This window comes from Odocoileus virginianus, chromosome 22 (assembly GCF_023699985.2).
Source record: "Odocoileus virginianus isolate 20LAN1187 ecotype Illinois chromosome 22, Ovbor_1.2, whole genome shotgun sequence".
Classification (NCBI taxonomy): domain Eukaryota; kingdom Metazoa; phylum Chordata; class Mammalia; order Artiodactyla; family Cervidae; genus Odocoileus; species Odocoileus virginianus.
The window spans coordinates 3,397,094-3,634,949 of NC_069695.1; the positions used below are offsets into that span (position 1 = coordinate 3,397,094).

The window sequence follows — 237,856 nt, forward strand, 5'->3', positions numbered from 1 at the left end:
TTTAGCCTCTACATAACATCTTGGGAAATGTACATCTGATAGTGTTATCTAGATGCTTCAGGGATATGCTAAAACAGAGAGTGTGGGGGAGGACTCTGTCCTGGCAGGGACACATAGGGTCCTACTTGGTTACAGGATGAACTGGAGGTATCATGGAACAAATACATGTTGAATGTGCAGCAAAGACACCCTGGCAACTCTGTACAGTAAGAAAAAGAAGATGTGTTTTGTATTACTCCCATTTATGGTGTCTTTGAATAAAGGTATGTAATATGTTTCAATGCTTTGTATACCCAACTTTTAAGAGGAAGAGGGGAAGAATGGATTAACTAACTTTATTGTGGTAAACATTTCACAATATATATGTGCATCAAATCATAAAATTGTACACCCAAAGCTTACACAACGTTTTGTGTGTTATGAGCTTATTTTTTGTTTTTGTTTCCACATATAAGAGAAATAATTTAGGGAATTCCCTGGTGGTCCGGTAGTTGGGACTGGGCACTTTCACTGCTGAAGCCTGGGTTTGATCCCTGGTCAAAGAACCAAGACTGCAAGCTGTGTGGCACTGCCAAAAAAAAAAAAAAAGAGCAATTTTGTATTTGTCTTTTTCTGTCTCGCTTATTTCACGTAGCATAATGGTCTATCCATGTAGTCTCGCAAATAGCAAGATTTCACTTTTTATTGTTGAAATATATATTGCAATGTATATAAATATATACCTCAGAATTTCTCTATCCATTCATCCTCCAGTGGGTGCAGACTGTTTTCATGTCTCAGCTATTGTAAATAATGCCGCAATGAACTCAGGGGTGTATATATCTTTTCAAATTAGTGTTTTTGCTTTCTTTGGATAAATACTCAGAAGCTGGATCATAGGATAGTTCTACTTTCAATTTTTGACAAGCCTCCATAGTGTTTTCCATAGTGGTTGCACCAATATACGATCCAACCAAAAATGCACAAATTTTCCCTGTTCTCCACATTCTACCCAGAATTTGTTGTTGCTTATATTTCTGATCACAGTCATTCTGATGGATGTGAAGTGATATATCATTGTGGTCTTGACTGGAATTTTCCTGATGATTAATAATGTTGAACATCTTTTTCTATACCACCATCTGTATGTCTTCTTTAGAAAAATGTCTGTTCAGATCTTCTGCCAATTTAAAAAAATCAGATTGTTTTGCTACTGAATTGTGTAAGTTCTTTATGTATTTTGGTTATTAGTCCCTTATCAGATACATGACTTGCAATTATCTTCTATTCTTGCCTGGAGAATCCCATGGACAGAGGAGCCTGGTGGGCTACAGTCCACGGGGTCACAAAGAGTCGGACAGAACTGAGCGACCTAACTTTCACTTTCACTTTCATCCAGGAGATTAGCTTTTCATTTTGCTGATGTTTTCCTTTGTTGTGCATATTCTTTTTAGTTTGATATTGTCCCACTTATTGATTTTTCCTTTTGTTTCTTTCGTTTTTGTTGTCAGATTAAAAAGTCATCACCTAGGCCTATGTTAAGCAGTTTACTGCCTATGTTTTCGTCTAGGAGTTCTATGGTCTCAGGTCTTACATTCGAGTCTTTAATCCATTTTGAGTTAATTTTTGTGTACGGTGTAAGATAGCATTTCAGTTTCATTCTCTTGCATGTGGCTGTCCAATTTTTCCAGTACCATTTACAGAAGGGACTGTCCTTTCATTGTATATTCTTGGCTCCTTTGTGGTAAGTTAATTGACCAAAGATGCATGGGTTTATTTCTGGGCTCTCTATTCTGTTTTGTTGGTCTGTGTGTCTGTTTTTATGCCAATATTTCATGGTTTTAATTACTATAGCTTTGGTAATACAGTTTGAAATCAAGGAGCACACATAGATGTTATTTTTAGGGACATACTCTTTTTACTTTGCATTTTCATGTAACTACATCTTGGAGATGTTCCTAACAGCCCAACAAGATCTCCTTGATTATTATACATTGTATGGATGTAATCTCTGTTACTGGATTGAGGTCACCTCCTGTCTTTTGCAGTGAAAAGCCTGCTGCAGTGAATATCTATGCACATTTACCTTTGTGTAAATGCTCAAATACAACTCTAAGATAAATTCCTAGATATGAGTTCGTATGGTACAAGGTATGTTTAAAATGTTGATATGTGTTTCTGAAGTCCCATCCAGAGAAGTTGTATAATCTGCACCCCACCAACTATGTCAGTCAGTTCAGTCGCTCAGTCGTGTCCGACTCTCTGTGACCCCATGAATTGCAGCACGCCAGGCCTCCCTGTCCATCACCAACTCCTGGAGTTTACTCAGACTCATGCCCATCGAGTCAGTGATGCCATCCAGCCATCTCATCCTCTGTCGTCCCCTTCTCCTCCTGTCCCCAATCCCTCCCAGCATCAGGATCTTCCATGGGTACTGTATGAAAGCCCATTTCCTTATAAAACTGCCAATGCTGTGCAATACCAGACTATTTTTTTTATCTTTGTCAATGTGATAAGCAAAACATTTTTTCTCACTGAGGTTTTTTTGCATTTAGTCTGCTTTTCTTTAATTTGGAGGAATAATAGTCACTGTTGGCTGCCAGTTTAGGAAAATAAAAAGGCACTACCCATACAAAGCATAGGCTGCTATGACTTAATGGAAAACTTGAATACCATTCTTCTTATTGTTCCAATAACAGCATCAAAGACTTACTCAGGTTCTGTTACTAACAGAACAAAAGCTTCTCTTGTCCAGGAGGCTCACTGTTTCTAGAATGAAGTAAAGGACGGATCACAACCCACTGAATAATAGGAACCAGAGAAAAAGAAGATGTTCAGAAGTCCTTAAAATAGTTGGTGGGTTGTGACTGATCAGACATTTCTGTAAGTTGATCTAATAAATGCATAAATATTCAATGATAGCAAATGCTTAGACGAGAAGCCGCAGAAGAAAATACTATACAACTACTTGAGAATAGAACTCTGCAGACCATTCATTCATCCTACAAGAAAGAATAGGCACTTGGGATACCAGTGGAATATTCTGGACCAAGAGACACCAAAAGAATAAGACCCAGTGTGGGGGTCTTAAAGGGCTCACAGTGCAGTGGGGGATGAGAAAGACGAACAAATAAAATGTAATGGGTAAAGGTTTCTCTAGACTTTAGGTGCAAAGTGCTTTGGATACTACTCTCTGGGGGAGACGAGAGCATTGACCAAATCAAGTTTCTGGGCCCACAACACTCAGGACCAGATACTGAGCTGAGGAAACTCCTCATGGGTCCTTGACCCTATGAGGTCTTGCTGGGGCTGCTGGCTGGCTGCTGATGTCTACTCCTATTTTTTTTTTAAGGTAAAAAGTCATTTATTTTATTACTTAATTGAAGCACAGTTGATTTACAATATAGTGTTAGTTTCAGGCGTGCAGCATAGAGATTCAGTATTTTTGCAGATTATGTTCCATATATATATAAAATATATATAATATATATATATAAATATATAATATATAAAATAACGGGTACAATTCCTTGTGCTATACAGTAAATCTTTGTTGCTTATCTATTTTACATATAGTATTTTTTTAATCTGTTAATACTTTACCCTGAGTTTGTCCCTGACGTCCCTATTTCTGAACTTTAACTTCAACATTTGTGACCTGGTAACATCACAAAATAATCTGTCAGAGGGAACAGTTAACATATTTCCATTTTTTCCGTGGTGGCTCAGTGGAAAGAACCTGCCTGCCAGTGCAGGAGATGCAGGTTCAATCCCTGGGTTGGGAAGATCCCCGGGAAAAGGCAACCCACTCCATTATTCTTGCTGGGGAAAATCTCATAGACAGAGGAGCCTGGCAGGCTACAGTCCATGTGGTTACAAAGAGCCTGATACTAAACAACAGCAAGAAGAGATTACTAAAATCTCCTCCCTGAAGAAAGGATGTAGCCTAGTCCCATACATTTACAAACTCATGAGTATGAAAAAAAAAAAGACCAGTGAATTTTTATAATAGACTCAGGAATAATACCTGCCCTACAATCTCTTGCATGTTAAGCACTAGTAGTGACAAATTAACTGAGATATATTGTTATCTGACACTTAACATTGCTTTTGCAAAGCCAATAAAAAATGTTGTCACGAAAAAAATAGTCACTTAGCAGTAAAAGAAGTGGAAAGCATACAAGTCCGAAGGAATCTGGAAAATTAGTTGTGCAGGAACAGCAGAATATATCGTCTGTAGCTGTGGTTTAAAACAGACTATTTGAAGCTTCTAATTTCACGTATTGCAAAGACAGGCTCCCCATAAAAGGTACCTTCTTTTCATGTTTAAAATTCTGGAGCTAGTCTAGACTGACTGTGAAGAACTCTCCTTCCAATGAATTCATCTTAACTGCCAAGCACGGGTTACAATAGCAACTAGTGTGGCATGAAATGCCACCTTTCCATTGGCATTAAATGCTTTAGCTTAAATGACCACAGAGCTTAGCAAAGAACTGAATACAGGCAGTATCACCTCTCTAAGCATATCTTTTATCCTTGAGCTCTTATAGAAAAAAATTTTAGGAAACGAGCTTTTAGTAAAATTGAGAATGTTCTTTTGGCAACCTCCCCAGCCTTCCTACCTACATCATGGAAATACACAGGAATGTTGCCACGAAAAGGAAAAAAGAAAGAAAGTGAAAGAAACAAGAGGGAATTATGAACTACGAAAGCTGAAAAGCATTGCCATCCTCTTTTAGAAATGATTGTTCAATAATTCCCCCCAGCAGCTCACAGGCAAAGGTGTTGGTTACTGATTGGGAGCTGCTTCTAAACAAAACTGGAACACTTACTCAGTCCCATCTTGGGATGCCGAGCAAGTGTGGGCTGAGGCTGGTGGGATCAGGGCCCCCCTCCTGGACAAAGAGCCATTACTCAAAGGGCTCATAAAACACACATTTCAACATCAATCTCTGCTGCATCCATGAGACACTTTTGATGATTGCCCTGACAAGGCACCCTGAAATTTGGCAGTTCTTTCAGAAAGGTCAAGAGACGGAGCTTACAGGTGAATGACCACCTGTATCAGGAGCATCAACAGACATGCACTGAGTCTCATTCATCGCAACCAGGAAGATGCAGGAGACTTAAGTGGGGGAAATGCAATAGGACAAGGTTTGACCGTGTCCCTTCTGGTGGGTTCCAGGTGAGATGAGAGTTTTCCAAGAATTTCTCTCAATTAAGATGAAACTTCTTTACCTCCCGGCAAGTTTTCATGAAGTCTACCCTGACAGCATTATTTAAAATTCCATCTCATTCCCCCACTTTTAATCCTTAACCCTGCTCTTTATTTCCCCTCCATGATGCTCTTTTAAAAAAAAGAGAAAAATAAAAAAAGAGAGTGAAGTATAGTTGATTTACACTACTATATTAATTTCAGGTGTACAACATAGTTATTCAAAATTTTTATAGATTAAACCTCACTTAAAGTTATTACAAAATGTTTGGCTACATCCCTTGTGCTGTGCAATATATCCTTGTAGTGTATTATATTTTATATGGACTAGTTTGTACCTCTTAATCACCTTCTCTTAGCTTGCCCTTCCCTCTTCCTTCTCCACTAGCTTGTTTTTTATATCTGTGAATCTGTTCCTGTTTTGTTGTATTAATTCCTTTGTTTTTTTTTTTTTTTTTTGGATTCCACACGTAAGTGATAATGTATTTGTCTTTGTCTGAGGTTTCATTTTAGCATAATACTCTCTAGGTCTATCCATGTTGTTGCCAATACATGCTTTTTCAATTGCTGAGTTGTATTCCATTGTATATATACATATATACCACTTTTCCTTTATCTAGTAATATGTTGATGGACACTTAGGGTGTTTCCATGTCTTGGCTATTATAAATAATGCTGCTTTGAACATTGGGATGTATCTTTTAAAAATTAGTGTTGTTTTTTGAATAAATACCCATGACTGTAATTGCTGGATCATATGGTGACTCAGATGATAAAGACTCTGCCTGCAATGCAGGAGACCCAGGTTCGATCCCCTGGAGAAGGGAATAGCTACCAACTCCAGTATTCTTGCCTGGAGATTCCTGTGGACAGAGGAGCCTGGTGGGCTACAGTCCATGGGGTCGCAAAGAGTCGGACACGACTGAGCGGCACTAACTTGGTAATTCTATTTTTAGCTTTTTTTTCAGGAATCTCCATACTGTTTTCCATAGGAGCTGTGCCAATTTACATTTACAACAGTATACCCAGGGGTTCCTTTTTCTTCACATCCTTGCCAACATTTCTTACCTGTGGTCTTTTGTTGATAGCCATTCTGACAGGTGTGAGGTGATACTTCATTTGCATTTTAACTTGCATTTCCCTGATGATTAGTAATGTCAAAGATCTTTTCATGTGCCTGTTGGCCATCTGTATGTCTTCTTTGGAAAAGTGTCTCTTCAGGTATTCCGTCCATTTTTTTAAAAATTCTTTTTCATTCCGTCATTTTTAATCAGGTTGTTTGTTTTATTGATATTGAGTTATATGAGCTCTTTATATATTAACCCCTTTGGTCATATCATTTGCAAACATTTTCTCCCATTCAGTACATTGTCTGCATCTTGTTAATGGTTTCCTTTGCTGTGCAAAAGCCTTTACATTTAATTAGGTTCCATTTGTTTATTTTTGCTTTTGTTTCCTGCCTTAGACAGGCCAAAAAATATATTGCCACAATTTATGTCAAAGAGTGCTCTGTTTAGGTTTTTTCCAAGGAGTTTTAGTGTCTGATTTTGGCCTTTTTTACTATTTCATTTTTTAGTATACAAATCTTAAGTGCACAGGTCGATAAACTTCTCTCTCTCTATATATATATACATATGTATACACACACACACTCACACAGTTAATAGTATAACTACCACCTGATCAAGATATAGAACTTTCACAGCACCCTAGGAGGCATCCTCAGTGGCCCCCCTCCCAGCCAGTCCTGCTCTATTTTTTCAAAGCATTTGTCACCTTTTATGGTACAATTTGCCTGATTGGCTCAAGCCACTAGAACCATGCCTCATACATAGCAGGCACTCAGTAAACATTTGTTAAATGAATAAATCTTTGAAACAATCACGTTGCATTGTCCACACTTTCCCATCCCCACCTCCTTCCCCCTCCCTGGGGCCTCTAAGAGAAGCAACCTAGATTGAAATCTTCAGGGTCTACTTGTTTAGACGATGTTGTGTTCAGCTCTTTTTCGATCCCACGGACCCCTCAGGGAACTGGGCAGAGATACTGTGACGACACTTTCTGTCCGTAGGTCACCTGTTGTCTGTGCATGCATGCTCAGGCGTGTCCAACTCTTTGTGACCCAAGGGACTGGAGCCCCCCAGGCTCCTCTGTCCATGGGATTTTCCAGGCAAGAATACTGGTGTTGGTTGCCATTTCCTTCTCCAGGGGCTCTTCCTGACCCGGGGATCGAACCTGCATCATCTGCACTGCGGGGGGGATTCTTTACTCCTGAGCCACCTGGGAAGCCCCGGCACAGGGAAGTTAAACACAGCCACGGGAATGGTGTTTATCAGATCTGGGCATGGGACTGGAGTCGATGTGTCTTAGAATAGTTTCTCTCCTATGCAATGCTTTCCTGGGCAGATTGAGCTCTTGCTGGGATGCCTGCAAGGAGGAAGGGATCTTTCTGTTAGCCTGGAGTCATCTCTTGATTCCTCTGTTTACTGGCGTTTGCCTTTCTCAGCAGACTGTCTCTCCTCCAGCTCCCTTGTTCTTACTAACACCATCGCCCAGTCTGGAGAACTTGGCTCATCTTCCGTGCTGCGATCTGCCAGTTGGTCGCAGGTTCTAGCCACTACACACCTTGGCCGTTTCCCCTCCCTCCTGTCCCTGGAAGCTCCTCCTCCTTTTCACCCCGACTGGCAGCTCCTTCAGGCCCACTCTATGACATGAGGTACCAAGTTGCACCCTAATCCTCAGTCTTATTTTTCCAAATTATCCCCATTACTTCCCATAAAACGCAACCTGATTGTGGCCATAAATTTTGAATCACTTGTGGGCATTGCCAAAAGCACCCATAATTTTTTGAATTGTGGCCGTAAATTTTGAATCACTTGTGGGCGCTGCCAAAAGCAAGCCCCCGACTCTTTGTTGCTGTTCAGCCCCTAAGTTGTGTCCAACTCTTTGTGACCCATGGACACCAGGCTTCCCGGTCTTTCACCATCTCCTGGAGTGTGCTCAAACTCATGTCCATTGAGTCGATGATGCCATCCAACCATCTCATTCTCTGCCGCTTCCTTCTCCTTTTGCCTTCAATCTTTGCCAGCATCAGGGTCTTTTTCAATGACTCTGCTCTTCACATCAGGTTGCCAAAGTATTGGAGCTTCAGCATCAGTCCTTCCAATGAATATTCAGGGTTGAGTTTCCTTTAGGATTGACTGGTTTGATCTCCTTGCTGGCCAAGGGACTCTTAAGAGTCTTCTCCAGCACCACAGTTCAAAGGCATCAATTCTTCGGTGCTCAGCCTTTTTTATGGTTCAACTCTCACATCCATACAGGACTACTGGAAAAACCGTAGCTTTGACTATATGGACATTTGTCGGCAAAGTGATGTTTCTGGTTTTTAATATGCTGTCTAGGATTGTCATAGCTTCTCTTCCAAGGAGCAGGCATCTTTTAATTTCATGGCTGCAGTCACCATCTGCAGTGATTTTGGAGCCCAAGAAAATAAAGTTTGTCACTGTTTCCATTGTCTCCCATCTATTTGCCATGAAGTGATGGAACTGGATGCCATGATCTTAGTTTTCTGAAAGTTGAGTTTTAAGCCAGCTTTTTCACTGTCTTCTTTTACCTTCATCAAGCAGCTCTTCAGTTCCTCTTTGCTTTCTGCCGTTAGAGTGGTATTATCTGCATAATTGAGGTTGTTGATATTTTTCCTGGCAATCTTGATTCCAGCTTGTGACTCATCCAGCTGGGCATTTTGTATGATGTACCCAATTCTTTTGCCTACATTCAATCTTGGCCTGCTTCCAGGCTCCAACCCCCTCCCTAGTGTTGTTTTTACCACTGCACTGCCAGTCTGGTCTACCCCGTTGTCACTAAACAGTCACTGTATCTTCTGGACCTTTACTCTATTGCTAGGGTCAGAAAATAAGCACCGAAAGGAGCCATTTGAGATCATGTGGCGCAGACTCATGCAGGGGATGAGAAAACTCAGAGCCCGAGAGATTAGGTGACTGACCAGCACCACTAAGTCAAAGATCAAATGTAGTTAATGAAAAAGAAAGCAAAGCCAGTCTAGTGTTTAACAAGATCAGTAGAGTCTTCCATCTGCTGAAGATCAAGTTGGCGGCCCACTTTTGGAACCCCCTCCCCAGGCAGCCCTGATTCCTGACTGTGAGGATCTTTGAGTCCCCACTCAAGCCGGCCACTTCAGTGACGCCTTCCTTAAGCTCCCAGCTGGGAGTCTGAACTCTTGGCCTCTCTGATCTGCAGATAACTAGTTACTGGGGTCTGAGTCCTATCTCCTCTGCCATACTTGGAGCAAACTCTCTGATTCAGCTTTGAATTTCCTCCCTGTTTATCCCAGAGACTTGCCGTAGCAGGGGAGAAGTAACATTCTGCGGGGCCGAGTTTCTGATGTAAGGGAGGGGTGATTCAAGCGCCCAGACACCAGCCAGCAATCACGCACGTGAGTCCTAAAGTTCCAGTTGACACCAAACCATTTGCACGCTGCACTCCGGCTCCTTTTGACTCCAAACCAGTCGTCTTTTGGCGCCGTGTCTTTCCCCACCCTCTGCGCGGCGAGCCGCGACGCGCATTCGGTCACCGGTCCTGGAACGTGACTTGGCATCGAGAGGGTACAGCTCCCCTTACCAAGGGAGCTCAGGTCCGGGTCGAGCTGCGGCCTCGCCAGCTTTCCGGGCTGGCGCGGTCACCGACCCCAGGCGGCGGCCGGGCTGGCCGAGGGCAGCGGGAAAGTGACGCGGGGCGCACTGGGCGGGGTGGCAAGCGCGTCCCCAGGGAGGCGGGGGCGTCCTGGGAGGCGAGAGCGGCCCGGGCGAGGCGGGGGGACGCGCTCGGGCCGCGGCCAGAGTGCCCACCTGCCGCCGGAGCGCGCAGGGCGGGGGGCTGGACCCGCGCCGCCTTGGCCCGTCTCGGGACTCGCCGTCCGGCTCCTCTCCGCCCCCGGGAGGGACCGAGGGAGGGCCGACGGCCGGGCCCGCCCCGACCCCAGCTGCGGCTGCTAAAAGGAGACCAGAGGCACCACCCCGGAGCGGAGAAACCAGTTTGGCCGGTCCGGCAGAGCGGAGGGAAAAGGGCGGCCGCAGAGGAAGGGGGCGCGGACGCGGGGCGGGGGAAGGCGGGGAGCCATTGGAGAGCTGCGAGAGCCCGAGGAGCCGCCGCCAACTGGACACGCTTCCCGGGGCCCCGGCCAGCCCCGTGCGCCATGAAGCGCTAGCGCGGCGGCCAGCGCTGCGGCCGGCGGGCGGCGGCGGGCAGGTGCGCACCTAGCGCGCGGCGAGGCGCGCACCCGGCGGATGCCCCAGCTGGGACCCAGCGAGCGCCAGGTGAGGAGGGGCGCGGCGGCCGGACCCCCGATGTGCCCCGCAGGTCCCCTGCCGTCCCGGGGGGCGACGAACCCCGGGGAACCGGGACGCGGGGGCAGCAGCTGTCGGCGCCCGCGGGCTCCGGAGCCCACACGGGTGGGCTCTGGGCGGAGGTGCCGGGAGCCTTCGCGGCCTCGGGGATGGGAAGACGCAGCTGGCGGGGCAGGCGGCACCGCGGCGGCCCTGGGCTCTTCATCCGTGCGCCAGGCGTCCAGGTTCTGCGCTCGTTTGCTGCTCTCAGGTCCCGGCTTAAGCGCCGAAGGTCCAACTGGCCGGGCTTGTGACTCCTTGAGGGGCGCCGCTGGCTTCCTTGCGACGTCTGTCGCCCCTCGGGTAGCCCCCGTTGACAGGGTTCTGCTGGGGTCCGCGTTGGGAACCGATGCCCACGCGTCCAGAAAAGACCTCCAGGGTTGATCATACCGGCCGCGCCTTCGAGGAGGGATGGGGAGTGAGCTCGCCGCCGCCGCGCCTACTGCGGGACCGGCGCCCTCCAGACGGCTTCCGAGAGCCTTAATGCGGTTTGGGAGGTGATGGGGAGGAGGGATCCTGTTTTCCGCCGGGGACTGTAGGGGCTTGTCCACCAGCTCCCATGGCACCGCCAACAGCCCAGTTCCTTCCCTCTCCAGCCTGGTGCCCGGCGCTGTCACCTCGCTGTCTGGCGGCAGAGTGGCACTTGCGGGGAAGGGGTGTTGCAGAGAAGGGCGAGAGTTTTACCCGCCCCCTTGCCCACCCCTCCCCACGTCGGGGAAGAGTTGTCGTCCCCTCAGCTTCTCCGAGGGAGTGTGCGCTCCTGGGCCCCCCGGAGTCGGCTGGGGAGGGTGGGGAGGCTTGGGACGCTGATCGGTGACAGCTGTGGAGGAGGACGAGGTCCGGGGGATGCCGAACGCAGGAGGCGGGTTGACAGGCGCGGGCAAGGGGAACCTGAGCTCCATTTCCGCTTAGCGAGCCCGGCTCGACCCCACCCGGCTCCCTCGGCCTGCCCCCGCGGCCCCCGGCGCTCTCCGAGTCCTTCTTGGGTAGCTCCGGACGCCGCCAGTTTCCCCTCCCGGAAACTGCCCTCCCTGTGGGCCTAAGAAAAGATTTTTCCCATCTTCCTGGTCGCATTGTCCGCAAGACTCTTGCTCCCATTCCTCGAGAATGAAATGAGACAACAGGCGACGCACTGAAGACCGCCCGGCGCACTGTAGGTTACAGTTATCCGCTTTTAGAAACGAACTTAAAAGGATGCGTGATCGAGCCTCCAGTGATGGTAAAAAGAGAAAACAGCACTAAGTATGAAATAGAAGTTCTAATTTTCATGTCTGGGGAGTACTTTTGTGTTAGACCTTAGAATGCCATTCATTAATTCTGGGCCTGTTGTCGAAGGCTTTATTAAAACGTGTTATAAACGCATGTACTGTGCACAAGTTGATGAATAGTTATTAGCTGATGCTGATTACTTTCTGGGGGAGACGTCTGCCTGCCTGCAATTACTCCTCTAAATCCTCTTAATATTATTCATTAGGTAGTGGAGGCCTCCTTGTTCTAATTTTAGGTAAGAAATCTTAACCTTTGTTCACTTGCCATTTTCTAGTGACTGTGCTTGGATAATTTTTAGGGATTCTTTGGTCTGTTATAGGGGGCCAAACAAGACTCAGACAGCTTAATACTAGTGAACAGGAACACCATGTGTGAAAGCAGCCTTGGCCACTTTGAAGTTTTCCTTCTGTTTTTTCATTTTAAGGAAAATGCATATCAGTGTGGCTCAGTGGTGAAGAATCCACCTGCAATGAGGGAGATTTGATTTCCTGGGGGGTGGGAAGATCCCCTGGAAAAGGAAATAGCAGCCCATTCCAGTATTCTTGCCTGGGAAATCCCATGGATAGAGGAGCCTGGTGGGCTGCAGTCCATGGGGTCACAAAAGAGTCAGACGGGACATGAGCCACTAAACAACTGCTCTTGTTAGTGATACCCGTTAGTGATAGAGCTCAGAGGGGTTCTTTTTATTTTTGTAATAATTGAGGCTTTAAAACAGTTTGGTAAAAAGTTGCATGTGTAAGTAGCCTGCTGGTATAAAGCAAGATCAGGACTGGTTCTGTTTTGCCTGGGTTTCTCTCCAGTCTTGGCACTAACAGCTCTCACCATATCTAGCTGTGGGATGTTTTTTTCCCCATCTGTTGGCTTTTCCTTCATTGCTTTCTTCCTTTTTTCCCTTCTTACCTCCTTCCTCTTCTTTTCCTGAAGCAAGGAATTGTGGAAAATGTGTGGATTTAGATTCCCACAGATTTCAATTCTTTTATTTTAAATTGTATTTAATGTTTACAATTTATTCTTATCTTTATTTTTGAAATTGTGTAACTTTAAATGAATTCCTAAATTTTCTGAAAAAAATGTTTTTCAACCTCCTTGGGTTGCGGAGGATTAAGAAAACAAGTAAACCTTGCTTATACATAGTAGGTGTTTGTTGTTTTCTTAGTTTTCTTTATTAAATGGATTTAAAAAAAAAAATAGTATGATGCCCAGGTATTTCGTGTGTTTTTTTTGTATTTTATTGCCTTACTAAAGCTTGAATCCAGTGTTGGTGTTCAGTAGATTCATGGATTCCAGGTGATTCTTACAAGTGAGATTTTAATCTTCTAGTTATCTTTGCTCTTTAGTTTCAATCATTGTGTAAAAAAAGAAAATGCCTGTTCGCTTATGAATGCAGAGGAACTTGCTTTTTAGATGCCAGAACCAGTTTTATGGGGTCTGTTCATGTTTTGTGTGTCTCAAGAGGTGCCTTTAAAGTTTCTCAGGCAGTTAATTTTAGAGTTTGCTTCTTTAACTCCCTCTAGGTTAGTCTCCGGGAAGGTCTTTTGTGTGTATAGGTGGTGTCTTGTGAGTTTTCAGGCCTGTTTCTTGGCGTTGTTCAATGAGATTAATTGTATTCATGCTTTGCCTGTAGGTCTTGTTTTATTACCTACTAAGATAAGTAAAAATTAGTTTGCTACCAGAAGAGTTTGAAGAGATTTAAGCCCCAGGTGGCTCAGCAGTAGAGAGTCTGCCTACTGTTGCAAGGTTCGATCCCTGGGTCGGGAAGATCCCCTGGAGGAGATTTCCCACTCCAGCCTGGTGTGCTGCAGCCCGTGGGGTCGCACACCGCTGAGCGACTGACCGACAGTTCTTGCCTGGAGAAGCCCACAGACAGGGGGGCCTGGGGGGCTGCAGTCCACGGGGCCACAAAGAGCCGGACACCACTGAGCGACTGAACAACAACAGTGAAAGCGAACTTGCTCCCAGGAGAGTTTTTATAACATGAAAAGAAGATAGGTCCTCCCAAATCCCCATCCTTATGCCCAGCTAAAAGTCATATCCAATATGAGTTCTTTGGAGGTCCCGTGTTGCTGAAGAGTTGGCATTATGGAAGAAGAGTCTAGAAAGCACACATACACACACAATTAATAGTATATATATATTGTATTTCATTTATAATGAAATAAATGAAATAAATGTATTTCATTTTTATTATAAAACAAAGGATTTTTTTCTCTTCTGATGATCAGTAAGGAACACATTAAATACTTTTCCTAATTGTTAAAAATTTGTTTAGTCATCTCTGACTCTTTTGCAACCCCATGGATAATTGCACTTTAAATTGTCCCCAAAGCCACGCACAGTGGGAACTATGTTTGTTAAATGGTTCCATGGACGTTGAGGCCAGAGGCAGCAGTTAGAGACTGGTGCAAGTGCGCTGGGAGACTGTGATCTGGCTTGGAATCCTGGCCTCATGGCTCCCTAGTTGTATAACCCACGGCGAGTCGTTAACTTGATTGGCTTAGTGTCAGTGTACTCATCTGTAAGATGGAAGGGGAATAGTACTACCTCAGAGTGTCACGTGATAAGTCCCAATTGAGAGAATTTACAAGGGCTTACTTAGCACCGGCCTCAGTCAAACGTAGTCAGTGTTACTGCTGTTGTGCTGCTTAGTCACTCAGTCGTGTCCGACTCTTTGCGACCCCGTGGCCTGTAGCCCCGCCAGGCTCCTCTGTCCATGGGATTCTCCAGCCAAGAATACTGGAGTGGGTTGCCATGCCCTCCTCCAGGGGATCTTCCCAACCCAGGTCTACCGCATTGAGGGTGGATTCTTTACCATCTGAACCACCAGGGAAGCCTGGTGTGTTGTTGATACCGGTCAGTAAATACTCATGGCTCAGGCCACCTCTGCATTCTCCTGGTTCAGGAGATGGGCATCACTCCATAAGTTAGTGTTCACTTAGCAAACATAGGTGTGTATTTGAGCCAGGCAGTGGCAGGAAAAAGTCCTCTAGAGCAGGGGTGAGGTTCTAAACTTCCAGATCTAGGGCTTGGGTTCTGGAGTCCAGGTGTCTAAGGACCAGGGAGCACGGTGACCTAGGGGTATGCATACCCTGTCACAGCCGGGAGGGGTGGCCGCCCCCACCTGGGTGCGCTCTCCTGCAGAGCGGAGAGCGGCCCTTGGGACACAGCTGGTCTCCTTCACCCCCACTTCCTGACTGTCTTTCATCTCCCTCACCTCTGTACTCTTGTTCTTTATTTTAAACTTTTGGCCGAACCCCATGACATGTGGGGCTTTAGTTTCCTGTCTGGGGATCAAACCTGCACCCCCTGCATTGGAAGATGGGGTCCTAAGTGCTGGATTACCAAGAAAGCCCTGTATTCTCTCTTAAACAAAAACCAAAAACTCTTCTCTGTTCCAAACTTGGGTTCTTTTTAAAGGATCAGTGTTTTCTGTTGGTTTCTGAGTTGTGGCACCTGGTGAGCATCACTAGTGGCAGAGACGACTGGTGCAATCCCATTTACCTGTCTATCCACCACCCACCCGTCCATCCCATCCATTCATTTAAAAAATGGCTGGAGCCCGCTCTCCCAGCACTGGACCAGCGTTGTGGAAGCCTGCGAGGTTCCCAGAGGGCCTGACTTGTGTTTTTGTCTTTTTCTCTTTGGTAAGACAGTAGATCTGATGTTTTCTCTCTTCCTGCTCTGGACTTTGCCCCTCCGTACACGCAGAGGTGGTTGCCTTAGACCATGGAGGGTGGCCTGGGCCTCTCCCAGCTCTGAAGCTCTGTGTTCATTATCAGTCGTCAAGCCCAGTGAATTTACACTTTATAAGGGAGAGCTGGGCCTGGAGGCTGTGGCAGATCCGCCGTAGGAAGCTGGCTCTCAGGCTGGGGAGAAGACTCCTGGGGTTGGCGGCCCTGCGTATCAGAGGGCACTCTTGTTCCAGGACCACCTTCCCTAGTGTGACTGAGAAGCCTGGTGCTTCTCATTGAGTACATGTGTGGCCTGACCTTTGGCTTGAAGCTATGGTCTTTATTTACAGGGCTGTCATTTATGGCTTTGTCTCTCTGCTGAGTGGCTTTTGTTCACCAGAGTTGAAGTTTGTTTGATTTACAGCAAGGAAGCACTGGAAACCAGTTTTCTAACCTTTACTCAGACGGGGCCCAGTTGGAATATCCTCATCGGAACAGCTCGGGCACTGAGCATGACTGGCTCACAGTCCGCGATCGCCCGTTCCTGCTGTTTGGGGAGGGTCCCGTGGCTTGGGTGCATGACTTTATTTTATGGTGTGATATGAAACTGTTAGTTGCTTGGTGTGTCCGACTCTTTGTGACTCCATGGACTGTAGGCCACTGGGCTCCTCTGTCCATGGGATTCTCCAGGCCAGAGTACTGGAGCGGGTTGCCATGCCCTCCCCCAGGGGACCTTCCAGGGATCGAACCCCGGTCTCCTGCACAGCAGGCGGACTCTTCACCATTGAGCCACCAGGGAAGCCCATGGGTGCTGTGATTCGGGTACAAACCTTTACCCTGTCTTCTTGTGATGCAGGAAACGGAGATCACTCTCTGAGATTGGTATAGGATCTGTGGATCCAGAAGAAACATTTAATATTCTCTCTAAGAAAACAGATAACCATTGAACGTGGGTGATTGAAACACACTCATGTGGGGAGGTGGGTTGGGTGTGTATATTTCACCCTGGGACAGATCTGCCCAGCCACCGTGGTAGAAATCACACATGTGGGCCCCTAAGCCAGGTACCAGAAGATGCTCTATAAGCCTCAGAACTCTTGATAAAACGGTGAAATAGAAGTGTGTGTGGGCTCATCAGCTGCTGAGATGGTGAGAATGAAGTGAAAATCTACCCTCTGTTTTTGGTACCAGAACAACACTGGGAGGAGAGGAGGTTCCTCATGATGTCATCCTAGTGCAGTAGTTTATTTCATGGGAGTTTTGTTTTAATCACGGTAAAATATTTATAAGATTTGTCATTTTAGTCATTTTAAAGTGTGAATTCAGTGGCATTAAGCATATTCACAATCTTGCGGCTCTCACCACTGTCCATATCCAGAAGTTTTTCACCATCCCATTTGGAAACTCTGTACCCATCAAACAGTCACTCCCCGCTTTGCCCTCACTGTGTCCCATAATGACCTCTGTCCTGCATTGTCTCCATGAAGTTGGCTGTCCTGAGGTCTCTCAGCTACGTCACAGAGCACGAGTCCTTTATGACGCTGATTCCACTCAGCACAGTGTCCTCAAGGTTCGTCCACGTCACTGCATGAGTCAGAATTTCCTTTCACTTCCTTTTCAAGGCTGAATAATATTCCCCAGTGTGTGTATACCACATTTTGTTTATCCAGTTGTCTGATGAAGGACATTTGGGTTGTGTCCACCTTTGGCTGTTGTGAACATGGGCATATGGAAATCTGTTTCTTCCTGGGAGCTGTTGAGATGTGATTCAGTTTTGTGAGATATGTCATTCATAGAACATAGAACCTGGCTAAGATGACCTGGGACATGGAGAATTTAGTATCACATTTTCCTCCAAAGCATCTTGGAGATAAGGATGTGGGAAACTGCGAGGAGGCTGGTTACGTGGAAGACACATGGGGGGCAGCCACATTTCTCCTTTTCACCTGCAGCTGCTCTCACACAGCTGAAATTCCTTTAGAATTTCATCACCCACTGACCTGCGGTGTAGGTGACACCGTGCTCTGTACCAGGGTGAGCATAAAAGCTCAGGAGGCCTGGCTCCACCATCTGAAGATTTCTTCAGGCCACACTGCCCTCCAGGGAGGCTATTTCCTGGTAGAGGTAAAAATCTTTAACTTTCCTCCAGAATTGACTTGAATTAAAGAAAAAAAAAAATTTTTTTTTTTTTTTTTGGGTGGATGGAGGGAGGGTTAGAATGAGAGAAAAACTTACGTGTAATGTTTGAAAATGGGATACTTAAAAAGCAGACTGTTTTCTATCTTAGTTTTGGTTTTCAAAATAGGTTTCAAGGCAAGAGATCACTCACAGGGTGGCAGAATTGTCAGATGTTGGGTCTGTGTACTAATGTGCTTATTCATGGAGCAGGATCAAAACCAGAACCCTTTTGATCATGATTAGATGTCTATTAGGCTTGGCACCCCACTCCAGTATTCTTGCCTGGAAAATCCCATGGACGGAGGAGCCTGGTAGGCTGCGGTCCATGGGGTCGCTAAGAGTCAGACACGGCTGAGCGACTTCACTTTCACTTTTCACTTCCATGCATTGGAGAAGGAAATGGCAACCCACTCCAGTGTTCTTGCCTGGAGAATCCCAGGGATGGGGGAGCCTGGTGGGCTGACGTTTATGGGGTCGCACAGAGTTGGACACAACTGAAGCGACTTAGTAGTAGTAGGCTATAAACATTTTAATCGGAACAATAGACTCTTACGTGACCTTTTGCTCATAGAATGTCTTGAAAATTAGCCAAGATAAGGATTTGCATATTTTAAAAGCAATACTTTTTTTTTTTTAAGTAAAACATACACACATTTCACACTGACCCCAGTATCACTATCCTTGGATATCATTCCATTTTCCTATCCTGTGCCAGTCCCAACCACAGAAAAGATATTAATCTCTCATAGTTTTGCTACTTTATTTAGCTCAACTTGGTTGAGATTTAGAATATTATTTTAAAATCAGTCTTAGCCTTCCCCCCTTGCATAGAGAAATATAGTGAAAATTCTCAAAGGTCACATAAGTAGCATCCAGTGTGACTTGGATCCTTGAGATCATTCAGAGCAACACTTGAAAAAAAAAAAAAAGCTGAAGAAAGTTTGCTCAGGCCCTGTACTCTTAGTCACTATTGGTCTCATTTCTTGAGTTATAGCAGGTAGCTCAGTGGTAAAGAACCTGCCTGCCAATGCAGGAGACAAGGGTTCGGATCCCTGCGCTGGAAAGATCCCTTGGGAAAGGAAATGACAACCCACTCCAGTATTCTTGCCTGAGAAATCCCATGGACAGAGGAGCCTGGCAGGCTACAGTCCATGGGCTTGCCAGAGGTGGACATGACTGAACAAGCTTCTTGAGTGGCCAGAGAAGACAACTTGTGGCTTCTCTTAGGGAATTTCCTGTCTGTCGTTCCGCAGCGTGGACACTCCTCCTTAGCCTTACAAAGTCTGAGACAGCTGGCCAACAGCTGCTTACGAACCGTATCCTTCGTGCCAGGCCCCCAGCGTCGGTCACTTAATCAAGGACGTGGAGAGCCTGTTTGCAAGGAGCTCCCATTCCAGCAAGGCGAGGACAGTGGATGATGAAGATAGTGAATAGGCACGTTACAGGCTTCCCTGCTGGCTCAGACAGGGAAGAATCCGCCTGCAGTGCCGGAGACCTGCGTTCCACCCCTGGGTTGGGAAGATCCCCCGGAGGAGGAAATGGCCGCCCATTCCAATATTCCTACCTGGAGAATCCCACGGACAGAGGAGTCTGGTGGGCTATGTTCCAAGGGGTCGCAAAGAGTGGGACACGACTGAGCGACTGAGCCCAGCGCACAGATAAATCACACGGTGTGTGTGAAGATGGGTGCTGCGGGCAGAAGAATCTGGGCGGGGGCGGGCTGGGCAAGGGAGCAGGGTGCAGTTGGACAGTGGAGACGGTGGCATCTGGGTGAAGACTCAGCAGGGAGCAGTGAGTTAGCAAGATCTTGGCAGAGCAGGGGTGGGGAGGGTGTCCTGGGCACAGCTGCCTCGGTGCCTGGCTGGGGTGATGAAGGCAAGCAGGTCATTGGCTGATCCTCAGACCTGGGGGTGTGGAGGGGCAGGGCCCGGGAGGACGGAGCAAGGGGGCGTGGAGCCCCCCCACACCGGGCTTCCTGCGAGTGTGAGGATTTTGGCCCTGACGTTGTGCAAGCTGGATGGGGGCGGTGGAGGGAGTCGGTGGAGGACGTTGCCCAGTGAGGGTCATGATCTGTCCTCTGACTCGTGGTTCAGTCGCTCTGGTTGCTGTGTGGAGCCCACGCCGGGGGAGGGCTTTAGGATCGGGAGGGTATAGGAAGCAGAATCAGGTGAACTATGTTGGAGTCGGGGACCGAAGTGAGACGTCTGAGAGAGAGAGAAGGCTGTGGATATTTTTTAAAGGTAGAGCCAACAGGATTTCTGGATGGATTGAACTTGGGATGTGAGAGAAAGAGGAACCAAAGGTAACTTTCTTGGCAGAGTCTGGGTCTCAAACAGAAATCTGAATTTTCAAAATGGGGTAAATTCAACGGGCTGTGTTCAGATCACTCATGATAGGTGATAAAGAGGCTCTTCAGAAGACACGTTTGTATGAGATTTTCGTGCAGAGAACTTTATCGTCAGAGCATGTCTTTCTTCTTCGCTGGGGAGGGGGGAGGTGCTGGAAAAGACGATTTCCAGGAAGCAGAGGCCTCTGCTCGTATTGGAGGGAAAGTGAGCGCGTCAGGCGCTCAGTCGTGTCTGGCTCTGCGGCCCCGTGGGCTGCAGCCGCCAGGCCCCTCTGTCCGTGGGATTCTCCAGGCAAGAAGACTGGAGTCGGCTGCCATGCCCTCCTCCAGGGATCTTCCTGACCCAGGGACTGAGCAGAGTTTCTGCCGCTAGCTCCATCTGGGAAGGAAGATGGTCTGTATTCCATGGGGCGCTCAGGGCACGGAGACCTCTCCGGCAAGAGAAAGCAGGTGAAGTTGCTGGTAAGGCCCTGCTCCCTGCTCCCACTGCTCCCAGCCTTACCACGCATCGTCTAGTGGGGAAGGCAAGCGTCTTCTCGCCCACAAGCACAGGCCGGCCACCCCCATCTCCACACACGTGGGTTGTTTTTTTCCAAGCAGTTCTATTGAGATATAATTCCTGTGCTGTACAATTCATCCTTTTACAGTATACAGTTCTATGGTTCTTAGTCTGTTTACAGAGTTGTACCACCATCACCACAGTCTTTTTTTCTTAAAATATCTGAAAACTTTTTTGGCCCCACTGGTCTTAGGTGTGGCACTCAGGGTCTTTGATCTTCATCACAGGTTGCAGACTCTTAATCATGGTGTTTGGGCTCTGGGTCCCCTGTGTTGGGAGCACAGTGTTAGCCACTAGACCACCAGGGAAGTCCCATCACAGTCTATTCTGGAAGCTTTTTATAACCTCAAAAAAGGAGTCTGGTCCCCTTTAGCTGTCACTTGTATTCCTGCTCACCCTTAGCTCCTGGCAACCTCTGCTCTCTGAATCTATGTATTTGCCAATCTGGACCTTTTCTCTAAATGGAAGCATACAACACATGTTCTTTTGTGAGCTGACTTATTTCACTTAACATAATGTTTTTATGGTGTTTTGTTTAGCATAATCATCCACCTTGTAGCATTTAGCCATTTTTAAGTCCTTAATTGCTGAGTACACAAGTTACTTTTGCATGTGACGCATTCTTGAAAGGGTCACAGGGAGTGGAAATGTGTGTTAGTCACAAATAGATCGATTAACATTGTTAGAAAAGGAATTGTTTGTGCCCAGAGAGCTAAATATTTCTTTGTGAAGGTGTATATGTGTGTGTATACATGTGTGTGCATTAATTTGTTCTTTCATAGCTAGCTACAAAGTACATGGAATTTGTGACTGCATCTAAAAACTGGTGGCTTTTGAGTGGCCTTATCATTTTCTTTTATTTAAAAAAGTCAACATTTACTTATTAAACACCCAGTCCACTCCAGGCCACATGGCAGGTACTGGGGGTTAATGCCAGGATGAACAAAACAGGGACCTTCCCCTGCGGTGCTTACAGGGTTGTTGGAGGAGGGGTTGTAGGAATCAATATTGAACCAAAGAGATATACGGTGCACTGGTATTGGAATCTGTGATAAGCACCTATAGGAAAATAAGACATGACTAAGAATAATGAAGGTTGACTTTAGGATGGCCCCAGAGGAGCCCAAATGGTCTTGGAAGGATGGATGGATAAAAACACAGTGGCACATCCATGTGATGGAATCCTGTTCAGTCTTAAAAGAGAAGGAAGTTCTGACGCACACCATGACATGAATGAACCTTGAAGAATTATGCTGAATGAACTGAGTCAGACACGAAAGGACAACTACAGTATGATTCCACTTCTGTGCGGTGCACAGAACAGTCAGATTCATAGAGGCAGAAAGGAGGACCGTGGTTACCGGAGGTGGAGGGCGGGGGAGTGGCAATCACTGTTTAAGAGGACAGAGTTTCAGTTTGGGAGCATGAGAAAGTTCCCAAGGTGGGTGGCCGTGATGGTTGAACAACATTGTGAATGTGCTAAACACCACTGAAATATACTTTTACAAATGGCTAAAATGGTAAATTTTATGTTGTATATATTTTACCACAACAAAAGATTTAGCCCAGGAAGATGTCTTGAAGGAGATTATTCTTAAGTTAAGACCTGAAGGATGAGAAGGCATCAGGTAAGGCTTTTCCTGGTCCAGCTCACGGCAAGAGCATGTGCAAAGACCCTGTGGTGAGAGCTTCCTGCTGGTCCTGGGACCTGCGAGAAGGCCAGGCTCGCTGGAGGGGTGGGATGCTTGGGACCAAGAAGCATGGGGTGAGGTGGGCAGGGACCAAGCTGGTTGGAAGACATCCATGTATTTGTAAGCAGTGGAGTGACATGATTTGATTTTGAGTTCCAGTTGAAAACTCAGACTATGATGTGGAGAATGGGCAGGCATAGGGAGCCAAGAGCAGAAGCAAGGAGACCAGTTAGGAGGCAACTGCCAGGGTCTGAGAGAGAGAGAGATGAGAGGTGGGGGGCTTGGGCCAGGATGACGGTGGAGGTGTGAAGCAGGGGACGGAAGCTGTGGTTTGGTTGTGGAGTCTCCGCCTGGGTGACAGATCAGATTCCAGGATCTTGTGGAAAGGAAGGAGCAGTTGATTCTCAGGTTTCTGACATAAGGGATGGAATATGAGGATGCCAGAGACAGAGGAGCAGGCTGGAAGATTAGGAATTTAGCTTGGGTCGTGTTCACTTTCATCTAGGAGTGGCCAGAGGTCAAGCTCTGATAAATTCAGGAATTTTGCCCGGAGAATGCAACCTTGGGAACCAGCAGCGTGGGGTTTGGTTTAATGAATTCCACGGGGACATTGGAAACCTTATAAAGCTGAGCACTTCGCTGATGGTTCAGTGGTAAAGAATCCACCTGAATTGCAGGAGACACAGGAGATGCAGGTTTGATTCCTGGGCTGGGAAGATCCCCTGGAGGAGGAAATGGCATTCCACTCCAATATTCTTGCCTGGAAAAATCCCACAGACAGGAGCCTGGCGGGCTACAATCCTAAGGGTTGCAAAGAGCCAGACATGATTGAGCGCGAGCGTGGACGGGCAGGGATGCTGGAATCCTTACGAGACCGGCGCTTTCCAACCTTAGGGTCATCCTTTTAAGTTTGACTATTTTTTTGTGGAATAGTACATTCAACTATTTTTTTAAGCAATAAAGCATTTAAATTTGAGCAAAGAAAGCACTTGTGGAAATGCTCTAGTGTTGCTTTATGGACGAGAATGACAGTGGAACGCTGGTACAGTATTATCTAGTTGGCAGGACCACCTTACACAGGTCAAGTGTTTGTATTAGACACGGGAGAGGGGCAGTTGGTATATTTAATGGGAACTCGCTAAAGTTTGGGAATTTCTCATGGACTGTGCGGTATTTATTTTTTTAATTACAGAAATTTATTGCAGTTTAGTTGATGTACAATATTGTGTTAATTTCAACAGTAGGGTATTTAAATTGGCTTGTGTGGCCTTGTCTAAAAACCAAATTGTGCTTTGAAATATGTGTATGGGGTGTGTGGGGCTTCCTTGGTAGCTTAGCTGGTAAAGAGTCCACCTGCAGGAGACGCTGGTTCGATTCCTGGGCCAGGAAGAGCCCCTGGAGGGGGGAACAGCAGCCCACTCCGGTGTTCTTGCCTAGAGAGTCCCCGCGGGCAGAGGAGCCTGGTGGGCTGCCGTCCACGGGGTCACTGGAGTCGGACACGACTGAGCGACTAAACACACCCAGCATATAGGGTGTGTGACGGATGGTGTTGCCTTTGCTGGCAGAGGTCTATGCTCGCACAAGCAGCGTTCACCCACTCAGGCCCGTGCTGTCTCTATTTGTTGTTTTTGAGTTGCTAGGTCGTGTCCTACTCTTGTGACCCCATGGACTGTAGCCCACCAGGTTCCTCTGTCCATGGGATTTTCCAGTGCAAGAATACTTAAGTGGGTTGTCATTTCCTTCTCCAAGGGAGGTTCCCAACCCAGGGTTTGAACCGGCATCTCCTGCATTGGCAGACAGGTTTTCTACCACTGAACCACCTGGGAAGCCCTGTCTGTATTTACTGGCTTTTTTTTTTCCAAGTGAAGGAACTGTAGGTGGCTTGAAGCCTCAGAACTAGTCATTGACAAAAGCAGAAATTGAGCTGATTGAGGATTTCACGACACCCAAGGTGAGGGTTCCCTCCAGGACCTCACGGTTAATGGTTGGAAAAGCAGTACAAACAATTCTGAAATACAGAAGCAAATAAAAACACAGGGCACACAATTAACTTTGAATCTTAACTAGACAACAAATACATTTTTTTAACATAAGTATGTCCCTCCCATGCAATATTTGGGACATACTTAGACTAAACAATGATTTATCTAAAATTTAAATTTGACTGTGCATCCTGTGTGTTTTATTTGGCAACACTACTCAGAATCAAAATTTAGGAACACAGAGGTGTTTGGAATTTAAGAACTATGTGTATATTCAAGCTCCCTTTGACAACTCCTGGATCTTCCATGCATTTTTTAAAAATCTGGAGTTGGGCATGAGAAGAGAATTTATTTTTCTTCCCCCTAGTCTCTTGAAATGTCTGTGTTGTGTTACTTTCCTGAATTTTAGTGAATATTCCTTATTTGTAATTAGCAGCAACCTGGTATTGGGGAACAGGCCCTGAGTTCAAGAGCTGGCAGATCTGACTTGGTCCCTGACCAGTTAGTTTTTTGACCTCGACTGGGAATAACAGTGTTTTGTAGTTTTAGATCACTTCATAGTTTTAAAACCTTCTCAGTTGGAGTTACTAGGACAGGTATTGTTTCCATAGAACAGAAAAGAAACTCAAGGGAAAGTAACGTTTAGGTGGGTGGCCAAAACTGGGCTAAGACACTCTTCTCAACTTTTAGTTCAGTGATCAGCCCATTGTTTTTTTAAGATCTCATTTCTTTGTGATTCAAATCATGGCTCTGATGTTTTATGGGCTTCCCAGGTGGCACTAGTGGTGAAGAAACCCTTGCCAGTGCAGGAGACTCAAGAGTTGTGGGTTCAGTCTCTGGGTCGGCAAGATCTCCTGGAGGAGGGCATGGCAACCGTGCTAGTATTCTTGCCTTCAGAATCCTGTGGACAGAGGAGTCTGACAGGCTGTGGTCCATAGGGTCACAGAGAGTCCGACAAGGAGATCTGGATGTGATTCCATGACTCTGCGTGATCTCATCTGTCATAGGATGCCAGTTTTGAAAATTTACCTGGTGGAAGCAATGTCAAGCATGGTAGGTAAAGAAGATGGTGAAACCTATGCTTCATTGGCAGCCATGGCATTTGGCAGCCAGATTTCCAGGAATTACGATGTTGTGGGTGATATTGGGGAAGAATTAGGGTCCAGTATTCTGAAAGGGCAAGCTCAGTTTCTTCCGGGATGAAGCACTGTCGTAATAACGATACGCATTCAGATTTTTGAAATCCTGGCACTTAGTATAGCAGTCCCAGTGGATACCGCTAACAGCTAGATCTGGATGGAGCATATTCTATTTTGAAGGGAGTTTTTCCTTTGTTTTTCTTGGAATTTGCTGTGTGCAGTCTGTGCTAACCACAGTTCCTTCCACATGGAAGGAACTCAACAAATGTGTGGTGAATGAATGAATAGAACACCCTATCCTTGACGACCAGCTTGGACAGTCATTAATTTCACTTTCCATACTGACTTTAGGGAACTATGACTGTGTTAGCCATAGTCCTTGCCCTTCAGATATTTAGTATTTAATAGGGGAATCAGACAAAACTACATCTAACTAAAGTACAGGGCAGTATGGTCTTCACACAAAGTAGAAAAGAAACGTGCTTTTCTTTTCATTTCTTTTTAAGAAACATGTTTTTCTGATGGCAGAGATGCCTGGTGGGTTCTGTTTTGTTCATTACATATTCGCTTTTATCGGCTATTTTTTTTTTTTTTTTGTCTACACAGTGAATACTACATGTCCCTTTAGAAAATTTATAAAATTCCAAATGAGGTCTTCTTATTTTAAATGGTTTTTCCTGCTATTTTGAGACATTTTAAATCTTCAGAAAGATTAAATAATGCCAACATTTGTATACTTCACCACTGAGGGTAGACCATTTTTAAATGAAGAGACTCCTTTTTTAAAAGTTGAATATCAGTAAAGTTGTGAAATCAACAAGTCACTAAACACCAGTTTCGGAGAAGAAGCTCATGGCAAAGACCGAGCTGGAATAAGAAGACAATGTGCTGCCCAGTCTCAGTCCTAGCTGGGACTTCATGCCCACCTTTCATCCGATGAAGTTATGTCCTCTTATATATGGGCTCCTTTGCATGTGTCATAAGGAAATAAGTAAGCATAATATGGCTTTTATTGCACTTGGCACAGAACTCAGGGAATGTAAAGGCTGGCGACCATTGCAAGAACTACAGTACATTTTATTTGCTAGTAAAATTTAGTTTGCCACGTTGTAGGCGTTGTGCAAGGATTTCCAGTCCAGAGCACTCCTAGAATTTAATGTTAATGTCTTAATTGTCTTCAAACTTGTATCCTTGAATACTTCAGACCTTTTAAATATTCTAACATCCTGTTGGGCAGTCCTTGTATACTTTGTCTGACAAGCTCTGAGTTGTTGGAGAACAGTTTTCTGCCCCAGCATTTTCAAAGTCAATGTTCCCTATCTGGCTTTATTTTAACCCTGCTTACTAGACAAAGATGATAGTATCTTTCCTTTGCATTCAAGCAAATCTTGATTTTTAAAAAAGTTTAACATTTTTTGGGAGTTCCTAGTTTTCTTGAACTTTAGACACGTTTCTGAAATGTAGGAGCTTAGATTAGAAGATATCCGGGGCTTCCCTGGTGGTCCAGTGGTTAATAATCTGCCTGCTAGTGCAGGGTAATGGGTTCGATCCCTGGTCCCAGAAGATCCCACACGCCTCGGGGCAGCTAGGCGCATGCGCCACAGCTGCTGAAGCCCGTGAGAGCCCTGCTCCGCCGCGTGAGCAGCCCACATGCTGCAGCTAGCGAGTAGGCCTTTGCTCACCGCAACTAGAGAGAGCCCGTGTGCAGCAACAGAGACCCAGCACAGCCAAAACTAAATCGATAAATCATAAGAATAAAAGTATCCTGCAGAATTCCCAGCGCCAGCACTCCTGTGTTAAATTTACTAGATCCTCCCTCTGCCTCTGCCCAGGCGCTGCTTAAAAGGTGCTCCTGAGATGTTTCTGTCTTTGTTTCCTGCCTGTCCATCTTCAGACTAACTCGGGGCATGCTGTGTTTGCACACGTCCTTAGTGATGTTAAAACGGCAGGGCTCTTCGTATTGAATGATCCTGGTATGGTGATAGACTCTTTTAAAGCACAGCCCGTTGTTTAAGGAGGAAAGTATTCATTGCAAAAGGAAAAAGGATGATGGTGAAATATCTGATCGTTAAAACACTTCCCATAGAAAGGGAGCGTTTTCATTCCCGATGTTAATTGTGTAGTTGCTTCTCCTAACCACCTGCTAACAGATGGCATTCCCCTCTGACCTACAGTTCTGTAGGGACGGAGCGCACGCCGGGTGTGCCGGGGTCTCCGCTATACTGTGTCCTTCACCTGTGACGTTCTTTCCCGCCCCGCCTCCCCCAGCTGACCAGGTGTGACCTGCTGGATGACTTCCTGCTTCTTCACGCTCGCCGGTCAAAGTGAGCGGCCCCTCCTCTGCTCCGGTCCCAGCTCGAATCACGCCATCTCAGAGGCCAGCTGCTCATTTCACACGCCAACACGGCTTAACGTGTAGTAGTTGCCTGGATACTGGTCTTCAGAGTATGGTCCTGGAGGCAGCAGCATCAGCACAAGTGAGGGCCCATCAGATTTACTGAGTCAGAAACTCAGGAACTGGGACCCAGCGTTCTGATGCCGTCTACAGTTACTTCTTCAGTGTATTAAGCTGGCTGCTTCTCCAGTGATCCAGGAGGTAGTGGGGGACAGGGAAGCCTGGCGTGCAGCAGTCCGTGGGGTCACAGAGAGTCTGACGTGACTTAGTGACTGAACCACGACAACAACTGGGGTGGAAAGAACCCAGGGGGACCGAGAACGAACTGTGTGGCTTTCATTCTCTTAGAAAGATGCCAGACGAGATGATCCAAGTTCTTAGACCTTATTACTTAGCAGAACAGTCACAAACAAAAATAGATGTCTTAAGTTTTGTTACCAGCTTTTGTTACTTATTGCCATCCTTTGCAAATGCCATATAATACTAGGGGTTATTTTTAGTTAACTCCTGTTTGGGAAAAATGGACTCTTGTGACATCTTGGTTTGGGTTAAAGATCTTTTTACTAATGGTACTTGGAAACTTCTAGGTCATTCTGTAACTCTGAGCTAGAAGATGTTTGCATCCAAGGGAAGACAACTAATGCCTATACTCACTCACTATTCTGGTTTGGGTTTATGTTATTGTCAAAAGGTGCTAATGAGTTTCCAGGATCTTGAAAGTATCTTGGGGTTAGTATAACTACATTTGTTTCCTACTAGGTGGAGCAAAGTCAAGTTTAATACTTGGTCCAGTTGTGTTCAATTTTATGTGCTTGTCCACAAAGTCAGAGCGTGAGAAAGTTGATGTCATTTGTAGAGCCCTTATCCTGAGTTGGCTGTGAACTTGAGACAGAAACGAGCACCAGGTTTATGAAAACATTCTGCAGAAATCCCCCAGCCGAAGCAACCACAGGTGATTTGGGTCACAGGGGGACGGTTTTGCTTGTCACAATGTAGTGGTTGCTGCTGACATTTAGTGATTGAGGCCAGGGGTGTTGCTAAGCCTCTGACGGCCCCCACCATGAAGATCTCTCCCACCCAAAACGTCAGTAATACTAAGGCTGAGAGATCCTGCTCTGAACGATGAACAGGCCGTAAAACCCTGGGGTTCCTCTGGACTCAGTCCCAGCCCTGTTTTCCCCTCCGTGGGGTAATCGCCTCTGTTTCTGTGGCTTTGTTAGTTAGTGTTAGTCACTCAGTCGTGTCTGACTCTTTGTGACCTCATGTAGCCCACCAGGCCTCTGTCCATGGAATTCACCAGGCAAAAATACTGGAATGGGTTGCCATTCCCTTCTCCAATAACTAACTAAATACTATTAATTTAATGTGCTGATTTCTGCTGACCTTCCATTACAGCCACCTTTTTCTCTCTGCCGGCCTGCTCTCTCCACTTGAGCATCTTCAGAGCCTTCCCCCCACGCCACAGCACATCCAGCCCTGAACCCCAATCAGTTTAGACGACGCCTCTCTACCTGGACTAGGTCTTGATCTGTGATGCTTTCTCTCCCAAACTCCACCATTTGACCTCCGCTTCAGTCTATCTCCAAGATCTGTTGCTTCTACTGCCAGAAGGTCTTGAATCTGCCCGCTTCTCTCCATTGCCATCCCCTCACTTCAGCCCCCACCCTCCTTTTCCTGGACCACCTCAGGTGTCTCCTGACTGGTGTCTCTGTCTTCATTCTGCCCCTTCCGACCCAGAGCAGCCATTTATCCCGAAGCATCTCCACACCCAGCTGCAAACCTGTCTGCAGCTCAGCATTGCAGTTTCAAGAACATTTCCCCCCTTAAGAGGGCTCACCAGGCCCGGCTTCCCCCGCTCCAGGTCTATTCTTGTCCTCTTTCAGTTCCTGGAGCACCACGAACCCCCTTCTGTCTCCACACCTGCACATTTGTTGCTTTCTCACCGGGAAAGTGCTCCCCCACATGACTCCTCCTCATGTTGCTGAAAGTGGTGTCTGGCTGCCTGCCCCTCAGAACCATTAATGAGGCCAGGTTGGTGGAAAGGGGAGGTTTGCTTTATTCTGAATGCTGGCAGCCAGGGTGAGGTGGGGTCTTCCCTGGTGGCCCAGAGGGTGAAGAATCTGCCTGTGATACAGGAGACCCAGAGTCGATCCTTGAATTAGGAGGATCCCTTGGAGAGGGAAATGGCAACCCACTCTAGTATTCTTGCCTGGAGAATTCCATGGACAGAGGAGCCTGGTGGGCTACAGTCCCTGGGGTCGCAAAGAGTTGGACACGTCTGAGCAACTAACATACACACAACAAGCAAGGGAGGGTGGACGTCCATCCAAAGGCCTACTCTACCCCATCTCTCCCCCCTGCCCGAAAATCAGTGGGCCAGAGCTTTTATAGACAGACAGAGGGGTCTACATGCAGAAACAGCACAGTCACTTCTGACTGTCATCTTGAAATTGGTCATCAGCGGTCTGACCAGCATCATCTTGATTGCTTTAGGTACAATTAACTTAAGTTCCAGCATCTGTTTGTTTCCATTTTTTTGAGGCCAATTCTCGGAATGATGGCAGTTTATGCACGGCTACAGTCTAGTCACAATATAGTTAACTTCTCCACCTGGCATTTCAGTATCTACAAGACAACTCGCAGGATACTGGGCTCGGAATATTATCTGTAGGCCTTGAGGAGGAACTAAAGCTCCCTGACTGTGTTTAATGGGCACATTATTATTATTTGGCCTGCTTTCACTGTTTTCCTTTGTTTATGCATTTTTTCACTTCTCTGATGAGAAGTGTTCTTGGGCTAGCATTTTTCCACAGACAAAAGGCAAGCTGAAAACATGGGGGGTGGGCAACGGCCGTGGGGTCCTGCTCCGTCTCACTGATCTCTTGCTTTTTGGCTGAGTGTCGTTTCTTCAGAGTGTCCTCTGACCACCCGAGTGAAATAGGTCTCTCCCGAGGGATGCCCTCTGCTCTTTCTCCTTGTACTCGTGAGAGTGAGACCCTTTGTTTGCGTGTGGGGTGATTGGGGTGCTGCCCTGTGAGCCTGGAACCTTCTGTCCTGCTCGCTACAGCTCAGTGGCCGGCAGAATGGCCGAAGCTTGTGGTTTGATGACTCTCGGTGGAAGGTTAGTGGGAGCAGGTGTTGCCTGAGTGGATGAGTGGGGAATGAATGGAGACCAGTCTGCAGGGGTGAGGGGAGGGGGCCTGAAACTCAAGGCTATGGGGGCACAGAGGAGGGAGTTATCAAACAGTAACTCAGTTTAGAAAGTTCGGGAAGGTTCCCAAGAAGAGGTTACGTTGGAGGGCCTCTTGAAGAATGATTGGGGTTCCTCAGAAGAATGACTTGGGAAATAGTAATAATACAATTCTGATTGGGGTGGGGTGATGCTGGGAATTAAATGGATTTTAGAGATAATCTGGTGCCTGATTGCACCCACATGGCTGAGAAGGACCTTCCAGAAAGTGGCTTCTTCTACAATGTAGACCAATGGCTTCTCAAACATAGATGTGCATGTGAATCTCCAGGGGGGTTCCTGTTCATAAGTGGCTTCTGGGTTTGATTGGTGGCAAAGTTCCATGATTCTCATGAGCCCTTGATTGTGAGGATGGGGAGGACCAGACATATTGATGAAAGAACAACAGCCTTGGCATCAGAGCCCTTTGATAAACAGTAGGAAAGATGACTTCTGTGTTTTCTCCAACACTTAATTTTCTTTTAGATTTTCCTGTGAATTGTGTCAAGAAGTATTTTAAGATTCATTTTCAGCAGCATCTACCAGGTGTATTTGATATTTTTAAAGTTCTTATTTTACATGGGCCTGCCTATACGATGAAAAGAAATGGAAACATAAAGTTGTTTTGAGATAGATGCATCCATCCCGTTTTATGACTGTCATCCTTTTCAAAGGACCCCAGTAAATACAGTAGTAACTCTGTTAGATAGGAATTCACTTTGGTGTTGTTGTCTCCATGACTGCATTCCTCCAGGAGCGTTTTTTCCCCACTCTCCACTCTAATCTGACCATTATCTGTTTTATGACTTCTCTGTAGAGCATTTTTAGCCGGGACAGTCTGTTCTCTGCCGCTTGTCATACTTCTGGTCAATTCTCCCCTCCCACCCTATCAACCTGTGTATCTTCAGAAAAGACAAACTAGTATTAATCTAAGCCAGTCATCCTTCAGGCGGTAAATTGCTTTCCTTAAAGAACCACATTATAGTCCAGACTCAAATGGATTTCATGTACTCTGTAACCTTCACCAGAGGTGACTATCGACTTGTCTGTGGGAGGGAGGGTACAGTCCATTCTTGCTTTTGCAATGCATCAGACTGTCAAACTTGGCTACAAATTAGAATCACTTGTGGAGCATCGATTATATTGATGCTGGAGATTCTGATCACCCAACATGTTTCCTCTGGGGGCATTCTAATACTAAGTCAAGGCAAAGAACTGTTCAGAAGGTAGATGCTATAAGAGTCTGCTGTCTACAGGATGTCTTTTAGCATATCAAAAATTTACTCAGGCTTACAGAAGTGTCTAGGTATAAACACAGAGGGAAGTGATTGACATAAATGAGGGGAGTAACTCAAGGACATCAGACTGGATTCTGTAAAGCATCAGCTATGAATGGCCTTGATTGAATCCTTTAACCTCACAGCTTACGTCTGTGTAGTGATTTGCTGATTACCCAGCTCCTTCACGTGCTGTACACTACTTTCACAATAATTCTAAAGGGAGGGCAGAGCCCCTTTGCCCTTTCTTTGAGGGAGCACAATGCTTTATTGTTTTAAGGTTCAGGTTCAGTGTTCTTCTGGCCTGGGGCCCCTCCCTGGTACGTACCGGGCTGGGTCAGGTACCGGGCTGGGTCAGGTACCGGGCTGGGTCAGGTACGACTCCTTCAGGACCGCAGTCCGCCCTCGGGCATGCCACCTTCCCCTGCACTTTGCATATTGAACTATGACGATCTCTGTGATGGTTTCTCTCCTCTTGAGGAGGTCATCATATCTTATTCATCCTACATTGTCCATAGTCTAGTAGGCATTCAGTAACTATTGGAAATTTAGTTAATCCATTAATCACCACTTTACTGATGGAGACAGGTCCGGCACTGTCCCTTCCTCTAACCTTTCTGAGCTCCAGATTCTTCTAGTAAAAATGAAGAGTTTGGACATTTTCTTTAACAATCCTCGTGACTCTAAAACAGGTGTTTCTATTTTAAGATCTTAACTGCTTGATAGTGGTATAAAAACTCAGCAAAGCTCTCCAGATGCGTATGAAAGTCTTAAGGATGAAGAGTAAAGAATATGATCAAGGTAACTCATCTATTGGAAAGAACAGAAATTCATATTAACATTTCAGCCTAGGCCAGGAACGCAGTCCCAGTGCTTGTTCATCAACACAATCTACTTTCTCTGGAGGCTGAGAAAGTCGACTCTCCTGTGTCCTCGCCCTTTTCTTTTTCTGAAGTTCCCCAAGTGATTTCAAAATCTGTTGAAATCAAGGCCTGCCTTTTGCTGTTTGGGAGATTGCTCACATGTGAATAGTCTGTAAGTCTGTCTTCTGAATTTTAGCCACCTGGCTGACCCCAGAGCCGCCTGTTTGCATAGCCAGCGTTGGCCAGGCCACATAAGTTGTGCTCTTATTGCTGAGACAAGGAAGTTGTCTGTCCAAATCATGAATGAATCAGGGACGTGCCTGCTGAAACTGGACTCTTGACCACTTAGAGATCATCATCTCCTAATCAGTTAGGGTGAAGGAGGAGGGGTGGGTGTGCTGGAAAAGGAAAGGTGAAACCTCATCTTTCTCTTAGGATAAAACTGTTCACAGGAAAATAAGTTGTTCACATCTTGTGTGCAATATCACTGCTGTTAAGCAACCCCTTTGGCTAAAACCAGTGAACAGATATGGAAGGTTACAAACTGTGAAGCCTGGGCAAGCATTTCTGAAAGTTTAAATAAAATAATTTCTCATGCCAATGTAGAGGTAAATGGCCAATATAATTGACTCCTGCTCCCACCCACACACAGCTTCCGAGAAGTTTTCTTGCTTCCCCCAGCTCTGCCCTGAATTGGAAGCCAGCCTACCATATTTTTGCAGGATGATAAGATCTGACTCTCTTAATTGTTATATTCCCGAAGCTGTTAATATATGTCAACATACAACAGGATGTTCCTTGCAGCTGCACATGATGACCTGGGAGCTGGGCCAGAGGGAACCATTTACAGAGTGAATCTTGTAAAACTCTTTGTTCTGAGTCAAGGCAAATTTAGGCATTTTCATTTTAAAAGGACTTTTGAAAGAAACTGACAAGTTGAATATTTAGTAACCCTTTCAAGGATTTACTCAAGTGAGTAAAAGAAAAAAATCTTGTTTGCTTTTTTTTAAAACCTATTTTACATAGACTGATAAACTTGTGATTTTGAGATTCTTTGTAATCAAACATGGTGATCAGAAGTGTGGACTTCAAGATCACTTGATTTCTTCAGCTTTTGAACTCTAGCCTTTAAATTCCACAGTGATTTACAGTGGGCTTCCCAGAAAGATAATGTTTGGTATTATTCCTGAGACTTTTCTTTCTCTTTCATTGCACAACGTAAGTTAAGGATTGGTAGTTAATCATCCCCCAAAGAATAAGATATAAACATCATGTCTGGTGCTGTGAACATAAATTGAACATTGGACCATAGCTGATATCAACTCTGATGTTAGAAATTAGTTGTAAGTTTTATTTTTGTCTCTTCTGGGATACCCCCAGCTCCACCCACGAGTGTATCTGTGTCTCTCATCTCCCAAAGCTGGTCTGAGTGAAGTTGTGTCTCTCTAGTCTGGCCTCATTTTAATTCGAGACCTCACACTTATTCCATGAGAGCTGTCTTGACCAAATTTTGACTAAATTTGAGACCCGGCTAACATATCTCAGGATTCTCATTAAGTGTAATTTGTGGCTTATGTTTCTGGGCATCCTCTCTTCCTTGTGTGTGGGCTGGACCTGGTGATGTGCTTCTAATGCATAGAATATGGTAAAAGGGGTGGGATGTCGTGTCCAAGGTCAGGGTGCAAAAAGATCCCCCCTTGGATTTGCCCTGAGCAAAGCCAGCTGCCGGGTTGTGAGCTGCGCTCGGGAGAGACACGTGGCAGAGAACTTCGGGTGGCCCCCGTTCAGTAGCCCATGAGGAGCCAAATCCCACCACCAGCCCTCAAGTGAGCTCAGAGCCCTTCCAGCTGAGCCCAGAGGACTGCATCCTGGCTGACACCTGGGCAGTAGCCTGTGAGAGGCCACGAGCCGTTACGGAGTTCCTGGGCTACGGACACTGAGTTAATACTTGTACTTTTAACTGCTCAACTTAGGGGACTGTTATGTAGCAATGGATAATTAATACAAGGACAAAGATTTCAGCTGCAATTTAAGCGTCCCTTGTTCACCGTTTGTCTAGTAAGCTCTTCAGTTGCCAAACTGCAGGTAAACCAAGATGCCAAGTCATCATCTTTGTTGTTTTCTGATGAAGGGCTCCAGTGAGAATGGTTTCCAGGCTTCAGTTTTTGTCCCACGAATTTTTTTGCTCTCAAGTTTAATTAACCTTCAAAAGGTATGAGAGAATGTGAAGTGTAAAATTAATTATCCTGCCCCCTACCCCCCGCCCCCAGTCCCCCATTCTCCTCCTCCAAGGTAACAGCTGTCATGAGTTGATTGGCGTACCTTCTCAAGCTGGTCTTGGTCTTTGCATTTACAGATGTGAACACCCATATTTCTTTTTTCCCCCAACACAAATGGCAGTGGGATTTGACTTGCAACTTCTTGAAATGGGAATATGGTTGATACACAGCAGATTGAAAATATACATAATTTCTGCCAATGGTTTCCGCTCTTAATAGATAAGAAATTAACTTGAGGAAACAGTTGAGGACCTTTGAGAGAAAGGAAGATAACATATTGCATAATAATGGAGAGTGATAGGGCGACCTAGAGAAGCCATCTGGTTTGTCTTGCCTGTGGGTAGCCTGTGTGCTTAGTCGCAACCCCCCTGGACGGTAGTTCACCAGGCTTCTCTGTCCAGGGGATTTTCCAGGCAAGAATGCTGGAGTGGGTTACCATTTTCTCGTCCAGGGCATCTTCCTGACCCTGGGATCGAACCCTCACCCCTTGTGTCTCCTACATTGCAGGCAGATTCTTTTGCTGCTGAGCTATTGGGGAAGCCCTGTGGTTAGCATGGTACATATTTAACACAGCCAGGTAAGCTGCTTTTGAGAGACTTCCGCAGGGAGGCATCTTGTTGATCTGTGGGGAAAGGAGCAGTTAAAATAACTCTCCATACCAGAAAGTAAATAAAAAATAAATACAAACAAAAACAGAAAATAAATATCAGAAAAGAGTCAGTTGTTTCAGCAGCCTTTTCTCCCCTTATCTTCCAGCCATTTTCTTCCCAAGAGCCCTTTATGTTATGAAGTTAGATTGTGTATGTGTGTGTATGTGATTTGCTTCTGGTCACCTTTAGGGAACTAAGATGACCCTGGGTTAGATGTGTAGTGAGTCTTTTTTTAATTGGAGGCTAATTACTTTACAATATTGTAGTGGTCTTGCCATACATTGCCATGAATCAGCCATGGGTGTCCATGTGTTCCCCATCCTGAACCCCCCTCCCACCTCCCTCCCCGTCCCATCCCTCACTCAGGGCCATCCGAGCATGCTGTCTCATGCATGGAACCTGGACTGGCGATCTGTTTCACATATGATAACATACATGTAATGAGTCTTGAGAACACTTAATGAAGAAGAAAGTGACGGGGTTGCTCCTGCTGTTTTATGCCTCCTCCTTGCTGTCATTCCCGTGGTGGTGGTTGTGGTCCTGATGGCCGTGGTGGCTGGTGGAGGAGGAGACTTGGTAACTGTGTTGGTGGTGCTCCAGGCTGCCAGGACAGAGGTAACGCCTTCCTGGCTGGCCCTGAGCCCTTGACCCCACACCTTAACCTGATCATGTTTCCATTTCCGTTCTACAAGGTGAAGGTGATTACACCATTTCAAGAATGGCAGAAACCTCATTAACTTGGTATTGGAAGACTAATAGATGCCTTAGAAGAAAGGCGCCTTATGAATCGGAGGTAGTATCGTCACTCCAGTCATTCCCTTTAAAATTCTAGATGGCTTGCCAAACAAGTTGCGATGGAGGCAAAAGAACAATTGGGCAGGAATTCAGTTGAACCCAGATGTGTTTCCGTAACAGGTAGCATTGACTTTAAATGGAATTGAAGCATCAAGTGTGCTCCCCTGGTTTGTTATGCTGACTCATAAGATTGGCCAGTTCTTTGCATTAATTGTTCAGAGCACCGTAGAAGAATGTGGCCTTAAAGGATTTGGTGATGCATGATTGCTTTGATGGGGATCCAATGTGTTGCCTATTTTTGTCTTGACATTGTTGCTAGATACTCATTTTCAAGGAATGCTTAATTATTTCACTGCTCCCTGACAGAAGCTGTTTTTCTAGGTAGTAGAAGAACCAGTTAAGGTTTGTTCTAGGCCCCTCATCTGGACCCTGATGATAGATATGGAGTGAGAATTCCTCCCTCCCTCCATCCATCTCTACCTCTTTTTTCTCCCTTCCTTCCTTCTCTTCTTTCTTTTTCCCTCTCTTTCTTTTTCTCTTACCTTCTTTCGTTCCATCTCACCAAATGCTATGTACAAGCCACTAGCTAGAAGTTCTGGATGCCACGGGGAGAACAAGAGATATAGTCCCTGGCCACATGGAGCTTCCTTTCTCTTGTGGAGAGACAAGGAATAAGGACCTTAAGAAGTGGAATGTCAAAAAAAAGAAGAACTGGAATGTCAGTTATCAGTGATAAATGCAAAGACAAAAATAAATTGGCATTAGGGCGATAAAGAGTTAGGATGGAAGAGGCAAGGGCTTCCTGTTTCATAAAGGTGACTGGGTGCCTCATTCACTGGGTGACCTTGCGTCCATTCAGCAAATATCCAAACCACTTTACCTGGGGCGCCTGCTCCAGCCCCTTCCAGCCATCTTCTTCCTACACCTGCCTTCGCTCCCGTAACTGAACTAATCCTGAGTCCTCTGGGCTGCAGAACCTTCTTGCCCGCGGTTTCCTCTCCTGAGACATCTGGCTTCTCCTAGCCCGATCACGGACCCGCTTGAGCTTCAAGGCCCAGCTCAGTCCTGTCCTCTCCTCTCTGTCCTCCCCTGAAGCCCCTGCTCTCCAGGCGGAACTGTAATTGGCTGCTCCCTCCTGTGGATTCCCCTCCTCGCATCTGTCACAGTGAATTACCTTCCGGTAAAGCATGTGTTTGCCCCTCTTACTGCATGGGCTGTAAGCTTGGGAGGGCAAGGCCTGTATTTTATATCTCTGTATACGCTTCATACTAGATATGCTTCACACGCTGTATGTCTCTTACATCTTTATATACTTTATATATAACTAATAACTTGTTCACTGCGTTAATTTGGGGGCTGATAGAGGAAAGGGTCATCACATGGACACAGGACCTTGGCAGGTTAAAGTCCGTGGGTTGCAGAGAGTCAGACACCACTGAGCACCCATTCACACACACACAGCGGAAGTGGTGCAGTTTTGTATTTCAGGAGGTGTGTTGCTTATGATTAATCTTTACTCTTTTCGTAAAGCACTGACATAAAGAACAAAATTTTAAGTGTGACATCAGAGAGCCCAGGAAGGTTCTTTCTGACCTTGGGACTCTAGGATCTGGCTTTTTTATCTCAAAGCCAGAGTGTCCCCTCCCAGCTATTTATCATGAATTTCTGGGCCCCAGGCTGTGTTCCCTTTTGAATGTGGTTTTTTTTTGTTCCAAGCAAAATACCCAGTGTGCCTCTTAACATTACTGGAAAACTAATTTATCTTGTTTGATAACACTCAGATCTTCGGAAACTGGGTATGTTCCGATCAGCTCATTGCTTTCTCTCATCAGAGATTGCAGTAAAATTTAGTCTCGAGGCCAGTGCTCCAGGGCACACCGCTCTGCGTGTGGCCCAAGTGACTCACGAGGCACTGACAGCTCACCGCTTATTAAAAAGGAAACTGTACAATCGACTTTTAAAGAGCGCATGCCTAAAAAGGACTCCTCAGCCTGATTCTTGTAAGTTTAAGTAATGGAAAACTGGTTATCTCGGATCTCATGGGAACTGTAAAGAGGCAAACTGGAGAGTCAGAATATGCCACAGGAGGAATTATCTCACGATATGCGATGATCCAAGTCCACTGCCGAGGGTGAGCTGTGTCATCCTCGATGAAACCACCTTCTGAGTGTGTGAAGGATGACTGACTTATCCTTTAAAGGAGGCAATTGACTCCAATAGAAATAGTTCTGTTTTGATTCGATGAGGTAGTCATGAGAAAAGATTTACTATCTTAATACTCCCATCAGTTCTATCAGCACTGAATCCACATTTCCTCCTGATAAAAATGAAAATTCATATTCTTAGTGGAGGGGAGACGCCGAATAACCCACACCTGCCTGTCGCTTTTCTCTCTTTCTTTCTCTAACGTGTCCAGATGTTGTCACCTGTAGGCATGTTGCAGGAAGGCCCTTCCAGGGCCTGAGAGTGGGCTCCGTGCCGAACACTCAGAAATGAATTGTCCGAGGAGACGCACATGCTGACGAAGCAAGGGGCTTTATTGGGAAGGGGTGCGCAGGCAGAGAGCAGCAGTGTAAGGGAACCTGGGAAAACTCTGTGCCACGCGGCTCACAGCCTTGGGTTTTATGGTGATGGGGTTAGTTTCCGGGTTGTCTCTGGCCAATCTCTCTGACTCAGGGGCCTTCCTCGTGGGGCGTGCGTCACTCAGCCAAGATGGATTCCAGCGAGAAGGGTTCTGGGAGGTTGGCAGGACATGTGGACTGAAGTCTCCTTTTGACCTTTCCCAAATTTTTGTTTGGTGGTAGCTTGTTAGTTCTGCGTTCCTTACCGGGACCTCCTGTTTTAAGATAACTCATGTGAGTGGTTACTACGGTGCCTGGTCAGGGCAAGTGGTCCAGTCAGTGGTTCCCCCAGTAGGTATATTGCCATCACTTGAAGTATGCTACGGGAGGCTGACTGTCCCTCACACCTGGCTTCCCCCGCTGGTGGTGGTTTAGTTGCTGAGTCATGTCCAACTCTTGCGACCATATAGGAGCCCAGCAGGCTCCTCTGTCCATGGGATTCTCCAGGCAAGGATACTGGAGTGGGTTGCCATTTCCTTCTCCAGGGGATCTTCCTGTCCCCAGGATTGAATCCACATCTCTGGTGTCTCCTGCATTGCAGGCGGCTTCTTTACCCACTGAGCCACGGGGGAACCCCATCCTGTCTTATTTCTAGACAACAAACAATCTTAGAATGGGATTCCTGTAGGCAGTATGGGTGGGTAGTGTACTGGGGAGGACTGCTGGGCTAAGGTGCTTCTGCCTGAGAACAAAGAAAGCATGTTCCAGATGTGCTGATTTCTAGCATTCTGGAACCAGCCTGACTCAATGTGCATCTAGGTTCTACCACATAAGGGCTGTGAGATCCTGGCTGAGTTCTTGACCTCAGTGTCTTCATCTGTAAAATGGGAATGACAGGATCAACCTCAGTGGGTCTTTGTGAGCTCTGTATGCATTTATACATGTGAGTGTTTAGACCAGTACCTGGCTCCAAGAGCTAGTTCAATAAATGCTGGCTAGTGTTATCATTAATGCATTACTAAATCAGAATTACAAATAATCTATTCTTGGAGAGTACATGCCACTTGCTGTGCATCTGGAATGCTGTAAGCGTCAGACTATGAGTCAGTTTCCTTCTTCGACTCCCATCTTGACTGTCTATTCCAAGATCCTGTCTGGCTTCTCCCTGCCACGTGAGATAATCCACATATTAACTGCCTCTTGCTTTACCTCCGCACCTCCACAGAGCCTTATGCAATTTCTTGCTGGTGGTTTCTGGTTTTAAGTAAGCCAGGAATTGGTAAATAAATGGCCTTCCATTCACGGTGGCTTGTTGTAGGAAGTCTCATGGGCATCTTTGGAAAGGCTTTAGAGCTGGGGTCCCCAGCCTCCTGGATCTCATGACTGATGATCTGAGGTGGAGCTGATGTAATAATGAGAGGGGTAAAGTGCACAGTAAATGTAATGTGCTTGAATTATCCCAAAATCATGCCCCCTCTCCTCGTCCGGTCCGTGGAGAAACCATCTTCCATGAAACTGGACCCTGGCGCCCACAGGGTTGGGGACCTCTGCCCTAGATAACTGGTCTTAACGTGAGGAAGGATTCTACTCACAGAGCGTGAAGGAGGAAACCGATTAGAGCTCAGCCTCTGTATCCCCACAGGACAGACCCCGACGGAGACGGAGCGCCGAGGAGGAGGGAGCTTCGTGTTGTTGTTTAGGCGCTCAGTTGTGTCCGACTCTTTCGCAACCCCGTGGACTGTAGCCCGCCAGGCTCCTCTGTCCATGGGATTTCCCAGATAAGAATACTGGAGTGGGTTGCCATTTCCTTCTCTGGGGGCTCTTTTGAACCCGTGTCTCCTGCACTGGCAGGCAGATTCTTTACTGCTCAGCCACCAGGGAGACCTGGAATTGCACATAGGCTGGAGAAAACAGGACTGGGGGTGGGGATTTGGCCACAGTCTCCTGGCTGGTCAGTGCTTTTGAGCAGTGAATGAACTGATACCAGCTCCTGTTTCTTTGTGACATGCCTGGGCCCGGAGAATGGGGAGAAAAGAGGGCACATGTGGGCTCCTCATATGCTTTCCAAAGCCCCCCCTCCCTTGGCATCAGGACCAGAATGCTTGGGTGACGTGGGAGGACCCAGTTCTTCACTGGGAATTCACCCACCAGATTCTCCAGCAGGTTTGCAGGGTGGGCTCCTGGCCATTGCCTCTCTACTCAGGCTGGTCAGTTACATCCTGGTCAGTTTCCCAGCTGAGAAAATAACAATGTCTCTGCATTTGTGTTTGCAGAAATTATCACTGACCTCTGGCTTCTTGGGCTTTTTAACAGGCAAACAATGATGCCTGTTATGATTAAGGCAAGGGTTAAAACTTTCTGCTGGGCGTGTGTTTCATTTTACAGCCTAACTCATTCTCTCCCAATTTCCAGTTCTGTCCTTGGCTTGGGATTTGTTACCAACTTGGCAGGCAATGCCTCTTGACTTTTATTTTTAGAACTTAGAGTAAGGATTAGCAATGTAATATTAAGAATCTGGTGAATTAAATTCGGTAAAATACGCAATAAAGAAAAAGCTGTAAAAGCTTAACTTTTTTGACACATAAGCATAAAAATGGCCTTTTAGAATTTTAGCCTAGGGCATGTTATCGTTCCTCAGTTCCCTTGGCCAGTGACTCTGAGGATTTCAAAATGGCTTTGGGGAATACGTGTGATTCTAGGATTCTTCTTAGTGACTCGGAAAAAAGTTTCCTTGTCTCTTGTTATGTAAGTGATGTGGGTATTTATAGCTTGAATGTATGTTACTAAGAACTGCTGATTGTCTAAGTTTTCACTCTGTGATTTAGAAAAGATTAATTTAGAGCTGTATGTGTGTGTGTTTTCATGAATGAAGGCTCAAACCAGTTGGGTGGCGGTGTCCTACAATAAAACCAAGATGCCTTGCAAGCTCTGGACCCCGTCCTGCCTCATCTCCAGACGACGCGCGTCTCATCGAGCCCCCTGTGATGCTGGAAGTGCCCTGTGTCCTGTGTCTAGTCACTAGGCAGACGCAGCTACTGAGCACTTAAAATGTGCCTCGTGCAACTGACTGAAGAGCTGGCTTTTAATTTGAGTTAATTTTCATTTTAATTTGAGTCAATAGCATGTAAACACCCTCACATGTCTGTGTGGGACCTCGCCCTGGGCTTGGATGGTTCCCATCAGAAATGGCCTGTAACTCAGGCAGCAGCTGGCTTTCTGAGGAACTCACGCTTCCTTAGGGGTGGGATGAGCCAAGAATCAGGGGACAGGTGCCGCTGTGCCCTCCGCAACCCCTCGGGCAGTGCCTCTGCTGGAAGAAAGCCTCCTCAGGAAGTGTTTTTCTACCCTTAGTCCTCAGAGCTTTAATCCTGAAAGCCCTCCTAAGGCTCCACACTGCTCTGAGGCTAAGCTCCAGGCCCCTAATGACTTTTCTTATCTGCTCACCTCTCCCTTTCTTGCCCATCACTTTCCCCATCATCCGGTCATTTCTCATCACGCGGATAGCCTTGCGTTCCACCACCCGGCTGTGTGCATCCTTACCGTTGTAGGGATGTGCCGACACTGTGCCCTCTGCCTGGAATGCCCTTTCCCTCCCCTTCACCTGGCTCACTGCCCCCTGTCCCGTGGGTCTCCGATTGGACGTCAGTTCCTGTAGCATCTCCTCTGGGAGATGCTTTCTGGAGCCCTCCTCGAACAGGTAGATGCCCCCCCGGTGTGCATCCTCAGTGGATCCCGATCACACCACCTACCACGCGTGAGTGAAGTCTCTTATTTTCCCATAAGTCTCTCCCTTTGCACTGTGCGTGCATGCTACATCGCTTCAGTCATGTCCTATGCTTTGCGACCCTATGGACTGTAGCCCACCATATTTCTCTGTCCATGGGGATTCTCCAGGCAACAGTACTGCAGTGGGCTGCCGTGCCCTCCTCCAGGGGATCTTCCCGACCCAGGGGTCAAACCCCAGTCTCTTATGTTCCTTGCATTGGCAGGTGGGGTCTTCCCCACTGCTGCCTCCTGGGAAGCCCCGTGCTTACACTAAAGCTTTGCAAAGTGTGGTCCCTGGACCAGCCATAGCAGCATCACCCTGGCTTTGGCTAGAAGTGCAGGTTCTCAGCTCCCAGCCTAGATCTCCTAAGTCGAAGACTGGGCCTAGTAAGCCCTCCGGGGGAGCCTGACGCCAGTTCAAGTTACAGAACCACTGACTAAACCATGAGCTTCATGAAGGTTGGAATCTACGACTTCCTACTTGACGCTGTGCCCCTTAGCACACCGCATGACTCGGAGGGGTAGGTTTTGAAGAAAGACCTCCAAACATGGTATTTTGCTTATGCTTTGGGCTTCTTATCCTATAAGGAAAATTTTACCTGAAACCAATTTAAATCTCTTCTCCTTTCACCAGAGGAGATGAAGAACTGAGTACTTTTTCTAAAAAAAAAAAAAAAAAAAGTACATTCTATACATACATTCTAACATATTCAATCTATATTGAATATACATTATAATATATTCAAAGTATATGTATACTATTTTCATGTTCTTTTCCATTGTGACTTCTTGCAGGATATTGAATATAGTTCCCTGTGCTATATGGTGGGATCTTGTTGTTTATCCGTTCTACGTATAATAGTTTGCATCTGCTGATCCCAAACTTTCAATCCCTCCCTCCCTCATACCAACACTTGTTATTTTTTTGTTTTCGATACTTGAGTACTTGAAAGGGAAGAGTTAACTAGGATAGCCTCAGAGAAAGAGCCTTTAACTTCCTTAAATGTATTTCTTTGATCAATTAAAACTTATACATCACGTATCTATTGTATAATAAATTGCTAAATTGAAAGAAATAAAATCCATAGAGTTTATTCCAGTTGGTCCTTGAAAATGTTTGTTAGAATTTGATTAAAAAAAATAAGACGTGTGTCTGTGCTCACTCAGTACTGTCCGACTGTTTGCAGCCCTGTGGACTGCAGCCCACCAGGCTTCTCTGTCCATGGGATTTCCCAGGCAAGAATACTGGAGTGGGTTGCCATTTCCTTCTCCAGGGGAGCTTCCTGACCCAAGGACTGAACCTGTATTTCCTGCATCTCCTGCATTAGCAGGTGGGTTTTCTTACCACAGTGCCACCTGGAAAGCCCCCATATCACACTTGATCTTAGACAAAAGGTCGAGAAGTGAAAAAAGCATATGAAAATTTAAATGCTGACATGTTACTACTTGTTTCTGATACAACCGGTGGCAACAGAACTCCATTTTTAGAGATTTTTTGGACAACTATTCCAGCCTTAGAATTTACCCTAAAGAAATAACTGGATAACTGTTCTGTGACTCTGTAGAGAATATAAGAGAACATAGAAAGATTCTGTGCTTTTAAGGCCTGAAAATGATTAGGGTATTTATGATGTTGACCACTTCTGCCCATTCTTCAAACAGTTAAAAGTTAGACTGTCCCTCTGGGAGCTTGCCTGTGTAAACAGGTGAGTCCATGTGACTGACCAGGGAGGGAGCCCAGCCTGGGATCCATAGATTGTGAAGAAATCAATCATTAAACATGCCAATAATCAAGGGTTAACTTGATAAAGCAGTTGATGTAAAATTGCCAAAACCATAGGAAATTTTACCAAGGATTTTTATCTTGGTAGGAAAAATAAAAATGAGAGCAGTCTGTGTTCTAATCTTTCCCTTCCCCAAAATCAGTGTGATTATATAATGCATGAGTTTTACTACTGAAATAGGATGCTATCATAGGAACAGTCTAATAAAGCAGTTCCGGTGGGAGTGTAATAAGTGAACATAAGAATACATTCAGCTTGGGGATCTCCAATGTACAATTACACATTGTTGATAAACAACCCGAGACTATTTTGGGCTGGCGGGTATAGTGTGTCTCTGGCTGGCAAGATACACACCGTATATGGTGGCAGAGGTGTCAGATGTCAAGACAGTTTCTATTTCTGAAAATAACACTTTCATTCTGAAAAATCCCACTTTTATCCATTATGCAGAGATCCAGACCAGAGGAAGTATTGTCGAGATTATTTTGAGTTCCAGAGTCTCGTTTCTATGACATCTTTTTCCTTTACTTGGGAGAGCTGTAAAAGCAGGTAATGGATACGCCCTAGGCTGCTTTGTTGTGAGCGGCTGGAGGGTGAAATATTGAATGTCTCCCTCACTACCAGGGTGACATTTCCCTGCCGCCTGAGCACGGCAGGTTATGAGCTCGGCATTCCCCTCCCTATTAATGATTCAACAAATGAAGGTGAATTTGAGCTTCAGCCTGGGCTGTAGTAACTGCGCATCTGTTCCTCAACCGTTGCTTTCGTCACACGTTTCTTCTCGTGTTTACTCCTCTAGCATAAAAATTAGGACAGCTCGTGTTTATTGAGCCCTCCCTGTGGGTCTATTCCTGGAATTCCTATCCCAGGAATTTCTAAATATTTGCTCATTTCAGCCTCACGGCAACCCCCAGAGGCAGACACTATTATCTTGCCCATTTGACAGACGAGAAAACAGAGGAATAGCAGTAATACTTGACGAGCTCCTTTGAGGTCTCCCGGCTGCAGGAGGTGTCTCCGGAGCCCACGCCCTTTGCCGAGCGCAGGGTGGGGACGCTGGGTCCTGGCACAGGGACGTGACCTTGGCAACTGGAGAGTTTGGACTTGGTTCCAGTGTCAGCCCTGCGGCAACCAGCTGTGGGCCTCCAGGGCTCCCTGCCACCTCTCTCAGCCTCTTCGTGCATCCTGGAAGTGGGGATGGGGCTGATACTCTACTCACTTAGGGGGAGGAAAAAAATAATAAAGGATGGCAGAGTGGTCAAGAGTCTGCCTGCCAGTGCAGGAGACCCAAGAGATGTGGGTTCGCTCCTTGAGTGGGGAAGATCCCCTGGAGAAGGAAATAGCAACCCGCTCCAGTACTCTTGCCTGGAAAACTCCACGGACAGAGGAGCCTGGTGGGCTACAGCCCATGGGATCTCAGGGAGTCGGACCTGACTGAGCAACTGAGCACACGGTATTTGAGCTAGAAGTGATTCTTTAAAAAAGTTAGGCGGGAGAGAAGGGGTGAATTGGGAGACGGTGATTGACAAATACACGCTACTAAATATAAAGTAGATAACTAATAAGGATCTATTGTATCGCGCAGGCAACTCTCTTCATTACTCTGTAATGATCCATATGGAAAAAAAAATCCAAAAAAGAGTGGATATGTATACATGAATAACTGATACACTTTGCTACAGAGCAGAAACTAACACCATTGTAAATCAACCATGCTCTAATAAAGCTTGTTTAAAAGTTATAATGCACTAAAGCAAAGTAAATGCTACATGTTCTTAGTGATCCAAAGAGCACACGTGCCTCCTCGGGTCCCATACAAGCAGGGCAGCCCCAACTTAGAACAAGCTCTCCGTGACATTTCGCTTTATGCAATATTCAGTGAAATTCACTTTTCACTTTAGAAAATATGAAATGTTCCGGTTTGCTTAAAAATACTCTCCTTTTGACCATGAAAAGGCTTATTTCATGAGTTATTTAATATCTATCTGAGTTCTCATGATGACTGCATGTGGTCCCTTCAGAGCCTATGTTATGAATTAGGACATGGTGTACTGCATATGATGGTGACTTAATGGTAATACATTAATTCTAAGGTTTTTTTTTTTCTTTTTTGGTTTTGTTTCTTTACTTTTAATTGAGGGAGGTTGTAACCATGTAGAAAAATAGAGTCGTGGATGGGGAATACATGTGAATCCATGGCTAATTCATTTCAGTGTATGACAAAAACCACTGCAATGATGCAAAGTAATTAGCCTCCAACTAATAAAAATAAATGGAAAAAAAAATAAAATAATTCAAATGTAAAAAAAAATAAAAACAAACAAACAAAAAAAGAAAAATAGAGTCGTATAATCAGCCCTCTTTGTTCATGGCATTGGTCGATGGTCTTTCATCTATACCCTCTGTTTCTTCCCTCCCCCATGTTATTTCAGAATAAACTTAGTCAGTGTATCTTTCCATCAAACCTGTTTTGAAATTTGTTTGTTTCACTTTTTCCTATCATGGTTGTTTGCCATGCAGACTTTGAGAAAAGCAAACATCTGCATTAAGTGTAAGTAGTTAGATTACTAGCTGTAACTCTTCCCTAGATGATACCAGAGTGATAGTTTTGTTTGTTTCAATGGGGTCTACTTTTAGGGGGGTTTAGAGTTATTATCCTCTAGAAAATACATACTGCCTTAAATGATCATAGTTTTCTGAAACCTCACCCCAGTGTCCAGGGACGAGGTGATGAGGGGAAAGGATACAGGATTTGGATTCAGATAAGACTTGGTTCTGGTCCCCTGCTTGCTACAAGCTCTGAGAGAGTGGATACAATGGTGAACTGTAAGCTTGATTCTTTATGTATAAAGTTCATTAATTTGGTAGTTCTTCTATTCAAAGGTCCACTGTGTTATCAGATCCTGTTCTGGATCATGGCGATATCACAGAGAATAAAATAAAAATAATTTACTTTTCAGTGACATTGTATAGCTCAAGGGCATTAATGGTATGTGAAAACTTGTTGCACACTCTCAAGTGAAATATGATGGTTATTATTACCTTTATTTCCTTGCACTTCTTTTCACTTGAAAACTTCAGTTCACAAGTATTCTAGGCTTATAGTAGTTTTTAATAAACTTAAGTTTTATTGAGGAGAAAAATATTATTCATTCTCTCATAGCTGGACTGTCTTGCTTAGTTTGTTACGAATGGTACTTTAGTCTGAGCTACTGTGTACTCTGCTAAGGGTTTTACACGAGATCAAGATTGAGCTTCACAGGGACCTGTAAGATAGGCCTTACCTTGATTGTACAAATGAGGAAACTTAGGCTATTTTTCCCAAGGTCTCAGGAGCAGTAAGAGGTGGAGCTGGGATGTTAGCCCTGTCTCTGGTCTTCAGACAGAAGCCCTTAACCATCCCTTGATCCTGCCTCACTTGGAAAATAAGAGAAAGAGGGCTTGGTCCTGAGCCTTTGGAATTTACTTCTCCATGTGAGATAAAAGCAACCACAGTACTGGGCGAAATACAAGGGAATGGTTGGGCAGACTGCAAGTGGTTTGTAAACGAAAAAGCCACTGCCTCAGTATGTGAGGATCTGCAAAAGGGATGGAAGTGCTCTGTGCCTTTGTGAGTGTGTATGCCTGTGTGCTGGGAGGAGGAGGCCGTCCTGGGGTTGGGGGTGGGTGAGCCTGATTGGTGGGCCCAGAGCAGAGAGCCACACAGCCTTTCTCATCTCTAGTCCGATGCAAAACTGATCATTTCTGGAACGGAGTGCAACAGAAACCATCGGTCCATAGCTTTTGAAGACAACCTGGATGGTCGCCCAGATTCCCCCATTGGACCTAGGTCAGCCATTTCTCGAGAGTCACTGATGCAGATTTCAGAAGGTATTGGATGGTCATTGTATTTTTGTATTTGGTCTCAATGGCAAAATTTCACTCTCTAGAAATGATTCCTCTTACTGATAGCCTAAGTGTTTAAACTGTGGCAAGCATTCATAAAGGTAGATCCTCATGTGGTGTGTGCAAACATACGCAGAATTAGCCATATCAGGGCCGGGCAGCATTGTTTTCTGTGTGTGGTGTGGGGACTTTGGAAATCTAACACGCTAAGTCACCATTGCCAGATGTCTGAGGCTGGAAAAAGCAGAGGAGGAGAGAGCATGGCCTGAGTCTGCCTGTAGCCCGCCCAGAGCCCGCGGGCTGACCTGCTAGGCAGGTCCTGCTGAGGAGTGTTCGGAGGTGGCCTGTTTTGTGGCCAACAACCAACTTTGGGTCTTGAGTGTAGCTTGGCTTTTCATTGACTGTAGGATGAAAGAGCATGTGTCACAACTCAAATATTAAGGACTGGCTGATTGTAAATCCAGAGCACAGGCTTATAGAGTGCTTTAAAAACATGCTTTGAAAAGATCTTAATTTGTTCCAGATATCTACAGCTCAAATCCAGGTAGTATTGAAAGGCTTTTGTGTAGTTTTTCTTCTTGGGTTGTGTACCACATGCCCATATTCATTCCTGACTTGGCTATGGAGATTGATGGGTTATTTAAGCCTCTCATTGATTGAGTGATTGATGATTGGTGCTCTTCTCTTCATTCTTACACTGTTTTTTTTTTTCTTTTAAAGAGCTCTGGGCAGTTTGGAGGATAAAGAGCTCTGGGCAGTTTGGAGGATTATGGGGTTGAAATGTTAAGTTCAGGACAGTGAGATTTGCTAGTTGTTGGGTGTTTATCTCCATCATTGTTGATGATGGACAGTTGAGGATCTACTCTGGAGAGTGGAGGTGGGGGTGGGAGATGATGGAAAGAGTCCTCTGGACATCTCAGTCAGAGCCTGCTTCCTTCCTAGACCCAGAGGGGACACTGGCCATGAGCCTTGTTTCCTAAATAGAGGAACGATCCTCCCACCTCAACTCAGAGTTCCAGAGCAGGCCTGCCCCTAAACCAGGGGAAGTCACACATTAACTATTAAAAACTTTATTAGCATTAGTAGCAGTATGATAAAAGTTGTGAATAGTATGTTGATAACTATAAGGCTGAGGAAGTAAATTTTCTGTTCGTTAGGGCAAGTCCTTGCAGGAGGTGGGGGTTGAACTCTGGGCCCTCAGAGCAGGGGGCATTGGGAAAGAGCAAAAAATATTCAAATGTATTGACTTTTTATTCCACTTCAGCATTTTAAAAAGGAAATGTTCTCTCTGTATTACAATGCCTTTCTGTTGGGGGTGAGGCGGGAGTGGGGTCAGTCAGTTCAGTCTCTCAGTCGTGTTGACTCTTTGTGACCCCATGAACCACAGCACGCCAGGCCTCCCTGTCCATCACCAACTTCCAGTTTACTCAAACTCATGTCCATCAAGTCGGTGATGCCATCCAGCCATCTCATCCTCTGTCGCCCCCTTCTCCTCCAGCCTTCAATCTTTCCCAGCATCAGGGTCTTTTCTAGTGAGTCAGTTCTTCACATCAGGTGGCCAGAGCGTGAGAAGGCAGAAAGGGAACGGGGCAGGCATTGCTAAGTCAGACACCGGCCTGGTCACTGTGTGTGCATGCTCCCAGAAGGTACACAGAGGTTTTAAAGAGAAGCAAATATTGATCGAGAGGGGAAAGGAAAGCTCCAGAATGAATTGGCTTTTTTCCTGGGGCCATGTTTTTTAGGAGATGGAGTGGAGAGCTTATTTAATTGGTACTTTTTAAAACCTTGGAGCATTTTGAGGCTGTTTTAATAAATGTTGAATGCCTCTATGGGTTGGTGTTTTCTCTTACAATGCAAATCAGAATAGCTGTTTGTGCAAGGCCTGCGTTAGTAATTTCTGTTTGAGCAGGCTGCCCTTATTTACATTAAATACCAGTTGTGGTGCTTGAACTTAGTTGCTCTGTGACATGAGGAATCTTCCCAGATCAGGGATGGAACCCATGTCCCCTGCATTGGCATGCAGATTCTTTACCACTGAGCCATGAGAGAGAATCCCACATTTACTGAAGAAAAACTATTTTTTTGAAAGTTTATTTCTATATTTGGGGGGGAGGGTTCCCTGGTAGCTCAGCTGGCAAAGAATCCTCCTGCAATTCAGGAGACCCAGGTTCAATTCCTGGGATGGGAAGATCCGCTGGAGAAGAGAATGGCTTCTTTACCACCCAGCCACCAGGAAAGCCTGCAGAATCCCACATTTATTGTAGAAAAAGTATCTTTAAAATGTTTACCTCTGTAATATTAAAATTGAGCAGGAACTACAATAGAAAGATCTTTGAGGAGTATTTTATCACTAACATCCATTCAAGGCAATAATAAAGCAGTAAAAATTGTGGCTTTTTAGTTGGTTTTGCTACTGTTTTTGAATCTTCTACAGGGAATACACTTCCTTATTACCTGAAAGCTGGGCCAACCAACCCGTCCCCTTTTCAGGTCTCTGTGGTTGCAGCCTGCCCCTGACTAGCTGTGGGAACTTGGATGAGTCACATTAGACGATTCTACACCCAATTCTAATGTGTGTGCTTTTCCCACACCACCAAGCAATTCTCTGACCCCAGCTGGCTGTCCTGAAGTTTGGCATCATTCTGACATCATCTCCCTGGAGAGAGCCTCAGATCCCGCGGGTTACGGGCTCAGCCCTACAAGGCGGCTCTCCCTCCAGTTCAGACCCCAGAGGCAAGTCCAGGCTGCCGCCTGTGCTTCTGACCTTCCAGCTGTAGATGGGCGGTTCCAACGATCTCCTTGTGGGATTCAGTTAGTTTGCTAACGCAGCTAACAGGACTGGAATAATTTACTTATTCTAGATTACTGGATTATTACAAAAGGCTGTAACTCAGGAACAGCCAGATGGGAGAGATGCACAGGGCAAGACAAGAGGTGCATCACCCTCCCCATGTGTCCACCTGTTCCCCAGCCCAGCTCTTCAGACCGTCTCCTTTAGGACTTTTACAGGACTTCATCTTACAGCATGATTGGTTAAATCACTGCTATTTGTGGTTGATTCAACGAACAGCCCCTTCCCCAATCCATGGATGCTTTCTGAAAGTTACCTCATTAAATAGCAAAAGATACTTTGTAACTCTTACCACTTAAGGAAATCCCAAGTTTTTAGGAGATCTATACCAGGAATGCAAGGAGAGCCAACCAGTCCATCCTAAAGGAGATCAGTCCTGGGTGTTCACTGGAAGGACTGATGCTGAAGCTGAAACTCCAATACTTTGGCCACCTCATGTGAAGAGTTGACTCATTGGAAAAGACCCTGATGCTGGGAGGGATTGGGGGCAGGAGGAGAAGGGGACGACAGAGGATGAGATGGTTGGATGGCATCACCGACTTGATGGACATGAGTTTGAGTAAACTCTGGGAGTTGGTGATGGACAGGGAGGCCTGGCGTGCTGTGGTTCATGGGGTCGCAAAGAGTCGGATACGACTGAGCGACTGAACTGAACTGAATATCAGGAATAGGACAAGGACCAAAGAGCTACTTCTTCTTATTTAAGTCACGATATCACACACATCTTTCATTCTTAGTTTCTGGGAGAGTTGGCAGGGCAGTGGCCATTATATCTTTTTTCTTTTTTTTTGAAAGCCATAGTTCTTCAAATAAAAATTCTATTGTGCACCGTAGATTGTAAAGAGATGGCAGCCAAACTGCTGGCTCTGCTAAGGACGCTGCCAGTGGGCACCCTGGGGAAACTGGCGTGGGAAGCTGGGCAGGAGAGAGGCGGGAACCAGGCAGCTCCAAGACCTGCTTCCCTCCAGGTGAACGGGGGGCAAAAGACAGTCCATGTAAGGCAGGGACCTGGGTTCTAGGCAACACTTAGGATTCCCTGGCAAGGGTGGGCCCTGCTTGCTCGTAATGACCTCTGCTTTATGCTGCTCCTCTTGCTCAGTGTCCACAGAAGTCGAACCCTGAGCGGAGATATCGGAGGATGTCAAGGGCATCCAGACTGGACACGCTCCCATTCTAGCTCCAGCACAAAGTTAACTGTGTGTCTCTTAGTTATGTGTCTCCTCAGCTGTAAATTGGATTAATTATCTCTTCTCCAGCTTAACCCCATGGTAATGTTATTAGGTACAATTAAGGCACTGAGTGTTGTGACTAAGAGCATAGGCTTTCAGCAAGGATTCTGAGCCCACGTGTGCCTGTATGCCCTTGGGCAGGGAACTTAATGTCTCTGTCAGTTTACTCATCTGTAAAATGGGGCTAACAATTGGACCCTGAGCAAATAAAATAAAATATTACTCGCCAAGCATTCAGCTCATTGCCTGATACACAGGATGTGTTTGTTTTGTTTTTGGTCACTCACTCATGTCTCTTTTTGTGACCCCGTGGACTGAGGCCCACCAGGCTTCTCTGTCCGTGGGATTTTCCAGGCAAGATTACTGGACTGGCTTCCCTTTTCCTCCTCCAAGGGATCTTCCTAACCCAGACATCGAACCCGCATTTCCTGCGTTGCAGGTGGATTTTTTTTTTTTTTTTTTACCACTGAGCCACTGGGAAAGCCCTTATGGAATGTGTAGTGAGATCTTTTTAAACACTCACCACCATCATCTCAGGAAACCAGAAGCTCTATATTACAAGACCCTGATGCTGGGAAAGATTGAGGCCAGGAGGAGAAGGGGGCGACAGAGGATGAGATGATTGGATGGCATCACCAACTCAATGGCCATGAGTTTGAGGAAATTCTGGGAGACAGTGAAGGACAGGGAAGCCTGTCCATGCTGCAGTTAATGGGGTCACAAAGAGTCAGACATGACTTAGTGACTGAGCAACAACAATATTATAAATATTCTTATAAATCCTTAAACCTATTGAATATGTAGAAACTTAGACACTTCTGTTAGTTGACCTGTCCAAAAATCTGAAAGCCAGAGCAGATAGTTATAGCTGACTGTCTGTAGGAAACTCTGGAGATTGTTCAAACCAAATGAGTGTCCGGGGGACATATGAAATATTGACCACATGTTTGCAGGACAATCCTGGTCCCAAACTTTGGGTGTGAATTCAGCTGTCTGAGTAGAGTTTGTAATCTAAGCTGAGTCTTCTAAGCTGACTTTAAATATAGTATAGGAGACATTGATTAAATATCAGGTGTGGCCTTCATCCATTAGACTTATGGGGCCCAGAATTTGTGAAGATGTTAACATTCAAATGGACCAAAAAGTAAGACTCTGTGACCAAGTGCAGACATTCATGAAACCATGACAGTGTCTAGAAAAGATACCAAATATGTGCACTGATCATCCTTGATGTTTCAGTCATACATACCATCTACGTAAACCTTGAAACATCTTTACATATGAATATTTGGAAATTTTATAGCATCTTTACATTAGAAAAAAGTACCAGGAGGGAGTTTGTATTTTCAATTGAAGCTCCTTGGAAGAAAAGCTATGACAAACCTAAACAGTGTATTAAAAAGCAGAGACATTACTTTGCCAACAAAAGTCTATATAATCAAAGCTATCGTTTTTCCAGTAGTCATGTATGGATGTGAGACTTGGAACATAAAGGAGGCTGAGCACTGAAGAATTGATACTTTTGAACTGTGGTGTTGGAGAAGACTCTTGAGAGTCCCTTGGACTGCAAGGAGATCCAACCAGTCCATCCTAAAGAGATCAGTCCTGAATATTCATTGGAAGGACTGATGCTGAAGCTCCACTACTTTGGCCACCTGATGCAGAGTTGACTCATTGGAAAAGACTCTGATGCTGGGAAAGATTGAGGGCAGGAGGAGAAGGGGACAACAGAGGATGAGATGGTTGGATGACATCACCGACTCAATAGACATGAGTTTGGGCAAACTCTGGGAGACAGTGAAGCCAGGGAGGCCTGGCGTGCTGCAGTCCATGGGGTCGCAAAGAGTCAGACAGGACTGAGTGACTAACGCATGCACCCACATGATCCTTAGGAGGAAATTGGGATTTTACGTTGACTAATGCACTGGGAAGGTGATTACGATTATGATAGAAAGATAAAAAGGTAGGTTTCATATGTCCTGCCCTGACATGCCAAGCGTCCCTCTTTTGGTCTCAGACTGCCTCTGGATAAAAGCAACCTCCTTTCACGCTGCCCCTTTTGGCTTTGCAATCATTTGCAAAGAAGTAGGATTGATAGTAAGAAAAAAAGGTATGGGTGGGCGCTCTGACACATCTTTTCTTTGCCTTTGACCAGCTCTGAGACAGATCTTAAGAGATTTGAGGGCAAAAACGTCTGATTGAAATCTCATTTATGACCCTGGAGCAGTTACCTAACCTCTGTAAAGCCTGCAAAATGAGGGTAACTCCTGCTTTTTAGTTACGTGGTGAGGCTTTCAGGAATTGAGCCCAGCATCTGAGTGACTGCTGAATGGGCTTCAGTTATATGGGTGGGTAGGTAGCATCAATTGTTGAGTTATTATTTGGCTGTGCTGGGTCTTCACCGCGGCTTGGGTTTTTCTCTAGTTGCGTCGAGCAGGGGCCCCTCTGTTTGCGGGTGCATGGACTTCTCACTGCGGCGGCCTCTCTTGTTGGGGAGCGTGGGCTCCAGGGCACGTGGGCGTCAGTAGGCGCGGCTCCTGGGCTCTAGACGCAGGCTCAGTAGCTGTGGCACATGGGCTTAATTGTCCCACGGCATGTGGATCTTCCCAGACCAGGGATGGAACCTGTGTATCTTGCACTGTCAGGTAGATTCTTTATCACTGAGCCGCCAGTGGTATCAATAATTGTTGATTATTGTTGAATTGTTGAATTGTTGAATATTGTTGATTATTCTATAAAAATAAACACACATATTGGGTTTCTTTTTCCAGAGCGAACATTCTTTTCCAAAATATACATGTATGTATTATTTACAGAGATTCTGTCATAGGACACAATTCTGATTTCAGTCTTTCCTCCAATTTAATATTGTATTTAAGGCATTTCCTGTGTTTCTAGGGCTGTCATTTTCATTGCTACTCTAAAACCATAACTTATAAAACTATTATACTGGTGGACATTCAGGTGGTTTCTATCCCAGCTTTATATAGCTGACAACGACAATCTAAAATTTTTCTGTGAATGGTTATTTTACTTGTTGAATTGTTTTTGTTGGCAGTTTCTATGAATGAGCTTATTGGGTCGCATGTTATAAGTATCTTTAGTGTATTGGTACAGGAAAGTGAAAGTGTTAGTTGCTCATTCATGTCCTACTCTTTGTGACCCCATGGACTGCAGCATGCCAGGCCTCCCTGTCTGTTGCTGACTCCCAGAGTTTCCTCAAACTCATGTCCATTGTTGCCATCCAGCCGTCTCATCCTCTGTCGTCCCCTGCTCCTCCTGTTTTCCATTGGACTGTATCAGTTTCAGTGCCAGCAGCAGTGGCTGTGTGTGTGTGCGTGTGTGTGTGTAGGTGTGAGAGAGAGCTTTACAACTGCCCAGCGTTAGATACAGTCATTGAATATTGTTAACTTAACAGACATAAAATGGTGTCTTACCGTTTCATCAGTATGCCCTTTGATTACTTGCAAGAGTAATCTTTTCCTGTGTGCTTGTTCCCATTTACTTATCATATCTGCCCTTTTCCCTCCCTTTTATTCAAACAAGCAGTTCCTCTTGAATCTGAATGGGGAATACAAATCATCTCTTTTCAAACTTTCTAAGATTTATGTTCAGTTTTGCAAAATGATGTGGATTCTTATAGCCTTCTGTAGTGTAATCGTTTTGTTAATTGCATCCATCTATCAATAGGCTAGTGATTCTTCAAATATTAAAATGAATTCAACTCAACAGATTAACTTTTTATTTTACCTTGGAGGTTTGGCTTCCAGGCAGACTGTCAGTTGTAAAGCCCCAATGATGTTATATCATTCAAACATGAACATAATTGAAAAACCTAATCATAGAAGCAATCAATAGTAATGAAGTAAAATGGGACCATTGTCTCTAATAAGCAAGGATGAAGCTTGAATGTAAAAATAACCATGCTTTTCTCCTGGTAACTTTCAGTATGTGTTATAAAAACACATTGTGGATTGAAGCTGAATCTCCAAAGTAAACATTTGGGGAATTCTGGCATTGTTTTCCTATGAGAATCCATTCTAGCTTTTATTTTACTTTTTTTCCTCTTAGTTTTCCAGACAAAAGAATGGCAGCCCCACCCGATCTTAATTTGAAACACATTTTTCTAGTTGCCACCACCCTCACCCAGGCGTGTGTTCCTTCTTCCTGCAGCTGCATCCACGCACCGAGTGTCACTGCTAAATGTGTCCGCAGAGGTCGGCGGGCCGGACTGCTTGGTTTTACAGGGGACGGAGCTGTGAGATGCTCAGTGTCCACTGTGACCTCAGGATGGTCTCCCTGCCCGGCTGTCACCTTCCTAGCCACCCACGCCCTCTCTGCTCTCAGATTCATGCTCTTGAAGCACTGGGCAGATCGGATGTCTCTCCTTGTAGATATGCTCAGTGCTTCCTTCCAGTCGCTAGACTGAAGTCCTTGTCAGGTCCTCTTAGGCCGGGGGAGTGGACTCCAGCCAGCCGCTCATGAGCCCAGCCCCCTAAGTCTTCCAGCCGGGTGGGTATCTTATACTTTCCTGTGACTGGGTCTTCACTCCAGCTGTTCCTCATTTCTGAAAATCTCTCTTCCATCCAACCTGAGTTCCTGATCCGCTCTGTGGCAGGACTCCCACATACCCTGCCCAGCTCAAGACAGCTAGGAAATGATTGTTGATTTCAGTATACTTGAACATGATATAAAGGGCAAAGCTTTAAAATTTTTGCAACTCAGTGGTATAGGAGAAACCTGTCCGTATCCTTTGCTTACATTTTTCCTGTGACTTAGGAGGCGCTAAGTTGGTTTGTAGACAAGGAGAGCAGTTGCCACTTGCAGTTGGGAAGTGGGCTCTGATGCTTCCCCGTGTGTGTGCTCAGTTCAGTTCAGTCGCTCAGTCGTGTCCGACTCTTTGCTACCCCATTAACTGCAGCACGCCAGGCCTCCCTGTCCATCACCAACTCCTGGAGTCCACGCAAACTCATGACCGTCGAGTCGGTGATGCCATCCAACCACCTCATTCTTTGTCGTCCCCTTCTCCTCCTGCCCTCAATCTTTCCCAGCATCAGGGTCTTTTCCGTGCGTGCTCAGCCATGTCTGATTCTTTGCAACCCCTTGGGCTGTAGGCTGCCAGGCTCCTCGGTCCCTGGGATGCTCCAGGCGAGAATACTGCGGTGGGCTGCTCTGCCCTCCTCCAGGGCACCTTCCCGACCCAGGGATCGAACCCCCAGTCTCCTGAATTGCAGGTGGGTTCTTTACTACTAAGCCTGATGCTTCCTGGACGGCTCTTCAATTCCAGTCTGAAGCCTCGATGCGTATACTGCACCACACCTAGCACAGAGCTGGGGATGTGCTGAGCGGGTGAATCCAGTCGGAGCTACATAACCTCAGGAAGATTCCTTAAGCACCTTAGTTTTCTCTTTGGCAAAAAGGCGATGGTAGCACCCGACCACCTGTCTCAGAATAATTGCACAATGGTGTGTACGCAAATACTTGGGAGTGAAGGGCAAGGGGCAGCCTCATATTAACAGGAAGTAGCCGCCATTACTAGGATATGTTAGGGAGCCCGTGACAGAGCTGGGGTGACAGTGTCACCAAGAAATCCTTTTAAGTTTTATCAGGAAACTGACAAAACTGTCTTTCTCTGAGAGGGCAAAATTTCGAGATTTCCCCTGCGCCTTTTTTAATGCAGTCGTCCCAGTTGTGTGATATGAAGTGGAGGTCAGTCTTCCTTTGTGACAAAGGGCTCTGGGGTGGGCTTTCCGAGGAACAGAGGACGAAGCCGTGGACCCAGAGAAGCCTTTTCTATCATGAGTAAAGGCCCTGACTGAGCTGTGCCCACAACGGTGAGATTGATGGGCCCTTAGTTTTATGTTGGCGCTTCCGGATGGTGCTAGTGGTAAAGAACCCACCCGCCAGCGCCGGAGACACAACAGGCGTGGGTTCAGTCTCTGAGTTGGAAAGATCCCTGGAGTAGGAAATGGCAACCCTCTCCAGTGTTCTTGCCTGGAAAATTCCATGGGCAGAGGAGCCTGGCGGGCTATGGTCCACGGTCCGCAAAGAGTCGGATGCGACTGAGCACAATTTTATGTTAGTTGTCCCAAATGTTTGGGTTTTCTAGGCTTCAGTTTGGAAGAAAATAAAAACTATAACCTTGTTTGTCCTAGGAACGATAATCGTGTTGTTTCTAGAACAGTGTAAAGTTTGAATTTAATCTAGATCTTAGATAGGTTTTATTACTTTTGGTTCATGAGATTATTCTTGTCTAGTTACAACAGTCATCAAGCTTGTCAGATTTTGCTCTCAACAGTATTGAGCAGATTCCAGATAGGGTGTGTGGCCTGTGTCTGGACTGACTCAGGTGATAAAGATTCCTTCTACCTCTTTAATGGAGCTCCTCTTGGAATAAATGGAAACAATAGCAGCCATATTAGGTATCTTACCATAGAGTTCTCCTTGTTTGTGATTAATGGTACGTGTATTAGTTTTTATTGCTACATAACAAATGACTCCAAAACAGCAGCTTAAACTTATCTCATGACTTTTGTGAATCAGGAATCTGAGCACGGTTTAACTGTGTCCTCTGCTTTAGGGTCTCTCTGTTGTTTAGTTGCTAAGTTGTGTCTAATCTTTGTATCCTCATGGACTGTGGCCTGATAGGCTCCTCTCTCCATGGGATTTCCCAGGCAAGAATACTGGAGTAGGTCACCATTTCCTTCTCCAGGGGATCTTCCTGACCCAGGAATCAAACCCTCAGCTCCTGCATTGTAGATGGATTCTTTACTGCTGAACCACCAGGGAATCCCCATATCATGATAATATCTCATGTTAAATATTTTGGTTTGTCTGTAATAATAATAATAAATAGGCAAATGAAATGAGGAAAAATCCATTTCAGAAATACCCTTTCTTGCTGAGGACTTTACGGAGCCATAAAAAAGATGAAGAACGAACAAACACGACTATTGTGAGTCTTCCTTCCTGTTTTAGGCTGGGTCACTGTGGACATGAATCCGTTTATACCACAAAGATATCATTGACCAGGGACTCTTGCCTCCCCAGCCTCTGAGTGTGTCTGTGTACAGATCAGACCCTGGCCATGTCAGAACACTCCTTGTTCCTCTTTTGCCCTCATTTTAATCTAGGAACCTTATGATAGCAGTGAAAGTTTGTGCTTTCATTGCTTCTGACTTCAGAGTTTTATTGCAAGGGCAGAAAGGTATGTCTTTGCGCCTGAGTCCTGTTTTTCTCTCTCCTTTATCACCTCGTCCCCTACAAAAGGAACAGAGAATTTCAGGCATTCAGTCACTTGACAAGTATTTCATAGCTAAGTATTCAAAGATGACAAATGATAGATGTTAGGGGTTCAAGTTTGGAAATCCTGCCATTTACTCCTCCTGTCTTCTGGGGTTTATGACCAATAGGGCTAAATACTGCGGAAGGCAGGATGGAGAATGAAACATCTTCTCCCCTTTCTTTCCAAAATGTTAAACAGCCCACCCAAGTGATAAACTGGTGAATGGCAGAGCCATGATTTGAATACAGACCTGTGTTCTTTTCAATGAAATTAAGCTGCTTCTCAGCCTGAGCAGGAACTAAGGACGTTTTCCTAAGATCACGTGACCAGAAAAATCCTTGAATGCTGTATCACGTTGATAATTTCAAAAACCCTGATAAAATTTTTGCTGTCTTGCTCCAACATTTATTCACCTTTCCATCTGGTGCCATGCTTATAAGCACATGGATTGATGATGAAATGCCATATTGGACTCGGTATGAGAAGACACATAGCCACTGCTTCCTCACATGAAGCCAGAGATGACGGTGTGTTGTTCCCTCAGTATTTGGATTGTGCGTCTTCTCCAGTTACACAGCCATGCTGCAGTTGAAAGAGTACTGTTAACAAAATCAATAGGGCAACTGTATGGTTTAGGGATGTTTTCCCACCACTGGCCCTGGTAGTTTATTTCACATCTTCAAAAAACATGCATGATGTAGCCAGGTCAGTTATAATTATATCTGGCTGTGCACATTTGTTGTTGATCACTTATTTTGTTGTTCTCTTATTATCTTTGGTTTTAGTTCAGGGGTCAGCAGACTTTTTGTGTGTAAAGGGCCAGATAGTAAATATTTTTACCATTCACTTGTCTATCACTACTATTCAACTCTGTTCTTGTGTAAAATTGGCCATAAACAGTACCTGAAGGAATGAGCAAGGATGTGTTCTGATAAAACTTTATTTACACAAATGGATTAATCTGGCCCTCAGGCTGTCACGTGCTGACTCCTCTCCAGACTGTAGGCTCTCAACGGCAGAGACAGAAGTGCCTCCGCTGTGGTTTCTGGGAGGACTCTCTCCTTGACCGCCGTCTTGCAGTGTCTGCATGGGGCCTCTCCTCTGTGCAGACACAGAAGAAGCTCTTAGGTGGTTTTTCCTCTTCTTATACGGCCACGAGAACTGTCTGATTGGGGCCCCACCCATACAGTGTTATTTAACCTCAGTCACTTCTTTAAAGGGCTTCCCAGGTAGCTCCTTGGGTTAAGAATCCACCTGCAATGCAGGAGTTAAAGAAGACATGGGTTCAATCCCTGAGCAGGAAGATCCCCTGGAGGAGGGCCTGGCAACCCACTCCAGTATTCTTGCCTGGAGAATCCCCTGGACAGAGGAGCCTGGCGGGTCGGAAAGAGTGGGAAATGGCTGAGCGACTAAGCAACAGTGCCTCTTTAAAGGCCCTGTCGTCAAGTGCGGTCACGTTAAGAGTCAGGGCTGATCTTTCAGTTTGGCGGATGCGGTTCAGTCCATAATCCACAAGAAGGGTCTAAGCAGGAGAGAGGCATGACTCGGATGGACATGTGCAAGCTGGTGATGGGAAGTCCTGTTAGATTCCACCTGCGGCATTTAAGGAGCAGGACTGTGGCGTCCTGCGTTATGGTGGTGGCTGCAGGGATGAAGAGGAGGGAGTGCGTTGGAGGTGTGTGTGTGGGGAGAAATGTCTCAGAGCTGTCACACATAAGTTACCTATCTGTATCCCTCGGTAGGAGACATAAGAGACGCGGGTTTTCGAACCCTGGGTCGGGAAGATCCCCTGGAGGCGGGCATGGCAACCCACTCCAGTGTTCTTGCCTGGAGAATCCCGTGCACAAGAGCCTGGTGGGCTGCAGTCCATAGGGTCGCAAAGGTCAGACATGACTGAGTGCCTAACACTTTCATCCCTCAGTAACCTGGGTGGCGGCTCAGTTCCCAGTGTCTAAGGTCGCACTGTGTGCCTAGCAGATGCCCAGTGAAGGTTGAATAAATGCACAGGTGTCTGTGACGGGCTGGAGTGGTGGGGAGAGACATAAGGTTTCCAAACCCATTTTTTACGTAGTGCCTGCCTGACAAGGGTTATGATTTAGACCTGCAAAGCTGCTTGATGTCACCAAGGGCTTCAAGGAAATGATTTCTAATTAATTTTTCTTCGGTAGTCTACGATGACAGAGCTTAACTGTTCTTTGAGTGTCTGAATATCACACTCACACACACACAGCAGAGGGCTTCCTGCTCAGCTTAGAGCTCCCCGCCCAGCCTTCCAAGGCAGCCACACAGGTCTGGCCTGTGTCTGAATATCACACACACACACACACACACACACACACACACACACACACGGCAGAGGGCTTCCTGCTCAGCGTAGAGCTCCCCGCCCACCTTCCAAGGCAGCCCCACAGGTCTGGCCTGGAGCGGGTGTTTGGGGGTGAGTGGCTGGGTTGTGCAATAGCTTATTTTCTCTGGATCACATGGCCTGTGGTTATCGAGTCTATGCCTTTTCATTTGTCTCCTCCAAACTCAAAGGACTGGATCTAATCTTAACATGGGAAATAAACACACAGACACTGGCAGTAATGATGACAAAATGATCACACGAAGTGTTTCTATAGAATGCATTTATGCCACTCACCTGGATACTTAAACATGGTTAAAATGGTAAATGTATGTTGTGTGTGTTTATTATTAATAATATGGGCTTCCCATATTATTGGCTCAGATGGTAAAGAATCCACCTGCAATGCAGGAGACCTGGGTTCGATCCCTGGGTCGGGAAGATCCTCTAGAGAAGGGAATAGCTACCCACTCCAGTATCCTTGCCTGGAGAATTCCATGGACAGAGGAGCCTGGTGGGCTGCAGTCAGTCCATGGGGTCACAAAGAGTCTGACATGACTGAACCACTAACATGCTTTCACACACTTACTATTAATACAATAAGGAAACTTTCTCTGTGGTGCTTTGAACCTTACCCTATTTTGTGCACCCTTGTAATGGAGAGATGAGATCCTGATTCTGTCACTTACCAGCTGAGCCCCAGTATCCTCATCCAAAAGATGGGTAGATAATGTCTACCCCTCAGGGTTGTCCTGCTTGATATAAAATAGGTGTCCAGTACATGGTCACCACTTTTATTATTTTTGTTCTGAAAGATTTCTGATGAAGGTCTGCTCTTAAGAGTTTGAGAATTTTTTAAAGGGGGTGTGTGTGTGTTAGTCACTCAGTTGTGTCCAACTCTTTGCGACCCCATGTACTGTAGCCCACCAGGCTCCTCTGTCCATGGAATTCTCCAGGCAAGAATACTGGAGTGGGTAGCTATTCACTTCTCCAGAGAATCTTCCCGACCCAGGGATCGAACCCAGGTCTCCTGCATTCTAGGTGGATTTTTTACCATCTGAGCCACTAGAGAAGCCCTAAGGAGTATATTGAATTTAAATACTAGCTAAACCATAAAGCTCCAGTGTTCTGACCTGGAAACTCCCATGGACTGAAGAGCCTGATAGGCTACAGTCCATGGGGTCGCAAAGTGTCGGACACGACTGAGGAACTTCACTTCAAACCATAAAGCTGCAAGTAAGGCCCATTAAGCAAGTGTAAAATCTCAAGAAACAGCCATTTACTAACCCATAGAAAATTAGGAAAGAGAGAAAATGTTTTACTTGGCAGTTAAAGGTTTTAACCCTGAATCTACCTGTCCTTAAGGCTACTCATGTTTTGTAGTAGTCTAGTATTTTACCTGGCTTCCCTGGTGGCTCAGTGATAAAGAACCTGCCTGCAAATGAAGGAGTTGTGGGTTCAATCCCTGGGTCAGGAAGATCCCCTGGAGAAGGAAGTGGTAACCCTCTCTAGTATTCTTGCCTGGAGAATACTGGAGGGGCCAGATGGGCTATAATCCATGGGATCGCAAAAGAGTCAGACAAAACTTAGCGACTAAACAACAGCAATAATCGTTGGATATCCATGTTGCTTCTGGGATTTATTTTAAATAATATTGGACAAAATCCTCACTTAAATATTTCAACATATCTTAGATGTACACTTATGATTATAAAAATTTAGATGTTTAAGATACTAGATTTGGTATAAAGCCTGCAGCCAGCTAAATAGTTCCACTCAAGGCAACTCACCTTGATAAAAATATCTAACAAACTATAACATGAAAGTGGAATATAAAAGATATCTCCTTGGAAAGCAATTGTCCTTGCTTCCAAATTTCAGTAAATATTTTACAAGTTGTCCAGTGTTGTAAAGGTTTGGTTTTCTCCTCTGTAGCCTACAAATAATAATACCTTCACTATGCTGAAAGTTTCAAGGAGTCAGTGTTTACAAAGCATTTCATTCAGAGTCCCTCAGGCAGTTAACACTAAATAAATGTGAGCTGCCACTGTTAATGATATCGAGTACGTGTAGGTAGGTACGATGCTTATGTATCAGTAAATAATGCCTGAAAGTATGTATATTCCTAATGTAAATATATTCCTAATTTGAATATAACTGAGGTTGCACTTGGAACTTGTATAGTGTCACTTTATGTGGTGGTGGATACACAAACACAAATTCTAAATATAAGGAGTGGGTGGTGACAGTTAGGAAAATAGGCTAGAATGTGTTTTCAAGAAGCCATTAGGAAAATTTGAGGACTAAGCTGGTATTTAAAGTACATCACACAGTAAAAGCTCAGAATATTAATGTTAATAGCAACCAGATATTGTAGGACAGTGGTTTTCAAACTTTGAAAGCAGGGCACACTTCCCAAGAGAAATTCAATTCCAATAAGACCCACAATGCAAATAAACGTATGCATGTGTCAGCTTTGTAAAAGTGTTTAGCCAAACAGTACTCTCTCCATGCCTGCTATACTCTGATATTTTTAAATCTGTTTCATTTTATTTTAATGTTGGTTGTGAACTGATTAAACTTGCTGGGTAGAGACACACAATTTGAAATAAAACCTTAAAGCTTGTATACCCTTAAAAAAAGTTGGCAGCTACATTATTGTTGTTGTAGATTCTCACCCAAGCATTTTATCAATAATGAATGGTTTTGTTCTTATTTGCATGATAAGTTGAGCTTTGGGGGTCCTTCATCAGTCTAATTTCCATGTGGGTAAATAACGTTCTGTCAAAAGCATCATAAGCGAATGCAGGAAGAATTCAGCCGAAAACTAGGCACGGGTCCTATTTCACCCTGGTTTCCCTCTTTTAAACCAGGTAGTTCCAATTTGCCAGCAAAATGAGTACAGAAAGAGACTCAGAAACAACGTTTGATGAGGATTCTCAGCCTAATGATGAAGTGGTTCCCTACAGTGATGATGAAACAGAAGATGAGCTTGATGACCAGGAACCTGCGGTGGAACCACAGCAGAATCGGGTTAACAAGGAAGCGGAGGAAACCCGGGAGCCGTTCAAAAAAGGTATCGCGCTGGGATCTGGAGGCCAGGCAGCCGTCCTCATGTGGGCAGTAGCAACAGGTGCAAAGGACGGATGCTCCGGGAGGCATCTTCTTTCTCTCAGCTTGGGATGAAACTTGATGGGCTGGGACCAGTACACGCTGTCCTCAGTGTGGTAGGCTGGTGGACCGTGGCTGTCAAGCTCTGCAGAGGAAACAGAAGGTTCTCGCTTCGTGTCTCTCTCTTTAGAAAGGAGCTGAGTCTGGGAGAATTTGCTTGTTACCACAGCCAGGAACCTTGGAGTCACTGTAATGCTTGTGAATATAGAATGGTTTTGACTTTTTAGTAACAGGGGCAGAATGTGTAGGTCTCTGTCACGAGGGGCTATGATGCAGCAGGGTGCTCCCTGCCCCGAATCAGCGCCGCTTCAAGGCCGGCTCTGGACCACGGAGTGGCAGACGTTTTCCAGGGGACGGGCAGTAGCTATTTCAGGCTCTGGGCTCATACAGTCTCTGTCACAACTTACCGCTGATGTTTCTTGAAAACGGCCATAGACAGCCTGTCATTCGGGGTTATAGAATGTAGCTGACTTTCATGGTTGTGCTTTTTTTCCTCCCATGACTTTTCTATTTCATTTCCTACTAGTTCTCCCACCCTGCGAACACATGCGGTCTTTTCTTCTAGCACTTCTGCTCCAGGAGGAAGCCGATCCTTTGGTCTTGACACCCCAGATTTGCACCATAGTTCAAGTTGAAAATGTTTTCCTCCCCGGTCCAGCGACATAACTGGTTTCCCATTCACAGAAATTGCCAGGAAGTTGTTCTCTTTCTGCCTCTCCTGCTATGCCTGGTTCCAGCCTCAGTCAGAATAACCTCTGGTTTTGTCTGGCTTCCCTGTCATTGCCGACCCCCCTTCCAGGCCTGCCAGAAGCCTGCTTCTCTTATGCTTCTCTGCCCCCGGTCTCTCCCTGCAGGATTCTGCTGCCTGTTAAGCTGATTTGTTTGTTTTCCAAAGAGGTTTCACCTGTAGAAAAACAGATACAGCACGAAATCCCACTGATGTAGTGATTCCTTCTGCGCTGCTCAGATGGTGTCCATCTTCTGCTCCGCTGTGTGGGGAGGTCTTGATGGGGAGGTGATGTGGACGTGTGCCCACGAGGGCTGCCTCTCACCACAGGCTCTGAAACTTAGGGAGGCCATCTGCTCAACTACATCGTTGTCCCCTCCTCAGCTTTCTGCATCAAACACTGAGCAGCATCAGGTCTTCCTGTGGATGTCTGGCTGTGATTTTAAGCTATTGAGCCTTCTCAGAAGGCACTGAAATCTCTATAATTGAGCTTTGTTGAAATGGAATCACTGCCAGTCTGATGAGGAATGTGGCCTCTGTCATAACAGGTCCAGACTGGATAGTGTTTGAATGGGGATGAGGCAGAAGTCGCCGGACAAGTTAGCAAGGGGAGTTCTAGTTGATTGCCCAGATAGTAAATAACATGTTTCTTCCTCATTCCTTCTCCCACTGTACTTTTTAAGTTTTATATAACCATCATGGAATCTACCCTATGTAGGTATCTGATGAGCTGGCTGAGAATGGGCTTGGTGCGTGTTGGGGTGAACTTTGCCGTGGGGCTTGCCACCATGTTATCATATGTGTGGTCCAGGACGAGGAAATGGACAGGGTTGGGTGCCTGTGGAATTGTCGGAGGGGCACGGAGTGGGTGGAAATGCTCACCTCTGTTTTTTTCCAGCTCTGCCTTCACATTCTACTGCCGAGGGCTTTTTGCTGGTCATGTGGCTCCCAGGTCATTTCTCGTAGATTGCTACCCTCAGAACACAGGCACTGCAGGGAGCTCAGACTTGATCTTGGCACTGTTCAGAGTCTTTTCCAAGGATAGGGGAATTTGGTGTCTCTCAAAACCCCTTTCAAGTGACTTTTAAAATATCATTATTATTATTTTGACCAAGAGACCACTAGTTCTTGACCAGGGATGGGACCCAGGCCCCAGCGATGCCAAGTGCTAACCAGTGGACAGCCAGTGCAATTCCCAAGTGTTATTATTCTGACCCCTCTGTATGCTCTTCCTAGACACAAAGGACACTCAGGAAGTGCTTGACCCCTTTCCTTCCGCTCCTGCTTCTACCCTGCACCCCCCAGCAACCAGCCCGCGTCCTCTCCTCCCCCTCTCCCTTCTTCCTCTGCGTCCTTCTTTCCCCCTCTTAATTTTCCCACATATTCCTACTTGGGCATTTTCCCAGTACAGATCATTGTCTTTTTAACTGTCATCTGTCTGTCTTGACATTTTACATGAAGGACAATTTTCTTCAAAGAGCTCGCTTCTTTAGAATACAGAGCGGGAGTCACTCTGAAGTGCCCTCCAGCTGAGTGATACCAGGGACCCGGGCCTCTTCTAGCAGAGCAGTGTCTAAGAGTGTGTGAACCACATTCATTTTTCTTAACCATATTTTAGTGCAGAAAGTTGGTTCTCTCTTTTTTTTAAAGATGCTTAGCCCCACTCTAGTAAGCAAGTGTTTTGAGAGACCCATTCCAAGTACTTTTCAGTTGAAGGACATTTCTCGTGTGCTGCAAGAATCAAGAACAGATGTAAGCCTGCTGTCAGAATGGGCCTTGAGGGGAGAAAAAGCCGCAGATTTTACTAACGTCTGTGTACCCTTGGTTTCCTTCGCGCAACTGTTGACAAAACTCGGGGGGAATGTTTCCATGTGATGGGATGGACATTCTCTTGTGAACACACAAGAATGGTATGTCCCAAGTATGTTCTGGGAAACACTGTTTCTACCAGATATTTCTGGACACAGGGATTCTTTGGTCCCTGAGACTGGAAACCCAGAATTCTTTATCCTGTTGAAGTTTAAGTTTATCCATTAGCATACAAGAATCCCAGAAAGCTTTGACTCTAAAGAAACCAGTTTAATTTTATTCAGTCGCAGGTTCCTGCAATTCCTTGACTCTAGGTGGTGTGTTGGCTTGTTTGCGTATGTAGCTTACCCCTCCACCCTCCTGGTAGCCCCAGGTCACCTCCTTGGGTAGCTCTGTGCCAGTCAGGAACCAGCGTAGAGATGGAGGTCTTTGGGAATGAACACATGCCCTGTGCTAGCACGCTGGCTCACTCTTCTGAGCCTGGGGATGGGACGAGAAAGCCATCTCCTGCCTCCGAGGCCGTGTTGCTTGGTGAGTTAACCCTGCCCTCTTCTCGCACTGGCTGGCTTACAAACGCATGTTACCGCGTCCCTTCCTGCAGCAGACTCCTACCTGGATCCTGCTTTCTGCCTTGGGCGGCTGTCCTGTCTCCTGTTCTCCTGCGAACCCATTTCTCTACCATCACAGCCCTCTGTTCCCCCGGTCCCTCCCCTCCGCGGGACACCCCAGCTCCCTAAGGATGGCGCTTTCGGCAAGATCACCAAGAACCCCAGTGCGCGGTGCAGGGCCTCTTTGTCAACCTTCTCTTCCCGCATCCGTCTGCTCTGGAGCACGCGACCTTGACAGCCTCTCCTTCGGGAAGCGGGCCTCCCTAACGGGACTGCACTCTGGCCCCGACACTCCTGTCCCTCCTCTCTTCGGCTACTCTCCACTCAACCGTTAAGGTGTTCCCGCTCCCGGTCACGCTTCCTTCTCTGTCTGCAGGCCTGCCTGTGGCAAGCTCATTCTCCTCACTTACTGCGTCTCTGTTCGTGACTCAGAGAGGTGGTGAATGTCCTGGTATGCAGGGAGGATGCTGGGTGCTGGCTGTGAGGATTTCAGCCTTGGCTTCATCACTTTCTAGCTCTGTGACCTTGAGGGAAGGACTTCTTTCTCTGTGCCTCAATTGTCCCCATCTGTGAAATGGACCTAACGTGAGTACCGACCTCATCGGGTGGTTGGTTGTGAAGACTAAATCAGAAAGTAAGTGGGAAAGAATGAGAACAGTTTCAGGTATGCCGTAAAAGCTCAGTCCATACTGGCTGTTACCACCCTCGCCTGTCACCCCCTCTCTCATCTTTCCGCCATCAGATCATCTTCTTGACCCTTCTGCTTCCCTCTGGGGTGTTCAGATTTTCCTGGAACACCCCCAGGCTGAAGCTGCTGGGTCATTCTTTTTAACGGATCCTTCCATCCTCAAGTCTAAGCACAGTGAATGGATGGAGAGATGGATGGGCTGAAGAACAGTTAATTTCTCAGCAATGCGTTCACCCACATATGTAAAGAAACTTCCAGTGATTTAGTGCGTTCCCTACCTCTGCCGTCTTCGAAGCCTCTCCTGTTGGTTCAGCCTTCTCTAGCCTTCTCTGTTTTTGCAGACATGTTACCGTCCTGCTGACCCCACCCCCAGGCTTCCCTGTACCTCACCGGCTTCTCAGATAAAACCTTAGACTGAGTCTTGGGTCGTTCAGCTCACCTGCAGGAGGGCAAGGCACAGTGTCTTCAAACAGAGAAGATAGCTGAATTGATGGAAAAGTCTCTCTGCGCATTTTAAATGACAGGGACAAAGCTAAAGTTTGCAAAAAGAATCTCGATCACGTAGTGCCTTTGTCTCTTAATGGATCGACCTTTGGTTCCTCTCCAGGAGCTGTGAAGAAAGATCCAGCCTTGGGCGGGAGTCGGGGAATGCTTCATTTCACACAGGTTGTACAGTGCCCTTCTTCCAGCTAATCTGCAAGTGCTCCGAGGACCCAAGGTCCAGCCTGTCTTGTTTGTTCTGAGCTGGTGTCGGGGCAGCAGGCTTGGGGGGCATTTGTGACTGAGAGCAGGAGAAGCTTCAGCAGACGTATGAGTAGGGAACCAGGTGAGGCCTCCCCTGGTGAAGGAAGGCTTCCTGGAGGGGAGGACACCTGTGCTGAGTCCTGAGGAAAGGCGAGCGGCAAGTTGACCCATATGGTCTCAGGGGCAGGGCGTGCCAGGGTGAGGCGGCGGGAAGGAGGGCTCCCTGGGGCTGAGAGTCCGGGAGGCTTCGAGCCATCTTGGAGCTTGATGATGGGCGGGGCGGTGGCCGTGCTGAAGGGTTCGGACACTTTGCTGAGGGCATTGGGGGCCACGCCAGCAGTTTAGGCTGAACACAGGGCCCCTCCCAGTGCTGCGGCTCCTCCTCTCACCCGCCGCCATCCCTGCAGAGGGCTGCCCTGCCCTGGGATCGGATTCCACCTGCTTCCCCTGCTGGCTCAGGCCCGGGCGACTGGGCCCTGTCTTCCTCTCCGGCGGAGGTGGCTGCGTGCAGCTTGCAGCCTTATTTGCATGTTTGATTTGGAATGGAATGCAGCATGTATTTGTGCGTGTATGTGGACTTATTCAAAGATACTTTTAAGATTTACTCATTGTTGAATGCAGGTCTGTTTCTTCCCCATGACTGCATAAGTTTCCATCTTTTCCTGTCTTCTCCTCTCTTGATTTATTCCCACTCACCATCCCATTGTCTTTTGGGATAATATTTTTTTTTAATTGACTTTTTTTTGGCTGCACCACATGGCTTTCGGGATCTAATTTCCCTAACCAGGGACTGAACCTGAGCCCTTGGCAGCAAAAACTTGGAGTCCTAACCACTGAACTGCCAGGGAATTCCCTTGAATAATATTTTCAAAAATATTAAACATAATGGCATCATGACCATAAGAAAATCGGGCAACTTACATATATTGATTTAAACCTACTTATTATGTAATTAACCTATTATAAACATATTTATTGTCATCCTATAAAGGGAAAGAATTGAATTACAAAGGATTTTTTCCCCCAAAGGTAATAGTATTGATAAAAGGGTACAGAAGGAAAATGAACTCCCCCACCCTGCCTCTTCTGCGTCTGCTGTTGCCCACTTCTCCTGTGTCCTTCTGGAGATATACACATACCACTTTGTGCAAAGGTTACTTTCAAACACGAGACCTTATGTACCCATAGACACATATACACATGGTCACACGTGTGCAATTGTGTGTGCATGCCTGCACCCTACTGTGCACTCATTCCGTGTGTTACATGCCTGCGTGGCCAGGGTCATTTGACGATCTCCCCTGTCATGATGTACATATAAAGCTCCCTCATTCTTGTTTGTGGACACACAGACTTTCATCGTGTGGATGTTTAACCAGCTGCTCGCAGTGGTATTTTGGCTATTTCTAATCTCCCTGATGAACAGGGCTGCAGTGACTAGCCCTGAGACACGTTATTTCTTTATCCGAGTGTACACACACGCAGTGAGCGTGTCTGTTGACGTTTGATAGATGTGGCCAACTTGTCCTCTGCAGAGACCACCTAAGAGGACCTGTTTCTTTTGCCTTTGTGGGATGAAAATGGGTACTTCACTGAAGAACTGTCCTTGTTTTTTGATGAACTTGGGTATCTTTTCATATTTTTAAGAGCCATTGAATTTCTCTTTGTATGAATGGTCTATTTGTTCTTTACCCATTTCCCTCTTGGGTTGGTTTTTTTTGTTTGTTTGTTTTTTGATGCTAAACTTTTGATCATTTAACTCTCCTGGTTTGCTGTAGCCTGTACCAACTAATACAGCTTTTTGGTTGCAAAGTTGTCTATAATCGAGAGTTCAGAATGAGGGGTCAGGTAAAACTGACTTTCTCTGCCAGATGTTGATGATCAAAGGTGACCCTGGGAACACCTAACATCATGTGGCCATATTTGCATGTATTAAATACATGTTTTTCAGGTGATTTTGAGCCGGTGGCTGATGGTAAATGCATTGATGATTTTATTAGGCACAACCCTTGTGAATTAATTTCCTTCTTGCTTTTAACCAAAGGGTCATCAGGTGAAGGTGAATTTTTTTGTTGGTTAGTATATTCTGTTTTCTTGGTCAATATTTCCATTCTAGAAAATGGTACAAGATAAAATATCTACTTTTTCTATAAATTAGCCTTGGGGTCCAAGTGTCCAGTAAGGTTCTCTGTTTTAACTGGGTACTTAGTAAATGTTTGATCCAAAACATGAATATTTCCAAGTGCTATTTTGCCACCTTTCTTAAAGGCATGTGCTTAACACAACACTTCTCAAATGATATTAATAGGTGTTCTGTGATATTTTTTTTAAATGTGCCCCTGGTCACATTAATTTTGAAAAGATTGGATTAAATAAAATTAAATAAGCCCTTTACTATAGGACTTCTCAGAGACTTTAATACACCAGTGGGTCCATTGAATGTCCAAGAGGAGGATGTTGGATACTGTGTTTCACAAATGTATTTGACCACAGAAACTGTTTTCACTTTCTTTTTTTTTTTTTTGGTTCTTTTTTTTTTTTTGGTTCTTAATTTTTTTTTCATTTATTTTTATTAGTTGGAGGCTAATTACTTTACAATATTGTAGTGGTTTTTGCCATACATTGACATGAGTCAGCCATGGATTTACATGTGTTCCCCATCCTGCGTTTTCACTTTCTTTATGGTCTCTCATTGAACTGCTCCTCAAGCAGTTAGCATGAAACTCAGGAAAGTATCAGGGAAAGCAATTGGTTTCTTTTTCAACTGAAATTAGGCCAAATTTGTCTGAATTAGGCCAAATGAGGAACCCTGTTAGAAATAGTTATTTTGATTACTTGACAGTAATCAGATTTCTGAAATTAACTACAGATGCTGCTGTGGTTAAGCTCCGGGTGCAGCAGACGAGGACCCCAGTTACTTTCTCCAGGCTCTCCACGGTGTTATTCACAGTGTGAGATTAGGAGACCAAGGTCATTTCTGATGAACCTCCACTGCCCTACTTGAGGTCAGATACCACCTTCAGTCTGAAGCATCCCAATCAAACCGGGCTGGAGTTGAGGGGGTCATGTGGAGACAGAGGAACCGTTGGCTGCAGGACTTAATTATGAAGCAATTTTTTATTTTTTAATTTTATTTTTTATGAAGCAAATTTAAGGAGCCACAAGGGGGGCAAAGAATCCAGTGCATGAACAGGGAGGCTTATTCTTTCCTCTTGAGCACTTCTGACTTTGGTTTTTATCCCTTCTCATTGGTCATTTCTTCCTTTTTAAGGAATCTTAATTATTTTTCTTTTCAACCTTCCTGAGTTTTTAAACAGCAGTTCTCAGAGGTGTTCTAGAACACTGGTGACCAGGGATTTGTCATGAGTCATCTTAGAGCCAAATGAAACCGGTAACAGTTTGCAGATTACCATAGAATAGAACGAGGAGGGCACGGCAACCCACTCCAGTCTTCTCGCCTGGAGAATCCCACGGACAGAGGAGCGTGGTGGGCTTCAGTCCATGGGGTTGCAGAGAGTCGGACACGACTGAAGCGACAGCACACACACACACACATTTTATAAACCAAGTAAAGGAGTTTGAAGAAATAACCTGAACTTGGCTGTGACCTTGTGGGGCTCTGGGGTTTTTGTTCAGGCCATGTTCAAATGAGGATTTCTCTTTTAGAATCAAATGTTCTATGAACAGTGGTCAGTTTATAACACGGGCATTGGTTTGCTCAGGCCGCTCTAACAAATTACCATGAACTGAGTGACTTGGAGTGTGTCATGTCACCGTCTGGGAAGCCATAAGTCTGAGATCGCTGTGTTGCGGTGTGCTGATTCCTTCTGAAGGCCGTGAGGCTTCCCTCACAGGTCTGTTCAGGCCTCTCTCCGTGGCTCGGCTGCCTTCCCTCCAGGGGTGTCTCTGTGTCCTGGTCCTTTGATTATAAGGACGACAGTCGTGTTGGATTAGGGTCGTCTCTAATGACCCCACTTGAACTTAATTGCATCTGAGTGACTGTTTCCAAATAAGGTCATGCTCTGAGGTACAGGATGGGGTTAGAGCTTTGATGTGTGAATCTAGGAAAGACATAATTCAACCCATAGCAACAGGCTAATTTTCTCTTTCTTTTTTAAAGACTGTACATGGCAAGTCAAAGCCAATGATCGGCGCTTCCATGAACAACCTCAGTTTATGAACACAGTATTCTTTTGCATTAAGGAGAGCAAATATGCGGTAAGTTGATTTTAATCAGTTAGCTTTATTAAAAGCCAGTTTTTTTTTCCCCCAGTAGCCATGATGCTTACTTGCTTTATGTGACACCTACCTTTCAGGTAACCCCTGGCCGGGGGCCATTGACAGTCACTGTTAGTTCTCTAGAATGTCATTTTTTAAATTGAAGTATAGTTGATTTACAATGTTGTATCAGGGTCTGCTGTACAACAAAGTGATTCAGTTTATATATATGTATATATATTTTCTTTAAAAAATTCTTTTCCATCTGGTTTATCCCAGGACATTGAGTAAGACTTCGTTGTTTATCCACCCTATATATAATAGTTTCCATCTGCTAGCTCCACACTCTGAGTCCATTCTCCTTGGCAGTCACAAATCTGTTCTGTATGTCTGTGAGTCTGTTTCTATTTCACAGATAAGGTCATTTGTGTCTTATTTCAGATTTCCTAGAATGTCCTTTTTTCTCATCACAGTAAGATGAACTACTCTAAGGGTGTATGGGGCAGTGTGAAACAAAACAAAGTTGATTGAAATTTTCCCTCTGAATATACAAAGCTCTTTTTAAAAAATTTTTTAAAAGAGCATACAGTAATATCACAGATGCCTTGCTCTTTGACAGTAATAAGAATTTGACAGTAATCTTGGTAACTTATCTCTCCATCCTTGGCCTGTGATGGATTCAGAGACTTTGAAGATATTTTCGCCCCAAAAATGCTTATTACCATTGAAATATAAAGAACAGGAGCCAAGTCTGGGCTGAAGTGTGGTCTGTTAGATTCCTGGGACTGTTCCCCAGAATACCGCCAACTGGGTGGTGTAAAACAACAGAAGTTTATTCTCTTACAAATTGAAAAGGCCCGAAGTCTAAAATCAAGGGCTGATTCCTCCTGGGGGATCCACGGGAGAGACTGCTGCAGACTTCTTGGTTTCTGGCTGACAGCCCCGGATGCTCCTTGGCTTTACATCACTCCAGTCTCTGTCTCCCTGTATATTTCTCTGTGCCCAGTTTTCCTCTATGAAGGCCAGCAGGCCTAATCATTGGATTAGGCCTTATCCACCTTAATCCAGCGTGACCTCACTGTAATTGATCCCCTTGGCAAAGACTGTATTTCCTAATATTTGGTCGGCCAAAAAGTTCGTTCGGATTTATCTGATGGGGAAACCCGAACTAACTTTCTGGCCAACCCAGTAAGATGACCATCGCGGGTCACAGGGTCAGAACTTGAGTGTATCTTTGCAGGGCACACAATTCAACCCACGCCTGTGTCTTTTACTCTTACACACCCTCCATTGCTCTTATAAGAATGTTCCTTTTCCACCCATGTTGACCCTTCTCATTTACTGCTCATCCCTGCCCTGTTTTCTAAGAGGCCCTAAGAGATCAAGGAACCAACAGCAGGATCTGTTTGCTCACAGTGGGAGTTGCCAAAGAAGCCTTGGAGGTGAAATGTCTGTGTCTTGTGACTTTCTCTGACATAAGCCTCCAAGGCATCATTTCCAGGCCCAGTTAAAAGTAAAAACTTAAAGAAAATCTCAGTATCTTTCAAACAAATTATATCCTTGTGTGTCTGTAGGCCACAGGACTGATTTTTGTGTCTGAGCTTCCCTGGTGGCTCAGCTGGTAAGGAATCCACCTGCAATGCAGGAGACCCTGGTTCCATCTCTGGGTTGGGAAGATCCCCTGGAGAAGGGATAGGCTACCCTCTCCAGTATTCTGGTCTGGAAAATTCCATGGACTGTATAGTCCATAGGGTCACAAAGAGTCAGACACAACTGAGCGACTTTCACTTTCACTTCATACATTGTGTATTGTGGTAAGTGTGGGACCGTTTAGAATGATTTTCTCATTTTTTCCAACAGAATAATGCAATTAAAACATACAAGTACAATGCGTTGACCTTTCTACCAATGAATTTGTTTGAGCAATTTAAGAGAGCGGCCAATTTCTATTTCCTGGTCCTTCTCATCTTACAGGTAATAATACCCTTTGATGTCTTAAATCTGTTTTGAATTACGATGACTCAGTAACGTTCAGGTTGTTAGTGTTTAAATTGTATATAAAATCTTGAAAGTTTTCTATATGGTCATCTGGGTTCTGGATGTAAGAGACTAACACCCAGAATCACTTCATGAACAGTGTTACATGAACACTGAACCTGAGCACATGCAAATGTTATTTTACTTCTGTATTTTAAAAAGTTCGGTTTCATACTGAGGTCAAAGTTAAAACATACTGATGTCATTGTTAAAACTGGTTTTCCTGAAGTGAGTCAAGTTCAAATGTTCACTTTGTGAAACAGTTGTACCTTAAAATTAAATCTATTTTTTATGCTTGGCTTTTATTTTTTATTTAGTTGCCAAAAGGTTATTGACTTTTATTAGGATTTTGGTCATAATTCTCATAATTATTTTATGACCTGGTTTTACACCAAAAAGGCCTATTTTTTTTTTCTTTGCCTACTTGGGCAAGAAGTCCACTTAATCTGGAGGGCATTACTTTTATCTGTCTCGGAACTGTTTTACGATCAAAGAAACTATATACCCTCTAGTTGCCACTCAGAGTTTCCATCGTTAGCACTTGATGTGCTGGTTTCAAAGGATGGCATCTCCACTTGGTTTCATCAGATTCTTTATGTCAAGTGTTTCATTTGGAAAATAGTCTCACCTGCTGGGGTTCGCCCAATGTAGTTTAGTGAAACTGTAACCTGTGTGTCTGAGTGGAGATGGCGGATGCACAGGTGGAGGGAAGACGCAGGAGGGAGAACTAGACCCTCAGCAGGTTTAGTAGAACCTGAGACCTGCTGACTTGATCATAAGGGGTGGTCTTATCGAGCGGGACCTTAGGGACAGGCTCGTGTAGAGAGAAACACTGCTAAGTTTACAGTACTGCTGCATGACGAGTGGGCCACTTTCCCTTCCTTCGTTCTAGAAGGAAAAGGGGCGTTCTACCTTATTATAGTCACAGTAACGTGGGACATGAGCTTCCTCGCCCCCATCTCCTTCCTGAAGGCACAGAGGTCCAGGTGAGGATGCTGGTAACAGCCTTAGCCCTTTGCTCACACTCTTTCTTCACGTAATTCTTATAGTCTGCGAGATTAAGGATTGGGTTGGGCGGAAAGTTCGTGTGAGTTTTTCTGTAACGTCTGTCTCTGTCTCTAGGCTCTGATCCAGGAAGCCAGAAGCTAGAGAGAGAGGCAGGAGAAGGGCTAGCTGGATACTTCGGCACCGTTCCATGCCTGCTGTGCAGGATGCCAGCTGGATGATGGTGGAGATTAGGCTTAGCGTCAGCGGTTGCCTGTGGCTCTGCTGTGTCTTCCTGGGCACACACGCCTGCCCTCTTTTAATCTCTTTCAGGCAATCCCTCAAATCTCGACCCTGGCATGGTACACCACGCTGGTGCCCTTGCTTGTGGTACTGGGCGTCACGGCCATCAAAGACCTCGTGGATGACGTGGTAAGGATTCCTCATGCAACCGTCTCCTCACCGCAGCAAGCGTATTTTCTAGTGGCATTCATAACTCGCCGTTTTGAGATGATTAAAGTAACCTCTCCCCATCCCTCCTCTCAAGGCGCGCCATAAAATGGACAAGGAAGTCAACAACAGGACGTGTGAGGTCGTTAAGGACGGCAGGTATGCGCCTTTCGGAGCGCGTGACTTTTCATCCAAGGAGGTAACATACAAATGCATCTAGAAGCGACCTTAGAGGAACTTGGAAGTCTAACGGCACATTAACCTCTTCCTTGTAAAGGCCTCTCACCACTTACGAAGACAAGGCTATCCCCAGGTTGCAGTGTAGGCAGTTGCCTTCTGGAGGTCTGTGTCCTCAGCCTGCCTGGGTTTCCTTCAGCCTGGAGTGTGTGACTCCATCTCCGCTCTCCCCCAGCGATTTGCCCAAATGTCCTGAAACCCCTCCTGAATCCCCAGCCGCAGTGGTCTCTCCCTTTGCTGGGCTTTCAGAGCTTTTTGTTTTCATCTTTCTTGTTATGATCTGAGTTTTATTAAAATTAGTTGTATAGGAATCTCAAAAAAAAAAAAAAAGGAATTGTTTGTATAGGAATCTCATCATCTGCAGTATCTCTGAGGTCTGCCCATGCTATATTTTAAATTTTTTTAAGTGTTCATTTGTTAGACAGTCAAATGGGTATTTCCAAGAGACTTTAATATCAAAGGAAGCAATCTTTTTATTTTATTAATATTCTTATGAGATTTATTAGAAAAGTGATACACTCATTAAAGAGATAAGTTTAAACAATAGAGAGGAGACAAGAACTAGACTTGGGGACTTCCCTGGCGGTCCCGTGGCTAAGACTCCAGGCTCCCAATGCAGGGGACCCAGGTTCGATCCCTGGTTGGGGAACTGGATCCCACATGCCACAACTAAGAGTTTGCATCCCACAGCTAAAGATCCTGCATGCTGCAATAAAGATCAAAGATCCCAAGTGCTGCAACTAAGACCCAATGCAGCCAAATGTGTATAAAAACTAAAGCATCATGAGCATTCCAGACGGCTATGTGGGATCCATAATGCTTCCCTCTCCTGGGATCAGCAGGCGATGGATAGCTGAGTGGAAGGAAGCAGAATGACTGGAACGTAGGACATGAGCAAAAACAAAGGGGTGGCGTGTATCTCCTTCCTGCACATTTAAGGAGCCCCCGCTGACCCCCCAGTTACACAATGTAGAATGGAAAGGAACACACCAAAGTTAGCGCCGCCTTTGTTTCTTCCTCCAGAGGAGAAGATGAGCCTCATGACCCCTTAATCATCAGCTGGCTGACCTTCCCCTGGGGTGTGCATGTTTTCCCAGAATTTTTGGCTACCAGACAGCATCATCCAAATCCCCTGCCAGTAACTTGAAGACTGCCACTGAACTATCATTCTTTTCTACATTCAGGTTCAAAGTTGCCAAGTGGAAAGACATTCAAGTCGGAGATGTCATTCGCCTGAAAAAAAATGACTTCATCCCAGTAAGTGGGCTCAAGCTCTGCGCTCTCATTGCTCTCCTTCCTCTGACCTGGCGTTCGGTTCTGCCTCTGGCGTGGGGGTCTGTGTTACTGGTGTGTTTCGTTTCAAACAGGCTGACATCCTGCTGCTGTCGAGCTCTGAACCTAACAGCCTCTGCTATGTGGAAACGGCCGAACTGGATGGGTGAGCGGGCCTTAGGCGGGCGGGTTGGGAAGCTTACCTGTGGAAGGCTGACCGTTGTTATGTGAAACTTGTGCACTTGGACAGGAAGCCCTGAGGTCTGGCCTTACTTCTACCCCTGGATACCCAGCAGCCTCTCCTTAGGAGACCAGCCTCTCTGTCTTTGCCTTTTTCCCTACTGAGTACCTGGTAGGACAAGCAGTGGTCTGACTCCCTAGTAGGCCAACTTCTCTGCCTTATTCTGTATTTGCGAGCCTGTCTCTCAGGGGAAGCAAAGCTCTGATGACGGAATGTGTGCCTGAGCCCTTTACCAGCCGCTGAGCAGAGCCAGACTCTGACAAACGGCTGCTAGTAACTATTTTAGGGGGAAAAAATAGATTTTTAAAGTCTTTGCCAGTAGACAGTTTTCTCCCTTTGTTGGTTTTTGTTACTATGCTACCACTTGAAAGGATTTTTTTTTTTTTTTACCATTTTGACCAGTTTTCAGTACATTTATGCAATACCTACTAGGTTGCAATAGTTTTACATGGTAGGTCATTTAATCCTTTTTTTTTTAAGTTAAGAAAATCATTATTATTTGGCTGTACTGGGTCTTAGTTACAGCCTGAGGGATCTTTAGTTGCAGCACGTAAGATTTAGTTCCCCAACCAGGGACCGAACCCAGGCCCGCTGCGTTAAGGACCTGTTGTCTCAGCCACTGGACCAGCAGGGAAGTTCCTCATTTAATCTTTTCAGCAACCCTATGAGGTGTGTGTTATCACCTTGATGTAACTCGGGAGGAAACTGAGGCCCTGGAGGTGAGGTCACCCGCCCAAGATCACACAGCGGGTGGCAGAGTTGGGGCGCTGCTCCCCTCTGCTCACCCCCGAGGCCGCTGCCTGTGTTCCTCTCTTGGCGTCAGCCCCTTTCTCACACCCACAATGAGCATAAGCTTCTATGGAGAGCTGAGATCGTCCGAGTAACAGCGAGGTCTGTCTTTGGTCTATAAATCAGTCGGTTGATCATTCAACCTAAACTGTAAAACAGCTCTTATTCCCACAAGTGAGAGATCCTGAAGTTTTGCAAAGATATAAACTCCTAGTGTGCCCTGTTGGAGCAAACAGAATGGAAAGTTGAGAACTACAGGTCCAGTTCTTAGTAGATGGGAATCCCCAGTCGGTCTTCGGGGGGCTTGAAAACTGAACAAGCGTGGCTTGTTCCCCAGAGTGCGTGTGCCCAGCCTGGCCCTGGGGGTCCTCTTGCCTGTGTTTTGCCTTCCACTGTGTGCGGGGGATGCATGCTCAGTCCTGGGGGTAAGGTGACCACCTCCTTCCTTAGAATTCATCTTTCACAGATGTAGGATCCGGTTATTCACTCTGGGAAATATTAAGTTGATAGAGTCTTGACCCTTTCTGTGACAAATATGTATCCTAGAATTATCTTTGATTAAATGTTAGAAAGAAAGTTTTAAATAGTAGTTTGGTAGTCCGGGCTGGTGGTAAGAATTAAGTTAGGAAGGAGAGAGACAGGAAGCTTCTGGGCGCCTCAGGCCTACCCAGGTTGCCTCATAGCAACAAACAGTAAAAGGGGGCCAGTGTTTCCTGGGTCAGGAGTTTTTCTCTTGTTCAGGGGATAACTTCATGCAAACCTGAAGTTCCAAGGAGAACAGAGAGTTTGAAAACAGAAAAAACTGATTATTTAGCTTTCACTTCCTGGTATACCTAATACTACTTCGTACAGTGTTCTTCATATTCCTTTTCCAACTCTGAAATTTGCTCATTTAATTCTTTTTTCCTTTCCCTTTAGAGAAACCAACTTAAAGTTCAAAATGGCACTTGAAGTCACACACCAATATCTCCAAGAAGAGAATTCATTGGCAGCATTTGATGGTTTGTGCAAACAAGTCTTTTTGTTGTTTAGTCACTAAGCTGTGTCCGGCCCTTTGCAGCCCCGTGGGCTGTAGCCCGGCAGGCTCCCCAGTCCATGAGATTTCCCAGGCAAGAATCCTGGACTGGGTTGCCATTTCCTTCTCCAGGGCATCTTCCCGACCCAGGGATCAAGCCTGCGTCTCCTACATTGGCAGGGGGATTCTCCACCACTGAGTCCCCAGGAAAACCCTAACTTGTCTTACTTTGTATTGAATTTTCATTGCTTGGTTCAGTCTGTATATTAATTAAAACCAGAAAATCTTTCATATGTGAGCACTTATGTGAATCATATCTCTTTTAAAAGGTTTTATTGAATGTGAGGAACCGAATAACCGGCTAGATAAGTTCACAGGAACACTATTTTGGAAAAACACAAGTTTTCCTTTGGACGCTGATAAAATTTTGTTACGTGGTTGTGTCATCAGGAACACCGATTTCTGCCATGGATTGGTCATTTTTGCAGGTACTTTTGAAGTCTCTTGGGAAATTGATCTGTAGGCTCATTAAAGATGTAAATGAGGAAATTGATTGTCCTTTCTCTATTGAAACCCAAGAGAATTATTTTATTGACATGCTAGTGAATTGATTTTCCCAATCATTGATCAGATTGAATTATCCATTTCTAGGTGCTGACTCTAAAATAATGAAGAATAGTGGGAAAACCAGATTTAAAAGAACTAAAATTGATTACTTGATGAACTACATGGTCTATACGGTATTTATTTTCTGTTTTGGTAGATTGCTATCTTTTGTTCTAGTTTTCTTGTATGTTTTTCTATTGCAAAGAAATTTTACCTCTGTGGGCCAAGTAGAAAAATTCACAAGGTGGAGGAGAAGAGATTCCCTCACCTTTTCTCAGAAATGCCACATTTCTAATAGGAGAATCTCTCTGGGAATGTGAATCCCAATTGTAGGGTACCCTGAGTTGATACCTGAGTTGCTCACCCTATAGAGTCATCAGTTGGGAAACTAGGGAGTCTTAGATAGACTACGCCCCTGAAGTCAATGTAGGATTGATTTTACTGCTGTTAATTTCCCATAGGGATAGTTCTCTTAAAAGCAAACCTTTATCCCCCCAAATATAGTGTGTAAGTCCAACTATAAGGCAAGTTTAGGTGTAAGGTGAGTCAAAGGTCTGTCTCCAAGACCACTCCCAGCATTGATGATTCATGAGGAGGACTTGAATTCAGTCTCTAATTGTTCTCATAGTTAGGACTTACTATGATAAGTATCGCTTATTACAAAGCAAGATAGCAAAGAAAGAAGGCTCATGGGGCAAAGTACAGAGAAAACCAGGGGTGAGCTTCCAAGAGTCCTCTCCCAGCGGAGTCACTCACAACAGATGCACTGAATCCTCTCAGCGACAATCCGCGTCAGCAAGTGTGAAATGTTGGCTCTCCAGGAAAGTTCACTAGAGACCCATTGCCTGGGTTTTATTGGGGTCTGGCCACGTAGGCACTGTCTGCCTGGCGGGTACCAAAATTCCAGACTCCCTAAAGGAATCTGGGTATCAGTATAAGCCATATTGTTTTACACAAATAGTTGGGCATAATGAGTCATTCTTATCAGAGAATAAGAAATAAGGAACCAGGAAGCCCTTCCAAAATCTGTTTCCTGTTGCCAGCCAACGGCCCACTGTGTAAACAGGCCTCTAAGGATGGCAGGCTTAAACCTGCTGTGTCCGCTCTTCTGCACACAGAGTGGCCCTAAATATTAGACAGTCCTCCAACTCGCCAGTAAGGCCTTTTTTCAAGTATTTGGTTTTGATGTGTTCACTAGAGGAGGTGATGTCCCTGTCTGTCTACTCCAGCATCTTAACCAATCTGATCCAGTTTAATTTGAACACAAAACATTTTAGGGACTTATAATACTTCCAGTACTTTTATATGGTCAAAAGCATATAATAGCAATGTGTTAATTTAAGAAAAAATTCTTTTTTCCCTGCTCTCACATTTCATGAAATCTTCATTGGAGCTTTTCTGGTGCATCTTCCATGTCACTGTCTTGGTTATGGCTGGGCCCTCACAGGGAGTTTGTCATCTCTCCTCTGTGCCAAGTTCTTTTGAAATACAGTGCTTTTGTAATCTGTGCCCAGAAATTTAAATTTGCCTTGGAAATTTTCTTCCTCCTCACAGATACCCAGTGTTTGCAGTTACCTTAAATACCCAAATAGCCCTAGGGCTGTTGAATTTTTAATTCATTCCTTAGGTATATACTCAGTTTCCACAACAGAATACTTATTGTATTGCTTCTTATAGGATCTTAAATGTTAAGTGATCGTTAAATCTTCAGGAATAATTACCCAAATTTGCGTAAAATTTCCTTGCCTTCTTTTTTTTTTTTAAATCATTTCCATCAAACATTTTCTATAAGTGTCTCAATTTAGCCTTCTTTGAAATTTTTCATGCTAAAGTAGGGTTATCTTCCCCAAACATTATGTTATTGCTCAAAGGAAAAGTTGTTGAGATAATGTTCCATATTATGAGAATGTTTAAGGATTTGCATATAAAATACCACCTTCTCTTCTGAAAGATAATTTTAGGAATAAAACCTTACCTTGTATATGGAAGGTAGGATAAATTAATCAACCACAGAAATAAATAGGCTTTCAAAGCATTCTTTTCTATTTATCTACCTTTTGGCCACGCCACATGGGGCATACGGGAGCTTAGTTCCCTGAGCAGGGGTCGAACCTGCGCCCCCTGCAGTGGAAGCACAGAGTCTTAACCACTGGACCATCAGAAAAGTCCCCTCAAGGTGTTGTTATGTTAGTGTTTCTATTTTAAGTGTGTTTGTTGTTGTTGTTCAGTCACTAAGTTGTGACCCCATGGACTCTGTCCTCCCCTGTCTCCCAGAGTTTGCTCATATTCATGTCCATTGAGTCAGTGATACTATCTAACCATCTCATTCTCTGCCATCCCTGTCTCCTCTTGCTTTCAATTTTCCAGCATCAGCATCTTTTGTGTTGCTTTTACAGAGTACTAAATTATTACACACATGTAAAGTATTGAGTAAAGTAAATCAGCGTCTATACAATGCATGGGATTGGGAATGTGTCCTTAGAGTTAAACCTAACCATTGTGTGTCTTTCAGATCTTTGTTGTTCTCATCTTGCTTTCTGCGGGTCTTGCCATCGGCCACGCTTACTGGGAAGCTCAAGTTGGCAATTTTTCCTGGTACCTCTATGATGGAGAAGACTCTTCGCCCTCCTACCGTGGATTCCTAAATTTCTGGGGCTACATCATTGTTCTCAACACCCTGGTGCCCATCTCTCTCTATGTCAGGTAAGACTGTCTTCTCTTTGGCCTTCTGCTTTAAGAGAAGAACTTGGTACACCTTGCCAATTCAGCACCTTCAATTTTAGCAATACTTGTTTTAAAAGTCATAAAGAACAAATAAGAAAAGAGCTTTCACTTCAGAATTGAGGGTGATCCGGGCAAAGGGAACTAATACTGCGTGTCTGCCCTGTGCTAGGCACAGCATCTTGTATCTTGACCTCTTGACAGATAAAGCTACTGGAGTTCAGAGGTCAGACTCGACTCCTGCAGTCACTTTCTTGGCAGGACTCCTTCTGACTGGGTTCCAAAGCTCGAGCTCAAGCATCAGAAAGAGCTGGATGAATATTTAGAATGTCATGGAGTAACTCAGTTGTCTGTTTCAGGGGCCGTCCTAACCTCTTTTCTGAGTCTTCTGTATTACCACCTGGTGTACCTGCAGTTTGTAAAACTCACTGGGCTTCCTGAGCGCTACCTTCCCTGTTTAGCCTCTCAAAGTGTTCTCTTTCTCATCTCAACTCCAACTGTGATAAAAGGGTAATAAAAGAGGGTCATATTTCTGACAGGTGGTCATCACCTTGTTTTCTGATACTTCTTCCTTTTTTTACTTTTTAAATATCAAGTTTCACTGTCTCTGGTCAGTTGAACTTTAGACCACTGGGAGAGAAACTGTGCCTTGAAATATACCCGGCAGCCAGAGTCAGCTCTTGGTTCCAATAAGTAATAGCCCAGAGGCATATAGGACTACATGCAAACCTGTAATTAGAAGCATTTGTTTTATTTTAATTTTATTACATGTGCATTTGTTTTATTTTTAATTTTATTAGCTGTAGTTACTATTGCTCTTTTCACATGAAGTAAAGCCATGGGAAGCCATGTGTTTGCAGTTACTCTGAAAAAAAAATAACTGGATGACTTCCCTTTGTTAGGGGAACTGTTATACAGACTGTTTTGTCTGTATCTGTATGTATGTATTAGGGCTCCTCTGGTGGCTCAGATGGTGAAGAATCTGCCTGCAGTGATGGAGACCTGGGTTTAATCCCTGAGTCGAGAAGATCCCTTGAAGAAGGAAATGGCAACCCACTGCATTGTTCTTGAATGTAGAAGTGTTAGCTGCTTAGTCCTGTATGCCTCTGTGACCTGTGGACTGCATCCCACCAGCTCCTCCGACCGTGGCATTCTCCAGGCCAGAATACTAGAGTGAGTTGCCATTCCCTTCTCCAGGGGATCTTCCCAACCCAGGGATTGAACCTGAGTCTCCTGCATTGGAGGGAGACGCTTTACCATCTGAACCACCAGGGAAGCCCCTGGTGTTCTTGCCTGGAGAAGTCCATGGACAGAGGAGCCTGGCGGGCTACAGTCCATGGGGCCACAAACAGTTGGACATGGCTGAGCGACTGACCCTTTCACAAATGTATATTATACATAAACCATATATGGAGTTTTAGGTTTTAAAAAGTCATGTCATGTGATTAATATGATTTATTTTGTTGGTTTGTTGCTCTTGGAAGTGAGAGTCCTTTTGAAGCATAAGTCAGTCAGGTCATTTCAGATAGTATCTCTGTTCTGCTTTTAGCCCCACAGTAGCTTTCTGTCTCATTCAGAATAGACCCACCAAGGTCACACTGCTCACAAGGCCCATGGGACCCACCGCACTCCCCTGCATGCCCGTCTTGACCTCCACCCACTCCCCAGGCTCCCCCACCTTGAGCCTCCTTGAATGTCTCAGCGGTATCAGCACCTGCCCCAGGGCCTTTGCACTTGCTCTGACCTCTGCCTGGAATATCTTTTCCCCTCCATATCTACATGGTTGCTCTTTCATTTCCTTGAGATCTCTGCTCTAAGTTCACCTTATACCCCGGCTATTCCTGGCCCTCTCTGTCTTCCTCTGCCTGTCGGTCTCTATCTCTCTTCACAGTGCTTTGATTTTCTGCAGACGATTCTCACCATCTAATATAGTATATGTTTACTAGAGGGCAGGGATTTTCGTCTCTTTTGTTGATTGATGTATCCCGCTAGGATGATGTCTGGTAATACTAGGCACTCACGGAGCATACAAGGGAGCAGAGAAGAAGGGAGTTATTTTTCCATCTGTTTAGTTCCATCCTTTACAGACATCCTTTGCCCACTGAACAGAGGCTGGGTGTGTAAGCACCTTCCTTAAAACTGAGATAGATTTAATCAGTTATAGTTTTCAAGTAGGAATGATCCTTTTAGAGTACTGTATTTTGGACATTCTATAATCTTATAGGAGTTTAGGACTATAAACAAAATAGACTTCCCTGGTGGCTCAGATGGTAAAGAATCTGCCTGCAATTCAGGAGATGGAGGTTTGAGCCCTGGGTTGGGAAGAGAAGGAAATGGCAACCCACTCCAGTATTCTGGCCTGGAGAATTAGAGGACCTGGTGGGCTTCAGTCCGTGGGGTCCCAAAGAGTCGGACACGACTAAGCGACTAACACTTCCACTCACAAAATGGAAAAACGACAAGGACCAACTGTTTAGCACAGGAAACTATATTCCATATCTTGTAATAACCTCTAATGGAAAAGAATCTGAAAAAGAAATATATATGTACACGTTCCTCAAAAAATGTGTATTGCTGAATCACTTTGCTATATACTGGGAACTAGTACAACACTGCAAATTAACTGTACTTCAATTAAAAAATGTTTAAAAAAAGAATTTATTTTTTAACAGTGTGAAATGACAACTTATGGGTTATTTGCCAAAAGTCCTTAGTGCTACTGGAGATCACACAGGGGTGCATAATCTAGTGACTCTCACTCCTTTTGCCTCCAATTGAGGGCAGAGTTGAACATACCTTTCCATCGTCCCTGGGTGCGATGGGGACCGAGAGAAGAGGGTAGAAATAATGTCCCATGGCGGGATACCTCCTGCAGGGTTAGCTACCTTGTCACCCGCATGGGTTGTGTGTTCTGAACAGAGGCTTCCGTGGCTGGATGTGCTCAGGAGTTTGCAGGAAATCACCTCAAGAGGACACTTGGACCTTGAAGCAGGAGAAAGATGTGTTTGGTCAGGAGAACCCGGAGGCTGGGCACAGGGCTCCCTGCAGGGCTTGTCTCCCTGTAGATAAGTAGCTCGCTCCAATCGCAAATCTACTGCCTGCAGCTCATATCTGAGAGCTCCATCGAAAGTAATCTTTTATCTTGCTAGTGTGGAGGTGATTCGTCTTGGCCAGAGTTACTTCATCAACTGGGACCTGCAGATGTACTATCCTGAGAAGGACACGCCCGCAAAGGCGAGAACCACCACGCTGAATGAGCAGCTCGGGCAGATCCATTATATCTTCTCGGACAAGACGGGGACCCTCACGCAGAACGTCATGACCTTTAAGAAGTGCTGCATCAACGGGCAGATTTACGGTGAGAAGAATCTATTACTCTGTCTCTGGACGTGTGTGACCAGAGGCTGCCTCCCTGGAGTGGTCCTCTGCCAGTGCAAAGCTCTGATGGTTATTCTTGAGGTTTCTCAAGCAGCCTCACTGGTGCACTGAGACCAAACATGTGAGGAGGTCAGGAGTCAGAATTAGGTATATTTTCCTCAAAATGTTAGCTTGCCATGTGACCCAGGAAGTTTGCTCCTGGTTACACAGCCAAAAGAACCAAAAGCAGGGACTCAGACAGGTATTTGTACATCCATGTCCGTAGTAGCATTATTCAAAATAGGGAAGGTGTAGTAGTAACTTAAGAGTGTCCATCAGTGGATGAAGGATAAGGAAAATGTGATATATACACACAATGGAATATTATACAGTCTTGAAAAGGAAGGAGAATGTGACACATTATGACATGAATGAACTTTGAGGAATGCTATGTGAAATAAGCCAGACACAAAAGGAAACATTTGGATGATTCCATTTCTTTGAAGTATCTGGAGAAGTCAAATTCAGAGAGCTAGAGAGTAGAACGGTAATTGCCAGGGTTTAAGGGAAGAAGGGAATGAGGAATTAGTGTTTAGTGAAAATAGCATTTCCTTTTCACGGATGAAGGAGCCCTCGAGATGGATGGTGGTGAAGGCTGCATAGCAGTGTGATTGCATTTGATGTCACTGAAGTGTTTGTTTAAAAACAGTTGGGATGAAATTCCCTGGTGGTCCAGTGATTAGGACTCTGTACTTCCACTGCTGGGGGCCTGGATTAGATCCCTTATCAGGGCACTAAGATCCCACAAGCCTCGAGGCAAGGCCAGAAAACAAACAACGAAATAGTTGAGATGGTAAACTTTGTTTTTCATCACAATTATATTTAAAAAATTGATTCCCATTCGAATATTCTGAAATGTGCTATATACTTGTCAAAATAACAAGGCTAGTGCTGCATTCAAAGTGGATGCCCCTAAGATTTAAATATTTAAAAACAGTATAATTATTTTAAAAGCTATGAGAACATCATGAACTTCCCTCTTGGAGGAAACGTTTTGCTGTGAGCTGTACGTTCACAGAATGTCAGTGAGGAAGGCGGGATGCTGAGGGCTTGAGGAAGGGGCTCTGCCATACGTGGTGGTTTCTTCTCAGCTGGGGGAGGACGGGGGTAAAACCCTTCACAGGACATGGTCCTGGCCCCAGAGGAGATCACAGTGCAGGGGGACATGCGCGTCAGTATGTGAACCTCTAGACCAGCGGCCAGCAAACTTTGTTGGTTAAGGGCCAGATAGGAAATATCTAAGCCTTTTCAGGCCACATATGGTCTGTATCAAATAGTCCCCTTTGTTATGCTTTCTCTGTTTGTTGACAACTCTTGAAAAGTGTGGGAACCATTCTTAACTCAGGGCTGCCCAGACGGGCTATGAGACCCGTTGATTCAGTTTGTTTGTCCTGTTTGTTCCCAGGAGACCATCGAGATGCTTCTCAGAACAGTCACAGCAAAATAGAGGTGAGTCCTTTCACCGACGAAGTCGTTTGGGGGTGTGTATGACTTTCCTGGGCTGTGCCAAGCTCCCATAGAATAGGTGTCTTACAGTAACAGGAATGTATTCCACACAGCTCTGGAGCCCGGAAGTTTGAATGGAGGAGTCAGCAGGCCCACCCTCCCTCTGGAATCTCTGGGGCAGAATCCTTGCCTCTTCCTGGGCCCTGGTGCTTGCCTGCAGTCCTGGGCACTTGGCTGGCACACACATTACTCAGAAGTCTGCCTCTGTCATCACATGGCCTTCCTTCTCCCTGTGTGTTTGTGTCCAGATTCCCTTCCTTTTATAAAGATACACTCAGTGGATTGTGTGCGTGTGTGCTGTGTGTGTGCTCACGCGTGTCTGACTCTCTGTGACCCCATGGACTGTAGCCCACCAGGCTCCTCTGTCCATGGGATTCTCCAGGCAAGAAGACTGGACTGGGTTGCCATGCCCTCTCCCAGGAGATCTTCCTGACCCAGAGATCAAACCCACATTTCTTGCATTTCCTGCATTGCAGGTGGACTCTTCACCATTGAGCCCTGGACCAGCCCCTAGTCACTAGATTAGGGTCTCTCTAATCCATTTAACCTCATTTTTTTTTTTACGTTGGGGTATAGTTGATTAATAATGTTGTGTTAGTTTCAGGTGTACTAGAGTCATTCAGTTTTATATATATATATATTCACGTATCTATTCTTTTTTCAAAATCTTTTCCCATTTAGGTTATTACAGAGTATTTAGTATAGTTCCTTGTGCTCAGTATAAACTTCCTCTTGATTACATCTACCAAGGCCTTATTTCCAAAGAAGGTCCTATTCCCAGGTACCAGGGGTTAGAACTGCAACATATCTTTTTTGGGGGGGACACAGTTTGACTCACACCAGGCTGTGTTAAAACAGATAGGAAAAAAACAACGGATATGAGCCTCTTGACACTTCAGAACATATGAAAATCCTAGTGATGTTTGCATGAAGACACAGCTTCCGAGAAGAGGTCCTGTCATTTGTGAAGCCTGGGTCGTCTGTTTTAAATGCCCGTTTTTCCTTCTCGATTTCCTTCAGCCAGTGGATTTCAGCTGGAATGCGTTCGCCGATGGGAAGCTTGCGTTTTACGACCATTATCTCATTGAGCAAATCCAGTCGGGGAAGGAGCCGGAGGTGCAGCACTTCTTCTTCCTGCTGGCAGTCTGCCACACGGTCATGGCGGACAGGCTCGACGGTGAGTGTGGCCGTCGCGGCCTGGGCACCGGAGACCAGCCTTTTTTTTAGTTGACAGGGAACTCGTGCTTGGGACTGGAATGCGCATGAAGAGTTGTGTGAGCTAGAGGTGTTTGAGTTAGGTTTCCATTCCTGACACATCTTCATCTTATACGCCAGAGAAGTACATGGCTTATGTGGCATCCTCCAGGGGGACTTGCCGTCTAGATCCTGGGTTCTATTTCCTGTAGGCAGGTCTTTGCCATAGATATCCTGCAAAAGGCTTTTCGGAGGTAAGGCTTCTTCTTCCTAGCAAATGTCTTTGGTCTGTTTACCCAGAAGGCTAGTGGACAAAACAATTAGACCAGGTCACCGACTCCTTTCTCCCTGCACCTGGAGAAAAGGATTGAATGGGTAGAAGCCAACTGTCGTGAAGTCCTTCACAGAACTCAAACACCCCCAAATTAAGTGACTTCTGAAAATTCCCGTCTCAACCTGGTGAAATTTAAACTTTAGAATCGAAGGGTCATGTGAATTATGAGGTGCATCAAGTAAATTTCAAATGATTGCAGTCTGAATCCACATATCATATTGCAAATGATTGCTAAATCAATTAAGAAATACATATATAATAAGGCATGTGTATATTTACTGTAATAATAACAATTACTGTCCAAAGGAAGAATAAAAATAGAGTTGTGTGCATGACAAGTTTGTCAAATCTCCACCCAAGTGATGACTATCTGTGGGCCCCTTGCACTGTGTGGCAAAGGAGCCAGCAGACCATGAAACAGGCTCCTGGCCTTTGGAAATATTCGTCTCCTTCGTAATTCTAGCTCCAGATGTGTGTATCACTTTGGAACTTTTTATCAGCAAAAATTTGTTCTTTTTTTGTTTTTTTTACTGTGACTGACTCTTGCATTATAAACAGAAAAATCAAAATCTTTTCACTATCTGAGGACTTCATATTTATGGAGAGTGAAAAGTCAAACCTTATCTGGATCGTAAGTGGACTTTAAACTTGGACAATCTTTTACTACAAAATAATTTTAGAGAGAATTGTTTTCTAGATTCAGATATGTTTGGCATTTGAAATAATAGCCGCCAAACCTAGGCCTCCTGAAGGTACCTTTTTGATCTGAAGGCGTGTAATTCATATGCTTTTGCATGGGACGTTGACGTGTAGGTTCCTCTGCAGAATTCTTTTTTTTGTTGTTAACTTTTAAAGAAAATTAAAGTATAGTTGGTTTATAATGTTGTGTTGATTTCTGCTGTATAGCAAAGTGATACACATGTATATACATTTTTATGTTTCATAGTGTTTTCCATTGTGGTTTATCATAGGATATTGAATATAGTTCCTGGTGCTATGCAATCAGACCTAGTTGTTTATCCATCCTACAGAGCAGTTGTACCTGCGGACCCCACACTCCCAATGCATTGCTCCCCCATACTCCCTCTGCCTCAGCAACCACAAGTCTGCTCTCTCAGTGGGTCTGTTCCTGCCTCCTGGATATGTTCAAGTTGTATTTTAGATTCCACATGTACGTGGTACCACATGGTGTTTGTCCTTCTTCCGACTGACTTCACTTAGTATGATAACCTCTGGGTCCATCCATGTTCCTGCAAGTGGCATGATTTCATTCTTTTTTGTGGCTGAGTAGTATTCTGGTGTGTGTGTGTACACACCACATCTTCTTTATCCATTCATCTGTCAGTGGACATTTATGTTTCCATGTCTGCGGAATTCTTAAGTGCAGCTTGTGCCAGCTTTGTCACAGCAGGATGGTCCAGTATCAATGAAAGCTAGGTATCTTATCACCTGTTCACACAGTGGTACATTACATAGATACATATGTGCGTTCTGGAAAGAGCCAAAAGTGCCCCTTTGTTATGTGCATTCTCCACTTTGGGGCTTCCCTGGTGGCTCAGATGGTAGAAAAGCTGCCTGCAATGCAGGAGACCAGGATTTGACCCTTGAGTCAGGAAGATCCCCTGGTGAAGAGAATGGCAACCTCCTGCAGTATTCTTCCCTGGAGAATCCCATGGACAGAGGAGCCTGGTGGGCTACAGTCCATGAGGTCACAAAGAGTCGGACCCATCTGAGTGACTATCACTTATTCTCCACTTTAATCAGCTCAGCATATGAACAAATGTCCTTTCCGGTTTTCTGATTCTGAGGTTTCATATGTAGAGGATGAAATCTTCAGAGGAGAAATAGACATAAAAAACTACATGTATAGAAGCTATGTGTATATCTTGCAGCAAATTTCGAAGACACTCATTCTCCAAGGATGAATTTAATTGTGCAATAAAGCTGAGATAACAGCAGAATTCTGGTTGGGGTAGATACATGGAAGGGGCTATTAACAGGCCAGACCAGGGAGATAGAAAACTCCCTGGTCACGAATAACTGAAGCAGAGGTCAAAATCTGTTTGACTAGCTAAGCACATTTTACTCGTATGATAAAAATCAAGTATGATATTTTTAAGCAACTGGGTTCTCTTAGTTTTTGGCTCATTTGTAAATTTATTCTACTTTTTTTTTTTTTTTTTGGAGTGTGTGGTGGTATTATTTTGAAAGCTAACCTGCCAACTTTAAGCAAATGTGTATACATCTACGGTCTCCATTTCCTTCTCTCTCCACTGGGATCTCATGGGAAGAGTCCTGGGTTCTGTGCTGGAGGTGGGCCGTCCCCATCTGGGTTCTTGCCATAACACACAGGACAGACCAGCATTTTCTGCTGGGCAGCGGCTTCCTGCGTGTCGCGGGAGGAGGGCTGGAGTTCAAAGTCCTTTCCAGCCTGATATGGTGCAGCTGTTTGTCCCACTGTCCTCCGCGGCAGAGTTGTACACCCTGAGGCATCCTCCCCCACGCAGCGCATCACAGGCAAATTGCCGTGGATGCTGAAAGTGGAGGTGAGTTGGATTTTGAAGCACAGGAAGGAGAGACTGATTTTGGCTCTAACTGATAAAAGCACCTTGAAAGGGTCCTTGGGAAAGGACCTTGGAGAAACTCCTCCCAATGTTTCAGCTGCGGAAACTCAGCCCCAGAAAGCACCCAGTACCTCCCTGAGCTCGGACGGCGGGTTACAACTCATTTTAGCTGAGTCCTCTCGCTCTGCCAGACTGGCGCGCTTTTGCTTTCCACTCTCATTTTCCCGCTTTTATAATAGTGGAGATTGGCTCTTCGGTCATTATGCATAATATGAGCAACGAGGGGACAGAATTCTTTCAGGCACGCTCAGCAGACAGTGGGTGTGGCCCACGTGTTGAGTATGTGTAGGAGGGCACGTGGAGGCTGGGTGTGGAGCAGCTGTGTTGGTTTTCTATGGTTCTACGCTAGATGCCCACAACGCAGTGGCTTGAATCATCCATTCCTTCGCTCACAGCTCTTTAGATGGGATGTCTGCGCAGGGCATGACGGGGTTCTCTGCCAAGGACCTCCCTAAAATCCAGGTCCGACCACTCTGTCATCCAGAGATCAGCAGCATCTTCCAAGCTGAGAGCAGGATCCAGTGCTGTGGGGCCGCAGGACTGAGGTCTCCGTTTCCTTGCTGGCTGTCAGCTGGGGCTGCTCTCTGCTCCCACAGGCCTCTCTCTCTTTCCTTGCCTCGTGGTTCCCCCTGTCATCAAAACCAGCAACCAAGAATCTCCCTCCCATCAACCCCTTTCATGCTTCAATCTCTCTGTCCCTGGGAAGAAGCCAATCCCTTTTGAGGACTAGGCTTCCCTGGTGGCTCAGCTGGTAAAGAATCTGCCTGCAGTGTGGGAGACCTGGGTTCAATCCCTGGATTGGGAAGATGCCCTGGAGAAGGGAAAGGCTACCCACTCCAGTATTCTGGCCTGGAGAATGGGGTCTCCATGGACTATGGTCTCAAAGAGTCGGACATGACTGAGCAACTTTCACTTCACTTTGAAATTAAGTGAACACTTGGCTCCTTGGAAGAAAAGCTATAATCAACCTAGACAACATATTAAAAAGCGGATACAGTACTTTGCCAACAAAGATCCATCTAGTCAAAGCTATGGTTTTTCCTGTAGTCCTGTATGGATGTGAGAGTTGGACTATAAAGAAAGCTGAGTGCAGAAGAATTGATGCTTTTGAACTGTGGTGTTGGAGAAGACTCTTGAGAGTCCCTTGGACGCAAGGAGATCCAATCAGTCCATCCTAAAGGAAATCAGTCCTGAATATTCATTGGAAAGACTGATGCTGAAGCTGAAACTTCAATACTTTGGCCACGTGATGGGAAGAGTTGACTCATGGGAAAAGACCCTGATGCTGGGAAAGATTGAAGACAGGAGGAAAAGGGGATGGACAGAGGATGAGATGGTTGGATGGCATCACCCACTCAATGGACATGAGTTTGAGCAAGCTCTGGGAGTTGATGATGGACAGGGAAGCCTAGAGTGCTGCAGTCCATGTGGTCGCAAAGAGTCGGACACGACTGACTGACTGACTGAACGGAACTGAACTGACTGAACTTGAGACTAACCCAATTAGTTTAGGAACACTCAGATAATCTCCTTATCTTACAGTCAACAGACTTGGACCTTAATTATATCTGTAAAATCCCTTCCCAGCAGTACCGTGATAGAGTTTGCTTGAATAGCTGGGAGAAAGTGTGTGTGTACACAGGGTCAGGGTGCGGGCCATCATAGACTCCTGCCCTTTCAGAGGCCGAGAACAGAGTTTGCAAAGAAAGAACAAAGAAAGAAAGTGATGTCGCTCAGTAGTGTCTGACTCTTTGTGACCCCATGGACTGTAGCCTGCCAGGCTCCTCCGTCTATTGGATCTTCCAGGCAAGAGTACTGGAGTGAGCTGCCATCTCCAGTGTTTGAAAGGCTGGGAGATATTGTTTTCTTCTGAAGGCCTGAAGTATGGATGCACCATAAGAGCTGAGGTTTAGAAGTTTGGAGCCAGGACACATCAAATCAGTAAAGAAACTTAGGACCTGGATTAGTGGGAGTCTTTAGGAAGGACGAGCAAGTTACAGATGAGGGAGATATTCAGTCTGAGAGTTAACTCGCTTTAAGACTGGTGACTAGAATTATCAGCCAGAGAAAGCTATGCAATCAGGATAATAAGTAGTGGGATTTGTTGTTTGAACATCTTTTTTATTTGAATCAGTTCCGTGATCCACAAATTAGCTTGTACAAGAAAGAAAGTCTCTTTGGTTGTGTCTCAGTGGGGGATGAATAGTGAGTTTTCTTACAGGAAAGGTTTCAGGGGGTTAATTTTTAGTCCGAATTTCCTCCTGCAAACATCAAGTTGGAGTTTGGACCAGATCTCTGAAGTTCCTCCCATCTCTGTTAGTCAGCAATTCTGTGAGTCCATTACTAGAGCAAAAATGGAAGGGTTTTCTTTTCATGATAAAAATATCAGTGTTTGCTCCAGATAGGATTGTCTTTACTCATGGGAACTTTACCACCTTTTATCATTTTCTTCCTTTTTTTCTGTTGATGTAAGTTTGCCTTCAGTATGATATAATATATCCCCGCCAGTGAAACCTGCCGAAGGGAGGGGACTGTGTTCTCACTGCTGCTTGTTCAGCTCTGGTTAAATATTTTACCCTCTGACATGTATGTGTGTTTGTAGAACGACTGGATTTAGCAAGTACATTTGTAATTTCTGGTGTGTGTCTTTCTGGGTGAACAAGCAGATACCAGCCTCATCTTTAATTAGTATTTGGGAGTGATGCATATTGGCTCAGAGTGAACCATCTGAGTATGTCTGTCCAGGGAGGAGAGTGTAGGGATGGGGCATTTAGCCTTCTTCCTTGGTGGCTCAGATGGTAAAGAATCCGCCTGCAATGAAGACCTGAGTTCGATCCCTGGGCTGGGAAGAGCCTCTGGAGAAGGGAATGGCAGCCCACTCCAGTGGAGAATGCCTGGAGAATCCCCATGGGCAGAGGAGCCCGGCGGGCTACAGTCCACGGGGGGCGGGGGGGGGGGGTCGCCAAGAGTCAGACACGACTGAGTGATGAAGCACACAGCCCTTCACCCTGGAGCATCCGCCCTCCCCTGTGGACAGATGATGTAAAGATCTGCCGATCTGCGGGCTGCAGCCTGATCAAACCGTGGTGGAAAATGAAATGCCTGTTCCTGTGAAAATTCGTCTGACCATAGACATACTTTTCATTCTACTTGGAGGTGGAAGAATGAAGAGTCAAAAAACACAAACTCTTGGATAGGCAGAGCTTTTTTTAAAAAATGTGTTTGTTTTTTTTTTTTTACTGATGTACAAAGATAAGCATATAGCTCAGTGGATTTTCACCAGCTGGATACTCCCTTATCATGAACCCCTGGATTTTTACAAACACAACATCATACATCCCCTGGACGCCCTTTCCTGTTCCTTGTTAAATTAGGAGAATATAGCTACAGTAAAGAAGGTTCTAGAGGGAAGATAACCTGGTATAACCCTTGTAGAAAACAAGTGAGTAATACATGTGACAGCGGGCTTAAAAATTATCAGTGTTGTTTACCTCAGTGTTTTCATTACTAGGAAGCTATCCTTAGAAAATAGGAAAACCTTTATACACATATAGAATACTTATTACAGTGTTAGTTTTGGGAGTAAAAATATTATGGAAAGGCACTTGGGGCCTGTAATAGGAAAGCAGTCACACATTACATTCACAGATTACATTTCTTTAAAATAATGCATAGAAAGAATTTTTAAAGCTGTGATAACATGCTCAAAATACAGTGTTAAAATAATCAGGATATAAATGTATATTTAGCATGCTAGAAACTATTAGAGAAACAGGCATTTCCAAAAGGACAGAAGCAAATTATAAAAAGCTATTAATAGTGTTGTTCTTCCTCTGGATGGTGGGGTTATGAGGTTTTTTTTTTTTTCCCTATTCTTGGCCAGATTTTTTTTTTCACTTCTAGTTTATATTGTTGTTTATAATTAGAAATAAAAGTTTAAAAACTCTGAACGTTGACACACTCCTTAAGAATCAGTGATGTGTTTTCTTGGGGATGTTTCGGGCTTTGCAACAGAGTCGGCCCTCTGTGTCCATGACACAGGGTGCCAACTGCACCTACTGTAGTCTGCCACCCCTAGAAGGGACCAGAGCATCCATGGCATTTGTTATCTGCGGACAGTCCTGGAACCAATCCCCCATAGGTCTCAAGGGATAACTGGACATCCTTACCCCCCATGTGAGCCACGCTGGTGAACACTTGCTGGCCAGCTCAGCTCTGGTTTTCTCTTTTGCCTCTTCTGCTAGGTCAGCTCAACTACCAGGCGGCCTCTCCTGACGAGGGTGCTCTCGTAAGCGCCGCCAGGAACTTCGGCTTTGTCTTCCTCGCCAGGACCCAGAACACGATCACCATCAGTGAGCTGGGCACAGAGAGGACCTACCGTGTTCTCGCCCTTTTAGACTTCAACAGTGACCGGAAGCGGATGTCTATAATTGGTAGGTCTCCCTCGGAGTTTGTCTGGCAATCATGCACATTCAGTTAGCAACACCAGGACAAAACAGGCGACGAATGAGCCCCTTGGCTCCTGGAGGGCCCCCGCAGACTTGTTGAAACTAGTGTCTCCTTGCTTCATTCCATACGATGTCCGTCACTCAAAGCGACACCCCGCAGTAGATCTGAACCTTGCATCACGTCTTGAACGGTGTGGGCTGTCAGCTGTGAAATCTGGGTGGCGGCTCCGTGGCTGGTAGACCCACAGCATGAGCTTTTCGACCATAAGTTGCTGCACGCATTTCTGCTGGGGCGTTGCGGGATGTCAGGGAAGGGAAAACAGCAGCAGGAGACGAGCCCTGAGAACAGCCAGGCTGTGCTTCTGAATGAAACTCCTCCCTCCAGCTCAGGCACACGTAACAGGAACCCAAGTCGAACAATGATCACTTCCTGATATTGAAATGTCTTAAATTCATAGTTTGAAACCATTGCAAACTTACAGAAAACTTGCAAGAACGCTGTAAGGAATCCTGTAGTTTCTTCCATGTCCAGTTGTCAGCACTGGTCACAAGTTCTTTGTCATTGTCATTTATGGGTTCTTGTTTTCTGAATCATTTGAGAGTTGATTAAGGCCACTGAGGTCTAATGTCCCTTTCCCCCAAATCCTTAAGATCAAGAAACTTCACTTACTGTTATGTCTAGTATGCTGATCAGAATCGGAAAACTCAGCATTACAGTGTTATTATCTAATCTACAGAGTGCTTTCAAATTTCACCAGGAATTTTCTTTCTGGTTCAGGACTCCACCCAAGATGCCACATTGCATTCAGTGATCAATACTCTGGTCTCCTTTATTCTGTGAGAGTTCCACAACCTGTTTTTGATCTTCGGCACGTTGACATTTTTGAAAAGCACAGGGCTGTTACCTTGCGGAAAGTCCCTCAGTTTGGGCCTGTCTGATGTTCCCTCGTGACTAGGTGCAGATGGTGCCCTGTCGGCAGAAACGATCCCTACATTGGTGCCGTGACCTTCCCAGAACAGCATATCAGAAGGGACATGATTGCAGGTCACATCAGCTTGGATCACTTGGTTAAGTGACATCTATAACATTTTCCACCATGAGACTGACTTTTTAAATTTTATTTTTTAATTGGAGTATAAGCAGTTTACAATGTTGCGTTAGCTTCTGCTGTACAACCGTGTGATTCAGCTACACGTGTACACACATCCCCTCCCTCTCGGCCTCCCTCCCACCCTGCCGTCCCCCCATCGAGGTCAGCGCAGAGCTGAGGCCCCCGTGCCGTGCAGCAGGTTCCCGCGAGCTGTTCATTGTACCCGTGGTAGGGCGTGCATGTCAGCGCGGCTCCCAGCCCATCCCACCCTCTCCTCCCCTCCTCCACCACGTCCAGAAGCCCGTTCTATTTGCAGGGCAGGAATTGAGATTGACTTTTTAACCAGTGTATAGGTTTAACTGCTTCCTGATTTAGTCATTTTTTTACTGATACTATTACTGGGTTAAATGATTAGTCTCATTTTACTGAGTGCTTCCTGTGGGCCTAACACTGATCTGGGCTGATGATCATGCCTGGCGTCTACCTTAGAGAACTTAAAATCTAGATAGTGGTGAGACATGTGATGCAATTAAAGTACTTCAGAGATCAAAAAAGCCAAGAAAATGGTCATAAGGAGTCGTGTTAATGACCTGAGAATTAAAGGCAGTGAGTGTTGTGGATTTATAGATAAGAAGGATTTCTATTGGCTGGCATGGACAAAGTAGTCTATATGGAGAAAACCAACATGAAGTACTGCTGCTGCTGCTGCCGAGTCGCTTCAGTCGTGTCTGACTCTGTGCGACCCCATAGACGGCAGCCCACCAGGCTCCCCGGGATTCTCCAGGCAAGAACACTGGAGCGGGTTGCCATTTCCTTCTCCAGTGCATGAAAGTGAAAAGTGGAAGTGAAGTCGCTCAGTCGTGGCCGACTCTTAGCGACCCCATGGACTGCAGCCCACCAGGCTCCTCCGTCCATGGGATTTTCCAGGCAAGAGGACTGGAGTGGGGTGCCATTGCCTTTTCCAACACACAGTAGGGAGCCAACAAATATTTGCTGAAAGAATATGCAAGCATATGGAAAACTGAGCTGACTAAAGGAATCTTTTCATATTTCACTATTACATTCTATGAAATAGGCTTACCAGTGTTGAGGGCAACATTTTTCTAGGTCCATTGCTTATTTTAAACTAATTAGGAATGATTAGCACTGTAACCCTTCAGAAGATTAACTGTATAGTTTTAAGAAATCAAACATTAACTTGATTATTGGCTTTTCCTTCTCTTGCTACTAGTAAGAACCCCGGAAGGCAATATCAGGCTTTACTGTAAGGGTGCCGACATTGTGATTTATGAACGGTTACATCGAACGAATCCTACGAAACAAGAAACGCAGGATGCCCTGGATGTAAGTCTCACTTCCACTCTTTTTTATGCCACAGATTCCAAACTTATTTTCTGGTGCTGTCTCTGAAGCTGGAGTGAAAGCTCTGTGCTACCTGTCGACCCTTCTGTTGTCTAGGTGTGGTTGAGTGGAAAGAGCACCCAAGTAGGAATATGGCAGGCTGGTTCTGATCCTGCCACAGAGGCTGACTTCCTCGGAAGCGAGCTCGGTGCATCTAGGTCGGCAGGGCCTGCAGGACTGACCCAGGAGAAAGGCTGGTCTTTCTTCCGGGGACCTTCAGCGAGTCACATAACCATCCTGTGCTCTAGTCTCAGTATCTGTGTGGCCTCCAAGAATTCCAGTGTCCTACGTATAGTGAAGTCAAGAGAACATTCCTGTAGGATGGGGCATGAGAAAGCAGTGCATGGGATAATCGGTGTCTTTGTTAGAGAATCAGTTTGGTCTCCGTTACTTCAGACTTGCTATTTACGGGATGATGTGGTCACAAGAGTCAGACAGGGGTTAGCAACTAAGCACGCACACGTGTGCTCGGTTCAGTGATGCTGCGGTTTTTCAGCATGCTTCTGGAAATCTGAGAATTGTATACCCACCCTCATATTGTTTTGTTTTTATATCATGGTGGCAATGAAGCCTGGAGGATGAATCATTAATTGCCTGCATGAACTAGTTGCACAGTGCCCAGCACTTAGTCGGCACTCAATAAAGGGGTCTTTTTTCCCTCCACTTGAAGGGTCTGAGTTTGCAGGCCAAAGGTCCTTCAGAAAAAGTTGTTTACTAAGTGGGGTCACATTTTAGGGTTATGTATGTGTTGCTGATGCAGTTACAGTGGATAATTCCTCATGAGAATTTGAATGAGGGCGGTCTAATCAAATACATGCAGAACTTGCCAAAGAGTCTTTGAAAGCAAATCCTCACTTGGGTGAACCAGCTCTGCTATTTTGACTAGACAAGATGTGATTGTGAAGTAATGAAACATTTTTACTGCTTCACATTTAAGCTGTTTAAAATGGCTTTAAATCTGTTCGCCATGATTAAATTTACAGACTGTTTTTCATGAAGATGTTTTATCTCAGCTTTAACAGTGGCTCATGTCTTTCAGAATTGGTTTGAGGGAATAATGCTTGGTTGAGAGTTCATAGTCTTTGAACGTTTATGGGAACAAATTGTAAAGTTGTCAGGTCTGGTGTACAAAACCTTTATGCCACAAGGCACCATCCTTGGTCTCTTATTTTCTTAGTGGTTAAGGTTATTTTGTTCATTCTCATGACTTGATTTAGAAGAAAGCTATACTTTCCCCTTTAATTAGGGAATTACAAATAAACAGTCCTAAGATTTTGAGAATACTTAGGAAAACAAAGTATTAATATTTGTTTACTCTCCTCTATGGAATGTATGTCTACAGAATCATTTCACAGTCTCGTTTTAAATTATCTTATTGTATTACTGCAAAATGAGATTTCAAACTTATATAAAAATAACTGTTCTTTGGGTGGTTGGATTGTCTTTTAAATTCACAGATCTTTGCAAGTGAGACTCTTAGAACACTGTGCCTTTGCTATAAGGAAATTGAAGAAAAAGAATTTGAAGAATGGAATAAAAAGTTTATGGCTGCCAGTACAGCCTCAACCAACCGGGACGAAGCTCTGGATAAAGTATATGAGGAGATTGAAAAAGATTTAATTGTGAGTTTTAACCTTTGTAACTTTTCCCTTGATATTCTGAACAGCATTGGAAATCTTATTAAGTTTTATTACATCTTTGATCTCACTCTTGAAATACAATTCAAACTGTAGTATTTGAAACTGGTACAGTGGAACTCAGTCATTTGAATTTTTTTCAGCGAGCAAAATAGCAGTTGCCATTGTGAGAAACCAAAAGACAGAAAACACTATGAGATTCTGATTCTATTATTTTTATATCACCTACTACAATTCATTTTATACAATAATAAGCCAGTATATACTTATTACACTATGAGAATTACTGAGATGATTTATATTGTGCAAAATCTTGAAATAAGAAAAATACACCACTCATAGAGACTTTCCAAAGTTTAATACTTATTGCTTGTAGAGTTTTGATGGAAAGGAAATGTTCAACAGATAGTGAGTGTTGACTTTTAGCAAAAGAAACTGGTTTGTATCCGTGTAAAGTGGTATACACACAACAAAATTATATATTTTTAATGTCCTTGATTGGTACTTCCATTGTCTTGGTGAATTACTGTAAGGAAAAAGACTTTGGCGGCTTGGTTTTCAGTGCATGTGGAACACGGCAGCCTTCCCAGTTACTGCTGGCCGCTGGCCCTGTCGTGCAGCGGCTGGGGTGTACTTAGCCCATCTGCTTTTTACAGGTCGGCAGACTGCAAATACAGAACATTTTTGGCTTATTTGCTAATTCCTTTCTGTGAATGTACATTCCAGCTATTAGGAGCAACAGCTATTGAAGACAAGCTACAAGATGGAGTCCCAGAAACCATTTCAAAACTTTCAAAAGCTGACATTAAGATCTGGGTGCTCACTGGAGACAAAAAGGGTAAGTCAGTTTGCAGGGAAGCCTTATCTGTTAATTCACAAATATCCACAGTTCCTGTCTCCCCTGCTCAAGGTGACCTTCTCAGACTTCCCATCCTGCACAAGCACTGTCTCTTTCTCTGGGGCAGAGATGCTTTCCCTGAGAAATCCTGTGTTACTCCAGCCCACCCTGACTGCCCCCTCCCGAAACTCCCTTGGGGGCAGAATTTACTCCTTGTAACTGAGCTCCTATTTATGTCCTGCTGGCTGTGTTCAGTCTTATCTCTCTGTCCGACATGGGCTCCTGTCCTCAAAGGGCCAGCCCTCTGGTCCCTTCTGCCTTCCTCCGCACTTTACCATCTGTTGGGCAGAGAGCAGAAGAGCATAACATGCTGAATAGCAGCTTTGGTTTTCTTACCTCTTTTATTAATTGAAAATTGGAATTTTATCCCCACGGGAAGATTCTAATGTTTAAATTCAGAGCTCAACAAGGAGTTGAATGTTGTGTTATGTTTCTGTTGATTTTTTACTCCAGAAGCCTTCCATGGGAAACTAGATAATTTGTTTTACCCTGACATTGTTGATGGATTACACACTCAGATAAGCTAAGGAATTAAGTCCCGACCTCAAACGAGTGGTAGGGGTGGTGTGAAAGGGGAGAAACTGTCCAGTGTGAGGGTTTGTGGAAATGGTTATCCTTCCCGCCTTGTGTGTGTATTACTCAGTCATGTTCGACTCTGTGACCCCATGGACTGCAGCCTACCAGACTCCTCTTTCCATGGAATTCTCCAGGCGAGAATACTGGAGTGGGTTGCCATTCCTTTCTCCAGGGGATCTTCCCGACCCAGATTAAACCACATGAACTAGATGTGTTCAGTATTTCAATGAACATTGATTTTATTAAATAACCAGCTTACACATTTGATATTATAGCATATTTCATTATTAAAAATGTTTCGACAAGACTTTGACTTATTAGACTTATTACAGAGAAAAGGATTTTTTTCCTTTAGTGATGTCTAGACATTGCTACCAAAAATATCAAAAAGTATATTTGATTGAATCTGGTTGTCCTATTAATTGAAAAAATTGTTACTAGATGAAGGCCATTATTTAATTCATCAGTAGGAATGACATTTGACTTTTTTTTTTCTGTTGTAGAAACTGCTGAAAATATAGGATTTGCCTGTGAACTTCTTACTGAAGATACCACTATCTGCTATGGGGAAGATATCAGGTGAGTAAAGGGCCTGCAGTGTGAGAATATGTAACATCTCATTTTTATAAAAACACGACTGGACAGTAGACACAGACAGAGAGATGGAGCTAGAACGTGTCACTTGCGACAAGTCTCCTCAAGTCTAAGTGAAACAGGAGACAGCAGGCAGCTCGAGGTCACCACACTTCAACCTTCTGTTGTAGAGAAACTTGAGGCCTGCCTTGCCCCTTCAGGGGCTTTTTTCTGTATCCCTTGGAAGCCCTCAGCGCTTGCCTGCTGAAAAAGGAAGTGGGCTTGAGACATCACTGACTAATTACGAATTAGATTTCATATTTTGTCTCTCCCAGCCTTTAGTGATTTGTCTTGATCACTCCTTATTTTCAACTTGAAACTGAGAAGTTAATGTGGAAAAAGAACAATAGCTACCACATCTCCTAGTGCAGTGGTTCTCAAGCCGGGTGGGGGAGGCGGGGCCTCTGCCTTCTGGGGAACATCTGGCGATGTCTGAAGACGTCTTTGGTTGTCACAGTGGGGAAGTTGGGGTGCTCCTGGCTTCCAGTGGGGTAGTGGCCAGGGGTGCTGCGAAACAGCCTACAGTACCTATAACAGCCACATATAACAAAGAATCAGTAGTGCCAAGGTTGAGAAACCCATCCTTGAAGGTGAAGACTAAAGGCTCTATGTGTGTAAGACGGAAAATCCTGGCTGAGAGTTAGGAGACCTGAGTCCTCATTGCATTTTCCCCATCAGCTTGTTGCAGGCAAATCACATTATCTGTCTCGGACTTAATTTCCTTGTTTGTTAACATGAAGAGATTGGGTATTTACAGTCCTTTTTACTCCAGAATTCCATGACTCATTTTTGTATCACATGAGTGAGCTGTATGCAGTCTTCTCAATAATTTGTTAATATAAAGCATGCAGAATAACTCAAAGGCAGATATAACTTTATGTGAAAATAAGTTGTTTTTTTTTTTCTGCCCAACAGTGGTCACTAATGTTTATAGCACACTAGGGTTCACCCCAATATACTATAATTCTGATTAAGGTTGCCTTCCTTCTGTTGCTTGTGAACACATTTTCAACTGTATCTTCTTTCAGCCACCTTTGGCAAATAATAAAGTACCCAGAACATGGTGCCTCCATGGTAGAGGAATCAAGACTTAGTAACATGTCACTTGATTTAAAAAATGGGCAAAAGACTTGAATAGATATTTCTCCAAAGAGACATATAAATGGCCAATACGCATATGAAATAATGCTCAACATCACTAATCACTAAAGAAATGCAAATTAAAACCACAGTTTCACCTAATATTGATTGAGGATGATTACTATTTTAAAAACACAGAAAATAGTGTTTGTACAAGTATATGGAAAATTGGAACCTTTGTGCACTGCTGGTGAATATAAAATGGTGCAGTCACTATGGAAAGCAGTATGATGATTCCTCAAACATTGTAAAATAGAACTATCATGATCCAGCAGTCCCACTTCTATATATATACCCCAACGGATGAAAAGCAGAGACTTGAACAGATATCTGCACACCCATGTTCACAGTGGCATTAATCACAATAGCCAAGAGGTGGAAGCAGCTCAAGGGTTCACTGACAGATGAATGGACAAACAAATGTGGTATATCCATACAGTGAAAACTGGGGCTTCGTTAGTGGCTCAGACAGTAAAGGATCTGCCTACAATGCAGGATATTATTCAGCTTTAAAAAGGAAGCAAGTTTTGACATATGCTACAACATGAATGAACCTGGAGAACAGTGAAATGAGCCACTATTAAGTGAAATAAGCCAATTACGAAAAGGCATGTACTGTATGATTCCATTATGAGAGTTATCTGGGGCGGTCACATTCACAGAAACAGAAAGTGAAGTGGTGGTTACCAGAAGCTGGGGGAAGGGGAAATAGGGAGCTGTTATTTAATGAGTATGGAGTTTCATTTTGAAAAATGAAAAAGTTCTGGAGATTAGCAATGTGAATATACATAATACTATTGAACTGTATACTCATATAGTTAAAAGATGATAACTTTTATGCTAGTGTGTTTTTTATTGTTATTTTAAAAAGATTATATGTCAAAATTATCTCCCAGTCAAGGGTGTGTTCATGGTCTTATACACACTTAAATTTTCCCCCAGCGCTCTTCTTCATACAAGGATGGAAAACCAGAGGAACAGAGGGGGAGTCTATGCAAAATTTGTACCCCAAGTGTACGAACCGTTTTTTCCGTCTGGTGGGAACCGTGCCTTGATAATCACTGGCTCTTGGTTGGTACGTATCATTAGTTCTCTCCCTTTGGCTCAAACTAAAGCAGGTCATTCTAAACCAATTTTAGACAGTTTCATATTAATTACCAACGTTAAAATCTGTTAGCCTATAAATGAGAGGACGATTTCCGAAGCCTGAGAGTTAATATTATATGATACATAAAATAAGTGATACATATAATAATATGTGATATATATAATATTGTGATATGTATATGCTACATATTATATGATCATAATATATCTAATATTATTATTATATGATATAAACTGGTAGCAGTGGTTACTACTAGGTTGTCAACAGAAAATTTTAATTTTCTTCATTGTACATTTAAAAGTTTTCTATAATTTTATAGTAAATATTTTATAATCAGAACAATATCATCAGTGACACAGCCTCAGAATTATCCCTCAGACGATTAAAATCTTGGGAATGGCACTCCTGATATAAACCCCAAACAGACTGTAATCCTTTCCCCTCCTTAATGCCACAGAATGAAATCCTTCTGGAGAAGAAGTCCAAGAGAAGCAGGATTCTGAAGCTGAAGCTCCCCAGGACGGAAGAGGAGCGGCGCCTGCGGACTCAGAGCATGAGGAAGCGGGAGGTGACGAAGGAGCGGCAGCAGCAGAACTTCGTGGACCTGGCCTGCGAGTGCAGCGCCGTCATCTGCTGCCGCGTCACCCCCAAGCAGAAGGCCATGGTGGTGGACCTGGTGAAGCGCTACAAGAAGGCCATCACGCTGGCCATCGGGGACGGCGCCAACGACGTCAACATGATCAAAAGTGAGTCTCGCCCACAGGCCAGGGCCGCCAGCTGCCAGAGGAAACGGCGGGACCCTTTCGGGGGGCAGTCTCTCACTGCTTGGGCTCTCATGAAGCAGACCTTTGACAAAGGCACTTGCCTGTGATGACGACACCCGTGACCCTGCCCTCAGGAAGCTTACAGTCCTTCTAGTAGGAGAGTGCAGCAGGCGTGACTATGCCACGCACGGTGCCAAGTTCCAGGTTGGCCAAACGGGCCAAAAAGCTTGATCAGAGTTTTCCATAACGTCTAATGGAAAAACCCACACAAACTTTTTAGCTGACCCAGTAGGAGATGAGTTTCATGTGGGTGACCTTATCCTTGTTTCCTTCTGTTGCATATGTTTGGATTTGGCTTTTTGTTTTCTCTTGCTGCTTCTCCTCCTGTATTTCTTTAGGGTTTATTGAAAACCCTACCATATAATAAGTTTTGCAAAAATCTATACTGAGCTTGGCATAAATTGTTGAATTATTATTTGTTTGGGGAATATTACTCTCCCACACCTAAGCATTGTTTTCTGGGGCTTTCTTCCTGCTGTTGGTCAGTTGTTAAACTTCACCATTGGGTGACCTCATGTGAGCTCAGAGTAACACACTTGGCATTGAAGCAAAGTTCCAATGTGGCCACAACATTCTCCTGACCTCCCAAGGTCTTTTTGCTTGTTGGAAGACCCTAGGTACCCACAAATGAAAGGATTTAGTCCTATCTTGTAGAAATACAGTTTTGCTGGTATTAAAGCATTGGGAGCCAAATCCCTATCAGTATGTCTGAATCCTGGTCCTTTTGTTTCCCTGTAGAACTTGTAAAGGGTATCCTGTAATGAAAATGCCTGAACTAATGAGATCTGAATACTTGCCTTCATCCTAATACCAACATGCTGTGTCACCCTGGGCTCATGCTCAGACGTCAGCTTTCTCATTTGAGAACAAGAAAATTGTCTCTGATGTCATCTCTAGCTTTGTGATATTATTCTTAAGATGAACAATCCATGGCACGTATGCACATGTCCTGTAGGTGCTGGGTAGCTTAGACGGATTATGTATATAACTAGACTTTGAATTCAACCTATTTTGTAACTCACGTGTCTCTTTCTTTCCTTAGAGTTTCTTCCTCCTCCTCCTTGATATACACTAAGAATATTCCAACTTTATCTTCCTCAGCAGGAGTCGGCTCTGTGATGTACGTCTTCTTGCTTCTTTACCACGTGTATGTCTGTGGCCTCTACCAGTTTAATTTCTCCGCAGTTCTGCACACACGCATCCTGCCGTGCGAATGGCATTTCTTGCTCTGAATCAGATGTTCTTTCCTCTGCAGCCAGTTCTAGTTTATTTTCCATTATGTACCTTAACATAAATGCCTCTGCCAAAAAAGCAAGTAACTCAAACATGATTTTTCTTCAGTTATAACAAAGACTTCTAGATACTGGAGAAAGGGCAGTCCCTTACAGACTTACCATCTGACTATGTGAGAGACTTGAAGACTCCCTTGTTGCTCTGGGCTCACTGGTTGATAGCAAAAGGGATCACAGAGAGTCAGCATACATGAATCTCCTAGAGACTGTTTTTTCTTAAGTGGTCTTAAGCATTTTATTAAGCTGTGTTATATGGTAGATGCTTTTATATATAATGTAGGAGGCATCCTTTGGGGATGAAAATCAGAGAATCCCAGGTCTCCTTGGAAGAACGTAGCTTAATCCAAGTATTGTTAAGCACCTTTTGAACTTTGTGAAAACTGTTGTTTTACCTGCATCAGGAGTAATACACAGAAATCGTTGTTTATAAAGCACAGTGGGATCTGTGTCTAAAAAACTCTGACCATTTCCTAACTTGTTTCATGGTTACTGGTGTAGTCCAGTAGACGTGGAGGGAGTTGCAGTGCACCAGTTTGCCCCTAGCAGGGACCCAGGGACCCTCGGAGGCTGCCCTCTCCCTCCTCTGGGCCTGAAGATGGCTGGTAGGTGGGGTTTTACTTGGCCGAAACCCTGAGAATGAACAAGAGGCATTCAAGTGGCAGGAAGAAACTATCAGTTTGTTAGGGAATTATGAAGCAATCTACTTGGAAGGCATTTAAAACCACATCTGAAACTTCAGGAAAATCTAGGTGTCTATATTTAGATTTCAGGAAAACACAAGCAGTGTGGTCTTATGAAGTCCATCTGTTTAGTTGCCGTGGGTCACCCTGTGAACTGGGGCAGTGTCCGCTTCACATACTGTCCTTGGTCTGCAGCGCAGAGGCTGGCCTGGATGTCACGGCCTAGCACAGGGGCTGGTGCTCAGGGGCTCCTCGCCTCGGCTCTGAAAGAATCGCAACATTTCCGTTACTCGCTCAGGAAGGAAGGCCACCATTTGGTAGGAAAGAGCAGCCTGGCAACCATGACTGGTCATTAAGAACTATTTATGTGTTTAGAAAGAGGTCATAAATATTGATCGAGATGCAGTTTATTCTATTTTTTTTTTTTAGAATTGCAGAGTGTTATTTAAAAACATAGGTTTCGGACAAGTCACTGTGTTAGCGTCTTGAATTTGTCAGACCTTATATTCTGCAACTGGGGCAGGGGTTTTGGAGCTTTTAGTTGGAAACTCTGCTGAACTGGCAGACACTTCTCAGGGTCTGAGCAACCGTAGACTGTGTTCTCCAGCACATGTTCTCAAAATGATCTCACTATTTGTCTTTCATGACTTTTAAGACCTAGATCAAACTCATAATTCTCTAAGTGGAACATATAATTTAATGACTATTGGAAAGATGGATAAAACTGGAACTATTATTTTTATCCATTCTGGAAACCTTCCTCCCCTTAAAACAACTGGCCCCCCCCCTCAGGTCTCAGTGGGCCATGAATAAGCCTTTGAAAGTTTAATTGTATCTAAGTTAAAACACTTTTGATTGCAAGTCTTAAGAGAACAATTAAAGTTAGCATACAAGAAAAAGAAACCTAATTTAAAAAGCTACAAATATGTGCTGCTCAAGGAGCCAGGCCTCTGGATAATGCTAGAACCAAGAAGCAGTACCAAGAACCCAGAGTCTGTCTCTCTCATCCTTTCTCTAGATTACTCTATTTCTCAGTGCCTCAGAAAGAAGTATATCCATCCCACAACTCAAGAATTTACATGCCAACATTCCAGACCAACACACCCGAATCCTAATTCCAAAACACCGAGAGAGAGACTGAGGGAAACAAATCCCTACGGGTACTCTAAGTGGGAAGTGATTAATACAGGGGGCCAGGTGCTCATAGAAAATTCTGGATGGACCGAGGAAGGTTGGTTCTGGGTGGTGTCTCCAAGTCTGGGTCACTTGCCAGAGGAGTTTTTAGAGTTGAGGCTCCTCTGAAGAGCTGTCCTGTCGAGAAGCCCTTGCAGTTGTTTATCAGCATCCGGGCAGCTGGAGAATGGATATACAGAGTCTGCTGCAGGAATGCCAAACAGGAAAGGGATGCTGGGCTCCCATCTACTTCTGCTTCCAAGTCACAAGTGGGGCCAAACAAGTGGAACCTAATTCACGAAGAGGACCTAGCTGCAAGAGAGTCTGAGCAATATAGGGGTTTTATTTGCTTTCCCACCTCTCTAATTAGAGTAAAATTTTAGAATGAAGGATGAGAGCCAATTCATAGTAACTACCACAGATTACATATCTGCCCACAGCTGACTCAGTTGTGGCCAAGGAGTCAGGGAGATATGGTATATAAATGGGTGCCTAGGGCTCACCCTGTGGCTGGGAAGGATGGCTTATGAGCTGGGCAGATAATCCAAATGGAATTCATCACCCATTGAGATCCTTACACAAATATTTATGGAGGCCCAACCATATGCTCTATATAGCAACCTGTATCTGTGACTTTGAGTTCAGAAGCTGAGGGTAGAGGATTGTGAGCAATAGCTTTCACATGTATTGGTTCATAAATGTCAGGTTCGTTTGTTTTTTGTATTGCCATAGAAACGTTTTTATCGTCTCAATGTTTTGCTTTAAAATAAGCGTAGGATTCACAGTATCTGCTTCCTCACCCCATAGCTGCCCACATCGGTGTTGGAATAAGTGGACAAGAAGGCATGCAAGCTGTCATGTCCAGTGACTACTCCTTTGCACAGTTCAGATACCTGCAGAGACTGCTCTTGGTGCATGGCCGATGGTCTTACATAAGGATGTGCAAGTTCCTGCGATACTTCTTCTATAAAAACTTTGCATTTACTTTGGTTCATTTCTGGTACTCCTTCTTCAATGGGTACTCTGCACAGGTAATACACCACCATCATCATTATTATTAAATGAGTAATACTCCTCTCTTACATGAATAAAACTACTTCTGAAAAAAAAAATTTCTATTTTTCCCTTCTGTGTTCACAGTTTTGATGCTGTGTCTCTTAATAATTGAGACATAGATCAATTAAATTTATGAATTTTCTAAAATGTTTCTGGTGCTTCGAACTTACTTTGCCTTAAGGCAGGATTTGTTCCTGGCCTGTTGACTTTTGTGTGTCTTTGCCTTCACCTTAGATTTTTTTCCCCCAAGTCATCTTACCTTTAAGAATAGTGATAACAAATTGTTCAGCTTTGAACAAACTCTTCAGATTTAAGTATAAAATTATATTGTGACTAAAGGGATTATATAAATTTCAGGTGATCATAGACCCATTATGTCTCCATTGCTGTTGGTTTTTAAATTTTTATCTTTTGCTGAAATAGGAGTAGGAACATATCTAACATGTCAAATTGGTGAAATGGCAGAAAAATCCCATTAGTAAAATGTGAACCTAAGCCAGTGCCTGTGCTTGTCCAAACTTCTTTGATGCTATGCCACAGACAACTGCCACAAGAGGAGGGCCGATGTGGAAACTGGGCCAGGAGGTCTTGAGCAAGACTGGATCCTTCTTCCTGCTTCTGTGCAGGACTGTGCATCAATGCTGGTGCCAAGTCAGCCCGTTTCCTCAACCCATCCTCATCCTCCCCCTGCCCCCCGAGGACTCGTGTGTGCACAGTCTTGCTTATCCCTTTCAGAAGCCTCTTTCTTATATTCAAAATGTTTTAGATAATGTTTAACTGGAAATGCTGGACCAGCAAGATAAAAGCAAATCTGAATGGTACATATGTACTTTTGAGGCAGCTGGATGTAATCTCATTCATTAATAAAAGAGGATGAACACGGATGTTTTCCAGCAGTTTTCAAATAGACCAGATTCTTTCCCCCGCTTATTTGAGGAGGGAGATGACTGTGAGAAGCCCTTTGATTCTGCCCACTCTATAAAAACAAACTCATGCCTACTGCGGGCATAGCTGATGGGGGAGGCAGGCGTCCTCTCCCTGGGGAGGTCCTTGCTCTGAGGGCAGGTGCATGCGTGCTGACTAGCTGGGCAGTGCTTCTTGGTTGGTGACACACAGACCCTGTCCTCTCCCACAGACTGCGTACGAAGACTGGTTCATCACCCTCTACAACGTGCTCTACTCTAGCCTGCCAGTGCTGCTCATGGGGCTGCTCGACCAGGTAGGGCCCCGTGCGGACAGGGCGCTCTGCACAGGCTGAGCGCCTGTATCACAGCACGTGTCTCAGTGTCTTCTCTTGGTTTTCACTTCTTTCTGAGTGAGCCCTATTATATTTCTGCTGTCAGGCAACAACTGTGGTGCTTCTGGTTTTATAGTAAGAAAAGAAGATTTCTGTGCCTGGGTTGAATCCATCAATAAGAGAGTTTGTTATCCTCATCTTGGATGCTGAGGTTTTCTTGTTAGATACCTAACAGTATAGTATGTCTCTATGATAATGATTTATACATTTTTAAAGTTACATTACTTGTAACTTTACATGTAAGTTACATTACATTTTCAGTTACATTAAATTATTTTAATACCTCCCCAAACTTCTTGGTTTAATTAAATCTACATTCTATCTAGTTGCAATTTTTATAGAAGCTGCTTTAAAGAATAAAAATAATAATCTGGAATTAGCTCATCATGAATGCGAAAATGCTTTCTCAAAGAATGAGAAACAAATATCTCAGGAAGTAAAAATAGGCTTCCTATACTCTTTTTAAACATTACCAATTTGCTTTCTGTAAGTAGAAAATAGTAGTTTATGTAGTCTCTCAAAATTAAATATCAAATAGTGGTGGGCTACTTCCCTCGTGGCTCAGATGGTAAAGAATCTGCCTGCAATGTGGGGGACCTGGAGTCAATTCCTGGGTTGGGAAGATCCCCTGGAGAAGGGAAAGGCTACCCACGCCAGTATTGCCTGGAGAACTCCATGGACAGAGGAGCCCGGCGGGCTACAGTCCATGGGGTCGCAGAGTTGGTTGGACACAACTGAAGCAACTTAGCACAGTATTGAAGCTGCTGAAGTCTCAGTTCTTTGTGAGATACAAGTTGTAACGAATGTATCCGAGTTCTTGGATCCTGGCAGCAGTACACTCAACTCCAGTGTTTTCCCCCCAAGGACGTGAGTGACAAGCTGAGCCTCCGCTTCCCCGGCTTATACGTGGTGGGACAGAGAGACCTGCTCTTCAACTACAGGAGATTCTTTGTCAGCTTGCTGCACGGGGCTTTAACGTCACTGGTCCTCTTCTTCATACCTTACGGTGCCTACACGCAGACCATGGGGCAGGACGGAGAGGCGCCCTCAGACTACCAGTCTTTCGCGGTGACGATCGCCTCTGCTCTCATAATAACAGTCAACTTCCAGGTATGTGGCTTTAGCTGACCGTGTCCAGTGCCCACTGCATCTGTTTCTGTGCGCAGACCAGCAGGCACATCTGCCTGGCTCCCACTCTCCCTCCAACCGAGCCTCTGCCGCTCTGCAAGTATGAATGGATGCTATTTTCATCTCTTACAACAAACGTATTTCCCATTTCTTGCCTGAGCCAAGAGCAGCTTCTGATTGTTCAGAAGCCAAATCATGCCTAAATTGCTGAATTCTATTTTCAGAATCCTTAGATCCTTTATTTCTTGCTAACTCCCAAAAATGAATGCTCTGTTTTTCTCTGGTTTCCCAACAGATTGGCTTGGATACTTCTTATTGGACTTTTGTGAATGCTTTTTCAATTTTTGGAAGCATTGCACTTTATTTTGGCATCATGTTTGACTTTCATAGTGCTGGGATACATGTTCTTTTTCCATCTGCATTTCAATTTACAGGTTGGTATTTTCTAAATCCCAAAAATAAATGAATAGAAAAATATCATTAATTTAGATTCTGACATAACTTCAGGGTAAGTAAAAACACAAAGTGTGAATTACTGTGAGTGAAAATTAATGTCCTGAGTAGAGACTGAATGGTGGTTAGTGGGTTGGAAGCAGGGTAACATGATGGGAGGAAAGCAAATTAAATAACTTTAAGCTATAACTGTGCTTTTTAATTCTTCCATAAAATCTAATATTGGAAGGTTACTGGGAAACTAGGGATACATGTTTCCCAATATAGTACGATAGTTTAATCTTTCTAAAACACTACCTAGAAATACATAATAAAATTTGGGGTACATTTTGATTTTGTTATTTCCACATGAGGAATATACCCTAAGATGAAACACACCAAATTTTGGAAAGGTAATCTGTACAGATTGTATCACTACAACACTAATGTCTTTTAAAAACTGGAAATAACCCAAAGACATAAGAGTATCAAATTAGCAAAAGAAATTATGATGGAATTCTAGAACTTAAAAGTGGATTGTTAGGGAGGGAGGTGGGAGGGGGGTTCAGGATGGGGAACACATGTAAATCCATGGCTGATTCATGTCAATGTATGGCAAAAACCACTACAATATGGTAAAGTAATTAGCCTCTAACTAATAAAAATAAATGGAAGGGGGGAAAAAAAGTGGATTGTATCATCAGAAATATGCACACAGAGCAGTAAGTAAACTTATAAAAAACAATAGTTTACAGCTGTATAAAATATGACAAACGGACAAATGTTAGAATGAACTAATATCATAAAATTTATAGCATAAATTAGAATTTATGAACTTACTATGGATAGTGTAGCTTGGATTCAAAATGGAAAAAAAATGCTCCATAAACTTTTTTCCCTGTAAAAGAATTTTTTTTAAATGACCAGTTGTTTGGTTATAAAAGGCAGTAGCTGTGGTAAGAATCCACCTGCAATGCAGGAGATGCAGGAAATGTGGGTTCAGTCCTTGGGTCTGAAGTTCCCCTGGAGGAGGGCATGGCAATTCACTCTAGGATTTTTGCCTGGAATATACCAGGGACAGAGCAGCCTGGCAGGCTACAGTACATGGGGTCACAAAGAGTTGGACACAACTGAGCACATACGTGGTAATAACCCTTTCCTTATTGGAATTGAGCTTTTTTTTTTTTTTTTTTTTTTTGGTCTGTGTTCTTCCTTACTGTGACTGTGTTTTAAAATTTTAGTACTCAGTTACTTAGGGTATTCCCATAGGGAGTGTTTTTAAAACCCATACACATTTATCAGTGTTAAAATCACATTTAAAAAATAAACACTATTATTTTTATAAACTCACAGTATTAAGTACAGAAAATATTGTAACAAATTTGGCTCAGTTTTAGAATTAAGTAGTATATATGATTACCTGGTTGTATTAAGAGAATTGAATTGTTACTTCCTCTGACATAAAAAACTAGAAGCTGAGTTCAGTACAAAAAGCCAAGCTCTAGCTGGATGGATATGGATTTTAATTCAGGAGTTGCATAGCTAGTTCTGTTACCGTGGACCAATTTTTTATTAATACTGCTCCACTACTTGGTTTCTTCACGTAGTAAAGACGGCAGTACTCACCTCTCAGAATTGAGTAAATGGCATGATTTGTATAAAACACCTAGCATGAGGCTTACCCACAAATAGTAGTGCCCGTTGTTAATATGTGGAGTTTCAAACCAAAGGTATAAATTGGAAAGTGCTTTTTTGAAAATTTTATTTTTAATTGAAGGATAATTGCTTTACAGTATTGTGTTGATTTCTGCCATATATCAACATGAATCAGCCATAGGCATATATAGGAAAGTGCTTTTTTAGGTTCCTGAAAAAAAAAATCCAAGTATAAATTGCCTATTTTTGCATTTTTATTAATTCAGTGCCAACAAATGTACCTTTTTTCCTTATTTAGTCACTTATATACATTTGCCTTGTTCCAAAGAATTTATGTTCCTTATTCTGCTTTGCTTAGTCTGGTTTTAAAATGTTTATTCCTTGAATGGTGATGGGTTATTCTGGGGAAGGCAATCTGGTTGTAAAAGTTTACCGGAGAGAATCCATTTGTGGACTGTGGAATATTAGCCATGCCCTCCCCTCCTTGGGATGAAAGGACCATTGTGAGTCATTCTCTGTGCTTCTTCCAGGCACAGCTTCAAATGCTCTGAGACAGCCGTATATTTGGTTGACCATCATCTTGACCGTTGCTGTGTGCCTGCTGCCCGTTATTGCCATTCGTTTCTTGTCAATGACCATCTGGCCATCAGAAAGCGATAAGGTATAGAAAAAAAACAGACTTCTCCTAACTCTGAGTGCCTCTCACAGAAATCAGAGCCTTACTCCAAAGCAGCTTTCCTGCAAAATTCTCAGCTCTTAGGAAGTTTGGTCTGTTTTTAGGACTACTCTTTAACTCCACCTTGCAAATAAGTCCCCTGGGATTGGTATTTTTGTTTGCTTGTTTTTTATCATAAAAAAGGAAGAACAGTATATACATCTACCCTCTCAATTTAGCAATTATATATTCAGCAATTATACTATTAGTATTTCGCCCTGCATACAGGTTGGGATTTTGTTTTTTCCATTTAAAGAAAAATGTCACCTCTTAAGCAGGATCCTTTGGCTCAGATGGTAAAGCGTCTGCCTGCAATGTGGGAGACCCCGGTTCGATCCCTGGGTCGGGAAGGTCCCCTGGAGAAGGAAATGGCAACCCACTCCAATACTCTTGCCTGGAAAATCCCATGGATGGATGGAGTCCATGGGGTCGGGAAGAGTCACGACTGAGCGACTTCACTTCTTTTTTTTTTGAGCTTCAAGTATTAGGAAGATACGGCTCAAAAGGGCTCAGTGATGACATACCACCTCCAGGCACAGAACAGGCTTCAGGCTCAGGTGATGAGCAGCGGCCTGGGCTTCTTTCTCGCTCTCCCCTCTGCTGTCTTTCTGACAGATGCTTTCTGAGAGATGGCTACAGCAGTTCCTGACACTGCATCCGGCCAAGTCTGCATCCAGGGGAAGATTAAAGCTTTCCCTTAGGAGCCTGGGGACTTTGGGGGAGGGCTCAGCACACTTCCTTCATGTCTCCTGAGCCAGCATTAGGGCACATGCCCATTCCTGGACTAGTCCAGAACAAGGGAAATCAATGGTCTCACCCTGCGGGTGCAGTCCACATCCCGGGAGGACTGCAGCTGTGAGGAGGAGGAAGGCACCTGGATAAGCTCCATCTCCATCAGAAAGGAGAGAGGCGCTGCCAGGCAGGCAAAGAACCTTCATGTCCTCTGTCTCTCCCCCACACTGACCAGTGTGTGCATTACAACACCCAGAGGCACTCTGCTACACCTGGGCCAGTCCGCCCAGGTTCTATGGGCTGCAAAGAGCGCCGGTTGAGGAGTGGGAGTCCTGGCGGCCCTGTTTCTAGCTCTGAGAGCTTGCAGGCCTCATGGAACCTCTGCCCCTGCCTCCTCCTCTCTATAGCCAAGATGGAGATGCCCACCCCTCAGGGAGGTGGGTGTGGGGAAGCCTGGTCCAGGGCCCCGGTCAGTCCGCGGGGCTCCCTCTGCGGGCGCAGACCCGCGTTTCCCTTCGGCCTCCCGGCTCTCCCTCACCTGGTCCTGCCTTTCCCGCTTCTGCAGATTCAGAAGCACCGCAAGCAGCTAAAAGCCGAAACGCAGTGGCAGCGGCGCCAGCACGTGTTCCGCCGGGACGTGTCCACGCGGCGCTCGGCCTACGCCTTCTCGCACCAGCGCGGCTACGCCGACCTCATCTCCTCCGGCCGCAGCATCCGCAAGAAGCGCTCGCCCCTGGACGGGGTCATCGCCGACGGGTCGGCGGAGTACCGGCGCACCGCCGAGAGCTGAGGCACCGGCTCCCGGGGGACCTGCAGAGAAACAGCACACGGAGGAAACGTCTTTGTCTTTTTATTCTTCTTAATGAGAGACTGGGAACTTTTTGTAGAAAACTGAACCTGTCACGAGGATGCTGAAGACAAGAACGTTTTCAGCAAACGACTTGCTTTTGCTGTGGCAATCGTCCAACCCAAGAAGACCTTTTGAAAAGTCAGATTATCAGATGTTGATGTTATGATTCAAAGTGAACATTTTTAACCCCGTCTCAATCTAGGACAAGAAAATTTGAAAAAGTCTTCTATTTCAGTTCAAATGGTATCGTTTTATAAAATTAGTAAGCTTTTCCTGTCTGGGATCTTTTGTCAGGAATTTCCCAGAGGCTCTTTTTTTTCCCCGGAGTCTACCTTACTATAACAAAGACCTTATAATAGTAATGACAGAAGACTCATGAATGTTCATCTCCTAAAAGCTAAGTGGCCTGCCTTTTTCAGAGTTGATAATGGGACCGATGATTTCATGTTCTCATGTGGATTTAATTCAGCTCAATCAACAAAAGTGACTTCACATTTCATAAACACAAGGTCTGGGTCTGTTTCCGTCTACTACCAGGTGAAAAAAGGACATTACCTACGTTTACTCCGACTATTGTGTATTATTTCAGCCACTTCCTGTAGAACCAAGTGAGCTTATTGTCTACGGTCGATTTAAAAAAAGATGCATTTAAATATTTATGGGTTTTTTTTTAAAAGCTTTTAAAAACTGAGGGTATCAGTGATAAATTGCAGAATATTCTGCAAAGCTTTCTTTTGAAAAGCAAACTTTTGTGCCTGCCTATGTGTTGTGTTTTTATAAGGGACATAAAACAGAGACCTCATTCTTTTCTACTTCAGAGAAACGGCTGTTAGTAGCCATATTCCTAAGGCTAATAAAATTATGGAAACTGGCCTCAAAGAGATAAGAGTTATTTATCCAGGGGCTTTTCTCATTCTCTGTGTTTCACACTCATTTTCGTATTCCAGTGAAGACACAGAAGTGTCTTCAGTAATTCTGTTCTTTACCATTAGGTTGTGAATGTTCACAATATTCATTCGAGTTCCTTATGAGGAAATCACTGTGTAAATAGCTCATTGTGAAGGTATAAGCAAAGAATGTTTAGTTCTTTATGGAAGTACATTTCTGGAAGTTTACAACTTTTATCTTGTAAATAAAAAATTGTAAGGTTTTTTTGTAAAGAAAAGTTAGCTTGTGTAATTCTGTCAGTTTCAGATTTCTCTCCCGTTTTGCGAATTGTGGGAAAGGTCGACAATGTAAATGTGTCAAAGACTTCCATGGTTGGGTGCAATATTAATTTTAAAATGCAAATTGTTTTGGATAAATTATTTCTATATTCTGTAAATCTGAGATTAATGTATATTTTTGTTTAAAAAATAAACGCTTTGGTAAAATTTTGGGCAAGTACAATCTGTTAAAGTATTTTTTAAGTTCTTTATTTTAGAGTGGGGCAGATGGTAATCTAGGCCTGCGCGGTTTCTAAAGGAACACAGGGATCCTTTGTGGTGAGAAGTAAGTTGCAGACGGGGGACTAAGTGTAGGGGCGAAGTGGCTGAGACAAGAGGCTCCGAGTCAGAGTATGGATTAACAGTTGGTAAGAACAACTATATCGAGGGAGAGTGCATCTTAGGATATGAGAAGGGGCACAATTCATCCAAGTGACCTCAGCTCTCTGGAGGTGGAATAAAAGCAATGGTAACCCCTGACCAAAAGCAGGGGCTGGGATGTGGGGAGACAGCCCAAAAATACAGGGGGAAGGGCTGGCAGGAAAATAAGCGAAGGGAAATTATCAGGGTGTTGAAGGGCAGGAGAGCAGGTAGGGACCAGGAGAGCCAAGTCTGACGCACAGCTGCAGGACAGGTGGTCAGCTCCTGGACAGGAAGGCAGGCTGGGACCCCATTAGGGAAATGACCCCTCTACCTTACAGAGGAGGAGGTTCTTTGAAGGGAGACAGAGGACTTTTGGGGGAGGTATCAGTAGTAGCAGGTGATGAGAGAGTTCTCGTTCTAGGGGTGTTTTGTAAGGTGGGAAATTAGGATCCAGCTCTCTGCTATTCTACACCAGATAGCCTGCTTCCGGAGCAGAATTTCATGTCTGCATCAAGGCAACCCTCTGGAAGTGGGACGGGGGGAGGAGACAGGACAGATTATTAGCCTCTGTAATAGAAATGGTATGAGAAAATCTCAGCAGACCTGGGAGATGGTCCCCTTTAAAAAAAAAAAAAAAGGCCACTTTTCCTTAGGATATACTACTGTATTTAAATTGGTGAGGAATAAATGTTTTTAACAAAAGAGCACCACCTAAAGGTTCTTGCTGATGCTCAGGACTGGAAACTGCTGAGTAAAGACAACTGGTGGAGATAAAATGGTTCTTAAGAGACTCCAACGTGATAGCAAAATGTACCCTAATGGAATCTAAATATGTTTTAACAGTTGCTGCCTTCATATGATGTGAACGAAGCTTAGGAAAATTTTAAGACAGCTTCTAAAAGTCTTGTCAGAATCTGCTAGTAAGTCAGAGCTGCAGTAAAACTTGTGGTGCATTTATAAATACAGAAAGGCCTGACCGAATGAGCGGAAAACAAAGCACCTGCAGGAAGAAGCAGTGATCGGGCTGGGCCCTTAAAGATAAACACTGTAAAAGGAATCTTCTTGACCTGAATAGTCATTTTTCTAAAGATTATAAATGTCTTACAAGCATATGAAAACATCCTCAACATCATTAGTCAATAGGGAAGTACAAATTGAAACCATAATGAGATACCACTTCATACCCACTAGAATGACTATTAAAACAACATGTGTTGACAAAAATATGGAGAAACTGTAACCCCCATCTATTGCAGATGGGGATGTCAAACACTGAACCCGCTATGGAAGACAGTTTGGCGGCGCCTCACAAGTTAAACAGGATTACCACACGCCCCAGCAATTCTCCTAGGTGTGTGTGGTGTGTATATATGTATATCCCAAAACGCTGCAAACAGGGACTCAAACTTAAACACCTGAATGTCCACAGAAGCACTATTTACAACAGCCGAAAAGGTAGAAACAGGGACTTCTCTGGTGGCCCAGTGGTTAAGCATCTGCCTGCCAATGCAGACGACAGGGGTTCAAACCCTGCTCTGGGATGACTCCACATGCCATGGGGCAGCGAAGCCCGTGTGTGCCACGGCTGGGCCCACATGCCCTAGAGTCCACGCTCTGCCACAGGACGAGCCGCCGCAGTGAGACGCTCCATCGCCCCAACTGGAGAAAGCCAGCACACGGCAGCGAAGACCCAGCGCAACCAAAAATAAGTAGTATCTTTTTTTTTTTTTTTCCTAAAGATAGAAACAACCTGGGACTTTCCTGATGGCTCAGTGGTAAAGAATCCACCTGCCAACGCAGGAGGCACTGGTTCGATCCCTGGGTTGGGAAGATCCCCTGGAAAAGGAAATGGCAACCCACTCCCGTATTCCTGTTTGGGAAATCCCATGGACAGAGGAACCTGGTGGGCTACAGTCCATGGGGTTGCAAAAGCGTCGGACACGACTTAGTGACTCAACAGCAGCAAGAAGAACCTAAAGATCCACCAGCAGGGAAACAAATGGGGTATATCCATATAATGGAATCCTACTTCGCCATAAAATGAGGTCAGTTTAAGATAGTGACATAGGAAGACCCTGAATTCACTTCCGCCTGTGAACACACCAAATCTATAGTTACATAGGGAACAATTTCCTCTGAAAAGAAATCAAAACAGCTTAATGAGGGACTCCGGGAAAAGCACGAAACGCAACCGGCGGGGAAGCTGAGACATGACTTTACCGAAAAGCCCGCCGCTGGTGCCCTAAACTCAGGGCTGCTCCATGAGGAGCACGAGGCTGTAACTCACAGCAGGCATCCCGACATTTAAGACCTGCATCCGAGACAAGGCCGAACACCTCCAGCTTTGAAAGCCAACGGGACTCACATCTGAGGCCCAAAGGTCACAGCAAACAAACTGCTATTAAAGAGCTCATACCTTCAGACTCACCCGCACCAGGGCCCAGCGGAGAAGGAGCCGACCGAGATGCACCCGGGCTTTATCTAAGGGGCTCACTGCTTATGTTCACCTGTCGGCCCGAGGGCCAGGCCTCTGGTTTAACGCCCATCTAGGGGCCTGCTGGGGCAGCCTCCCACGCAGAGGCTGGCCGACACCATCTTTTTTATTTTTTAATCGAGGTTTCCTTTTCTCCCCACGGTTAGCACCATCTTTACATCCTCCCTGTGCTGCAGTCTAGAGCACCAGTGTGTCCCAGGAGGGAGCTTTCACACGTATCTGGTATCCTGCTTTGCATCAGGTACCCTGGTTTTCATGACCACAGCTTAGGGGGCGCCCTCGATTATCTGGCTGTGGCGCCAAGTGGGGCTTGTGCTCAGTCGGTCCCACAGGACTGTAACCAAGAGAAAGCTTTTCACCTGCTCCCAGCTCCAGGGCACAGCAAAAGGCACCAGTCCGTGAAGGCAGACGACGAGAGTCCCACTGCCCTAGCTCGCGCTCTCTTAGTAGGCGACTTTAATACCGCAGTTTCATGAATGGATAGATCACCCAGACAGGGCACCAACAAGGAGACATTTGTTTCAAACAATGTGTTAAAGGAAAGGGACCTAACAGACACACACAGACCATTTCATCCAAAAGTAACAAAATACATGTTTTTCCTAAGTGCACACGAAACTTTCTCAAGGGTAGATCATTTGTTAAGCCACAAAACAAGTCTTCTTAATTTAAGGTGACAAATCATACCAAGCATCTTTTCTGTCCACGGTGGTATGAAACTAGAAACCAATCACAAGAAGAAAACTGGAAAAAAATCACAAATATGTGAACTTTATTAAATAAAATGCTACTGAACAACCAATGAGTCGATGCCAATGATGTGATATACATACAGAAAACTTCAAAGACTCCACAAAAAAAACTGTAAAAACTAACAAACAAAAAATAGTAAAGTTGCAGGATACAGTATCAATACAGGTGACTCTTGAACAAAGAGTTTGCACTGTGAATCCACTTATAAGTGACTTTTTTTCAATAAATACACTATAGCACCATACGGTCTTGACAGTTGAACCTGTAGATGCAGAGGGCCAGCTGAAAGTTACATAGATTCTTGACTGTGTGTGTGGGGTGGGGGCAGTGTTGTTCCTTGCCAACATTTGTTATCTTTTTGACAATGGCCATTCCAAGAAGTGTGAGGTGGTATCTCATTGTGGCTGTGATTTACATTTTCCTGATAATTAGTGATGTGGAGTATCTTTTCATGTACCTGTTGGCTGTGTGTGTCTCTTTTGGGGAAAATGGCTATTTTTTAATTGTTTTTTGGGTGATTTTTTTTCCCTTTTGAAGTGTATGCATTCTTTATATATTCTGTATACTAACCCATGTAGAGAATGATTGGCGAACATTCTCTCCCATTCAGTGATGCCCTCTGCTGCTCAGGAGCTTTTTAATGACATAGTCCCACTTGTTTGCGTTTGCTTTTATTGCCTTTGTTTTTGGTGTCAAATCAAAAAAACAAAAAATTACCACCAAGACTGAGATCAAAGAACTTACCACTTCCGTGTTCTTCGAGGAGTTTTATGGTTTCAGGTCTTATATTCAAATAATTTGGTCCACTTTGAGTTAATTTCTGTGTATGATGTTAGATAGTGGCCGCAGCAGCCTACCCAAATTGACACATAAAATTAGCCATCACACTGGGAATGAACAGTGAGTTACCCAATCAGCAGTGTCCATCAGAGGCATCATTACTTCTTCATGTTTATTTGCAGAGAAGACATTTAAACTGATTCCAAAATAAGCACTTATAACTTTGAAAGTTATGATAGTTTTACCATTGTTTTTTTTTTATAAAACAAAATCCGTTTTTCTAGTATTTTTTCAGTTGATGTGAAATTCATGTAACTTAAAAGTAACCATTTTAAAGTGTGCAACTCAGGCATTTAGTACATTAGTTCACAGTGCTGTGTAACCACCACATAGATCAAGTTCCAAAACATTTTCATTACAACAGAAGAAAGCCTCATACCCATTGTGATGGTTAATTTTATGCGTCAACTTGGGTTGACAGACGGCAGAGGGAAGATTAGATTACTGACATAGCTGAACTGCTAACTGACTACTGACCTCCAGACTACTTCCGTATGAGAACAATAAATCCTTCTTTGTTTAAACTGTGTTAGGGTTTCTGCTACTTGTGGCTGAAAGCAATTCTAAATAACACAATGCAAAAAATAACAGTAAATCCACAAAAAGGAAGAAGTTTAAAGGGGGAAAACAGTCTGAATACAATTAGATAAAAAATACATAAATTAGATGCATAATAATTGTGGGAAAGGAAATAAATCTGTAATTGTTGAAGGTGATAACGGTTGTATTTTTGGAAAACACAGGAAGGTCAACTAAAGAAACTATGACAGTAAGAATTCAACAAGATAGTGGGAACAGAACAAATGTAAGGATAACTTTCATTTATCATTTATTAGCAACAACAGACGGAAGATATAACGGGGAAAAGACAGGACTGCTGACCGTTGAACAAGGCAGGGCTTGGACAGGCCACCCCTGCACAGCTGGAAATGCCCATAAGACCTGACAGGTGGGTCTCCGTACCTGTAGTTCCACACCCATGGGTTCAACCAACCATGGACCGTGCAGTACTGACTGCAGTATTAACTGAAAGAAAATCTATCTGAAGAGTGGGCCTGTGCAGTTCAGATCTGTGCTGTTCAAGGTCGACTGTTTGCTGTCACTGCTGTTGAGTCGCTCAGCCGTGTCCGCCTCTTTGCAGCCCCATGGACTGTGGCCCACCAGGCTTCTCTGCCCATGGACTTCCCAGGCAAGAATACTAGAGGGGGTCATCATTTCCTTCTCCACGACTATGTTTACAACTTCAAAAAAAAAAAAAAGGATAAAATACTGAGGAATAAAGTTTACAATTAAGACCTATATGAACAAAGCTTTAAAATAGTAGTGAATTCAGAAGAATAGTTAAGCAACTGAATAGCTAAGCATGCTTAACTATTACTATGCAATACTTAAGCATGCTGTGTTCTTGGATAAGTTGTAACACCATAAAGAGCAGAGACTTCCTAGTATATAAAAGGCATATGAACTCTCTAAAAATGCCAGTAATTTTCTTTAATAGACAGACTCAAGTTCACATGAAAAATTATTACAATAAAAGCCAGTAAACTAAAAGAGAAAGCAATGTGGAGAGACTACCCCTACCATATATTAAATCATATTATAATTTAAAAAGTAATTTAAATAATGTGATTCTGATGCATGATTATACATTCTATGGAACAGTTTAGAAGATCCAGAAATAGCTCCAAACATGTGTGGAAATTTACTACACATAAAGGTGATATCAAAGGTCACTGGGAGACAGACAGGCTTTTTAATTAACCATACTGGCACAACAGGAAAACAAATCGAATACCTTACACTATAGTAGAATACATTTCAAGTAAATAAAAGATTTAAATGTAAAAATACTCATAAAACCACTAGAAGAAAAACATGAGAAAATTCAAATACAGAGTGAGTAGAGAAAGGCTTTCTAATTAAGACTAGGGAATTCCCTGGTGGTCTAGTGGGTAGGACTTTGCACATTCACTGAGGACCCAGCTTCAAGCCCAGGTAGGGGACCTAAGATCCCACAAGCCCGGTGGCACATCCAAAACAAAAAAGACTAAAAGTCCAAAGCCTGAAAAGAAAGACTCAGACTAGTAAGTTCAAATAAAAGCCTTCCTTATTAAAAAAAAAAAAAAAAGTACAAGAAGATAAATGGTAAAGTGGATAAAAATATATTTGCAACTCACATCAAAAAGCTAATTACCCTAATAAAGACTTCCTTGGATCTGAAAGACTCCAACAATCCAACAGGAAAAGAGAAAATATGGGCAAAGCACACAAAGAAATCACAGCAAAAGATGTACAAATGGCTCTTCTACACACAAAAAGATGCTTAATCATATCTGTAATAGAGAAATCCAAATCAAAGTTATTTTAGTAGACCACTTCCACCTATCAACTTGGCAAAAAAGAAAAAGGCTGGCAATGCAATATTGATATTATGGCAAACAAACCCCCTATTTTATTACTGGTAGGAATATAAATTGATAAAACTCTTAGCAACTTAGTCATATCTATTAAAATTTCAAATATATATATATATTGTGACCTAGCAGTCACATTTCTCAAATTGATCCTGCAGCTAAATTTTTCCCACAGGGGAAATGACATGTACAACCATTCTACTGCAGCATTATTTGTAAAACACTGGCAGTGGACTAGAAATCCATCACAGGGGACTGGTTAAATGAAGTCAAGTACATGCTGATGACAGAACGCCAGAAACTACAGCAGAGATACCAGAGAATGAGATCTCCATGGTTCATCGTGATGTGAGAGGAGCAGGTACAGAACTCTGTGTGTGGTGGCCACCCTTTTATATACAAAACAGCAGAGGGGAAGGAGATGAAACTGATCTGTGGATTCCCATTCCTGATCAAAATTTCATAGGGTTTTTTAATGCTAAGAACTGACAAACTGATTCTAAAATTCAAACGGAAATGCCAAGGACCTAAGATAGCCAAAAGGAGAGAGAAAAATAAAGTCAGAGAAGCTAGTATCACTTGATTTCAAGAATTGTTATAAAGCTATATTCATGCAAAGATGGGCACGATAAAGGACATAAATGGCAAGGACCTAATAGAAGCAGAAGAGACTAAGAAGAAGTGGCAAGAATATACAGAAGAACTACACAAAACAAGTTTCAATGACCCAGATAACCGCAATGGTTAGGTTATCACCCACCTAGGGCCAGACATCCTGGAGTGTGAAGTGGGCCTCAGGAAGCATTACAACGAACAAAGCTAGTGTGTGTGTGGCGTGGGGTGGGGGGCATGGAATTCCACCTGAGCCATTTAAAATCCTAAAAGATGATGCTGTTACAGCGCCGCACTCAAAGTCAAAGTCTTAGTCCTCAGTCATGTCTGACTCCTTGTGACCCCACGGACCGTAGCCCAGCAGGCTTCTCTGTCCACGGGGTTCTCCAGGCCAGAATACTGGAGTGGGTTGCGTTTCCTTCTACAGGGGATCTTCCCAACAGAGGCATCAAAACCAGGTTTCCTGCACCGCAGGTGGATTCTTTACCATCTGAGCCACCAGGGAAGCCCCAGCAAATCTGTAAAACTCAGCAGTGACCCACAGGACTTTGCTGACAAAGGTCTGTCTAGTCAAAGCTATGGCGGCTCCAGCAGTCATGTATGGATGTGAGAGCTGGACCATAAAGAAGGCTCAGCACCAAAGAACTGATGCTTTCAAATTGTGATGCTGAAAAAGACTCGTGAGAGTTTCCTGGCCAGCAAGGAGATCAAACCAGTCAATCCTAAAGGAAATCAACCCTGAATATTCATTGGAAGGACTGATACTGAAGCTCCAATACTTTGGCCACCTGGCTCGAACAGGCGACTCATTGGAAAAGACCCTGATGCTGGGAAAGATTAACGGCAGGAGCAGAAGGGGATGACAGAGAATGAGATGGTTCGATGGCATAATCAACTCTATGAACATGAGTTTGGGCAAGCTCTGGGAGATAGTGAAGGACAGGGAAGCCTGGCATGCTGCAGTCCATGGGGTCGCAAAGAGTCAGACATGACTATAACAACAACGAAAAAAGAAATTATATTTAAGCCAAAAAAGGATAGTTGAGTTGACATGTTTTCCTACTTAAGTCACAAATCCTCTCAAAAGATTTCCCTAGCCCACATATTCCTCCGTAGACCAGCAACCCTCTGAGGTTTACTTTGCCCCCTTCCGTGACTGGGAATCCAAAGACATGGTGGTTTCCCATTCATGGTTACAGACAGAGAGCAGTGTTCTATTAGGCCATTTATATACACATGTTTTCTCTGACAAGTGAAAGTGAAATCGTTCAGTCATGTCCAACTCTCTGCGACCCCATGGATTGTAGCCCACCAAGCTCCTCCAACCATGGAATTTTCCAGGCAAGAATACTGGAGTGGGTTGCCTTTTCCTTCTCCAGGGGAACTTCCCTACCCAGGGATCGAACCAGGTCTCCTGCATTGCAGGCAGACACTTTACCATCTAAGCCACCAGGGAAGCCCCCAAGGTCATGTCAAATAAATGGTACCATCAATAAAAGTTGAGAGAATGTTCCATATTTAAAGACCAGTACAAATTTACAATCCAATCAATTATCAGCTAAGATAAGCTCATTAGTAGGATGCATAGGGAGAAATAACTCTCAAAGTTTTTAAATTATCAGAAATTTGACTTTGGTAATTCCCTGGCAGTCCAGAGGTTAGAACTCTTCGCTCTCATTGCTGAAGGCCTGGGTTCAATCCCTAGTTGGGGAACTAACATTCTACAAGCTGAATAGTGGGGGTAAAAAAAGGAGAAAAAAAATGGCCTCAAAACTTTTTGGGGGGGTCATATGGCTTGCAGGATCTTGACTCCCCAACCAGAGATCAAACTTGCGTCCCCTGAAATGGAAGCATGGAGCTCTAATCACTGGACTGCCAGGGAATTCCCCAGCCTCAAAAGTTGAATCAAATTATAATGAAAGTGTTTACAATAAATAAAAGAGGAAGGGAAATTCTAACATGGAGAGAAATCTAAACCTCCCAACCAATTATGGTGAAAAGGCCAGGGTGCTCTTGCCAAATTCAGGATATAGGTCACTCACTCCAGAATAACCTATGATCTCCACTTGGAGATCAGTGTTCTTCATTCTCAAGGTGCTGTCACAAGCCCTGGAATGCTTCTGTTTCTTCCCACCAGGGATTAAAGATACTAGATCTGGATTGTGAAGCCAAGGAAGGAGGGCTCCACAGTCTAGCATTTTGCATCAGGAATCAATTCTCTCAAGTGATAAGAATCTAGAGGTAGGCTAGAGGTCAATGTGGCAAATGGGAGTCATCTTGCAGGTTCATTACAAAATGGGTGCTGAGCCAAGCTGTGTAACAGTCAGTCATGGAAATCCTATAGGAGGCTTCTGGTAATCATTTGCTTTCAAATTCTCACCCACCCTCCGCTTATTGTGTGTGACCAACATAACGTGCAGGCTTCTTGAAGAGTTTAATAGAGGTAACACTAAGGACTATTTCTAAAAATAGAGCTATGGTTCACATTTTTTGAATACTTGCATCAGGATTTCAGCAATGTAAACATCTTGAGTAAATATTGGGGGCTTCCTCCAAGGCTCAGCAAGAAAAGAATCAGCCTGCAACACAGAAGACTCGGGTTCCATCCCTGGATCGGGAAGATTCCCTAGAGGAGGGCATGGCAACTTGCTCCAGCCTTCTTGCCAGGAAAAGCCCATGGACAGAGGAGCCTGACCGGCTGCAGTCCACAGGGGTGCAGAGTCGACACGACTGAAGACACCCTGAGTAAACATGGACCCAGAAGAGCTCTTTTTAGTTTACAGGGTTTGTCCAAGACTGGGGCATTTCTTACAATTTCCTGACTTGGGGTGAAAATACCTTCACCTGGATCTGCTCCAACAGCAAACAACAATTCTCACCAACCAAAAAATTATCAGCTGGGCCTCTGGGACTCCCAGAGAACCCCTAGGAGCCTAAGCTCCTGCTAAACTGGTACCATGACTGCTCTTCAAAGTCACCTGGAGGAGATCCACCTCACTGCTTTCAGAGACACAATTCACTGCCTTGAAAGCTTCTCCAGCTCTTCCTCCATCTGACCCTGTCTTCACCTTTCTTCAAGGCTACCCCAAATCCCATGTTATACCCAGGACAATTCAAAGAAACTGGGGTTGGGGGGGGTCACAGCACTAATCCCCACTCGGCAGAAAATCCAAATACAACTTTATAATCAACCATCTGCAAATTCAACCACCCCCAGAGTGTAGTACTGTCGTATGCTATTGCTGTTTGTTGTAGCCACACGTTCTGGGAAACAAACTCACTCAGGACAATGCAGATAGTGGAGTGTAGTTTATTACATTAGCGGTTCCACTGGCGGGCCCAAGGCAGTCTCCTCTTAGCCAAGGACCCCGACCAGTTTTTGTGAAAACATTATATACCCTAAGTGTACCTGCTCAGACCCACCTTCCCAAATTCCTTGAAACTAGTCTGGATAAGGTAAAAGAGAGATTCGATCAAAGTTAACCCATGATTCATGTGTCACAAGACTAGATAAACAGTGGATACTTATCAATAGGCCTGTGGTCATATCCCAGTAAACAGAATGGAACCTACCACTTTGTCCTGTTACAGAGAAAATGAGCATACTCTTTTAGGCGACGGAGAGTCCAAGTGCAAGTCCTGAGGCTCTTTCATCCGGGGCTCTGGTTTCCCGTTGGCATGCCACTTCTGTAGACACCGGGCAGAGTTCAGAGGCCACTGGGAGGGTGACCATGCGTGTAGCCTGATGTGCGCAGCCTGGCCTGAGACGGAGCCCAGCTTTCTGCCTCCTCCTTCACGTTACGGGTTAGTCCGTAAGCCGTGTCTGACTCTTCTGCGACCCCATGGACTGTAGCCCATCAGGCTCCCCTGTCCATGGGACTTCGCAGGCAAGACTACTTGAGTGGGCTGCCATTTCCTTCTCCAGGGGCTATTCTGACACAGTGATCAAACCTGCCTCTCCTGTGTTGGCAGGTGGGTTCTTCACCACTGAGCCACCAGAGAAGCCAGCATTTTTTTTTGGTGGGCGGGGTACGACGACTAATATCGGTTCAAACTCAAGTTCAAGGGTCAACTGTTGTACTTCTTACATTGAACTATAAGGTAAGGAAAGGTGTTGAAGCTGAAAAGTTGGGAGTTTTGAGACTCAAAAGCTCCTATTTAATGGCCTGAAGCAAGAGAGAGGGCATTTTCTGAGAGTTGGGGCAGTGGAAAAGATCTGCAAAGTCTGAGATACTTGGAATACTGGCCAGAATTCACTGGGGGTGAAGGAGGGTGGAACAGGAGATGGGGAGGGCCCACCAGCAGCCCTCAGTAGTTTGAAGGCTTGAAAGTTTGGTTTTGGAGGGTCGTGGAACAAAAGAACAATGATTAACTATCAATACCATCTATGTTCTAATTCAGAAGGCTCTCTAGATGCCGAGCACACTCTAGGCATTTCTGTGTAACCTGACCTCATACTGACCTCAGAAAGGGAACCTTTCCAGGGGATTATTAGCATTTTTCGGACGAAAACCCTGAAGCTCGGAGAGGTTAAGGAATGCAACCTGGGTCACCCAGGCACAAGGTAAGAGCCCCACGCGTCCTAGGGTATCTGGCTTTAAAGCCCCACTATTCACCCTCCTTAAAAGACTTCAAAATAGTTTCATTCACTTTCACGGAGACATGATAAGATAAAGGTAGCAGTCGACAACCATGAAGGAGTTCTGGGAATCATAGAAATAACGAACAAACTGAAGTGCTTAAATTTAACTTTACAAGAACCAGGAAAGTTACGTTTTCAGTTCCTTAAATCAATAGCTTCACCGTAATCATAACCCTACTTTTTTGTCTGCAATTTCAAACCAGTTTTAAATACTAAGCTTTTCTTTTTTGGACTGCTTGGCCGATTCGTTAAGCAAACAAGCTCCCCTCCTCCACCCCTCTCCAACCCTGTTCCCGGTCCAGGGACGGGGAAACGTGCCCGACAGACGCTCACAGGGATTTTCGCCTCTTCTTTCTCCGGAACTGTTTCTAGGAGCAAATAAAGAGACGGCGCGCCTAGAGCGTCGCCGCGAGCACAGCGTGAGGCCCCGCCTTCCCGCCGCACCTGGGAGGTGCGCGCGCACCAGGAAAAGCGCGCCCAGGGGCCGGAACGCGGAAGTGCCCGGAGACAACATGGTGGCTCCGTCGTCACGAACCCGGAGCGCAAGCCGGCAGCCGGCTACGGTGGCCCGCGGGGGCCCTTATAGTGTCAGAACGCTGACTCCCCTTTGGCTCCTGGTGGAGCGAAGGGGATTTCCACACAGGCATCAGAAGAACCCTGAGCGGGCGCGGGGACGGAACAGCCAGGACCACCAGAAAAGGTTACCCCCAGCTGGCTAGAGTCGGAGGAAGAGAGAAGAGCAAGGCCATTCATTGAATTCCTTCATTCCCTCGTGAGCACCGACAAACTTTAGTTTGTTCTTGTGACTCCTTTCAGCGATGCTGTAAAGGGAAGTTCTGCTTCCGGAGAAACTGGACTAAACCAGTCTGGACTGGACTAAACCAGTCTGTCCAACAGCTAGTTATCAAGTGCTTACGGAGTGTAAGGCTCTGTGCTAAGTGCCCCCAGAAGGTATGAGCCCCTTCTCACTCTTCGTTGAGTGTGTTCCCTGGTTAGAGAAGGTGCTATGTACTGTGGAGATGGCCAGGGCATTCCCTAAGTCCACAGATGCTGGCGCTGTAGACAGGGAGGGTACATCCTCTCTGGACGGTGACGCTATAGTTGATGGGCATGTTGCTGCCTCCTTCGGGGGTTAAAGGGCTTCCCTGGTGGCTCAGATGGTAAAGTGTCTGCCTGCAATGCGGAGACCTGGGTTTGATCCCTGGGTCAGGAAGATCCTCTGGAGATGGAAATGGCAACCCACTCCAGTATTCTGGCCTGGAAAATTCCATGGAATTCTATGGAAAATTTCCAGGAGGAGCCTGGTAGGCTACAGTCCATGTGGTCACAGAGAGTCGGACACGACTGAGCAACTTCACCCACCTGGGGGTTAAATGCAATTCACCAGCCACCAGCTGGACACAGGGTCACTTCAAAGATTAGTGTCCCATCAAGTCCTCAAATGATGCTTTTGAACTGTGGTGTTGGAGAAGACTCTTCAGAGTCCCTTGGACTGCAAGGAGATCCAACCAGTCCATCCTAAAGATGATCAAGCCTGAATATTCATTGGAAGGACTGATGCTAAAGCTGAAGCTCCAATAATTTGGCCACCTGATGCGAAGAACTGACTCATTTGAAAAGACCCTGATGCTGGGAAAGACTGAAGGTGGGAGGAGAAGGGACCAACAGAGGATGAGATGGTTGGATGGCATCACCGGCTTGATGTACATGAGTTTGAGTAGGCTCCAGGAGTTGGTGATGGACAGGGAAACCTGGCATGCTGCAGTCCATAGGGTCGCAGAGTCATACACGACTGAGTGACTGAACTGAACTTCAAAGTCTTCAAAGTCAGTTTCTGTTGTTGTCAGCTGGGTCCTCCATAGTGGTAATCAGCTAGCCAGTTCAGCCTTAATGAAAGACAGTCTATGTAGCTGAACTCACTCATAGCCTCCAGCCTGTTACTGTAGCCACTTTGTGTATGGTTTCTTTGAACAAGCACTGGGGGACTTGGAAGGTGGGGAGGGAAGGCCAACATCCACAGTTTACAAAGACCTCCTCTCTACCGAATGCCTTCTAAGGGGTGTTTACATGGAGCAAGATATCTTCACATGTGCCCATTCAGAAAAATTCATCCACATACTTCCCCACCAGACCACCATACCTAACACCTCTAATCTTGTTCCTTCTAAGCCCCTGATTAACTGGTCAACCCTTTAGCCCGTGTCCATCAGTCCCTCGTGCCACCTCTACTCACCTAAGTGGTAAGCCAGTCATCCACTGAGAGTTCTAGCATCTAAGCCGATTCCCCTTTGAAACTGTCTTTTTTAAAACTATATCTTTATTTTTTATTTTTAGTTTATCTATTTATTGGCTACACTGCACAGCATGTGGCATGTCCCTGACCAGGAATCAAATTTGTGCCCCTTGCGTTGGAAGCACAGTCTTAACCATCAGATGGCCCGGGACACCCCCCTGCTTTTTCAGAGCCACACACTGGCTTGTGCTAGCCTACTACACAGGCGTCAGAGACTGGATGTGGGGAAGTCTCCTGAGTCTGTGGGTGTGGCTCGGGGACAAGGCAACAGTGCCATCAAAGCAGGTGCTCTGGGAATCTTCAGGCCCATTCCTGTAGACACACTTGCTTTCCTTTTTACAGTGGGATGTCTCTGTGTGCATCCAATTTTATGAATCAGATGACGCTCAACTCATGAAGGACAGTTCAGATGACTGTGGCCTTTGAGTGAAGGTGCAGCCAGCCTGCCATGAGGGAGCTGGAGCAAGAAGTACCCGAGCTCACCCCATCCCTGCCGGTGCTCCCCCACTGGCTGCATCCGCCCAAGACACAGAGAGCCCATTGCTGCATCTACATGAGCCAGCCTCTGGGGTCTCCATGCAGGATGAAGAGGAGAAATTCACTGGTTGGGCTGTGGTAGCGGCCTCTAAGATGGCCCCCACTGACCTCCGCCCCCTGGAATTCACCCCCTGTGTAGTCCTCTCCTGTATTGTAGTAGTGCTGGTCTGTGCAACCAGTTAAAATACAGCAGAAATGATGAAATGTCATTCGTTGGGTGGGTTATGAAAAGGCAGTAGTTTGGGTTTTAGTTGCTGTGGCATGTAGCTTCCTAAGATGGCACTGGGACCCCTGCCACCTCCTGGGATTCATGCCCTGGTGTACAGCCCTTTCCTGGAGCATAGGCTGGACCAAGTGACTCGAATCTAAGGAACAGAAAACGGCAAAAGGGATGGGAAACCAAGGACCGCGGCTTCCATCTTGCTTGCACACTCTCTTGCCTTCTTGCTCACTTGCTCTGATGAAGGACACTGCCCACTGGAAAAGCCCTCGTGGCAAGGAGCTGAGAGAGACCTCCAGCCAAGAGCCAGCGAAGAACTTGAGGCCCTGAGTCCAACAGCCTGAGGATCTGAGTCCTCCTGACACCCACAGGGGTGTGTGGGAAGAGCATCACCCAGGTGAGACCTAAGAATCTTAGCCTCTGCTCACTTCGGCAGCACGTCTCCTAAAACTGGAATGGTACAGAGATTACCATGGCCCCCGTACGAAGATGGCACACAAATCTGCAAAGGGTTCTGTGCTTTTGTGTTCTCTCACAACAGCTTTCATCACAAACTGCTAAAACACTATCTTAAATGAGCTCCAGGTGGCACCGTGATGGCAGCCTTTTTAGAGGCCCAGTGCCTGAAACCCAGGCTAGGCCTTGCCAGACTCCTGGTCCACAGGCAGTGCGAGAACACCACTGTTGGTGCAGTTCGGAGGTCATTTATTATACAGTATAGAGTATCGGTAACCAATACAGTCTCGCTGCCTCTCCCCCTCCCCCACTTACTTCTGGGGAGTCAGCTGTCCTGTCATTGGGAGCCCACGTGACATGAGACCTCCTGCCAAGAGCCAGATCCTCACCTACTCAAGCCACCAGGTAACTGCAGCCCCTGCCCCGCATCTTGAATCAGAAGAGGCCTTGTGTCAGAATACCACCTGCCCCCCATCAACTCCCCAGTGCTCAGAAGCTACCCAAGATAATACATTTGCCTTTCAGCTGTAGGTAACTGATGCACGGGCAAAAAAAGCATTCAACGAAGCGGGAAAGGGCAAAGTCCATGGAACTGGGTGAAATATTCTTAAATAAAAGTATCTATCTGGTTTACATGTTTGACAGACTCTGAGCCTACCAGTGGACTTATTTTCATAACCAAAGTATGTTTTCCTTTCACTCAGAGACAAACTCTGGTATTCCAGTAACTTGAGAATGATGACCTTAGCCACCCTTTATTTACTATCTGTGACTGCTGGGCCCTGAACTTAACCATCCTTCACACACAGGGAAATTGAAGCTCAGGTTAGCGCATTCAGCTCTAGTCACAGCAAATGGCAGAATCAGAACTCCAGATCTGAAGTCTCATTTCTTTACACAGAGTTATTATGACCTTCCTAATACTGATCTTTGTAAGTTAAAAATGGAAATACACCCTATAGAGGGAGGAGATATGTATACTCACGACTGATTCAGACTGATGTAAGGCCGAAACCAACACAACGTTGTAAAGCAATTATCCTCCAATTTAAGATAATTTAAAAAAAATACACACTAATCCAAGTGACACAGAATTACATTCCTAAATTCATTGAAGTCAGAAAGTTAAAGCGTCTTTATATTCAAGGAGGTAGGCAATGTATGGGAGACAGGACTACCCCTAGCTCTGCCCCTCACCCCCACCACCGCCCCAGCTCGCGGCTGGTGACGACATGAATCGTCATTAATTTGATGACGACATAAATTCCACAAGCATCCCAGGATCTGAGGATCTGGGACGAACCCCTGGGCCTAGTTTCCGGGAGGGCCTGACCGCGCCCACAGCAGGGGTAGGGGTGGGGCGGAACTGGGAGACCCAGCAGGGCAGTTGGGTAGATGGAGGCCGGAGGGACTGGGACTACAGCGGTGCCCGGGGTGTCTCGTGGCCAAGGAGACCCCGGCCGGTACAGTGCCTCCTCGAGTCCCCAGCGCAGCCGGAAGGGAAGGGGTAGCCCGGAGGCGGCGCCGGAACCGGAAGTTGCCTCTGCCTGAACCGAAGATGGCGGCTGCGGCGCCGCTCGCCCTAGCTCCGTAACCTCCCGTAACCAATGGAGCCGCGACGCTGGGGTGACTTACGGCGACGGCTTCTGCGCGACGTTCGATGATGCAACCTCTGAGTTGAGGAGGCCGCCGGCGCACGCCGAGGGGAGACCAGGCGGCTGCGTGTTGCCGGCGATGTCCTTGAAGGTGGCCAGGGCGCCCGCAGGGATGGTACTCGGTAAGTGAGGCCGGGGGCCCGGGGGGTGTGAGTGGCGCCCCTGCCGCGGGCAGCCCCCGCGTTCCGGTTTAGTACAGCTCTCAGCGCCGCGCGCGCGGATGGAGGCAGGCAGGGAGGGCGGGCCGGGCCGGGCTTCTCCCGGGCGCCGTAGGCTTCCCGCGCGGCCCCGCTGAGGGAAAGCCAGTGATTCCGCTGAAAGAGGCCCGGCCAGACCTCAGGGCCGCCCCCGAGTGTCTGCGTCTTCCGAGTGACCGTCAGGAGAGGGTGTTCGAGAATGCCCCTCTCGCTCACCCTCGTTTATGTGGAGAGGGCCTGGGAGGCCATCTGATGCAATAGGAAAAGGAGAAGATGTAGGAGATCCGAAATGATGTCTGTGCCCGCTCACAGTTGTGAGGCTCTTGTGCAATTCGTTTACCTTCGGAGCTTTTGGTTTCCTTTAAAGGCCAGAGGAAACTGATGTTTATTTTGATTTTCTGTGCTCTGGCACCAGGATATCTCGATTTATATATTTCATCCTCAGTACTTCAAGATATGCGTATCGTTTCCCTCATTTTACAGGCTCAGAAACAAACCCAGAAAGGTTAAGTGAATTTTCCAGGGTCCCTGGCTGTTAAAGTGCAACATCCCAGGTGGCCAGTCTGGCTAACTACAAAGCCCTTGCTTTGTTGTTGGGATTCAAGTGGATAGTAATAGAAGCAGTATCACAAAGGAAAATGATCAAAGTTCATTTTGAAAAGCTAAATTTGATCAGTCTCTTCTTACGGGATGGATGTCCTTGGATAGGGGAGTGGGAAAATAAACTGATACAGTTTCTTTTGGACTTTGATACATTTTTTAAATTAAAGTTTAAGAATCTTTTGGCTGCGCTGCATGGCATGTGGGGTCTCAGGGATCCCGGGATGGAACCCACGCCTCCTGCATTGGCAGCGTGCAGCCGTAACCACTGGGCCAGCAGGGAAGTCCCTGGAATTTTATAATTTTCGCTGATCAGATGCATGTTCTGTTTACAAAGATAAAGAATGGATAAAGTAGCTGCAGTATGAGGTGACTGGTAATTACTGACCAAACGAGTAACTTACTCTCTTTTTGTAAAACAGCAGAGCTGTATGTCTCCGACCGAGAGGGAAATGATGCTACTGGTGATGGAACCAAGGAGAAACCTTTTAAAACAGGCCTTAAGGTAGTGCCTCTTCCTCATTAGGAAAACGACTTTGTGGTTATTAATGATTCCTGCCAGTTATTATATGACTTGTCAGGAGTTTTATCTCAAGCACAAATTTGAAGAGAACTTTCAGAAAAGGGCAAGTAAGGGTTGTATACAGGTATGTAGCTTTAAGGATATTAGATGCTGTATACCTAAAGTTATTGAACTTTCTTTTGGTGGGGAGGGGAACACGCGCCTTGAGGCTTGTGGGATCTTTAGTTCTCCGGCCAGTGATTGAACCCAGGCCCTTGGCAGTGAAAGCACTGGATTTGTAGTCCCTAACCACTGGGAATTCCACTTGAACATTTTAAATAGGTGTCTTCTTTTTTCCTTACCATCAGCATTGCATCGTGGAATTTTTCTCTCCAGTGAGTCAAATGGTCAGTTTTTTAGTTCTTGTAGAAATAAAAATTATCTTCCCATAGTCATTCTGAGTTTATTCCAAACATTTCTTCCAAACTGACTCCTCAGAGTTCTCTTGGTGAATTTACCCCTTGAATCCAGGTGTGATCTTGAACCTTGAGATTCAGAAACCTGATTTATATCAGTACCAAGAAAGGGACCCATTCCTCAGAACAGACTCTCAGGATTTCATGAGTCTGGAGCCTAAAGCCAGGATGCTAATTTAACAGTAAATTATTATTTCCCAGGGTAGTAGAATCCATTAGTAAGTTTAGCATGTTCTCTCTAAGCCAGCTTACATGAAAGGCCAAATACAGTTCAGATGAATCTTCAAGAGCTTGGACTCAGGACGCGGGTATCTGATTGTATCAGGTTACCGTGTAGGGCCGGGAAGCCTTCCCTCTGAAGGTATCTGTGGCCTTGCCTGTTGACTGGAATGGCTACAGCTGCCACAGAAGGAAGCTGGATGGCTCCCTGTCCCCGGGCGGCCCCAGGAAGAGCACTGCCCTGACTTTGCTGTGTGTCCGGGGCTGGGCAGTCCCCCTTCTTGGGAGCTGTGTTGCAGGATTTGTTTAGGTCATTAGCAAGTGTTCCTGTCCTGGGACCACTGGCTCCTCTTTTAGCTCATACTCTGATTATGTTTTGGTGTGTCAAACACGGATCTTACTTTTTAAACCTTAGCGGAAAGACTCTCATTTCAGATTGTTGGGGTGATTCCCCAAAACTGACAGTAGTGTTTAGATGAATGTATGCTGTTAGCAAAAAGTGTGCCAATCTGATTTGGAGAATTACACTTGGGTTCTTTCAATGTGTAATAGCAAAGAAGGAGTCAGTACAGACTGTCAGGTAGTAAATCAATTCTTAGTGATTTACAAACTTCTCACAAAGTCTGATTGTTAAAAGGAGAAGCTGAACTCTGTTGGATGTTTCCAAAAGATCCAGGTTCCCTCCTCCTCTCTAGCAGTAATTGAGTTGAGACTGGTGTGTAATCAAGATGAAAAGTATTTTTCAGGTTTGGAAATCTTTAGAAAAGTTCGGTTTTCACAAGCTTCAGATGTTACACTAGAGACAACAACTCATTATGTTTCTTGATTGATGATAACTTAGGAGCAGATTTGAAGGAATATTTGAAGCAATTAATAAAATACTTATTTTTTTATATACTTCCAACCATCTATGTTTTTAGAAAAGAATGTAAACTGTAAGATATCAAATGATACGGTGACATCAGATATGTTCCAGTATTGGTGAAAAGGGGGTATATATTCTACACACAGGAATTTTTCCAGTTAAACGAGACAGCCTTCTGTGTAACTGACCACTGTGTTGAGAGTTTCTGAAATGACTTGCCCGGATCCTTGGTGAGGGTTAGCCACCCGGAGGCGCCCTGCAGTTGGCCTTCGCTATCGGCTGTGCCTTCTGTTGTTGTCAGCATGCTTCCTGCTGGTCCCTGTGGCCTCTTAAAATCTGCTGCTTCTTGTTCACTAGTACGGGAAACTATATGGATGGTCTACTTTAAGCACAGTCATCTTAGTACGTTCAGCCGTGCCTTCTATCAGCATTGACCTTTGGCTGGTGGGGTCTTTATGTTTTCTTCTGGGCTCTTGATAATGTTCTAGGTGATTGAAGTTACTTCGTGAGTCAGGAGTTACCTTAATTTTAAACATTGCATGATGTTAAAGGAATGTCCTTTTTCTCCCTTCCCCAAGGCTTTGATGACAGTTGGAAGAGAACCCTTTCCTACCATTTACGTGGATTCACAAAAAGAAAATGAGGTAAGGTGAACCCGAAACGTTACAGAATCTGATTTTGTGAGGAAATTGTCACTAGAATACAGTGGTCTTGAAAGCCCTGCCTGCCTGCTTGCCCCTCCAGAGGTGGGATGTTATCTCTAAGTCCCAGATGAAGAACATCAGGAAGCTGTGGCACCGGGAGCAGATGAAGAGTGAGTCCCGGGAGAAGAAGGAGGTGAGCAGTGAGTGCTGTGAGCGCCTTTCGGTTTAGGACCCAGATGCCGTGCTGACTGATTGCCCGCTTACTCAAACTAGGCAGAAGACAGTTTGCGAAGAGAGAAGAACCTGGAAGAAGCAAAGAAGATCACCATTAAAAATGACCCAAGTCTTCCAGAGCCGAAATGTGTGAGTGTGATGCATGTTGTTTCATGTATGGTGGACCCACAGGCACCCCTGTGTCTCAGGAGCGTCTGCCTGCTCTGGCCTTTGCAGTGTTTGTCTTTTCTTTCAGAAGGGAGAGAGAGCGGTTGTGCTGGAGAATGGGGCTCACTTTTTAATAAAATTGAGTAATCGACATGTTGAACACATTCTCTTCCCACTGAAAGCTGCCAACTGTGGCATCCAGGCCCGGTGGGCTGTGGTTACCCTCCCTGGGGCGGTTTACTCACGGTAAAAGGAGGAGGTTGAAATCCATGATTCTCATGACCTCTTAAGAGAAAAGGGTTTTTGTGTTTGTTTTTTTTTTAATTGGATTATATCTTTGTTCTTTCTAGAAGAGAATAGTTATTATTGCTGCTGAGCTGTCGTGTTTTTCTTGCTTCCTTAGTGAGGGAGCTGTGTGCTTGGCCACACCCGCAAGCCTCTTCCTCCCCTCCCCTCTCTCCTCCATCCCCCAGATGAAAAGCCAACCTTGGCTGGCTTCCTTGGCTCACTTCCACCTCCCAGGGTACCAGGAGGGTCCGTGAGGTCAGGGAAAGGGCTCTGTGTGGGCTAGGGTTGTTGCTGCCGTGAATTTCATTGATTCACTGACTTGAGCAATATCTGAAGTTCTGGGTGTTTTTCTCGGTCAGTTTTGCACTAAGACAAAGAAGACTTGGATTTTTTTTTTTTAAACTCCTCTGGCATGGTGAGATTTTTTTGACCGTAACATGCAGTCAAGTGGGTATCTGCAGTTTTACATCATTTGTGGTTTTTTTTTAGACACTTTACTGCCATCCATCCGATATTCATGACAAAGTTGGTATGTAATGAATGACATGCTGGGTCAAACATTATTTACTTTAACTTGACAGGTGAAGATTCGGGAACTAGAAGGATATAGAGGCCAAAGGGTAAAGGTATTTGGCTGGGTCCACAGGCTGCGTCGGCAAGGTAACTGGCATTGTTGTACTTTTCTCTCTTTAATTTTCAATATCTCTAGTCTTAAATGAAGAACATGAGGAAAAGCATTTATTGGAGGGTATTTTTGTTTGGGAATGCTAGCTCTTTAAAGGAAACAGTGATTTATATCCTAGGTTCATTCTTTTAATACAGCTATTGAAAGTTTAAAAATTATTTAAATGTTGCTTAACTGTAATGGATACAATCAGCTGTATCCTTTGATCCTGGAAACAATGATCAGGAGGTATCCGGGAAATATTTGTTGAACTGAATTGAATTATGGAATGAAAAGCAGGGGGTACATTACAGAGAGAGCAGAGCCAAATCTGAAACTTGACTGGTGTCAGTGATGTTGATTTTTATGACTAGCACATTTGTACTTGGTCCTGATGGTTTGCTTTCTCTTTTTATTATTATTTTTTTGCATGTTTTTTATTGTAAGTGGTTCTCAAATGCTTCATAAAAAAAGAAACGGGGCGTAGAAAGCCCCGCGTGCCTGTGCGTGACAGTGTGTATCGCCCTCCATGGAACGCACTGTGCTGGGCGTCGCAGGGACGCGGGCGTGAAGGAGGCTCAGCCCCTGACTCACAGGTTTATGTCTTGCTTTCCCGTGATGCTGTGGGTCAGGAGGCTCGCGTGGGGTTTGAGAATCAGTAAAGAAGGTAAAATACCTTGCAGATACTGAGTAGTGACACTGCTTCAAAGGAACGAGGCCCCGTAGGAGGTTTGCATTTTCCACATTTAGACTTGGCAGTTCCTTCATATAAGATTCAATTATGAGAAAGTGCTTCCAGGTGCCTCAAGAACAGTCCGGCTGAACTTCCTCTTTCTCGTTTTTAGGAAAGAATTTAATGTTTCTAGTGTTGCGGGACGGTACGGGTTTTCTCCAGTGTGTCTTGTCAGACGATTTGGTAAACATTTTCTCATATTTACAGTGGCTGAATATTTGATTTTTTTCAGTAGGTTCCTTTATTGTTAGTTTAGGGAATTTGGGCATCTGGATACTTATTTTAAACTGTTGTTGTGGGAAATGTCAAACATCTCAAAAATGGAACAGCAGGAGGAAACCTCCCAGGCTCCTCTCTCAGCCTCAGTAATGTCTCAGTTAGGCTGTGACCGAGTGCCATGAACTGGGGGGCATGGGAACAACGGAAGTTTATGTCTCACAGTTCTAGTGGTTGGAAGTCCAGATCAGGGTGCCAGCATGGTCAGGTTCTGGAGAGAGCCCTCTTCCAGGTTGCAGACTGCCCACTTCCTGTTATATCCTCATCCTTGCAGAGAAGGGAAAGCATTAGTCCCATTCATGAGGGCTGCACCCTCATGCCCTGATGTAATCCTCACTACCTCTCAAAGGCCCCAGCTAACAACAGGAAAGGGTTTAATCATAGGGTTTTGGGAGGGATACACATTAAGTCTTTAGCAGCTAATAACTAATATATTCCCAATTCTGGTTTACTCCTCCCCCCTTTTATCTCCCAGACATCATATTTCATGTAAACATACTTGCATATGCTTCCCCAGGAAGAAATATTTTTCATATAACCACGTTATCATTATCACACCCCCTCCCCCAAAAAATATCCAGTCAGATTCTCCCAGTTGATGCATAATGTCTTTTTACAGTTGGTTAGTTTGAATGAGGATCTGAACAAGAGATGCATGTTGCCTACAGTTGATAATGTCTCTGAAATCTCTCTCAATCTATAGCAGTTCTCCCCTTTCATTCTCTTCTATCACATTCCCCCATGCCATTTATTGGAAAAAATTGGGTTATTTGTCCTGTGGGACTTGCCACATTCTGGATTTGGTCGATTGCATCATAAGGTGTAAATGTTCCTCTATCCTTTGTGTTTCTTTCAAGCTGGAGGTTAGGTCTGATCAGATTGAGGTTTTCTTGATATAACTACTTCATGGACATAGCTGTCTTCTTTCAATTACATCACATCATGAATCACATAATTCCAGTCATCCCTATAATTAATGGACTCAGGTGTTGATGGCCTGATCCCTCCCTTATAAAGTTCTCCTTCACTTTTTTAAAGAGATATGGACTAGTGTTATTTATGCATATGTGTGTGTGTGTGTAAAGGATGTATGCACATATATGTGTGTATCTATATAAACATTTGATTGAATGGCGTCTTTTATTTTGCTAGTTTTGGACTAGATTACTTGTTTATAAATGATCCCCTTTGCTTTCTGTTTGGTAGAATGTGTTACTGTAAATGTGAGCAGCTAAATTTGAACTTGATCTTTTTGTAGTGTCAGTGTTACAGCGGTGTTGTCTTGTCCACTGAGAGCAGTGTCGCAGTGTATGGAATGCTGAATCTTACCCCAAAGGGCAAGCAGGTGAGTGTGTTGAGTTTCTCAGAGAAGAGTGTATGCTTGTTGCTTTCCAGTGTCTTTGTTTTTTTTTGGAATTTAGCATTATAAATATAAAGATGTGATGCACTTGCTAACTGTAGAGTGCCTTTTCCTTTTCCAGTGAAATACATGTGCTGTGCAGCTTGTATAAGGTAGCAATCTCAGTGATTTCCAGCCTAAAGAATTACTGAATAATCTTCAAGGGCGAGAATAACTTGCTGTTTATATGTGAATAATTTTTTAGCTAGGTGAAAATAAAAATTTCATCTACTGGAAGTGTTTCAGGAAAGAAGAGTAATCTAAATTTGAAACTTTTAAAATAGAATTTGAAAGGCTCTTACAAATTTAAATATAACTCTGACAGAGAGTTGTTTGTTCCCCAGCCAACACACATGTCACCTAGTACCAGTTAAGAGCTACTTGTTGGTAATTATTGTTCAAGTAACAACTGTGGTTTTATTTGTTCCTTGGGAAAGAAAACAAACATGACATATTAACCGGCAGAGGGAGCCCATGGGGTCCTCCTGAGAGACTAGACTAGAAATACTGATAAAAAAGTCTCCCAGAGTCCATGTAAAGAACCTATATTAAGAGTGAATATCTGGTTCAAGTTCACTGGATTTTCCTTGTAAGTAATGTGATTGCAAATTGGAGTGGCTGTCATGGTGTTTCTTGCTGGCAGTGTTGGGCACTAAGATGGCTCTATATTCCATACGATGTGGCTTCTAAATACAAGGATTTCAATGGGATTATTAGGGAGGATTGGAATTTTTACTATCTATATGTTTCAGAGAGAAACCTCTTTTAGTAAAACCTTGGTACTTAAGGAATTTTTCAATGTGGGTGTTAACGTTACTTTGGAATTACTGGTCAGAGGCTGGAAAGGTATACTAAAATGTTGACAGTAGTTAGTGGTTACTCCAGGTCGTGAGATTATAGTTTATTTTGTAGTTTGTGCTTTTCTGGTTTTTAAAAAAGTGTGTTTGTGTGAGTGATTTACTCTGAAAGAAGTGTTAAATCTGTCAATATGAAATTTAATTCCTGAGTCTTTGTGTTTAGAAGGGTAGGCTAATAAAGATAGTTCTTAGAAATATGAGCTTACTGAAACTGTTGGCAGAAGTGAGAATCCCTCACCCTGCACATTCTCTGTTTCCTTCTCCCTCCTCTCTTCCTCCCCACCCCATTTAAAACTGTAGGCTCCGGGGGGCCACGAGCTGAGCTGTGACTTCTGGGAACTGATCGGGTTGGCCCCCGCCGGAGGCGCTGACAACTTGATCAATGAGGAGTCCGACGTTGACGTCCAGCTCAACAACAGACACATGATGATCCGGGGGGAGAACATGTCCAAGATCCTGAAGGCACGCTCTGTGGTCACCAAGTGCTTCAGAGACCACTTCTTCGACAGGGGGTACCACGAAGTGAGTGTGCGTGGGTCACCCTCTGCAGACAACACCTTTTGGCGTGGTTGAGCTTGAGCCCCGGTGCTCACGGAAGGCCTCTGTTTACCCCTTTCCTGTTTGTCTGCAAACAGATCACTCCTCCAACATTAGTGCAAACACAGGTGGAAGGCGGTTCCACACTCTTCAAGCTGGACTATTTTGGGGAAGAGGCATATCTGACCCAGTCCTCTCAGCTCTACCTGGAGACCTGCATTCCTGCTCTGGGAGATGTCTTCTGTATTGCACAGTCATACAGGGCGGAACAGTCCAGAACACGAAGGCACCTGGCTGAGTATGTGGTTGTCTTTTTGCTTTTGTTTTAAATTTTGTTTTCTGAGAAAACCTGTTCAGAGAAGCAGTCTTCATGGAGGTAAATGACAGTCTGTGTAAAACCTCTAAAGTATTAAGAGGTTTTATAAAGGTCACTTGAATGAGTTCACGGAAACTGTCCAAGAAGTTCTGCCTCTTAGGTCATAGCTCACGAAGGTGTGTTGATTTGCTGTCTCTTGATCCTTTATGTGTTGGGGAATAAGCAAGAAATCATTAAGAAGGGGGGAAGGAAGTCAGGTGGGCTAAAATGAATTCGCAGAGTTGGGAGTTGATTAGCAGGGTGGGAGTTTTACTTTTCTGGACAGTTTCCCAGCGTTAAGATCCTTGCTTGAGAGAAACTTAGTGGAAAGAAGGGTGGCTCTGAGCTAGTGTCATGTTCCTCAGATACACTCACGTGGAAGCTGAGTGTCCTTTCCTGACCTTTGAGGAGCTCCTGAGCCGATTGGAGGACTTGGTGTGTGACGTGGTCGATAGAGTCTTGAAATCACCTGCAGGAAGCATAGTGCATGACCTCAACCCGGTAGGTCTGCCGTTGTATGGGAACATGAAATGAGGATTCTGTTTTAGAAGGCAGCAAAGTCCACATTCTTGATTTTTATAGATTTAATAGTTTGGTGAGCTTTGAAATAAAGGACTTTTTTTGAATTATAATTGATATATAACATATTACATTTAGGTGTACACCGTAATGCTTTCAGATATATATATATATATTAGAAAATGGGACTTGCCTGGTGGCCCAGTGGTTGAGGGCCCACCTGCCCGTGTAGGGGACATGGGTTTGATCTCCAGTCTGGGAGGATTCCATATGCCTCGGGACTATGGGGCCTGCACACCACAACTGCTGAAGCCCACATGTGCCAGAGCCTGTGCCCCCAACAACGCAGACCCAGTGCAGCCAGAAACAGATAAAATTTAAAACAGAAAATGACCCCCGCACCACACGTAGTTACAGCTTTTTTCTTGTGATGCAACCTTTCAAGATCCTTTCTTATCAGCTTTCAGATGTATAGTACTATTACTGATTATAGTCACCATGTCATACATTACATCCTATTGGGACTTAACTTCTTTTATATCTGGAAGTTTGTACTTTTTGGTCCCATTCACCCATTTCCAGACTGATATTTTGAAGACTAAAACTGGACACTAGTTATTGCCGATAATTTCACAGTATCTTAACTCACATAGGAGTCGGTGTGTCTTCCCCACTCTCAGGGATGCCCAGTGCTGGGGGTCTCTGGCTGCGCTGCGCGGCTCGTGGGCTCTTAGTTCCAGCTGGGCCCTTGGCAGTGGAGATGCAGAGCCCTAACCACTGGACTGTCGGAGAACTCCCCGAATTGCTTTCAAGTCTGAAAGAACTTTTTTTAAGGTTTAAAAGTAGTATTTATTTCTGAAAAGTTAACATGTGCATAATAGGAAACCTAAAAAACACAAGATGCAGAAAACAAAGTCATTCATAATCACAAGCAGTTTTCCATTTGCTGAGTCCTTCTAGCTCTTACGTGTGTATTTTCACAACTAAGCATCCATTTTTATATAATTAAGATCATACAGTTACGTATCACACTGTTTCACACATCATGAATATTTACCGTTTCAAAATCCCAAAGCTATGAGTATTTTGATAAACAGGAATGCACTATACCAGCTCAATCTGGAAGGGAAAAGAATGTAATCCAGCCTTTCTTGGCGACAAAAATGGCAACAGGCCTTTAGACAAAGATACTGGCAGAGTTAGGATTAAAATTCCCGTAATGGTCAGTTAAAAATGAGACCTAAATCAGCAGAGTACCCAAAGTATAATGCTTCTAAGAGGATTCGTCATCTGATCCAAACTATTGAAAGTATTAGCAAGGAGGTATGTTTCCATTGAATTAATTACTTAATAGTGCATTCCTATAGTACCAAGTAATGTGCACACATCAGTGGTTATCATCAAAACACAAACGTGAACACGTCCACACGCACCCCGCCCTTTATGCTTCTGCCCCTCTGCTGCCAGCGTGAAGGAGCAAGTCCTACCGTTCGTCCAGTCATATCTGATGATAATGGTAAATAGCATCTCTTGAAATGTTCGTGTGAATGTTTCTTTATATACACCGTGTTTTTCCTTTCTACTCTAGAATTTTAAGCCCCCTAAACGGCCTTTCAAACGGATGAACTATTCAGATGCTATTGTGTGGCTGAAAGAACACAACATAAAGAAAGAAGATGGAACCTTCTATGAATTTGGAGAGGTATGAATTCTTCTCTAGTCACTGTGTCAAAGGGAGCCTTATGCTTAAGTGGATTGCTCCTTCTGGTCACCAGTAATGTAGGAGGCATCTGCTTGTTAAATAAATGATAACCACAGACCCTCCTTCCTGGGCTAGCGTGAGGATCCATGGCTCGGTAGGTATAGAGTGGTCGTTGGGGCAGTGCCTTTTCTCTGGTCTTCAGTACACATGAGTCAGTTTGTAGCCTTCACACCCCATCCTTTGTCTCATTCCTCTTCCATAAGTCCACGTTCTTACTAGCTCTAGTTGTAATCCTCTAGACTGGCAGGACGCTTCAGAGCATTCTGAACTTTGACGTCACATGCAAAGTGTTGCCATGTGTGTATGTTTGTTTTGGTTTTCTGGAGAAAGTAACTGACTTTCAAAAAGATGAAAAGTGAAAGTGTTAGTTACTCAGTCATGTCTGACTCTGTGCTTCCTCATGGATCATAGCCCACAGGCTCCTCTGTCCATGGGATTTCCCAAGCAAGAATATTTTCTTCCCCCTAAACAGTGAATTAAAACTCCTTCGTATGGAGGAGGTTCAGAGAAGAAAATAGCCACTGGTTAAAATGTAAAACCAGGAGAGAAGGCTTTGATGGGGAAGGTGGCCCAGCGCCACAGATACACTGAGCATGTCTGTCTTGCCCAGGACCACCTTCCCAGCACTGTCTGTGGGAATAGGTTATTAACACTGTTCCAAACCCTCTTCCTTGTGCATTTAACCACTCCTTACTTAGTATTTGCAAATCTGTTTTGCAAATGAAATGTGTGATTTTTGTTTCATTTTTAGAAAGAAATCACAGAGAGAGGACAGTGTACTAGGCTTATATAAATTACTTTGCTTCATGAATTCAGTTGACCTTGTGTAAAACCAGATTCTGTGCTGAAAACCTGAGTGCTGTCACCACCTAGTACCGCAAGGCAGCGGGGTTGAGTGGAAAGAACTTGAGCCCCCCAGGCCTCAGTCCTACCTCTGTCCTTGCTGCTGAGCAAGAGGCTAGCGACCCCGCTGTCTATCCTGTCTCTGCCTTGGAGGTGACGTCCACTTGCAAAGTCAGAGGACGTACTGAACTCAGTGCCCAGCAGGCAGCCCTCCAAGCCTGTCAGCGTTTCCTCTCCGTGTCAGCTAGGATAGAGGAGATGTCTTCAGACCCTGGGACGTGCAGGGAGCCCCTTTTCCTGCAGTTAAGTTGTACTCATGACTCTAGTACCTAGAGAGCGCCCCTCCCTTTTCCCCTCTGGACTGTAGAGGGCGAAGGGCTCCAGGGAGAGCTTGCAAACCACTGCGCCCGGCGATGGGGGAGCTCCCTCAGTCCTTAACCTTGAATCAGTCAGTCTTGCCCCATTCTCTCCAATCAGTTTTTACCGGGACTAGTTTTTTCCAGTTTGAACTTGAATTTATGTGTGGTTTACTGAAGGATACGTGAGCGGAAAACAGATTAACTTGATTCATCATCATCTAACCTCTCTTGGCTAACTGCTCCAGGTGTGGTTACACTTATAAATTCGACACTGGTTATTTGTCTTAGAGCTGTGTCTTAGGACCGTTGAAGGCATGCAGATTTATTATAACAGGAAAGGAGCGGAGATAACAGGGGAGGTTAAAGATTGGTGTTATTAATAACATGGTGTGTGTGTGTAGATCAATGATGTTGTGAAGCATCTGCTGATTATCCTACACCTTATGGGACTGGGTGAACTGCGTTTGCTTCAGACCCAGATAAAACTGGCCACTGGAAAGGGATAATGGAGCAGTATATCACCCCCCCACCCCCACCCCCACCGTGTGTGTCTTTGTGTGTTTTCATTCCTTGTGCTACGTGGCCCAGGTGTAATGTAGGAAGAGACAGATCTGCTTACAGAGATGGTCCCTTACATCCGCATGGTCACGGGTTATGGGTGGACGTGTGTTCTGGGCTCTGTTGGGTGAGTAAGATGATGGACTGCTGCTGGATCAGAGAGCTGCTTCTGCCAGGGCGCCTTTGGAGGTGTCGATGTTCATGAAGCCCCTGTCTAACCTCAGGACATCCCGGAAGCTCCAGAGAGGCTGATGACAGACACCATCAACGAGCCCATCCTGCTGTGTCGCTTTCCCGTGGAGATCAAGTCCTTCTACATGCAGCGCTGTCCCGAGGACCCCCGCCTCACCGAATCTGTCAGTCTAGGGTTCAGATAGTGGTTTTACTTTTGAAGGGTATAGAGGGATGGTGAGGGGGTGGGGGGTGGGGGCTGAGCGGGGCCACTGGAATAAGAGGCAGCTCACAGCAAATATTTTTTTATAAATCTTCCAACATTTCAAGAAGTGTTTCCTGCCCTCTTACTGTGTTTAACCCGCCTTGTTGAATTATAGCATTTGAGTCATATTTGAGTTTGGCACGATCATCAGACGCTTTTAGTGATTTCCATTCAAACTCTAGAGCAGCACCGTGACTGAAGGCCTGGTCTCAGTCAAACCACAGCAAGTAAGGCTGTTTTATTTGCTCGTTCTGAAAGGTCGACGTGTTGATGCCCAATGTTGGTGAGATCGTGGGTGGCTCCATGCGTATCTGGGATAATGAAGAGATCCTGGCAGGTTACAAAAGAGAAGGGATTGACCCTACCCCCTATTACTGGTACACGGACCAGGTAAAAACTGTTTTATTAAATAAACCCTTCAGTGCTTTTTCAGCATGATAGTTCTGTGTGTATTGAAATGGTCAGAAGGGGAGAATTCGGGCGGGATGTTAGCGTGTGAATGAGCTGTGTTCAGTCTCGCGGTTTTAATGGTGTGGGATGTGAGTATTGCGGGTTTTGTCTTTGGCCACTAACATGTTAACTTAATTTGAAAACCTGTTAACTGCTGGCCTCACTCGTTGCTATTGAGTTTTTAAAAATGTGTCATTAGATCCTACTAATATATAGTCGTTCCTTTTCTTCTGATAAACAGACATTAGCTTAATTTGAAGTGTGAAATCCCTTCTTTCTAGGGTGTTAAATCCCTGGTTTATTTTTCATATCAAAATATTTTTTCCCATGTGGTCCATGAAGGAGTGTAGCTTAAGGGTTGAATTCCTTGTTTATTTTTGGCTGCGCTGGGTCTTTGTTGTGGAGCACAGGCTGCTCATTGCGATGGCATCTCGTCATGGAGCGCGGGCTTAGCTGCTCCTGAGCACATGGGATCTTCTCGGACTGGGGATCAAACCCGTGTCCCCAGCATTGGCAGGCAGATTCTTAACCACTGGATTCCCAGGGAAGTCCAAGGGTTATCCCTTAACCACCGTAAGCTGACTCATTTTACAGCAGAAAACTTTCACTGTTTTAGACAAAATTGTAAAGTAAGTCTTTACTCCTCTGTCTCTCTTTCTAACAGAGAAAGTATGGCACGTGTCCACATGGTGGCTATGGCCTGGGCTTGGAACGATTCTTGACCTGGATTCTGGACAGATACCACATCCGAGATGTGTGCTTGTACCCTCGGTTTGTCCAGCGCTGCAAGCCGTGACCGGATCCCCCCTCCGCCCCCTGACCCCCAGAGCTTTAAGGAAAGAGCACGATTCATGGAAGGAATAGACTGCCTCTTAAAAACAAAAAAACCCAAAATCTTCCCCCCGCCTTTTTTTTATTTCACTGGGGTATGTCCGTTTCTGTTTTCTCTTTTTTATTCCTGCTACCACAGAAAGCAGTTCAGAACATTTTGAATATCAAGTAACATCGATGTTATCATTTTAAGAAAAAAATACCTGTTAAAAAGTTTGGGAGAAACTCTGGCATGTAACTCTGCAGTTAGGAGTATGTCTCAGCGCTTTATCCACCTTTAGGTTGTAATCTTTATGTCGTATGTACCACATATATCATTAAATAATTTTAAATTATGATCAGACATTCCAGTAATTTAATCTCTGTCCTTTTGAGTGTAACTGGAATTCTTTTAATTTATATCACTTTATTGTATCAATGAGTTCAACACCTTGGGGAAAAATTGACAATATGCTGTAAAAATCTGCTAGTATTAGAACAGAGCATAAATCAGCAGATATGGGAATAATATGACTACAGTCTTTTGCATCAGTTGTGAATCTTTTCTAAATCTCATAGCTGCATATAACTCTAAAGCATACAAATTGGTGTGGAAGAATTTGTAAAAATGGAATTACCTTGAACAGTTCGAAGTGACAGCAAGTTTTTTGTTTTGTGGCACATCAGTGAGCAGCTTTCTTTCTTGCATTAGTTTAAACTAAAGAGGCAGGGTGATCTTCTCTCTATCCTGATAGTTCCAGAGTAGTTCAGAACAGAAGTTCCCGAAGTGTTTGTAGCTGGCATCTTAAGGACAGCCCTCTGTGGTTGTTGGAGTCACCCCCCACGCTTTGTCTTTAGAGCTAATCTCTCTTACCTTATTAACTCTCAGGCTTATTGAACGGCTTCCTTTCAGGTTTGGTTAATTTCTCCCCTCAAATGCATGTCAGTGTATTCTCAATAAGCTGTATTCCCAGCAATCAATAAATGGACACACATAAAAACTCTTTGCCGACTTACTGAATGTTTCACATTAATTTGTGGCTCCTATATTTTTAAAATACTTTTCATGATTTGTATATGTGAAATTAGATATTACTGAATTTAGTAGGTATTACTAAATACATGGTAAGAAAAAGGAAGGTGTTTTTAAAATTAGATGTGGGTCCTAGTTACATCACTTTTATAATCTTTTTGTGTTTCTGGACACATTAGAGTGTATCTTATTTTGCAGTTAAGTGAATGACAGATGGAAATGGGGGCGTTTGTAGTATATTTGGGTTCTATCTTTAAATAAAAAACACTGGTTAGAATGTGAATGAGCTCTAATTGGATTCAACTTGGCAATTCACTTGATCAGAATTTAGGTGAGGAGATTAGACTCATACATTTTAATTGTATAAATTGGTCAAGCATCTTAAATACTGAGGGAAAGCAGTGGGGCTAGGGGGAGATAAGGGAGTCAAGGTGACATCAAACCAGGAATCCAAGCAGCAGACCTTAGGCACGTGGGCTTACGTTCCCTTCGCTCTGGTTGTCACTGTGACCCGAGCGTCACACCCTAGCACGTCCCCGCCAAGTGTCCACCTCACAGACACCCGGGTTCTGAGTTCCTGCTCTGGTGGGACTCATCTTGCCTGCCCATAACCTCTTCCCGTTGTGCGATTCTCACACCAGCAACGCCATGCACCTTGGGTACTTGTGTAGCTGACCTGTTGAAAGTTTTGGAGACAGGTGGGAGGTTAATCACAGCGATTCAAATAACTTCAGTATTGGGTTTGCCAAAAAGTTTATTCAGGTTTTTCTGCACCATCTCATGGAAAAACCGGAACAAACTTTTCAGCCAACCGCATACTAACAACTCTCCGTTTTTGTCAATGTCCTGCAGCCATTTCTGGCCACCTGACTCCTCCCATCTGGCTGCCTTTAGCATTTTCTAAAAATTTCCTGTTTATTTATGTGGCTGTCCCAGGTGTTAGTTGTGACCCGTGGAATCGCCGACCTTTGTTGTGGCGTGTGGGATCTAGTTCCCTGACCAGGGGTCAAGCCTGAGCCCCCTGCGTTGGGAGCAGGGAGTCTTAGCCACTGGACCACCAGGGAAGTCCCCAAAATTTCTTGTTAAGTGTAGAGTAATACAACTATCAGAAGCAACCTTCTACACATGGAGGTCACTTGGGACTGTAACCATAATGGTGCTCGGGCCTCATCCCAGACCAGTAGAATTTGAATTTGAGGGATGGACCCAGGAATTTTTTTTTTTAATATTTATTTTTATTTATTTATTTGGCTGTGCTGAGTCTTAGTTATGGCATGTGGGATCTAGTTCCCCAACCAGGAACTGAACCTGCCCCCCGCCCCCCCTCCTTAGGAGCATGGAGCCTTAGCCACTGGACCACCAAGAAAGTCCCAGCGTATTTTTGAAAGCTCACGCAGGTGAGGCTGCGGCAGAGTTAGGTTGACTGCCACCAAGTAGCCACCTCCCACTTCTAACGCCAACCTGAAGCCTCTCATCGTCACTGTAGGTCCTCATTAGGTTGCAATGGGAACACTGGGGTAAGGCTGAGACTGTTCAATATTGACCAATAGCCACAAAAACACTATACCTGTGTACTCATTAGCTTTCAAGTCATTCTGGGAAATTCTCAAAATAATGGAGTACTGCTTTGTGTCAGCCATGTACTGTCACATGCCTTAACCCTCACAATAGCCTGTGATAATTCATATAAATTATTAGTTTATACAGTATATAAATGTTATAGCCCTCTAATAAACAATAGCACTTATTCCTGAGATAATGGCTGAGAAAGGTTAAAAATCATTCCTGAAGATGCATGGTTAAAAGTGACAGAAGTTTAAACTCCAAAGTTTGAATGACTTTAAACTTAGGATCATATTATTTCATTCAGTCCTTCTAAGGAAAAAAGATGTTGCTCAGTACAAATGCTGTGATTCATAGTATTTGGCATGCTCTGCTCTGTCTGCTCCATCTTGTCCAACTCTGCGACCCCATGGACTGTATGTAGCCCGCCAGGCTCTCCTGTCCATGGGCTTCTCCAGGCCAGAATGCTGGAGTGGGTTACTATTTCATTCTCCAGTCGTAGTTGGTAATTGCCGGTCAATTAAATGATTCAGTTTCTTACGCTGAAAGGTTTCCTTCTACCTCCTGGATTGTTACTAATCATTATGTGAAGAGTATCATCTTTGAAAAAACATTGGTATACTCTGCAGTTCAAAGATTATGGTTTCTGGCATCAAAGTTGAGTTTGTATTTAATCCAATTTAGTACTCCAGCTCACAGAAATGGAGATGTTCAAAAGCTTTAGCAGCTTCAGGCATTTACCTACATGTTACTAAAAAGAACAGGTCTCTATTTTTCAGGTTTAGACGTTCTCTCCTGCTCCTCCAGGAAGATTTTGCTTCTTCCTTTCCCTGTCCCACCGTTCATGCGCCCCCTTCTCATCTCTCGGCCCTTCCAGCTTAGCAAAATCATTACTTTGGTTGACCATGTTATATGTTACTAATGCTTTCCTGGCCAACTTTTCCCCCATAATGAACAGTCGGGCTTTCCTGGTGGCTCAGATGGTAAAGAGTCTGCCTGCAGTGCGGGAGACCCAGGTTTGATCCCTGGGTTGGGAAGATCCCCTGGAGAATGAAATGGCAACTCACTCCAGCATTCTTGCCTGAAAAGTCCCATGGATGGAGGAGCCTGGCAGGCTATACAGTCCATGGGATCACAAAGAGTCGGATACGACTGAGCGACTAACATATAATGAATGGTCATCTCATTTTTCATCGTGAATTCAATCCCCAAACGTACCTAGACACATCAGGGGCTCATCAGAAGCTTCTCTTAGAGCTTGTCTGTTGTAGTCTGAACCAGCCTCACTCAAATCTTGAAATGTAGCTCATCCTGGGGTCTTTCACTGTCACCGAGAGAACCCCCTTCTCTCTTGGACATTCTGTTTCCTTTGTTTCCCAGTTTCTCGGGTTACTTCCTCATATTGATGAAGCACATCCTCCAGAGTAATTTCCTGAGAAAGGGTGCATGAAAGGTCAGTTCACTGAGAACTTGTCTATCTCAAAAATGTCTTTAACTTATCTTCACACTTAAACCATGCATGCATGCTATAGGCTTCCCAGGTGGTGCTAGTGGTAAAGAATCCGCCTGCCAATGCAGAAGACAGACTCCATGAGTCTGGAATAGTCTCTGTATAAAATTGTGGATTAGAAAGCATTTTTCCCTCAGGATTTTGCAACCCTGGCTTTCAGTTTTACCACTCTAGTTTCCAGTGTTGCTGTGGAGAAATTCCCAATCATTCTTATCCTTGGTCTTTTACATAAGACCTGTCTGTTCTAGAAGTTTGTCCCCATGTTCTGAAATATGATGACATTTCTTGGGTCTGTTCTCCCTTGGGCAGTTGATAGGCTTTTTAAATTTGCAAAGTCATGGCTTTCCATTGTGAAAAAGTTTCAATTGTTTTTTAGAAAGTGTTCCCTCTTTTTTATTTTTTTCTATAACTGCCATTATTCAGGTAATAGACCTCATTTAAATCCTTTTATCTTGTATTTTTTTCCTTTTTGCTTGCTATTTTCTGAAGGTTTTCTTCAACTTTTCCCCAATCCTTCTATTGAGTTTTTCGTCTCTGTTAGCATAGTAAAATATTTAAAAAAAAATTGTTTTTTTTTTTTTTACTCTGGTCTCAGCAAGTTCCATCTTTGTGGTCTTTTATCCAGGTTTTCTTCTTACTGTATCATCCCCGTTTCCTCCATGTTTTCTTCTGTGTGTTCGGGTCTCTGTCTCTCCTCTTAGAGTGGGGGTCCCCAGCCCCTGGGCCGTGGACTGGTACCAGTCCGTGGCCTGATAGGAGCTGGGCCACACAGCAGGAGGTGAGTGGCAGGGGACTGAGTATTTCATCTTCATCTGTATTTACTTCATCTGTATTTACAGCCACTCCTCATGACTGCTCTTGAGTCATCCCCAAACCATCCGCCACCCCCCACCCCAGGTCCATGGAAAAATTGTTTTCTGCAAAACCAGTCCCTGCTGACAAAGATGTTGTTGTCCTGGAGGCTTTTCTCAGAAGTCAAGTGATGCTTGTTTTTCTACTGAGAATTCCAAATAGGAGGTAAAATGCTTTTAAAGTCTGTCGGAAAAGATATGAGCCCTCCCGTCGGGTGAGCTGCCTCAGCTGTTGGGTGTGAGTCCTGATGTCAACATCCTTGGATCTCCCCTCTTGCGCTGGTTGGATTGCAGACTCTTCCTATCACCTATGGAGGGAAAGGGGTGGAGGGGGAAGAGTCTAGTTCCCTGAATCTGTCTCAGTCTAGCGTCTCTCTCTCTCATCCCCACTTCAGGGGTACCTGCTGCTGCCAACCTGGAACCTCCTAGGGACTCCATCATGTAAATCTGGATGGTTCTTGTCTTAGGTTGGCCATCTTTAGATTCAGTTTTTTTCAGTTTGCTAAATCATCAACCATTTATCCATCTGCCTTCCAGCTCCCAAAATTTATTGCCATGGTTCCTTTTTCTTTTCTCCCCAGCCTTTTAGATTTATGCTTGGAAGCGAACAAAACACACCATCACCACCACACCAACAGCAAAACCTCTTGACATCTTAGTGGGGTTTTAGGGAAGGAGTGAAATTACATCCGTATGTTCCAGCCCCCATCTTTATATCCAGAGCGTTTCACTCTGAAGTTGAAGACAAATCAAAAGGGCACAGGCGAAAGTGAAGAAACTCAATTATCAGCTATTAGGAGATCAGCAAGGAGAGGGATGAATTCACTGTAAATTGCTCTGTAAGAAAAACGAGTGAATGGTCAGTTTCAATCCTTTTTTCTATGTAGATGACCACTGCAACTTTCTGTTGGATGGCTGTACCTGTTTGTCCTTCCTGCAATGTGAACCATACTCAGGCACAAACAGACAATATGAAAACAACCACAGAGCACTCTCGCCGGAGCCTCTGGCCCGTGCGTTCCTTTTTCCCTCCAGCTGTGGAGCGGGTGGGATCCTGCACTGCGATCGCGGCAGCAGCTCCAGCCCGGGCGGGTTCGGGCGGCGGCAGCGGCACGCGAGCCCCTAAGAGGACCGTACCACCGTCCGCCAGCAGGCGGGGGGGGGCCGGTCGCCCCGCTGTACACGCCTCAGCGACCCCGGGGGACTGAGGCGTCGCCGCGCCTGGAAGCTTGAGCGCCGAGCCCGCCTCGACCCCGAGCTCGGAGCCCCGGCGGGCCGCGCCCGCCTCCGGCCCCACCCATCCGGGCCAAGGAGGCCGCGGCCATGGCTGAGACGGAGGAGCGGAGCCTAGACAACTTCTTCGCCAAGAGAGATAAAAAGAAGAAGAAGGAGCGGAGCAACCGGGCGGCGAGCGCAGCGAGCGCGGCGGGCGGCGCTGGCGGGAGCAGCGGAGCCACGGGCGCGGCGGGCGGTGGGGCGGGCGCGGGCACCCGGCCGGGCGATAGCGGGACCGCGGGCGTGGGGGCCACTGGCCCTGGGGCCGCCACCAAGGTTGTGACAAAGGAGGAAGATGAGTGGAAAGAATTTGAGCAAAAAGAGGTTGATTACAGCGGCCTAAGAGTTCAAGCAATGCAAATAAGTGAAAAGGAAGAAGATGAAGTTGAAAAAAGAGAAGATCCAAGTGATAATTGGGAAGAAGGTGGAGGTGGAGGTGGTGGTGGTGGTGTAGAAAAATCTTCAGGCCCTTGGAATAAAACTGCTCCGGTACAAGCACCTCCTGCTCCAGTAGTTGTTACAGAAACCCCAGAACCGACAATGACTAGTGGCGTGTATAGGCCTCCTGGAGCCAGGTTGACCACAACAAGGAAAGCACCACAAGGACCACCGGAAATCTATAGTGACACACAGTTCCCATCCCTGCAGTCCACTGCCAAGCATGTAGAAAGCCGGAAATACTGAGCCTTCGTAAGGGTTGACTACCTCAGATTTGCTGCACTCATTGTGGACTTCATGTGGATCACAACTTCTGGATAAGAAGGTTACAGCTATTAAGTGTCATGTGAAACTTGAAACCAGCTCTACTGGATTCCTATCAGAAATCCTGCAGAAAGTCAGCCATCTGGGTTCTGATCTGCTGTAAAAGATGAAGATTTAAGTGACCTTAATTAACATGTCCTGTGCCCCATCTATAAGGAATACTCTGAGGTGGACTGTAGCTGGATTAGACTTCCTGGAACATGCCGCTCTCAAAAGAACTAATGTGCTTGGATAATCTGTAGGGCTCTGACTTATAATTTAAAACTTCGAGTTGTATTCTGAGGTAACCACAAATTAAATTCAACCAAACTTGGGTCACCAAGTGGGGAAAGGGGTAGGAGGGAAAAATCTTATTTCTTTTAGTAATTTTTTATTTGGGTAATGCTTTTTCTGTGTTCCATATTAAGGCTTTTTTTTTTTTTTTTTTTTTTTGCTATCACTTGGAATAGTTCTTTGACAGAGCATATTGCTTAGCTCAGTAACCTGAAGTATACATTGGAATTGTGAAATGTCTCATGAATTTGCCAATCCCTAGAGTGGAACCAAATGGCCTTTAATGTAAAGGGCAGTAAATGCAGGGGGCTCTACTTCAGGTGCTGCTAAAGCCTCCTCTAATCAGGTCTAAATTGTATAGTAAACTGGTGGAAAGACTTTGTTTAGTTTCTGCTCAGGCCAAGGGAATCACTGTCCTGTCCTTAACAAATTTAAAGCAGTAAGAGCAGAACCTCAACCTGAAACACACTTAAGTTTCACAGATCTTGCATGATCTTTGACAAGAATTACAGATGCACTTGTGCCCAAACATTTAAGGTGTTAGGTATTCTGTAGATGCAGTGATTGTCCCAGCCTAGCTTTGGTATCAACCTTCTGGTGTGTCTTTAAGTTGATCATTTGGAGCGTCAGGGGCAAAAGACAGGTGATGTAGCACTTCTGTTTTTAATAATTACAGCTTAAACTATCCAGTAATTTTTAGTCCTGAAAAGGGACACCAGGACGCTACCCAGGATTACTGAGAAGTCTTTCCATCTAATGAGATAGTCTCGTAATTTCCTAGTTTTGTATCTTCAGTAGAAATATTTCAAAGTGGCATGTGACCACTTGATGCAGAGTCTGGGTTTCTCTATAATAAAATCCCTTTGCCAAATGTAGGAGTTGCAGACTTGCTACTGGCAAGAGTGAAGCAAATGGGTGAGTAAAACTATCCTGTTGTGGGAGCATTTTCCTCTAGGAGTTGAGTCTTGATAAAAGTGTCAATGCAGGAATCCCACTCCTGGGAAGCTAACAGAATCACCTGATGGGACCTGCAAACTGTATCTGGGCAATAATGTTGGAGTTACTTGAGGTGACAGGCAGGATGCCTATGTTCTGATGTGCTTGGGTGAGTAGCTGAGCCAGCCAAGGAGAGTTTGGATGATTGAGAAACAAAGGATTCTTGGTTAATCTGAAGACTTCATTTGGGTACCAAAAATCTTTTAACAAATAATCTCTTGAACCTTGAGCCACATATTTCCCCTGAAAAGTGCATTTTTTCCAGCAAAATTTTGTTGGGGATTATGTTATTGAGGAACAGAGATGAATATATGGAAAAGTTATTTAATGGCATAGAAATCTAAAGACCTGCAAGGAGACTTAAAAATCCCAACCTTTGTTACAACTTTTTAAAAGATTGTGGAATTATCAAAGTGCACATGAATCAAGTTTTAATATGCTGTATGATGGGTGGATGAGGCTGTCCATTGTACCATTTCTTTCTTTGAATTCTCAGGCATGGTTTGGCAGTGCAAAAACTATGTGTCATTAACGAATTCAATAAAAGTAAATATATGGAAAAAAAAAAAAAAAAAAGAAAACAACCACAATAAAAGAGTGCACTCATCTTCGCCCCAGACCAGCTCTCCTGCTGACCAAAGTGTTTCTCCTTTTTGGCCTCACTACTGCTGATGCCCTTGAACGAGCTGACTCTGCCCTCCCTCTGGTCTCCGGTGTGCCATCGAGAGCTGTCCTTCACTTCCGCCGGCCAGGCCACTCAGCATGGCTCTTGGAAACCATAGCCGCTGGCTCCTGTTGGCCCCCCCGCCTCTCCTCTCTTCTCGCCCGGACCTTGCTTGCTCAATCCTCTTCCTCACAGCGCCGCACTGGACAGGCTCCTCTTCCCGTGACTGTCCTGTCCACCCGCGATCCCGTTCACCTACCAACAGACGTCCGAGTTCTCAGCACGTTCGGGCTCAGTCCTCAGCCGTCTCTCCCCACCCTTATCTCGGAGTCCTTCCCAGACCCTGAGCAGTGGCCCAGTGAATGCCTTGCCCTAGTTATCATGTGCCCTTCTGCCTCCAGGGTGTCTGCCCACATTCAGTATATAACCAGTGTACACTTCTTGTGGGCTTCCCCAGTGGTTCAGCTGGTAAAGAATCCACCTGCAGTGTGGCAGACCTGGGTTTGATCCCTGGGTTGGGAAGATCCCCTGGAGAAGGGAAAGGCTACCCACTCCAGTATTCTGGCCTGGAGAATTCCACGGGCTCTATAGTCCATGAGGTCGCAATGAGCTGGACAGGACTGAGCGACTTTCACTTCACTAAAATATACAAGAAAGGGGCACACATATAAGTGTGCAACACTGTGAATTTTCACAAAGTGAACACATCATATATGCAGCTTCTAGAATGCCCACACCACACCCAGACAGGACAGTGGAGGAAGGGCTAGACCCATCCCTGCATGAAGGGGGGCCCTTGGAAGGCTGGCCTTTCTGTGAAATCTAGAGAACTAGCCCCGTAGAGCACAGATAGATAAGGAAGACCACTGCCTGCCCAGGGCTCTGACAGGGAATGACAGCTTTTGCTGGAAAAAGTCAGCTTCCTTGGTTTGAATGTACCTGTAAGGAGCAGGACTGCCAAGCCAAGAAATAAACACAAGCTGCATCTAAGACTTGTGAAACCCTGGGATCCTGGCAGAGGTAGGCCAGAAGGGGTGGAGGGACCCTCCCACCGCCCCGGGGACAGCGATCTCTCAGAGAAAAACACTCTTGCCCAATATGACCTCAAATAAATAAATAAAAGTTAGAACCCCATGGAGGAAATGAACTGAGTCATCTGATACATGCCTTAAAACTGGCATAAGAGCCCTACTTTTCTCTCTACACTGCAGGCAAAGTGAATGTTTTGCACTCAAAGCATGGATCACTGTTAGAGGGAGATCTGTTCAAAAGATGAAGTCTTTCATCTCCTAATCAGCCAAAATTCCTTGCCCTCCACCCCACAAACTCTGCTCAAGACATGCAGTTTCCATTACTGTCCCTCAAGGCCTTCTTACAGGGTGAACTGTGTCCCCCGCCTCCCAAAAATTACCCCCTTCCTCTGTATATTAAAATCCTCCCCTCTGGTACTAGGAAATGTGACTTTATTTAACAAGAGGTTCTTTGCAAGTGTAGCCAAATTCAGATGAGGTCAGCCGGGTGGGCTCTTTGTCCAATACGGTGGTGGTGGTTTACTTGCTGAGTCATGACTGACTCTTTGCGACCCTGTGGACTGTAGCCCGCCAGGTTCCTCTGTCCATGGGATTTTCCAGCAACAATACTGGACTGTGTTTTATGAGTGGTGTCCTTCTAGAGGAAAGATGGTCATGGGAAAGAGATACACTGACAAGAGACCTTGTGACGACAGAGGCAGAGATCAGAGCGAGGCAGCTGCAAGGCCAGGAGAGTCAAGGGCTGCCAGGAGCTAGGAAGAGACAGCTTTCTCTTCCTACAGACTTCCTACAGGAGGAAGGATTCTCCCCTACAGACTGCGGAGGAAGCATGGCCCTGTTGACCTGGGCTTGAACTTCTAGCCCCAGACTAGAATTTCTGCAATACCTTGCTGTGGCCTTAAGCCCCCTGCTCTGTGGTATCCTGTTTCAGCAGCCCATGGAATGAACACAAGCCTCAGTATACCCCAGCACTTTCTGATTCTCTGCTCGCAAAGCCCCTCCACAGGGAGCGTCCCTCTCTCCCCACAGGCCCCCGCTCAACCGCCACCTTTGCAGACAGGCCATGTCCCACAGCACCCCCAAAAGAACAGGTCCTGCCTCTCTCCATTTCTTCACGCCCTTTATTATTTTTCCTCACGGTTCCTAGTCATAGCAGACATTGTGGCATGTATCTTTTGTTTATTGTCTGCCTTGCCTTCTAGAATGTAAGTTGCATGAAAGTAGAGATAGTCCAATTCATTGCTGTTTCCAACATGTGCCTGACATAGGTTGTAGGCCCTCTATACATGTTTCTTTCATAAATGAATAAGCTACTTGGGAGTACAGTTTCCTTTTTTAAATTTATTTTTAAAATTGGAGTATAACTGGTTTACAATGGTGTGTTACCTTCTACTGTACAGCAGTGTGAATCAGCTATATGTAATATACATATCTGGGTTTCCCAGGTGGCGCTAGTAGTAAAGAGCCCATCTGCCAGTGCAGGAGACATAAGAGACCTGGGTTCGATCCCTGGGTGGGGAAGATCCCCTGGAGGAGGGCATGGCAACCCACTCCAGTGTTCTTGCCTGGAGAACCCCATGGACAGAGGAGCCTGGCGGCCTACAGTCCATGGGGTCGCAAAGAGTGGGACACGACTGAAGCGACGTAGCGCTCACACACACGTGTATATATACATGTGCATCCTCTCGCTTGAGCCTCCCTCCCACCCCACCCCCAGTTCCAGCCCTCCAGGTCAGCAGAGAGTGCCGAGCTGAGCGCGCTGTGCTACGCAGCAGCCCCCGCCAGCGGCCCACCCCCGTGGTCGTGTATATGTCAACGCTGAGGGTGCAGTTTACTTGCTGTCCTTCACAGTATCTGCTGCAGTGCTTGGCTCACAGTAGACACTCCACCAAAATGTGCAGATGAACTAATAAACCCATCACCACTAGTGGGCTTAATACTGAGGCTCTGTGTGGTTAAGGGGGCGGTCAGAACGCACATTCCATTGGCCTAGACTTGGATGGCCTCTTTGCTGGAAAACAGTCGTAGGGACCATTGATCAGACTTCCCTGAGCAATTATTAGAGCTCACTATTTGTCTGCCTCATGAAGCCACTCTTTCTCCCTACACTCAACATCATCCCTCCCTCGCGCTGTTGTTTTTCTGATTAAGGAGACAGAATTGAGTAGTCTAAATTTAGTCTGTGCAGCCTGGAGGTGCCAATCATGGCAAATAATGAATGAGGGGATCTCCTCCCGCCTCCTTCTGCATTGAAGCGCTGAGCTGAAACCAACAAATGCATTTTATTTAGGACCACAGGCTGAACTCTGAGTGTTGGACATGACAAGAGAATTCTTTCTTCACTAATTAAGTCACCGGAGCTCAGACAAACCCTCTCTCCTGTGTGATGGGAGTGCCGCTTATCTGAGCTGGCCCAGAGACTGTGCCTCCTGTTTGTTAAGGAAAGTGGTCATTATTTTGCTATAGATATTTAAACCAGAAAAATGCATTTATATATACATACATATGTGTAAATATATGTATAAATATATACATGCCTAATATATAAAAATATCATATAGTTTTATAAATTCATTTAGCCTTTCAAAGATCTGGATTTCTTAGTAAACCCATATTTAGAATTCACAGTTTCTGATGTAAGGGCTGTATTTTCCAATCAGTTTTGGAAAGGACACATACAAAGCTTATTTTATCTGCTTTCATTCAAAAGATCATAAAAATTTACTCACTGAAAAGCTGTTATGTTTGATGTTTGTAAGAAACAAGCTACAGATTAGAAATAACAAATGTCATGAAGCTCTCTTTGGGGAAAAATAATAAAGTTCTGTTTCCATTTGTAACCTATGAGTCTTAATATGTGTATCGGGGCATTTTATACATGAACATAATTTTGAATGAGTTGTTTTAAAAGTCAATAAAAATGAAAATACAGGATGTGAGGAAAATGTATGAAATGGTGCTAATTCTTTTTTTTTAAATGTTATTATGTTGATACACTCAATAAAGCATGTTTTGGTAACTCATTTCTTGTTTCTGGCCATATACAAATTAAACTCAGCCCAATGTTGATTATGTGAGATTTGGCACCTTTATGCCTTGTCACTAATCATCGGCATTTCCCTGGGAGGGGCCAGAAGACCCTTCTTATCTTCACTGAGCAGGTGGGGCCCAGCACCAGGAATGGAGAGGTGACTTATCCAGAGCCTCCCAGAAGTGGCCGAGAAGAGCCCACACCGCTCAGCTGTTAAAAACCCTTGAACTTTTCTAGTGCTCTGACCTTGTCCATACTTTCTCCAGCACAGCATTTCAAAATGTAGAGATTTTTTGTGTAGTTGATTTAAAAGCAATAGGTTTAGACTTTAGGTAGAAGAGTATATTATCTACAAAGACTACCTTTCAATTTTAAAAAAAATGTTTAAAAACATTTACTTATTTATTAATACTTGTTTGTGCTGGGTCTTAGTTGCAGAATGCAAGATCTTCAGTCTTCATTGGAGCATGCGGGATCTTTAGTTGAAGCGTGTGGGGTCTAATTCCTTGACCAGGGATCAAACCCAGGCCCCCTGCATTGGGAAAGTGGAGTCTTAGCCACTGGACCACCAAGGAAGTCCAAGATCACCTCTTTAAAGGGCAAACTAAAGTATGTTAGTCGCTCAGTCATGTCCAACCCTTTGTGATCCCACGGACTGTAGCCCGCCAGACTCCTCTGTCCATGAAGTTCTTCAGGCAAGAATACTGGAGTGAGTTGTCATTTCCTTCTCCAAAAGGGCAAACTAATAATTTTTTTCCTAAGAATGGAAGTTAGCAAACATATAGGAAAGCAGTGTCTACTTCTCAGCAAACATCTGCTGCTTGATTCAAAGATTATGTACATAGTATGAAAGGCAATCCATTTGACATTTTACACTGAGCTTATAACCATAAAGAGGACTATCTTTAATAATAAACTAATTAATCAAAAGCACACATTTTAGCTACGGAAAACTGGTTTTCCACTCAAGCTAGACTCCATCTTCTTGGAATGCTCCACATGGCTTGCCTCCTTACTTCTTCAGGTCTCTGCCTAAGTGTCAGTGAGGACTTCTCTGACCATCTGTTTCAATTGCACTAGACTCCCCTCCCCGTCTCCCTTCTAACCCTCATCGTTACCCCAAACACTACATACTGTGATGGTTTTCTGTCTTTCCCCGACATCCCCATGTGAGACCCTTGTCTGCTCCGTTCACAGCTGTTTCCCCAGTGCACAGAGCAGGTGCTCAATACCTGTTCAGTGAATGAAAGAACGGTGTCTGACACCTTTCTGTTCCAAAGGTTGATCTTGTACTTGGAGATGTACTTACTTGGAAGCAAGAACTGGAAGGGCAGGCAGAGGTGTGGAAATGTAGGAAGGGCTAGAAATGAAGGGGGCACCTCTTTCGTGGGTAGGTTTGGGGCCTGGCGGTCACCTTTCAAAAGTGAGCAGACATGATACTGACGAACCTCACAGTCCCAGCCCTCCAAAAGAACGCATTTGCTGGACTGGCCTTCACTTTTCCTAAAGCTCTTATGTTAGCAGCATAAGGTTTGCTCTCTGGTCCCAGCTGTCAAACTCTGCTGCATAGAGATACTACAGAGGGACTTAATAATTGTGTCATGAGGGTCTGACATAAAATAATTTCTTTTCTCAAAGCAAAATAAAACAGGGGCTGCACAGTTGTGCTTCAACTAGGCCACAAAACTGGAGCATTGAGGTAAAAGCATTGTCCTATGTAACTAATAGTAATGGAAATGTCAAGAGGAATGGGTTCGATCCTTGGGTCAGGAAGATTCCCTGGAGGAGGGCATAGCAACCCACTCCAGTATTCTTGCCTGGAAAATCCCATGGACTGAGGAGCCTGGTAGGCTACGGTCCATGGGGTCAGAAAAGGTCGGACACGACTAAAGCGACTTAGCAGGCAGGGGCCTTGCTTTGGGAACCGCCGGCCAGCGGGGCGGGCTGCCAGCGAGGGGCGTGTCTCCGCCGGGCACCGCCCTCCGACCACGCCCCACCAGCCAGCCAATGAGAGGGCGCGCAGCCGGGAGCGGGGCGTGGCCGCACGGTGGGGCGGTGTGGCTGGTTGGTGCTGGGCTCCCCGGCTAGGCGGTTGGCGGGGCGGGTTCTTGGTTGTGCTGCCGCCGGAGGAACCCGGGTCCCGGGCCGAACCCGCCCCGGGAGCGCTTTCAGTCGGCGCAAACATGGCTGCGGCCCTGCGATCTGCGGGCGTCCTGCTCCGCGATCGGCGTAAGTGGGGCCGTGGCGGCCGCCGCCGAGGCGGGGACAGCGGGCCGCGGACGCCGGGGCCCAGGAGCCTGGGGAACGTCCCGGACCGGCGGCGGGGGGCGCAGAGGGGCGGAAAAAGGATCCGGAAAGGGGGCCTCCCCTGGGAGGAGCGAGAGGGGGGCAACGTGGGTCACCGGGGGACCCTGAGCGGCCGCGGGGAGGGGTTCCGGAGCCCTGTGGGTCAGGTGGGTGGCCGTGAGCAGGGGCTGAAATTTCTTAGTCTTGGATCTCATCTGTAAAATACGACTAATGAGAGCCTCAGGATGGTTGTGATCACGGGAGGCAGAGTGCGTTAAGGGCCAGCCGCAGAGACAGTAGCGTTGGCATCGTTGTCAGGAGCATCAGCAGAGGTCTCCTCCCTGGGCTTCCCTCCCTGGTGGCGGAGATCACACTTTTCCCACTGCTGCCCTGCCCTGGCCGCTGGCAGCACACCCAGTGCTCACTCGTCCGTGGCAGCAGGACCTACTCCAGGGCTAGAAAGTGCTAGCCCAGGATTAGATATTTGGAGAATAGTTTTCTTGCCCAAATTAGATATTTAGAGAATAAATAAGACCCCCTGAGAACACCACGGGTTTCTGATACAGAGGTGAACGCAGGATGGATCCAAAAGATGAGCCGATGGGACCCTGGTCAGACACACCTGGCTGGGACGCTAGCTAGCTCTGCAGCATTCCTGCGATTTCTGCCCACCCCTCATCCGCATCCCGGAGTGAGGCATTCACTTTGCGAGACACAGAGAAGGTAATACCTCATAGGCTTGCCATGAAGATTAACTGGTTACAGGTAAAGCCTGTAGCCCAGGGCCTGGCACACAGTTGATACATAGATACCCTCAAAATGTTACTGTTACATAAAAGGCTGCCACCTGCTAAGATGCTTGATTAGTGCATTTGAATGGTGATTGGACCCAGACCTGATTTTTTTTTTTTTAAGTTCCCTAATTTGTCAATCTGCCACCTACTGAGAAGAAGTGGAGAGAGTCCATTCTGAGCTCCATATGTTATTACAGGTGCCTTTGTTAGGACCCAGTGTCCAATGACAGGTCAGTAAGGGCAGTGGGAGATGAAAGACATTATCTTTTAAGAAAAGGGAGCCCAGTGCCAGTAACAGGGCTGAAAGAAGTGTCAAATTAGTCTTTCCTTTCATTGACCTTTTCAGTGGCAAAGAAAGTCTGACAGGCTCTAGAGTTGAGGTCATAGAACAATTTGAGGATGTTTAAATGCTTTGTTGTCCAGGTTATAAGTAACTAACTGAAAGATTCAGAAGCCACAGCAGAAATAGATTTGAAGTTCAGTTGAATTACAGACTGATTTTCCCTGGTGACTCAGATGGTAAACAATCTCCTGCAATACAGGACACTTGGGTTTAATCCCTAGGTCGGGAAGATGCCTTGGAGAAGGGAATGGCAACCCACTCCAGTATTCTTGCCTGGAGAGTCCTATGGATAGAGGAACCTGGTGGGCTATATAGTCCATGGGGTCTCAAGAGAGTCTTGAGTAACTCAGACTTACTGCAGACTTACTTACTACATACTCAGTAGTAATCTACTGAGTAACATTTTCACTTTCACTTTCATACTACTTTATCTTGTTTTATATGAAAGGATTAACATCTGGGATAGGAAAAATTGAATAATATTTTTCAAAATGAATTCTCAAAGTAGAAAAGCAAAGTGTTACATTCTGTGCTTTCAGCGTATCACAGAATTAATAAGAAGCTCCCTGGTACATATGTATATAGTATATGTATATTTTAGAAAGTTGATAGAAAAATTATTGTTTCTCTGTGCCTTTTCCTTTCCAGATTTTCTATGTTAGGCATATATGTCTTTTGTAATTAGAAAAAAAAATCTAGAATAATAAAAATATATATATATATGTATCAGTGTTTAATACATTAGAACACTTTGGCTCCATATCAGATAGATAATTCTTTTCTTAAAGCCTCCCTTAAGTGCTTATTAGTAGTTATGAAATAGAACCTTATTTCTGTGAATTTTTAAAATGATGCACTTATTTATAAGGACCTTTTAAAAGAATGCTCATCTCCTATGTGGTAGAGAAGAGCAGTGAGGTACTTATGTACCTTGTTTCTACCCTCCTGTATACCACTCTCAGGCATCCAAAATATTAAATAATGTGGTTTGGGGGGACCAGTTAATACTCATGAACTTCTTAAGTCACAGGTGTACTTTTGAATGATTCATGTATTTGGCGTGTCCAGGAATTGATGACATTTTGTTTTCTTATGTCATCTTCTCTTCTGCGTGTCCCTTGGTTTTATAGCTTTTATTGTCTGTAGGCCTTCCAAAGGTAGACCAGTTGTCCATGGCAAGAGTAGGGTTAAAATCACCCGGTCTTAGTTTATGAGTGCACCAGTCCTTACTACTGAGTGTTCTTACTTCTTGTTCAATTACTTGCATTGTGCCTGGCACTGTTTTTCAGGCTGGATATAGATTTCTAAAAATTTTCCTAATCGTTACAACAGAAAGTTTGGCCTCATTGCTGTTTTACAGATGTAGAAAAGTGAGGCTTGGAGTAGCTCAGTGAGTTGCCCAAGTACTGTCACATAACTTCGTTTGGTCCTGTCTGGAATTTCTACTTGGATCTCTCTGGCTCAGAACACACTCTCTACACCAGATGATGCTTCCTGTGCCTTTGAGTTTCTCTTAAGCAGTTAGCTGAGTATATTCAGAAGTCTCATTTTGTTCTTTGAATAATCAAATTCCTTTAGATAGATGAATACTGACCATTAAGCAGGAGAGACAGTGCTTTTCTAGAGTCTTCAGATCATTGGGGAGAGGACTATTTTATTTATTTGTCTTTAAGTTATTGATGGTTGATATTTGGCTGCGCTGCGTGTTCACCGCTGTGTGTAGGCATTCTCTGGTTGTGCTGAGCGGGGGCTCCTCTCTAGCTGTGGTGCGCAGGCTTAGTTGCCCCGAGGCCTGTGGGATCTTCCCGAACCAGGGATGGAACCTGTGTCCCCTGGGTGGCCAGGGGAATTCTTTACTACTGGACCACTAGGGAACTCTGATCGGAGTGTTTCAGAGAAGTCCTTGAGAGGTGGGTGTGTTAACCCTATGACCTGAGCAGAAAGGATCCTTTTTTTTTAGTAGCATCACCCTTCTTTGAGAATGTGTTTCACCTTAGAGAAGAGAATTTTGTAAGTAGAGGGCATGGCAATAGTGTAGCAGCTCAAAAAGCTCCCAGCTCCCAAATTGTTCTAAGAAATACTAATGTACTGGATGGAGACTCTCATCCTTTTTGCCCACCCCTACCCCATCCCCTTTTAAAGTTTGCAGGAGGAAATCTTATTATAGCACCAAAAGTCAAATTGTGTAATGCCAAATTTCCATTCTGATACCCCATAGAATCTGATATAACCTCATTCGTATAAGGAACTGGGGACATGGTGGCTTGATTGAGAGCCTGCTTAGGCCTCATCATGCAGTTCAGAATTGGGCTTGTCTAAAACAAGGAGATGGGAGTTGGTTTGAGACCTCGTTTGAGTGGGGTTGCACTTCTTCATTTCAGTCTTTGCACTTCTGCTTAAAGTTAGGGATTGTTCCGCTCAAGCTCATGTTATTAGCTCTGCTGAGCATGTGCACAATCTGGACAGCTGGAAATCTAACTGGCCGGGAAATAACATTCTCCTATGTTTTATAGACATGCCAGGTGATTAAAATTAAAAAAAAAAAAATTGGAGCAGGTGTAGCCCCAGTGCTCTAGACAGGAAAGAAAATGATACTGGCTCTAATTATATGTATGTATGCACGCTCAGTCATGTCTGACTCTTTGCGACCCCCTGGACTGTAGCCCACCAGGCTCCTCTGCCCGTGAGGTTTTTCAGGCAAGAATCCTGGAGTGGGGTGACACTGCCTTCTCCCGCAGATCTTCCCAACCCAGGGATCAAACCCAGGTGTCTTTAAGGCTCTTGCATTGGCAGGCAGATTCTTTACCGCTAACGCCACCTGCAGGCGTTGTGCAAAATACTCCACTGGCCTTACCTGCTGTAATGTTTACCAGGGGGCTATGGATTAGCAGGGTGTCGTCATTTTTCTGTATAGGAAAGTAAGGGTCAGAAAGTTTACAGCCAGCCCCAGTTCTGTTACGAGTCAGTGGCAGAACTGTCGAGAGTCCCACCTGCTGGTCCACAGCCCGAGTCCCTCACCAGAACGCCTTTGACTCGTAAGTGGGAGGCGGGTAGAAGGAGATTGCTCTCACGTTGGTTTGAGATCTGCTGGTTTGAGAACGGGGCGGGGAAGTCACGTGTATGCCGTGGGGCACGGTAGTAACCACTGTCCCGCACGGCCAGCTTCAGCACCTTCTGCGTGGCTTCCCTTTCACTTCTCTCCGTGTTGTTTAAGGATGAACACGCTCCATGCCGTAACGGGGTATGGCCCGTGCCCTCCTCCACTCAGATGGGCTTTCCAGGCCCACGACTAAGTCTTGTGGTGCTCAGGACAAGACCCCTATACAGCCAGCGAGCGGACTGTTTTATGTTCTGTTCTGCTATGCTGACAAATAGAATAGACCTTGCTAATGGCTGGAAGGGTGAACTCTTGAGCTCTGCACAGTTGCTGTGTAAATGCCAGGGCCTTGAGCAAGTTGCCTCTGGTGGGCAGACTTCCCTTCTTCTCTCTCCATGACCGGCCTGCTGGCATGATGAAGAGTCTTGTGCCTACTCCAGTGTTCATGTTCCACTCTTGACCCCGTAAGCAGCCACCCACCCGCTGTCTACCCTTTAGGTCAAGAATGACTTATACTGATGATGCAATCCACCCTCAGGAGGATGGATGCTGGAAAGAGGCCTGCAGACCCTGGAAGTGGGGCTTTGAAGTCAGGGAATTTGGGGTCCTGGGCACTGGGAGTCTGGTCAGAAATGGTGGGGGGGGGCTCTGGGAGTCCATGAATCCTTGACGGTACAGATGGCATACCCCGTGGAGCGGAGTAGAGAAGGAGGAGGGCCAGAATTGACCTTTGAAAACAGGGATTCCCCCAGCTTGTCAGAGTTCAGGCTCAATCCTGGGGTTCTCAGTCCCAGTGCTGTACCTATGAGGTACCCAGTACCTATGAGAAGGCTCCTAGGTAGATGTGAGATCTATGCCAGTGTGGGAAAACTAGCCCAGCTTCCCAGGTGGCGCTAATGGCAAAGAACCCGCCCGCCAGTGCAGGAGACATAAGAGACGCGAGTTTGACCCCTGGGTCGGGAAGATCCCCCGGAAGAGGGCACAGCAACCCACTCCGGTGTTCTTGCCTGGAGATTCCCATGGACAGAGGAGCCTGGCGGGCTGCAGTCCATGGGGGCGCAAAGAGCTGGACACGACTGAAGCAACTGAGCACGCATGCACGCCACTCCTTTAATCAGTGGTCTGAGCCTTTTCTCCCGGCTCCTTACCTTCATGAGCAGCATGCTGCCATCATAACATGCAGTGATTCTCTTGAGGGATCATATGAAAACCGGCAGCCAAAGCCGGGAGAGGAGGCGTCCGCGAAGGTTCCGTGCAGGCGACTGTGATGCGCCCTCCCAGGGGCCACCACCCACCCCCTCAGACGGGGCTGAAGAGCCTTCACCCACCTGCAGAGAAATGCTGGGGACATCGCCTGTGCTGTAGCATCCCTTTAAACTGTAAATCCGGGAATTATGCTCTGAGGGCCGCTTCAAAAGAAATTGCTTTCCAGCGAGATTTCATGCTGCCACTTTAATTTTGTCACAGTGCTGTACCGCGGCTCAAGGGCCCGTCAGCCGTGGAGGTGCCAGTCGGGTGCGGCCACAGCGGCGGCCGCCACGGAGACCGCCCAGCGTGCCGGAAGCCCCAAGCCTCAGGCTCAGCCCGGGAACAGGTATGAGTCCGACTTTACATACTAATACGGATTTCCTTTTCTTCTGATGTAAATACCAGTGGATGCCAGCTACCTAGGAGGAGAAGTGTTGGGAAAACCCAGTATGTAAGTAGCGGTATGTTATTTTCTTGGCTTCCTTTCAAAAGCTGTTAAACTATAGATTTCACCTCCAATTAAGGGTTTACAAGTTGTTTTGAATTTTGATAGATTTTTCCTTTTTTTTTTTTAATTGCAATTTTTTTGCCCAGCTTCATTGGGATCTGCTTGACAAATAAAAATTCCATGGGCTTTTGTTAAAGGACACAGCATTGAGTGCAGTCTGCAAATGAGGTGGGAACTTAGTTCTGGAACCTGTCATGTAATAGAAATTATGTGTATGCTGGAAATGCGTTCATGAACCTAACATAAGTACACTTGTGAAATACATGTCCTGTGCAGGAAAAAGAGTATCTACCACGAATTCCTGTAGTAAACTGTTAAACCCATTGAACATAATTATAAGTGACATAATAGGATTTACAGTTTATCAAAGAACAAAGCACGTCCCGTCCCTCACCTCTGCTGTTTGCAGGCTGGACGTCAGCAGGCCCGGCGTTGCTGAGTGTCCTTTTCAATATCAGAAGCCACAGCTGTTTTCGAGTCTCCCTCTGGGACAGAGGCATTAGAAGACTATAACGGGCGCTTTTTAGATGGGTACGCAGATGGAGTAGTGCACTTGAACACTGGGCAGGAGAGAAAGAAAGTAGCCGTGAGCCGTTAACGCCTTGACCTTTCTGGTAGACCAGATGTTCTGCCAGAGTTCTACAGCTTTGAAAATAAAATGGTCTTATTTTGTGTTTGTTACTTTTCATCACGTGTGACCATGGGCATGATGATTGAGCATCTGCAGTGAACTGAGGTTTGTTGGGGATCAGGCACCAGGGTGGGGCCCCAAGTCAACTCCTTTTAGCTCTTGGGTCTCCTAAAAGAGCACTCGTGGGGAGGAAGGCTGGAAGCACAGACGCAGTCTGTGTCCTGGAGGCGGGCCCAGCAGGAAGCCATTCCTCTGTCCGCCCTGCCCCTCTCTGCTCACCCCAGCCATAGTAAAGAGTGTTTTAAATATTTAGGGTTTGGTGTAACCTGAAGAACTGATTGGATGTGGAACCCTGGGAGAAAAATTATTTTTTTACAATGTTATCCTAGTGGCCAAAGTCAACAACACAAATAGCCTTAAGATTAAATGATTAAAATTGAATTACAAAATCTAAAAAAACTCCCAAATTCTAGTAGCTTTATATCATATTATAGAAAAGAAATCAGTTCATTTTGGAAAATACAGACAGGAAAAAAAAAAGACCTGATAACCTCACCACCCAGTATTTTGTCTCTATACTTGTATCTATTAATATTTACTCAGTATATATTTATCAAAATGTGATAATGCTGCATACATTTTTATAACTTCCTGTTTTTGTTTAATAATATGACTGTTTAATAATATAGTTAATAATATATTATAATGTAATAATATAAGTAATTAGAAGTTTACATTATTTTAATAGCCTAAGAGTATTTCCTGGTAGCTCAGCTGGTAAAGAAACTGCCTGCAATGCAGGACACCTTGGTTTGATTCCCGGGTTGGGAAAATCTGCTGGAGAAGGGATGGGCTACCCACTCCAGTATTCTTGGGCTTCCTTGGTGGCTCAGATGTAAAGAATCAGCCTGCAATTGGGAGACCTGGGTTCGATCCCTAGGTTGGGAAGATCCCTTGGAAAAGGCAATGGCTGCCCACTCCAGTATTCTGACCTGGAGAATTCCATGGACAGAGGAGCCTGGCTGGCTACAGGCCATGGGGTCGCAAAGAGTCAGACATGACTGAGCGACTTTCACTCACTCAAGAGTATTTCATTAAATCATGATTTATCCATGTTATAGAGCATTGGTTATTTCTGGTATTTGAATACAAGAGATGATGGAGCTCCTCTGGTGCTCCAGTAGTTAAGAATCCTCGTGATGATGCAGGGACGCGGGTTCAGTCCCTGGTCTGGGGAGATTTCACATGCTGAGCAGCAGCCAGGCCCGTGTGCCACAGCTACTGAGCCCACACACCGCAGCTAGTGAAACCTGTGCGCCTGGAGCCCTGCTCCACAGCCAGAGGGGCCGCTAGTGACCAGCCTGTGCACCCCAGCTGAAGAGGAGCCCCCACTCTCAGCAGCTAGAGAAGGACTGCGCTCAGTAACAAAGACCCAGCACAACCAAAAATAAATTAGTTTTTTTAAAGTCACCATTTAAAAAAAAAAAGAAATAATGAAGTGAGTGCTGCCATGAAATTAAAAGACACTTGCTCCTTAGAAGGAAAGCTGTGACCAACCTAGACAGCATATTAAGAAGCAGAGACATCTCTTTGCCAACAAAGGTCCGTATAGTCAAAGCTATGGTTTTTTGAGTAGTCCTGTACGGATGTGAGAGTTGGACCATAAAGAAGACTGAGTACTGAAAAATTGATGCTTTCGAATTGTGTTGGAGAAGACTCTTGAGAGTCCCTTGGACTTCAAGGAGATCAAACCAGTCAATCCTAAAGGAAATCAACCCTGAATATTCATTGAAAGGACTGACGCTGAAGCTGAAGCTCCAATACTTTGGCCCCTTGATGTGAAGAGATGACTCACTGGAAAAGACCCTGATGCTGGGAAAGATTGAAGGTAGGAGAAAGGGGTGACAAAGGATGAGATGGTTGGACAGCATCACTGACTCAATAGACATGAATTTGAGCGAACTCCAGGAGCTTGTGAAGGACAGGGAAGCCTGGAGTGCTGTAGTCCATGGTGTCTCAAAGAGTCAGACATTACTTAGCAACTGAACAACGACAATGAAGTGGTGTCTTTGCGAGTCATTCTGATGCCAGATGTGATGAAGGCCTTGTGCCGCCTAGTGCTCGGACTACACTAGACAATACTACAGTACAAATTTGTCTGCAAAGCCCTGAGCGATTTTTCAGGCTTCACAGGCCATTTGGTCTTATTTACTGCTGTTCACGTTTCCCATTGCAATGTGAGAACAGCCACTGGTGATATGTAAACAGATGAATGGAACTCTATTCCAATAAAAAACTTTATTTACAAAAGCAGTCAAGGGGCATGGGGTCAAATTTGGCTAAAGGACTGGAGTTTGCCAAACCCTGTTCTAGAAGCAGCATAGATCCTCTGGCCAATTACATCTAGGGGATTTAATGAAGAGCTGGGATTTGTACTTTTTTTTTTATCTTGATGCCGATTATATACAGCAGAGTAGAATTATTTTGTTCCTTTATTAATTGATGAGCTTCAATTTTGGTTTAGTCCAATTAATAGTTCAAAGGAAAAACCTTCTATTTTGAGAAGTCAAGAATAGAAATGGCAGAATGTGGCAAACTTTTCAAATGAGAAACTTTGAATATGTTTGCCATGAACGCTTTTCCATTCAAACAAAGGGAACTTGGCCAATCAGACCCTGGTCTCAGATGTGCTGTGTCTGGAGGGGAGAGGAGATGGTGACCCTTGACTAAAGCTTTGCTCTTCACGTTTGGGAATAGGGCTTCCTAATGCTCCATTCATCATGCACAGCACAGTTTTGAATTAAGTGCACGCGTATTTAGGTGTTTTCACATCGTGTGTCTCTTTCATGTATAAGATCAACATGGTTTGCAAAAACATGGTTTTGCAGGACAGAGTAACATCCCATTTAAAACCACTCTTGTTGTGAGCTCAGGTGTTATAGATGAAAAACAGTTCTAAATCCCGTTTGCACATTGATACCCTCTGTGGCTTAGGTAAGTCTCTTAACCAGTAATCTGTTAACTGGCAGCAATCCACAGAAAAATGCTCTTAATTTATTGTGAGTCACAGCTTTTTGAGGGTGAAAGACAGAATCCCAGGAGAACGCCAGTGGCCTAAGTAGAAAGATTAAGGGAATATTACAGTTTCACAATATAATGAATCTGGAATTTTCAGGTATCAAGAAAAGAAAACTAAACACAGGTTTGTTAATTCATTGATATGACTTCTGGTCAGAGGGTGTGGAGAAGTTATGGAACAGTAACTTCAAAGTAGCTGTTTGGCTTGGTAAAAGGAGATTAAACCCCTTTTCTCTAACATAGTGGTTCTGAGCAGAGGGTGGGGAGTGGGCATTTTTGTCCCCTGGGACTTATTTGGCACTGGCTAGAGACGGTTTTGGTTGTCGCGGCGGGGATGCGGCGTGTGCTATTACCGTCTGGTAACTGGAGGCCGAGGTAGCCACTCAACCTCCTACAGTACACAGGTCAGCCCCATAACAAAGGGTTACCCGGCTACCAGCGTTAGCAGGGTCGAGGTTAAGAAACCCTGGCCTAAGACAGTGCCGGGAAAAGTGACCTTGGTTAATCTGCAGAGTGGGGTCTAACTTAGAAAATCCTCGACTTTGTTGTAATGCAGCTCTTCTCTTTCCCCAGGAATTGGTTCTTATTTTGAAAATTTAGGCCGAAAATTCAGATATCTACTTCATCCATCTAAAGTGTGTTTGATCAAGAAAACAGCTTCCACTTGTATAAATTTGACCCACTCTATTGCCTAAAATGATTGCCAAATATGATTAATACTTTTTTAAAAATTGCAATTAAACTATCATGATATGATTAGCTTAGAACCCTTTACGAGCAATCTTCCAAATGAGAGCCATCTCAGCAGGATTGCGCCAGTCACTGCTTTAGCTGGAGGTGGTTTTGGCGAAGGAGACTTAGAAAGTAGACCCCTCAGCGTTTGTAATAATGGCGTTTTAAATAAACGTGAGGCTGCTTACTTCTCAGTCACTTTATTGAGAGTGAGCAGAGAGGATATCCATATGATGGAATACTATTCAGCCATAAAAAGGAAAGAAGTACTGATTCGTGCTACAGCATGAATGAACCTTGCAAATTTTATGCTAAGTGAAAAACCAGACACAGAAAACCACATATAATATTATTTAGGCCAATAGGCCAGGAATGATTCTATTCCTATGAACAGGAAAATCCATAAGTAGATTAGAGTTTGCCAGAGGTGAGGGCCAGGGGGAATGGGGACTAGTGATGGGTATGAGAGATTTTTGAGGGTGACAAAAATATTTAGGAATTAGAAAGCTGTAACGCTTGCCTAACCTTGTGCACATATTACATTTTTGCACAGTCCTTTTTAAAAAAATTTCCCAGAAGCTGCTTGACTTTTTTGTTTCTCTTTGCTCATTCAGTAATAATTGATTCTTTAGCTCGGAACTTACTTGAGTAATTTAGACCAGTGTTTCATAGGAGTTGCTTAAGTTAGCTGGGTTTCAGGTGAAGGGTGGAGAGGTGAGGGGAAAGTGAGAAATGTAGTTCATCACAGCAGGAGGCACTGAAAAGGAGTCGTGGCAGGCTATGGAGAAGGAAGCGGAGTAGCAGGAAATAACTTAGGTCAGTAATAATATAATAATTAACCAAAGAGAAGGGAATAAATAAGGGTGTATTTATTTAGAGAGAGAGCTGGCCTAGTAGTTTACTGTGGAGGTTTAATATGCTAGGGAAGCCCATGGCTCCTCTTATAGAATGGAACCTACCGTACGTGCCAGCTCGTGCTAAATGACCCTGTGCGTTATCCGCTTAATCCTCCAAGTAACCTCCTGAGGTAACTGGTGAGCCCTCTGTTTTACAGACGAGGAGACGTAAGCCTGGAGAGATCAGGTAGCCTGTGTAGTCATGAGGCAGTCTCGTGAACAGGACAATTTTAGGTGTATACCTTGACCTTCAGTCCCCAAAGAGCGGGGTCTTTGTTCAGAGCTGGCAATTTAATAGAGAAACACTGGGCGCCCAGGTACGTCCAGGGGCCGGGGTGGAGCTCGGAGGTGAGGGTCAGAGCCTGAACCGGGGCGGGGACTGAGTGGCCCCGGCCCCTTGCATTCACTGCGATGGCCGTGATGAGACCTGCCATCCGATGTTTTTGTCTTTGCATTGGACAGACGAGGTGAGAATCTGCCGGCTGGACCTAGAGTCTACCCTAGAGGAAAACAAGAAGTACTTCAAACCCACTGTTACCTTATGTTTTATGCAGGAAGCCAAAGACTGGAATATTGATGCTGAACATGGGAGGCCCCGAAACCGTCGAAGAAGTTCAGGACTTCCTTCAGAGGCTCTTCTTGGATCAAGACCTCATGACACTCCCTATCCAAAAGTAAGATGCGTGTGGATGCCTGTGCTTATCCGTTACCTGTGCGGTATATTTTGCCCTCCCTGGATCTCATTTCTGTAGTTTCCAAAAGAAAAAATAAATGGTTTTAGTGCATATTGGTTAGGGCTGGAGCAGCATTATTATTTTCTGTTGGCTATGAGAAAGCTGTGATATCAGAATAATTGTAGGGGAGAGAGACAGCCAGTCAGTACAGATTTCCCCCTGAGCCCCTTCCTCCCCAGAGCTCTGGAAATTGCGGTGGTCTGGACACACTGAAGGACCTTTAAAGATCTTTGAAGATAGGTTTGTGCTTGGTACTTGGCGACTGGCTGACACTCAGAGAAGCAATAAGTATTATTCGTTTGCATCGTGAAGGTGGATTCTTGCTGTCCTTCTTCCCTTCCTTTCATTCTTTCTTCCCTTCTTCCTTCTCTCCTTTTTCTTTGTCTTTTAAAAATAATTGTATTTATTTTTGGCTGTGCTGGGTCTCTGTTGCCTCACAGGCTTTTCCGTAGTTGCAGCAAGCGTTTCTAGTTGCAGTGTGCAGGCTTCTCATTGCAGTGGCTTCTCTCGTTGCTGAGCATGGGCCCCAGGGTCCTTGGGCTTCAGGAGTTGTGGAATGTGGGCTCAGGAGTTGCGGCTCCCGGGCTCTAGAGCACAGGCTCAGTAGTGGTGGCGCACAGGCTTCGTTGCTCTGTGACATGTGGGGTCTTCCTGGCCTGGGGATTAAACCCATGTTTCCTGCATTGGCAGTGGGAGTTACCACTAAACCACCAGGGCAGCCCTTTCCTTTTTTTTTTAAATAAGGTTTTTAAATAAAAACGTTGTGCATGCATATGATAAAAATACAAACAGTTAAAAAGTATTTACAGTAAAAAGTGGGTGCCTCTTTCCCCTTGGACTCTAGCCTTCCACTTACCCACCCCAGAGGTAAGTGCTATGAGGTCCAGAAATTGTCCATGGACATCCAAGAATATACACACACACATACACAACCCCCCCCCCTTACACAAATGTGAATGGGTTCATGTATGTTATTTGTCACTTTGCTATTTTTTTTTGAAACCTAATGATGTATCTTGGAGATTATTCTGTAACAGATGGTATAGATCTTGCTCATTCTGTTTTCACGACTACATAGACCTGCATGGTATGGTCATACCTTCATTTATTTAACCAGTGCCTCACTGATGGACACTTGGATTGTCTTCAGTGTTAACAATGAGCTTGCTTGCCCATACATCTTTGCTCACATGGGCAAGTATATTATGGGGTTAATATGCATTTTCTTGAATTAAGAGGGCTGTGCGCTGCCAAATGTCTTATTTGTCCCAGTTCTTGTTAGGTCCAGGATCAAGAGGGGTTAAGTTAGTGGCTGGCACACAGGCTCTGCACGGATGGTGGGGATCCTGCTGCTAGAGCCACTTGTGGGGCAGAGGAGGCTACTCCCCGGAGTCCGTCAGGTTCTCTCTCTCTAATCTGTGTCGAAGGAGCTGGCTGGCGTCAGTGACCTTGAGCTTCTAATCAAGCCTTCTAAAGGCTTGATTTTATTAGGCTCTTCTTAAATTTTGGCTTTTTTTAAAAAAATTGAGTAGAAAATGTTTCTGAGGTTGCTTAAGCTGGAATAAAATGATTTCAATGTTCAATGATTTAGTAAGCTGGGACCATTCATCGCCAAACGCCGAACCCCCAAAATTCAGGAGCAGTACCGCAGGATCGGAGGTGGATCGCCTATCAAGATGTGGACTTCCAAGCAGGGGGAAGGCATGGTGAAGCTGCTGGACGAGCTGTCCCCGCACACAGGTAGGGCATTTCTCAACTCACGTCCCACTAGCGTTGTTCTTTCAAGGGGCAGTTATGAAATTCACAGCATTACTGGATGCCAAATGCAGTTCTGGGTGCCAGCAGCTCTCCATTTGAGGGGGTTCCTACATGATGGCCTGGCCGCCGACCTCAGTTCTCTGGCATTATCGTTATCCTCTGTCCTCAGCTGTATAGTCTTTCTGCTGCTTCCTTATGTTACAAGGTAAAACTAAGGTTTTGGAACATTAGCCTCAGAATGAAGTTGGCGTTCACCCCTCCAACTATGAAAAAAAAAAAAAGAGGCACATATCATTGTTCTGGGAAGAAAGAAATCTTGGGGAAATGGGTTGAGGCTGCTGCTTCCCAGATGGTGCCAGTGATAAAGAACCTGCCTGCCAGTACAGGAGACATAAGAGATGTGAGTTTGATTCCTGGATCGGGAAGATTCCCCTGGAGGAGGGCATGGCAACCCACTCCAGTATTCTTGCCTGGAGAATCCCATGGACAGAGGAGCCTGGTGGGCTACAGTCCATGGGGTCACAAAGAGTCAGACTTGACTGAGCAACTTAGTGAAATCGTTCTGTGTGGATGGCTAATTAGATCAGCCACTAGAGCAGAATCAGCAGCTGTCACTGCAGCCATGAGTCTCTATGCAACTTTCAGCAACCGCTTTCAGCTCTTGGCAACACCCTTGTTGTGAGTCATTTAAACTCCTTGTCATGCGTGGCATTAAAAAGAGGGTTGCCTATATCTGGTGGCTGTTCTCTGAGAACCTCTAACACAAGTTACAGTGCACACAATGAAACATTAACTGCACGAAGGAACTCGAAGTGCTGTATTTAACTGCATTCAAGACACCATTGGTTGCAGGTTGCACCATTGTTTTTGCATAATGTGCACGTGTACATGCTAAGTTGCTTCAGTCGTGTCCAACTCTTTGTGACCCTATGGACTGTAGCCCACCAGGCTCCTCTGTGCATGGGATTCACAAAGACATAAGACCTCTGCCGGTTAATTTTAAGACAGCGTCTGCTGTAGACCAATGCAAGATGTTTAAAAATGTGCATCTTAGGATACATGAAATGTGTTCATTGCTGTAGTTTAAGGTTCAGAATCAGGACAGGAGTGAGACATAGTGGGGACTGTCAAGGAGAGAGGCCCGCTAGGCAGGATCGAGAGCATCTCACCGAGTGTCATCTCGAGTTGCTCTTGGAACCCACGGGTTTGCATCACTTGTGGGACAAAAGGCTCCCACGCTTGGCGGAGCTTCTCACTTGGAAAGTTGCTCAGTTGCGCCTTTGTGACTGTTGGCTTTGCTCGCTCACTTTGCTTGTGGCTGCAGGTCACAGTCACGGTCAGCCATGCGTGATACAGGGTGTCTTTTAAATTGTCCGGTGAGGGGTCTTGACTGATGTCGCCTCACACACCTATCTGATAGAGGACACCCCCTAGGCATTAACAGTTTATCGCAGTGAAGCTTCAGGGTGAGCCAGGTCTGCAGTTGCCGTCCTGCCCTCAGTGGACAGAGGTGCTGGGAAGACTCCACTTTCCCTGTTGACATCTTAGTCCAGCGCCCGTCGCCGAAGGCCCCAGTGGAGCCGGCAGCCTTGGAGAAGGAGCACCCATGCATCTTCCTTGTCCCCTCTTTGTGCTGAGGCTGCGGGCTTGTCCAGGCCCGGCGGGCCAGCCGTGGCCTCCACCCCCCCGGGTGGCCTGGAAGGAGCCCCATAGAATGACCTGGATTTATCCCAGCATCCCTTTCCCTGATCATCGGGGTCCCAGACCCTGAGGCGGGGAAAGGTTGAAGGCAAAGAGAGAAGGCGGCAGAGGATGGGATGCTTAGATAGCATCACCGACCCAGTGGACGTGAATTTGAGCAAACTCTGGGAGATGGTGGAGGACAGAGGGGTCTGGCGTGCTGCCGTCCGTGGGTTCGCCAGGAGTCAGACACGACTTAGTGACTGAACAGCAGTGACCCACTCGCTGTCAGACACCTGGTGTTGACCCTTGGGCATGTCACCGGCCCATGCTTGGGACTCTCTGAGGCAGACAAGTTCAATTCTGCCTTTCTCCTGTGTGGTAGATGGCCATCTCATCATTCCAGCAGGCCTGCCCCAGGGGCGGGGGGGTGTTTAAGGAGGCCCACGACCACCCACACATTCACTCATCAGTGGCCCGGCCAGGGCCCTGCCCCGGTGATGCTGCTACTCAAAGCCGAAACACATGGCTTCTACTCACGAGAAGCTTCTAGTCTCGTGCGGCCTTGCTGCTCCAGGCCAGTCTGCTCCAGGGGCCAAGAGGAAAATCTGAAGGCTTTGTGGGGCGATTCTCTCCAAAACCAGTGTGGCAGCTGATGAGGATGTTGCAAACAGTCTCAAGGTTTGGCGGCTTCTTTGGGGAACTTTGCATGAAAGACGAGTAAGGCGATTACCAGACGTGGCTCCATGGCTCACTCAGCTTACCTGGAAGCTTTTTGTCCCGCTGGTCACACTTGGCCGGGTGGACCCGAAGCTGGCAGTGGGCCCTCAGCCGCCTTGGGGACTAGCCTGGGTTCCCTCCCTGCCTCCCTCCTTCCTGCTGCTTTTCCTTCCCGCTTCCTGCTTCCCTGTCTCTGCATCTCTTTCCTCCCTTCTTACAGTTTTTATCCTGTAAAATTATAAAGTTTATTTCTAAACTGTGTCTATTTGTTCATGTATATTTGGACAAGCTCTCTTTAGGCAAAAAAATAAAAAGGTGTGATGATTACAACCAGATAAGAATGTTTCATATTCCCATTTGGGGGGCAAACAGTTGTTGCTTGGTAGCCAGGATAGAAAGTTTGAGGCTTGTACAGGTTCTGCACAGACTTGAGTATTGACTAAATACAGTGCACTCCACGAGGGAATATAACTTGGAATCGGTTTCACAGAGTTAGACTGCACCGCAGTCATTTAAGGAATACAGAAGGAATACAGATGAGAGGTGTAGTCATTTCAGTTCATGAAAAGTTAAAATCTAAAATACGTTTTTAGGGCTTCCCTGGTGGTCTAGTGGTTAGAGATCCGCCTGCCAGTGCAGGGGATGCAGGTTCTATTCCTGGTCCCGGAAGGTTCCGCCTGCCTCAGAGCAGCCCAAGCCCAGGGCCTACAGCTTCTCTGTGAAGCCTGTGCTCGGCCACGAGAGAAGCCGCTGCAGTGAGACGCCTGCTCACAGCAGCTGGGGAGCAGGCTCTGCTCACCGCAGGTAGAGAAAGCCCATGCGCCGCAGCAGAGACCCAGCACAGCCAAAAATGAATGATCACACATGATCCTTTTTTAAAAAAAGGAATACAGTAAAATATATTTTAAAAGTGATATCTAGTTATATGCACTGTGTCTGCTTTCAGTGAAGCTCTTGAGTAAGTGCTACTCAGTAAAAGACTTTTATTCTTTATTGGATGCAAAACGGGATCATTTCAGGCTCAGCTGGCTTCCCCATTCCTACTTGTATGAGATCAGGCAGATGACTCAACTCGCTGAGCCCCATCTGGAAAATGGGGATGATAATACACTCCCACTCCTAGGATTACTGTGAACATTAAAATCAGATAATCCTGAGAGGCATTAGCATGGTTACATGATAAAAATTCAGAAGACTTGAGCTTTTCTTATTCACCATGATCGGCTACAAATCAAAAAGCATCATAATAGCTTCACACCCTTCTCTCAAAGAGTCACGTACAAATCAGACGTTTGAACTATTGCCCATTGCTAATGAATGGAGTGAAGGTTAATGAAGTTTTACTGTTTAAAAAAATGGTTTTTCTGTTTTTTTTTTTTTTTTTTTTTTTTAACTTCTCTGTAGTTCTCACCAGTGTTCACTGGGTGGCTGCGGCGGGGTCAGCAAGTCGTGCTGCGGGCTCGCTCTGGCCGGATGTGGTGCCCACTAGACGGGGTGCTGGTTGACCCCCTGGAGCCTCCTTCCTCTCCCCGAGGCAGCTGGGAGCCTCCGTGAAGGCTTGTTAGTTCCTCAGGAGAGGCCCAGGGCCTCGTCACTTTTTCTGAAACATGTTTTTGCGGGCCGTCTTGAACTGGACCGTTTGGAAAGCATTATCTGTTCTTTCCAGAGTATCTTATTCTGTCTCACCTCCAGATATGGTCGCCACCCCGCCTTTATCTGTGAGGGAGGCCTCTCCACCTCTCTGAGTCTGTAACATCTGAGAAACTCCCAGGCCCTGGGCGTTTAGGCTGCAGCTTTCAACTCCCAGCAGCCTGTGGAAAGGAAAAACGCCAGAAGCCAGGTGACCCACAGTGTTCGGGGGATCTGGCTCTGTCAGTCTGATCATTGTATTGTCTCAAAATAGATCAGAAAGCAAATTCCACTTCAGCCTCAGCGCAGAGCACCAAGAGCTCCTGAAAAGTGGGCCTGATGATCCTGTGATCGTGGGCGGTTTTAGCGCGAACCTCGTAATCTTTGAGCAAGCTGTCCTTGGGAGTTTGCTTATCGGGTTCTGTCCTCTGGGGGGGTTTAACGGCAGACCACCATGTTTTATGCAAGAGACCAGAAAATCGGAGGCCTCGAAGGGCCAGGCAGCCAAGAAGGATTTCACTTGTGCCCCCTCCTTCCTCTTTTTGTTCCTTCCTCTTTTTATAGTTGCCACCGGAGAACATGGAACCAGACCGTCCTCCCCACGCACAGACGTGCCGCTCCCCCCGGGGTTGACTCGGCCTCTGTTCTGGACAGCACGGTCCACTGATTCGGCCCCCTGCTCAAGTTACTGAGGCATGTTTTATAGGTCTATATCCACCATGCACATATATATAATACATATATAATACACACATACACATGTATAATACACACATACACATATATAATACACATTTATTCATATGCATAATACACATATATATAAAACATACATTATAGTACATACACAGAGACACACACACAATTAATGTATTATCTTTTTCTTCTCTTCAACTGAAATGTTTTCTTGTGGCAATTTAGCATCATATTCTTAGCTGCAGCCCTGGCTGAGGCCTGGACAGTAAGATGACCTTGGTTTTATTAGACTTAACGTTTATGTCATGTATTTTCAATTTCATCCCTGAGTATAAACTGGGTATAATCCTATGAAAAGACAAGTAAACAGGATGTGTGAGTGTTCAGTTGTGTCTGACTCTTTGCAACCCCATGGACTGCAGCCCACCAGGCTCCTCTGTCCATGAGATTTCCCAGGCAAGAACACTGGAGGTGGTTGCGGTTTCCTTCTTCAGGGGATCTTCCCAATTCGGGAATAGAACTGGAGTCTCCTGCTTGGTGGGTAGATTCTTTACCACTGAGTCACCTGGGAAGCCCTGGGTAGCTTTAGGAAGCTTCCATTTTTATGATTTTATAAATGCCTAAAAAAATTGGTTGAGGAGCTTTTAAAATAATAAAGGAGGACATAGAATTGGTGAAGTGATGGAACAGGGAATACAAAGACACCCCCTGGCTTTGACATTTAGGAGCCAGAAGAATGATTTTATTGTTAATCTTTGTCCACCGCACTCAGCATGTGAGGTCTTAGTTCCCTGACCAGGGATCGAACCCACGCTCCCTACATTGGAAGCAGAGTCTTAATCATTGGATTGGCAAAGCAGTCCCAGAAGAATGATTTTAAATCCCACTCAGTGCCTCCAACTTAAGCATTATTGTTGGGTTTGGTCTTGTTTTTCATGTAAGTGAGGAGAATCGTTTCAATCATTTGTTATCAATGAACTTTTATTGAGTGTCCCAGAGCTTTCATATAGACGAGGTGGCCTGGGGTCTGAGGGAACAGGAGAAGGGAACTTGGGTGATGAGAAGGCTGGGGTGCAGTGGTCGGCATGGGCAGAGCACAGGGAATCCTGTCTGGACCGTCTGCTAGGTGCCTCTGGGCGGCTCACTAACCTCTGAGAGTCTGTTTCCTTATCTGAAAAACGGGGTTTAGATGAGAAGAAAAAAGTGCAGTGTCTGCCATGGTGCCTGGTCCATAGAGGAGGTTATATTTAAGAATAAATGCTAGTTCTCAACTCCTTGCTCTTGAGTCTCTCTTGTCTTGGCCAAAAGCAGAAAATAAGACATGGAAGCTTGAGTTTTAAAAACCACGTTTTCCATGAAAATATATGTGTGATGGGGGAGGTTGATCACAGAAAAAAAGTAGTGAAAAATGCATCTACCAGCGAAAGCCTGGAAAAGATCCAAGGAATATTTCTAACCTTGCCCATATTATCAGCCTCACAGGAAATTAGGTTAACTGTCCTTTGTTCTGGGCACTGCAATATGTTCGGAATGTATATCAAGATGAATACTCTCTCCTTTCCACACATGCTTCCTAACAGCCCCGCACAAGTACTATATTGGTTTCCGGTACGTCCACCCGTTAACAGAGGAAGCGATTGGAGAGATGGAGCGGGATGGCCTGGAGAGAGCGGTCGCCTTCACGCAGTACCCCCAGTTCAGCTGCTCCACCACGGGTAAGCCTGCCTGCCGATGGTGGGGCGGCCCTGGCCCCGCTGAGAACCAGCAGAGCGGGGCCGGAGGAGAGGGTGAATCACTTTCGATTTGAATGGCAAATCCAGCCTGTCTGTGTTAAACGTGAGAGTTCAGGTCAGTCTATTTGAAATCTCATGGTTCATCTGTCCCTTGAGTTATTAGCCAGTGCCCTGAGAATTACAAATGGTGGGTGAAAGGCAGCGGCTTCCAGGGTCCAGTGCTTTAACGCGTGTAGAATGGATCCGTGATGCGCCTTAAGTCACTTTCTGTGTTTGTGTAATAAACCTTTGTTTTTATGGCTACGCCAGTATTCTTATTAATGCAGCGAAGGTGATAGATGTTTCCATTTTGCAGGCAGAGGTGTCCATACAACATTGGAAATATGGATATGTATTTTGGTTACGGGTTGGTTCCTGGTCAAACCAAAGCCCAGTTTAGGGTTTCCTCTGCTAACTTCTCTCAGTGTTCTAGATTTAAGCAAGTATTACTGGGTGGTGTTTCCTAGATATTTAATTGGAGCTGGAGGATAATGTTTTGCCAATCTCTGTATCATTAGGTATAGGTAAATCATCTAATGTCAGCCACAATTACATTTGTTTGCATTCTTTTTCAAGGCTCTGGGGTCAGCACATTTTTACTTCTAAATTGCTTTTGGACATTAGTGCATATTATTTCTATAACAGGAAGGAGAAGACAAAAGGCTACTGGAAGAAATCTTGGAAGCTTAGTGTGTGCCTTAAATATTTATTCAGAGCCCCTATGAAAGTGCCTCAAGAGTTTGAATTGTAATTTCTTTTGGATATGTGCCTTTAAAATGTCTGGTAACATGTCTACCATGTTATTGGAGAAAAATTTTATGACCTTTCTAAGCTATACTTTTTGCCTGGCTTTCAAAAATATACCTCAACTCACCATGTACATGTCTGCTCTCAAAACTAAGCAAGAAGATGGTTATTTATGTGACAAGGGATTGACAACCGGCACGTCTCCCAGCCGGCTCGGCCTGTGTGTGCTCCCTCGGACACAGGGAAGGTGCAGCCTCACTGCAGGGGTGTGAAGGCATGCTCATTCTTGGAGGCCCCTAGAGTGTCATTTATCTGTTGCTTTACTTACACATGTGTTGTGGCAGCACCAGTATATTTGATGTATCACTTTTTTCTTTTTTTTTAATATCTGCACATTTATTGAGTTTATCATGTAAAGTAGAGAGATTTAGGTCTTCCATAGCAGGATTCTGACAGTATTTCTAATTCTTTAGTTAAGGTTTCTGTCTATGAAAACTTCCTACTTTTTATGTAGTCTTGCTTTGATCAATGACCTTTTTTAATCAGGCAATTTTTTTTTTTAGTTATGCTCTGCTCTTAATTACTACTTTAGGCATTTCACCGAATGTTTCTGAGTGACCCAGAAGACCTCCTGTGGCTGCTGAAAGTCCTTTTGTATTGGCTTGACCAAAAAGTTCCTTCAGGCACGATGTTATGGGAAAATCCAAACGAACTTTCTGGCCAACCCAATCCATCTGAAAATGAATGTTCCTCTGTGAAATGTAGCTTGCAACATGCAGGTGGCGGTGACTGCTTCTTGATTTCTGGAGAGACGGGTTTTGAACCTGGGATGGACTCCATTTGGATTTATCTGACTCATTGCAGTCTGCTCAGAAAAATGGAACTGGATTTTATTTTTTTGAAAATCGAGTCTTAGCCTGAGAGTACATGTGATGTCCGTATGGCTTTGTCCTGGCAAGCATTTTTTATTTGGAGACCTGACTGATGAATAGTTATAGTAGAGAAACTAGTGGTGTCAGGAAGCATGGCTGTTTTGGGAGTATTTGCCCCACGTGAAGATTGATGAGGAGGCCCCCATGTTAGGGTTGGTTTCATAGGATTAGGGCTTGGCCCCAGTGCCAAATCCTCTAGGCCAGGAAAAAAATTGCCCTGGGTTGGCACCATCTGCCTTCCTTTCTTTAGTCTTTGAATTTTCATGTTAACCATCTCTTGTTTAGAAATACAAGTTTTGATAGATTACCTGCAAGGATTTGGTACCCATTTAACTTATTCTAGGGAGTGAGGATAATTTAATAAAGCAGATAAAAATAGAGAATGAGCTTAGAAGCCTTAATAAGCTGCTATTCTTGTCAATGAGCCATTAAAAAGGATGATTATAAAGCTTTCATTATAATGTGGAAAACACTCATTCATAATGCTAAGGAAAAATGCCCTAAATATTCAGGATACAAAAGTGCCCATATACTGAAATGAATTTGTGAAACATCACGGCTATAACGAAAAATCACTGGAAAGAACTAGTTAGAATAAAACAATGATTGTGGTAGCATGCTGGGGTTATGGCTGGTTTCTTTTCCCTCTCTTTCCTACCCCCTCTATTTCCTGTAAATGGGGTTGATTCCCTTCATAATGGGGAAAAAAAATGTAACATGTTTTCCGTTGTAAGACTTGGTCCTTGCAAATAACGACCGCTTATATTTCATAAATCCACCGCCACTGTGCTTCTCTAGAGAAGTGGCCTCACTAATCTTTGAAAGGTCGTTGAAATTGATTGCTTTTTAGTGATCTTCATTTGCAGGGTAGTTAGATCTATATGCATTTTAGAGTATTGAAATGATTGTAATTAGACTGACTCAGTGCAGAAGTTACCTGCTTTGAACTTATAATTACTGCCTTTACTAGTCGGTTTTTTTATTTTCACCATAATCCACATGCATGTACTAAGTGGCCCCTGTATATTTCAGGCAGCAGCTTAAATGCCATTTACAGATACTATAATGAGGCGGGCAAGGAGCCCACAATGAAGTGGAGCACGATTGACAGGTGGCCAACGCACCCCCTCCTCATTCAGGTAAGCCGGCCTCTGCCAGCTGCCCACCCCAGCTTCTGGTGTGGGCCAGGCTCTTGTCCCAGCCTGCTTTGTGGGTGTCCTTCCGAGCCTACTGTTCTCTTCCTTAAATCGTGTGCTGGGGAATAAAAAAAAGGTATTTGAGTCTTGATTTATTATGCCAGGAGAAAAGAAATGTAAAGGTTAAACTCTTACCTTTCTTCAGATTAATAGTATTAATTGCAAACTATCAGAATTATGTTTTGAATTTTGTATTTCACAGTGACCAAAAGAACGTTAAAGAATATGCAAGGGAAAAGAATTATGCAGGGTGTTTTATCTAATCTCCATTCATAGACTGAATAGCCAACTAATAGATTCTCTATTTTCTAAATCTGTTAAAATATCAAGACCTAAAGATTTTAAAGGGAATATATCTACATGCTCTGAGACACAGAATAAATTTAACATTTCAATTGAGAAAATATCATATATTAGAAGAAGTTTCATATGTCCCCTATGCAGTTTATATACATAATATTTATAGTAACAGATGCTTGGTTTTAGGAGAATAAGTTAAAACTACAATTCCAAAGCTTTGAAATGGTGTTAGGATATACTTTTTCACTCTTTAAATATGGGAGTACTAGTGGGGATTGTCCGTCACACACACACTGCTTGGTTCTGTTGGCAGAAGTTTTCTACCTTTGAGTTAGTTTAGGTAGAAGAAATAGTAAGTGACGTGGGGCTCATCTAGTTTATGTTTCATCCCTCGGAGGTTCTCACTCAGGCTAAATACCTGCTTACACACTTTTTTTTTTGAAGCCTGGAGTCACTTCCACCTGTAACCACTAGATGGTGGTAGACCTCGTGGGACGCCGGCCGGCTCGCCCCTGAGCTGTGTGCATAGGTGCTGTCAAGGGTTAACGCAGAGGCTGAAATTCAGTTTTAAGCGAGAAGTGGGCAGAAGGCGCCTCCCCTCAGGGATGGGTGTCGTTTTGGTCCAGGTGTGGTGTCCCCACCGAGTGTGCTCTTTCCGGGGAGGCGGTGCCCGTCCAGACTGCCTGCAGCCCCAGCCTGGCCTGCGTGCTTTGCTCCGGAGGCCCGGGCTTGGGAACGAGGGGTGTCTCAGGTCAGCGGTGCCATGTGGCAGCAGAGAAGCGGGGATCTGTGCAGCATCTGCCTGCCCTGATCGAGGCGGTAATTAGATTTGCATTAAAATTCAGTCCTTTGAAAAGGGGGGAAGCCGAAAGATGGAAAGGTCTCTTAACTGAGGAAGTCTCCCTTCATAAAATGAAAGGGAATTTTAGAGGCATTTATCCGCCCTCCTCGATGGTGTGATTGAAGGCTCTGAGAGCCGCCTGCCGCTTTCATTCTGCAGAGGGGCTGCGCCTGGAAAATACCGCAGATGGGTTTTAGATGATTTCAGGGCACTTCTGCTTGCCCACGCCTCCTCGGTGCTGCAGACGGCTTAGAGTCTGCTGTAAGCCGTAAGAAATTGTGTCTCTACTTGCATGCAAGATGATAAAAGGAGAAATCCTACTAAAATCTTGAGGAAACAGAAATTTAGAGTTTATTAGTATTATGTGGATTACACAAGAAGATTTGATATCTAGTGGAAATGAAAAAAAAAAAAACAAACACCCCAAACTAAACAAAAAATAAAAGCTGGAACTAAAAATCTTGTGTTTAATCTACATTTCTACTTATAATAATTACTGAAAATAGCCATTTTGCTTCTGTTATCTAACTGCTGGAATATTTAGAGTAAATGAATGTTGCAGGCTGTCTTTAAACTTTGCACTGGGCTTCCTTATCTGGGCTTGTACAAATATAATCTTTTCTGAGCATCCTTAGTCTACTAACACTGCAGAGACCACCAGAAAATACTGTTTATGTCAGTGTCTCATCCTATCACATTGACTCTGTAGGTAAATTATACATTTTGAAAAGGGAGCAAACTCTCTTAGCACCATTTTGTGCCTTTGAGCGTTAATTTATCAAAATTTGAGGGGTCTGAGAAAACTAATAATATTCCAATTTTTGTTATGGAGTAATTGCTCATCCTGTCATATTAACCACTGATGTATCAAAATGCCATCAAATGCAAATGTACATGGTTCTGGTAAACTGTCCGTGATAATTTTTTTAATATTATGTTTTAAAAACATTTTTATTTGGAAATAATTTGAAGCATGCAGAAAAACTACCAGAATAGTATATATGGAACTCTAATCTCTTTATTTAGATTCCTGCATTAACATTTATCCTACTTTATCATTTGCATACCCTTTGTGTGTGTGTGCATATGTGTGTCTATGTATACGTAATTTTTTCCTGAACCTTTTGAGAATAAGATATATATATGTACACACACACACACACAGATGTGTAAAACCACTCTTTACACCTAAACAGTATATTCTTTTCCATAGCAATGATACAGTATTCAACTTCAGCAAACTTCATATTGATACTGAAATCTATCCAACTTCCGTTCATACTCCAATTTTGTCAGTTGACCCATTCATGTCCTTTGTAGCCATTTGCTTTATAAGTTGAATGACAGCATGATTAAAGAGTGAGATGAAAGGAAGCCTCCTCAGATCTGGTATTTCAGCACCTACTGATGTGACTCTGGACGTGCTGGCTGAGGAAGGGGATTGGCTGGTCTGGTGGACAGAGATGTGGAGGAGCGGGAGCTGCCTTCTGGCCCAGGTTCGCAGATGGGACCCGACGGCCCCCCAGTCGGCCGCGTCTCCCCTCTCTGTGAATTGAACGAGAGTTGTGCAACCTTCTCATCTGCTGTTAGGAAGGTCATTATGAAGACTGACTCACGGAGGCCAAGGCCGTAAAAACGGAACCATATTTTCTTACCCCTCGGTTATTTCTGTCTAATGTATTTTAATGTGATATGCCTGAAAGCCAAACTCGGGGAGATTCAGAAAGCCCCTGTAAGCGGTTTTCCTGCTAACTGAGCGAGCGAGAGGTCTTAAAACAACTCCTCCTTCCCATCTGCCTTTCCTTTCCATCTGGAAGTGTGCCCCATGCCTCCCACGGGGAAGCAGGTCCAGAGCGTTCATTTTCAGTGAGCCATTAGCGAGCTTTAGAAGTTTCCCATCAAATTCCCCAGGCCCCTGGAACTGTTATGAGCCATTCTGATGATGAATCAAAGCTAGAGAGACTGTACTGTTGGCAGTTTTTTTTTTTTTTAAACAGAGACAGTTCCCGTGTTTGAGGGCTTCGCTGAGATTTGTGATGTCGCCCTTATTTACAGAATATTTTCTTCTCCTTCCATGTCTTTCTTCCCGCCCCCTCTGTATCCCCACCTTTCTTGGTGTTCCCGCAGTGCTTCGCTGACCACATTCTGAAAGAGCTGGATCACTTTCCTCCTGAGAAGAGACGTGAAGTGGTCATTCTTTTTTCTGCTCACTCACTGCCAATGTCTGTAAGTAAGAACATTTTGTTGGATGACCCAGTGGTTCAGTTCAGTCACTCAGTCGTGTCTGACTCTTTGCGACCCCATGAACCGCACGCAGCATGCCAGGCCTCCCTGTCCACCACCAACTCCCGGAGTTTACCCAAACCCATTTCCATTGAGTCGGTGATGCCATCCAACCATCTCATCCTCTGTCATCCCCTTCTCCTCCTGCCCCCAATCTTTCCCAGCATCAGGGTCTTTTCAAATGAGTCAGCTGACCCAGTGGTAGAGGGTTCAAAAGGTATAATGTGGATCCAGTTTCCGTTCAGCCTAAGCCCAGTAAAAGGAGGAACTCTAAAATCTCAAACTGAGCTTGGCGCTAATTTAGCTAGACTCATTTCTTGAGATCTGAAAATGAAAGTTGCTCAGTCGTGTCCAACTCTTTGCAACCCCATGGACATGTAGTCCATGGAATTCTCCAGGTCAGAATACTGGAGTGGGTAGCCTTTCCTTTCTCCAGGGGATCCTCCCAACCCAGGGATCAAACCCAGGTCTCCCACATTGCAGGTGGATTCTTAACCAGCTGAGCCACCAGGAAAGCTCTTGAAACTTAATAACAATTAATTCAGACTATGATATTGTGAGTAGATATTATCTTGCTAAGTCCCTTTAAAATGATAAGTTGAAGATATATTCCTATGTGAGAATTTTATTAACTGGCACAGTTAAAGAAGGCTGTTTCCGCCTGCTGGTAGGGCTTCAGTACTGAGACTGAGCGCTCCCGTCCCCATTCTTTTTGTCCTCAAGCCTTGACAGAAGTTGTCTGAATTCTAGGAAGTGATTCGTTTCTCATTTGCCAAGGCTCAGGAGCACATTTTGGCCAGTCAGTATAAAATGTATCCAGTTATGATCTGGTTGCTCCCTAGTTTCTCATATTACACCGGGGGTTCGTTAAAATACCACCTCTGTGCCATGACTATCGCGTTTTTGGAGACAAGAGTGGTGGAGCTGGTATGTGTGTGATGTACAGAAGCGCTTGGGGTGAGCAGCCCGTTTCATCAGCTCGCAGCCTTGTGTCCTAAAAACCTCGCTGTCAAGCTGGAGAGGCGGAGAGTTACCGCCGTAGGCGTCATGAAGCTTTTAGCTGCGGGGTTCATGAGTTAACCCAGGGCCCTCTCTGGGGCCCCCCTTCTGACCGGCCTGTGCCGCCACGTGGCGGTCCGGGGCGAGCCCTTCGCAGCCTGCGTCTCCCTCTCGCCCGGGGCACGGCCGTCCTCCTGCTCGGCCCTCATCCCTCCTGCGTACCCGCCCGTGTGTGATGAGGCCGCGTGGGAAGGGCCAGAGCGGAGCCGGGAGAGGAGGCGACGCGTGTTCACGCGCGGACGGTGCCAGGTGCTGTCTTCTCTCCTCTCTTCTCTCCCCTCACTGCCCCTTCTCCCGCTCAGGGCCTGAGCACGCGGCTTCCAGGGTTTTTGTCTGGTTTTTGTTTTTGTTTTCTGCCCAGGGTCTCAGGGGGAACCGAGGCACACCATTAAGCCAGAAGGGTCGGGATGGGGTCGGGAAGGCGGAGGGATGGTCGAGCAGGAGAGCTCTCCTTGCAGGCTCCGCTCTTCTGCGTTTGCTCCTAATGAGTTCCCCTTGCGTGCTGGGCGCTTCGGTTGTGTTCAGCCCTGCGACCCCACGGACTGTAGCCCACCAGGCTGCTCTGTCCGTGGGATTCTCCAGGTAAGAGTACTGGAGTGGGTTGCCATCTCCTCCTCCGGGGGATCTTCCCGACCCAGGGATCGAACCCCCGTCTCGTCCGTCTCCTGCACTGACAGGTGGGTTCTTTACCACCGGCACCACCTGGGAAGCCCCTTTCCTCCTTAATAACTTTTAAAACTATACATGTTATGTACGTTGAAGTCATTTTAGACTTATGGAAAAGTTACAGAAATAGTACAGAGCTCGCTTAGCTTCTGCTAATGCTGACATCCCACATAACCGGAAGTCCGCGATCAGACCTGAGGCCTGAGCGGAGGCGCAGTGCTGTTCCCGGAGGACGTGACTCCCCTTTCACCAGCTCTTCCTCGGGTGTGGCTTTCCCCTCCCAGAATCTCACAGGGCACGCACTTGGACAGCTCCTTAGGCTCCTCCAGTCTGGGACAGTTCCTCATACTGTCTTTGTCTTTCCTGAACTTGATATTTTTGAAGCACGATTTTGTAGCAACCTTGGTGGCCCAGACGGTGAAGACTCTGCCTGCAATGCAGGATCGACCCGGGTTCAATCCCGGGGTGGGGAAGATCCCCTGGAGGAGGGCATGGCAACCCACTCTGGTATTCTTGCCTGGAGAATCCCGTGGACGGAGGAGCCTGGCAGGCTACAGCCCATGAGGTCACAAAGAGTTGGACACGAGTGAGTGACTAGTGCGCACACACACAGAGTTATTTTGCAGCATGCTCCTCCATTTGGATGTGTTGGGTATTTTCTCATGCTTAGACTGAAGTTGTTTATCACCAGGAAGAATAACCCCTCCTATCCTTGCCAGACCCTCGTGCTTCTGAACGCATCACGCCAATTCGTCTTACTGCTCCCGATGTGATCCATGGTCATTTGCCTAAGGTGGTGTCTTCTGGATTTGCCCATTAGAAAGTTACTATTGTCTCTTTGTGATTAAAAGTATCTTAAGTGAGCTTCTTAGAGATTGTGCAAATATCTTGTTTTTCAGACTTTTGCTCACTAATTTTTAGCCTCCAGTGGATATTTCTCTGTTGGTCTAATGGTGACTTTGTATTTCTCTCATTCCTTCTGCCTTTATGTTTTGAATGGCGAACTCACTTTTAGCCATATCATCAAATAGCTCATCATTTCATCTCAACAGTGTTTACTAAACACCTACTCTATTCCAGGCACTGTTCTAGCCCCTATTGCAAAATAGGGGAATGACAAAACAGACAAAAAAAATCTTTGCCTTCAGGGAATGAGGGAGAGGAGCAGATAATAAGCATAATAGATAAGAAAACAGTATGAAACATCAGAAGGTAGTAAGTGTTGTAGGAAGAAAGCAAGCAGGATGGGGGGCTTAGAAAGGCGGTGCACAGCTACATGGGCTTCCCCAGGGAGCTGAATGGCAAAGAATCCGCCTGCCAATGCAGGAGACGTGGGTTCGATCCCTGGGTCTGGGAGATCCCCTGGAGAAGGAAATGGCAATCCACTCAAGTATTCTTGCCTGGGAAATCCCATGGACAGAGGAGCCTGGTGGGCTATGGTCCATGGAGTCGCAAAAGAACTAGACACGACTTAGCAACTAAAGAGCAACCATACAGCTAAATATTAAAGCAGTAAGAAGAAATTTCTGTTGTACACTTTCATAGGTGTTCACTTTCAAAGGTGAGGAGCGCTTGCAGACATTGTCTGTGCTCAAAGCGTGGCCAGGGTCCGCTGCTGTGGGACGAGTGGGGAGAAGGAACTGGAAGGAACTCGAAGGCACAGGCCATGTTCTCAAGGAGCCTGGAATCTGAGCCACATGCTGCTGCTTCCTGTCACTCCACTCGTGTTCACCTCTTTTGTTCACCTGGGCCCCACGAACTCAGTAGTTCTAGACACTGTCCGTACAGCACTCTTTCAGCTCCATTTCTAAAATCGGGGCGTTCCCTGGGCAGTCCAGGGGTTAAGATACCGGGCTTTCACTGCCGTGGCCCAGGTTCAGTCCCAGGGAACTGAGACCCTGCAAACTGCACAGCACAGTCAACAATTAAAATAAAGTCAGCCCTTCGGGTAACTAACCACAAGTGAAGGCCCATCTCATGTTGCCTCTTCCTTGCCAGCTTTTCTGTGTCATTGTCCCTAACTCAGCTGGGGGATTGGAGAAACCCATCCTCCAGTGGTGTATGTGGTCAGTCTCCTATGGATGACGTGGATGTAGGATCTGATGCATTCCAGGAACCCGCCAGCCGATTTGGTACCCTGTGCTCCTTTGGCCAATGAAGTCCATCCAAGTGAGTTGGGCCTTGAGCTCAGCTGGCGTGGGCATCAGTGTGGAGGCTGAGGGGCAGCCTCCAGTCCAGGGCTCAGGCCGCCTGCCCACCCAGCCCCAGGCTCTCACAACCCTGCACAGTGCTGGCGACTGAACTCCTATGTCTCTGCTGCAGGTGGTCAACAGAGGGGACCCCTATCCTCAGGAGGTGGGCGCCACTGTCCAAAGAGTCATGGACAAGCTGGGTTACTCCAACCCCTACCGACTGGTTTGGCAGTCCAAGGTAGGTGACTTCCACATGTTTGCAGGCAGTCAGCGCTTCGGCAGATGTCTATTTTAGGACTTAGTTATAAAACAGTCAGATTTGGCCTTTTCATGCAGACAGAATGTTCTACAATAACCTGACTGCTCATATGAGCAGGAGGAATTCTTCAAGCAAATATGATGGAGAGGAAAACAAGTGATGAGCAGAATTCCATTGATTCCATTCAAACAATAGATTATTTTCAGTTGAAATCACAGAAATTCTTTATATTTTGCCAGCTTCTAGAAGGCTTCAACAAGCCTAATAAGGAAATACTAAACACATTAGTGAGGTGTAAAGCATGGCCCTCACCCTTACAGGGAGGCTCTGTGTGTGTGTGTGTGTGTGTGTGTGTGTGCCCGCGCACGTGTGAGTGTGTCCGGTGCAGTGGGCTGTGGTAAGACACGGTCCCTGTGTGCACTCCTCCTGCTTTCTCATAGGTCGGCCCGATGCCCTGGCTGGGTCCTCAGACAGACGAGGCCATCAAAGGGCTCTGTAAGAGGGGAAGGAAGAACATCCTTTTGGTTCCGATAGCATTTACCAGCGATCACATTGAAACTCTGTATGAGTTGGACATTGAATACTCTCAAGTTCTAGCCAAAGAGGTAAGTGTGGTTATTAATCCCATTTTGATTTGATTTTTTTTTTTGAAATGTCATTTGTTTTAAAAGGTAGCTCTCTCTGCAGTGATCTGATTGTGTCATTCAGAAATATTGCTTGGTATGTGTGTTTGTATGTACTGTGGCCTCCTCGTTCCGGATAATACTTCATCCGCGTACTGATCCAAGCACATCAACTTCACTTCCACATTTGTAGGGGGAAAGCACTTACATGCCTTTGCAAAATGGGTGACCCGGGCATCACTGCAGGCAACATCATTGCATTTAGTTTGAGTTACTGTACCCATTGAAAGTAATAAAAACCACATTTCCTTGAGAAAAAAAATAAGTGTACTCACCAGCTTGGAAGAAAAGAATTTTATTGTTCTCTATATAATTCCTTTCTTCACCTAATAGTGCCCTTTGCTCGGGCTGTGACGCTGCTTCTGTTTGGGTTTCGAGGCACCAGGATCCTCCTCATTTAAGAAAGACCATGGGATGAACTCTGGAGCAGTTATGTATTGTAATTTCCCTGACCTCTTTTATGCACTCACTTAATTAGCTGTTTGCTACTATGCTGTGATCAATCCGATTATTGAAATAACAAATACCAACCATCCTGAGTGTCTTGTAACGAAAGATGGATGTGATTGTCATCCACATGGAGGAAAACCACTGTTGACCCATCTCAAGGCTTCTGAGGGCCTGCCTGAACCTGCGTCCCCTTCCTAGCATGGTTTCTGTGGGAACCGTGGAACCCTGGGGACCCAAAGAGACCTCCCCGCTCATCCTGCATCCCAGCTCTCGGCCCTGGTCATCCCACGTGTGCTGGGTGGGGGCCTGGTCGCGAAGAATACGTCTCCCTCTCTGGGACCAGGTGGCAGGTGCAGGGCTGGGTGGAGAGTGGGTTGGGGGAGCTTCAGCAGCAACCCCACCCCTACCCTTGGCCCCGTTTTTGTCTGTGCCAGCCGGTCGTGAAGGTAGAGGGCGCCTAAGGTTCTTGTCAGCAGTTCTGATAAGGAATTTATGGGAAAGTTGTAATTGGCTAAAATGAGATTGTAGGGTTATCTATGGACTTCATTTAATGATGCTTTCTAGGAACTTTCCTTGTGGTCCAGTGATTAAAATTCCATGCTTCCACTGCATGGGGTGAGGGAGGGTTCAATCCCTGGTCAGGGAACTAAGCATGCTTTGTAGTGTGGCCAAAACAAAAACAGTGTTTGAGAACAGTGACCAACAGCAGAATAACCAGCTTACCTCTCTGTGAAGTTTCAGAATATGATCGAACTGTTGAGAACTATGTGTTTGCTGAATCTCACCCATTTCCCATTTCCAGTCTTCTAACTTAAAAGATAAAGCAACGGAAAAGCCATCAGCATTTAGAAAGGGAAAGAGAGGATCCTAGCTACCTGAGTAAATAATAGTTCGATATTTCTCAATTATTTGTGGGATAATTAGCTGGAATTAACAGGATATTTTTGGAGAGGGGAGTAAGGATGGTTGTGAAATAATCCTTAGTTTTTTAATTTAGACTTTCCTGGGTAAGAATATATTTAAAATCCCAACTCTGCATATTAGATTCAATCTAGTTTCAATACACATTAAATTAATTTACCTCTTTTGGCACTTGGAATCAAAGCATGCATAAAAAAAATTTAAGTTATTAAACCAATATTCTGCTTAGGTAGAGTCTATAAGTAGGCATTACAAAGGTGGACTAAAAAAAGAACGGTAAGCAGATTTAAATTATTTGAGTATTCTATCCGACAGTACCTCAAAAATGGTTTGGAAACAAAGCACCCATTGGAAGGTCATGGGCTGGGGGGTGGGAATAGAAATTGATGAGCAATTTGATAATAGGTGAAAATCAATGTCTATGCGTGGTCTCAGGACTATTTTTCATTTCTGGGTAGTCTGCAAATACTTTGGTACCAAGACTTTGAACTGTGTGTGTATCTGTATGTGTATTTATTTTTTTGTAGCAGTTTCTTAAAAAAAAAAAAAAGGAAAATAAAATGTGTATGTGTTTTTCCTTTCTTTTCTCATTTGATTCAGTGTGGACTTGAAAACATCAGAAGAGCGGAGTCTCTTAATGGAAACCCACTGTTCTCGAAGGTATCGCTAATGTTACAACCATTTTAGTAGAACATGTTGGAGAGCGGTCCTCTGAGAAACTCTTACAGAATATTGGTTTTCTCACATATTAGAACATTTTGAGTTCCAATTAATTAGAAAAATAAAATCGAATTCCTTATACTCTGGCTCTCTCCTCCTTCAGAGAGTCCCTGTTTTCTTATTTCTACCCACCCATCACGACGTCTAATTTAAAATCTGCCTTCCAGAGACAAGGTTCGGCAGTTGGGGTGTGGGGATTTCGTTTTCTAAAACCTGTATTTTCGCCTTTTCTCTAAGCTGAGAATTCTTAGGAAAGGAAGACATTATAGAATTGGGTTCAAAGGATGCAAATCAATAATTCAGGTGAAGAGAAGCCCCACGCCCTAGCGCTCCTCTGGGCAGATGGGGCGTGGAGGCGGCGTGGGGAGCAGCGGGGTCTGTGCTTCTGACCGTCTGTCCTTCCGTCTGTCCTCAGGCCCTGGCCGACCTGGTCCACGCACACCTCCAGTCCAAGGAGCGCTGCTCCACACAGCTGACCCTGAGCTGTCCGCTCTGCGTGAACCCCACCTGCAGGGAGACGAAGTCCTTCTTCAGCAGCCAGCTGCTGTGACCCCGGCGGCGCCGCGGGGCGGTGCGGGTGCCCGGCCGCCGGCCGCCTGCGAGGCGGAGGAGGGCGCCTCCGGCCCTTAGAGAGGAGGTGGCATCCGTGGGCGTAGCCTCAGGCCACACGCTGTGTGCTTTCTCCAGGAATGGACTCTGGAGCCCTCCTTGAGGGCTTTCTGTTTTTATAGACCAACGCACCAAGCGTTTATGGTCCCCCCTCCCTGGCTTAAGTTTGGAAGGTCCACTAGGCTATTTTTTGAAATGAGTTTTAAAAATTTATCTTCTGAGATGCACACACACTCTCAGTACGGATTTTGGTTTTATAGCCCCCACCCCCCAAAGAAAACCCCGCAAGGGTGTGAGGAGCTTGCTTTGGGGGCTGTCAGTGTGCGTGTGCTGGGGATGCTTTCGTCGCTCAGCCGTGTCCGGCTCTGCGACCCACTGACTGTAGCCCCCCGCGCTCCTCCGTCCGCGGGATTCTCCGCGCGAGAACGCTGGAGTGGACGGCCAGTTCCTTCTCCAGTGTGTGTGAGGTCTGTCTAAAGCCTCGCACTTGTGTCTGAAGTGAGCATTGTTGAGTAAGTGAGATATAATTTGAGAGACGAAAGGCGCCTCCTCCTTCCCTCAGCCCGTGGATTGTAGAGTGCCGGTCCGATGGGGTGGTTCCTACAGTGACTGCTCCCGGAGGTCACTGTTAATCGGTCCTTTTGCTCTTCGTGTGTGAACCTCACGTTCCTCACCATCAAACTGAATCAAGTGTAGGTTCCAAAAGGGCTCTTGAGTTTCCCCAGGTGCACAGGGTTGATAAGCGTGTGGTAGTTGCACATTTGTCCTCCCACCTTGGTGGGGATCCTGGTGGCACAGGAGAGGGGGTTCCTGCTGACCGCTGTCTCCAGGGGCAGCGCAGCGGGACCTGAAGGGAAGGGCTGCCACTCACAGCTCCTCCCCACCTTGGTGGGGATCCTGGTGGCGCAGGAGAGGGGGTTCCTGCTGACTGCTGTCTCCAGGGGCAGCGCAGCTGGACCTGAAGGGAAGGGCTGCCACTCACAGCTCCTCCCCACTTTGGTGGGGATCCTGGTGGCGCAGGAGAGGGGGTTCCTGCTGACCGCTGTCTCCAGGGGCAGCGCAGCGGGACCTGAAGGGAAGGGCTGCCACTCACAGCTCCTCCCCCAGACCTCCCCGCCCAGCATCTTCATCTTGGTTGAATGTCCCCTTTCCTGCCTTATTTGTTTGAAGAGTTTTGAAAAGTCAACTATGTTTTGTAACCTCAAATTCTTAATTTACAATTTTTATTATAAAAATTATGTAACCGTGCTATAGGAAATTTGGAAAAGAGAAACGGAAAAGAACCACTCTAATGTGACAACTATTAATCATGTTGTTATATTTCATGTTAAGTCATTTTCAGTGGATATTTAAGGTGCCATTGTACAACTTTGTTCTTCCAAAAAAGCATTTGATTTTTTTTTAAGCCAGTGAAAGTATTCATGGAGCCATAGATCTTCTATATTCAGGGTTTACTATATTAATAAATACAATATTATTAAGATTTTAACCAGTGTGATTCATTGTCTCTGTTAAAAGTAATTCAGGACTTTGGGGAGTCCAAGGGCTAAGACTCCATGCTCCCAACACAGGGGGTCGGGGTTTGATCCCTGATCAGGAATCAGGCCCCACATGCCGCAGCTAAAAATCCTCTGTGCCACACTAAGACGCCGGCACACCAAATAATAAAAATATATTGTTTTAAAAGCAATCCAAATTTGTTACTAATCAAAATTATTAAGAGGAATTTACTTTGTAATGCAAGAAACATGCCATTCACTTTCGTTAATAGTTTTCCCCCACTGATAACAAAGCTCTGAAATTTGAGTAGCATCTACATTGTTTTTTTTTTCAAATTGGCTCTCCTATTAGTAAATTGTGTTTCCAGAAGAGGGTACAAGGCATAGACAGTAGCTTAGAGTTTTCCTCCTCTGTTTCTGCCCACTTTGGGGGAACTGGGTTCGAGGTAGACTTTGAAGGACTGTCCCGCAGTGAAGTGAGTTCTGTGGGTTGGTGCTGGAAGGCTGGTCCTGCCTGCAACCCTTCTCCCTCCTCCAGGAAATTCGCCTGCTCACCTCCTTATTGCTAAGGAAACCTCCAGATCAACAGTGCCTCAGCTGTCAGGAAAAGCATCCTTGACTCTTAAGTTGGGCCGGACTGGCCTTTGTAGTGAGAGGCAAAGTGAAAGTGTTAGTGCTCAGCTGTGTCTGACTCTGTGACCCCATGGGCCATATTATATAACCCACCAGGCTCCTCTGCCCATGGAATTCTCCAGGAAAGGATACTGGAGTGGGTAGCCATTCCCTACTTCGGGGGATCTTCCTGACCCAGGGATTGAACCTGGGTCTTCTGCATTGCAGGCAGATTCTTTACTATCTGGGCCCCCAGGGAAGCAAAGAGGGCAAAGGGGGATTTAATTATGAGGATCAATGCCCATGGCATTTGTTGTTCTAAGAAGTGTTACCTTCAACTGTTACTAACTAAAGATGGGTAGGGGCCCGTACCTGAAGGCAGAGTGTTTGGTAGGATGAAACCAACAGTTGCTCTTTTTAGAAGTAATGGTCTTTGGGAATTGTTACCCTAATTTGTCAACTTTGAAATACAAATGTTTGCCCTGGTAATTAGCAGTGTACTGCTGGCAGTTTCTTTAAGCTGCGCTTGTGTCTAGACCTGGCTTTAAGTGATGAATCACCTTATACTGCAAACTTACAGAAGTTGTGATGATGAGGCAGTTTAGCTTGCCAGGGTTATTATAAGGCTCAGAACCCTGTCTATTTAGCACAAGAGGAAGGAACTCTTCTATAGAATATGCATTCTGGAACAACTGACCTTTTTAAGATTAAAAGAAAATTTTGTACCCAAAGAAAATTTGTTTTGTATCAGGAGAAATGGAACTCATTATTAAAATCCCTTTAAATTTACATCCGCGGCTAGTTTATGCTGAGTGGTAAAAACCCATGACTTTCCCTGGTAGTATCTCAGCGTACACATCCCCGGCTCAAGTATCCCCTAAGCAGAAGGTGACATTTCTCCAGGGTTCTGTCACATTTTTCCTTTTATGGCTGAAATTATTTAGACGATGATGATTATGTAGCTATATGAGGAGTCAGTGGATTTTCAGTTCCAAATTGCCCAAACTGGCCTATCAGAAGGTACATTATATTAACAATACTAAATTTATGTTAGGACATTTACATAGTAATAGATATTTCATTTTCTTCTTCATTTCTTTTCCGGGAAGATACACTGAGTTGGTGGGATGAGTCTCCTAGTAAAGTCACTGCGTTTTTTTTTCCCTTGGCTAATCTGTTCTCATAAATTGGGTATTTAATTCAAGCAACCCTAAGGTATGCAAGAAGAGAGGTCATTTTCTCAACCTCATGCCACTGTGTTTATCCAAAATAAGTACTGCACCGTGAGGGTGGGTCCACACCACTGAGCAGGCACAGCAGTAGGACGGGCCCCCGTCCCAGAATGAGTACTCGTGGGTCTGTGATCCTAGGAACTCTGCTGTGTTCTCTCCGCCACTCCGGGGTTGGGGCCTGTGGGAGGGGAGGCAGGAGGGGATTACGGGGTAAGGAGCCCCCTTCTGTTAGCCAGAGGGCAGAGTTTAAAGCTGGCAGCCCTAAGAAGGAACTAACACCTGTGTGCCTGCAGGCGTGCGCCCGTGTGTAAGCCCAGAGCCCTTGCCTGCATCCTCGGTATTGCATCTCTAAGCTCTTAAATCGGCCCGCGAAACCCCTGCTGTCAGGATCCTGAAGATGGCCCATGAACATGCTTCCCAACATTGGGTGGAAATGGGAAACTCACCGAGATGTCACGAGCTGGAAAACGAAAATTCTGAGTTCACCCTAAAATTAGTGTCCTAAATTAGGATACTGCAGTTTCTGTCTTAATAAGGGAATCCTCAGAGGAAGACAAAAGCTAGCCATTTCTTTCATTATTTCTAAAAACTATACAATTAAAGTCCTTTCATCAAGGTTGTGCCCTGGACTTTGTAGATATCATTACTAGGAATTTTGTTCTAATCGCCTAACGATTGAGATTCCATTGTAAAAATCACCATTAGTAACTTCTCCCAGCTCAGGTGGCTTTCTGCAACAATCAAATTTCTTTTTATATTAGTAGAAGTTAGCATCATAAGGTTTCAAGGATACATACATCAAATGAATTAAATCTGAACATCAGGTGGCTCAAGAAACCTGAATTCTGCTTCAATCATTGCCAGCTGAAATATTTAATTATGTCACAATGGACATGAGTTTGAGCAAACTCTGAGAGATGGGGAAGGACAGGGAAGCCTGGCATGCTGCAGTTCATGGGGTCACAGCGTCAGACACAACTTAATGACTGAACAGCAACAGTGATATTGAAACTGTGTGTGCTTACTTTCTAACATTCCTGGTTAATTCAAATTGTGGCACCTGAAAACTTGATTTTTTTTTTTGCTAGATTTGTTCCGGTTGGACAGTTGTGTGTTATGACTGATACCGGATCTTTGCCTTGAACGCATGCTTCTTTTTACAATGTCTGTATTTAGGAAAGTATAAAGTGCGCCAAGCTGTAAGGCGCTGAGCCGAGTGGTGGGTACTGGTGGGTACCGGTGGGTACTGGCGGGCACTCAAAGAGGAGGAAGTTGATGTCTCGATGTTCGCTGAAAGGCAGTCATGACAAGAGTGGGCGGGCACTCTTCATTGGAACCACGGCTCCCAGCGTGAGATGAGCCTTAGAAGGGCTCCGGGGAGTTGCTGCCTCCAGAGACCACATTCACGGTCTAGGCTCTCAGGAGAGGAGGGAGTCCGTTTGCATGTGCTGTGGGAACCTTATTAAGCCTTTCTACAGGGACGTGGAAAACAAAGGCACCCGTGATAATGTTTCTTACAATATACTCTGTTGGTACCAGCTTAGTTACTTTTTGCTGAAATCATTAGCTTCCATTTTTAGCATAACAACTCCTGGCTAAATTAGTCTACAGTAAGCCATTAGGAGCGATGTTGGAATTAAAATCATTTTTGGAAAAAAGCCTGGCTTGAACCTTGGTGATAAGCTCTCTGGCAGGAGTGGCCAGCTCCAGTTTCAGGTGGTTTGACAGCTATCGTTCTGATGTTCCGGGCACCCTCTCGGTAGCCTGCTCCCGAAAGGAAAGCATCTAGGCCACCGTTCCCCCTTCCACTCTCCCCGATGGGCCGAAGCTTTATCTTCCTGGTATTTTAAGAAATAATCATTTTACCCTGAGAATACAGGCGGTATTCCACGCTTTTACCTTTTTCCTTGTTAAAAAAATTATATATATACCGGCTTCCCAGGTGGGTCTAATGGTAAAGAACCCATTTGCAATGCAGGAGACAGATACGGGCTCCACCCCTGGGTCGGGAGGATCCCCTGGAGGAGGATTCCCTTATTAAGAATCCTCTAGGATTCTTGCCTGGAGAATCCCGGGGACAGAGGAGCCTGGTGGGCTACAGTCCCTGGGGTCACACAGAGTCAGACACGACTGAAGTGATTTAGCACCACACAGCATATATATATAAACCTTATGGGATGGGATTAACTGCACAGGGAAACAAGCAGGGGTTTGCTGGCCAACTGTTAGAACTTCAGGTTGTTACGGAGCAATCATTGAAAATGTTATATCTTGGACTTCCCTGGTGGCTCAGTGGTGAAGAATCAGGCTGCCAATGCAAGAGAGACAGGTTGGATCCCTGATCCGGGAAGATCCCACGGGCTGAGGAGCAAGTCAGCCCGTGTAGCACATGTACCGAGTCTGTGCTCTGGGGCCCAGGAGCCCCAACCGTGGAGGCCCGCGCCCTGGAGCCGGTCCCCCCAGCAAGAGAAGCCTGCTCACCGCAACTAGAGAAAAGCCAGCACAGCAATGGAAGACCTGGCACAGCCAAAAATAAAAAGTTATTTAAAAACATGTTATATCTTACAGTAAAATTGTATTTTAGAAAATAAACACTCAATAATCATTTCCCAATGACTTTTCTATATTTTATCATCGTTTTTCTAGAGGCTATTTGTGTTTATGACTCCTATGTGATAAACTACTGTAAAATGATGAGCTACTGTACCACTCTTTGCAGCTTTGTTCAGTGACATCCTGTGGGTAGCTTGAAATTGACTACAGGAGGGCTATTTACACTGGAAATCAGCACATAAACAACTTAGGGCTTGCTTGTTTTGTTGCTTACCTAGACTTAGAGTGATGGAAAAAAATGTTCGTGTTTTAAAAGGGGTCTTTTCTGTAGCCACTGTGGTGGTGGTGATTTAGTCGCTAAGTTGTGCCCGACTCTTGCGACCCCATGGACTGTAGCCTGCTAGACTCCTCTGTCCACGGGATTTCCCAGGCAAGAATACTGGAGTGGGTTGCCATTCCCTTCTGCCGGGGATCTTCCCGACCCAGAGATGGAACCCATGTCTCCTGCTTTGGAAGGCAGATTCTTTACCACTGACCCACCACAGAAGCAGGTATGCAAGAGCTTGATAAAAATCAACAAAAGTATTCGTTGAGAATTTATTGACTAGATGGAATTTATAGGAAAGAGTAGTATGTATTTTATTATTAGCTGTAAGTTGTGCATCCTATGGCTTTTATACTGGTGAAAGTTATTAATATAATAAATATCCACACATATACATAGATCTTTTTTTTCAGATACCTGGTTGGTGACCATTTACTAAAACACTATTGCCTAAAAGGGAAGTTTTCAGGATAATGGAGATGGTCTACGTGGATCTCAAGTTTGCATTGTTCCCAGATTCATTATAGAGATCACTGTCTCTTTACAGTGGATGCTACCCCGTGGTGACTAGAGATTTTAATGTTTTTAGTAAAATCCCAGTTGTGTCCAGCAAATTCTCACGGACCTGCTGGTACTAAGAAAGGCCCTGAAGAGTGAAGGTTTCTCTCTCCCGATCAGCTGCGGCTGGAGGGGCCGGATGGAGGCCTGATTTCCAGCGTCAGAGGCCTGGAAAGCGGGGCTCCCTTCAACTTTCCAGGCCACTCCTCCACAGGCTGCAGTGAGCAAGCGGGCGTCTGCTCAGGGAACAGTGCTGCACTTCCCAAGGTCGCCGGGGCTCCCAGGGCCTTTCTGTGGTCCGCTCCCCTGTGGGCCAGACCGCGGACCCGATGAGACGAGCGCCCAGTCCAGGCCACCCGATGGTCGCCCTGAGTCCCTCCATCCTATCGCAGCCCTTCCATCACACCCTGGCGTCTCTGGTTTCACGTCTCCTATTTTTCCTGAAGCAAAGCCATCTCTTCTGAGGGTTGGGCTCTGCAGATGAGGAGTGTCCTTCCTTTGTGTCTTTTTTTATGTCGAGTCTGTGACATAAAAAAAAAAAAAAACACCTAGGCCAAACGGTGGAGTCCAGCCTCTTCTAGGCCTCCGAACTTGACCAAAATGGAGACTGCCGCTCCGGGCAGCCTCCCTTCACCCTCCCGCGCATCTGCGATGCTTTCAGCACCTCCGTTATCCTTTGCCGCAATCCCTTGATCCCTGGGAGCTGAGGATGTCTTCAGGGCTTTATGCCTGATACGCTCCACATCCCCTGAAGGCCAAGTACCAGCTGAGTTGTCACAGTGCTGCCGGGCAGAAGTCAGTCTAGTCCCATCTTCATCCTGAGAGCACACGGTCCCTTCTGGCGCATGCGCAGATATGTGCGGCAGCTAGGTAACCCAAGGTAGCCTTCGAGGGCAGGGGCATCCCTGTATAGACACTTCTCAAAGAAATGTAAATGGATTCCCCCAGACTAGCAATGTGTCCTGCTGAATGCTTCTGCCCGTTATCTCTGTCTGCATCAGCACCATCTGGACCAAATTATTTCCTGATCAAGTTTCACTCCCGGCTGAGTAGTCCGCAAGTACAGAAAAGAGCCGGGCTGGTTCAGGAAGCGCCCATGGAGGTGGCCCCAGGACTGGGAGCCAGAGCAGGGACCAGCGAGCCCCCTCGCCAACCCCCACGAGGACACCTGGAGGAGGGGTATCTCGGGTCAAGGTGGTGGAGTTGTCCCGGACGGAGCACCTAAGTGGCTCTTCTTGTTTCAGACATGACTTGAGTCCATCAAGTTTGGAGATTTAAAAAAATGCCTTAGATGGCCTTTCTTTGACTGTTTCCTCTTGCTTGGATCCTCTTCAAAGTAAGTGGCCACAAGGAGGGTGGAGAGGAGGCAAATTGGCAGGTTTGTAAATATGGAAGCAGTTTTCTGGATTGTGACATCATTTCAAAACAACACTCACATCCTGCATTAGTCTATCTGCAGGCATACTCGTGTTTACAGCAAGAGTCTGGATAGTCGAACTTCATTTCCGTTAAATGGATTTCTAGTTCTAAGACCACTCAGCCCTATGCTGGAAACTTAACAACTGGCTTTCTGGGAGGGAACAGGCCCTGCGATGTTCAGGGTTTGCCGGTTTCCATGGTGTAAATATGTCCGCCTCGGCCGATTTCCGAGTTGCCTTTGTGATGTCACTGATGGCAGAGTTGGGAAGAGATGCTAATAATTGGCTTTGGTGAGCATAGGCCAGCTCCATCACACTGCCGACTCCATTCCTTGTGGGAGGCTTTGCTGACCGTATATCCTGGAATGGTCCCCTACCACACATTCCCTTCCTGTCCAGAGCAGAGCAGAATTCTGGAAACCCAAGCCCCCATGGGGGGAAAGGTCAAGATAGGAATGAGACAGGTTACTCTGAAAGCCAAGGACGCAGCAGCCGGAGCTGCGGCCCCCTCAGGGGACAGGAAGGCTTGGAGCACCAGGCTGGTAGACCACAGTCTGGGCAGCCCTCCTCCAGTGAGGCCTGGGTGCCACCCGCTGAGGGGCACAGGGAGGCTCTGGGCTGTTCGTATCAGTCTCTTCAATCTCTTTATATGTTTGGAAATCTCCAGAATTTGAAAACAACTGCCCTGTCCGCCCAGAAAGACTGCTCTGAAGGTCCGCTGAGACAATGTGTGCAAAACCACGCTGTAGACTAGAAGGGCTTTCTATGTGAACTGGGCTAAGTTAACGAACATCTGTGAACAACTGGACATAGTGTGTGCTTAGAAGTCAGTTGTGTCTGAACTTTTTGCAACCCCATGGACTGTAGCCTGCTAGGCTCCTCTGTCCATGGGATTCTCCAGGCAAGAATAGTGGAGAGGGTTACCATGCCCTCCCTCCAAGGGATTGGACATGGTACTTGAGTCATTTTTAGTTTTAAATTTTATTTAACATTGTTATTTTTTGGTCATGCTGCGTGGCTTATGGAGTCTTAGTTCCCTGACCAGGGATTGAACCCAGGCCTTTGGCAGTGAAAGTGCCTAACCACTGGACTGCCAAGGGATTCCCTTGAGTCATCATTTTAAAAAGATATTTCCTATTATAAAACTTTAAGAAATTAGAAAAAGAGATAAAATGAAGGGAAAGAATCACTCATATTCCTATGGCACTTGATGAATCTCATCCCATGAATTTTATGCATATTTATGTCACGTACTTTAAACTTCTAAAAATACTCATCGTGTTCCTACTCTATACTCATTACTTATTGATTACTATCTCATGGACAAATTTTATCTGTCATTACCTATTCTTTTACAGTATAGTTTTAAATGGCTATACAGTATTATACTGTATGAATTGGTATTGTAATTTGTTTACCACCCGTTTATTATTGGAAATTATTATTTTCATTTTTTGCTTATATTTGATAAATAGCCTTATAGACAAAAATATTTTGGGGCATATCCTCAATCATTCCATAGGAAAAATCCCTAGAAGTGGGTTTTCTGGATCAAAGGGTATTTTTGCAAATTTTAAAAAGAGGTTTAAAGGAGATCACATGCATAATGTATTTAGTAAGGTGCAGTCCTTGGTGTATGTGTTAAAAACTCAGTACATGGTAGCTATTATTGACTCGGGTTACTCATTTGGTTAGCAGATGACTGCTATCTTGTACTCAGTGTGACTTTATTCTAGGAGAGGGAATTTTACTGTGTTTTTTTTCATGAAGATGTGTTGTCAGAACGAATGTTATCCTTGAAGTTCAGAGCCCTCGCAGAACCTTTTCTAGGAATCAGGGATCAATTCTCTAGTCCTGCCTTTCACGTTCCTTGTTGTTTCTACTTTTGGTCACTGGCCCTGAGAATGTCATGGGTAGAGGGAGAAGAGATAGACAATAAAGTTATTAGTCCTCCTTCATCAATAACTTTGCAAAGAGTTTGAATGTTGGGAGAAAACTGAGTTTCAGGTTGGAACAACTCGGGGGATCACGTGTGCATGTCACTTAACCTTCATGGTTCTGCAGGGACCTGAGCGGTGCCGGCGTGTGTCCTGCACGCCCACCTGTCCCTGCGTGGCTCTGAGCCAGCTCTCAGAGGGCGGCGCCGTCCATCAGAGCCGGCTTGGGCCTCCAACTCAGGTAACCACAACACTGACACAATTGTCCCTTCAAGAAAGTTCAGCAGGGAGCGTGTTCCTTCCTGTGTCTGTGCTTCCAAAGGTTTCCATGTCCGCGCTAACCCACTGCGGACCTGGGCCAAGGCCAAGTCGCCCATCAACATTGTAGAGTAGCCGTGTTATAAAACGTATGGAAGATGCACAAAGGACAGTCCCCTGAAGTGACCAGCCCGCTGAGAGGGGATATTGGCTAAAAGGAGGTTTCCCACTTGGAAACAGTGTGACGTCAAGTGCCCAGCTGGGGAGACCCTTTATCTGCATGGACTCAGAGCTTGGTGGGGGGAAGGAAATCTGACCTGGCTTCAGATCCCACCTACAACTGTTAATTTATTTGGTTATCTATTAGCAGTCTCCTGGCAGCTTACTTTTATGTTTAAAATTAAGTGCTTGATTGATTATTTTCTAGAACAGTGATGGGCTGTTGTTTTATACTTAAGCCAACCCATTAGTGGCCTCTCTCATTACTGATCTCTTTCCTTCCTTTCTTGGTTCATCGAGTGTGTGTGTGTGAGTGTGTGTGTGTGTGAGTGTGTGTGTGTGAGTGTGAGTGTGTGTGTGTGAGTGTGAGTGTGTGTGTGTGTGTGTGTGTGCGCGCGCGCGTGCACATGTGTACTTGAAGGTTGGGAGAGTTGGAGGAAAGGTGTCTTTGTTCTGAAAGTGGAAGAAACCTGGACTTCTATATATTCCCCAAACTGTACATCCACAAGGATTTTCCAACCTTTCCAAGGATTAATTCTTGGCATGAGTCACAGGGAGAGTCCCAGAGAATTTGCTATTATGCTGATTTCATTTTATTAAAAATCTTAATAAAAGCTTTTATTAAAAAAAAACCAACTCTCTCCTTTTATCTGCTTTGGAGGCATCTTCAAATATTTGTCTTTTCAAGGTTTGTGTCTGATGATTGGGACTGTTCTTTTTTTAATTGAGTTTATTAAATATTAAATAGGTACTAAAAATACTTGTAAGGCAGAACTTCCTGACTCTTGTGCTCAGGCAGGCTTCTCAGTGGTCTGGCTGCCTCCTGGCCCTGCAGCCCTTGGGATGGACAGAGGTGACCTACCCTGGCCTAACCTCCCAGGACGTTCGTCACTGGCCATCAGAACAGCACTGTTCCAGGATTCTTTAAACTGCCTACATTTGGGGCGGATGGTCCTTCTGATTTATAGATGAGAAGAGTAGGTGCAGGGAAGGATGATTCAGTCCATCAGCCCTACCTGCTGTTTGCCTGTCCCAGATCCATCTTAGAAAGGCATCCAGTTCCTTTCATCTCATAACCCAAATGTTCCTTGTGAATAGACCCCCAATCTGTGCCATGGATCATAATTTACATAGGAAGTGAGTTCCTAAATATCTCCATGGAGGCGGGTTTTGTAAATCTAATTACATTTAACATGTATTTGGAAGGCAAAAGAATTCCCAATCCCTGGGTTGGGAAGATCCCTTGGAATAGGAGATGACAACCCACTCCAGTGTTCTTGCCTGAAAAATCCTGTGGACGGAGGAAACTGGTGGGCTACAGTCCATGGCGTCGCAAAGAGTCAGACCCAACTGAGCAACTGGGCATGCACACGCTGGTGGTCCGGTGACTGAGACACCTCTATCGCAACGCAGTGGGCCCAGGTTCAGTCCCTGGTTGGGGAACTAGACTCCACACGCTGCAACTAAGACCTGGGGCAGCCAAATGAATAATTTTAAAAAAATTGCTTTTGGGGCCAATTGTTCAGAACACATTATTCAATACAGTTGTGCTCCTGTTCAGATATAATTAAAAACATAGTCACGCCTCCCAGGGCGTTGATTGTTGGATGCAAAGTTGAAAGAAGAGGAGGAGGCTGGATGAGATACAGTGGAGAGGAAATTTCTTCCAAATGGAGGGTGTGCCATGAGGCCCTAGATGATCCTATATAATGTTTCTGTGTCACTACAGAGGAGGTCATGTGTTTTATCTGCAAACCGAATCTTCTTTTTTCCCATTTGTTTTTATTAGTTGGAGGCTAATTACTTTACAATGTTGTAGTGGCTTTTGCCATACATTGACATGAATCAGCCATGGATTTACATGTGTTCCCCATCCTGATCTCCCCTCCCGCGTCCCCCCCCCATCCCATCCCTCTGGGTCTTCCCAGTGCACCAGCCCTGAGCACTTGTCTCCTGCATCCAACCTGGGCTGGCGATCTGTTTCACACTTGATAATATACATGTTTCAATTTGAATCAGTTCTAATGAGACGGATGAAACAGGAGCCCATTGTACAGAGTGAAGTAAGCCAGAAAGATAAACACCAATACAGTATACTAAAGCATATATATGGAATTTTAAAAGATGGTAACGATAACCCTATATGCAGGACGAATCTTCATTTAAAAGGATAAGTTACATCTATTGTCCCCGCCCCATGATCTGGTCTCCCAACAGAACTTTTATTGGGCAACGTTCTCAAGATCTGTTTTGCAGCACCAGTGTCTGCTCTGGCTATGCTAGATACACATACTCAGATGCTTATTTTTTAAAGAAATTAAGCTGCTTTCATAACAAATGATGGGAGCACCTCCTGTTCAGCTCCTGAACTATTCGAATCGTATTTCTCGTCGGTTCAGAAATTAGTCTGACCTTTGCCTGGGGGCGTGTGTACCAGGTATTAAGGGCTGATGAGGGACAGTCTGTGTGGTGTGGGAGGTGACATCTGTTCGGCAGAACACAACCTGCTTTGCGGGGCCAGCCTCTCACCTACCTATCTGACAAGTCCTCGTCGTCTTGAGCTGTCTGCTCCCCTGCCTCTCAGCCCGTTTCTGAGGATGGTCTGAGCAGAAGACCCTTGACCTCCGATGGGCCTCACACATCTGTCTGCAGTGGGCTTTGCCACTGGGCAAACCTTCAGAAAGGGAAATGCTTGATTTTCAAGTGGTGGCCAGCATGTGTGTGTGTGTGTGTGTGTGTGCGCACGCGCGCACATCTGGATCAGGGCAGAAGGAGGGGAGGTAGCCAATTTCTAAATGACATCTTGCAAATCCGTGCATTCTGGGTCAGTCGTAAACTCCTTTCTTTGCTCTTCTCAAGCTTTGATTTATGTGTTCGGATCAGGGGATTTGTGTCCCTTCTTGTGATTCTAAGTTTGGATTTAGCAAGACACCCCCGTGCAAATGTCCGGTGATTTGCATGCTCTGGGCTGATTGAGTTGCATTCTTCAGATGACCGTTTTTAGATGGATTGTCTCTGTGGGCCTGTGTCCTTTTGTTTTCTGGGGTTCAGAGGTTACATCAAAAGCCTCCCTGCCTGCTGCCTGATGTGACCTTTGAACTGCAAAGGGCACAGGATCACGAGCCATAAAATCAGGCACGAACACTAAAGGTGCCATTCCAACTGTCCTGCTAGAACGTGGAGTTTCAAGCCGGACCCCGGGATTCCGGGGGGAGGCGGTATTGAGACCGTGAAAATGCAGGGAGCACCGCACATCTGAATCTCAGTCCAAAGCCAGGAAGGATAAGAGTGCCCTGGGGGACAGACAGCATGCAAATTGCTGGAAATGTCAGCTGCATCTCTCTCAGCCATTTCTGGAAGGACAGCCCCAAAGCACTCCCCGTGCTCCGTCTGCAGCCTGCTGGGTGTGAGATGTTATTGTTTTAACTGTGTCACCTTAGTCAGGGTTCGCTTTTCTGTGAGACTGCCCTGGCCAGCAGGAAGCGGGCAGGAAGCTTTCAGGAGAGGGTCTCTGCCGGCACTCAGCGTTCACATTCTTAGGAAGGACGGCAAAGGGAGGCTGAAATCTGAGAACCGCAGCCTGCCCGTGGAAGGAAAAAGTCTATATTAAGTCTATATTAGCCATTGGTTTTTTGTTGTTTGGTTTGTTTTTTTTTTTTAAAGGGGAAGAAGCATTGGCTCAGTGTCCAACCTTCCCGGGAGTCTGTCATTACGAAGGGGAAAAAATCTATTTGGAATAATGATAAAGGTCTCCATGTGGCTGGCTAGCATTTCAGGGCAAACCAAAACAAGAATGCAAGGGAAACGCAGAGGAGCCCTTCTGGGGCCCAGGTGGAGAGGGAGGGCTCAGGCTCCCTGACATCAAACAAATTATCCAGAACATTCTAAAACCGTAAATGGGCTGCTGCTACCGATTTCTGCCGAGGTTTCCAAGGTCTTTCAAAAACGCAGGTGAGGAGCATTTCCACCCTGGAGTGGTGTAGGAAGTGGAGCAGGGCAGAAGGAAGGACCTGAACCCGGCCTGGCTTAAAGCCGGCAGCTGCAGGTAAGCTGCTGCAGCAGGGAGGCCCGGGAACAGGGTCAGAAGGTGGGGGTGTCTTCAGAGAGAGGTCACAGTCCACTCTGGGCTGTACAGAGGGGAACCCTGAGACATCAGTTCCCAGATGGTTCCAGAGGTTGGACTCACACCCAAACCCAGTGGAAGAAAAGGATTGTTTGTTTTTAAACTTTTTATTTTGCATTGGGGTGTAGCCGATTAACAGTGTTGTGATAGTTTTGGGTGGACGGCAAGGGGACTCAGCGGGACACATGTGTACCTCCACTCTCCCCCAGACTCCCCTCCCGTCCAGGCCGCCGCATAACTGAGCAGAGTTCCACGCACTGTAGAGCAGGTGCCTGTTGGTTACCCACGTTAAACACAGCCGTGGGTACCTGTCCATCCCCAACTCCCTAACTACCCACGTTAAACACAGCCGTGGGTACCTGTCCATCCCCAGCTCCCTAACTACCCACGTTAAACACAGCCGTGGGTACCTGTCCATCCCCAGCTCCCTAACTACCCACGTTAAACACAGCCGCGTGTACCTGTCCATCCCCAGCTCCCTAACTACCCACGTTAAACATAGCAGTGCGTACCTGTCCATCCCCAGCTCCCTAACCACCTCAGGAGAAAGGACACTTTTAAAGGCGCAGAACGGACATGTGTTTGAGCAGACTCCGGGAGACGGTGAAGGATGGGGAAGCCTGGCGTGCTGCGGTCCCTGGGGTCGCAAAGAGTCAGACACGACTGAGCGACGCAAGAGAAACAAAGGAGCAGAAATGAGTGGGAATCTGAGGCCCCCCCATCGCGGCGGCGCAGAAACAGACCCTCCTGCCTGAAACTCTGCCTGGGGGCTGTGGGCTTGAAGGCCGCAGAGGGCCAGGCAGATAGCTGAGAATTTTAGGCTAAATCCTTGCGAGTCAGCTGCAGCTGAGGGAGGAGAGGGTGGAGTCGAGGAGGAGGAGGGGGGCCTGGGGCGGCCAGGGGCGCCGGAGGGGCTCAGAGGGGAGACGGCTGTGGCCAGGGCGCCGGGTTCTTCTCGAGCTGGGGAGGCGCTTGCTGTGGGTGCGGAATGCAGGAAGGACATTCTCTCTGGAAGGACAAGGTGTGATACTTACCGCAGGGCCTGGGTTTAGGGATTAGCTCCTGGGGAAAGCCCAGCCACTGGACCAAAAACTCTCGTCTCTCTCTGTCCCTTAGAGCAGCTGTTCTGAGTTGGCTGCGTTTGGGGTATTTGACGCCCCAAGGCTTTCCCAGTGGCTCAGTAGTAAAGAGTTCACCTGCCAGTGCAGGAGATGCAGGTTCGATCTCCGGGTCGGGAAGATTCCCCTGGAGAAGGAAACGGCAACCCACTCCAGTATTCTGGCCTGGGAAATCCCAGGGACAGAGGAGCCTGGCGGGCCACAGCCCAAGGGGTCGCAAGAGAGTCGGACACAACTTAGCAACTAACCAATAGCCACCAACGATGCCCAGATGTCTTTGAAGGGTGGTGTCCACCCTGGGATGAGACCAGATCACCTGATGCCGGCTCTGTGGAGGCTCCCTGTGCTTTCTTGGATTTAGACCAAGAGCAGTTTAAACGGCTGAGTGTCCCTGGTTTGCCTGAGAGAGAAAGCAGTCACCCTGTGGGGGAGGGGGATAAACGCTGAGGCTGTTTGAGGGGAATGAAGGAAGGACGATTACTGCCAAGGAGAGCTACGGGAGGTGGGAGGCGGGTGGGGAGACGGGGAGATGGGGAGACGGGGAGTCGGGGAGACGCAGAGAACAGCCTCCTCTTCCACTGTGCTGCAGGGAAGGTGCTCCTTCAAGTTCCCGCATAGCTGGTCACCGTGGTCTGGGAGCATTGCCATGTGTGGCCTGCCTTCTCCACAGTTTGAAGCTCATCTTTCCTTAAAAGACCCAGTTAAGCCTCCCCACCTCCCTGAAGTCTTCCTGGACCAGCCATCCCATTGTGATCTTTCATTTCTGATCACGTGGAGCACCATTCATTCAATGTGTATGATGCTCATTTTCGAACCATCAGTTAAATAGACCGCACGTGGGCATAGGTATATCTATGTGTGTTTATCTACATTGACATTTAAACTCCTTCTGCAACCTAATTAAAGGCTCCTCCAGAGCAGGACATTCATCTTTCCTCTCATTCATCCCCCGCTCTAAAAATACTTCTTGGTTAATTGACGTGTTGACATCTGAGGTGCACCACACATCTTCCTTGGATGGACCCTCGCTTTATTAGAAGCGTGGCCAGAGAACTCTGACTGCAAGCCCCCTCTAGCTTCTCCACACAGTGCTCCGCGAGTGGGGGGTGTGCGCAGCAGCCGCTTGAAAGACAACAGTACAGTCCCACGACGCTTCCACGCAGTGGAGCTCTCGGAGGGTCCGTAAGAGAGTTTTCATGGGTGCACAGGGTGAGTCAGGCGGTAACCGGGGGCTGACACCTGGCCCCACTCTCACAGATTCTGATGTAAGTGATCTGAGTTGGGACTGACCTTGGTATATTTCTTACAAGTTCCCCAAATGACTCTAATGTGTAGTCAGGGTTGGGTATTGCCGCTTTGTATGGGGAAGTAAGACTGTCTCCTCACTCCTGTGTTTGTTTACCTGTTATTATTTGTACCCACACAGGTCTGCCGTCTCTGAGTCTCAATTTCAAGTTAGTGGGAAAGGACATTGGACTGGCTCAGCTTGGCGATTGGGGTCCACTTTGGTCCAATTAGCCATGGCGAGGGTGGCAGTGGTGAGTTACCAGCCAGGCTACTGCTGCTGCTTTAAATTCAGTCTATTTCCCAAGAGTTTGAGGTGGTGAGCTGGGCGGACATCCCCAGAAATGACTGGTACACCCTGTGCCATTGTGGAATTGAGCTCCCTTGCAGTTGTTTTGAAGTCTGAGGACTCTTTAAGGGTAGAGCCTGTCATTTTGGGAGACCCAGTGTACTGATCATCTTTTTTCTTTTCCATATAGTATGATGCTTTGACATCTTGGGACCTTGCAGACCGGGGAGGGGGCGGGAAACGGCCCCTCCCAGTGTTAATACCTAGAGCTAGCAAACACTGGTCTGCAAGCCTGCCTTTGATATGCAAACCCACCAATCCCAAATCCATACACCCCACCCACTTGCTTTCATCAGGTTCTGCTGGAAGTCCGGGACATTATCCTCCCATCCTAAGTCACCCCAAGGCTGGGTACCAGAGAACAGGGAACTGCCTCTGTAGCCCAGAGCCTGGGGAAGTTCTTCAGACCAGTGGCAGGCTTCCTCAACCTCACCCATCCCTCTCCGTGAAAACCATCATAACGGCGCTGGTCCTTGCTTCCCCCTCACTTCTGCCTCCTGACCGACCTTGCTGCTTCTCCGTGGGGTCTGTATACTGTGGCATGGTGTGCACCCTCCTCCTGGGAATTGTAAATATCAAACTACCTTTTCTTTTCCATGTTTGCATTCAGCCATGTAAAACCCGTGCAGAGGATCTTACGGAGCATGTTTAGCATCCAGAAACTTCCTGTGTCCCCTGTGTGCCTTTCAAAGTCACCACCCACCCACCCCTATTCTGACTTCTGTAAGTTTTAGACGCTCTTGAACCTCATATAAACGGACCTCTTTTTGCATCTGGCATTTTAAAGCTTTTATTTAATTGTAGGATAATTGCAATTTTGCGTTGGTTTCTGCCATACATCTTGAATGAGCCATAGGCATACATGTCCCCTCCCACTTCCCGCCCCATCCCACCCCTCGATGTTGTCGCGGAGCCCCCTTTGAGCTCCCTGAGTCATGCAACAAACCCCCTTCCACTATTTTACGTGCTAGTGTATATGTTTCTATGCGACTTTCTCCATTTATCTCACCCTCTCCTTCCTATCCACCCCCCACCCGCCACATGTCCATAAAAGTCTGTTCTCTAAGTCTCCATCCCCCATTGCGGCTCTGCAAATAAGTTCATCAGTATGATCTTTCCAGGTTCCAGATACATGCGTTAATATATGCTATTTGTTTTTGCATCTGGCTTCTTGTACTCATCATTATTCTCTGAGGTTCATCCATGTCATTGCATGGGTTTTCAGCTCTTTTTTTAAGAGGGAATCTATTTGGCTGATGAGGGTCAGGAACTATCTTTGCAGCAGCAGCCATCTCCTGACCTGGTGGTTTCACTGAACCTAAATTAAAACCAAAATCCTTGGTACATTTTTAGACACCACTGGCACCTGGCAGAATGCCAGTCACACAGAAAGTGACTGATAAGTATCTGTTGAATTGAATGGTTTGACTTGGATGGATGGCATGGATGGGTGAGCAGACCCTTGAGAATTTAGCGGGGGCTATCAGAAAGCTAAGATCATGGCATCTTGTCCCATTACTTCATGGGAAATAGATGGGGAGACAGTGGAAACAGTGTCAGACTTTATTTTTTGGGGCTCCTAAATCACTGCAGATGGTGACTGAAACCATGAAATTAAAAGACGCTTTCTCCTTGGAAGGAAAGTTATGACCAACCTAGATAGCATATTAAAAAGCAGAGACATTACTTTGCCAACAAAGGTCTGTCTAGTCAAAGCTATGGTTTTTCCAGTGGTCATGTATGGATGTGAGAGTTGGACTGTGAAGAAAGCTGAGCGTCGAGAAATTGATGCTTTTGAACTGTGGTGTTGGAGAAGACTCTTGAGAGTCCCTTGGTCTGCAAGGAGATCCAACCAGTCCATCCTAAAGGAGATCAGTCCTGGGTGTTCATTGGAAGGACTGATGCTGAAGTTGAAACTCCAATACTTTGGCCACCTGATGCGAAGAGCTGACTCATTGGAAAAGACCCTGAGGCTGGGAAAGATGAAGGCAGGAGGAGAAGGGGACGACAGAGGATGAGATGGCTGGATGGCATCACCGACTCGATGGACATGAGTCTGAGTAAACTCCGGGAGTTTGTGATGGACAGGGAGGCCTGGTGTGCTGCGATTCATGGGGTTGCAAAGAGTCGGACACGCCTGAGCGACTGAACGGTGTTGGGTGCCCGATCCGGGCCTGGGTGGCGGATGCCTGCGCCCCTTCTCTTGCGCTCCTTCCTCTGTCATAAGAGCCAGAGGTGATTATAGAGGAAGAACGCAGTGGAGGGACCGAGGGACCGAGGGACCGCCCAAAGAGCAGCAACCAGACTGAAGACTCGGGGCAGAAGGAAAGCATCGAGTTGAGCATCCATGATCTGGCGGCAGACCTCCTTGGTGTTTGCAAGTAGAAATGATGCATCAACATGTTCAGACATTTGTGTCACCATGCCGGGCTCTCTGTCCCCTTCTCCTTACATTTCTTCTGCAGGATAAAAGATGCTTGGCACCAGAGAACTGGGTTCCCTTCCGGTCAAAGCTGGGGGAAACTGACAAACAAGCCTGCTTCATTAAAGCCCTCGGTGAGTTATGGAAAGTGGAGGCCAGTTGTGAGTGGAGGACGGTTAATGAACCCTGGGCCTCCAGTGACGGACGGATGGATGGAAATGAACATTAATTTCCTCTCACCAGCTCCGATGATGTCATTTTGAACAACTGTGAACATCACCCAGAAACCAACCTGGAGCCAGAACAGTAATAATGGGAGGCGGGGTTGCCGAGGAATTAGAACAGTTAACTGGGTTTCAGGATCCTGACAGACAGTCCTGCCACAAGTTCATTTAAATGCTCCGTTTAGCTCTCGAATTAAAAACAAGACAGGGCTAAAACTTTAATCAATCCAATTCAGCTGCCACACTCAGGCACGAGCAGAGAAGATGAAGGTCACAGAAGTCCAGGAGAGAGAATTTGACAGTCTGTGCAGATGAATGGGGTGATGCCAAGTGGCCTTTGAGATGAAAAGGAGGCCCAGGTGGGCAGTTCATTTAGAGCAGCAGTGGCAATCTGTCGATGGCTGGGGCCTGATTCCTGATCCTTGTTTTTCTAGAGCTTGTGTGTGTTTCACCTGCCCAAGTGGAAAAATCAGTCAGAAACTGTTGAAAAACAAAAAACAAAAACTCCTCTTTCATCACATTCACCTAGTCAAGAAAGAGGCTTATTTATGTCACCTAGCAACCAATTTCCAGGGAAGGTTGATACATATTTTGATGTTCCTGGTACTTCTTCACATAATCTGACTTTTTCAGTCTACACTCCTGAACTCAGGGCTTCCCAGGTGGCTCAGTGGTGAAGAATCCGCCTGCCGATGCAGGAGACTCGGGTTCGATCCCCAAGCTGGGCAGATCCCCTGGAGGAGGAAATAACAACCCATTCCAATATTCTTGCCTGGAAAAATCCCATGAACAGAGGAGCCTGGTGGGCTACAGTCCAGAGGGTTGCAGAGTCGGACATAGACTGAACGATTGAGCACACACCCCTATGTATACATTTGTTTGTGTGGCCTCTCTATCCCCTTGTTAGGATGTCAGCTCCATGAGAGCAAGGGCTCTGTCTATTTGCATCCACAGTGCTCGAAGCAGTGATTCCTGAATGGATGGGTGAATCCATACCCTCCCCACTCTGCTCGGCACCCGTGGGGACCTGGCCTTCAAGCTGCCCCTCAGGGCTTCTGTCACAGACCTCCGCCCTACGGGACCCACCAGTTAAGCCCTCTCTTCCTTCTACACTTCTCAGCTCCCTCAGCCCAGAGAAACTTTATCTAGCCCGGGGCAGAGCTGTCTGGCTCTGACTGATCACCTATTCTTCCAAATCTATTATTTATGCCTCCACCGTATGCCCTGAGTCCTTGAGGCCTGAGGCTTCTCAGGCTCAAAAGCCAGGCTTTGAAACCCAGAAAGCTTTCTTCCTTCCCCCTTAAAACTCTAGTCTCTGCTGTGAGTTTCCAAAAGCCTCTTTTGTAAAACAGAAGTGAAAGCTTGATTCCTGTTAATGCATTTTGCAATGTCATCACTTTTCTAACGCAGGGACTTGTGAATGTCCCTGTGGCTGATGCATCAGAGGGCAAACCAGAGGGTAGGGATGTGCTAGGGCTGGAAGGACCAAGTTTTATCTGCCACGTACTCTAGGCTGGAGGAACTCCCTCAACGTGTTAAAACTGTGAAGGACTCCAGGAACATCTCTGTAAAGGCACTTTCTCATGGGTGCGAAGGAATTAACAAACATAACGGAAAACATTAAAACCCAGTGCTGCTGAGGCTGTGGGAAACACGACGTGTTGCTGATGCTGCTCTCTTTTGCATCAGGATTTCTAGAGAGCCGTTTGATGATAGTATCACAAACAAGAGCTATGAAATACTTAAAACACTGTTGATGAGTTGGTAGGGCCTGTGGTCATCCCAACTGGGGAAATACACTCAATGAGTATAAGCCAGAAAGAACAAATGAAACAGCATACTTTGTTCAAAGATAACCATGGCATTATAGCAACAGTAAAAACACCCAAGAAAGGAGCGGGGTTAATCAGACTATGATCTGTTAAGATGATGGGATAGGACTTCCCTGGCGGTCCAGTGGTTAGGACTCCACGCTTCCACTGGAGGGTCATGGGTTCGATTCCTGGCTGGGGAACTAAGATCCTACATGCTTGTGGGTTGCAGCCAAAATTTTTTTTTTAATGTAGAAAGATGATGGAATAGTTGGTTATGTCTCTGGGGTCTGGGTAGGATAACTGCTCTAACACACAGTTAGAATTTTATTTTTTGCCCATGTCACACTCCAACAGGGGTAGGCTGGGGGAGGCTCTCAACTTCACTCAGTCAGTCAGGGACCCAGGTTCCTGCCATCTTGTGGCTCCACCGTTTCCTCTCTGCATCACACAGGTGGATTCGGGAACAAGGGTGACAGAGAACGGCAGGGGAGAGTTCAGGAACCAGAACTGGAGTCCTGGAGGCAGCCTTACTTGGATCCACACTCAAGTGGCCAGAAGTCAATCCGCTGTGCTTAACTGCGTTTAAGCCTGGGGAATGTATCATCACCTGCCCAAGGCTGGAAGGGCGATAGGGTTCAGTGAACATAGCAGTGACTGCCACATCTTAAAACGATGTGTATATTGACTATACTGACGTGGGGATTTAAATATTAAATAATGTTAAACAGAAAAAGCGGAAGCACCAGTGAGGACTAATGACTTCAGTTCACTCAGTCGTGTCCAACTCTTTGTGACCCCATGAGCCGCAGCACACCAGGCCTCCCTGTCCATCGCCAACTCCCGGAGTTTACCATGTCCCTCGAGTCGGTGATGCCATCCAACCATCTCATCCTCTGTCGTCCCCTTCTCCTCCTGCCTTCAATCTTTCCCAGCATCAGGGTCTTTTAATTACGACTTTGCAGAGCCACCAACCTTTAAGTGATTTTATTTTTTTATTTGAAAAAAATTTTGGCCACACCTCACAGCCTGTGGAATCTTAGTTCTCCTACCAGTGATTGAGCCCCGGCTGTCAGCAGTGAAAAAAGTGCAGAGTCCTAACCCCTGGACCACCAGGGAATTCCCAGAAGTGATTTTAGGGTATTTGTGAGCTTTTTAGCTGTTAAGAGTATTTTTCCTCTTCTGTGAAATGGAAAAGCGTGATAAGGTAGAAAGAGCAGGGGATGTGGAAATATGTGACTGGAAGTTGAATTCCGTTACATGTGTGTGCTAATAAGTTGCTTTAGTTGTGTCCAACTCTTTGCGACCCCATGGACTGTAACCCACCAGGCTTCTCTGTCCATGGGATTTTCAAGGCAAGAATATTGGAGTGGGTTGCCATTCCCTTCTTCAGGGAATCTTCCCGACCCAGGCATTGAACCTGAGTCTCCTGCATTGCAGGCAGATTCTTTGCCACTGAGCCACCAGGGAAGTCCTGACTCCTTCTTTAAAGAGGAATTACCATGTCAGAGAACATTATTTTCAAGGTTCTTGATACACATGGCCAAGCTGCCTTTCAGAAAGGTCACATAATTTTTATTTCTCTCAATTCACCTCTGTAGCACCTGATACTATCAATCTTTCCATATTTTACTAATTTGATAAAGCAAGAAGCTGTATTTGGTGATTCTATTTTTTTTTTTTGATTACTTTTCCTGGCTGAATAGCTTTTCTTCTGTGTATTAGGTGGACTTGTGTATCTTCTCTTTTGTAAATTGTCTATTCATAACTTTTACCCATTTTTCCATTTCCTTTCCCTATCAATTTGTAGATTTCTTATATAGTAAGAGTAGTAGCCTTTTGCCTGTCATGTACGTGGCTAATATATTCCCAATTTATTGTTTGCTTTTAATTTTTTAAAAACCAGGCATCCAAATCTTTGTGTGGTATCATCTGTTAGTCTTTTCCTTTGTGGTTTCCCACACTGATGTTTGGAGAATTCTTCCAATCAGGGATCCCATATTTACCTATATTTTCTTATAGCTTTTTATAATTGTGGAAGTAATATAATTTTTAACACATCTTCAATTGATTTTATGAAAGGAATATTTAGATGTTTCCTACCACCAAGAAAACCAATCTTTCTAAAAATCACATTTGAATAATTCATTCCCTTTTTCACTGACTTGCAACATCTCCTTTATTAGCCATGAGGCTCTTATCAAATTGCAGATTTCAGAATCTGTAAAGTGGAAATAATAATCCATTACTCAGCACCCAGTGTTGTCATGAAAATAGAATGAGGTAAATCTATGTGACGTGGTTTCTCAAATTCTGAGACATTCTACAAATGCTTCAGTGGCTAATAAAACTTAAAGAGAAAGGAAAGAGAACATAGATGCTAAAGTGTTTACCATTTTCCTAAAGAAAGCACATGTGATGACATCCAGTCAACTGTTGATTACTTTGGGTTTGAACTACCATGAGTGTTACAGGCCTTTTATACTTTTCTTTTTCATAATTATGTCTCATTGCTTGTAATCCCATTTTGCAAAGTTAGGAGAGAAGAAAAGATGGACTGTTTCTCAGCCAAGACTATGAAGATGGGAAGGACATTTTGGGGGGTGGGGTGGGGAGTGGGAGGTTACAAGAAAAATTAAGAGAAATGACATTTAGGCGTTGTTTAGAGATGTCCATTTATTGTTATCCTTATTCTCCAGGCCTCTAGATGAGCCCTGGCTGGATTCAACAGTTCAGTCAACCGAACAAGGGTTTGTTGACTTCTGCCATGAGCCCTGCCCTGGGTCTTGGTGAGAAATACATTGAAATGGAACGGACTGTTGTGTGCTCAAGCAGAGAGGATTGTAACCCATGAAAAAGCCAATCAACTAAAGTCATCCATGGCCAAGGGCCAAACGAGATCACAGAAGAGCCAGTGAATCGTGAGTGCTCCTGGCGATGGGGAACAGAAAAAAACAAAAACCGAAAACAGTAAACGAACAACAACCAATCAATATAAATGTCTGCCTCTTGGTGTGTGTGAACAGTTTAGAAAAGATGGAGAAATGACAGCAGTAGGCCAGTTCGGAAAACAAAGACGACTTGAAAGCAAGTTTAGGTCTGATCCCTTGTGGAGTCGACCTCAATGAAATTCTTCCTCTGATGGAGAAGAGGCACCAGGGGGAGAATGATGCTGGCGTGAAGGGTGTGATGGTCGGATAGGTTTGTCTTTCCCTAGGAAGCTATTTCCTGTAGCAGAAACTTAGGGATGGTGGACTTCCCTGTGGTCCAGGGGTTAAGACTCTGGACTCCCAATGCAGAGGGCTGGGGTTGGCGGCTTACATGCCACAACTAAGACTGGGAGCAGCCAAATAAATAAATATTTAAAATAAAGATACTTAAGGATGGGAGTGGATTTGAGAGGAGAAGGTTGAGGGAAGAAAAAAGTAAGAGAAATAGTTAAAGGTTTTAGTGGTATTTTATTTCATTGTACAAACTATTAGAAGAAAGTGGTTTTCTGAAGATTACATCCTCCAAGTATTTAGTCAACTGGGGGCTGGTATACTCCTGATAAACCTGATCTATGATTTTTGCTGGAACTGTGTCTCTTCGGGTTTTGCAGCGCCTGATGAATGGAAAAAGACTTGCACTCTTACCATCCTATGGATCTGACTGTGTCCATCCCCGTCATGCAAATCCCAGGGTTCTGGTTCTCACAACCTTCCTGCATTCCCAACTTTTCTCCTCCTATTTCAAAACAAGAAGTCATGTTGTTCCATATGCAGATAGCTGCATGTCTCAATAGGGGACTATTAAGTGGGGTGTTTTTTTTTTTTTTTTCCATGGAGGACAATGGTGCAAGATCTGAAGTCCATTCCACATGGCCTTGGGTAATTTTTTGCTGTCATCTTTAAGGATGATGCACAACGTGTGAATATGGCCCACAACTGAGGCCTAATTATGATTCTCCAGCGAGCGTGCTGCATTTTCGAGGAAGTCTTAAGCGAGCACTTACGCAATAATGCCTCTGAGTACACCACTGTGGATTTGGAGGGGCGCTTCGGTTCCTGCACCAGGAGCAGACGGCTCGCACGCTGCTCCCACAAGCACTTTTATCACCAAGTTATTAGACCATTATGGTCTACGATTGTCTTTTACTGCCTTTGCTTTTTTTTTTATCCTGTTGTCAGACATGAGTGATGTGTAATATGATCCAAAATGCTCTTGTTTGTTTTAATCCGCTGTTTTAATATATTATGGGCTTCCTGCCATTACCCTCCTCCGGCCAGGCCCTGGGGCCCGTTGGAGACAGCGGGAGCCTGCAGTGTGCCAGGCACTTTGGGGCAAAGCGTGGGCATGCATGCTGCTGCCAGGTGGGGACTCAGGTCACCAGCAAGGGGGATGGCCTGGAAACTGGGCAAGGGGAAAAGTCCCCCCCACGAAGAGGTCTCTTACAACTGCGAGTTCCAGCAGGTGCTTGTACAGATTTGAGGTCCAAAGCCTTCCTGGGCTTGCAGTTCAGGTCACTGTCCCAAAACCCAGCTTGGCAATGCTAAAGAAGCCCGTCTCCAGGAAGTGCTTCACAATGAGGCTTTGTGTTGGGGGCATTTTGCACGTGACCGTCACACACAAGCCTGAGCACCTCTTGAGTCTTGCTCCGTCACTAACTGCGGAAGCCCCTTCCCCACTGAGGCTCACTTGGGCCCTCATCTCTAAACGGAGGGTGTGGGACCAAGTGACCACAGCCCCTTTGATGGTTCCCAGCCTCCTGCAGGCCCCGTCACCTCCCTAGCCTTCCCGGGGCGTTAACGAGTATCTGCTACATAGCTTGTGGTTCCTCCCCTGCAGGAGAAACTGCTGGCTTGGGAAGGTCAGTGGCCAGTGAACCAGGGGAGGTCAAGACCAGAGATACATGCTTCTGTTGCCTTTGGGGAGATACCTGGGGTCATTCTGGGAAGTCGTCTGGGAGAGAGGGCAGAGCCTGGTCCAGTCTGCCTGCCCGGCTGAACACTGGCAGGGAGGCTGATCAGTTCTGCTGGCCTGTAGTTGCAGAACAGCAGGCCCTTAAACTGAGACACACGCCTTAAACCCTTCACTGGATCAGCCAACAGAATTTGAGTGACCATGTGTCGATACATTAGCTCTTCTCCTCCTTATGTGGCCCCATGAGAAATGCAGGAAGAGTGTTTATGCCCTCCTTACAGCTGAGGCCAGTGTTTCCCCCTATACTGTGATGACAAAGCACAGGCAAACCCTCAATTCCAAAGCACTCATTTGTTAGGGGAGAAAGGGAAGGGGAAGGGTTGGAGCATCTCTGTACATTCTTAACAATGTTTCAATTTAGGATCTTGGAGAGGAAATTGGACTCTGTTTAAACTTCCATGGAGACAGATCACTAGTTAACAACATAACAAATAGACTATGCCTTGGCCAATAGAAGTTCTACCATGAAAATCATGTTTCAAAGTCAAACCCTTATTCATTATTTTATGGGAAACAATGGCTTTAGGAGAGGAGAAATACTTTCTTTGAAGATAAGTGGTCTTTTGGTTCAAGATGGCAGCTGAACACAAAATCCTAGTGAAGTGTGAAAGTGACAGTTGCTCAGTCACGTCCCACTCTTTGCAACCCCATGGACTGTACAGTCCATGGAATTCTCCAGGTCTGAATATTGGAGTGGGTAGCCATTCCCTTTTCCAAGGGGGTCTTCCCAACCCAGGGACTGAACCCAGGTCTCCCGCACTGCAGGTAGATTCTCTATCAGCTGAGCCACCAGGGAAGCCCGGAGAAGTGACCCTGAAGAATAAATCTATCAGAGCAAGAAGGGAAGTGGGGAGGGACTCCACAGCCCAGAGACTCCGTTAATGAGCTATCTATAGGGAGGAAGTGAGCTGTCTGGAGAAGGCTGGGCTCCTTCTGAGAGTGCTGGTGCCACATAGTGAAACTCTTTTAAACTTCTGGCTGTGAGTCAGGGAAGGGGTATAAGGAGGTGCCAGCTCTCAAGAACTGAGATCTCCATCAGCACCATGACTGCCCTGATTCAGGCAGGAGGTCAGATGATGTGTAGGAACGCTCTTCTTCCTAGAGAAAACCCATCGTGGCTCCTCATGCTAGTCAAGTGAGCATTTCATTCATAAACACGAATGAAGCCCAAGATCAGCAGACAACAAATAAGCATTACACAGTGGAAGACTAACATAAAACCCAAGGAAAAAGGCCCTGAGAATGGAGAGATTTTTTAAAAATCTGATTAGAATCCTCAGATCCAGGATCTTATATCTACAAAATAGAAACAGGTGGCTGTGAAAAAGAACTCCTGAAAACCAAAAGAATCATTGGAAGTTAAAAATATGACTGCTAGCATTAAAAATGTAATAAAATGAAAAAAAGAAAAAAAGAATAAAATGGCTGAAGATGAGTTTGATGAAATCTATCAGAGCAAAATGATGATGAAAAACATGAAAGGAGAATTAAGAGACAAACTCATCAGTTCAAAAGATCAGGCACTCAAGAAATGAGAGAAAATATAAGGAGAGAAATGACAGAACAAATTGTAGTTGTATTTGTCTACCGAGTAAAGAAAAACACAAATTTTAAAATTCAAAGGGCACACCAATTTCTGAGCAGGAAAAGGAAAAAAAAAAAAAAAGACTCATGTCTTTAGGTGAAGTAATATACCAGAAAAATAACGAGACATTTTCAAACCCGCACTGTCCAGAGCCAGCTGTCACATGGCTATTGAGATCATGAAATGTAGCTGACCCAGACTGAGATGTGCTACAAGTATAAAATATACACTAGATTTCAAAGATTTAGCATAAGAAAAATAATGGGAAGGATCTAAACAATAACATATAAAATGCTGACTACGTGTTGAAATTCTATTTTGGATATACTGGATTAAGTGAAAATATACCATAAAATTAATTTCACCTGTTTCTTCTTACTTTAAAATTTTTCTAACAGACACTTAAAATTACATGTATGACTCACATTGTATTTCTCTTGAGAAATGGAGAGGGAAAGAGAGAAAGAGGGAGGGGTTACTAATAAAAGAGTAAGAGTATGATAGGCATAAGACTTCTTGTCAAAACACTGGAGGACATAAATGAAGGTCTTTAAACTTCTGATGGGGGAAAAAAATCTTAGATCTAGAATATTCTTATATTAAACTTATCAATTAAATATGAAGGTAAAAGAAACACTTTTCCAGTCATGTGGGATTCAGAATGAAATCAGAATCTTTATCTACTAAGCAACCTTTCATTGCCTTATTTTTTTAATGCTGAGTGGCATGTGGGATCTATTTTTCCCCAACCAGGTATCAAATCCATGCCCCCTGCATTGGCAGGACAGAGTCTTTCATCATTGGACCACAGGAAAGTCCCAATCAACATTTCTTTTAAAAAATTTTTATTTGAGGGTGTCCTTTATCAAGAGTTGAAGGAAATGGCAACCCACTCCAGTATTCTGGCCTGATAGCCCCTGGATAGAGGAGTCTGGCCGGCTACAGTCCATGGGATTGCAGAGAGTCGGACATGACTGAGTGACTAAGCATACACGCATATGCTATCGAGAGAGGCAGCTCCCAGTCCAGGAAGCAGTGGTGGAGACTAGGTGTGAAACAGGAGGGATGATACCTCTGCACAGCAGCACAAAAAGCCCAGCTCAAAAGACCCTAAAAGGAACTCCTCTTAGAAAGAGGATTAACAACAGGCAGGACAATTAAGAAGCTTGGAGCTCTTAACCCAGTGGGGAAGAAGACAGGTTTTTCCTCTCAACAAGAAAACAGTCTGAGAAATAAGAAATGCCAAGGAAACAATTGAAAAATTAGAGAAGAAAGTTTTGATTTAAATACAAAACAAGCAAAACTGTGTGTGGCCCGATGACTGGATGGAATATAGGAGAGTTCATTTGACTTTAACCTTGGGGACTTCCTCCTTTGAGAGAGTCAGGGACAAATCATCGCATTCCCAGTGCATCTGATATCACTACTTCTGTACTAATAGTTAAATGATCATAGTTACATAATTATAGTTAGATGGTTACTAGTTTCAGTTTTTATGATCAAAACGTAAGACCTCATTTTAGTTGTAGGATAGAGTGTGCATGTAATAAAAGACATTGTAAAGGTTGGAGTGCCAACACTCCAGCTGGCAGAAGTCGAGAGCAGGAGGCGTGAAGGGTTGAGTGTATGGGTGCAGCTCACTTCCTTTTACTTTGGGATGAGATGAGAGATAGTGTATAAAGAAGACAGAACCAAAACAAACACAAGGTTATGTACATGACTTCAAAGTATAAAGGAACTAATAGAAAAACCACACACACGAATATAACTAGTAACAGACAGAGATGTGAGCTGAATTCCTTCTCCATTGAGATAATGGAAATGACTATTTCTACTGCTAGTAAATTAAGAAGCTGAGATCTAAGCATGCCATTTAGAATTATGGTGGTAATGTGGAGAATTGAGAGTGAAAGCTTAAAAGGGGTTTCCTCTGATGTATTGGTTAGGGGAGGTGATATGTAGTTTTTATTCAATAACAGCACAGTAAATAGCCTATTTGAATTCTGAAACTGTGCATACATTTAAAAATGTTTTTGAAAATATATTTATAAAAATTGGTGTTAATAGGCATAAAGAAAGCCCTAATTACAGAGTCATTCTTCCCTGCTGGTGACATTTGCTAGCTTCGGTCTTTAGCTGATGATGCATCTCCTTGTCCTTTGGGGGGTCGCTACTCTGCGGCTAAGTTCCTGCTCCCTGTGTTGACATACTCCATCATTCTAAATCAACGTGTGCACTTAACAGTGCTATTTAAGCCTTAATAAATATTGTATCAACATTGGCAGGAGATGGTATGAAGAGAGATGGGAGCTTGTCAGACAGGGATTTTTCTTATCAGGGCCACTGTGTATTTATTTGTCAGAGATACACACACATAGGAAATATTTGCACTGAGACTTCGAAAACTGGGTGGAGAAATTTAGTGAACTTATACATTTCCTTGGGAATAGGAGAAAAGCCAAGGGCTTTTTTTTTTTTTCTCCTGACCCCAGGTAAATCTGCCTTCATCTGCTTCTTTCACTTGGTTTGCAGCCCCAGTACGTTCTCGGCCGAGTGGTCACCCAGAGACCACGCTGTCCAGGTGCTTCTTAGAGCCTTCCCACAGGAAGCAAAGCCCCGCCCTCCCCTCCAGCTGATTCCAGGACCTTCCCTCTCCTGGGAATGTTTCCTCCACCAGAAGCCAGCTTTCCTTGGCTCCAACCCGGGGTTCGGGGCCCCTCTCCCCGGAGCTCTGCTCACCCCAGCTCTCTGCTTGTCAATTGTCTGCTGAGACCCGGGCTAGCTTGATGGCTAGCTCCTGACCTCACTTCTCTTCCCTTGTCGGCTGGTTCCTGGCTCCTCTCCCCTCGGGCCTGACCCTTCCCGTTTTCATTGTATCCCACTTTGTGAAGACAAGATAAGAGGCCGGTGATGCAAAAATGCGTAAGACTCATCCCTGCTACTAAGTAGCTCACTGGGCAGTGAGGAAAACGGAATCGTAGGTGGGTGGGTTTCGGGCTGATAGAAACACAGGGCTACAGGGACCTCTAATTCAGGCATGAGCCTTCAAAGGTAAGCAGGAGTCCATCAGCCAAAAAAGGATGTTCCAGAAAGAGAGAAGAGAGAGCAACGGGGAAAAAAAAGTAGACAGAGCTTTTAGGTATTAGTACTTGTGACTAGCACTTTAGGATTAGGCTTTAAAGTGGGAGGCTGGATAGTAATGCTATCAAACCAGGGTCTGTTTGGCCGGATGAACAGCAAACCCAAATGCTGAGGTTTGCAGCAAAGATAAGGCTTAACTCGCAAAGATAGCCGAGCAAAGAGATGGAAGAACATGTCTTAAGTCTGCCTCCTCAGGGCAAGGGGCTGGGGGTATTTATAGGAAAATGAATAAAGCAACAGAAGGGTTGAGGCATGGGGAACGAGGGGAAGGAGGAGAAAGGTGATTGGAGGAAAGGTGTGATAATTATTGTTCTGCACAGGTGTAACTAAGCTACAGGCCTCCGCACCTTCAAAAGGTCGCCAAGGGGACCATGTCCAGTTGAAGGATCAGTGGTCCTAACCAATCTCCACCAGCCTAGCTCCAACTGGACACAGCTGACTCCAAGTGCCAGAAAATAACTCTAATTGTTAAGGCTACATGTATCTTGGAGGATATGCAAGTCTTAAAATGACCTTGATTAGTGAAGGCAGGTGAAATCAATACCCACATTTTCAGTAAGAATTAACAGGTGAGGCTGGAGATGTGGGTCAGTTTCACATGGAGAAAAGCCATGAGAATCATGCTAAAGATTTTGGATTTTATGCTAGAACACTGGAGAAAAGCACTAGAATTGTTTAGGGAACGGACAAAATCAGGTTCATGATTTAGAAACAGTGAGCTGGCTGCAGTGTAGAAAATGAGTTGGAGGGAAGACAGTCTTGGAGGCGAGATGAGTCGAGACACTTTTTAAAGATCCAGTAATGAAATGAGGGATGTGAGGCCTTGAATCAGGGCAGTGAAGTCAACAATCGGGGCCGTGATATGTAATCAGATATATTTCTATGAAGCCCAGGAAAAAGTTAGGGCTGTAGATAAAGTTTTCCTCAGCATGTGGGTGAGATCAGCCAGGAGGACTCTTGAGAGCAGATGGAACACCAGGGGCTTTTCACGGCTGGTCTGAGAGGAGGAGCACTGGCAAAGAGCCTGAGCAGGGGTGGTCAGAGGTGCAGGAGGATGGTGTTTGGGGAGCCAAAGAAGAATGTTTCCAAAAGGAAGGGGGGTTAGCAGTGCGAGGTGTCGCATAAAGGAACTGTAAGATGCAAATGGAAAGGGTCCACGGGGTTCACAAAGCAGGAAGGCTTTACGTTTCTTGACGAAGCGTTTCTGCAGGAGGGAGGTCCAGATGGACGTCGGCTCACAAAGGGATAAGGACTGAATGAGTCTGGAGGCAATGGTGAGAGTGAGACTCAAGTATTGTTTCAAATGTCTCGCTATGCAGAGAAGGGCAGGAAGAGGGTGATCGTAGCAGGAGATACAGGGTAGACAGTTGGGTTTAAAATTTTTCATTTATTTGGTAGGAAAGGAGATTGGAGGCAGACACGTAGAGGACAAAGCAAAAAGACAGGGGCCAGTTGATAGAGGCAGGACCCAGAGAAGGAAGGAGTGATGTCCAGACCTCAAGGGGGTGGTTTAGGCTTGGACAGAATGGGTAGTTCTTTCCTGAGATGAACTAGTAGAATGTGAGAAGGGAGGCTGGCAAGTGGTTGAGAGAGCTCTTAGAGCGAATGGGTGACATTGAGAGTGAGGGTAGGGGAAGCACAGCAAGCTCTAGAGGAGTGAACGCCGTTTGTAAAACCTCGGCCACAGCGCAGGCGGTGGAGCCGACCCTGAGAGAGGAGGAGAGGGTTACTGATTGTGGAAACCCTGCACGTGTGGGGGCATTAAATTCACTGTGATTTTCTTCCTGGGCCTGAGTGTGGAGCCGAGGCCGCAGAGCAGGATACATTTCAGGCTGGGGCGTTTCATGGTATGCGGAATGGGAGCCAGCAGAAGTGAAGGAATTGAAGGACTTAGCAGCAGCATCGCTAGAGAGCTTGTTCAGCGCTCTAGACTGGATAAGAAGGGAAATCAAGATGGCAAGAGCCTGATTAACTGACAGGACAGTGCAGGTTGGGAAAGTCTCCTTTGAGAATAGATATGATAAGATGTTATTTGTGATAATGGTTTCAAGTCATTCCTAGTCAAATCTGCTGGAGAAGGTGTGTGATCAAATAGGAAGCTGTAAGATTAAAAGCTACCGTAAAAAACCAAGGTTGCATGTTGAAGTAGAGAAGCTGGGTTTTCTTTTGTGATCATTAACCTGGCATTGGAATGAATCCTACAGATTCTCCAAACACATGTGAACCGGGGTAGGGGTGCTTTTGGTGTGGGAGGTTTGTCCCTCAAGTTGGATATGTACATGCACTGTTGTGATTTAGAATAAGAAATTTATTTGTCTTCATCCCATTTCTAGCAGAGCTCCTAAATCCTTTGAAACATCCTAAGTGATGGGAGCTTAAAGGTGTCTTTTAGGTTAATTAGGTGATTTTTGGAAGGCTCCTGAGGTTGGGGGTTAGTAGTCAGGAGAACCACATGCCTGAGCTCCTTGAGCACAGCCAAGTCCTGAGAACCAACCCTGCGATCAGAGAACTGGAGCTTCCAGCCCCACTGCTAGACCTCCTGGGAGAGGAACAGAGGCTGGAGACTGAGTCCAGTCGCCGGTGGTCAATGACATAATCAATCATGCCCGTGTGGTGAAGCCTCCTTTAACACCCCAAAGGAAAGTGTTCTGAGAGCTTCCTGGCTGGTGAACACGCAGAGATTCTGGGAGAGGGGCGACTTACAGACGGCGTGGGAGCTCTGCGCCCCTTTCCCATCCCTTGCCCTGTGCATCTTGTCCATCTGCCTGTTTCCGAGTCCAGCAAGGAAAGCGTTTCTCTGAGTTCTGTGAGCCCCCCTGGCAAATTAATCACACCTAAGGAAGGGGGTCTTGGAAACCTGAAATCAATATCTGGTTGATAAGCAGAGGCACCTGAAGTGGGGGTGGGGGCGGTTTTGTAGGGCTGAGCCCTTCACCTGTGGGATCTGATGCTGTGACTGGTAGGTAGTATCAGAATCGTGTTCACTGAAGGATGAACAGCTGGTGCCTGACAACCGCTTGTTTCTTGGATATGTGGGGAACACCCTCCCACATCAGATTTCAGGTGTAGAACCCTATTCACACATCTAGAGTAGTTGTTGAAACACATTCATGTTACTTTACACTATTATTTAAGCATGTTAGGTATGCACCTTGACCCTCAACTGGATTATGAGCTCTTGAAGGAATATGGATTGTTCTACATTTTTTGTGTGCTTTTGGTTGCTTAACATAGACGTTGGACCCCAAAGAAAGTGCTCCTAATTACTTGCAAAAGGAATCTGAAGGAAACCTACTTCTCTTGAGAATAAATACACAGCAAATGCTGGACAGTCTGGAATCTTACCGACATAGAAGCCCTGGGAGTGGGCTTCTCTGATACTCAGCTGTTGAGAATCATTGAAATTCAGCCGCAGTGCTGGCGCATTCGAAAGAGGCCTGATCAAAATGCAAAGTTTGTGCTGTCTCCAGTGGCTTCAGCTAAGTCAAAATAAGGCTAGAAGGGAAAATAAACTTTTTTTTCCCCTAAAACTTCACACAAGGAGAAAGCAAAAAGTTTCTCAAGTTTCTGAGAAATGACTAGTATTTCCAAAATAGGGTTTGATTAGGAATGTGAGAAACCAAAGTGGTAGAAAATTAATGAGGCAAGTGGGAAGCACGGGTTACCTTCCTCGGGCTTGGAGGGAGCGATAGAAATGCAAATATAAAGCTCAGGCTGGATAGAAACACCTAGAGGCAGAATCAATTTTACTGTTGGAGGATGACTGCCTTTGCTATAGGTTGAAAGCGGAGAGGTAGCTTGCTTTCAACATTCTCAAGAAATGACAAGTAAATGGATTGAAAATCATTGCTTTTGCCAACCCACCCTTTCCTGTTCTGGATACAGCTTTGCAAGCCCAAATGCTAATGAGCTTGTGACGGTATCTGGCCTGGGAAGTAGGAGAGTCGGAAATCTGGGGCTGGTGGTGAGCAGGCCAGGGTGGGGGGCGTTCAGCATGGGGGCATGGGGGGCTCTGGGGGGAGCCTGGAGCCACGAGAGGAAGGGCATCAAAGGAAAACCTCATCTGCTTCCGAGTTGTGCTGCAGGCCTGCTCTGCACACACTGTGTGCACGTGTGCGCTATCGATCTGATGACTGCTTTTTTTTTCCTATCATGTTGAGGATTAAAGCATATTTAGGGAATGCTGTATGGAATTGCTGAGACTGGAACTTTCCTGGCAGCTCTGGGGTTGTCATCTCTGTTAATAGGTAACTTTTCACAAAGATAGGGCTGCTCCTTCCGAGTCCGAACGTGGGAAGGCCCGAGGGGCGAAGGGAGGCAGGTTTCAGCTCTGTGCCACTGTGGGGTCTCTAGGCTCTCTCTAGAGCTGCGCTGAGCTGGAGATTCTGAAAAGATGGGGAACTGGAGGCAGGGAGTAGGGAATAGGAAAGGGACCCCACTCTGCAGGCAGTGATTGCCTTCCAAAGTGGATGGCATGGAAAGGAGGAAAAAGAGTAATTTTTTAGTGGAGAAAACTGACCAGCCCTACCTCAGCCAGTGGTCAAGGTCAACCTCAACCACAGTAAGTCATGCTGATACTATAAGCCCTTGATCTGATGTGATGAGAATGACACTTTATCTTTGCGGCCTTCCTCCCCCAAACCCATGACTTCAGTTCTAATCATTAGAAAAATGTCAGATGAAACCCAATAGAGGGGTAGTCTACAAAACACATGACCAGTCCTCCTCAAAACAGTCCAGATGAGATCCAGCAATTCTACTTCTGGATATTTATCCAAAAAAA

General features: G+C 45.3%; 3 protein-coding genes, 1 long non-coding RNA gene, 2 other non-coding genes and 1 pseudogene across 15 annotated transcripts; 5 read left to right on the forward strand and 2 right to left on the reverse strand.

Moving 5' to 3' along the window:
• The first annotated feature begins 10,352 nt into the window (after positions 1 to 10,352).
• On the forward strand, positions 10,353 to 120,169 carry ATP8B1 (ATPase phospholipid transporting 8B1). Of its 6 annotated transcripts, none has more exons than XM_070452466.1 (28): positions 10,353 to 10,527; positions 65,495 to 65,697; positions 74,489 to 74,586; positions 76,447 to 76,560; positions 77,941 to 78,039; positions 78,155 to 78,216; positions 79,479 to 79,551; positions 79,662 to 79,732; positions 81,515 to 81,597; positions 81,941 to 82,099; positions 82,263 to 82,351; positions 84,730 to 84,920; positions 88,088 to 88,296; positions 89,761 to 89,804; positions 90,882 to 91,038; positions 98,258 to 98,446; positions 100,784 to 100,896; positions 102,411 to 102,575; positions 103,317 to 103,428; positions 104,568 to 104,643; positions 106,780 to 106,912; positions 107,403 to 107,691; positions 111,722 to 111,945; positions 113,106 to 113,189; positions 114,132 to 114,377; positions 114,691 to 114,829; positions 117,014 to 117,144; positions 118,496 to 120,169. In XM_070452466.1, the coding sequence occupies exons 2-28, from the start codon at positions 65,517 to 65,519 to the stop codon at positions 118,718 to 118,720; spliced, it is 3,756 nt and encodes a 1,251-aa protein (XP_070308567.1). In that variant the 5' UTR covers positions 10,353 to 10,527; positions 65,495 to 65,516; the 3' UTR covers positions 118,721 to 120,169. The 6 variants fall into 6 exon arrangements, with proteins under 6 accessions (XP_070308567.1, XP_070308565.1, XP_070308569.1 ...); XM_070452464.1 differs by lacking the exon at positions 10,353 to 10,527 and adding an exon at positions 19,799 to 20,013; XM_070452465.1 differs by lacking the exon at positions 10,353 to 10,527 and adding an exon at positions 20,296 to 20,520.
• Positions 84,309 to 84,381, reverse strand: TRNAG-UCC (transfer RNA glycine (anticodon UCC)). The gene has a single exon. It is a non-coding gene; the product is annotated as a tRNA-Gly (tRNA).
• On the reverse strand, positions 113,744 to 132,430 carry LOC139030348 (uncharacterized). Of its 2 annotated transcripts, XR_011482653.1 has the most exons (4): positions 131,035 to 132,430; positions 118,469 to 125,676; positions 115,668 to 115,725; positions 113,744 to 114,840 (listed from the first exon to the last, which is right to left on the reverse strand). It is a non-coding gene; the product is annotated as an uncharacterized lncRNA (long non-coding RNA). The 2 variants fall into 2 exon arrangements; XR_011482654.1 differs by lacking the exon at positions 115,668 to 115,725.
• A 3,143-nt stretch (positions 132,431 to 135,573) lies between these two features.
• Positions 135,574 to 135,677, forward strand: LOC139030497 (U6 spliceosomal RNA). Its single transcript, XR_011482861.1, has one exon. It is a non-coding gene; the product is annotated as a U6 spliceosomal RNA (small nuclear RNA).
• Positions 135,678 to 137,201: 1,524 nt separating this feature from the next.
• NARS1 (asparaginyl-tRNA synthetase 1) lies at positions 137,202 to 152,998 on the forward strand. 3 transcript variants are annotated; one of them, XM_070452470.1, is made up of 15 exons: positions 137,202 to 137,386; positions 138,487 to 138,566; positions 140,702 to 140,767; positions 140,868 to 140,960; positions 141,041 to 141,130; positions 142,018 to 142,096; positions 142,946 to 143,016; positions 144,368 to 144,454; positions 145,666 to 145,887; positions 146,001 to 146,200; positions 146,623 to 146,758; positions 148,365 to 148,478; positions 150,523 to 150,654; positions 150,993 to 151,124; positions 151,849 to 152,998. In XM_070452470.1, the coding sequence occupies exons 1-15, from the start codon at positions 137,344 to 137,346 to the stop codon at positions 151,978 to 151,980; spliced, it is 1,677 nt and encodes a 558-aa protein (XP_070308571.1). In that variant the 5' UTR covers positions 137,202 to 137,343; the 3' UTR covers positions 151,981 to 152,998. The 3 variants fall into 3 exon arrangements, with proteins under 3 accessions (XP_070308571.1, XP_070308572.1, XP_070308573.1); XM_070452472.1 differs by having other exon boundaries at positions 137,208 to 137,386; positions 138,484 to 138,566; XM_070452471.1 differs by lacking the exon at positions 138,487 to 138,566 and having other exon boundaries at positions 137,203 to 137,386.
• A 4,945-nt stretch (positions 152,999 to 157,943) lies between these two features.
• Positions 157,944 to 160,841, forward strand: LOC110136000 (protein CDV3 homolog pseudogene; annotated as a pseudogene).
• Positions 160,842 to 167,033: 6,192 nt separating this feature from the next.
• FECH (ferrochelatase) lies at positions 167,034 to 202,932 on the forward strand. 2 transcript variants are annotated; one of them, XR_011482655.1, is made up of 12 exons: positions 167,070 to 167,212; positions 172,971 to 173,097; positions 179,151 to 179,270; positions 180,922 to 181,070; positions 187,394 to 187,528; positions 190,297 to 190,403; positions 193,729 to 193,827; positions 197,932 to 198,039; positions 198,501 to 198,665; positions 200,715 to 200,774; positions 201,250 to 202,206; positions 202,317 to 202,932. XR_011482655.1 is itself a non-coding variant. In XM_070452473.1 (11 exons), exons 1-11 carry the CDS (start codon positions 167,167 to 167,169, stop codon positions 201,382 to 201,384), a joined length of 1,251 nt encoding a protein of 416 aa, XP_070308574.1. In that variant the 5' UTR covers positions 167,034 to 167,166; the 3' UTR covers positions 201,385 to 202,932. The 2 variants fall into 2 exon arrangements, 1 of the variants encoding a protein (XP_070308574.1); XM_070452473.1 differs by having other exon boundaries at positions 167,034 to 167,212; positions 201,250 to 202,932.
• Positions 202,933 to 237,856: the final 34,924 nt, after the last annotated feature.

What these genes read in the sequence shown, in the direction of transcription:
- ATP8B1 (XM_070452466.1), top strand. Translation starts at nt 65,517, where the DNA reads ATGAGTACAGAAAGAGACTCAGAAACAACGTTTGATGAGGATTCTCAG. An exon ending in TTAAGGAGAGCAAATATGCG is followed by an intron (nt 74,587 to 76,446) that starts GTAAGTTGATTT and finishes TTTTTCCAACAG; the next exon opens with AATAATGCAATTAAAACATA. An exon ending in TAATAACAGTCAACTTCCAG is followed by an intron (nt 114,378 to 114,690) that starts GTATGTGGCTTT and finishes GTTTCCCAACAG; the next exon opens with ATTGGCTTGGATACTTCTTA.
- NARS1 (XM_070452472.1), top strand. Translation starts at nt 137,344, where the DNA reads ATGTCCTTGAAGGTGGCCAGGGCGCCCGCAGGGATGGTACTCG. An exon ending in ATTCACAAAAAGAAAATGAG is followed by an intron (nt 140,768 to 140,867) that starts GTAAGGTGAACC and finishes TTGCCCCTCCAG; the next exon opens with AGGTGGGATGTTATCTCTAA. An exon ending in TTACCCCAAAGGGCAAGCAG is followed by an intron (nt 144,455 to 145,665) that starts GTGAGTGTGTTG and finishes TTAAAACTGTAG; the next exon opens with GCTCCGGGGGGCCACGAGCT.
- FECH (XM_070452473.1), top strand. Translation starts at nt 167,167, where the DNA reads ATGGCTGCGGCCCTGCGATCTGCGGGCGTCCTGCTCCGCGATCGGC. An exon ending in CGCACCCCCTCCTCATTCAG is followed by an intron (nt 190,404 to 193,728) that starts GTAAGCCGGCCT and finishes GTGTTCCCGCAG; the next exon opens with TGCTTCGCTGACCACATTCT. An exon ending in GACTGGTTTGGCAGTCCAAG is followed by an intron (nt 198,040 to 198,500) that starts GTAGGTGACTTC and finishes GCTTTCTCATAG; the next exon opens with GTCGGCCCGATGCCCTGGCT.